Below are 288358 nucleotides of genomic sequence, written 5' to 3'. Positions count from 1 at the left end.
CACCAGTGCATGAGGCTGAATATCCCACTTGGCCCAAAGCTACCATCCCAGTCTGGAGGTGCTTACTGGCCAGTTCACAGTCACCTATCAGCAGCCCCCCACCCATCATACAGATCTGCTGATGGGAGGCCTGCCTAAAATATGGGGCAGGGTCAATGGGACCCAATCCCACTCTCAACAGGCCAGGTGACCTTTGGCAGCGAAAACAAGGGGGTGGGTGCAGCTACATTGTAGAAATAATGCAGTTTGACACCACTTCAAGTCCTGTAGTCCTTTGGAATTCTGTGATTTGTAGTTGTACAAGGTCTTTAGCCTTCTCTGCCAAAGAGTGGTGGTGCCCCACGAAACTACAAATACCGGGATTCTGTAGGATGGGACTGTGGTAGCTAAAGTGGTGTCAAACTGGATTATTTCTACAGTACAGCTGCACCTTGGGGTTGTTCTCACTTAAGATTTGAAATGATTTAAAATACAACGTTTTTAATAAAATCGATTCAAAATAACACTGTTCTTTTTCCGCTATCCGAATCGCTTTGTTCATCGTTCCCATCTGGTTGTTTAAATCGAAGTTTTTACCTGCAAGCGTTCCTACTTGGCATGAAATCGGTGTTTAAATAAAGCGATTCTTCTCCTCCATACCTTATTTGGAGCTGTCAATCAATAGTACGTCAGAATGACGTAACGTTAATCCGGAATATTTGGAAGCGATTTATCTTTTGGCATCGTTTCCATTTCATTGACTGTTTGTGAATTTAGCGAATTTATGAAAGCGAATTTAGGAAACCCAAGCTCTTTCCAGAGGAACTATGGGATAGGTTTTGCATGACAGCATCCCCTCTTCATGTCTCCCAAAAGACAGCCAGGGAGAATCCCTTCAGAGAGCCCAGAGATCAATGAAGGAGGCTGCTGGAAAAGCAGGGAGGGAGCACTCTTCCCAAAGATTCTCTTTCCAGGGTTGGAGGAGAAGGCAGATTCCATTTGAGAAAGGGAGGGAGAAAGGCTCTATTCCCCCCCCCCCCCCATTGATCAGAGCCCTTCCTTGCCTGGGCGAGATCAGATGCCTCCTCGCGAGGAGCCTTCCCTTCCCTGCCTGGGCGAGATCAGATGCCTCCTCGCGAGGAGCCTTCCCTTCCCTGCCTGGGCGAGATCAGATGCCTCCTCACGAGGAGCCTTCCCTTCCCTGCCTGGGCGAGATCAGATGCCTCCTCGCGAGGAGCCTTCCCTTCCCTGCCTGGGTGAGATCAGATGCCTCCTCGTGAGGAGCCTTCCCTTCCCTGCCTGGGCGAGATCAGATGCCTCCTCACGAGGAGCCTTCCCTTCCCTGTCTGGGCGAGATCAGAGCCCAAGCGGGCAGGGAATGCCTCTTCGAGAGGAGCCTTCCCTTCCTGCCTCTCCTCCGTTAGAAATGGGCTCTCCCCACACAGAGGGGAGGTTGCAAAAATAAAAATAATCCTTATCTCTTATTGAAAGACCACAGTGGACAAAGGGGTGAGGGAAGCAAAAATGGCACAGAGATCAATGGGAGAGGCTTCTGGCAAAGCGAAGCTCTTTCCAGAGGAACTGTGGGATAGGTTTTGGAGGGCAGCATCCTGTCTCCCAAGACAGCCAGGGAGAATCCCTTCAGAGAGCCCAGAGATCAATGAAGGAGGCTGCTGGAAAAGCAGGGAGAGGAGAAGGCAGATTCCATTTGAGAAATGGAGGGAGAAAGGCTCTATCCCCCCCCCCCCCAATTGATCAGAGCCCTTCCTTGCTTGGGCGAGATCAGATGCCTCCTCGCGAGGAGCCTTCCCTTCCCTGTCTGGGCAAGATCAGTGCCCAAGCGGGCAGGGAATGCCTCTTTGAGAGGAGCCTTCCCTTCCTGCCTCTCCTCCGTTAGAAATGGGCTCTCCCCACACAGAGGGGAAGTTGCAATCCACCGGGGGAAGCCTTGAGCAGCCGGGACTTCAGGTGTTTAAAGCGCTGAAGAGATTAAGCGCCTGTAAACCATTAAAATAAAAATTAAAAATAATCCTTATCTCTTATTGAAAGACCACAGCGGACAAAGGGGTGAGGGAAGCAAAAATGGCGACAGCCAGACGGATGGGGACAGAAAGGGCAACTCCCCCAAGGCCAGCCCCATCGCAGTCCGCTCCTCCCATTCATCTAACGCAATTTCAAAGGCTGTCGTTCCTATTTAAATGCTCCGGTTCCTAAATCGAATCAATGGAAAAACGTAGGTCGGACCCTAGTGTTTTTTTAACACGCGTTAAATGAGGAAAACTCGATTCAAAATTTTATTCCGCTCTACAATTCGATTTGTAGTGGGGACGATTGCTGGTTGCTCTAGAACCGTTCTAGGTTTAAATCGGATCCTAATAGGAACGCCACTCCTTGGATTCAATTCAGAACGCGGGGTTTCACCTAGTGAGAACAACCCCCTTGAGAGGTCTACCTGCAGAGGGAGAATGGAAGGGACTGGATCATAGCTGATGTACCTCAATTGAGGGGATAGGAGAAGCTGTAGATTTGTCAAATCCAAAGCCCTTTTGCTTTTAATGCACACAGCAGAAGAGAGAGCAAGGGAATCTTCCAGCTCTGTAGCTATTATAGTTTATTTCTGTCCCACTGGAACCAATGGGAAGATTTTTTTTCTTTAAGTCCTGAATAAAGTTCCACTACTACCTTCCCATCCCACGAAGCATAGGAAAGTGTGGTTCCTCTGCTACAAATTCCTTCCTGCTGCCCCGTAAGATTGCTTAGCAGTCCCCACATGAAAGTACGAATGTCTTTGGGGAGAAGCAGTACTGGTGATCCTTTTCCCCTATAGTGAAGATGTTTGGTCATGCCCTGCTCTCCTAACTTTTAGGGTGGTGGGGAAGCCAAGCATATCTTTAAGGTTTGGCCTTTGGAGTCACCCTTCTACTGACAAAAGGGCTTATTGTCAGTTGTGAGCCAAGTATGTTTTATCTGGCAGCTCAGAGTGGTACTCACTGCCTCAAGTGTTTGGAGAGGCAGCGCATAAGTGACATGGGAAGATATTGCTGGTGCCAGGCTTTCATGGGAACTGTCTTGAGGAGACTCACCAGACAAAAAGGGATGCGCTTCACCTGCCTTTTGATATTTCTCACAAAAGCTGGCTCTTAAAAACAAGCCCCTCCAGAAATTTGTGCCAAGGAGGAGATAACATGCTTTGGGAGCCAGAATCAACAAAGAGGCCAAATTCTTCTCAAAAACAGACACATCATAATTTCTGGGCAGCCTGGAAGCTTCGCTCCAAGCCGTGGCTTTGATCCATGTCAATGAGGCCGTGAAGCCAACCTGATTTTTTAAGGAGTCTCCAAGGAGTTGGGTCTGTTTTGGGAATAGTGTTCAGTACTTTGGAGTTCAGATCAAAACCTTGAGCAAATTCACCATCCCACTAGTAAAGAAGCCACTACACACACACACACACACACACACACACACGAGTGACAGAGGGATGCTCCCCACTTTGTGTGTTTGTAATTGGGTATGATGGGTAGGTATTTAAGTAGGTAAACCGATAGGCTTTCCCTGAGGCCTAGTCAAACACATATTATACATAAGAGCCAAAGAAGAGTTTTGCTGGATCAGATCAAAGTCTCATTTAAACAAAGGCTGCTGCATTTCTATGAGCTATATCTGCTGTAATCCAAAGTATTTTGGGCTGGCTTGGTCTTGAGTTGGCAAAACTCATTAGCTTTACAAAACAACTGCTACTGCTAGAAATGAAAACACCTAAAAATATTTTATATCAATATAGCTGTCGACTGCTATAGAGGGCCTTACTTCAAAATTTACCACTACACCACAGATCATCATATTGTCTAGAACCTCCTCCAAGTGTGCATCTAAACTGTAGAAATAATGTGGTTTGTCACCACTCTAAGTGCTGTAGCTCCATCCTCTGGAAACCTGAGATTCGTAGTTTAATTCTTTAGCCATCTCTGCCAGAGTGCTAGTGCTTTACAAAACTATAAATCCCAGGATTCTGTTGAATGGAGCCATGGCAGTTACGGTGGTGTCAAACTGCATTGTTTCTACAGTGTAGAAATATTTCACATGAAAGATGGGCTTGGGGGGAACTGGAAGCTGCCTTCTAGATATGAAGGGAACTTGTACCTAACTAGTCTTGAGACTAACTAGGAAAAATAAGTTTGTAGCATAGGTATTTATAGATTCAGTCTAATTCATCAGAAGCTGAACTGACGAAAGCTTATGCTACAAAATCTCTCTCCTACTTAGTCTCAAAGGTGATAAAAATTCTTTTGTATGCTAATACAGACTAACATGGTTATGCTTTCAAAGATGCCTTCTACAGTGAAACTACCATAGCTCCATCCTGTAGAATCCTAGATTTGTTGTTGAAGGAGATAGAAACATCTCTGCTAGAGAACTATAGTCCAGTGTTTGTCAATCTTTGATTCTCCACATGTTTGGGGCTTCAGCTCCCAGAATCCCTGCCCACTGGCCAAACTGGCTAAGACTTTGGGGGATCCTAAATACCCAGAGGATGAAAAATTGAGAACTGCAGTGGGCCCTTGTAATCTGCTGGAGTTTGGTTCTAGGACTGCCTATGGATACCAAAGTCTTTGCATGCTTAAGTCCAATTAAATACAGTGGCATGGTAAAATTGTGTCCCTTATTTAAAATGGATAAATCAAGCTCTGCTTTTTGGAATTTATATTTTTGGGGAATATTTTCAAGCCATGCATGCTCGATTTTGTGCATAAAGAAAGCGGGCTGACTATACTGATCCACTCTTCTTAACCACAGCACTAGAACGCCTGACCAGAGAATTTTAAGAACCTCACCAAATGACAGTTCCCAAGAGTCCCTAGGGTGGAACCATGGTGGTTCAAGGGGCATCAAACTACTGTAACTGCAGATACACTCCTTATTTTGCCTCACGTTAAGTTTCATTCAATGCATTTGCTTCCTATCAGACAGACAGAGAGATCACCAGTATCTGGACCACCAGCAGGTGATAAGTAGAGAAAATGGTGTGTATAGTATTAGTGGCAAATGGCATAAGCAAAGCGCAAACTTCCAAAATTTGCTGAATTGCAGCTCCCATCGTCCCCAGCCAGCATTACCATTGGTGTGAAATGTTGAGTATTGCAGTCCAACACCATCTTGAAGGCTTCATTTCACCCATCCTGATATATATTGGTATGTCTTTCATAGCATACAAAGGTTCCTGCCTGAGGCATAGCTCATATATGTCATCCTCTTCCTCTGGCCAGAATATTTTTCTTAAAAGAGTCTTGTACCACTTTCTGTCTTTATCTCCTCCTTCCCCTGATGCCATCTGAGACAATTTATTTCATCTTGCTCTTTGGCAAGGCCAGCCCAGTTGATGAAATGCCTAGAAGTTAGGGGATGGTGCGCAGGTGTGCATTTTGTGCTTAGGAATGTGTATTGCCTTCACCCATGGAAAATGCAGTGTACCAAAGGTTCCTGATAATATGGAGAGTTAAATCTCTCAGCAGATGTTGCTCAGACAAAGCCTTTCTGAACAGCCTTGCCATTGTTCTGGGTTTGGAAGGCAGCCTAGAAGGACAAGCAGCTGAAGAGACAGCTGCAACTTGCAAAGTCCTGGCCAAAGGCCCATCCCAGGGTGATGCTCTGATGATAATACGAGAGGCATGGACTTGGCAGAGGGAGGAATAATAATCTCTATGGTTTGTTGGCTTGCACTCTGTGAACCACCAATACAGAATGACACTGTGATGCCCTGTTACAACAGGAAGAGGCCTTCAGCATTTTAAAGAAACCCAGTGTTTCTTCCATTCTGACTTGGCAGGACTCACTTTCTTCAGATCTTGTATGGAACTGGGGGATGAAACCTCAGGGCCACTTTTCCCAACTACTGGCCTGCATAGCAGGGATTGCCTTCTGGAACTCTCCTCCTTTTTAAATCATCAGGACCACCAGGATCATAGAGAAGCCCATGATGGCGGAAAGCCATCTAACCACTGCTTCCCTTACAATCATGGGGAAGCCTTGTTTTGTCACTAGGAGGCCTGAGGAAGAGCCACCATGATAGATAGTTTCACCGGGAGTTTGAAAATCCAGTTTTGACTCCCCACTGACCCATGAAACTCCCTGGGTGATCTTTGGGCCAGCCTCTCTCATTCTCTCTCCGCTTCACCTGCCTCACAGGCTGGTTGCTCTGAGCATAAATGTGGAGGAAGAGAACTATGTGCACTACCGTGAACTCATTGGTGGAAAGGTTGCGTATAAATATAACACATAATGAGAAAGCAAGAATTGTTAAGTGCAGTATGGCTCTGATATGTGCTGCACAAAATGGTGCATGGTGAGAGGTTTCGTGAAGGGTGTCCCCATGCCTAAATGGCTAAGACTTTCTTGGTGTGTATGAGACAAGTCTGCTGTTAGTACTTTGGGCAAAACAGAGGCAGGCAAAAGGCAGGCTTCCAGATGTTGCTGGACTACAGCTCCCAATAGCCCTACCCATTTTAGCTAATGTTGAGAAATACTCAGAGTTGCAATCTGGAGATAACAAAGTGATGTAATTTTTTGCTAAATTAGTTCTCAAAATAACCAATAAGTAATTTCATCAAGCTTCTGTCAAATATTTGCTGTACAGAAAATAATATTGTTATGCAGAAATATTATTTTCTACGCAGATTTTTTTTCTGTGCACAAAATGCTTCAGTTGGGGTGTTAGGGGCCAACAGGCAGCCCTTGTTAGCACCGGATCAGGGCTGCGGCAACTACATGCTGCACATCTGATCTCTGCTTTCCACAGTATAAAAAGGAACTGCAAAAAGTGGCCCCTTTTTGCACTCTGGAAAGGGCACCATAGCAGCTGGCGCATTACTTTTTTGTGCTCTTTTGTTGCTGCATCATGTGGACGCCATGCTCTGACTCCGCCTCCAGGCTGGCCTTTCCCACGCACTTTACAGCCCCTTACTGTGCACAAAACACACATTTTTTGTCTGTGCAAAAATAGCATTTTCTGTTTCTGAATATGCAGAAATATTATTTTTAACACAGAAAATACTGTTCTCGGTACAGAAAGTGCTGTTTTATGTGCCAAAAACAAACAAACAATAACAGCAACAAAAACCTTTGTGCAAATTTGCACAGAATAAGTTCCAAATTGCAAAGTTTCTTATTAGTGCAAGGTTCTTCTTGTCAGAGTTTCCTGACACATGGGAAACCCATTTTTTGACTTTACCAAACATTTTCAAATATTCTTTGCATCCTTAGTGTGACACAAGGAGCCACACACACATCTTATTTATGTTGTGTCAATGCAGAAGCAGGGGAAACACCATAGCTCCACTGACTCTACCATTGCTTTTAGCACTCTCTACTTGTGGAGAGCAATGAGTTGGAAGAAGAAGACCTTCACTAACCAGGGATGCTCTCTGTGTGAGTTTCTGGGGCATGAAGTTCCTGACGTCTGTAGAGAGCCTCCACAGACAAGGAGACTCTCCATTGCATACTCATTGCCCTCCATGCACAGGAGAGTGAGGAAACCAGGGGAAAATGGCCAATGAGTGTCCTTTCTTTTCATGTCAATAGAACATGTGAAATCACAAATAAATAGGGCTACTGAGACAGCACATTGTTTGAGTGTTTTAAATACATGTATTTACACAAATACATGTTCTTAGCATTTCTCAATCTTTATGGAGATAGAGGAACAATCTCGTATTATGCTGGAAACATGATCCAATTAGAAAGATGTTCAGGTGTGAATTCCTTTGCACTTTACATATGGCTGCACATATAGATTTTCTCTTGGCCAGATTAAATAATAACAAATAATATAATTTATTTATATCCCACCCCTCTGCACTCAGGCAACCAGGGCGGTTTAATTCTACTTCATCTTCCTTTGGCTTTTGTAACTTCCCTAGGAATTAATCATGTCTCTTTGGCTGCATCCTTGGAGCTTCAGGGTCCATAAACTTGCTCATCATGAACAAAAAAGTAAATGATTCTTATGATTCAAACCTCAGAGCTCTTAGAGTAACCACTGTGATTTCAACAAGTGCACTTGTGTTTGCAACCCCAGATTTGTGCGCTTCTATGAAATGACAGAATAATTTGTCTTCATTTAGAGTTCTCTTTCTCTGCACAAGTCTTAAAGGGGCTCCTGCATCAATCAATTTGTAAAATGGATGTAAAATTTTTAACTACCCTGGGATCTTTGTAAGACAGGAGAGAATAAATAGAATAAAAGGAAATAAAACCTACAAGGTCTGCAGTGGCTGTTTGCATTAAAAGTGTCCCTTTCCACACCACTGGCAACCAAACATTCATATAAAGTAGGACATGATTTATTGTAAGCCTTGTGGAAGCACCTGTGCAACACGTTGGCCCTTGGACAACTCTCTATGCACCCCTTCACACTCCACAATTATTGTGCTTTCAGTTTTAAGTACTATGGGGCCCTTTCACACTTACACACTACACAATCAGAGCAATATATTTTACTTTGCCATGGATACATCCTGTGAAATCCTGTGTTTTGTAGTTTAGTGAGACCCTAGCTCTCTCTAGATGAGCATTCTATACAACCCACCCTAAACTACATATCCCAGGATTCCATGAGAGATTGCCATATCAGTTAAAGTGGGATCATGGCACTACAATTGTGCAGCGTGAAAGGGCTCATGGTTCCACCTTACGACGTCCTGAGATTTGCAGTTTAGGGAGGAGCATTTTGAAATCTGAGCGTTCTAGTGCCTCACCAGAAGTCCCAGGATTCCATAGGATGCAACCATGGCAGTTAAAGTGGAATATAGCATTACAATTGTATAGTAGATAGGGTTGCCATAATTCTCTACTAAAAACCAGGACAAAATGTAGGACAAAATTTAGACCAAAATATAGGACAATTGTAGGATAAAATTTAGCTCAAAATGTAGGACATTTAAGAAAAATGCAGGACCTTAAATGTCCTACATTTTGGTCTAAATTTTGTCCTACATTTTGTCCCGGTTTTTAGTAGAGAATTATGGCAACCCTAAGAAATTGTTGGACTGCAGCTCCCATAATTCTTCATCATTGGTTATGCTCGATAGAACTGATGGGATGTTGGCAAGGAAGTTAAATTGGAATCATAACACTGCAACTAGGCAGTGCGGAAGGGCCCTAGGACAGAGCGGGGAGCTTTCTTTCTTTTCTTTTTTACAAGGTCCATGTTATATTGATTAGAATCTGTTTAGGGCTGCCTTTTTGCAAAGAGACAGGGCTAGAGCCCAAAGCTTTTAGAACAGCCTACTTCAGCCTGGCACCTTCTATATGTGTTGGACTGCAACTCCCATCATGGGCCTGGGGGATGATATGAATTGTAGTTCAATGCATCTGGAAAAGGTTTGTGTAAGAGACAGGGAACTCAGCAATTTTCTGTATAGATTCATGTGCCTATTGATCTGTTCTCGCTTTGGATAACATCTCAGATTCTATCCTATTTGCAAATGGAACCAAACAGGGTAAAGTGGGAGTCTATTTATCATCATCATCATTGACGTCATCGATATTGTTTTAAAAAAGGACAAAAGTATCCTAACACAAAAAGTAGCTATTGTTTCAATTCATCTTCTCTCCCTTTACACAATTTGTTCTTATCTTCCCATTTTCATACACTTAAATTTCCCCTCTTTTCCCTTGTTTGATCCATATAGGACTGAGTTTATCTGAAATGGGAGTCTTAAGTGCCAAAGAAGAAGAAGCACACTGTGGGCAGAATTCTTATCCAACTTCATGTCAGCCTCCATTGAGATAAATTTATTTGAGATGTGATGCTGGAGAAGAGTGCTGAGGATACCGTGGCCAGCAAAAAACAAACAAACAAATGGGTCCTTAAACAGATCAACCTCGAAATCTACTTGGAAGCCAAGGTGATCAAGTTGAGGCTGTCGTATTTTGGCCACATCATGAGGAGGCATGACTCATTAGAAAAGACAGTAATGCTAGGAAAGGTGAAGGGATGCAGAAAGAGAGGAAGATGGCACACTAGATGGACACTCTATTAAGGAGGTCATGGGTATGAATTTACAGGACCTAAGCAGAGCAGTGGAGGCTAGGGAATCTTGGAGATGTCTCAGCCAAAGGGTCGCCTTGTGTTCAGCCAACTCCAAGGCGGCTAACAACAAACAACAACCTCTCTCCCCAGCCGACAAAATGCAAACAAAAACAGAAGTATGTTTATAAACGTTTATTTCTTTTTTTAAAAATAATGCTGTATTTCATTTCTTGGAACAGTGTATGTGTGTACTCATTTCCTTAGGTTAAGTAAGTTAAGTTATTAGGCAGAGATCAACAATGTGAAACAGATTTCCCGGGAAGCCATAGGGAAGCAGTACAAGAGTGTCACAGGTGGGAGAAAGGGAGAGGGGGGCCCTAGGAAGAGGGAAAACAAACAAACGCTTGGGGCAAGATCCCGCCAAACATGAGCCCTTTTAAAAGTCTCATCGTGGTTTCCCTGGGATAGGTTTAAGGAAGTGCTTAACTCTCCCAAGGGAGTTTCAAAGGCTTTTTGCTTTGGCGGGATTGTACCCGTGGTATTCTAGTGCCCATCATAATGCACACATACATTCTAACACTTGGGAGGGGGGGGCTTTTACTTTTGTTTTGTTTTAAACATCTATAATTACTGAGATACAATTGCAGCACTTAAATATACAAACTGAAATCGAAGCACTTGAACACGATTTTTACCTCTAAAAGTTCAAAAGTTATTATTGCACATAAGACTTTTTTTTAAAATACGTTTTCAGGCTATATAGGCAGGTTTGCTTCTCTCTCAGTTCTGATTTATTAAGCATATAATGCTGTTGTTGTTCTTTAAAGAAAACACCGAGACAACTTATTTCAACAATTTTAAGATAGTTATCTACGGGTGTTTTTCTTCTTCTTTTTAAAATATACACAGTCTTTCCATCAACACTGAGCTGAGGTCCAGTAGAGAGGAGAAAAAGTTAATAAACAGATTGGAATGGACACCTCTAGTTTTGCATGTAGTGAGCAAGGAGACTTGGAGGCTTGTGATAAAAGTGTGTGGAAATGATCTATTGAAGGTTTTGAAGCAAAGGTGAGGAAGATATATGCATGTTTTTGCGAAGGGGAAAGATTACAAAAGCAGCACATTGGTGAACCCAACAGCCTTATCCTAAGCACAATTACCTTAACAGAGCATGGGAAATCCTAGCGCTTGGAATTCTTTACTCTTTTGGATAACAACTCCCTAAATCCCCCAGCTAGCATGTTAACCAAGCTCTGGGAAATCCATGTGGAGAAGCTTCTGCACCAGAAGGAGGTCAAGATGGAAGCTGAATCCACATATCAGTGCTCATCTGAGACCCACTGAACAAGCAAGACTTTTTTTTCTTCTTAATGCAGGCTGTGATATGCTACCCTGTCCTGTTTTACTAGCTGTGGCAGAAGAGTAGCTTATGGGCTGAGGACCACAGTCATTTTTGACTGTACTTGATTCTCATGGTGTTTAGAGCAGCTTTAAGATGCAATCCTCAAACAATATGCTTCAGAAAAGTTGCACTCAAATTCATGAAAGCACCTACAGAAATCAAATTAGGGTTTGGGTAGCGGAGGGTAAGGATTTCCAACAATACCATACTCCATGTTAGGTTCAAGAGGCTCAAGAACTGCATTCTATTCTCCAAGTTTAAAAATGAAGTCAAGACCATGAGATGAATGACGACCTTTGGAAGAAACACGATACAGAATGATTAGTGATAGATGGATTAGCTTAGAAGGTCATTGCAGACCTTAGCAACAAGCATGCTTTTCTCTTCATGTATACAAGGATTTCCTGCCCTTGGTATCCATCCTTTGTAGGTGTTCTCTGGAATCAAAAGAAAGACTCTGCCCTTCCACAGAGTATCCCGAATGGTTGTAGATCAAGGGAAGAAATTCCTATGTTTACGGGTGGGTGGGTTGGTTGCAGCTGATGTTTTATATTCATCTAATGTTAATCAACATAGCTTCCATGTAAGTCCACTTACTTAGGCCACAGTCAGAAAGGATGTTCTAGTGGGAGGTAGTTTCTCCTTGATCTAAGTAAGGTCTGAGAAGGCTTGGGATACTCTAAGCAGAGAACTGAATCAGACAAGCTTGAGCCTCAAGGCCCAAAGTAACAGAAGGGGAATTTTTTACTTAATAATATTCTGACTAAAGGCTACAAGGATCAAATTTCTAGAGCCAATTCATAAATGACACAGAAGCAAGTCCAGGATTGCTACTGATTGAAAGCCTCCAAACAGGGGGCTATCACCAAACACAGCCCTCTGACAAGAAATTATACTGCCATACATTTTCTTGGAAACCAGCATAGAACAATACATTCATACTTGCAAGCATACACATAAAAATATAAATGTATGAGGGGGTAAACCTAAACATGTATGAAGTAGACAAGTAGTGATGAAGACTATAATTTGTTACTGGGATGGCTAGTTGCCTGAAGACTTGCTGTTTCTCCACATTTAAACATATTCAGATCCCATGTTGCTACTTTTAGGCTGCAGAACACATGGCTCTTGAGATGTTGTTGGACTGCAGTTCCTATCAGCCCTAGCCAAAAGGAAGGGACAATGGGAATGGCAATTAAACAGCACCCATAGAGCCTCATGCTGCCCATTCATGGCTTGTTCATATCAGAGCTAAAAAGGTTGTTTTTTCAGACAATTTTCAAAATAGGTATTCAGCACAATTCGAGTTGTCAGAATAAAAAACTATTCCAAGTTCTGTTTCTTTTAAAGTTATCTTAAAGACACCCCCTCCACACACACACACACCAGGCTTCATGCCAATGTCATGTTGTGTTCTAAAATTCCTGTCTCCTAATCTGGTTCATTGTAACGGTATGATAAGACAGTGCCTATCTCTTCTCCCAATCTGCCAGCCCAAAGATGACCAAAATAGTTGGAATTGTCAGAGCAAGCCTAAATGTGGAGCTCCAGTGATGGAGCTCAGTGTTTGATGTGGTGATAGCATGGTGATGATATCCTTCTCAATTCCCTTGGGGAAGGAGAATCTTTAATTATTTCTTTTTCAACACAAGTCATGTGTGGTGTTGAATTCTCTGACTGGTTAGACAGTTCCTGCTCTTACAGAAAACAACTCATGATCTCATGTGGGAGAGCTGTGAAAAGGAAGGGGTTGTGAGAGGTGGGTGCGAAGTCCTGCTTCCTGAAATGCAAGTTCAGACTGACTTCTTGGTTGGAAGAAAAATGAGAGGTGTTTTTTGAAATCAGGGCTACTTATTTTAATTAAGAGCATGGAGAGGTGATTTCTCTCCCTGACTCTATCCTACCAAGCTCCTGGTACACTGGTTCCTTTGTAGAAAGTCCTGGGCCTCAGGGACAGACTCAAAAGTGAGACCCATGACTTGACAAAGACCTACCACATAATCCCAGATATGCACTCAGAGACCCTCTGTTTTTTCTTTTCCTTTTTAATTCTTAGTATGCTTCATAGTTGGTCAAAAGCAAAAAGGATTGGGGATGTGAGGGGGACTGAGACTTGAATAACATGGTTTAATTCTAGGTCTTGATTCTCTGCTGTTTGTTAGATTCATAACAGAAGAAGTGCTACAGAGATACAATATACCTCTCCCTGCCTGCAGTGACCAAAAAGCTCACACTATAGAACTATCTAGTCTCTATTAGGATAGCAATTGACAGATTTAGGAAAAACAAGATGTCTTCAGTTTGTACCCAAGCCCAATAGGTGATGGGAGCCCCTCAGGAGTTTCTTTTGTGGAGATACATTGGGACTAAAACTGTCTTCTGCTTTATTTAGCATTGAAGACAGGAGATGTAGCATGGGTAATATGGACCAGCCAAAGATATAAACAATGGGTTTTAAAATGAAAGACTGGAATTCTGTATTACCTACTTAGTTAAATATACTTAACTAAAGTTTTTGTGGAGTGTCCTGGCCCTAATACTCCATCCATACATGACAGAAATGCAATTCACCCCCTCTCCAATCAACAGCAGAATGGATTTCCTTCTTCTCATGCAGCTGATGCCCAGTAAAGTAGGTGGGGAGAGTTATGATCACAACAATAGTGTTGAAGCAGGACTAAGTAGTGATTGTGAATTTGGAACACTTATGATTAAGTCTAGATTCTATATTCACAATTCCATATTCCATATTCACAATTGTTATTTAGTCTTGATTGAGACATTATTGCCACAGTCACTCCCTCCCCAACTTATCTTGCCAGGCATCAGCTGCATGGGAAGGAGGCCCATTCTGATTGGAGCATGGCCAGAAGACGTTACTTAGGGGCAAAGCAGACTGTCCCTTTGTGCTGGCTTGGGGGCAGGGTCTGAGTGCAGCATTTAGATGCTGCACACTCTGATGCCACCCCAACACTGCCAGGAGGTTGTATGGTTGACCACATGTGCACCGGCTTCACAGCATTTTGGCTGCATGGCCTTACATGTGCCGCACCACAGAAATGCTGAAAAGCCGCTGCTGCTGTGGACAGGGCGGCTTTTTTCCACTCCAAATAGGAGTAGACTTTTTCCATTCCTATTTGGAGCAGAAGCTGACTGGATTTGGGCCATGGCATGAGGTTGCCACAGCCCCAATCCAGATGTCTCCGGGGGGGGGGGGGGGAGTTAATGCCGCCCCTTCAGTGCCATCTGTTTTGCCCCTTTGTCAGTTAAGTAGATGATACTGAATTCCATCCCATAAGGCTAGCAGCAGACAACAGAGCCTTCTGGTTTTGTTTTTAAAGAGATAGAGATAGAGTGAGCTGGTAGAAATGTTTGCTTTCTAGAGTGAGCACCCATATCTTTATTCTCACCATTGCCTCTTTGAACAAGCAAAGCTAGGAAACAGAAATGAGTTTTTCATTTTCTTGTATAAAAAAGGCTGATCATATTATTATGGAGTCATCATATTTCATGGTGCTTATACTGTCGGCCCTCCTTATCCATGGATTTTTTAATTCACAGATTCAAGCATCCACGGCTTGAAAATATTCCAAAAAAAAGTATAAATTCTAAAAAGCAAACCTTGATTTTGCCATTTGATATAAAGGACACCATTTTGCTAAGCCATTATATTTAATGGGACTTGAGTATTCATGGATTTTGTTATCCACGGAGGATCCTGGAACTAAACTCCAGCAGATAACAAGGTCCCACTGTACATATTTCCACAGCTTAGAAGTAACCCATTGAAAAGGAACATCATTACTTGGTACTTGGTGGGTTTTTTTGTTTTGTTTTGTTTTTTGAGTAAAAATAGCTAACAATATTACTTTGAATTATTTTATTGCTGGAAATGTTAAAATTGCAAGAGGGAGATGAGTCCCATTTACTTGTTATTTCAAAATTGTGCATTTGGAGAATTGTTTTGGGGATTCTCTTTTTGTATTTTCAAGTGATCTTCATTTTAAAAAATACAAAACCAAAGGGATATTTTAGCAAGACTATTGACAAGTATTATCTCACTTTTTAGGCAGAGAGCAGCAAGTAACAGCAACAGATTGTTTTCTTTTAAAACAATGTCTCCAAGCATGCTTGTGCCTTTTCTCTCAGCATTGTTGCCAATCACACATGTTTTTGAGAAGATGACTTCTTAACTTACCAAAACCATTAACAGAGGCAACGGGAGAAAGAGAGTCAATGCTATGGAACACCATTTGTATGTCACGCCTTATCCGACTCTCTGGAAAAACAATATTATCATCTGACCCAAGCCAATTGTCAAAGATGATTGAAGGACAAGGAACCCTAAACCATAAGTCTGGTTAATACAACCAAAATAAACTCTCATATTGAATTTGTCCCAATTCTACTAAATAACTGACCATAGTTTTCATTTGTGATTACGGTAATCTGGGGGTGCTGCTCTGAAGAGTGCAGTTAGCAATGATTGCTTCTTTGATTTGAACAATATGCTTATGGGCATATATTCAACATGCATAACTAAGAAGTTCATGCCCAGTGCCACTTACACAGAGGCAGGGAGCAGAGAGAAGGAGAAAGACCCCAAAGATGATGGAAAAGTAAGTAAGGAGGAGAATTGCAAAGTGGAGATATGAGAAACTGAAGCTTGAGTATGAGTTAGCAGGATGCAGACAGACTCTTAGCAGCAGAAAGATGAGGAAAGGAGGCAGGGAGACAGAATATTAACCTGCAATCCCTAAGAAAAAGCAGTCCCTGTAGGGCACTGACTGAAAAGGTCACACTCTTCTGCTACTGACATGCTCAAGTCTTGCTCAGTCATAATCTATTATTCTCTCTGGAGAGAAAAGAGGGAGAAAAAGTTGAACACAAGAGGCTTGTGAAGCATCAGTGCAGGTGTGTGAGTGCATAAGAGTGTATATACAGAAACACAGAGAAAGAGTAAGCCTGGGCAAGAAGGAAGGTAGCAAGATCAACACAGCAAGGTGCATTTTATTATCACAGGTGGGCTACACACAAATTCTCTGTTATGTGCAAGCATGTAGTGGAGCTTGCTGGGAGATTAACTCATTTTGAAAACCCTCAGTTTTGTATATTTTAAGGGTATGCTGAAGAACATAAAGCCTACATGGCTCTAACCCAGAATTTTTGCGCAAGCTTTGGAATGCTCAATGTAAGTCACACTGGCTACCCCCTTTCTACACATGCATACAAGCACACACACATGTACACCATTCCTTTATGCCACATCTGGCCATGGCTGGTTGCAAAGCACACCGAGTCACAATACTGACCATTGCACACTTGTGAGAATACATATCTACAAAGCACTGAGTGTCTCTGAATGCAGTGGAAGTGAGAAAATATATCTCCCTAAAAGAAAATGTAAAATTTACTGTGGTGGATTGACACAATCTAGGCAAAAAACATAAAATCCCATCACTTTGGGAAAGAATGAAGACAGAGAGCATTGGGACTAGCTAGAAATATACCAACCCACCAACAGTACAGCAAACAGTCCAATCTCAGATTATTCAGAGATAAACTGTTGGAAAGGCTGGTTCACCACTGTTGGGCAATGGTTTTCTTTTCATCATGCCAGCACCATAAAGGGCTAGCCAGGGCTGCATTTTGTCATGGGTTGCCCATCTAAGTGATCCACCACAGCCAATAGCTTTAGTCCTCTGATCTTTATCAAACAACATTCTCACCCCTCCATGTCTCTAGCAGGGCACCCAGAGGCAACTAGGAAATCATTCATCCCACAGCTCTAGCTGGCAAAACAAATGAAAAACAACTTGAAATAAAAGAGAGACAAATTTGGAAGCTTTCTAGAGCAGGGACAAGCCCATCAGAGAGGATTGCGAGTCAGTGATTAACTCAGCGTCAAGATACCTGGCATAAAATTTCAGGGAGACAGTATCTTGCAGGTCCCTTTATGCGGCTGAAACATGGTAGTAATATGGTAGATCAACCAGCTGTAGGCTACATATCCCTGTTTGATATGTAACATTTAGTTGAAAAAGAGGGGCTGCTTCTAATCCTTGGCCTGTCAAGCAAATCCTGGTGGTCGTGTATCCTTGGCTGCCATGAAGATTCAAGGACACCTGTCTGATATCCTGGCTATTTGCAGAGCATAACTGCAAAATGCCAGAAGCAATCTCGTGCATCAGGATGTGTGTGTCTATATACATTTATATATCGAGATCTGTATCAGGATATGGCTATGTGCCACAGCTAGATATGCAGGGACTTGGGGAGCAGCAAATGTATTTCACATACCTTGAATCTAGCAAGGAGCTGAAATGGGTCACTGACAATTCATAAATTAAATTACATTTTCCAAATGACCACCTGAATGAACCTACAGTGCTGAGTACTTTCCCTCTCCCATTTCGCTTTGCTTCAGCATTGACCTCTGCTAAGATGGGAGAAAACAGATCATACCCACGGCCATGTGTCAAGAGAATGGGCTCATCCAGGCAGGTACATACACACACATGTGTACACACACACATACACACTCACACTCAGACATGTTCTGCCATAGTTAGTTACATTCAGCTGTGTTTCCTGATCATCTTGTTAAGCTGTTCCTCGCCTTTGAGTTTTGACTACAGCCTCCCAGCCCTACAGCCAGCATCCTGACCAAACTGCGTTCTTAGAGTTGCTTCTACCAGATGTAGCCTCCATCATCTGCCTCTCCTGCTTCTCCCTCCTCCTCTTCGGCTTCCTCGCCAGCTTCCTCAGTCTCTTTCTCTTCCTCGTCTTCCCATCCGACACCACTCCCAAAGTCTCCTGAGAATCCAACAATATCATCTGCAGCGACAAGAAAAAGGAAGACACCAGTAGGAAAAGGGATATATTTCATCAAATGTCCATATTTGCCAGGTAGATTTTCTGTTCAACAGCATAAATTTAAATAAAAAGATGGTCCCAGTGATGTCAGACCACACATTCTAACATCCTGCACAAACAGAGACACATTTGTGAACCATGCTGTTCTTTTCTTCAGAAATGACCCTGGCTATCATTTGGCTGTTGATAGGGGATAATGGCATTAATGAGCAATTGCGTCACTCTTATCTCTAACCACGTTAAAAATGGGACTATACTTCCCATTCACTAGAATGGGAGCAGGGTTTGCCTGTTATAACAAGGCTATATAGGGTTTTCAAGAAACAAAGGCTTTTGGAATGGCAGGATATTGCTGACTTAGCACTGCTTTTCTGTCTGCTTGCTTCTGCACCTTTGCAGTCGATGTATATTTTGGAAATAAGCATATTATAAAAGGTAGCATAAGACTCCAATGCTTTCTCTTCCAAAGGCTGCCTTGAATATCCCACAGATCAGGGAAGGTGAAGTATGAAACAACATAAATGTCATAACAATATCCTCTTGATCAACCAAGCCCTCTGATTCATACTTAGAACAAAAAGGACTGGAGCGTGGCTTTGGTGCGGCTTTTGGACTCTTAGGACACATGCATCATTGAAATACCATACCTCCAAAGTGACTCGAAGCAGCTTTATTTTGGCCTGTCTGTAACCGGCCTAGGATTCAAATCCCTTCTCAGCCATGGAAACCTACTGGGTGACCTTGGTCAAATTACCCACTCAGCCTCAGAGGAAGGCAAACTTCCTCTGAACAAATCTTGCCAAATCATGATAGGGTTGTCTTAGGGTCACAATAAGTCTGCAAGAACTTGAAGGCACACAACAACAACAACAACAACAACAATGCCTTAGCAATGATACTGCTTAATTACCTTCCAGAAACCTGTGAAAGTCATAGCTCTCCCATTTCTCACTGAAAGATTTTCTATAGGGGATTGTGGGAAGATTGGGAGTTATTGTCAAAAAAGGAATCTTCCCAACCACTTTTACAAATAGCAAGCTTATTTTCTGAGTAGCCAAAAGAGCACCGTGCACAAGAGAGTGGAACTGGCAGGGTTTGGAATGCCCCAAGGTTCACAGAAGTATATTGTTGTTATGTGCCCAACCCAAAGGCAAATCTACCGTGGGGTTTTCTGGGGCTGAGGACCCCTACCGTGGAGTTTTCTTGGGCTGCTGACTCGCCCAATGTCACCCAGTGGGTTTCCATGGCCAAGCAAGGAATCGAACCCTGATTTCCAGAGTCATCATCCAACACTCCAACCACTACACCATCCTGGTGTACACACATACTTTTAAAGAAGAAAAAAAAGGATTTTTCTTTGAACAGCTGGATTAGGATATATAATGTTCAGTGTCCACAGAATACTGACTGAAAAGAAAACCAGATGGATGAAGAACAGAAGGGAATACTATGAAAGGAGGCATGGCTAACTGGCTGGTCTGAACACTGAATGGAAACATTGGAGACTGCAACTATTTTAGGTACATTTTTGTTGTACTATAGATTCTCTTCCCTCTGCCCGACTCACTTACCACAGTCTGGATTCCCATGCATCCGTGTTCCTGTCAGCTCTGTCCCAAGATGATCAACACACCAACATTCCCCACTGCTTGAATCACACTGCATCTTGCGGTAGTACCCATCTTCATCACAGCTGGGAATGAAAGTCCCTGGGGAAATAAAATCATCAACAATGTTGGACAACTATCTTTTTATAGGAAATGAAAATGGCACAGTTCACGTCACATAGGTGTCAACACTTTCAGGTCACTGGATCTTTCAGTAATACTGTGCGGAAGACAAATGGAAGGGGTTGTGAGAGAATAAGGCCACAAGTCAGAAGTATAGTACCAAGTGAGGAAAAGGCACAGTGCCTGCAACCCAACAAATAGCACAGATTCAACTGCAACAAAATAATGAGAGTTCAGTACATAAATAGGGAGCAAAATAAAAATTAGCCATAAAGGAAAAAAGCACCACTAACCCACACACTGGAGACTATCACATGGGGAAAATCAGGAGATTAAAAAGGCATTTTCCCAGAAAAGTCGTGCAATTGTGGTGGCGATTTTCAGATGAAGTTGCAATCTAAGAGGACTTAACCCAAGCAGAACCAGGAATGCTCCAGCAACAAACAAATGCTGGAGCATTCCTGGTTCTTCCCGGGATAATCCCTCTCAGATCGCGATGTGTGTGAAAATCTTTGCCACGATTGCACGACTTTCCCAGGAAAATGCCTTTTTAATCCCCTGATCTACCCCACCCGCCCAGTGTGATAGTCTCCACTGCTAGTATAAGCTTTGCTGCACTCTAATGTCTATGAACCTTGATAAATCAATGTTTGGGGCAGGATGGGGTCTCCCCCTCACAGCATAGATGTTTCTCAGCTGGCTCTCTGATCTCTTCTCCTCAGGAGAGTAACATGGTGGAGTGGCAATGGGGTAAATCCTCTTCCCTTTGGCCTTCCAGATATTCTGGCCATTGCTGCTGGTCTCACTATGAGGTTTATTAGACTCAAGTTTTGGACCCTGCAATTGCGCTAAGGAAGTGTAAAGAATGTTGCGAAATGACTATTTCGTGCGATGTCTTACCATATTGCTTGCTTTTCCGTCATTCACCCGTAACGTTATGTTAGCGCTACAATAGCGTGAAAGTTGCGATTTCCGTGATGCGAAATCACGCATTGCGGAACTATTTACTACACTCGCGCCTTCCTTTTGTCTTTCGCATTTCGCAACAACATATTTGCGCATGCGCCTTGGATGTTTTGGTGGCATCCTGACTTTTTTGCTTCTGGGGGGGGGGAGAGGGGAAAGGGGAGAAGCCCCTTCCAGTCTGCTGTTTCCTGTTTTCACCTGCAGTGTGTGCATATATATGATCGCTATGAGCGATCATATATATGCACATGCTAGCTGTGGGAGGATTGTTCACATGGGGTTCACCATTTCCATCCTATGAGGCTGAGAGAGTGTGACTTGTCCAAGGGCTTTCTTTGGGAGGGTTGCAGGTCAAATTAGGGGGGCAGATAGGGGGCCTAGGAGAAGGCAGTGGATGATGGGATCAGTGGCAGGCAGAAGGGGAGGTGCAGATGGGCCCCTGGGGAAAGGCAGTGGATGATGGGATTGGTGGCAGGTCAAATAATGGGGGCAGTCAATATTGATACATCGATCTATATATATTTATATATACATCTATCTATCTATCTATCTATCTATCTATCTATCTATCTCTGTTTATAAGTAAATATTCACATAAATATGTATTGATATATATATATATATATATATATACACACATGTATGTGAATATATATATATATATACACACACACACTCACATACATGTATGTATGTACACGAGCGCCCATTTGAAAATACACACACACACACACACACACACACACACACACACAGTTTTATATATATAGTCGCATACTGTACATGTATGTTCACGCATGCCCATTTGAATATGCAGATGGGCCCCTGGGGAAAGGCAGTGGATGATGGGATCGGTGGCAGGCAGAATGGGAGGTGCAGATGGGCCCCTGGGGAAAGGCAGTGGATGATGGGATCGGTGGCAGGCAGAAGGGGAGGTGCAGATGGGCCCCTGGGGAAAGGCAGTGGATGATGGGATCGGTGGCAGGCTGAAGGGGAGGTGCAGATGGGCCCCTGGGGAAAGGCAGTGGATGATGGGATTGGTGGCAGGCAGAAGGGGACCCTTAAATTTCTAGCATCCTAGGTGTTCTTGCAGGGCAGAGGAATGGGGCTGGAATGGATGACCCCTAAGGACACCTTTCATTTGCAGCCTCCCAGGTGTCCATGCAGGAAAGAGGAATGGGGCAGCCTCCCAGGTGCTGGAGTGGATGACCCTCCTAGGTGTTCATGCAAGACAGAGCCACCCGCCCTTCCCTGGGGGGAAAGGAAGGAAGGCCACCGGAAGGGAATGGGGTCAAAAAGTAGCCCAGCATCATGGGAACTTTGCAATCAGTAACTTTAGCGTTACTTTGTGCTGCTGCCTACTACACCAAACCATTTCGCAACACATTTCGCAAGATAATGGGAGACCATGGCCTGACTTCCACTTTTACCCGCAATGCCCAAAAGGGGGAGGAATGACACTTAAACTACGGGAGCATTGCGCAACGGGCTCCCATAGAAATGAATGGCGTCTGGAAGAACATCGCGCTTTCGCGTTATTGCGCAACGTTCATGATGCTAACATTGCACGATAGGCGGGAAAAATTGCCAAAAACTCGCGTCTGATAAACCTCTATGTCAACTCAGGCAGGCAGGAAATGAAGAATAATTTCCTGAGAGACCTGAAAGCAATCTGAAAGATTTTGCAGCTGGTAGTGAGTGTCCTCATCCACCCACTTTTGCGACCTGTAAACAGGTTTGTATGTTTTGTACATTTTAAAAGCCTGGTGGTTGTTCTGTCTTCAAGTCATTTCTGATGGTAAGGCAGGGGTGGGCAACTACAGAAGGCTGGAGTCTAAGGCAAACCTATTATGGGCATTTCTTGGCAAGATTTGTTTGCCATAGCTTTCCTCTGAGGTTGAGAGAGTGTGGATTGTCCAAGGATTTCAAACCTGATCTCTGGGATCCTAGTCCAGCATTCAAACCACTACATCATGCTGATTCCATTTTTAAATGCCTACCAAGCCAGTAAGACAAGAGAAATGTGTGTGTCAAACAACAGTGATTGAAGCCTTTCTCAACTCACCTAAAACCGTTTTTCTCCAGCCCACCCACATTCACACCCACATACTCATTTTTAAGCATGCCTCTTTGAAAATCGGTCAAGCCAGATTGAGCAGCTAAAATCAGCTCACCATGGGGTGAAATGCAGAGGTGTAACATAATAAAAACGTATTTGTCTAGAGGCCAGTGAGACAGGTCATGAAAACTGAATTCCCCCCTAATACAATGAGAATGTGACAAGGCTCAAACAATGAGGCTGGCATTAAAACTCCAGTCTACTCTGAAAGGACTACCGTATGCTCTTTATGCACTGTACGTGGAATCAGAGAGGGCACTTCATCATAGTTCAAGAAAGCAAAGAACTGGCTCCTTATTCAGCTGGCCTCACAGAAATGAAAGGGATAGGGAAGGAATTTTGTACTGCTAGAGGCTGAAAACAGAATGGAAATGCATCTGTACATTTCCAAGGCTTGCGGGATGTTTTGTAGGGGGCAGGAAATGTGCGCAAAATTGAGTCTCCTTTTTTTAAAAAATGTGCATATCTTAAAATGTGTACATTTCAAAGTTGTTCAAAGTATAATCAATCCAAAAGTGTGTGCAAAATGCACATGCTAGGGAAAACATGTATGTAAGAATGTGTCTATTTTGAAACATGTACACTGAGACAGGCACCAATTATCGTGTGAAAAAGAAGGAAGAGAATCTGGCATCTGATATTTAAGTGCAATGGGATGAAAACAATCAGTGGGAAATTGAGAAACTCCATGAGTATGAAACTGGCAGGGATTTTTTTTCATCTCTAAGAAATGGATGAACAACGTGTCTCACCATCTGGACGGAGAGCTGTGTCATACAACGGCTGTGGAAGTCTGGATGCTCTCTGTTCAAACTGCATCCTTCTTCAGCAACACATTTGACAAAGCTGCTGCCTCTCAGCTTTAGCTGCCTCTACTACATCATGGTTGTAAGACTGGTTGACCCACTTTCATAGAATCATAGAGTTGGAAGAGACCACAAGGGCCATCCAGAACTCTTGTAGGGAATGATATAATGTGTGCCACAGCTGGGCAAACTTTATGCTTGTCTGATCTGACTCTTTGTTAAGAGAAGATATACCAGCCAGAGCCAGGCATGAAAGATGCATCATTAGAATGAAAGAACACATTTGAAACCTAAGCATTTTTGGCACTAGTACTGATTTGTTGCTGTGTGCTTTCAAGTTGTTTCCAACTTATGGCAACCCTATCACAGGGTCTTCTGGGGCTGAGAGAGAGTGTGATTCAACCAATGACTTTCCATGGCTGAGCAGGGAACTGAACCCCGATATCCATAGTCATAGTCCAAAGCTCAAACCACGACACCACACTGGCTCTTCTGTATAGAGAAGGCTGCTCATGGTTAGCATTGTTCACTACAGCAGCCTAATTTAGGTTGGAGAAATATTTATATTTATATTATAGGTTGAGTCTCCCTTATCTAAAATGCTTGGGACAAGAAGTGTTTTGGACTTTGGAATACCAAATTGCATATATGTGCAAAATGAAATATCTTGGAGATGGGATCCAAGTCTAAACACAAAATTCATTTATGTTTTGTATACACCTTATATGCATAGCCTGAGGCAATTTTATACAATATTTTAAATACTTTTGTGCATGAAACGAAGTTGGTGTACTCTGAACCATCAGAAAACAAAGGTGTCACTATCTCAACCACCCATGAAAAATCTTGTAGTTTTTGGAATAATTCGAATTTGAAATTTCCGGATAACAAAGACTCAACCTGCATTTATTTATTTAATTTATATCCTGCCTTTCTCCTGGTATAGCTCCAAGGCAGATCACAAGCATTTAAAAACAGGCTACAGTTACAAAAATATTTATACAAAAGATTAAAAAAACGACTGAACAACGTTTCATTTAAAAACACAAAACATAATTTTGTTGTTGCCATTATCTAACTGGGAGTTAGAAATCTTTGCAGATTTACTGCTAAATGACTAGAGATGTACAGAGAATTCTAATCTATTTTCTACCCAGGTGTGATCCATGTGGAGCACTCTGAACACTTCAAACACAAACACACAGACAAAGATGGAATTATTAACTGATGGAATAAGGTTCCTAATATATAACCATGTCCTGCCATGAATTCTGATCTACTTTCTTCCCAGATTATACAGTTATTATTTAATGGAACCAAGAAATCTAGTAGATAACCACATGCCAGCATGCACCCTTTAAAATGTTAGGAGAGAATGAGAACTGTTCCACCAACCTGTCCCACCAACCCAAGAATATTTGTCTCCCCAGTCCACATTTCTAAGACTCACCAGGTTTCTTTTTTGCTGCCTCCTGGATCTGAATCCTCTCCAGCTCGACAAGACAGGGAGGCTCTGTAAAATCCAAAGCAAACATTCCATCCATACTATCACTGACAAACCATTTCAGAATACTTAGGCCAGGCATATAAGCTACTTTCCCCAGGCACATCCTCAGTCTCTGGCTGTATCTACACTGCAGAGTTAATGCAGTTTGACACTGCTTTAATTACCATGGCTCCATGCTATAGAAATATGGGAGTTGTTGTTTTGTGAGATATTTAGCATTCTCTGCCACAACTAACTACAAGTCTGAGGATCCCTCAGGATGGAGTAATGACAGTTAAAGCAGAGTCAAGCATTATTAATTGTGCAGCGTAGCAGCAGCTTCTGACAGGACAGTTGTGCTGGTCTATTTTTTCAGGGTTGTTCTAGTACTAGGGTGGGCAACTTTGGGCTGCTTTGGGTCCTGTATTGGGACAAAGATGGGTATAAATTCCCTTGCAGACCTTGGAGGTTGCACAGCCCGCAGAAAACCAAGCATTCCCCTGAAAACACCCCTTATCGGGTAGAGAGGAAATTTTCACCATGTTTTTGGGCCTCTCTGCATCATTTTAAGATTAACAGAGGCCTTTTTAAATTAGAGAAAATGACAGGAAGTCACATCTTTTATACTTTCTGCTTTACAAAAAGGCATTTCCTGGACCTAAAATGGCCTGGGAAGCCCCAAAATCTGGCAAAAGGTTCCTTATGCTCCCTACAGTGCATTTAGGGGTAATTTTCTTTAAAAAAAAATCACCCCCAGGGATGTTGTAATAAAAATGGCCATAGGGGATCACATACAGACTGCAGATTTTTCTGGTGAGAATTATTGAGACAATATATTTGAAGGCCCACATGCACCCATATGAACAGACTGAGATTCGCCATTGAGACTGGACTCATGTGTCCTGCTGATAAGATCTGTGAGTAATAAGGACAGTGGCCCAACCCTTATGTCATGACCTCCTTTCCTAGCTTCTTAAAAGGCCTCTTTGTTTGAGGTTCGTCTAAAATGAATGCAGGCCTCCCTTCTCTACTATCACTTTTACTGTTTCAACTGTATTAAATGTTGCATATTGTTTTCATCAAATGCTTTTTATATGCCATCTTTTTCTTAGCTCGATGATCCACCCTCTGGCAAGAAGATTTGTACTGAGAAGTAGTATAGAAATATATTAAGTAAACAAATGCAGTCACCGTTCCATTTTCACATATTTGAAATCTGCGCCCCTTGCATATCTGCAGGGGGCAAACAGAAGAGGACTAAATAGGGCGTGTGTCCATGGTCGTGCACGCTCACAAGTATGCACCGCTATTCAAGCCAATGGGGCTTGAATATCAATCAATCAAAGCCTTTATTACAGTTAACAAACTATAAGGCAAAACGATGACAGCACAACTACAACAAAATCAATCAAAACATCCCAAGGGGCTTGAAGATTGGCGAGTTTCTGTTTTCACAGAGGGGGGTCCAGAACGGATCCCCTGTGAAAATGGAGGGATGACTGTAAAAGCAGATTGCTCTACTACAGGTTTAAGGAGGAAAAACACTATGTAAATACTTGGCATTGTACTATCACTATTGTTTTGAGTTGCTTCTGAAACCAATTTAAGCACAGCACTCACATAACACATATATCTCTGTCAAGAAGCCCTTAGCTTTGTTCCCAGAAATCTGACAGCAGCAGTGTCATATATGAATGAGTGGGAGAAGCATTCAGTCAACTTGACAGTGTGTGCGTGTGTCTGAGTGTCTCCTACAATGATTAGCACTCCATATGGAATGACAATACCCAACTGACTGAAAGCTGCTAACACAAAAGATCATGATGCTTTCAGAAGGAAACCTTGTGTTGACGCACTCTCTCTCCAGAAGCAGAAGCACCATTCTGCGGTGGAGACACGCCCGTCCTTGTAGGTGTCGCAAGAATTGAAGAAAGGCCGGATGCATATCTCATATTTGTCCAGGTTGATAGCTGCTAATTCAGTCTGGTCCAGGAAAAGGTCACTGTTGGTGTCCAGCTTGGAAAACATCCAGCCAATGGAGTCTTTGCAACTGGCCACCAGGCTCTTATCCAGCACTGCAAGCAGATGGTGCAAAACAACAACAAAACAGAAAAGATGAATGAGACAAAACAAAGGTGCCTTTGTGTTTTTTCAACATACATCAAATGGGTGAAGTTATAATAAGAGCACTCTGTATTCTGCAAATCTATGGGTGCAGAATCTGGCTGCAAACTTTAGCAATCTGAGGATCTTAACATTCTAACACTTTTTCTAACAGTTAACTCAGCCAGTCAAGTGTTGATAGGTTTATTGCTGTGGTGGGCAACCTCTGCAACCCTGGTGGCAACACTGCCCAATTTTCAGTTCCTCTGGAGCTCCAGCCATGTTGTCATGGTCCCCATTTTTAGTAAACTGAAGTTATGCATTTATTTTGACTTTTTGTGGGGGAATGGCTGTTTTAATTTTCATTTTTTTTTTTTCATCCCAGAGAGCCTGAGAGGACCCAGAAGACCTGCATGAAGCTTATGGGCTGCATTTTGCTCATCCTTGTCATAGAGGATGGCATGGCATGCTGGAATTCTGAACAGAAATACCTCTATGAGAAGGTGATAATACATTGCAATATGGTGTTGCAAGACCCCCTTATTATTGTATAAAGCAACTAGCTAATCCTTATGAGTATAAAAACAGGCTTGAATAAAAATGTACAGGCAATGCTTGGCCAACTCTCAGAAGCTACACAGAATGGTTCCCTCATTGGCAAGCAGAAATCATTCAGTCCTGCATACAGTGCTTTGCTACCCTCTATTTAAAAAGCCACATTTATTATGCAAAACTTGCTTGATTTGTATAATTTAAAACGGTTTCAGGATTTGGCTTTCCTTTGACGCAGTCATTTTATTTATTTAAAGCCTGTAGACATGCAGAATTCTGACTGTAATCTCCTGTCACTGATGCGAAGATTTCTCAGGATTCAAATTTGGATATGGAAATGAATTTTATGCAAGTAGGTCTAATATTTTGCAACAGAATCAAAACCCCAGCTGCTGTTGTTCAGTAAGTAGAAATCGATTATGCATCTGTTTTCAGCGAAGGTCAACAACTGAAGGCCCATCTACCAAATCTATTCTCCCACAGAGTGATGCTGTATCTCTTTCTGAAGCCAACATGGAGGCAAACTACACCTATGGCAGAAGAACTTAGAGGCAATCTGTTCAAAGGAATTGAAAGTCCGGTGCTGACTGCCACCCTGAGTTCACTCCTGAAAGTGTCCTTCTAGGAAAACCAATTGCCATTGAAGGAAACGAAGCTTGGGCAGTTGCCCCACTACACCTGCTTCCCTTCCTAGCCCTTTCACAATGTGGAATGACGCGTCCATCTGTTTGGCTCCAGATGGACCTTGTAACAGCTGGTGGAAAGCTGCTATGGCTCATTGGTCCACTGACAAAAGCCAAAGGACGAAAGCACACCGCCAAGGGTGGCTGAAGAGCAGCTGCCTGAAACACAGCTAGTGCTGCTGACTTCATCCAACACAATCCCAGTGGGAGAAGTATCCATCCCAGTGGTTTCTGTTCACTGACATTTAAACTAACAACCTTCTTCCTGACTGATCACACTTCACACACTCCATGTGTGCTTTGGGACTAATCTGCCAGCTCCGCTGAGGGACTAGGGATTTCTTTTTAATAAGCAGGCAAAAAATGTTTGCCTTGTGCTCTCACTGCGATGGCAGTGTGTGTGTTTGTATGTGGGGGGGCACATATTGCCTCAAACCAGCAGTGAGTGAACATGCTTGATGTAATGAGAAAAAAAAAGTCAGGTTCACCATGGAAAGCCATTTTCCTGGAACCATCACTTTTCTACACCCACAGTCAAATGCAAACTACTCTTTCAGAAGGTTCTCCAGGCTCCAGGAGTATGTGGCCATTACACATCACTTTTGCTGTCATGGTTCTATCCTATGGAAGCCTGGGATTTGTAATTTGGGTAGATATTTAGAATTAACTGCAATTAAGCCCTAGTCCGCACCCCTGAACTACAGAAGACAGCAGCTGGAAAAGTGACCACACAGAAGAAGACTGTAAAGTTCCCAAACTTTGGTCCACCAGGTGTTTTGGACTCCTGCTCCCAGAAGCCCCAGTTAGTTTTTCCAACTGCCAGGAACTCTGGGAGATGTAGTCCAAAGCACCTGGAGGACCAAATTTGGGGATCACTGTTGTAGGGATTACACAACTCATTTTCCCGATTCTGCCATGTTGTGGAATGCGTGGCTTGACTGTGTATGTACTGTATATGTTTTGCAGCTGGTGGCTCTCGTGTCAATGGGGTGGTGAATCTGCTCCTTAACTTTAAAGGAGCAATCCAATGTGTTGAAGCCCGTCTCCAAAACAGGTCCAGCATTTTGAATAGCTCCCTTAAAGTTTAGACCTGATTCACTGCCTCACTGATGTGGAAGTCCCCACTGATCACTTCTGTTTAGAACAATGGCTGCCATTTGCCTACCATTCACTGGATTGGTCCCGGTGCTTCCAGAGTTGTTCTGCTTGGCATTCTCATGCAAAAGCTGGAACCAGTCACGCAGGCGATCCCCCAAGTCTGCCAAGTCTTGTCCAGTGCATGTTTCTGTAAATCAAATAGTTATTCACTAAGCACTCCAAAGCAGGAGACAGTTGAGTAACATGTCTTCAACTCACCAATGGGATATGGTGTCTTTAGAGTATTTAGACCCTGTAAGAATCACTATAGCTTGACAATTCAAGTTGTACTAAATTCAAGAGGGGATGGGGAAGCATCCATGGAGTTTGGAAAAGTTATTTATTAGGACTTCTAGTCCCAGAATCCCCCAGTATATCCATTGGCCACACTGGCTGGCCAATTCTGGGGGCTGTACTCCAAAAAGACAAGTTTCCCACGCTCTAAGAAGGATAAGTGTCAACCAGAGAGATTTATCCTCTTGAAGCAAATGGTTCGGAAACTTTGGTCATTTCCAGTTGCTGCCTTGAACTATGCCACATTCTCTGATGTCTTCTGGTCAGAGTTGTTACTGGAGGGCAGAATGCATATTTCACAAAATAATTTCCCATAAATTAACCCAGACCCATGGAAGTTGGTCAGTTCAGCTCTTCTTGGATATTTTTTAACTATATGCCTTAAAATTGCTGCTGATACACCTCTTTCCAATACATGTATTTTTTCACCAAAGCATCTGATGTGAGAATACACATACTGACTTAACTTGGATGAGTAATGAGTGTGTAATATTCTTGGCAGGATCGATTTCAATACTTGTTGGGCTTTTCTAGAACTCTGCTTTCATTTCTTTTATACTGCTAGAGAGTAGCAGACAGAAAAAAAAGCCTGATAGGATTTCTTTAGATCAGGTGACAGTTGTACACAGAAATAAAATTAAATGCCCTAGTTATTTTCATTTCACACCTACTTTTTACTTTATGCCTGATTCTTGGTCTGGGGTCACCATTGGCTTTAAAAGAATAGATCTACTAACGTCCCTCTCCCCATTTGCAAACAGGCATTTCAATGTGGATGATATCTAACTTTTCTTTGGTGACTTGCTTCTGCAAACATGTTGGACTAATTTCTGAATCGTTACTGCTCAAGTTAGAACACTAAATTTCAGCCACAGTGGTAGCCAAAACTGGATCTTACTTGCCCCATCCCCAGGCTAGTGGCTCTATTCTCTGATCACTCTACTTGTCCATGGCATAGATTCAGGGGCAGTTTCCCAATGATCTGATATAGTACAGTGGCTCCTTGGTATCTGCTGGAGTTTGGTCCCAGGACCCCCCATGGATACCAAAATCCACAGATACTCAAGTCCCATTACATACAGTGGCACAGTAAAATGGTGTCCCTTATATAAAATGGCAAAAATCAATGTTTGCTTTTCGGAATTTATATATTTTAAAAATACTTTCAAGCCATGGATGCTTGAATCAGTGGATGAAGAATCCGTGAATACAGAGGGCTTACTGTAGATAGTAGCCATATGGCTAGATGCTATATAGTTTTTATCTTTTCACCAACCCAGAAAAGAACAAAATGGTAGCAGTGCACTCTGTATGGGACCACAAAACGTGTTGCTGAGGGAAACAGCTTTCCTGAGACTAGATATTGGCTCCCTCTAATGTGTTTGTGCATGTTCAGAACACAAAGAGACTAGTGGCATTTGATTCAGAGAAAATGGAGGCCCTGTAGTATGGTTTAAATGCCACACTCTCATGCCCACCACATCACTGCTGTTTTATTATTGCGACTGTAGTTAATACAACAGAAGGGGCAGAAGATACAACAGAAGATAGTTTTTTCTGGAGGAGGTGGGAAGCAGTAATTGAACAGAGTTCTCTAAATATTCTTTAGGATAGCTCTCTCTGACCTTGTTTGCCATCTGTGGCTGAGGTGGGACTGTGTTCACTTGCACATGGACATGGTCCTTCACATTTGACAGTCAGCTGCTTGCTGGTCAGGCAGGCTTGCTGCTCCAGTTTACACTGCAAGAGAGAGAGATGGATCAGTCAGAGGAGGAACACAGAAAGCTAACCAGTCAGTCCAACCAGGAAAAACAACAACACAAAGGCCAGGACCCTGCTAGCACTTTGGTAGTCTGGTAAACTGGATGTGAACCACTTTGATCTTATGTCACCTATACCTCCCCCACTATTTGGTCCCCCTCTTTGTTAAATCTTTGCCTGGCACATCCAACAGAAATCATAAAGCTTTGGGCAAGGAACCCTATCATGCCTAAGACCAAGAACAAGAACACGAGTCATCCACACTTCAGTGCAAAGGTTGGAGGTGATGTGCCCTCCAAATGTTTTTGAAAATTTCCATCAACCCTAATCTGCACAGCTAATGGTCAGGGATTATGGGATCTGTCATCCAAAACACCTGGAGGACACTGAGCTACTTATCCCTGATTTCCTGCAGTGTCTGGGCAACCATGTACAAACACATAATAGATTTTGTAAGAAGATGATTCCAAGTGCTATGACCACCATAAATAAAATAATAATAAATTTTTTATTTCTATCTTGCTTTTTACCAGGCAATCAAAGCGGCGTACAACAGGTTAAAATACATCCATATATACATAAAAAAAACCCTTAAAACAAGATTAAAAACTACATATTAAAACTGACTAAGCTAAATAAAATCATCATGGGCAGAGTTCGCTGGATGGGAAGTCTTATTTGTGGCTGAGCATTTTATTCTGGGAAGGCTTGCCGGAAGAGATCCGTCTTAATGGCCTTTTTAAAGCTCTCTAGATTGGTAATTTGACGGATCTCGTCCGGCAGGCCATTCTATAAGTTCGGAGCGGCTGCAGAGAATGTCCTCTGGGAGGTCACTGTCAACCTGGTCTTCAAGGGCTGTAATAAATTCCTCCCAGAGGACCTGAGTGTACGGGGCAGATTGTATGGAAGCAGGCGATCCCTTAGATAGGTTGGGCCCAAGTCATGTAGGGCTTTAAAGGTGATAACCAACACCTTGTACTGTGCCCGGAAACTGATAAATTACTCAATTAGATCAGTACAAACACCTTAAATCACACAGCTCAATGGCATCCAGACTGATTGAAAAGGCCAGAAAATCCCAGATTTTGTTCCTATTCTTCCTGATTTTATTTTGGAGATCCATACATGTTTTGTTTGTCCCAGAATATTTTCTGCCAGCTCCCAGTACAATCACTTTATATACCTGCTCCTCAGATTTATTTTAACCCAGTATAAAATTGGAAAGAACAGGAACAAAATCTGGGACTCTTCAATCAACCTGGATGCACCAAGGAGTGTGGATGTAAATGACACGCAATATAAAAAACAAAATTTAAATACTGATAATATATTTATGTCCTCAACCCAAGTGACAAGCTATTTTGTTTCTGGAATCATACTCAAAGAACTATAGAGTTGTAGGGCATCCCGAAGACCATTTACTCCAACTCCCTGCTAACACTGGAAATCCGTTATTATGCTATCCCTGCTAGATGGTTCAGTTTCTCCTTAACACTCAATTTTGCCTTAGCAAAGAAGAACCCACCACCTTACAGAGGAGTCTGTTCTAAACACATATGGGCAAACTTTGTTTGAGAACAAATTTGAGAACAAATTTGTTCTATCCCATATAAAGTACCGTAATCCTTCAAATATTTGAAACTGGCTATTACAACTGCTTCTTAATCATCTTTTCTTCAGGCCATATATGTCCAGATCCTTTAACCTATCCACAAAGGACTTGGTTAACCTCACTGAAAACATCTCTCTCAAAAAAACAACAACAAAAGGAGGCACTTGCTCTCATAGGCAACCAGGTTTAAAGCGTCTGACCAGGAAAAGCACAGAAACTGGGATCCATAAACTCTTCTGTTGGATGAAAAGAGCATAGTAAAGTTGCTGCTCTTTCAGGCCCTTACCAGAGAATCAGAAAGAAAGAGTAGCACCAAATAACAAACAAACACTACAGATGTAAAATTTCCAGAAATTTTAAGGACATGCATTAAAAAAAAAAAACTTTCCCTAGATTATTCTTGGAAAATATGGACATGAAATGGAAATGAAAGTTGCTTTATTACTGTATGAATATGAACTACCTTATGCTTTGGCATAAAATTATTTCTGATACATTAAATGTATAGTTTATTCAAATAATAATTGTAAATTTAATTTACTTTTAAAAAATATTTATTATTAACATGGGGCTCAACCTGAAATACACTTTTTTTGGTGTTGTCAGTTTAAGTGAAGCAGGAAAAAACCAAACAAAAGCCCAAATAAAAAACAGAAATGATCAATATTAATAAAGTGAAGAAAATTAGTTCCTCTTCTCTAGTCCTTCTTAGCATGAAACAGATATAAAGCACTAATTCCCATAAAAAAGAACTGCGAAAAAGAAACCAGGCCCAGGAATTGCAATGATGTGACATATTTTACATGGTTTTACCCAGAAGTCTACTTGCTGCATAGTTTTAGAAATAACTTGGGGCAAGGAAATATAAGAGCATCTTTTGTTAAATATTTTATCATTCTAAAAGAAAATAGCCCATAATCCATTTTTTCTTTTAAAAAATGGCTTCAGGGGGGAAAACCCCAACAACTCCTGCCCCCCCCCCCCCCCAAATTATTTCCATCTCCCATGTCACTTCATATTTTAACAAAGACAGGAATCAGGAATCCTCCTCTGAGAATGACATACCATGTGGCTTGACTTAGTGAGATTCTTTTCATACCCAAACTTTGCATCTGCTGCAGTTGTACTAGAACAAAGAAAAGACTACCACCACTACAAAATTAAGAATATCAGCCTTTTAAAAAATGCTTCTAGTCTTTATGGGAGAGAAGATTGTGTGTGTGTGTGTGCGCACCTTCAATGGCAACCCCAATAATTTAATGGAGTTTTCTTAGGCAAGGAATACTCAGAGGTGGCTTTGCACTTCCATCCTCTGAAATAGAGCCTGCAGCACCTGGTATTCATTGGGGGTCTACCATCCAAGTACTAACCAGGGCTAACTGTGCTTAGCTTCCAAGATCAGATGGGATCTGGCGACTTATGTCGGGAATTCCTCCTTAAATCTTTTAAAGGAGAGGGTTGAGGGGGGAGAGGAGAAGAAGAAAGGAGAGTTGACTAAGGTTTCCAGTTGTCGAAAACAGGATGTCAGTATAACTGACCCCCTTCATGCAATTAGCTAAAGCAAAAGAAATGTTTGTATGGTTTTGCAACTGTCACTATTTTGCATGACTGTTGTTGTGTGCATTCATGTCATTTCTAACCCTAAGGCAATGCTATTATCATGGGGTTTCCTGAAGTTGAGAATGTATGACTTAGCCAAAGTCACCCATGGTTGTGCGGGGATTCAAATCCTGCTTTCCAGAATCATTCTCCAATGCTCACACCACTGCACCACGCTGGCTTCTTTCACAATTAAAGAGCTGCAAATTTGTTTACTGCGCTTAATACAAATCACAAAATTCAGCTTGTCTCAGCATGGAATGGTTGCACAGCAACACAGGATTTTGAATTTTAGCACCAAATATACAGCTGATAACTTGTTCCATGATACACAGAAGATTCTGAGGTTACCTTCATAAGGACTTTTGATCGAGTGCGTTCTGCCTTCTCCCCAAGCTGGTCCCTAACCTTTGGCAAGGCACACACCAGTCAAATGGGTACATCTGAGGGCATACCTTCCAGCAACAACAGCTTCCCTTCAGTTGGCCCTTATGAATTCCAAGGGCAGATTGCAAGAGCAGGATTTTGTTGCAGGCCAGCCTTCTGATCCTGTTACCGTTTTGTTATTTAACTCTTCAGGCAACCAGGGTCCAAAAGCAAATAACAATGAATCTTCTTAGTGCTAATCTCCCCGAATGAAATTTCCTGCTGTGTCCTGGTTTTGAACTAATCAGGCTAAGGCTTTTCAACATTCTTAGATGCATAATAGGCTACAAACTGGCAGCCTCTTCCTTGCAAGCTGCAAAATGTATCCCCAGCCACAAGCTGCCCTGCTGCAATTTTATAAACAGTTTAATAACCGATGGAGGGTTTGGTGGAGGCAAGAGGAAGGGGGACAGTTGCAGAAAAAGAAAAGAAAAATCAGTACATTTGAAGAACCTACATGTGTTGGTTGGGAGACAACATCACACAGGATCTATGGAAGAGGTGGACTCTTGATGGAATACATATTGCCAAAATAAGAGATAATGCATATAAAAGAAATTGGCCTCTGTTTGCATACAATTTGCATATATACTATTATGTGTGTAACCATACTTTCAGAAATAATTATTACAATGGAAACAGAAATATACTGCATCTCACCATAACAGGGTAGACAGAGACCAGATGATGTGTATATTTGCTAAAAGGCCTTTCACACTACACAGTTAATACAGTATGATTTAACTTTAACTGCCTTGACTGCATCCTATGGAATCCTGGGTTTTGTAGGCTGGGAAGGCACTAGAGCTCTCTGGCTGAAAATTTTTAATATCTTTCCCTCAACTATCAGTCCCAAATTCCATAAAATGTGCTGTGGTAGTTAAAGTAGCATCCCAGTGATATATCTGTGCAGCGTGAAATAGTCCTCAGTCTGCTATTCAGGTGCAAAATATGAAGTAGTGTTGGGCTACTTGAAGCTCTCTTGTTTTAAATCTTGAAACTAGGTTTGACTGGACAGACTTTCAGATAGAGGATGATTTCCAAGAGACAGCTTTGTAAAGTAGGAAATATAGCCACCATAGTGAAGATTCATGAGTCACCAAAGATAGTTGAGGAAGTTCAAGTCACCAATTCAAAGCAAGTTGTAACTACCTGTATGGCAAAGTGTTCATTGGGTGCTCCATCACACTGCCTAGTTAAGTGTTCAATATAAAAATACGAATAAGAAGATCTCATGACCCTTCCTGAGGAATGAAAATTTACCCAAATACCATGACACAGGCCAATCCAATGACCACTTGTGCCCCACAACTGGTGGTAATGAGCTTTGAATTCCTTCCTGTACCCCAAGTAGGCTCTGGACTCTGGAGGTATATGAAATTGTCCCCAATTTGCAAAAGGGGCAATACATCAGGAATGACTTGAGGTACGTTTCAGAAAAGCTGGGAGGCAAAAGTAAACCCTCAGAAAACTCACTGTCTTTGAGAGAGTTAAATGTGACTCTGTCTAGAATTGGCTCCCTTATTGCAATAGCCTCAAGGCAAAAAAAAAGTAGGTCAGCACAGCACAATGGGGGCTACCCAAATGAGCTTTTAGTCAGTGAGTCACACTACCCTGCTGAGTTTTACTGTACTGTATGCCATGCAAGACATGAAACACGCATTTCTGATGTTATAATTATATCACTTTGCTATCATCAAGATTCACTTTCTTTGGAAGGAATGTCAGATAACTCAGACTTTTCACCTTCTTTTTATTGTCTCTTTTTCTTTTTCTTTACTTTTCTTTTCTCCCCAGGAATATGCTTTATAACTGTCATGCTCCAGTTATCCAAATCTATCCACTGTGTTCCAATTATTACCACTTCGTGTCCAGAAAATCACAGAGGTCGCCATCATCATATCAACATATGATGTTGTTTCTAACCAGGACCTGAGGCAAATGTAAGTTTGGATATTTTTCCCGATCCGATTAAAGGTTTGCCTCCATTTATTCAGTCTGGAAGGTTTTTGTATTGCTTCAAAAACATGCCAGACTTGTTTGAATAGGAATGACATTGGGACCAAAGAAATGTCTGGGCACACCATAAGAAGTAAGGCTCCCTCAAATACACTTAAGTGGTCTTCAAAACTATTGCGTGTCTTCAACCTTGTTTGATTATCACCTCCATGTATTTTACCCCCTGCATGTTCAAACCAGTAACATTTGTGAGATCTGCAGTGTATAATAATGACCATTATAGCCGCTCTTTCTCATTCTCGCTTGATCTTCAACATCTCCCAAAAAACAAATAAAAAATTCCCACCTACACATAATTACATCTTGAAAATTGTAAAAATTACCCAATTATCCCACCTCGAGGACTTTCACTAATTGGTTAGATATAACATGGTGTTTGTTTGCATATTAGCAAAAGGATCAGAGGTGTTATCTTTAGATGATTACCCTTAATATCACTCGGTAACACTACCTCTGCAGTTCCTGTGAATATATCATATTTAATTAGCAGTGCCAAAGGGCAAAGTGTTCCCTAGGGCAGGCTACAGACCTCCCGTTTGGGGCGGCCGCACCCGCCCCTTTCTCTGCTGTATCGGGGCCTCAGCTGCCAGAACGGCAGCCTCTGAGGCCTCGATCCGCCGCTTTCCAGGCCGCGGGGAAGTGGCAAAAGGCCGCTTCCCCGCGGCCTGGAAAGGGGTGTCCTTGGGGCTCCCCAGCGACAGCAGGGAGGAGGAGAAAGGGGCCGCTTGGCCCCTTTCTCCTCTGCGTCGCTGGGCGCAGCCATGTAAAGGCTGCGCCCAGCGACGCAAAGCTGGAAGGAGCTCCAAAACGGAGATCCTTCTGGGGCTGCAGAAAGGGCGCTCTAGGCGCCCTCGTGCGGCCCCACTATGTCACAACCGCGCCGCCTCATTTACAGGCGGCGCGGTCGTGACGTCGTAATGGCGGCCCCCGTGTGGAACGGGAGCTGCCATTTTGTACGTGCTGAGCACGTACTTGGGTTGGGGGCATCCGGAAGGGACGCCCCTTTCTAACCGTAGTACATGCTGAGCACGTACTTTTATGCCCGTCTGTAACGGGCCCTAGTTTGGACTGAGGCATATTTATAGTTTTCACAAGAAGCAGCTGGCTTTTCAGAGATAGGAGGCAAAAACAAGAGACAGAGTAGCTCCTATTACCACTAAGGACCACTTTGTGGATACTCTAGATGGAAGAGTATTATTACAGCATTGAGCTCTACCACAAGAAAAGAAAGTGGAAAAAGTTAAGCCCGAGAGGAGAGAATTGCTTTGGACATTTAAAAGATGCATCAAGAGGAAACAGAAAGGACTTATGCTTCTCCCCCATACTTCTGGACTTCTGATGGGAAGAGGCCTGCTTTTCCTCCATAAAAAATGAGAGAAATGCAGTGGAAGAATGTCGATTTCCCTATGTCGGTCCAGAAATGTGGAAAGAGGAAACACAAATCCTTTCTTTTCAGTAAAGTGAACTTTTCATAAATTGAATGTCTGAAATGAGGTAGATTAGAGTATGAGAGAATACTTTGGCCCACAGTCACACACAAGGGTATGATTCAGGAATTGTCAAAGGAAAATCCAGAGCAAACCAAAGTGGACAGATGGGCCATGATAGACTGGAGGGGAAGAGTCTTATTTTGTGAAAATTTGGCACTGGGATTACTGTTTTTATGTAACCTGTTCCTGTGTTTTTAAAGACAACTTCACACGCAGAGATTAAGCAGGTGAACTTTTTTTCTTGTCTACTAGGCTTATCTAAAAGGTGTAGGAGTTGGAATAAATTGAAAAGGAAAACCCAGAGTCAGCTAATGTGTTCAGCAGCTCACATTAATGGTAAGCCTGGATGAGCAGTTTAACATCAGAGAACTACATAATGTTTAGTTTTATGCCTCCTCAAATAATCTGAACAGCAAACCACTTGTATGAGAAGTCACAAAGAGCCAGAGCAGTGTAGTGGTTACAGCATTCCTCCCCAGCTTCATGTTGTTTGAATATGTTGGTCTTCAACTCCCATCATTCCCAGCCTGCATGGTTAATGTGCTCATTGGGAGCATAAAATGGGTCAGTAAATAAATGGAGTGCCATGATAAGAGTGTAATGAATGAAGAAATAAGCAAGCCACAGTCCTGCATTGGGAGATGTGGCTATGACACATAGGTACAACACTTTGCAGTCCACTCCACACCCAAACACCACCTTTTTTTCCACTGCAGCTCTCTGAAGTCAGCTGTTTCCTAGTCAGTGGAGAGCAGGAGCAGCACCAGACAAGTGTCCAAAGATAGAAACTCTATGGGATGGCAAGGCCCATTTCCCCCCTCCATGCCTGCCTAGTGGACTGCACTGGTATATTTCAGCACACCCAAAGTGACATAATATCACTTACAGATGCCATTGTGACCATTTTGGTGGCATTTCTTCTTTGGGTATTTTGGGGGAAGATTTGAAGGGCTCTTGCAGGTTAGGAGAAAGAAGCCACCACATTTTCAGGCAGCTTTGGGTAGCAAAAAGCCCACCCCCCAAATCAGCCTGGAAAAAATTAAAAATAGTGGGTATCTGGGGGCTCCAGGACCTAGGCTTAGGCATTCTGAGGTGCGCTGCACTTTGCTCACCCCCAATATTGTTGGACAGGCAGTGACAGACATTTGCCAGGACTTCTGGAGGTCCCTTTGGATGAAGCCACTGCTCTGCATCCAGCCATATAAAGACAACTTGATGCTTGTGTGCTGCTCCTCTGATCTTCACTGACACGGAAATGGCTAGGTTCAAGAGGCTGCAACTGAGAAAATGTGGGCTTGAGGGGGGTTGGTCGGTTGTTGTTTAGTTGGTAAAGAATTTGGACCTTCACAAATGTTCAGAAAGATGACTTGTGGTGGGTGCCTTTAAGTCATTTCTGACATGGCAACCCTAAGGTGATCCTATCATGGGGTTTTCTTAGCAGAATTTGTTCAGAGCCTTCTTCTGAGGTTGAGAGATTGTGGCTTCCCCAAGGTCAGCCAGTGAGTTTCCATGACTAAGCAGGGATTTGAACCCTGGTCTCCCAGTCTCCTAGTCCAACACTCAAACCACTACACCAGACTGGCTCTCAGGTCATCATAATTCACTAACCAGATGCTAGCCATAATTTCAGACCCCTCAGTCCAGTAAATCACACTTGCATGAGCAGATTCATCACCATTCCATAAAGTTGGCTTGATAATTTTGTTGTCTGAGGTAGAACATCAAATGGCATCTTGCCTACCACAACCACTCAAGTCAAGATGCATATTACCAGTTATTTCAGCTCTCAAGGCAGGAAATCTTTACGTGATCCTTGTCCCTATTTTTCACAGTAAAATACAGTAACAACCAGTGGTATCACTAGGGGAGTGCAGGGAGCGGGGACCACACTGGGTGACACTTGGTTGGGCCCTTCTCACCCTCCTGTGCAGGAGCAGTATACTCTTTCCAATTGCTCTGTTGCCAGGCTTTCTTTCTGGAGAGGAAGCCCAGAGACAGAGGAGAAGGAGGGACAACATACACCCCTTAGGTCTCCTCCCACTGCCTCACTTGCCCAACTACCCTGGACGGGTTGGCAGGTAAGGGTGTGATGCAGTGGCTGGGGATGGGGGGCAAAAGAAGAGTAACATCTGGAAAGGGGGGCAGAAAATTTGGGAGGAGGTGCAGATGAGCAAGTTATTGGAAGGGGGTACCATTGTCACCATGAGTAGTGACACCAGTGGTAACAACACAGAAAATAACTAACCATTTCCTGCCCTTTCATAGCAACCGAAAGTGCCTCACTCTGCCTTGTAGTAGGGCTGCTCCTGGATTCCTTGGAAGGAATCTAGTCTTGCAGAAGAGTAGCCATACCCATGCAGGCTAGAAGCTTGAAACCCTGGTCATCTTTTGAATCCTGAGAGTCTTCCCCTCCTACTCTATGCCACCCACCTCATTTTCAGGGTTAGTTGTTTTCTCCTCACCACAGAGCTGTAAGTGTGTCCATCGGAGCCACAAACAGATGCGAGCTGGGTCATGTGACACGGCTTGCACAAGCTCTCCTTGTTTCCATGGATTTTCAGGGCTGGCTGCTTGATTCTGTGCATGTGCATGCGAATGAGAAAGAGAAAGAAACAAGAGTGCATGTCAGAACAGGTTTTAACCTCACTTTGTATGCAGTCACAGGCATAAAAGGCACTCTTCTCCTTGGCATTTGCAGCAAAGCTTGGAAAAGTATTTTTCAGGACAGAATACCCAGCGTGGCCAATAGACACATGGGCTGGGTATTCTGGGAGTTGTAGTCTTAAGACAGGAACTTTTCCAACCTCTAACTGATGGAAGTGAAAACCTCCCTAACCCTCAAGCTTGAAAATGATCCTCAGGTGGCAAGGGGAGAATTAAAACTGTAAGAGTCTCGAGAAAGGATGTCACCCTTGCACCACTAACATGATATAAGAGGCAGAAATCTATAGGTGAAACTGCTCACAATATAGGACAGAGTCCACTAACCAGAATCCTCCAAATACACTGGATTACAACACCAGGGCACCAGGCTGGGTGAGGCTGGCACAGAGAAGATACAGTATAAGATGGGGGAATAGAGGGGTGAAAGTGCACCCACCACACTTAGTAACATCACTGCTTATCAGAACTTGGAAGTAACGGGTTACAAATAGGGTTGCCAGACTAGATCTGAGACAGGGCTCCTGTAACTTTGATCCTTAACAGATCTTGGAACACAAGGCAGTGTTGTGCATCCAGTCTCAAGAACAGAGTTACGTTCTTGTCTGCCTCCCCTGCACCTCCACTGCCAGGGCAATAGCCGTGTTGGTAGGAGACAGTTGCAGACAGAAGTTCTGGTTTGGAAGGTGAGAGAAGACAGCTACCTTCGTCCTATCTGATGGGGCTTTATGGTATCTCATCCAGTTCCAAAATCTGTAAATAATTAAAATGACAGGATCCAACCTGCCAACTTTAGTTACAAGCATTATGACCTGTAATGAGTTAACAGAATAGCAGAATCATAGAACTGGAAAGGGTCTTATGGGTCATCAAGTCCACCCCCTGCTCAGCACAGAAACTCAAGCAAATGCATCCCCTCTTAGGTATGGCAGTTTAACTGGTCTAAAAAGAGTTTAAATTAGCATTAAGCATCTCTCTCAGCCTGTACTATTCCACAAGAGTAAGGATAAAGTGGAATAAAAAGCCGTGTATGTTGCCTTGAGTTCATCTGAGGAAAGGTGGGGTGGAAACACAATAAATAAATACATGTTTCCAATGTCCCCCTAAACTGAATTCTTGTAGATGGTGACAGTTTCACCTTCATCTGCCATAGTTCCTCCAAATGAATATTTCTTTTCCAGTGTCAGCTTTACACTGTTAAGAAATACTGTTTTAACCCCTCTTTTGCTCCATATTCAACATTCCCTGAATTATGGAGAAGGGGGTGGGAGTTGTTATTATTCTTTATTCCATCAATGAGGGCATAATGCAGATCGATTTCAAAAGTAACATAGTGGGAACAACTGGGGTGAAGATGAGGGAGAAGTGTTTTAACTGGCCTTGCATTTTTAGTTACATCCCAACTCTTCAATTTCAAAGATCGTTTGAAGAGGCATTTTCAGCTAAATTTGTCACGTTTTATTCCAGTTTCAATCAATCCAGAGGTTTTTCTTTTTAAAGCAAATGAGTAACATGACAAGTTACTAATACCTTTTTGCATTATTAATGGTAACAAATTATTTTAGCGAAGAGCTCTGTAAAGAGACACATAAAAAATGACTTTTAATTTGGAAGTTTTGTACCTTGCTCTCTCAGGAATGTTACATCCTCTGCCCCTAGTTTTTCATCTTTATCTTTATTTGTTTAATAACCTCCCTTTCCAGCCTGGCTGCCAAAAGGTATTCAAAGGGCTCAAGAAGAAAAAATAAAGTAAGCCTGTAGCCCTCTTACTTCAGGGCATATACTAGTGAGAATATAAAGCAAACTGTGTCAACAACGCTCTACTCATTCGTTCAGTAAAAATAAAATGGTCCCCAGGTTCTGACCAATGAATGCACCTGTTTCTTACAGCTTATTACAACAGGCATTCAAAGCTATGCAGCCATCTTTAGCCAATCGTGGAACTTCAGACACTGCTGAACTGTAGTTTCCAGCATCCACCAACTATTGGCTACAAAAGCTGGACACAATGGGAGTTCTAGTTCAACAAAATCTAAGAAACTAAGGATGGAAAATGCTCCCTTAGAGCAATGCTTCTCAGTCTAACTGCTCTGGGGACAAGTAATTTGTTGGTGCCCAATGTGCTAGAGACCAACATTAAATTTGTGCCCTTTAGCTATACAGTATTTGTTTCTTTCTTTCCTGGAAACATGCCAGGGACAGGTAGCTAACAGCTCAGGGACTGCCACTGGTGCACTGCCCTGGAGTACTGTATTTAGGTTTCTGTTGTGCTACATTGATAACAGTAAGCCTCCCTCTCCAGAGTATCCCAGGGTCTACCTGAGGGTCTGAAGCATTAGCAAATATCTCAAATCATGTATCTTCCACTCGGGGATTGATGAAGAGCTCACAAGTTCCTTTACCTGTGCTCCAGTTTTTTACGGCTAATACACATGGCCCGCTGGTAGCCCTGGGCAATGCACACCTTGTGGCGGCTGCATTTAACTTTTTGACAGGGATCCTTGGTGGTGTCCAAACCTGAGGAAGGAAATAAAGGGAAAGTGTGAATGACTAGTATGCTACTCCACACCCAGAGCTGGGAATGTTACTTTTTGGATGACAACTTCAGAACTTGTAAAAGTTGCCTCTTTTTTTGGAAGACAACTGGCTGGGGGGATCTAATTGCTGTCCAAAAGTGATGCTTCCAGGCTCTGCTAAAAACTCCTTTCTCTAGCATCTTTGCTGAGGTTGCTGTCTAATATTAAGGGAGCAGCTCCTTTGAGACTGATTTATCTCAGCATGAGCTTTCAGTAAGTCTCAAAAGTGCTGCTTGATTCCTTCCCTCTCTCTTACTCCTATCCTTCTTTTTTATGCTGAAAAAGGTAAACATAGCTTTTTCTTTGAAAATGCCTGATCTGAGCAATGGCAGTGTGAATCCCAATCCAGGACCTCCATCTCCACATTACTAGTTGCTTGCCAAACTAGCATATCACGTCTTACGCCCAATGACTTTAATAGGCATAACAAGCATGCTTAAATCTGGGGAAGGGAGGTTTATAACCATAACATTTTACATTCAGGGAAAGGCCATCTGTAGCACTTCCATTAGGTACAAGAGCATACAGCAGCCTGTAATGCTCTTTCACTATTTTCTGAATGTCAACAAATCAGTATTCTTGACAGGTCAGAGCAGCCAAGACATTTCTTTAAAAATTAAATTAAACTGAATGTATTTAAATAACACCAAAAGAAGATCAAAGGTGCTCCATTTAGGGGAAATGTTTAAAAGCACTGAATTATACTATCTGCAGTGGTTGGAAATAAGCTTGTGAGGATCATACCTTAGTAATGGATGGAAATGCTACAGGTATACTCCTCAAGCTTAAATTTAGCCTGAAAAATTACTTTTTAAAATGGCAAACAATGGAGGATGGTGACTTGTCAGTATGATTGTAACTCTGTGCTGGATTTGAGTCTAGGGCTGCTGCCACACTGCATAATTAATACAGTTTGATATGACTTTAACTGTCATGGCCTCATCCTAGGGAATCCTGGGATTTATAGTTTGTGGTGGCACCAGAGCTCTCTGATAGTGAAAGTGAAATATCTCACAAAAGTACAAATCCCAGAAGCATTGAGCCATGGCAATTGAAGCAGTGTCAAACTGCATTAATTCTGCAGAACTGGTGCAGCCTTGACTTTAAATGACCTTATCCTTGAAATAGGTTCAGCATCTTAGGTTGCTTCTTTAAAGTTCATACTGAAATGTGGAGCAGATTTACCACTCAAATGACATGCTTTCACTGTCTCAACATGCTGGCGGGGGGGGGGGGGGATTCTGGGTGTTGTATTTCTAATAGTACCTTTTCCAAGCTCTAGGCTTGAATATATGGCACAACCTTATACTAGATTAGAGTATTTATCCATATAGCTCAGTTACCACCCTCAGCACATCCAATTTTGGAAGCTAACAACAGAGTCAGGCTTGGTTACTGCTCAGGTAGGAAACTATATGCAAACACCTGGGATCTCCAAGCAGAGTTGAAAACAATCCTGTTTGAAACCCTGGAGACATCTTGCCAATCACAATCATACTAAGCTAGATGGTGTATAATGCAACTTCCTATATTCCTAAATTCAGTACTATCCATATTCCAAGTAGCTGTCAATATACTATTATAGTTTAACATCTGATGCTCATTCAAAACAGGACAGTACATCTAAAAATAAGCAGAGAAGTAGTCAGTTGGGATAATCTGTTCTACAGCTGCAGGACCATCAATGAAAAGATCCTATTGCAACCTACAGCAGCATGTTTTGAAAAATAGCCATGGATGTCTCAGATATGACTCTGGAGCATGGTCAGTTCAGATTACCTGCTTGTGCGATCCTTCGCATGTGAAATTTAATGCTGTCTCATCCCACTGATTTCATCAGAGCTTCACGTTTTGCTTTTGTTCCACAAACTCTTCCTTTCCCACAATGCACACCCACCCAATACTTTTGGATCAATTGTCTGTGAAACCACAATTCTGAGATATTGATTTCAACTAGCAATTTAATTGACAGTAACCAAGGAAGGCAATGTAACATTTTGCAAACTCCACAAACATAAAATGAAGATTATTCCCATCACTCACATAAGCACGATCAATTCTGCTTAATGGTATGCAACAGTCTTCTCTAATAAGTCAGGGTCATAAAAGCTAACAGCGCAATGTTGTACAGTGGGGATGGGGAACTTGTGGCCCTCCACATTTTGCCAGACTGCAGCTCCCATCATCCCCCATCACTGGCTAAGTTAGCTAGGGCTGATGAGAGCTGCAGACCAATAGCATCTCAAGTCACACATCCCTGTTTTCTACCATTACCTGGAAATTAGCCCCAGTGAAGTCAACAAGGCTTAACTGTGAATAGATTTATAGGATTACATTATAATTAATTAATGTACCTGGGATGGGATAAAAATTTACTCCAGAATAACTCAATAGAGGGCACGGATAGTCCATTAAATTATCCAGAAGAGGGGAAACATATGCTCAGGACAGAGAGAATATGCACTATAACATGCATTAGCATGTAAATTGTATATGCAAGGTGTTTACTACAGCTCAGAGCAATAGAAATTCCAAAGTGTGGGCAAGTAGTTCATGGAGCACAGTGAATGTGAAATAAAAAGGAAAGTCATAACCTCCTCCTGGAAGAAAACGTAATATTTCTGAATTGCACCCACATATTTTTGTAGCTAATAAAACTGCAACAAGTACATTCCTGTTTCACATTCCTCTTTAAGATGGGCTCTATCTTGATATGATTATCGTGGCTTGCAGCCATTTCCAAATGCTTTTCAGAACAAATGAAAGGAAGTTGGATGAACCGACTATGCTAGATTTGCTCTCATCTTTATTGATTCGCAGAAAAAAGCTGATGCCAAGAAGTCCTTGGCCATTTTCTTAAAGGAGACAAAGGAAAAAATTACCTTCATCAACTGGTTGATTGTCCTCCCAGCTCTTGATGTAGTCATCCTAGTGGGGAGAAGGGAAAAGGAACAGTTTAACAATTTAGACCATAGAAAAGGTCAGCCAGAAAAAGTTCACATGCTTAGAACATCAAATAAATAAAAAATGCCATTATGGAGAGAATGCAATTTCAGTATAGAGGCTCCATTCTTGAAAATAATTTCTGTTGGGGATTACCTTCTTTGTTATACTTTTGCAGAAAAGCTTGACTACTTGATTCATTGTGGCTTAAAAAAGCTATACCTTCTCGCCTCTTCAAAGGGACCAATATCTAAGACTGGCACTGGGAGACTCCAGCACACAGGAAACAATTTATGGTTATTCCCTATCTGGCTGTCTAGTTATCCCTGCCTGCTCTCTCTAGACCCTATGCCTTTTCCTTTGGGAAAGAGAAAAGTCTTATCTCCAGTCAACAACTGAATGGAGACAAAAGCTTTTCACTGCTGAGCATTTATCTCTACTGTAGTGCACCATAAGAAGGAATGAAAATGGCCCCACTGGCTGGTCTGTATGGATCAGATGAGAAGAGGAAACTCTGGAAAGAGTGAGTGTGAAAGAGCATGGAGCAGGCAACATTGGAGAATGACCATGCTTACAGGGACGTAGCCAAGGGGGGGGGGGGTTCTTGGGGTCCGGACCCCCCCTTCCATTGGATAAAATCAGGGGTAGGCAACCTTTTTGAGATGGGGGCCGGGTTGCTGTCCCTCAGACAACTGGGGGGCTGAAGCCGGGGGGGTAGAGCTTCCACCCTCCAGGGGCGGAGCCACATGCCAGGGGTGGAGCTTCCACCCTCTGGGGCGGAGCCTCATGCCGGGGGCAGAGCTTCCACCCTCTGGGGGCCAGGCCTCCTCCTCTTTGCCGGCCCCTGATGGGGACCCAGGCCCTGTCAGAGGCCGGGAAAGAGCTGGCGGGGGCCGCCAGCGCTGGAGGCCTCCCCCTCTTTGCCAGCCCCTGACAGGGCCCCAGGTCCTGTCAGAGGCCGGCAAAAAAGCCGGCAGGGGCTGCCAGTGCTGGAGGCCTCCCCCTCTTTGCTGGCCCCTGATGGCGCCCCAGGCCCCATCAGAGGCCAGCAAAAGAGCCGGCGGGGGCCGCCAGCACTGGAGGCCTCCTCCTGTTTGCCGGCCCTTTTGCTGTTGCTGGGGCCCTCCAAGAGGGCTCCAGCGGCAGCAACGAGCCTCTTGGAGGGCCCCAGCAACGGCATCGGGCCTCCCAGAGGCCCGCTGCCGACGTCGGAGCCCTCCTGGAGGGCTCCAGCGACAGCAACTGGCCTCCCAGAGGCCTGCCACCGCCGCCGGAGCCCTCCTGGAGGACCCCAGCGATGGCATCGGGCCTCCCAGAGGCCTGCTGCCGCCGCCGGAGCCCTCCTGCAGGGCCCCAGTGATGGCATCGGGCCTCCCAGAAGCCCGCTGCCGCCGCCGGAGCCCTCCTGCAGGGCCCCAGCGACAGCAACTGGCTTCCCAGGGGCCCGCTGCCACCGCTGGAGCCCTCCTGGAGGACCCCAGCGACGGCATTGGGCCTCCCAGAGACCTGCTGCCACTGCCAGAGCCCTCCTGCAGGGCCCCAGCGATGGCAACGGGCCTCCCAGAGGCCCGCTGCCACCATTGGAGCCCTGTATGAGGGCTCTGGCGGCCGCAGCGGGCCTCCTGGAGGCCGAAGTCATGCAAGACTTCGCCTCTGGGTGCCACCATTTTTTCGCCCAAAATGGCAGCAAAGTCTCACGCGACCTCAAGGAAGGTCGCGCGAGACTTCACCACCATTTTCGGCAAAAAAATGTCGGCGCCCAGAGTGGCGAAAAGATGCAATCAGTGGTGGCGGCAGCAGCGGCAGCCAGGGGCCGGACCAAAGGCCTCCGCGGGCCGCTTCCGGCCCGCGGGCTGGAGGTTGCCGACCCCTGGATAAAATGAATGGTGCGTGCTGCCGCGCCGCCGTAGCCAAGCCCCATTATAATGATGGCACTTAGTCTGGACCCCCCCTTCCCAAAATCCTGGCTACGTCCCTGATGCTTACCGTGTGCCACTATTGTAATGTTGCTCAAAGAGGTTTCCTAGGTAACATTCCAGTCCAAGGATCAGAAATATTCCCCACTCCTGCTCTAAATAATTTGCCTTGTATTTAATTTGTTTGCCAAAGAACTGATAAAATGACAGACTCACAAACCAAAACCCTTAGTCTTCATATTTTTGAGGGCATTTATTTATTTAAACTCTTTCTAGCCTGCCTTTTTGGGCACAAGATTTTTTAAAAAATCAATATAGAAATAGCTGAAGAAATAAAAGCCAAGAGCAACAATGCAACAGAAATCCCACCCGTAAGATGAGTTGTTTTTGACAGTTTTCAACTCTGGCAAGCAACCAACAGTCAGCAGCCCACTGCAAATCAATGGAACCGTTTTCGGCTTTCAAGTGTTATGCAATCAGAAATAAACATGCTCTATCAACCAGAAAAACAAAATAAAAGAGGTTTAATGACAGAGCCCTCAGGAAAGAAGATTGCCATCCTGCTTGATCAAAATGAAAGGTAAACTGCCCAAATCTCAGCAATCTTTCAGTTAAAGCAAAACAAAAGCCACCTCAACTGACTATTTGTTGTTGTTGTTGTGTACCTTCAAGTCATTTCCAACTTATGACCACCCTAAGGCAAATCTATCACAGAGTTTTCTTGGCAAGATTTGTTCAGAAAGGGTTTGCTTTTGCTTTCTTCTGAGGCTGAAAGTGTGACTTGCCCAAGGTCACCCATGGGTTTCAAATCTTGGTCTCCAGAGTCCTAGTCCAATACTCAGTCACTACACCATGCTGGTTCATCATAGCTAAGGGCCAATTCATACAGCCATTGTTTTTAGTTGGAACCCCAACCTGAGATGGCTTTATCTCATCAAATTTCACGTTTCAGGTGGTCTTATGGATGTAAATCCTATGATAAAATTGGAAGTGTCCATGCAGACTCAAATTGCCTGTTTTCTAGGATATGGGAATGACTTACCTCGCCAAGTCACAAACTTGCAAATGTTATCTTCTTGGACAATCTCCCAAATCCCCTGGCTAATATGGCCAGTAAATTAACTGCTTCAGGCTTTGTGTCATGGTGCTGAATGGTGTGACTTGCTAGGAGATATATGCAAAGGGCTGTCTGTAAGCAAGGTGTTCTTCTTACAAATGTTAAGGGCTAGCAAGAAGAGAACTGTGCAAAAGTTATGCAGCTGTCAAGGACAGCCTTCAGAAGTTGGACATGGGAGAGCCATCATCAAAAACAAGGCTGGCTCTTTCCTTAAAGTGTGTGAGTCGGCTACCATCAGATACCAAATTGCTAGCTATTGTTCTATTTATTCATCCCTTGTTCATTTGTGTGGGTGAGTGTTGTGTGGGTGAGTGAGCCTTCCGACTTATGGCAACCCTAAGGCAAATCTATTGTGGGGTTTTCTTGGCAAGATTTATTCAGAGAGATTTGCCATAGTTTTCTCCTGAGGCTGTGAGCATGTGACTTGCCCAAGGTCACCCAGTGGGTTTCATGACTGAGCTGGGACTTGAACCCTGGTCTCCTGACTCACAGTCTAACACTCAACCCATTTATGCCACACAGGCTCTCATTCTATTATTACTGACTATTATTAGTTCCCTCCTGTAGGGAGGGATTTTGGTGGGATTTTCTGCATGAGGTGAAAAAATAACTTGGGCCCAGTACATATCGTCCCTTTGCGATGCCCTCGTCACGTGCAAAGGTTGCCTGGGGGCAGAGCGCCCACATGCCCCACAACCCTCACATGTGACGAGGGCATAACAATGGTGGTGCCCTGTATACATGGGAGTCGCCATTGTTACGTAAGTGCCGCACAGCTTCCACATGGTGCTGCGTGGCGCTTACTGGTTATGCCGCCATTACCTTAAAAGAACCCACTTTCACGGATTCTTTTTCCACCAGCGAGAAGCTGCGTGGTTTGGTGGCTGCGGCTTCCCTCCAGTGGAAAAACAGGCACCGGGAGTCCGCCCTTTTTGGGTGGTCTGTCCCACGCCTTGGTTAGCCTTGGATGCTATTTATTTATTACATACCATGGCCTAAATCCAGTTGTTAGTCCCAGCAAGAGTAGTCCATTGAAGCATTGAGATTTGCATAGGTATTGACTCTGTGTGTGTGTGCATGTGCCTTCAAGTCACTTGTCATGGCGTTTTCTTAGGCAAGGGAGTTTATCCTATGGGGGGAAATTGGAACTTTAAACAGTGATTAACTCAAGAAAATCATGCAACTGACATTAAAACATGATTAAAATGAGATTATTACAAGAGCCATTATCCTGTGAATAACCAGGCAATAAACAGCAAAAAGTCATTCACAGGAAAATCCCGTGAATAATTTGCTACTGTTTCTTGCTTGGTTATTCATGGGTTGGCAATGGGGACCAATTGGATGACCTTGGACAAGTCATACTCTCTCATCCTCAGAAAAAGGCAGTGACATCCCCAACAAATCTTGCCAATAAAATCACATGACAGATTTGCCTTAGGATCACCATAAATCAAAAAATTACTTGAAGGCACACAGTGACAACTACAGCAGTGTAGCTACACCTTTAGTTACATTACATCTGGAATGTGACAAGGGACAACCATTCCTTTTGTGGTGGATTTGCAATGTGTAGTTATAATTAAAATTATAGGGATGTGGTCTCATTTAAGGATGGAGAACTATCACACAGTTCACTTGCAGGCTTGTGCTCTACCTCATGTTCTGCTACAGATGCAGAGGCAACAGCTGAGGTGGATGATGGGAGGAGAGTACTTTTTGTACTGCAAGCCAACAGCTTGTAATATTCAGTGTTATCATACTTACTTCCAAGATGAGAGAAAGTAAAGAGTTGGGTTTTTTATAAAACTATAATGGTAATCTGAGACAGAAGGGGCAAGAGGAATTGGGACAATAATCACAATTAATTATTTTTTGAAAGTGACTCTCCAATTCTGCTTCATAGAAGTTTCCTTAAAAGAATTCTGATTCTTGAAGAGATGTTCCAGAATCCTGGTCCAGCTCTCTGGCAGACCTTTACAACTACATGCAGGGTATAATTGGAAAAATATTTTTGCTCCATGAAAATTGGCTTATGAAAAGGCCCAAATAGATGTGTCATGGATTAGGTGACATGTAGGTGTCTGCTTTCTGCCACCTTCAAAACAGTATCTGGCTGAACCTTATTCAGTCCTTCTCCCCCTGTGATCTGGTTTCTTATAAGTCAACTATAAAACTAGATAAAGCTGTTATTATAAGTAAGAGGCTTAGCTGTCACACCATTTAAGGTAAAAGCTAGGTATATTCCAGGTTGGTATGATTCTATGTCATTTTGTTACAAATGACAGCCAAGCCACACAATCAGCAGAATTACATGGAACAGCTCTTGCTGGACTATACTAATTCAGACAGTAGAGGGGAAACAGGGATTGAATTTTCCTTCCATGTTAAAATAAAAAGTAATCCCTCCCTTGCTCCATGCCAAAAAATAAGCTTGTCAGTGTAGGTTTCCCTTTTTCTTTCTAATTTTCTATCTGCAAAAACTTTCTAGACCCTTGTAGCCTAGAGTTGTAGAGCTAGGCAAGAGCTATGCCATGTGACACTCCTGCTCTTGCAATCTGGATCATTATTCTGCTACCCAGTGTCTTGTTCTTGATATGAATAGAAGAAGCATCTTGTAGAAAAACTGAATTTAGTTCAGCATAATATACTGAGGCAGCCTTTCCCCACCCAACACCTTCCAGATGACCTGCATGACAGCTCCCATCATCCCCAATTAGCTTGGTTGTCGACAGGAGACAATGGAAGTTGCACTCTAAACATATCTGGAGTATGTCAGAAGAGGGAAGATTTTAAAAAATTGTCAAACCAACAGCACAACACACACACATCAATCACAGAGAATGGGGCAGGTTGCCATGGATCACATTTTACCATACTGACTGTCCTGCAAAATCAACAGAAATCAAGGTGCATAAACTGTGCTATAAGGGACAGAAGAAGACAGCGCAGATGTATATTGTGAAGATGAAATGAAAACAGTTTTTTAAAAAAATCATTACTAACCTCCACCTCCTGAAGAATTCAGACCGCAGCAGAAGGGCAGCAGAAATAAAGGAAAGAGGAGAGAAAAAGAGAAGTAAAAACCCCATGCATGAAGCAGCAGTATACAATGCCTAGGGTTTAATGCTGAAAATGCAGTACGGTACAACTACGCTTTATTCTCTGTATGAATTCCTGGTCATGTCAGAACTCATTTCCCACAAATAATGTTTTATTAACCACTCAACTAATGCATTTTTGTTTTGTTTTGCTTTCCCAATTTGCATCCATTAAGTCATTTGCCAGTAACAATGGCAACAGAGTATACTAGGATTGTAAGGAATATAAATCAAGAAGGGGGTTGATAATTCAGGGCATTTATTAAGCTGCGACGTTTTCCTCCAGAGGTTTTCTGTTGCCACGGGGTACAAACGGCAAAGTCTCGGCAGACTCCTCTGGAGTTCCACATCATATTTCATGCTCTTGTTCATTCCTAGCAGTTACAAAGCACTTGCATATTTTACCCTTTGCCTCTGCAAATAAAAACTGAAGCAAGGACGAGATTAAGATAATTTCTTGGCTATAGTCATTGCAAGGGTTGCCTGTTGAGTCAATTCCCTTGACGTACACCCACTCAGGAGGAGTACATTATAAAATAGATAAGGGAACCAATATGTGGGATGGATTCAATAATCTATAGCTAAATGTTGCCCCCTGATAGACTAGAGTTTTATCTGCCTCTCCTCTTTTTGCAGCAAGCTCTTTACTCATCACAGCATCCATTAACACAAGCAAAGAATACCAGTCGTATGGGGAAGATAATGGAGGCATTTTTTCCTACAAAAAGTGTTATATTCTCCCATGGTTCTATGGGGGCAATGAGTATAGTACAGATGGGGGAGCAGGAATAAAATTAGGACATCTATATATCCTCTCTCTCTATTTCAAAATATTTTTATTGCCTCTCAGCTGGCTAGGGACTCTGAGGTGAGGTGCAATAGATGAAAAAACAGATTAAAAAACTAATTAAAATACAAACCAAGCATGCATCTGCACTGTAGAAATAATGGAGTTTGACACCACTTTAACTTCCACAGCTCCATCCTAATGAATCCTAGGATTGTAAGGCACCAGTACTCTGTGGCAGAGAAGGTTAATCACTTTGAAAAACTATAAATCATAGGATGGAACTATTACACTTAAAATGGTGTCAAACTCCATTATTTCTACAGTGTAGCTGCATCCCAAAACAATTTAACAAGTTTTTAAAGCACACAAAGAATTAAAACAGTTCCAAAAACTAACTCTGGTTTTAAAGGCCAAAGACTGTATGAAACTTTGCAGTCTTGGCTGTCTGCGGAAAGCTTGGAAGAGATGGAACCAGCCAGACCTCCCTTAGAAGGGACTTCTACGATTGGGGTGTCAGAGAAATCCTTATCTCCTACAGTCACCAACTGGCACTCTAAGGATGATAGGGCATGCAACAGGGCCTCCATCTGTTTTGGATCTCAAATTCAAGACAGGCTCATAGAGTGCACCCTCTGGTTAAAGTGTGGTTCAATTGTTCAAAGTCCCAAGTATGTCACTGTGCTCTAGCAAATGTGCATTATCAGGATTAGTATGGGGATGCTTTTGGGAGCCCTGTTTGAACATGTGTGTCCACCACTTGGTAAGAACATTAGCATGTTTCATGGAGGAAAGGGGACACAGATCAATAGACAATATACGTAAACTTCCTTTAATACGTGTCTAATTTCTCATCATGTCTTGACTGAAATTTGGTAGTTACCAGAAGCCAGAGAAAACTGCCATTGGGGCTGGATGGGTATAGCCCCACAACTGACATTACTTTAGCCTTGGGGAGGGACTGTACTCAGGACTAGAGTAGCTGCTTGGTATAGAAAAGGCCCTAAATTCAATCCACAGCACTTCCAAGCAGAAGAAAGAGAGATCCTGGGGAACTGCCAGAGTTAGGCCAGGCAACTGTGGACCTCTTAATGATTTTGGCATACAATTCCCAACACTCCTAGTCAGCATAGCCATCAATGAAGAATTATGGAAGTTGCCCCCCAACAACTTTGATACTGCACAATTGTAGCACTACATTCTGCTTTCACTGCCATGGCAGCATCCTATGGAATCCAGGGATTTATTTGTAGCTTGGTGAAACACTTGAGCTCTCTGGATGAGAACTCCAAATGCCTCTTCCCTAAACTGAAAACCCAGGATTCCATGGGAAGCTGTCATGGCAATAAAAGTGGAATAATAATACTGTAAGTGTTTACTATAAAGACTGTGAGTGGAACCATGGAGGGTCCAAGGTTGCCTCCTCTCTCTTGGGGGAACATATTATCAGGGTCTGCTTCAAATGAGCCAGCGGAAACCAGAAGTAGCCATTCCCTCCACTATTCCACCCTAACCTCTGCCATATTCCAGGAAAGGCTCATGTTGTGCACAGGGTATACTTCCTGTCAATAGTTTTTGACATTCATTCATGTATGCCCTCTCTCATTTCCTCCTTGGGTGGGGCTCTCTAGCAAAGCAATTTGACTTTTCAGATGCACCTCTGTAATAGCCATAATCCATTGTCTTCATTTCAAAATGTCCTGGACTGCATCTCCACCCTCTTCCCCAACACCACTTTTATCCCCACCTCCGCTGAAATTTCAAGAAGAGAAACAAAAGAGTAGGGTGTGGAGAAGCCACAGATCAGTTCAAAGTCAGACTCATTGTCCCATCTGCCATTCCAAACCAGGCAAATAAAGACAATCTATTCTCTGCCTTACAGCACACTCAGAGCTTCCAGCCCTGTCTCACTCCTGCTGAGAGCAATTTCAATATAGCACCAACCGAAAGGCAGAAACACAAAGACCAGCCATGTCTGCCCTTCCCTTCCTCTCTCTCTCTCTCTTTCCCTCTCTTTTCTCACCCCTCCCAAGCAGGAAACTGCACATTGTCAAAGCTGGCACCCTGCCACTCTGCAGCAACTCTGCCAAGCGAGCAAATGAAGCTTCAGCTTGGAGATGGTGGCGCTGATGTACTGCAGTGCAACTTCCCACTCCAGGGCGGCTGGGGTGGGGTGGGGTGGGGTGGGATGGGGGGAAGCAAGGACAGAGGAAATAAAGAAGCTGATTCAAGGTGGTTAAAGAGCCAGTGGGCTGAATCCAGATTCACGCAGGGCATGGGCAAGTTGCTTTTGCGATCAGAACATCCCAAATCCCCCAGCCAACACAGAGTGGCTGGGCATCCTAGAAGCTGTAATCCAAAGATGCACATGCATCTTCCCTTCCCTGCAACAGTGTCTGATGTGGAGGATCAGCAACATCCCTACCCATCATAACACATACACACCCTGACAGCCTCTTGAAATTGCCATACACAGCATGACCAGACCTAGGGGTGCCGGAATAAAAAGCAGAAAGGGTTCCTGTACCTTTAATGGTTGTGTTGTTGTTGTGTGCCTTCAATTTGCTTTTCCAGTTTAAAGCAACCCTAATGCAAAGCTATAATGGAGTTTTCTTGGCAACCTTTGTTCTGAGAAAGGAATGCTGTACCTTTAATGGTTGTGCTGTCATTGTGTGCCTTCAAGTTGTTTTTCCAAGTTAAGGCAACTGTAATCCAAAGCTATCATGGAGTTTTCTTGGCAAGATTTCTTCTGAGGGAGGTGTCCAAGGTCACCCTTGGGTTTCCATGGCTAAGCGGAGATTTGAACCCTGGCCTCCTTGGAATCTTAAGTGGCATCTGCACTGCAGAAATAACACAGTTTGGCAGCACTTTTGTTATGGCTCAGTGCTATGGAATTCTGATATTTGTTGTTCTGTGAGATATTTAGCTTTCTCTGTCTGGTGCCACAGCTAACTACAATTCCCAGAATTCCATAGGATGGAGTCATGACCGTTAATGTCAAACTACATTATTTCTGCAGTGCAGATGCAGCCATAGTCCAACACTCAAACCACTACATCAACAAATGTGGTTTATTACTTGGCTGTGTGACAAGCAACAACTGTTGAAATTCCCTCTTCTACACTGTCATTAAAGTTACAAAAACCCTCTTCAGTTTTCACTCTGGTAACCCTAACCAGACCCTGCTAAATGGGGTGAGCCATGGTAAGGAAGAAAGAGAGGAGGAGATAGAAATATGTCTGAATATCAAGTAAGAGCTCATTTCATAACCTTCCTGAATGGTAGAAGGCAGATCCTAGATCCGAATCAGTGAACTGATATCAAGAAGAACCAGTTTAAAATGCATGCTTGGCAGAAGAGTTCTTGAAACACATTTACCCAATTCAAAGAAGCAGGATCAAGATACAACCCCCTACCTTTGACTAGACAGATCAGGAACCAGCAGGATAAAAGGAAACAATCATCCCAAGCCACATCATAATGCAATTGCCTTTCATTTTTGCTGCATTGTTTCTAAGTGGAGCCACATCCAGGCATCCTGGTTGTGTGTATGTATGCAAAAAAGGAAGAATGCAAGAGCCCAGTATTCATTCCTGGTTTCTGAAGCCAGGAATGATGATGTAATGAAATAATTTGCCTACACATGTGAAATAGTTCCATTCACATTTGCAAGGAGTCCTGTCAAATACTAATGATTCCAGCAAAAGAGATGGGGCTGTGTGCTTTTAGATTGTTTATGTTCATTAAAATAAAACCTTTCTAGTCAGCCCTTTCTGCTTGTGTCATGTTCTTTCCGGAGGGAAAGAGGGTGTTGTTGACAGAGCAGGTCACTAGAGAGAGAGAGAGCGTGGTTCCCTTGGGAAGTCAAACTGCTGAAGGAGACTCTGTCCAACCTTGGTGTTACTGAAGAGAAACATGTTTGCCAACGAGTCAGAGAGCTATCTGGAGCTTTCGGGGAGCTTGAGTGCTTTTACAAGCTCTGTATTCCATGTTGGCTTCTGTACTATAATGATATCAAAATAATCTTCTATTTTGTAGACTAATAGGTCTACCTCTTAGATTTCAACCTCAGAGTCAGTGGCATCACTAAGAGGGTGCAGGGGATGCGGACCGCACCAGGTGTCACCCTAAGGTGTCACCATGGCTCCCCAAACATTTCATTTGCCCAGAAATGAACTAAGGCATTTGCCTGTCTCTCTTTAAAATGCTGAAGAGATGGGGTGAGTGGGGTGAGCCTCAGTGGGAAAAGAAAGGAGAGGCCCCAGGTTTAAAAAAAAAACAAAATAAAATTTCAAATTTCAAATTTTAATTTTTTTAAAAAAATATATTGTTTATTTTTTTAACTTCACATTTTACCAAATTTTCATTTTAACCACATGAAGCTATGCATATGTAAACACATTTACTCTGTGTGTATGATATTATAATTTACAGCTATAGTTTTAATTTTGCTAGTTGTTTGTGTCACAGCAGTTACATTCAGTGATATATATGGGAATTCTGATTTATGAGTAAATTAGTACAAAAAACATTACTAAGGATTCTTTATGAGTTATTGTACCAGGTGACATCAATCCTAATGATGCCACTGCTCAGAGGGAACTCATGGCATCTCTGGTTGCTGGCTTGGTTTAGGATACAATGGCAGAGCTATGATATTACAGCAGCTTTTCCCAAACCTGGTGTCCTCCAGATCTATTGGAACTACTACTCCCACCAGCCCAACGATGGGCGATGGGGCTGTATTCCAAAACTTTGAAAGAATACCAGGTTAGGACAAGCTATGTTACAGTGACAATAACTCAAAATGGCTGTCACTCCTCCATTCTAGTTCTGTCCCTCTCATCTGTCATGTACAATGAAACATGGTGTGATGCACTGCAAGCTTCCCTGATTTCACCAAGAGGCAACCAATGACATGAAACAAAGATAGAAAAACTCATAGCAGCATGGCATTACAAACACACATGCACCATTACAGTAGAAAGAAGAATGAGATATGGGTTTGCCTAGTTCAATTGTAGCCTCATGAGTATTGCAAGACACAGGGTGGCGTCCTGTTGGTGACATATGCAAATGTAACTCAAAGGTATGCCTGCATATTCAACTATTTTGGCTGTTGCAAAAGGAGGAATTCACTACCTTCCCCGTCTTCCTCTCAGGGGGCTCCCTTTCATGGCCATTTTGTTGTTGGTGGAGAGGGGGGTACTTCAAGAAGTATCTGGCTACGTACCTATAGACAGATGCAAAATAACAAAGGCATCCACCAAGATCTCGGAGTCCCTGGAGGTCCCACAGGATGACACCATCATTGTGCATCTGGTTAAAGGGATACAGCTTTGCTGTCCCCTGCTCTCTACCAGCCACTAAAGGAAGATGAGTCCTGCAGGAGAAGAGACATCTTGTAGTTTTGCCTGGGCAGAAACTAACAATATGTCACTCAATGCAGGTTCTCAGCCAAGCCTGCGTTGGGTTCACCATTGCTTCTCCTCAATGATTTCATTATAACCATATCACCACACAAACCATTGTCAAAAGCCATAGACTAGGGCTGGGGAAAGTGTGGCCCATGTGCCACTCCCATGCCACTATTGTACCCCCTCATAGGGCTGTCCACCACCACCACCCCATTATATATTCAAATGCTTGCTAGGAGGTGTGTGGGGGGGCAATTTCTGGATTGATTCCTTTTTGGGACAGGAAAATACCTCTTCTGGGCCTAAAATGGCTCAGAAAGGGGCAATATTATGGGGAAATTATGCCATACCTGTTAAGGAGGGTTTTTGGGGGGGTCGGGTCAAAACAATTTTGGTTGAGGATGCAGCCCTCCAAGTTCTACTAACGGGACCAATATAGCCCTCTGACCCTAACCACTTCTCATAGAATAATATATGGGCATAAAATGCAGCCAAAATAAAAAAAATAATAAAAAACCAACGTGATGCAACTGAATCTTTGGTATAACTGTATAAGGTCATTTGTTAATACCAAATAATGCCTCTGTTTTAAAGCCTGACTAATCACATGTTTCCCTTAGGTTAAGAGTTCTGTATGTGCATCATACATTTCCAGCTGAATGAATTACTCCACAGATGGTCATGTAAAAGGGCACTTGCCTCCAAGAGCTGCCATCTTGATAGACAAAGCTAAAGAAGGGATTCCAAGCCCCACTAAAAGCATCTGTGTTCATTTATGTTGAGCCTTTCTTATCTGTTGGGTATGTGTTTCTGATAGTGCTGTGCGCTAAATACTTCTGAACCAAATTTTTGTATAATGGCTGCCCCCATCTCTCCATCTTCTCAAAATTTGCTGTCTTGCACCTAATGTCCAGAATCCAATGAGACTCTGATGTAGGATGTGGTTTGGTATGAGTTCACATGAACCTTAGGTTACCTTTGGTTACATCCCATCCAGACTGATCTCCAATAGGAGGGTGATAATATAAGTCTACCTTACAAGGTTATGGTAGGTTATTACAGAGATAACATAAATCCCCTTGAGGCCTCTATACACTATAGAAAGGTTATATATTATTCCCTTTTTCCTTCTAAACAATAATTTGGCATGACAGCACACTAAAAATAGAACTGTTTGATTTTTTTTCTTAACACAAGACAAACAGCAAATGCTTTTGTTACTATAAATAAAAGGCAATTAACCAAGGGCAAGAGAGAAAAAAGTCATGTCATAAACAGCATGGGGCTGAGTTTTCTAGAACCAGTCTGCCAAAGGCCTTATACATTCAGCGTGAGCTGTTTTTTTAAAGGCTAAAGATTATATGAGCTTCAAGCAGTGTGAAAAGAGTCCAGTTCCCTCTTTCGCTCTTCCAGCACTGTCCATGCCCTAAGACCTGCCAGTAGCTTCTCATGCCTTCTTCCAGATACCCCTGCACATTTTGGCTCAAAGATGTTACCAATTCTCCTCCTTGGTTTTCCAAGGACAAACAGGTTCCAAGGGAGTCAAAGATTAAAAACAACAACAACCCAGCAATGTGTAGTGTAGCAGTTAAGAGTGCTGGACTAGGACTTGGGGCCCTTTCACATTACACAGTTATAGCACCATGATTGCATTTAATTGCCATGGCTACATCTTAATGGAAACTTGAGGTTTGTACTTTGGTGAGACATACAGCTCTGTGGCTGATAATGCTAAGTATCTGCTCCTAAATTGCAAATCTCAGGATTCCATAGGATGTTGCCATGGCAGTTAAAGTAAAATCTTAGCACTATAATTGTATATTCACTGGATGATCTTCATTTTTTTAAAAAAAATATTCTTTTAAAATGTTCTTACCAAATTTTCACTTTAATCACATGAAACTATCTACATGTAAATACGTTTAGGCTGTGTGTATGACATTGTAATTTAAAGGAATAATTTTAATTTTGCTAGTTATTTATGTTACATTCAGTGATATATGGGAATTACAATTTATGAATAACATTAGTACCAACAACATTACTAAGGATTCTATATGGTGTGATGGAGAGGAGATCAGTGGTGGGAGGATGACACCATGGGTTACCGCAGCGGGCGAGGGCAACACTAGTGATGCCACTGACCACTCCCAATCTCTCTCTTAGCTTGTGGGGATGTTGTGAAGATAAAGTAGGGAAGAGAAAAGCAAGGTATACCACCTTGAGTGCATTGAATAACAAAACAGGACAATAAATATCACTAATAAATAAAGAGAACTCTTAGCTCCCTCACACTCAATAAGTTGATCTTCACCCAGAAACCATATAGCCACTTATTAGGTTCTGACACTGACTGACAAATTTAACTGAAAGATCAGAGATACCCTTCTTGAGCCCTTTCCCAAAAGTCTTTGGTTATCTTGACAATGTCTCGGAGACTGATGCAGGTAGAAACTGGGAATCTGTAAGCCAGTGATGTCCCAGCTGTAGACCCCCAGGTGTTATGGACTCCAGCTCCTTGAAGCTCCAGACAACTTGGCCAAGAGTCAGGAATTCTGAGAGCCAAAGTCCAAAACATCTGGAGGACCAAAGTTTGGAAACTACTGCTGTAAACTATACTTTGCACAGCTGAACGGTCTTCAGTTTGCCCCCGCCTTGTGCACATCCTGCAAGTTCTTTCCACAGTTTCCATTTGGTGCATTTTATAACAATACATCAACTTACATTGATTTTAAAGCTAACTGGGATTACCTGTGGTTTATAAACTCATTTCAATGCCTCTACCTTTCAAAAGTGTGGTGGTGGTGGGGTCTGCTTTTTAGTTCTAGAAATTGCTGTGAAAAAGGGCAGCTTTCCTACATATGTGCCTGTACAAGGACCACATAAAGGAACTACGGTTATACAGTGATGCTAGTGAAACTGCTAAACTATAGTTAAAGGAAACTGTGGAGAGGAATTCATGCACAGGGATCACTGGAAGGGAAGACCCAGATGAGCTCACATACCTAAAAGCCATGCTTTCTCTTTGTTCCATTACAGCTTCCCCAGGCCATAGGATTTCCATTATAGAAATGGCTATAAAGGGTGGAATAGTGAAGCAGACCAGAAAGTAGAGAATATCCTTTCTCATATCCTCCCACGGCATATTACCCCCACAGATCTCAGTCCCTTAGGCAGCTATATATAAGGACAGGCACTTCATTAAGTCTCAAGGCAATTAGGACTTTGAATATCATCATAGCACCTTGGATTAAGGATTGTTAATATATACTACCATCTCCTTTGAGATTAGAAATATATTGTTTCAATGCAATGTTCCAGTCAACAATCTAGCTGCTTTATTTTGCACTAACAGCAGCTTCGGGGTTGTCTTCAAGGGTAACTTTGAGTGCCTCTAATCCAGAGGTTACCAGTGTATGATCATCTATGATGAGGTTATCTGCAAAGGCCACACACTCTCTCCATCCATTACTAATGTTACTGATAGATAAACTGAAGCTTAATCCAGAAAAAAAGAGGTGCTCCTGGTCAGAAAGCTGATCAAGGAATAGGGGCTCAGTCTGTGCTGGATGGTTTTACACCCCACCCACTCCAAAGACACAGATTTGCAGTTTGGGTGTACTCCTGGACTCAGCCCTGAACTCTCTCAGCAGCGGCCAAGAGTGTGCTTGCTGAGTTACAGCTAGTGTGACTAGAGAGGAACTGATCTGACCGTGGCGATACATCCTTTGGTTGCATCTTCTTAGGAATGCTGTTAACACTCTGTGGCCTGTTACAGACTGCCAAAATAAAGCTGCTTCGGGTCTCTTTGGAGGTATGCTATTTAAATGATGCATAGGTCCTAAGAGTCCGGAGGTCGCCCCAAAGCCACACTCCATTCCTAAGCACTGGAGTGCAGCTTTGGTGCAGCTTCCGGATTCTTCGGATGCATTCATCATTTAAACAGCATACCTCCAAAGAGACCCGAAGCAGCTTTATTTTGGCAGTCTGTAACAGGCCCATGTTTGAGCCTGTCTTTGAAAGGGGTCTGGAAACTTCAGCTGATCTCAGATTCTGTGGCCAAACTGTTGAAGGAAACATGCAATTCCTCTCTTATCATAATTGGCTACCAATGTGTTTCAAGGCACAATTCAGAGGTTTGCTATGGTTTTTTAAAATATGACATGGGCCCTGAAAGACAGTATTCTTCTTTACAGCCCTGTCCAAGATCTGAGAAATTTAACGGAAGCCCTTCTCATGTCCATTCTCAGGCATCTTTGATGGGCATGCAGGAGAGGGCTATCTCAGTGACTGCTTCCTGCCAAGGAAGGCCTCCAATCATTCAGTTTCATTCTGGCAGGCCTTTGGCAATCTTGCTGAGTTGCTGTTGATGTGGCTCTTGAGCCAAGCAAGTGCTGCTTTTGGGTCTGTCTTATTTTAAATGATTTGTTTTTTTAAATCAAATGGTTTCATTTAAACTGGGGTTTTTTTTATTACTTCTGTTTTATACGTTTACATTCATTTTTATTGTTAAGCTCCCTTGAAACCCATTTATTGGAACAAAGGCAGGATATAAATCACATAAAATAAATGAACACATGAATTATGAAAAGACCTGATGTCAAATATACCTTCGGTATCTCTACAATTGATAACTGTGTGAACCAGCCCTTAATGCTCCTATAGCCCAGCTCAGCAGCATCATGGAGCTGTCCAGCACAAAAGCTCCTGAAGCGCATTACTGTACAAGGCTGGAAAGGGATGGCTGGGTATGAGTCACATAAAGAGCCTGGCATTATTTTGCTGTTTGAAATCCACCTATTTTGCAAACAGGGATTCCGAGAGTAGTTTCTTTTCCAAGTGGCACCTCTTTATTAATCTCAATATACAATGCCGACTCAATATTTTTTAGAAAGTATTTTAAGCAATGACCTGTTGAATGTGACTAATGGTAAAACAGAGTCACACTATTTCTTTATAGTGGGGATTGAAAAAGAAAAGGGAATCATTCCATATTCAGAAGGGCAGAGACACACAGAGAGAAAGACATGGACTTCGTAAAGAATTACCTGTTAGAGTCATGGCACAAACATGGATTCAGTCACTGGGTGGTTATAATCAAGTTTCTGCCACGTAGGGCTGCATCTACATTGCAGAATTAATGCAGTTTAACACCATTTCAACTGCCACAGCTCAGTGATATGGAACTGTAAGATTTGTAGTTTTGAGAGATATTTAGCTTTCTCTGTCAGAGAGCTCTGGTGCCACAACAAACTACAAATCCCAGGCTCCACAGGATGGAGCTGTGATAGTTAAAGCAGCATCAAAGTGCCTTAATTCTGCAGTGTCGCAGCGGCCTGAGGTCCTAGGTTTGGGGAAACAGTTTGGAGAATATACTTTTGGGAGACTACAACTCTCAGAGTCCACATACTGCCAGATTCTAGGAGTCATCATTCGAGAAAGTTAACTTTTTTACATTCTTCAATGGGAATACAGGCAGCTGCTTTATGCCAGGTTGGACTCTTGGGACATTTAGAGCAGAGCTATAAACTCAAACTGTTAGTGACTGTTCAGGGACCCAGGAAAAGTTAATTCTCATCTGGTCCTTTTTAAATGGAGGGAGGAGGGACTGCACCTGGGACTTTCTACATAAAAATCATGTGCTTTGCCACTGATCTATTCCCCCCACCACAAAGTATCAGGAAGGTTTCATCTTGTATACTGTCACTCTGCTCTGGTTAATGAAGGGGAGCAGAGAGAGACAACTCAAGAAAGACCTGCAATAGCCAATGGGCAGAACTGATTAAGTGATACCTCCCTGATCCTTTATAAAAACTTCCAGGTCACACTTCCTCCATAGTTTGAGTGTCAAGGAGGCCTGCTCTTGTTGATGATAGCAGTATTTTCACAGACTCCCACAATCAGTCCTATGTAAATGAGACAGTAAATAGCAACTCCACTGGGGGAGTAAGCAGCTCCACTAGGGGAAATGCAGCAGATACCTGAGCATCAGTCACCACAGAAAAGCACAGCCAACCTTGGCTGGCTAGCTCACTGAGGATGGCACCTGTACAATAACATGCTCATAACCACCCTTGCCACATTCACACAATTTTAATTTGTACAGTAAATGTCACTTTGGGTGTAAACTATTTTTTAAATGTGTAATGAGTAAATGAGAGCCATTGTCGCATTGTGGTTTGAGCATTGGACTATGACTCTGGAGACCAGGGTTCGATTCTCCACTCAGCCATGGAACCCATTTGGTCAAGTCACATGCTCTCAGCCACAGAAGGCAATGGTAAACCTTCTCTGAACAAATCTTGCCAAGAAAACCTTATGTTAAGTTTGCCTTAGGGTCTCCATAAGTCAGAAATGACTTGAAGGCACACAACAACAACAACAAAAATGAGTACATGACCCTTGTTTTTCAAACAAACTGGTGGTGCTATAATTGAACCATTACACAGCGATGACATGAAAAGCTGGGTTTTTTATATACATTTCCTTTTCTGTCACTTGAGATAACACCACCTCTCTACCTTCACTGGTTCCAAACAGCACTTCAGCCAAACTAGAAAAGGGTGCTGTTGAACCAGTCTGTTGTAGACAAGTGGCCTTCCCAATGCCTACAGCGCACTTTGGCAGCCTCACACCACTTGTGTGACAAGACGGTTGTACTACAATTTCCAGCATCCTGAGTTAGCCCTGTCCATGCTGGGAGAAAATGATGGGGATTAAAGCTGGGCACATTTGGAAAGCAGCTGGCTGGAAAAGGCTGCTATTGGCCAAAGGTGGTGCTCTCTGTCTGCCTTTTCAAGGATAAGGCTCATTGGAGCCATACTAGTGCATAACTACTCTTTCCAAATTGCATGAAGTGGCAGCTCAAGGATCGGAGAATTCTTGCTGTAGCTGCAGGCTGTTCAGGGCTGAATCTGTTTCACAGTGTAACCATGACTCATCCCAAAGTTTATTTTATTTCATTTATTTTGCATGTCACCTATCTCCTAGTGTGGGACCCATGGTGGCTCACAGGTCAAATTGGTTAAAAACGTACCGATACAATTAAACAAGCAATTAAAATCATTCCATTTAAGAAGTATAAAATTACATTTAAAAACACCAAAGTTAAAAACATAAACACAGCACATATCCCAATAAGACGCCTCCCCAAGAGTGATTACGTTGTAAAAGCCTGCCTGAACAAAAATGCTTATACATCAAAACCCTACTTAAAAAAAAAGGTCTTTGCTTGCTAGTGAAGGGAAAGCAGGGAAGGGCCACCTTAATTCCAGAGGATGGGAACAGCCACTGAGAAGGCTCTTTCCCATGTCTTCATCAAGTGAGGCTATGATGGTGGTGGGTCCGATAGAAAGCCTTCCCCCACAGATCTTAGGACCCTTGTAGGTTTGTATGGGAAGATACAATATTTCAGATAATCTGGACCAAAACCGTATGAGACTTTATAGGTAATGAGCAACACTTTGAATTGTGCCCAGAAATGAACCAATAGCCAGTTCTTCCTACCAGGCTCAAGCTATTCATTGCTAGTAGCACAGGAGGCTGTTCTTTCTATCTCCTGCATGAAATACCAACATCAGTATGGGAATGATGGAAGTTGTAGTCCAATACTGTTGAAGGACACCAGGTTTGGGGGAAACTGCTCCTCTGAAATAGCCTCCATGGTCTACATTACTTTGTGGTCAAATATAACCTATTTCAAATGTGTGATGAATTCTTTTTAATGAGCAGGCATTAGGTAAGCACAGCAGGGAGGCAGAATCGTGATGCCTGGGAGACTTTCATCTCTCAGTCCCCACTGCAGAGTGGAGGTGACCAAAGCTCTTTTGCTGCATCGTATTCACCTTGTACAAAGAGAAAGAGCTATTCTCCCATTCTTCTGCTGGTGTTTCGGGGATGGCTTTCATTTCATGTATGATGTGTGTGTGTGTGGGGGGGGGGGGGTGACATAGACATTTTTAACGAGAAAGAGAATGCAAAATATTGGTTTCAGGCATGTATCTCTTCTTTTCAGCAGGGTGCCACTGGAAACTTTAAAGAAATGCAGAGAAAACAGAAGAGAAGGAAAGACGGAGAGAATAAAATACTAGATGTCTATCACAGATTATAAATTCCTTTTCAATGCTAACAAGGAGGCTTTGGGAGCATTCACACTGTAGAAATAACACAGACACCACTTTAAGTGCTGTGGCCCCATCCTATGGGATCCTGGGATTTTGCAAGGTCTTTAGCCTTCTCTGACAAAGAGTGCTGGTGCCTCACAAAATTACAAATCCCAGGATTCTGTAGGATGGAGACAAGGGTTCAAATCCCTACTTGGTCATGGAAATCCACTAAGGGATCTCTCAGCCTCAGAGGAAAGCAAAGGCAACTTCTGAACAAATCTTGTCAAGAAAACCCTATGACAATATACTAATATGTCTGGCCTCTTTGCGTAGAATAGTTGTAGGATGAGAATTCATACTCCATTGTTATTATCATCAGGTAAATACTTGGAAATATTTCTTTCTTGAACTCTCAGATTCCAAGGATTGGTCCACAGGGTAAAATGTCCAGGGATGGTCTGGGCTTCTACTGTGCCAGCATCATTGTAGCCCAGCCATCTTAATGGGGTAACCAAGAACAAGTGAAAAGTGACAGTAGAGGTGCTGAATTTTATACTTTGATTTGAACCTGACCATTTCTTTTCAGCTGTAGCCTTCAGGCAAAAGATTACCGAGTACACAGCCTTAAAGAAGGGCAATCTACCTGGTGTTATATTAGCACAGACTATCTGCAATGCTGCCAGATCTCTTGGAAAGGGGAGGTTATTCAGAAAATCCCTTTCCTGCCAATTTGACTTCAGTGCCTCATTCAAAATCCTACAGAGGAATCTATTGAGCTTTGCAGAAGAAAACTAATCAAGCCATGGCAAAAGGGAGACTGGCTCACCCTGAAGGCTTACGTTTGAGGAGGTCTTGGCACCTATTTACAGTTTCAAGGCTCTGCCCCAAAAAACCCATTGTCTTAAGTCCTATTATTTCTCACCACTGTCTATGCTGACTAGGGAGGAGGTAAAACACAGTTCAATTGTATCTTCCTGGGTCACCCATTTCCGACCTCTGCTGTAAAAGACATGAAAAATTACCTTTACATATACATATCTTTATGCTCTTTCCTAAGAAAATTAAGAGGAGCAACTTTTGTAATGATTTCTTGCCTAGCAGCAACTGTTACTTACTATAGATGAGCAGACAAACCATTCTTCAATATATGTATGTATGAATGTTTGTATATTGTATATACATATATTGAAGAATGGTTTATGTATATTCCTGAATGATTTTTAACACCCTTGCTTGATGAAGAACCCAGTGGAGCTTCAAAACCTTGCAATATACATTTGCTGCATTTTGGTTGGCTCAATAAAGATATCACTGTTTTGTGGGTCTTTAAAAAAGGGGAACTGGAATCCCTTTGCACATGTATGGGGGTCGTTATCACTATCTTAAGGTCTGAATCCTGATTCGACGTATATGCCCCTAGTTCCCACTGGAAATTGATTCTGATCCTCATTCGATTTGATTCCAGTGGGAAGAAAGCGGAGCAAACGCAAAAAGCCTGGGCTTTTTTGGTAGCAGTTATTTTGAGGTTCTTTTGTGAGGAATCGATTCCGACACATATCCAATAAGTGGGAATGCCAGATCGGAATCGATTCTTTCAGAGGGGAGGGACAAATGGCAGAGGGTTGTGTGCCATCAGTCCCCAGAGATGTCAGACACACACACACACAGTGCCACCTTTCTGGGTCCTTTTTTTTAAAAAAAAAAATCACACAATTGATAGATTGGGAAAGCAACTACTTTCAAAGGCAAATAACTGCTAAGCCATTCTACCGATTTTGCAATTAATTTTGATTTTAAAAAAATGTCTCCCCATCCTACTCCTCCCAGCTCCCTTCCCCAGCCTCCATGCTACGTTACCCAGCCTTGCATTGGCCCCTTCCCCAACCCTGCCTTGCCTCCATCCTCCTCCTCCTCCTCTCTGCTCTGGGCCTTCCCTACAGACCCAGCTCCCACGACGACCCCTCTGCAGGCCTCTTGTGGGCCCAGGCACCTGCACAGGAGGAGGGACAGAGGGAGGGATGGAGAGAGTCGGTGGCAGGCAACATTTGTGCCCTCCAGGGTGCCTCCTCCTCCTCACCGCGCCACCGACCTCCGGCCCAGCACCCGTGGAGTGACTCACCCATTGGTATGCCACTGCCACTGGAGCAGGTCCAGGGTTGAGAGGTTCTCCTGACAGAGCTGGCACCATACGCGCTCCAGGGTGGTGAGAGGGGCCTGGCCTGGCAGAGACAGAGGAAGGGCTCCCCGCCTGCTCCCCACCCATGCCCTGGGCCCCGAGCCCGGTCCCCCTCTGCCTGAGCAGTGGTGACTTCAGGTCGGCCTGCTGGGGCTGCCTCCAGCCTCCCACCCCCGCCTCGAGCAGCAGATCCACGCTGGGTGACAGGCTGGTGGGAATGGAGCACGAAAACCGGGGTAGGAGCCAAGGTCAGGCAGGGGGAGGGAGCACGGAGACAAGGGGAGAGGCCAACATATTTGTGCCAACAAATGGGGATGAGAATTGTGCCAAAAAACAGTGATTCCAAGTGGTCCCAATTCATAGTGTGGATGAGGGACCTTTTGAAATCAATTGGCATAGTGGAGCGGAGTCAGATCAGGATTTGGATTTTTCAGTATATGGGAACGAGCCCATGGAGTACTTTGTCTCACCACCTCTATCCTGGAAACTGCACCTTTCAAGCATGTTTATTTTGGCAGCAGTTTCCCCATAAATCAGTCCACATTTGCAGAAAGTAGTTGCTACTCTTTTCTTGACTGCTGCTCAAATTTCTCAGGTCTAGAGGAGAAAAAATCCCTTTTATCTGCTCTCTTTGCTGCACTGGCAGTCCCAAAACATACAGCCATAAATCACAGAGAAATACCACTGCCCATACTTTCCATGCAAAATATCCTGAAATTATAACCTTGTTTTAAGTACAAAGAGCCATAAAATATTCCACAGAGCACACAGTCCTTCTCTGCTGAAGAGCTTGTTATCATGACTGCAGAAAAAACAAACAAACCCAAAACCCAACAGTATGCAATAGCAGAAAAGCATAAAAAACTTAGTTTTTAGACAACAACTCCCAGAGGCCTAGCTGGCTTGACATTCTGGGTGCTGCCGTTCATAAAAAGTAGGTTTTCCAAGCCCTGACTAATTAATAGGGATTTGGGGCGGGGGCTTCAGATTTGTTGTTATGTGTGTTCAAGTCCTTTCCAACTCATGGTGATCCTATCACGAGGTTTTCTTGGTAAGATTTGTTCAAAAGGCATTTGCGTTTGCCTTCCTCTGAGACTGGGAAAGTGTGACTTGCCCAAGGTCACTCAGTGGGTTTCCATGGCTAAGCAGGGATTCAAACCTTGGTCTCCAGAGTCATAATCCAACACTAAAACCACTATACTACACTACACTTAAAGTAGTTCCAGCAAAACTGGCATCTTAAGAATGGTATAGAAATGGAACCTCACCTCCTACCAGGACTGGTGCTCCTGTATCTGGAAGTATCTCCCACTAACCCCCAGTTTTGTGGTTTATCAGGACCTGCAATCTGCTGTTACCCAGCACATACTGGGAAGAGTGCTCCCTGTGCCTTATAGGCTTCACTTCTTAACATGGCATTTTCTGTTTCTTGGACGTAGGGAGGTCTGGGGAAAAGAGGCTGATGCTGATAGAAAAATCTATTCTACACATACAGTACTGCCAAATCCATTAACTTTCCAATCACACGTCCCAGCAGATTATTCTTCAAATCAGTTCTCTGCAAACATCTTTGTACATGCAGGATAGCACACATTCATTTTGACGTGGCCAGCCCCAAATCTGCTACTGACAGCAAAATATGTCTTTTGATTATTCAGTATTTCTCCAATATTGCAGTATCTGAGACAGGCAAGAGCATCAAGGAGGAGGGGGAGGAAGGAGGGAATCATGGCACCTGCTCAATTCCTTAAAATGTTAAGGGATGAATGTACCCTTAAAACAGCTGTGACAAAGGTGTTTCTGCAGACAGCCTCCCCTCACTTGGTGCCTTCTGAATGTTGGACTGCTATTCACATCATGGGATGGTGGACATTTTAGTCCAACAAATCTATGCCTATAGGAACGATAAAGAAACCATAGCATGCTAGTCACTACAAGCAGCCATAAAGTGCACCTGAACATATAATTGGTGGCCCAATATGAGGAGAATGAAATCTAGGACTACTTTCAGTCATCTTTCTTCAGCAATGCTGTCTACCGTTCAAATACCAAAACCTTTTCCTAAAAGCCTTTTATTATTATTTTTCCTTCCCCTTTTGACTGGGTGAAACTGTATAGAACAGCAGGGAGCTAATCCCCAATCCCTGTCAGGATAAACAGTCTAGACCTGGGAGGCAACATTTACATTTGGAGTTGATATCAAAAGGATTCATTTTTTGTGAGTGGGTTGGGATAGGGTTTTTTTGGGCTATGCTGACTAAGACTGCAGAGGGCTCAGATGCTGCATCCTGCTGCTGCTACTAAAGAAAGCACAGTGTATGCAGCTATACAGCTCATTCACAAAAAACAGAGGGGCGGCTTTTAGGCAGACCCTGGATAAGCATATCAACAAAAGTGTTCCAAAACTGCCATACATTCCCCACTGCACTATTTAAAGGAAGGGGGCAATGAGAGCAAAGGTATTTTCTCCTTCACGCTAAGCACGTATCTAGCCTACTAGTTTGTTCATTTGTCAGTTACATCTATACTCCACATTTCCTTCGGTGAGTTCATGCCTCTCTACCTCCCTACTTGATCATCTCAACAACGCTGTGAGGTGGGACAACTGAGAGCAAATGCAAGGGTTCAAGTACTCCAAAACCTACTGTGCCATGGGTTTTTCTCAGAACTAATTTACCCACTCATTTTCCAAAAAGAAAAGAAAATTTTCTCTCTTAAGGGCTTCTGAAATTAACATAGAGAATTTTCCATGTGATGAGAGTAAAACAGTAACTCCCGAGGCTGTCAAGTGGGCAATTATATGTTTCAATTTTCTTGGTGTAAAACAAAACCAGAACTCTCTGCACTTAGACAAATAGCCCTAGAACTATCATTAATTTATTTTCGAAGTGCGGGGAGTTCTTTGTTTTATACTGGTGAAAATCAAGCACACAAGAACTTCCCAGTAATATGTAGTAGGAAGCTTGCCAAGATGACTGTACCCCCTAATTATTATGAATGTACAGATTGATCCCCAGTCTTGGGCATTCTGGCTGTCTCTTCCTCACAATTCATTTGAATTCTGCTTCAACTAGTCCAAAAATCTTGATTTTGCTATTCTTGTTTACAATTTTGGGACATCTTTGCATGTATTCCTGATTTCTCTAATGGATTCAAAAATATATCACCTGTTTAGAAATAACAGAATATACTCAGACACACCAGGAATACCCCAGTACAGTACCAATGATAGCTGAATTATATTAACATTTGTTATTGTTAACTGCCCTCAAGTCAACCCTGACGTATGGGAACCCTGTGGATGAGACATCTCCCAATCTCCCTATCCTTCACTCCTCTGCTTAGACTTGTAAATTCAGGGTCATGACCTCCCTGCTTGAATCTATCCATCTGGTGTGCAGTCTTCCTCTCTTTCTACATTTCCTAGCAATATTTTCTTGTCTAATAAATCATGCTTTCTCATGATGTGACCAAGGCACAACAGCCTCAATTTAATCATCTTGGCTTCCAGGAAGAGTTCTGGCTTGCAAGGACCAATTTCTTTCTCTTTGGATGTCCACAGTATCCTCAGTACTCTTCTCCAGCACCACATCTTAAATGAGTTGATATTCTTCTTATCTGCTTTTATCACTGTCCAGATTTCACATTCATATGCAGTCAAGTGGACCATGCTAACTTTAGTGCTTGGTTGTACATCTTTACTCTTTAGGATCTCAAATAGTTCTTTCATAGCTGCCCTTCCCATTCCTAGTCTTTTTCTGATTTCTTGACTGCAGTCTCCATTCTGATCAATGTTTAGTTCAAGGTATGGAAAATCTTTAACTATTTTAATTTTCTCATTATCTAGGTTGAATTTATGTAGATCCTCCATGATCATTATATTTGTTTTCTTTTGTTCAGCAGGAAACCTGCCTTTTCACTTTCTTCTTTGACCCTCCTCAGTAATTGTTCTAAGTCTGAGATATTCCCCACTAGTACAGTGGGCCCTTGCCTTACGCAGGGGATCCGTTCCGGACCCCCCCCCCCGCGTAAGGCTAATTCCACCTATGGTTGAGCCCCATTCATTTGAATGGGGCTCGTGTGCGGTGGCGCGGTGGCGTGGGAGCGCACAGGGCGCCACAGGTGTGCGCCCCATTCATTTGAATGAGATGCATTGCCCCTGGCACCATGCATGCTCCCCGCAGCTTGAGCGCGTATGCTTAAGTCCGCGTAAAGCGCACCCACCTATAACGTGGGCGCACTGTAATATGTTGTCATCAGCATATCTTAGATTGTTGGTGTTCCTTCTTTCTATCTTCACTCCTTCTTCTACGTCTACACCTGCTCTTTCTATGATATTTTCTGCATACAAGTTGAATAAGTAAGGTGATAATATGCAGCCTTGCCTGACCACATTGCCAATTGAAAACCATTTAATTTCTCCATATTATGAACAGATTTCTTATCCGGACTATCAAAGATGTTGGCACACCTATGTCTTTAAGAGCCATGCATAGCTTTTTGTGATCTATGCACTCAAACACATTACTATAGTCTTACTGCAGCTTCCATCCTAATTTTTAGAATATGAAGTTCATCTTTGGTGATTCTTCATTCCATGTATCGTTCATTTCTTTATAAAGCTCTTCTCTGTATTGCCTCCAACATCTTTTGATTTCTTTTTGATCTTGTAGTATGTTCTTCTTGCCATAGAGCATCCTGGCCTCTGATTTGAATTTTCCGTTGAGTTCCTGGATCTTGTGAAGAGATCTCTCAGTCTTCCTTTTGGTTGCTATCTTCTATTTCTCTGCACTGATAATTACAGTAGTTCACTTTATCCTTGCACACCAGCCGTTGTACAGTTGCATTCACGGTTCTGGTCCCCCCCCCCCCCCCAGATCCCTTTTCTTTTGCTTCTATGTCATTGGCTTCTGTCCATAGTTGTTCTGGTTCTTGGTCCATGATGACTGGATATCAAATCAACAGGCTCACACCAAGAGCAGGCCATGGGTGGCCAACTCATGGCATAGATGCAACAAACAATTTCTGTAACCAAATTCAAGCCTTGTCTAGTTACCTTTCATTCCTATTGCTCAGCTCTTTTTTGTTCTCCCACTCAGTGGCTAGAGGCAAAGCACCCCAATGGTCTTTTATTTTCCCTGCCTATCTGGAGTGAGTGGGAGGAGCATAACCCAACCTATAGGCATGTTCAGCACTTTATCTACTGGAAAATTCGGCCATATCAACAAACCAGGTTTAGAACTTTTCATCTCTGTTGGTATTACCTCCTTTGTAAAGCCAATGGGTCATAAATGCCTATGGAAACCACAGCACCACAAACCAGTTTCTTTAATCAAAGAGATAATTTGCAAAAATATATAACTGATGGGCAAGTTCTAAATCCTCTCTGCCTTCAAGGTTACTGTAGGAATGGTGCTATGTTCAAAAGTGCTATGTTCAAAAGAGAACAGAAAAGTCAGGGCTGAATGGTTTGTAGATAATGCCATGGCCTTTGCTAATCAAAAAGACTTGGCATTCTGGCCCTGCATGCCCTGGATCAACTAAGATGTTGTATGTATAGCAAAGGTGTGCTACTTCTGGAGCAATATGCCAATTCCATTATACAAGCTACTGCAAACTGGCTCTAAAAGGAGCCAGTGGGAATAGGCGTTCTTCCATCTGTACTTTAAAATGACAGCAGCAAAAAGCAGAGCCTTTTACCTTCTATTAGTGTGATTGATTTTTGAAAGAAGCAAGAAAGAAAAGAAAAAAGAAAGGAAGTGCAACCTTCACTACATTTGACTGTAATGTTGACACATCATATGGTTTCGGCAAGGCACTTATTAGCTCTGCTCTTTTAAGGTCAGGCTTATTATCTCTCGTGCCAAAGATGCTGTATAACACTAATCAGTACAAAGGGAGAAACAGTAGCTTTGCTACTCCACTTTAAATTGCTGCCCTACCCTGCCTTACTGGGATGAGAAATATCTCCCACTGCTCTTCCAGGGTCTAGCATATTACTTCCAAAAACAGACAAAGGACAAACAATTTTTATGTTCATGAAAAACACAGATGAGGAAGAGCAGGGCTAAAGCCAAGACACTTTGCTCCCTGAGGCAAAAAACAAGACAGCAGCCCTATTCATTCCATGTATGAAAGCTGCCTAGACTGGTGGTTGAATAGTTCTATGACATTACTGATGGAACAGTGACCTTTCCTACACCTGAAATGACTTGTTTTGGCTCACAGCTATCTCCATCCCCACCTTGTTGCCATCTCCCACTATCTGCTGCTTGAGGCTGTAGCCTCACTTTGCCTCATAGTAGGGCTGGCTGTTAGAATGGAGCTAATGTATGGTCCTGTAGCATTGCTGAAGCTGAAGCTAAAAAGATGTAGACAAGATCAGGGGCTGGATGGGAGACAACTGGAAGGATGATTACTCTAAAACAGATATAGCCAAACTAGCTTTGGAGTTTTGGAGATATATGGTAGCATTCTATTTCTGGAGAAGTTTTCCTTCCTTCCTGCTGCAGAATCCAGAGGTCCTCCAACCTGAGCAAGGAGAAAATGGTAGGACAGGTTGGAGCAATATTCAAAATGGTCACTGAAGAGTCAGAGCCAATTATTTACAGCACCCATGTGCTACTACATAATGGCGACCTCTGTATAAAAGGACTGGTCTACAGCCGAGTTGCTACATAGCAGAGTTTTAGGAACTCCGTTCAGAAAGACCATGTGGTAGTCAGAAAGTTTTGCCAGACATCATCTCAGATTTTGGAAATATAGGATGACCCCTGGATCCATGGGGATCTGTTTCCATGATTACTGTGAATGTAAAACTGCAGTTGACAGCGGACGCTAAAACTCCAGCAGAAGTTGACAACAGAGTCATGATGGAGGACCTCCTGGTGCCTAGAGGGACTTTTTTGTCTGGATATGAGTAAATGAAACCATGGTTACTGGTCCTGTGAGTATGGAAATCGTACTGTATTGGTCAGAATTGACTAAGACATACAGATGGATAACCACCTTAGTTCCATAGCTACATAGTGTAGCTGGTTGCTTTCAAAGGTAACATATTAGTTACAAAAAGAAATTAATTACTTATTACCCATTACACATAAGTAATTGTTAAAGCTGCAGTGCATTGTTTTTCATTATTTTTAATCACTTCATCATATCAAATTCCTTCCAACCATGACCTTTTTGAAATAATGACTAAACATTTCTCATGACCTCAAAAACACTAATAACCTGCATTATTTTTCTTTTTAAATTTATATTTCATTACAATCATCCACACAGTAATACAAGACCAACATAGAAGTAAAATCTGCATTATTTTTCAAAGCAATACCATTGTAATTACAGTTAATGTCTGGAGCATTGCTTCCAATATCTGCATCATCTAGTAGATCCTGAACTACATTCCACTCTGAAGAAAATAGAAATTGGGAGGCTCCTATATAATTAATAAAGACACAAGAACCTATGTTGGAACAGGGCAAGTAGGTTTAACCACCTGGCACCTAGACTTGAATGTGTACGGGCAAATGAGGACTTTTTGTTCCAGGCAAAGGTGGGCAAGTAGCCTCCTGAAGACAGAAGGCAATCTGTCTCCTGTGGAATCACAAGGGAATATAACAAGTTTCAGCTTGCTGACAAACTGAATTCTAACAAATTCAGATGGCCAGATGACTTGAATATATACAATCTTCAATGTGTTTTATAATATAAGGCTCCTGAGCTTTCAGGAAAAATAAAAATAAGAAAAACACAAGAGGAGACGTGAGAATTTTCTTGCCTGGTTATGGAAAGATTGCTGTTAGCTTGGAGCAGTTACCCCTTAATGCTAATAAACATAAACTCTGAGATAGGGACAAGTAGTGCCTTGATGCTTTCTAATCAGACTGTTGTCCCAAGGAACATGTGAGTAAATCACAAAATCATAGAGTTGGAAGGGACCTCATCAGTTCCATCCACTGCTCAGTACAGGATTTCCAGTTAAAGCATCCCCATTTGGTAGCTGTACAGCCTCTTAGGCATCACAGTTTATCTGGTATGATATTTGTTTAAATTAGCATTGAGAACTATTGTGTATAGTGGTTAGAGAGTTAGACGGGGCCAGAAGGAAAATCATGTATGTTGCCTTGAGCTCAGTGAAGGAAGCAGAATAGAAACACACCAAATAAATACATGTTTCCTTGCTATTCAACATTCCTTTACACCAACTTCTTCTAAACTGAGTGCTTCACCTTCATCTGACACAGTTGCCCCCCAAATGAATGTTTTGTTCCCAGTGCCAACTTTACATTGTTAAAAATAGCAGTTTTAACTCCTGTCTTACTCCTTACTAGGCATTCCCTGAATCACTATCAATGGTGATGATAATGAATCTCTGAGGCTGAGAGAATGTGACTGACCCAAGGTCACCCAGTGGGTTTACATGGCTGAGCCGGGATTCAAACCCTGGTCTCCAGAGTTGTAATCCAATATTCAAACCACTGTACCACGCTGGCTCATATAATACAATTATAAACAATAACCCTATTTGGATCATGCCACATTATCAATGCTTCCCAGATTCTTGTATAGACTTTCAACAGGAGAAACAGAAGGAAAAGAGGAGGACTGCATTACAAATGGATAAAATCAACCAGAGAAGCCATGGCCCTGATTTTGCAAGACCTGAGCAGGGCTGCTGAGGATTGGGTGACTTGAAGGTCTCTCATTCATGGAGTCACCATAAGTCGAAGTCAACTTGATTGCAGTTAACAACAACAATAGATATATCTAGGAGTAACTGTGTTGGCCATGCCACAAAATACAACAAAATAACATCAACAAACAACAAAAGACACCCACATGTAGTATTACCTTTATTACACCAACTAAAAGGTGCAAATATATATCATGCAAGCTTTCGAAGCTTTCAAGCCTTTTCATCAGATATGGGTGTTAAAAGTCATTTTATGGTCCAAAACTCCACTCAGACCTGGTAGACTGTGAAACTGAGAATAATCCTCCTCTCTTTTGGTTTTACAGGCCATCTTTTACTCTTTTGTTCTTTCTTTATTCTATATCTTACTATTAATTTTGTACCTATCCTTTCACACACACCCCTTCCCCTCCCTATCTCCACTTTCCTTTCTATACTAGCTTTGGGACCATTCACACTATAGAATTATAGCACTACGATCCCACTTTAATTGCCATGGTTTCATTCTATAGGATCCTGGGGTTTGTAGTCTCTTGAGAAACTATAACTCTCTGACTGGGAACTCTAAATATCCTTCCCTAAACTGTCAGTTCCAGGATTCCATAGGAAGGAACCATGGCAGTCATAGTGGAATAATAGTGCTACAATTCTTTGGTGTGAATTAGCCTCTTATCAGTCCAGTGGACTCCCATCCTTTAAGGATCATCATTTTAGAAGCTGCCAAGTCCCCTCCCATACAAGCATTGATATGATGTGTGAAGGGCATTTTCTTCACTGACGGGCTTTGCATCTGTATTGCAGAATGGCTCCATCCTAAGGAATCCTGAGATTTTTAGTTTGTTGTGGCACCAGAGCTCTCTGACAGAGAAGGCTGAATATCTCAAAAAATCTACAAATCATTCCATATCATCATCATAATAAAATACTACTAATACTCGCCCCTCTGTGCAATGCAATCGGGGCGGCTTACAACATTAAAATATACATTTCATAACATAACCACCAAGCCCATCCACCCCCTAAAATACAATTAAACCATTTACATTTTAAAACATGCATATCACTGAGCAATGGCAGTTAAAGCAGTATCAAACTGCATTATCTGTGCAATGTAGATGCGGCCGTGGAAAGTAGATTACACCAAGCCCTTCTGATGTCACATCTGTGTAATGCAGCGTACCTGGAAGTGGTTCTCTGCCTTGGTCCCTTAAATATTTTGGGCTTCAATTCCCAGGAATCCTAACTAGAGCTTGGTTGAAAGTCAAGGATTCTGGGAATCATGGTCCAAAACATCTGATGGACCAAAGGATGAGACCACTGGTCTGAGTGTGTCCAGCTTCCATTACACTGTGCATGGGTTCCATGATAGATGTGAAGGGTTGTGGACCTGATCCAGGCTTCAGTGGGATATCACCCAAGCTAACAAAGATGTGTCAAAGACCAGAGGTTTGAAAAACAATGGTCAAATCCATCTGTTCCATACTTAAGCTGCATGTTCATTTTGTTTTTGAGTACAGCCTTACTAAAGGTTCTCTGCTACTTGTAATGAACAAGGCCTGAGCCCATATTGTTCCCAGAACAACAACAATGAAAAACCTCAAGCTGAACAGCATATGAAACAATGAGCTCTATGGAGGTATCTGATTATAAAGTTGAGGAATGGATTAGTGTGAACATGCAAGTGGTAATTAAGTAATTAATTGAGTGACATAATACCTGCATCACCGGTTGACCAGATTGGGTGTACGTTAATGGCAACAACTTTTTAAGAGGAAACATGGTGTGAGTCATCTTATTCTTTGTTTCCTTAGGGAAAGGGGTGTTATATTTCTTTGATTATTTTAATACCTGAGGCTTTGCATTGTTGGTTTCTCCATGGCAATAAGGAGATCACAGCATGCTACTCAATAGTACTCAGAAGTAAGTTCTGCTGAGAACTCCCCATCAATGAGAAGTGGCGACTGTTGACTCCAGTGTCAGTAGCCATTTAAGATGTTGACTCCTGACTTTCAAATAGGTTTTACACTTTGGATAGCAACTCTCTCTCTATAGATAGATAGATAGATAGATAGATAGATACAGAGAGAGAGAGAGAGAGAGAGAGAGAGAGAGAGAGAGAGAGCAGACTAGTTGCCACAACTATGAAGTAGGACTTATTGAATCATAAGCTTCCTTCCCTTCCCCAAAATAACCTCGCAGACTTGGACAGCAGTGGGTTCAAGCAGAGCATTAACATGTAACAAGTTACACACACAAGCTTGTTTTTTTGTAATGAAGGCATAACATGGGCAGATTTCAAAAACTAATATAAGTGGGACAAAGCTACATTACTGGTGTAATAAGTAACATTTTCTAGTTACTTTCTACAGTCACTTTTAACTGGTATTATAAAAAGGGCTTTGACAGCCTTTTTCATATCTTGTTCTCTTATATAGGGATAATACTTAAAAATATTCAAAAATGCTTGAAAGGAAACTATTGACAATGAGAATCTCAGACTAACAAGAATCTTCACAATATGGAACTTATTCTGCACAAAATTCACATGGGGTGGGGGGTCAGGAAGAAAATAACCTTTTCCCTGTGGGGGGGGGGGGAGAATGTTTTTTCTTGACAGAAATTCCTTTCCTTTCTTTCAGTTAGTCTCAAAGGTCCTGCAAGATCTCTCTACATACTGATTCCACAGACTAACAGAGTTATATCTTTGAATTTCTTGACAGAATAAGTCCCAAACTGCTTTCTCACAGTGGGAATAGAATTGTTAAAATTACTTGCTGTTTCTTTCAAGGACAAAATTAGTAAAGAATTACCTCCCTATCCTAGCTCCTTTTCAAACCAGAGAAAAGTGAGAGCAATCAAAACTAGCTACTTTTTAAGATACATGCTGAGTCTTCCTTATCCAAATGCTTGGGACCGGAAGTATTTTGGATTTCAGGGGTGGGTGGGTGGATTTTGGAATATTTGCATATACATGAGATATCCAGGAGATGGGAACCGAAGTCTAAAAATAAAATTCATGTATATTTCTTATACACGCTATACACATAGCCCGGGAGTAACTTTATACATAGTATTTTTAAATAATTTTGTGCATGAAACAAACTGTGTGTACACTGTACCATCAGAAAGCAAGTAAGACATATCACAACAATATAGATAGCATAGATAATTGATAGACTAAGGCAAAACAAGTGAACTAAAACTTTTTTTTGCCTTGGTCTGCCAATTATCTATGCTATCTGTGTTGTTGTTATATATCTTATATGTCCATACTGGAAACTTAATAAAAATACAGTAAGTGCCAAAAAAGAAAGAAAGGAAGAGGAAGGAAGGAAGGAAGGAAGGAAGGAAGGAAGGAAGGAAGGTAGATGTCACTATCTCAGCCACTCAGACAGACCATCTTGGAATATTTCAGATTTTGGAATTCCAGATAAGGGATTCATAACCGTGTTGCAACAGGCAATGACAATGAATGACTTTTTTCCCTGCAAGATTTGAGAAAATAACTTAGCTCTACCAGTTTCTGAAACCTTGAGGATTCAGAGATGGGGAGAACCGAGAGAAGGAGAGAAGGGAATGAAGCGCAAGGGCAAATGATGCTGGCTGCATTAGCTTGCAGCAGACATCTTCAGTTCAGGGAAAGCAATTAACCCTGTCGCAAGAGCTGCATCTCCCCCAGCCTGTGCGCTCTGCCGGGGTGAGGTCATTCCATTCTGCATATCCATTACAGCCATGCTCTGCCAGGCACATTAGAGGAAACACGAATACATTGACTTTGGGAGAGAGGGAGAGGAAGGAGGGTTGAACGGCACAGCCTCATTACTCACTGGTCCCCGGGCACCAGTCTCCAAAGGACCTTCTCCCTTCCCCTCACCCACCCCAGTGCCCAGCACTCCCATTAATCAATGGGCGAGAAAGAAGGGAGAGGAGGCAAAATGGCAACTCTAACAGGGTGGGGAGGCTGATAGCATGCCAGCAACATCCATTAAATGTCACAGCGTGTTGCCGGAGAATGGGAGACATCTCCCAAATAGGAAAGAGATGACAGCAATGGCTTTTTAAAAGGACTCTTTTGCTCGCTCGTTCTCTTTTTGTGCTCTGGAGCATGAAGAGGAATCACAGCACCCAAATTCCTCTGGCAATGCTGGCTACAGGCCAGACCAGCTCTTGAGGGATGGGGAGCACACTCAACTACACTTGTGACGGAAGACAGGACCCACAAGAAGCACAGGGAACTGCAGGCGCTGGGTTTGAATCCAGACCTCTTGGGCTCCCAATCTGGCTCGCAGGGGTAGAGAGGTCAAAGATATTCAGTGGCACAGCTCCACACCAGAGCACTGGCCTCAGAAATATTTGGCAACCTTGCTTGAAGGAATAGGACTCAGCAGCCATCTGGCTCTGTCTAGGGCCAATTCCCACTGTCCTTTTGATCCATCCCACTGTGCAGAGGTGGCAATAGGAGAGTGAAGGGGGTGAGGATCACACCAGGTGACACCCTCAGAAGGGGCAACACAACTGCTCCCCAAACATCTGCCTTTTGGCAGAAATGGCCTGTGGCATTTACCTGCATCCCTTTAAACACTGAAGAGATGGTGTGAGTGCGGTTAAAGCTCAGTACGGAAAGAGAGAGTCCAGTTTTTTTTAATTAAATGTTAAATGTTAATTTAAACAAAAATATTTTAAATTTTTTTTTAAATTTTAATTGTTAACTTTTTTTCTTGAAAAACATCACCTCTTATCATTATTTTTTTTTTAGTTTAACCACATGAAACTATATACATGCAAATACATTTTGGCTATGCATATGATGTTGCAATTTTAAGGCATAATTTCATTTTTTTCTAAGATATTTATGTCACAACGATTGCCACTACATTCAGCGATATACAGGAATTATTATTTATGAGTAACATTGGTACAAAACACACCGCTAAGGATTCTGTATGGTATGGGAGGAGGTCAGTGATCCTAGCAACTCTGATAGAGACTTCCCCTGAAATTAAAACAATCACTTCAGAGGTAATTTTTCTCAGTGTGTTAGCAGAGAGGGAAAGTGTTAAATGCCCCTTCTCTGCATTCCCCCTGCTACTTCTCTCCCACCCAAAATGTGTCCCAGGTAGGTTTCCTCAGGGCTTGCCAAGCACTAATGGGCTCCTAGCCTAAGTAGAAAAGGGTTCTCTCTCTGTCTTATCCCCAGACTATCAAATCCCCTGCCAAAGGAAGCTAGGTTTCTTTGATGTCCTTCTTTCGGTAGAAAAAATCCATTTATCCAAGCAGGCCTTTGCTGTAAAAGCCAGTTAGCTTTTGAGTGTGGTGGTGGGGGAAATGGCAAACTAAGCATTCAGTTGCTGGCTTTGGGGGTGTTCTCACTTGGTTATACACCAGTTTACACATCAAATCCAAGGTGTAGCATTCCTACTGAAACCCGAATTAACTCTAGAACAGTTCTAGATTAACCCGATATCGTTTTCACTATGATTCAAATCTGATTCGGTTTATTATATTTAATCCGGGTTAGAAGTTTATAAATAGAAGGGTCAACCCTAGTATTTTTCCTTGATTCGGGATAGGATTCGAAATATTTAAATAGGAACGATTCAGCCTCTGAATCAGGTTAACTGGATGGGAGGAGCGGAGCGCGATGGGCTGGCTCGGGGGAGTCGCCCTTTCTTTGTCCCCATCTGTCGTCCGTCGCCATCTTTGCCTCCCCTTGTCCCTTTGTCCGCCGAGGTCTTGCGATAAGAGAGCAGGAGCAACAGGAGCTCCTCCTGTTTGCTCCTGCAGGACATATCCCCGCTTCATGGCTTAAAAGACAGCCCAGGGAGCAATCTTCCCTCTCCCCATGGGACAGGCAAAGCGAATTTGGGGAACTGAGGCTCTTTCCAGAGGAACTATGGGATGGGTTTTGCAGGACATATCCCCGCTTCATGGCTTAAAAGACAGCCCAGGGAGCAATGTTCCCCAAAGATTCTTTCCCCAATGAAGCCCTCTGCCTTCTCCTCTTTGATCTGATTTGGCGAAAACACAGGCACACACACTATATAGATAGATAGGAAGGTAGGTAGGTATGTGTGTGTGTGTGTGTATTTATACACACACGTTTATATATGAATGCTCTCACACACATGCATATATATATTATGGGAATTATGGGAACTTGTGTTTGTGAGACATTTATCCTCCTCTGCCATAATAAACTACCATTCCCAGGATTCCCTAGCACTGAGTTATGGCAGTTAATATGTGGAGACACAGAAGAGGACAAATAAGTGCCTCCTGATTGGCTCTTAAAAAAAAAAACTGTGAAATTTATAACGAATTAAAAACAGCCAGGTAGTGGGAATGCAGGTAAAGGCTACATCGGTGTATGTTACTCCGAATTAATGTGACGTCATGATGACGTCGCTTTGATTGACAGCCGAAACAAGTGAATGTGAACAAAAAAGTAACTAAACTGGTTTAAATATACACCGATTCATCCTTGAATGGGAACGAAACAGGGTCAATTACAGCGAATTAAAATAAAACGTTACGTAAATGGGAACGATACAAATAAAGCGATTTGAAAAGTGGGATATCACTCGCTTTATTTTGAATCGCTTTAAAATGAACCGCTGTATTTAAATTTGTTTTAAATCGCAAGTGGGAACACTCCCTTAGTCTTTTATGGATGTGCTTTCATGGTGTTCTTAACTGATGGCTGTGTATATTCTCTTTCACATCACGATTTGGTTTTTTAATTTGTATTTATTATCATTAACTGCACTGGGCACCCTCTGGGGTGGGAAGAGGGATGTATACAATAAACAAACAAATAGGACAACATGCAAAGGGATACCATAGCACCTTTGAGACTTACTGAGAGGAAGAAGGTTGTAGCGTAAGCTTTTGTAGTCTGCCTTCTTTATCTCAGTTACTTCTTTGTCTCAGTTACCTTATTTCTCTCACTTATGTTCAAAGATGCTACAATCTCCTTTGTAGGCTGATCCAGACTAACACAGTTGTGTCTTTAAAACAGAACACTATTAAATGAATAAACAAATAAAACAGTAATACTCATATATGGAAATAAACTGTCACAGAGCACAAGAATAATTTGTGTGTGTGTCATAGAATGAACCTTGGCTATGCTCTATTTATTTGGTTCTTTTCTCTAGGCCTTTTCAAGAGGCACATTGGTAGCACTGTTTCCCATTTTATTTGCCATTGTTCCATCCTACAGAATTCTGGGATTTGTAGTCTGGAGAGGCAACAGAGCTCTCTGGCTGAGAATTCTAAACACTCCTTCCCAAAACTGCAAATCTCAGGATTCCATAGATCAGGGGCATCAATAGGGGGTGCAGGAGGTGCATGTCACACCAGGTGACACCCTAAGGCCATTTTCACATGGGGAAAGTTGGAAGGTTAAACTGGTCACAATGCAGGGTCATCCAGAGCATTAGGGACAATTTTGCAATTGCTTTTCAGATATACTGTGCACAAACTGGTCAGAATCCAGACATAAAGTGAGGTGAATCAGGGAATAAGCATTTTCGCAAAAAATACCGTGTTTTCAAATCCAGATCATTCACAAATTCACTCTCTTGACATAATAGAAGCCATCTGAAAACCATGTCTCTGATTCTCCCTGTTCCCAGATTTCCCATGGTTCTTTGCTGTGCCAAGGAGAGGGAAACAGCCTTGCTCTTAAAAGGATACACAAACACATAGACACACACCTCTTTCTCTTGCACAGCTGGTCTCCTCTGCCTGCAGCAGGAAACAGCCAGTGGGAGAACAAGAGAGAGGACATTTTGGAATTCCTCCTCTACAGGAGAGAGAAATGGAGGATATGTCCTGGAAAAGGAGGGCAACTGAGAGTTTGAGTCCTTGCTGAAACCAGGCAGGTTTACGGACCAGCCCCATCCTCTTTCTCTCTAGTGTGTGTGTGTGGTTGTGTGTGGTTTTAAGGGAGTTTGCAAAGGGAAACCTCAGCCTTTCTTCCTCTGAAACAGTTTCTGGGGCAAAGAGGATTTTCCTCCCTGGTTTCCCTTCCCTCTCTGGAGCATGTGTGTATATATATACACTTGTGGAAATGACAGTTTGGAGCATGTGCAAAAAAGTTATTTCCAAGCTAGTAATGGCATTGGTCCCCATCCGTCTGAAACCCAAATTCGCTTTCAACCCACTTTCTTGCCTAAGTAATGTGCTTTTAACCCCTTGTTGTGCTCTCTGTGTGATAAGCATTAGTGAATTTGCTTGCTTTTCTGGGATGCCAACACTTTAACCATTTTCAGGATGCAAGCACATAGATTACCATGTGAAAAAGTCTTAACAGAGAGTGACTCCACTGCCCTTCAACATCTGTCTTTTTGAAGAAACAGATTGTGGTGTTCGCTTGCATCCCTTTAAAACACTGAAGAGATGGTGTGAGTGGGGTGAGGATCAGTGGGAGGAGAAAGGAGAAGCCCAGGGATTTTTTTTTAAAAAAAATAAATTTTTAATTTTAGAAAATTAAATTAATTTTTAATGTTTTTTAAAAATGCATTCTTTTAAAATTTTCTTCAAAAACATCAGATCTTACCAAATGTTCATTTTAGCCACATGAAAACCACATGAAACTATGTACGTGAAAGGGCACTCAGTGAGTGAGGAGTGGGAGCTGACCAGATACCAAAAGAAACTGCTATCCTTCACAGGATAAGATTAATGATCCAGGCAGGATCACCAAGATCTATGGAACAGGGGCTGCCTCAAGAGCTACATCTGCCCAACCAGAGTTGCATCCTTTTCTTTTGCTGATTGCCCTCTTCTCCTTGCTCATGTAACTGGCACCTTTTAGCCAAAAGACAATGAACACAATTGATTTGTATCAAGCCATTAAAATCTGGCAAATCTAAGCATGACCTATTCCAAGGAATACTTGTCAGATGACAGGGATTGGAAAGCCAGAGATTTGTACATAATTGAAATGATGTACGTACTACGTTATTATCTGCCTTCTTTCAGCTTATTTAGATAATACAAAGGTAAGGCCCTCAGCACAAACAGCTGACATATATATCTAGGGCTGCTTCCTCTAACCTCTTTCTTTTGATTTTGATTTTGATTCATGTAAACACATGTGCACCTAAGCATAGATTCCCTGATTTACTATTTGATTCTCAGTTTTCCTTTTCTGCCTCATTAAAATCCTTCTGGCCTTCCTCATTTTTATCCATCCATATGTTTAAAAGCTGTGCAGCAGTTTTCAGCACCTGTTTAAGTGTTGGGGGTGGTGGGACTGGCGAAGGGCAGGTGGCCACTGGCAAAAATACAATGTTGGAAGGGCTACAGCAAAATATGTCACTTAATTACATGTTGCTAAAACAATTTGAGTCTAATTTTATGAATCTGGCAGGTGCAACTTATGGATGAAACTGTATTTCCTCAGCAAACTCTGTATGCAAGGGGCAATTTTAGTATGATCTTCAGACTAAAACCTGGGCAGAGAATCTATCAGCTGTCACGGACAGCAGTATCTACTGTAATGTGAAAAATCTTGAACCAGGCTTTCAAATGCCTTGAAAGATGGACTTTGTACAAATTTATACTGGCCTTCACCAATCTCGTTTCCTCTGGATGGGCTGGCTACAACTCCCCCGCCAGCATGGCAGGCAGTAGGCTGGGAAAGACAGTAGAGTGAGGAAAAGTGGGATATAAATGTATGACGAGGAGGAGGAGGAAAAGGGGTTGGAGTTCCAATTGTGATAGGTACTCTGGGAACAATTCCAAAAGACTGCCAAAAACATCTGAATAATATCATTATAAATAGGATCACAATAGTATGCCAGAGGATCTTTTAGCACCTTTGAGACTAACTGTGCAAAAGAAGTTGTAGTATGAGCTTTTGTAGACTTGGTCTATTTCCTCAGATGCATGGAGTGAAGTGTTGCTCAGGAAGAATCTTTATAATTAGACTGTATTAATAACCATAGAAATGCAAACTTGTGGGTAATGGTGATGAGGTGGGCTGTGGTTGCTGAGGGACAAAGACAGGTGAAAAGATGTTGGCTAAGGCCAGGGTAGATAGATGATAATATGAGCACAATAGTGACATTATGTCAACCATGCCACATTATCTGACATTACCTCCCCAATTCCTGCATACATGGATAGACTCTGAATCACTGATGACTCAAAACTCCAGTCATCCAGTAGACACCAGGAATAATTATGATGATGATCTGTTGTGTCAGGATATTTGGGACTCTGGAGCAGAGTTATGGAAAAGGCAGCTATCAAACCAAGGAAGTAGATGTATGATATACATCAGGAGTGGGAGTTGGGTGGCCCTCACCAGCATTCCTCACCATTAACTATACTAGTCAGGGTTTCTGGAAGTTACCGTTCATCAACATCTGTTCAACAACTCTACCATACACACTGCCAGCACACACCTATGCAGTATGATTACTGTGAGTTAAATACTACTTGGTATTCAATAGGACTGACCTCTAGGTATTTAATTGTAAACAGGATTTCAATCCAGCTGTGCACATCACTTCTTTGATTTGTCAGAAACCAGTTGTGTATATGAAGCCCAAAGAAGCAAATCCTTCAGTAGTAGTACTTTATTTAGTAGTCCATTATTTAAACTGCCATTTTACTAATTGGAAACATTCTCTTCTCTCCTGAAGCTTTTGTGATTTTTGCTGCCTTGATGTGGAGACTTGTTAAAGAATCAGAATGTAAGACAGTTAATTTCATGGTTTCTTGCCTGGAACCAAATCTTTGCAGGGCCTTGAAAACAAGGAAGAAGACTCTGTATGCTCTCTTTAGCTCCCCTCAGAAAAAAGTGCCACACCACATTCCCTCCATTTCTCATTGCATCAGCTTTCGTTGCAAGATGGTCAAAGCAGATGCTACCTATTAGCATACAGAACCAAGCAAAGCAAAAGGCAGAATATTTGCCTGAGGGATCCCAGCAGGAACAAACAAAACAAGTCTGTACTGCAGATCTCATCTTCCATGCCTAGGATGACAAACAAGCACCTGGCATCCTGTGGGGGCCTTACGGTGGAGTAATGGGCCATTCCTCCACAGCAAAGCATTTTCTGGAGCCATGCCTGATAGCTGCTGCAATGAGGGAATAGAGAAAGCCACCCTGTCAGCTCTCAGTCTGCTTAGGAACAATTTCCCCTCCTTGCAGAGATGGCTTGTGCTATCAAACCACCACCACCACCACCACCCACTCCATCACTGCAATGTCCATGATCATTTTACCCCTGTTGTCATACCACCATTGCTATCTAGTCAACAGCCAACAGTCATTGCTGCAGTCATGACATCTGGCAGACAGGTTCATTCTCCCTCATGTCATACAGACAGAGCTACATGTGTAACCACGGCTTATGGGAATCTCTATTTTGGATTGCTCCTGGACAGTAGAGCAAAAAGGAACTTTCCCAAGCTTTGTGGTTGCTAGAATGCACCACTCAATTGTTCTGGACTACAATCCCCATTACCCAAACAATTAGCTACATTGGCTGGGGTTGTTGGGAATTGTAATCCAAAGAATTGGGAAACTTGTGTTTTGGAGAAGGCCGCTATGAACATCCCCAAATGGCTGTGTGTTAAACAGGTTTGTGCAATGACTATGCAGGAATCTCTTTTCACTAGCCATGGCCTAGTGGTAAATTTGGAAGGACACAGTAATCCCAGCATTGCCCTGGGAATACCCCTGGGCACTCTTTCTTCTAGCTTGCTATGAGACTAGAAGGCAGTGGTCTTGTAGAGCTGGAGCTCCCAGGGTCAAAGTCCCAAGACCTTTTTGAGAAGCAGTGTTTGTGATATTTTCAACCATTCCTCCTTCTTTTTTACTTCCCCTGTTCCCTTTAAATAAAGTTACAATCTGCCCATTAACAGGAAAGCAAAACAACCGCCTCAGCAGTTATTTATCACTTTGAGGTATTCTTGATGAACTTCAAAATATGCTGGGATGGCTTGGTCTTGAATTGGCAAGACCCATTAGCATTACTAAAGATGGAAACTGCTGCAAATTGTTATAGAATAATACGGTCCTTTGCACTTTTGGACTCTCCATGGGGTGCCCAGGTGAGAGCCTTCGCTTCAAAATTTCCCACTACACCACTGCTAGGAGGACAAAAAAAAAAGAGACCGACATATAGTTTCTATTGAGCCAGCCTGTTTTAACACACAGCCATTTGGGTTCATAGGCTAGAGGAAGAGAGTAAGTGTCATAGCCTGGGCAATACTATGGAGGTTAAGCCAACTGAGACCCAGATGTGCCACGTAAGTTGCCCAAAGCAAAGCTTTGTTATAACATTGGAAGTTGTTGTGGTTGTTGTTGTTGTGTGCCTTCAAGCTGTCTCTGGCTTATGATGACTCTAAGGATGCAGGATTTTCTGAGGCTGAAAGTACATGATTTGCCCCAGGTCACCCGGTGAGTCTCCATAGCAAATCCTGGAATGGAACCCTGGTCTCCAGAGTCATAGTTCAATACTCAAACCACTACACTGGCCTTCTCAATACTGACAATAACTGATCAAATAAATCAATATATCAGAGGGCAATAAAAAGTGCACACAGCAGATGCTCTGCAGATACACCCCACCAGAATGGCTGAAAGCAGAACTGTAGCAGCTGTGAATAGCTCCAGAGCACCTGCCAGATCCTGCCCAGCATGAGATACAGCCCCATGGTGGCAGAGAAGGGAAACAGGAGAATAAGTGGTGGCAGTATAAGCAGAAGAAAGAGGGAATGAGGAGGAGATAGAGCACCAGCACCAGCAGGAGGGATGAACAAGACAGAGAAAAATAGGGCCAGTCTTCATGATTATTTGCAGGTTGATGTGGACAGAAAGCCAAGAGAACCCCAGGGGAAATGAGAGAATCCCTTATGTTGAGGGCAGTGCCAGGGGGCAAGCAAAAGACACAGGCAGATTCTGATTATAAAGCTAGTCACATCAGCGTGACTTCTGAGCTATTATGCACGGATCTGAATTGAGGATTTGTTGCAGCCAGCTGTCATATGCTGGCTTTTGCAAAACCAAGCATGGAATCTTTCAGCGGAAGCCTCCGTCAGGACACAAAGCCTGGGAAACCTTCTTTCCTTCCTCCCTGCAACCCCCTCCTCTGAATTCTTCAGGAGTTTCTCAAGACCTGAATGATATTAGGCTGAATTTGCCAAGGGACCAGGAGCCCTTGGTGAAACTTTTCTAGTCTGGAAAATTCTCTGGCAGAGTCCTTAATCTATAGCCTTAGGTTGGAAGTGAGAGGAATCGTCTAGCAGGATGTTCCTTTTACCCTACAGTCATAGAATCAGAGCTGGAAAAGACCACAAGCGCCATCCAATCCAACCCCCTGACATGCAGGGATATTAATCATCATCATCATCAATTTATATAATGCCATCTATGTACATGGCATTTTACAAGAAAACAAAACATTTAGAACTACAGGTTTGTAAGCTTTTGAGACAACAAAAATTAAAAATCCTGCCCAACATGCTTGCTCAGAGAGAAAACAAAAGGCAAGGTCTCACATCTAGAACAGAAAGTACTCCTTTCAGACCTCATTGAACTTTAGGAGTGGTGGTAGGGATGTGTGGGAGGATAAGAATCTACTAGGCTTAAGTCAAGGGCTGGCAACAGTGGTGAGCGTGGGGTCAGTTTTCTGCCCCTAGGACCCTCCAGGGACTGCACAGACTGCTAAAAAATGCCAAAACAAAAAAGTGGCTGAAGGTCTATTTCTGGTTTAGAAAAATGGGTGTATGGGTTATTCTTTATCTTCAACAGGGCAGGTTAAGGTCATTCCATAATCTTGGGGCCGCGGCAGTGAATGCCTTATGTGAAGTTGTCATTAGTCTGGTATTATAATATTCTAGTAAGAACTTCCCAGATGTTCTAAGAGTGCGGGGTGGATTATGTAGGGAGAAGCGCTCCTGCAAGTAACTCGGGCCCGAGCCATGTAGGGCTTTAAAGGTAATAACCAACACCTTGTATTGCACCTGGAAGCTAATTGGCAGCCAGTGAAGAGATTTCAGTATTGGTGTTATATGGTCAAACCTAGATGTTCCGGTGACCAATCTGGCTGCTGCATTTCGAACCAATTGAAGCTTCCGAATTTGGTACAAGGGTAGCCCCAAGTAGAGCGCAATGCAGAAATCTTACCGAGAGATTACCAGTGCAAGTACTACTGTTTCAAGGTCCTTTCGGTCCAGGTAGGGACGCAGTTGGCATATCAACCGAATCATTTCAGCAAAATGACAAAGGTTGATAAGTAAGTCTAGATCAATAGGAACAGACCTTTCAGCAAATCCAACATGACAGCCTATTCCAGCCACCGCATAAATACTCTACATGCACCAGAACCCATCTAATCTTAGAAGCTAAGCAGGGTCAGCCCTGGTTAGTACTTGGATGGGAGACTGCCAATGTCTACCAGGTGCTGTAGGCTATATTTCAGACAAAGGAAATGACAAAACCAATTCTAAGAATTCCTTGCCTAAGAAAATCCTATGAAATGCATGGAATTGCCAGAAGTAGACAGGCGACTTGAAGGTGTGCGCACACACACACACACACACAGAATTCCAGAAGGAATCCATGTCTAGGAGTATGAAGGAGGACAATATATTTATTATAACTTCTACATCTTACAAAAAGAAAATAAAATCTGATATGAAATAATGGTATAAATAACAACAAGTAAATACTGCCACTGTCTAGTGATTTTAAAAAAGAATCAGTTAATTAATCTCTTGCCTTTTAAGCAGCTGATTAAACTGATGCACAGCTGAATAGAAGCATCCTTTTGAAAGGACAGTTAAACTGTAAACTGGGTACCTAGCTAGCTAACACTGCACAGAGATCAGGGTGGAAAATTTTCCAACACTGCATATTTCTGTGTGTGTGCGACTGCCTGTCTGTCTGTCTGTGTATAGTTTTCTGGACTGCTGTACTGCAATCGGTCATGTTGGATGGGCTAAAAATAGGAGATGTACTTCCAATTATTTTTCTAAGACACCAAGCATTGGCAGACTCCAGTTCTCCGAGAAATAGACTAACAAATTAACGCATTGCAAAGCTTGTTTACCTTTTGCTGAATTTCCTGCTTCTCAATCAATCACAGCAGCAAATAGTCAAGGCAAAATTTGTTGCCTATGCTCACAGTCTCACATCCATCCTTTAGCGAAATGCACTGAATTAGATTTTTACAAACTCAAAATGAAACTGTTAAGAAATACACAGAGAGTAAGGAAGGGAGTGAAGCTGCAGGCACTACAGGTATCCCTTGGCAAAAGAAATTTAAACTTGATATAAGATATGTCAGGTGTAGCTCTCTTTATGTGTTCTTTAAAAAATGGTTTCCTTCATGTATAGTAGTATTTTTTCTTAAATATAAGGGAAATATACCCCTTTTCCTTTACATTATTATAAATATTCCCGTAAAATATTTTCCACATATAAGAATGTGTTTTAATATAACATTTAAACAAAATGTGCTAAAATCAGATAGCTTCTCCAGCCCAGGGAAACCTCTAGCACCAAGTTAGGCCAGAGCATGGGCAGTTGTTCAGTGATTTCCAGCATCTCTAGGGTGGGAAAGGTGTGAATTCAGCACAGCTAACAATTTTACTTGAAAACTACAGCTGCATGGAATCCTGAAAAGGTGGTATATAATATAAACAAATACAATAGTATTTGCTTTAAATTCTATGGACTAATTGTATTGTGTCCATATCTTTTAAGATGAGTTACCTACTTCTTTGTAAATGCTTCTAACTACATTTGTTTTAATTTTTGTAAGTCACCTGGTGTTCCATTATTGGCAAAAAGGCAGAATGTATATGAATAAATCATCATCTTTGGCTAACATGAGAACCGCTGAACTAGACCATCCCCAGCTGGTAGCTGTCCAGCCTCTTTTTCAACAAATTCAGAGAAGGGGACCCCACTGCCTTTCTAGGCATTTGGTTTAATTGCCGAACCACTCTTACTGTCAAGACATTTCTTCTAATGTTCAATCAAAATCTACCCTCTTGTAAATTAAAACCATTAGACTTGGTCCTACTCTCTGGAGCAGCAGAGAACAGGCCTGCCCCTCCTCTCTGTAACAGCCTTTGAGATATTTGAAGAGTACAATCATGTCACCACTCAGTCCTTTCTTCACCAAGCTAAACATGCTTAGCTCCTTCAACTTTTTCTATATGTTTTGTTCTCTATACCGCTTATTACCCTTCTCTGAACCTGCTTCAACTTGTCTATATTTGTCTTTAAAAGGGGAGCCCAGAATTGAATGGAGTACTCCAGCTGTAGCCAAGTAGTACAGAATATAGTGATATTATTACTACCTTACAGCAACCATATCCTAGAGGTGGTTTCCTACCACTGGTTTCCTCTAAGGCTGAAAGAATGTGATTTGCCCATAGTCACCCTGTGCACCTGCAGGGTTGAGTGGTGCTTCGCTTCAAGTGGAGGAAGTGGCCATCTTCAAGTGGCCATCTGTCAGGGATGCTTTGATTTGGATTTCCTGCATGGCAGGGGGTTGGACTGGATGGCCCTAGTGGTCTCTTCCAACTCTACGATTCTATGATTCTATAAGACCTGGGTTCACAACTCTTTCCTCAGCCACCAAGCACGGGGACCTGTTCACTATCTCTCTGCTTAACCTATTTAACAGATGCCACAAGATTACTGCTGTTTTTTCCTTAACTATGAGGAGAGGAGGCACCAAAAGAGAGCAACAGGCATATCATTGGCCTCATTGTTAAAATGATGACTGCCTTGTAATCTTCTTTTAACCCTGCTTATTGCTCTACTTCTAAGAATGAAAACAGCTTTATGTCATTGCATAAAGCAAAGTCATTGCATTCCAGCCCCATAAAGTTGCCTCCCACTGATCCATCAGCTAAGGCTCAATCTATCAGTTAAAGCTTGCCATATGGGGACAAGAAATGCAATTGGTAGAAATAGCAGCATTTAAAAAATAGCACGAATGAAAATAGTAGCACTTTCTCCCAAAAGGGAAACTGTTGCATCTCTCCCTGCTGGTGGCTTCTGTTGTTGTTGTTGTTGCTGTTGCTGTTGCTGTGTGTCTTTAATTAATTTCTGACTTATGGTGACTCTAAGGTGCATCTATAATGGGATTTTCTTGGCATGTTTCTTCAAAAGAGGTTTGCCATTACCATCCCCTGAGGCTGAGAGAGTGTGACTTGCCCAAGGTACAGTAAAAATACCTTCCCTTTGGGTGGTTATTTGTACACTTCTATAGGTTTTTCTAGGTCTGGCAGCCCTTCTGATGTCTGAGCTGGAGTAGCTATTAGCCTGTAGAGCCATGTCTAGGTGCCTCAATTCATCTTGTAGGAAGTGGAGTTCACAGAATTTCCAGGAAGTGGAGTTGTGTCTTCACAGAAGTAAAGACAAACCACTACCCAAAGAGAAGATATTTTTACCATACATCAAAGGAATCACAGACAGAATAGGGAAACTGGTGAGGAAACACAGCCTCCAAATGGTCTACAAACCAACCAAGAAAATCCAGCAAATGCTGCGTTCAGTGAAGGACAAGCAAGACCTTCTCACAGCCTCAGGGGTTTACCGCATACCATGAGCTGTGGATAAGTCTACATAGGTACCACCAAACACAGTGTTCAAACATGCATCAAGGAACACGAGAGACACTGCAGACTGGGTCAGCCAGAAAAATCAGCCATAGCAGAACATGTTATAAACTATCCTGGACATAAAATGCTGTTTGAAAACACTGAAATTAGGGACTATGCCAACAACTATCAAGTCAGAATGCACAGGGAAGCCTTTGCAGGGAAGATAAACACCAATATCAAGACCCAGCAAATGCAAATGAAAACCATTCAGGGTGAGGGAGGATTCCCAGCAGACAATGGATCAGTAATTAAATAGACACCCTGAGGCTTTGCCATTCAACAACAGAACAATACACAAGTTAACATGCAAATCGCTTCCTCTCAACCCAGGGACGTAGCTAGGATTTTAGGAAGGGGGTGGTCCAGACTAAGTACCACCATTATAATGGGGCTTGGGTGCAGCGGCGCAGCAGCACACACCATTCATTTTTCTAATGGAAGGTGGGGTCCGGACCCCAAGAACCCCCCCCCCCTTGGTTACGTCCCTGCTCAACCCACTCTCTTCCATGCCAGCATTCTCTGAAGATGCCAGCCACAGCTGCTGGTGAAGCATCAGGAAAAAACTCTTCTAGAACATGGCCTCATAGCTCTGAAAACCCACAAAAAACTATTGGCATTTATGTTCCTTGCTATTCAATATACATCACTTTTGTTTATGTGAGAGTAAGCTCGGTTACAAGGCTGTAAGATATTTTACCTTTCCAATTCAAAGGCAGGCTGGGGAACCTTTGGCCTTTGAAATGTTTTGAATTACAGCTTCCCCAGCTGTGGCTTCTGGGAACTGAAATCTAAAATGTCAAGGGGAACCACAGTTTCCCTGCCTCTACTCAAACCCTTCTTCATTGCCTTGCGCCAATATTTTATGTCATGGTAAACCACATATGGCACTGTGGGAGTGCAGGCACAATCTAGGAGCAGCAAGGGGTGGCCAAACATGTTGCAATTGCCCCTTTGATCCAACTTGCTGTTGGTCTAATTCAGGTCCAGTGAGGGCCTCTTCTGAAACTCTGGGCACCACCTTGCTTATTAATACGTCAAGAAGCTGGGCGGGCGGGGGGGGGGGGGAGACGCTGTTTTGCTCTTTGAAGAATTTCACATTTATGTCAGGAATGTGTTGATAACAGACTGGCAAGAGGACTTGGCCTTCCATGTTTGCTTAATTAATTTACCTTTGCAAGAGAAAACAGTTAGCATTAAGAGCCTGGATGCCTCAGCACAGAAAAATAAGAGGCTCATTCCTGCTGACATCTCTGCTTTTAACCACCAGCTGACACCTAACTTCAGGTCTCCAAAAATATCAAAACAGAAAGACATCTTCTGCTACTGTTAATTTCCTTTTTGTCTCCTTTGTCTGAAAAAGGGCAAGGCCTTGGCACAGAATAAACAGCTTCTAGGCCAGACAATCATAATCCAGTGCATCCTGGATGTGTCAAACTACAGGGCTGTACTGGCTGGGGATAATGGACTTTCAACACATCTAGAGATTGTGAGGTTGTTGGCCTAGGTTTCATCTGCTCTGCAAAAATAATGTAGTTTTATGCTGCTTTAACTGCCATGGCTCAATGTTATGGAATTCTAGATTGTGGGATTTTTAGCCTTCTCTGTGAGCAAGCTCTGGTGCCACAACAAACTACAAATCTCAGGACTCCATAGCATTGAGCCATTCCATATAAAGTGCTGTCAATTTGCATTATTTTTGCAGTGCAAATGAGACCTCAGATGTTGCCAAAGGTCTCTAATAATAAATCCACAGTTATCCTGCTCCACAGCTGGATTTCCACTACTGAAAGCAGCCCCAAAAGCAGGCCTTCCAAATTATTCTTTGGAAGTCTACAGTTTCTCAGCTGATTTCTGTCCACTCTGAAACAGCTCTTTGAAAACAGGCTCTTAAAACTCACCCGCTGATCCTGTAATGAATTTTATTCAAGCAGCACAGAGATTTAATAGGACCATTCAATCCATAACCACCGCCCTAATCAATATATTCCGTTGATTCTTTTGCCTTCCAAATCTGACAAAGAAATTTCAGAGCCATCCTTTTGAACAGGAAGAGAAGGCAAAAAGGATGACAGAGAATGTCTGGTTGGTCTAACTGTACAAGATCATGGAAGTGGTTTCAACGCAACGGGTAGAGACAGATTTTTGTTGGTCACATCAGTAACACTATGTAAGCCTCACCATCCCTTATCACTGCACACCTGATCAAGCTCACTATTGATCTCTGCCTGTCTTCTCTTTCCAAATTGCCCCCTCTGATCTCCTTCTTAACCTTGCCTTTCTTCAACATTTCCTTTTTCTGCTTCTTTCTTGTCTTTCCTCCATTATTTCCCAAGGAAGTCTGCTTTCTCAGACACATGTTTCCTTTCCCCTAATATCCCCCTATTCCTACTACCATCTCTCTAAAATCTCAGCAGCATAGCCAATCCAGGCTGAAGATCCTCCTCCTCTGCATTATCTTCTCTCTGATACTACGGCATTATTACTACACATTGGATGTTATATGTTCTAGGTGTTTTGTGTATTATGGACATGTAAATATATGTATGTTTGTATGTATGTATGTATGTAATTTTTAATTCAATAAAAAATTTAAAATTAAAAAAATATATATTACTACACATTGCTGCCACCACATCCCCTCAATTACAATGCACTAGCTTCTTCCACAACCTGACACCTTTAATAATAATAATAATAATAATTATTATTATTATTATTATTTGTGTTTTCCCGCCTCTCCCAGCGGATCGAAGCGGGGTTACAGACTATTAAAATTAATACATATAACACTCTTATAAAAACATAAAAAATATTACATCAACACTCATCAATACAACAGTACAAAAATCCATCAACCATCCAGCATCCAGGGGCAAGGCAGAATATCATTGTCAGCAGGAATATTGGTCTTCATTCTTGGGGGGGGGCTTGACAAAAGAGTACTGTTTTAAGTCTCTTTTTAAATGTTTCCAAGGGGGTCATGAGACGGAGCTCCTCAGGTAGGCTATTCCAGATCCATGGGGCCATTATAGTAAAGGCCTTTTGGGATGAGGAAACATATTTGGAAGATGGTGTTTCCAATAAGTTCCTACCAGATGTTCTGAGTGTGGTTCATTAAAATAAGCAGCATCTAGATGTGTTTGACTACAATCCCCAGCACCCTCAGACAGCATGGCTAAGTGGAGATGATAGGAGGAGCAGTCCAATACTGTACATCTAAAGGGTGCTGGATTAGGGAAGGCTGTAATAAAGACAGAAAATAAGATGACTGAACAGCCCACTCCTGCATTTCACAATCTCTCGTTCTAAACAAAACAGAGAAGGCACTGGAAACTGAGAGCCAAAATGGAGACATGAAAAACCAAGCAACATCAACAAAACGCACGTACCCCTATTGACTTCAATATGATTTCCTGGCAAGAGCATTGATCATACTCAAAGCTCCACTCAAAATCCTTTCAGCCTTTTCAAATGGTACTGCCCAGCACTAAGCCCTGTTCTCCAAATGAGGTCATGCTGTACTCAGTAGAGTTCAGCCTTCTAAGTCTGCAAATGATGCTCTTGTTATTTATACAATGGAACTGGCCTCTCTTTTTTAGTCACAGTCAAGACCAGTTCATTCATGCACCATTTGTTACCTGAGAAACATGCCTCCAACACTGCTACCAGCAAAAGAAAATCCTCACTTTTCTAGGCACTAGACTTTTCATGCTGAAGACCCCTGGGATTTGGGGGAAAGCATGGGTGGGTGAATCAAACACAACATTGTTTTTACTGAAAGCACTGTAAGTAATGGGGTGTAGTAGGTATATTTATGTTATATTAATTTTATATATACAATATTCTTTTTTTATAATTTATATCCTGCCTTTCTCCCCAGATGGGATTCCGAAACTGTTTGGCTCAGATCCCCTCCTTTGGCATTTGTGGCAGAGTTTTATTTGTTCTTCTGAGTGGACTGGTGCACAAATGTATCACTTTGCCTGTGAGAGTAATTTGGGAGCTGCTATTTCTAGAAGCTTCCTGGAGAGATAATTTGTTCTTTTATTTTATTTTTAAAAAAATATTTATCCCTTTCTTAATAAATCAGTAATGATAAACAAATGAATTCCTACTATCCAATCCTCAAAACTGACAATGTAATTCCAGCAATACAATCAGCCCTTCACTTCCACAGATTCTTTATACATAGATTCAATATACACAGCTTGAAAATATTCCAAAAAATATGAATCCCAAAAAGCAAACCTTGATTTTGCCATTTTATATAAGGGATACTATTTTACTATGCCACTGTATATAATGGGACTTAGACATCCATGGATTTTGGTATCCACGGGGATCCAAGAACCAAACTCCAGCAGATACCAAGGGCCCACTGTATATCAAGTACAGTCATGTAAATACACCTATGTACATCATATAAGTAGGTACAGTGTCTGTCTATCCATCCATATGTAAATACATGTATGTTTATTGTTAATTGCTGTATTTCTACAGTATCTGCTATGCCAGAAATTCAACTGATTGCTTGGAGGGCCCTATTCAAGAACATTTAGTTCTTGAAAATACATTAAAAATGGAATTCATCCTTTTTCTTTTTCTTGTGATCTATGAAGTTTGGATACTTACCAGCTGTCTGTGTCATGGTGCTGGAGCCAAGAGAAAACCCTCTTCCAAGCATCTTATGGTTCAGGCAGGGAGATACAATCCTTTACATAAGCTGAACCCAAGCCATGTCAGGCTTTAAAGGTCACAACCAGCACTTTGAACTGTGTCTGGAAATGGACCAGAAGCCAGTGAAGCTGTTTCATCAAGGCCCTTATGTAAAGACATCACAGTTTGTATTTCTGTTGACATACAGAACAGGTTTCACATACCAGGTTGCAATTCTATCCTTGCTTACCTGGGAGTATAAATTCAATAAGGTTTACTTATGAGTAGACACAGGAGAGCCCTGAAAATCAGCGGAAGGGATCCTCTGAGAACTACATGGCCTGAAACTCTCGGAGAACTACATGACCTCAAACACAGCAAGCATGTTTCTCCAAGCAATGTCAGAACAATCCAGATTTGTGTTCAGCAGCATGTGGAAGGATGGAGGGGGAGATGGGTAAAAGATTTGGCACTGCTGAATATCTTGCCCTTGTTCATGGTTGCCTAGTCCCTCACCAGTTTCACTTGTCTCATGCACTGCAGAGGACTAGCACAGCACAGCAGTCACCTTAAGCCGGGGTGGTTTACTTGTCTTCCTTGTGCTAGATAAATAGTTCTCAGTGACACAGCTAATTGTGACTCACAGCACACACAGTATACTTCTCAGCAGAGAAGTGTGTTCCAAAAGACTTGCTTTATTAATCCAGCATTACTGCAAGAGCTTCCAGGGTTGCTCTTAGGCTGTGCCGCTGCAGTGTGCTTCTAGCCTGCTGCTGACAGATTATTCCAAAGAGCGGCAAGGAATACCCACAGAAAGATCGACAATAATAATAATAATAATAATAATAATAATAATAATAATAAAGCTTACTTTCCATCAGGTGAAAAGGCACACGCTTTCAATCATGCAAGCATGTTGGAGAAAGCCAGACCCATCGCAGAGGCTTGCTGGAGTCTTAGAACAGGAAGCAGCACAGGACCTTATCGCACTCACAATTTTCAACGTTTTGGGGACGGAAGGGGGACGCTCGTGTGCACGCGTGTCCTGCAAAAAACGGAGTTTATCGCACACGAAGACGTCCTCCAAGAGACCCTGTTCTGCCCCCCGGCGCGCACCCGTTCGTGTCCAGTCCTGATGGGCGCCATTTTTTGCCGACGGAAGGTAATCTGTCAGACAAAAATCACGCCCGTCAGGACTGGACGCGAACGGGTGCGTGCCTGGGGGCGGAACGGGGCCTCTTGGAGGACGTCTTCATGTGCGATAAACTCCGTTTTTTGCAGGACGCGCGCGCACACGAGCGTCCTCCTTCCGTCCCCAAAACGCTGAAAATTGTGAGTGTGATAAGGTCCACAGATGACCATTAAAAACACCAACATACATCACAGCAAAGGTGTACACATATCTTTACAGGTGCAACATTTCTTTTCCTATCACCAATTTGCCAAGTACAAATGAATGACAGAAATCACTGGAAATGTTCCGAGGAAAACAAAAGGCCATGCCATGCCATTCAATAGCACTTTAGAAACAGATTACATCTCTATTCATAAAGAATGAACACATACACATATGTTTTCTTCAGGAATGAAATTGACTAGCAGAGCTTGCCACCTAGTCTGAACCACCACTCTTCTAGAGCTTGAACCCAACATGTCCTTGGCATAGAAAACAATTCTAATAAGTGAAAAAAGACACCTGTACTATATATTACAGGCAACTTTTTGTCACCTGTTAGAATTGTTACAAAGATGCCTGTGCTATATATTGCGAGGGCCAGTGTGGTGTAGTGGTTTGAGAACTGGACTAGGACTCTGGAGACCAGGGTTCAAATCCATGCTCAGAAACCCACTGGGTGACCCCAGGCAAGTCACATTCTCTCAATCTCATAGGATGGCAAAAGCAAATTCTGCCAAGAAAACCCCATGCTAGGCTTACCTTAGGGTCGCCATAACTCAGAAATGACTTGAAGGCACACAACATACACAGTGAGCCTCATTTTGAGCTTTAGTTTTTCTGACCTTCCCTCTATAGCTATTGGCTATTCATTTGTATTCCTCTTTGGCTCACCAGAGAGGTTAAAAATAATGAAAAGGGGTTTTTTTTTGGGGGGGAGATATTTTTGGATCAGGAGAAAAATCAAGGAAATGATAGGGCGACTGTGTAAAGAAGATGGTGAAGTCCTAACACGGGACAGTGAAAAGGCTGAACTATTTAACACAGTTGTATTCACACTTTTTACCTTTGGGACCCCTTTTACATCTACATGTGGATGTCATCCCTTCCTGTCGTATATGAATAAAAATATTTTGTTTATTTAGTGAATGTATTTTCATTTGCACATTCATGTATATTCATATTTTAACATTTTATAATTAAATAACACTGTGCAAATTAAAACAGTTTTATTTAAGTAAACTCAACATTTAACTCAATGCATGTGTAAATTTTACACATAAAAAGGTTTGAGAAGAGGAGCAGGAGTAGGAAGGATCAGGCCTCCAAGTCTCATGCCCCCTGCCCCTTGAGCAATCCTCATGCCTCTTCTGGGGGTCCCATTTCACCATTTGAAAACCACTTATTTTAATACCCTTTTTGCCTCAGTTTTCTTCCAACCCCCTCCCCCCCCCCCCCCGTGCCCTAAATATCAGAAGCAGAATAAATATGCAGTAAGGAGATCACAGTCAGAATAGATAAAGAATTAATAAAAAAAATACCTAGTCTTCTGTACCACCAAAATTGGCCAGCAAAGTGTGCCTGGGGGATGGGGGATGGTGGGGTAGCAGCACACCAGCAGCAATTTATTGTGCGATAACACCCGTTTTCCCCGTTCTGACCTGATCCCGTCCCCGGGTAAAAATGGCCGTTCAATAATCTCCTATAGGAATTCAAGTCTCCAAGATCAGGTGAATTGCACACAAGAGTACTAAAGAAACTTGCAGATGAAATCGCAGAACCACTATTTCTCTCTTTACAAGCTTGGTAGAACAGGACAGTGCTGTGGATGTTGTATATCTTGATTTCAGCAAGGCTTGTGACAAGATCCTCCATGCTATTCTTGCAGGCAAATTGGTGAACTGCGGCATAGACATGATAGATGGATATTGGTTGACAGACTGAGCCCAGAGTGTTCACTAGTAGTTGCTCTTCATGCTGGAGAGATGTGACAAGTCGGGTGCCTTAGGGTTCTGTGCTGCGACTGGTGTTGTCTAACATCTTTATAAATGACTTAGATGATGGGATAGAAGGTGTGCTTATCAAATTTGCAGATAACACTAAAGGAGCTGGGCATGCTTAGTTTGGAGAAGGGAAGACTGAGAGGTGATATGATAGCTATCTTTAAATAGCCAAAAGAATGTACTGTAATATAAAAGATGGAGCCACTTGTTTTGTGCTGCTCCAGAGTCTAGAACACAAATGAGTGGATCCAAACTATAAGAAAAGGGATTGTACCTAAGCATTAGGAACAACTTTTTTTACCGTAAGATTGGCTGGAGAGTGGAATAAATTGCCTTGGAGTGTGTTGGAGTCTCCATCTTTGGAGGTCTTTAAACAGAGGTTGGATGGGCATGTTTTAGGAGTGCTTAAGTTTTGCATGAAATAAGTTTGGACTAATGGCCCCTGAGGGCCGTTCCCATTCTATGATTAAAAGATTTCTGTTTTGTCCCTGAGTTGTTTGCTCAAGTGAATCCAAGCAGAGCTTGGCACTGTTTTAGATTGCAATGCCCAGAAGCCAAAGGTTTTGGATTACATTTCCCAGCCATCATAGCCAATGGGATTCTAGGTACTGTATTTCAAAATGGCAAATTTTCCATTTTAAACAAGGGTATGGGCTGCTATCCGCATCCTATGGTAGACAGTCCACTACAGAAAGAACTTCCTCTTTTGAATGCAGAACAGAAGAGAACTCCTTTTGTTGTTCTTGTTGTATGACTTCAATCCACTTCCAATTAATGGTGACTTATAGGTAAACCTATTCTTGGCCAGACTTCTTCAGAATGGGTTTGCCATTGCCTGCCTCTGAAGCTGAAAGAGTATGACACATGCAAGCTTGTCCAGTGGGCTTTCACAATGGACCAGAAATGCAAACTTTTTTCTTGCAGAGCCTTGCCCCTCTCAAACTCCTTTTAAAAAGCAATAAGTAACAAAGGTCCAAAACACACTGCAGAAATAATCCACCTTGAGATTGCTTTAACTGCCCTGGCTGAATGCTAGGGACTTCTGGGAACTGTGGTTTTGTGAGACATTTAGCCTTCTCTGTCAGAAAGCTCTGGTGGCACAATAAACTACAGTTCCCAAGATTCCCTAGCACTGAGCCAGGGCAGTTAAAGCGCTCTCAGACTGGATTATTTCTGCAGTGTGTTTTGGACCAAAATTGGAATTCCAAGGTGTTTTCACATGCATTGGTCTTTCTCGCATGTAAAAACTGGGAATATCTTATTTTATTTTATATATTTTATTGCAGGTGAGGAGTATATGAAGCTGTCTGTATTCTAGTATCACTTCAAGCCAGAAATCTTGTCTCATCAAGTGCTATGTCAGCTACCTTATGGTGCACCCAACCCATTCACTTCCACCTTGGTTCTTCTGCTCATTTAGCAGATAATGCAACAAGGCATCGATAATTTAGCATTATATCCAAATATATTTTATGCCCAAGCATGCCAGAATTTGTAAGCCAACAAAAAGTCATGATTAAGAGTTGGTTTATGAGTCATGGGTTGTTGCTGCCTTACAATCCTGGCTTGTTTGGCCACAAAAAACATAATCCCAGGCTAACACATAACACTAAACTATGCATCACTGGTTTGCATAACCACTTGCATGAACATGCATGGATGCATGTGGAACAAATAAGTATCCTGAGTGTGCATGTCATGGTTTAATAAACCAGGATTCCTGACTCAAAGTGATGTTCAAGTATATATAATGCTATTTGCCTTTGGCCTTAGAGAAGAAGCAGGACAAAAAGACAAAAACAAAAACAAAAAATGTGGTTGTTGCACTTTTAACAGATTTTGTATAGAAAGTTTCAGAAAGTAGAGCTTTCTGGCTTCCTCATCAGCTATCCCTGCCAAAAAATCTTTCATCTGCACTGTTACAGAAAGAATGGGAGCCCTGTCCTTCACTGCTCAGCAGCCCCAGTTGACAAAGATATCTGCAAACATCCAAAACCCTACATGGAGGATCTGGTTACATCACAAATGGGATTTGCTCCTTCTCCATTATGTGGAACTCATAATAGGCCCCCAGTGGGAAGCATTAAACAGGGGAACCTCCCATCCCTCTCTTTTATCCTCACCCTTTATCTATTAAACTAATTGGTTTATTTAACAGAGAGAATTATAGCCCACCCTCACCAGCTCAGTGAGAGCTCCAATCCATATTCATGAAGCACGCTTGAGCTCTAGCCTGCTGGCTGACAGCTCTGGACAGATACTTCAGAAAGAAATGCTGCTGTGTTGCCCTGATGGACTTCGTCATGGTTTCATGACCACCCTTTTGGGGGGAGGAGGGGAGAAGGAAGAACCTTTCGATGAGTGCATGTGCCACAGAATACTAAATGCCTAAAGAAAAGGATATTGTCCAATGATAGCATCCAAACTACTGCAATCTTTGAGGGTATCTTAAAGCAGGGACTCTCTAGGTCAGTGGTTCTCAACCTGTGGGTAGCGATCCCTTTGGGGGTCAAACGACCCTTTCACAGGGTTGCCTAAGACCATCGGGAAACACATACAGTCATCCCACCATATTCACAAGGGTTAAGGATTTTATGGTTGGGGGTCACCACAACATGAGGAACTGTATTAAAGGGTCACGGCATTAGGAAGGTTGAGAACCACTGCTCTAGGTAGTCTGTTTTACAATACCTACAATTCCTTTCTAGGTGAGACTGATGGGATCATCTGGAACATCTGGAAAGCCAAACGTTTCCCACTCATGGTAAGGCATTGTTTCTTAGGCTGTAACTTGATCATCATACATTACTTTCTGGTGCAATTCTCAGCAGTCCCAGACGCATCCACTCACCCAGACATATACACGTGTCTGTCTGTCTGTCTGTCTGTCTAGAGACAGAGATATCATTCTCTCTCTCTCAATATGGAGAGCCAGCATGATGTAGTGGTTTGAGCATCATACTATGACTCTGGACATGAGGGTTCAGTTCCCTGCTCAGCCATGGAAACTCACTGGGTGACCTTAGGTGAGTCTCACATTCTCAGCCCCAGAAAACACTGTGATAGGTTCACCTTAGGGTAACTATACATCAGAAATGACTTGAAGGCATTTAATTTATTCCCCTAAACATATATATTCCCCCAATATAGGAAATGAAGTAGCTAAATTATGAAGAAAATGCTGAAATCAGAGGGGTTTTTTTAAGGTTTCCACCGTATCATGAAAAAAGACTTTTTCAATTTATAATTTAATTGTTTGCCTCTCCAGCAATGCTAAGCAGCTACAAGTGGAAATTGCTATGGCTGCATAAAATGGACTCCACTCTTTCCTTGGCACGCATATTAGATTAGATTATTAGATTACTGTCACAGAGGACACATGCAGTGGCTCATAGTGGATTTGGAAACCCTTCAAAAATTTGTCCAGGGAGAGTAACAATACGTAACAACCATCTCTTGCATCTGATTGTCCTGTTTCCTCTCAAAGGCCAAGGGCAAATAGCTTTGTGTTTGACATTGGCTCTACTCAGAGAGAGAGAGAGAGAGAGAGAGAGAGAGAGAGAGAGAGAGAGAGAATTATCTCTTGGGTCCTGAAAGATGTACCACCACCTGAAATGACTATGCTGCCTTGTAGTGTTGTGAAATATAATGCAGTTCAATAAACAATCAGCAATATAATTAAATAGTCTGGAGCATGAACTGGTGTGCTGTAGATGAGACAATGCTAAACATAAATCTTGGAAGCCCTGGGGGCCTAGATCTGTCTTTAAAGTACGGCGAGTGATCATTCTTATGACTGAAATCAAGCTGGTATAGGAACGAAGTTTTAATCGTAGATACATTTTCTTTGTGTATTCAAGTACAGGCACTCTGTCCCTCTTCCCAGAACCAAGCTAATGTAAGGTGGAAGGCTAGGGTGCTTGCGTACCCTCCATCTGTCCAATTTGGCAAGGCTAGTTCTGATTAATCCTCAGAACTTTTTCTGATGCTTCTAAAATAGTTCAGCTCCTCCTTCCTTCCCTTTCCCCCTTTTTCCTGGCTTACTTCAACTGTTGCAAACTGAGTTCCAAGTGCAAAAATAGTTTGCGTTCCATTAATTTGGCGTTCCATTAATTTGGCAGAAGTGGACAAGAGCAGGCAGAATCTTGTCCTTCCCTGTAGACTCAGGGGAAAGGAAACTGCTGCAGACTGTCCTACCTTATGTCTTCTTCCCCAATAATAACTTTTACCATCTTAACTCTGATCTTGCTTGGCCATATGTGTCCCAGTTTTTGCCTGTGAAATGCTAGATGGTATGTTTTTGTTAACAGCTTTCAAAATTAGAACTTCAGGGGAATAAATTAAGTTGCATGATGACTTTACAAGAGATTTAATTCAGAGACAAAAATGATCTGTACAAATAACTTGGTAGGCTTTTCTGATTGCTGTCCCAGTATAAACATTAAAATGTTTATCAGCAGCAGGTTGTGTAACAGAGGTTTCTACCACTCCCAGAAATAGGAACTCCATTTTTGCACTTACTTCTTTCATAAGACAGTGTTTATACACTCAAACCACTGTTCTCAGTTTTCTTAAATACACCTATAACTTTAAAAAAAACAGCCAAAAAAGATCCCAGATGCGCAAGACGACTCCGCAAAACTAACATTTTAGTAACAAATAAACACAGTTCATTACAATAAATGAACAATCTTTGCTGATTACAATGATGTTTAATGCAAAAATGCAGAAACTGCTTATTACAATAAACACTGCTCATTACAAGCTGTTGCATTAAAAAAAATAACATTGCTGTGTTCTTGTTATTCCCTGCCGGTAAAAAAATAATATTTGTAAGATGTTACTTCCAAGCTCTAGAAAATCCTCCTACTGGAATCCCATAAGTAACCATCCTTCTCCCTGAATTGGCTCCAGATTTGAGAGATCTGCCCCCCCCCACAACTGTGGAGGCGAGTATAAACCACCATTCTATATGTTTCCTCAATGCCCTGGAATAGCCAATATGTCATTCTAGGGCAGCATGGGAAATTTTAAAAATGCACCTCATTGCTCTTTCATGCAGGTATCCTGGCATCGGCATCAGTGACCTGAGATGGTCCTGGGACATGAGCAGCATGCTGGTTATTCCAGATACTGAGACTGAGTCTGACCCTCACTTTCATCACTGATTATTCCATTGATTTTTTCCAGTGGTATCATTCACCTGGCTTGTATCAGTTCACCCAAACTGTTAAAATTTGTGAGGCTCGCCAAATGCTTGTTGTGGGGACAGAAAATGAAAACGAAAGGTTTCACTGCACCCTGCCCTTCCAACATGGACATACTTTGATTTGTTTCCAGCGCTCTCTCCAGCAACAAAAGCAGGACCAGAGGGCCATGAAATGGAGAAAGGAAAGAGAAAAATCAGTCCACCTTTCTGTTAGCATCAGGATCATGGGTGCTGTCATAGGGAGGGCAAGCAAGCATTGCATTACAATTTCCTTTTAACCTAAAGTCAACTATCTATTTTTGGTACGTCTGAAGATGACACTGCTAAAAGCTCAATCCCACTGCATGAATGCAACAAGGGCACTAATGTCCAAGCAGCTGGCCTTTCAATAAATTGAGGCGCATGCATGATGGTTGGAGGGGAAAATTTTAAAGAGAAAGAAGAAGGACCACAGGACTCTTCACAGCAGTGGTTCCCAACCTTCCTAATGCTGCGACCCTTTAATACAGTTCCTCATATTGTGGTGACCCCCAACCATACAATTATTTTTCATCGCTACATGCAAATATGTGTTTTCCGATGGTCTTAGGCAACCCCTGTGAAAGGGTCGTTCAACCCCCAAAGGGATCCCGACCCACAGGTTGGGAACCACTGCTTCACAGCCTTCTTCTTTAAATAGGGCAGGGGTGAGGAACTGCTGACCTTCCAGATGTTGCTGGATTACAGACCCTTTTAATGCTACAAAGTTAGAAAGCTACTTTAACTGCAATGACATCCCATGGAATCCTGGGATTTGTAGCATGCTGAGAAACTAGAGCTCTCTGTCTGATTATTCTAAATACCCCTCCCTAAACTGCAAATTCCAGGATTCCATAGAGCCAGTATGGTATAGCGGTTTAAGCATAAGACTATGACTCTGGAGACTAGGATTCGAATCCCAGCTCGGACATTTAGACCCACTGGGTGACCTTGGGCAAGTCACACACTCTGAGCCTCAGAGGATGGCAATGGCAAATCCCTCTGAAGAAACCTGCCAAGAATATCCCATGATAGGTTAGCCTTAGGGTCACCATAAGTCAGAAACAACTTGAAGGCACACAACAACAACAACAACAACAACAAATTGCAAATCCTAGGATTCCATATGATGGAACCATAGCAAATAAAGTGGAATCCTGGTGCTGTATGCATCATGGGTTGGCTTACCACATTTTGATGCATGTGAAGTACTATACAATAATAAAAACTTGGAAAGTTACCTTTTGGGACTGCAACCCCAGATTCTTCCAGGCAGCAAGACCATTTCTCCAATGGTATCTATTCACCTGGTTTGCATTGGTTTGTGCAAACCATTAAAATTTTTCAGGTTCGCAAAATGCTTTTGTGGGAACAGAAAATGAAAACGAAAGGTTTCACTGTACCCTGCCCTTCTGACTGGTGTGCTCTTTGATTCATTCCCAGCACTCTCTCAATGCTGCAAGGGGATTCTGGGTATTGTAGTTCCAAAAGCATATTACTACTTAAAGAGAGGCAAGATGGAGGAGAGACCATAAAGTCCAAAGTCTTAAAAATACCTGACTGCACACACTGTTTCAAAGATAACAGCCTCCTCTATGGCTGGGTCCTTCAAAGGCAGCTCTAAATCCCATTATTAACAAACCCACTACACACACAATCAGGTTACTTGTGGAATCCCGACCGGGAATTACTTCTTAGATACTGGGAGCCAGCAAAAGCATATTGATAGGAACCTGTGCTTTTATGGGCTGGAGTATCCTTGAGCTATTTCTTCCATGGAAACATTTCCTACTAATTTCTCTTTAAAAGGACTCACTGGGACTTCGTCACATCAGAGGGCTGCTTTGCATACACAGGGTGTGTTCTGTCACATGTGGCACGGCTTTGTGTGTATACTGTATGTCTATTTCACTCTGCATGCAAGCACTAGGAAGGCACGGCCTAAACAGAAGCAAAATGTATGCCTAGAAGGACAGAGGCAGAAACTGCTTCAAATATTTTCTGCATGCACCATAGCTGCAGTCCTGCATACAGCCATAGCTGGCTGAATTATTATATTTAAAGAGAGTCGGGGGGGGGGGGGTTCATTCCATTTGAGGGAGAGAATGAAAAAAATGATGGGCTAAGTACTAACAGTTATAGCAGAACTTAAGATAAAAGCCGGTTAATGGCAAATAGTAGTAATACCCGTTGAGTTGGTAAGTTGGCTAAGGACATGTCTCTCTCTCTCTGTGCGTGTACTCTCTAGAATAGCTGAAAACCACCCAAATCCACAAGCAATGAATCATACGTTTAAGCACCCACATAAAATGTAAATCCGTTTATCCTACCTGTTTTTTTTTTTGGGGGGGAGGTTGTTTTTGCTTTCTTTTCTTTTTGGGCTGGGGGATGGATTACAATTTATCCCATATATGGTAAAAGTCTTTATTGCAGAATTTTGAGCATCTCTTTGCCTGCATGGGAGATTAATGCGATGATCCAGTGGTTATTATAATCTCGGGTGTCCCCTTTCTTAGGGATTGGAATGTATATCGAGCATTTCCAATCTGTGGGACATTCTTCTGTTTTCCATATTTATTGACAGGTTTTAGTTAAAATATTTGCATCCCCTAACTTATGTCATGCCATATTCTAAGGATTTTCCTATAATAAAAGTACTGATTTCTCTCTGGTATGTTCTTCCTAGGAAGGCCAAAATGCTCCCTTCCCTGCTGTCCTTCCCTCTGCATGCAAAGACCTTTTTATTCTGGCAGGCTTTTAAAGCAGGAGGTTTCTAAAAAATGGGCTGAGGGTGCTGGCCAGACTGTTTTAGACTGCACTGTTTCAATAGCTTTTTACCTTTTAATCTTTTAATTGTCTTTATCTTTTTAAAGTGTAAAAACATTTTAATATGGTCAAAAGTTTAATCCTATTTTAATGTTTAATTTGATGTATGTTTTTAGCTGTACTGTGTTTTAAATTATAAGATGCCTTGAGTCCCAATAACAACAGCAACAACAACAGCAACAAATCTCCTGCCCATACATGGTTGGATTACTGTAATATGTTATACATGAGGTGCCCTTGAAGCTTCAATTTGTGCAGAATCCAGCAGCAAACATTTTATCCAGTTCACAAATATGGAACCATGTTAAACTAATTATTGAAAACACTACACTGGCTCTCTACTTAGTACCATATTGGATCTAAAGTGCTGGTTATTACCTTCCACGCTCTAAACATTAAAGATCCCAAATATCTGAAGGAGTACCACCCCTCATACCAGCTTTCCCCAGTATGGCACATTCAAGATGCAGCTGTTGGTCTGCAGCTGTGTTGGCTGGGGGCTGATGGGGATTGCAGTGCATGGCATTGGGAGACTGCAATAGCTTTCTTTTTGAACAACCAATTTTCTAAGAAGAGGGTCTTCTCTGTGCTTGCTCTCCAAAGAAAAATATCAGAGACAGCTGTGTTTGTCTGGATCAGTATGCAAAAGGATCTTGCAGCACCTTTGAGACTAACTGATGAGAGAAAGAAAGAAGTTGGTAGCATAAGTCTACAAAAGTGTATGCTAGCAACTTCTTTTTTTTAATGTCTGCATCCATACATCAAAAATAATTCAGTTTGACACCACTTTAACTGTCATGACTCAATGCTATGGAATTCTGGGAACGGTAGTTTCTTGTGGCACCAGATCTTTGCTCAGTTCCAAGAATTCCATAGCGCTGAGCCATGGCAGTTAAAGCAGTGTCAAACCAGATTATTTGTTAAGGGGAATGCAGCCTCCATTAGCCGCAAAGGTGCTACAAGACCAGTTGCAAAGGAAAATATGATTGCCACTGACCTTTTAAAACAGCATGGCCTATTTTTATTGACTTGGATCAATTTTTAATGTTTCTTAATCTGTAATTTCATTTTTATGATATTTGCCTTTTAATGATATTATGTTTAGCGTTCCTTGGATCCTATGTGAAAAGTGGTTTAGACAATTTAAAATAAAAATAAGTAAATAATGACAACAATGATTAGGTTTCATTAAAACACCACTGGATTCAGCTAGAGCCAGATTAAAATGAATGGCAAGAGTAGCCAAGAGGTGAAACTCATCTTGCAAATGGAAAGAGAGTTGGGGAAAGGAGATGGTTCCCCCCAAAGCAATATGTAACAAACATCTGCCACAAGGGCTGTATCTGCACTGCAGAAATAATCCGGTTTGTTTGACACCACTTTAATTGCCATGGCTCAGTGCTATGGAATTCTGGGAACTGTTGTTGTTTGTGGCACTAGAGCAAAGGTTTGCTATACATAATATCATTAAAAGATAAATACAGTATAATAAAAATAAATGTACAGTATAAGAAACATTAAAAACTGATCAGGCAGCAAACTATTCCATAGCACTGAGCCATGGCAGTTAAAAGTGGTGTCAAACCAGATTATTGCTGCAGTGTGGGTGCAGCCAAAATTAAGCCAACCAACACTTACACGGGGCATCATGCACTACAAGTCAAGCTTTTTTCATATTATGGTACCTTTTAATAAAAGTTATAATAAATATACAGCATTAACAAAGCATTTGCCAAATTTCCAAAGCACTTCTCCAGCATTATTTCCATACGTCTTGCAACAGATCTCCTGCTAGACCGGTCAGTAGTGTTCTATCTCCGCATGATGGGTAATGGTGGCAGTCACAGTCACTGAGACAGAAACAGCAACATGTCCAAACTGCCTGTGGAGATCTTTGCATGAGCAGGGTTGAGCCTGGTCCATGACAACTCACTGTCTCACAGCCAACACATTGCCACACTGAGGTCCACACTGTTCTGCCTTTTTCCAAGATGCAACGCATGCCAAGACAGTATTAAAATACCAAGCATTAACAGGATGTGTTTGAAATTGTGTAAAGTATTCACACAAAGAAAGAACTCTGGGCTGGATTAGAACAAAGGTTCATCTAGCCCAGCCTTCCTCAATCTGGAACCCTTCATGGATTTTGGACTATAATTCCTATGTTTGTTAGAATGATGAGACTCTGGGGCTGGGAATGTTGGAATAGCCAGGTAATTCTGAGAAGCCCATAAAGAAGGAATCTTTCCCCAGTTGCCTGTGCACCCAGCAACCAGTGGAGATATAGTACCTCTGCACAAAGAGGCTCCATTTCTTTGTTGTGCCCAACAGCACTGGCAGACTTTTCGTTATAAATTTGTCTTCTCTTCATCTTACTGCCAACCAAGTGGGCAGCCATTGCTGCATCTTGTGGGAGTTAAAATCCATAAATTAAGCAGACGTTCATCATATATATATATATATATATATATGCATAGTATTGCGCATGGAATATTTATTTATTTATCCTGGATCAGCTGACAACTGTACTTGTGCCCCCCAAGTTGTCATGTTGTGTGTTGTATGCAGGCACACAGACACCCAGAACAGGAGACTTACTGTATGTCTTTGAAGGCAAACCTATAATGGGGTTTTCTTTGCAAAATTTGTTTGGAGGGGTTTGCCTTTGCCTTCCTGTGAGACACTGAGAGAGTGTGACTTGCCCAAGGTGACCCATGAGTTTTCATGGCTGAGTGGAGATTCAAACCCAGGTCTCCAGAGTCATAGTGCAACACTCAAACCACTACATAATGCTAGCTCTCTGATGAGACTAGATCTGCATTATTTACATTATTTACTAGCTCAGGAGACTAGCTCTGCATTATTTACTTAGAAAAAAAGTGCTGGCAGGAGGGGAATCAAAAGCCCATATTCTTAATCCTTTGTAAATGTATTGTTCCTAGCCTGAACCAATCTGCTCAGACTGCAGTACATGAAGGGAGCGGCCTCCTCCTTCATTTAATGCCTTTTGATAGTACATCTTGCAAAGGGGTGGTGGTGGGGAAAACTAAGTGGCTCTTCAGACAAAGTCAAGAGGGTAAAAGAGGGATTTTTATTGCTTAATCAAATTGTGTCTCTTATTAATGGACGGAACAACCATTAGATGAAACTATAGCTGCTTCCAAACCCCCCCTTCCCATCAGCTGACCAGGCATCTCTCTAGCCTCTGTGATATTTTTTTCCCGGATGCACCAAACCAGATGTCGGGGCTGGGTTGGAAAGCATGAGCCCATACAGACAAGCTTCTTTTCATGGGAACATTTAAACTCAGCCTAACTACTGTCTCCTGGTTCAGCACAAAATGATCTTAATCCACTTAAAGTAAACCCACTGAAATGAATGGGCCTTCTTTGTCACAATTTACTTGTGCCCCAACGATTCCAGTGGGGTCTAACTCTAAGTAGAACTAACACTGGTTTGTGGCCATTTTTTAAAAAATGATGTTGTTTATTTTAATGTTTGTTTTAACAGTTAATTGTTTAATTTGATGTCTTAGGGGAAGGTAGCAACTATTGGAATATGAGGGTTGTATGTATATTTTAATCTGTAAGCCGCCTCAATTGTCATGGACAGAGAGTGGGATATAAATAAATTATTATTATTATTATTATTATTATTATTATTTAATAGAGTGCATTAGCAAAAGGAAGATATCAACTGACAAGTGGGGGCATTATTGACAGAAGTAGGGGGGAAATGTTGTGCATTTGGGGTAATGTTTCCCTCTCTTCTCCACGAATAAATAGACCAAAAAGGACTTCAGTATGCTTGGTGGCACCGAATATTATCTGATGAGCAGAAATGGAATAGAATATTATAGAAAAGAGCATGGCTGCTGGCTAGCTGACTAACCAGAACAATGAAAAGGAGCGGAGGCTTTCATGGCCGGCATCCATAGTTTGTTGTGGTTTTTTCGGGCTATGTGGCCATGTTCTAGAAGAATTTCTTCTTGACATTTCGCCAGCAACTGTGGCTGGCATCTTCTTCTCTGAAGATGCCAGCCACAGATGCTGGCAAAATGTCAGGAAGAAACTCTTCTAAAACATGGCCACATAGCCCGAAAAACCCACAAAAAACAATGAAAAGGAGCACTTCACACTGAGGCATTTTGTTGCAGGTCTCACTTTGGATTTACTTTCTGCTTCACATGGAAGCAAGCACTGTATGTGTGTGTGAAGGAGACCATCATTTTACCACTTGGTTATGAATAAAACTGGGGTGGGTGAGTGGATGTAAAATATTCTGAGAGCAAATTCATCCACATCTTAAATTCATCCCTCATGGAAATCTATTTTTCTTCTCTGGAGGTACATACAATATTTTACATCACAAATATGGCTGTCCACCAATAAGACTTCCCTTTTCCTTTCTTCCTTCCCAAACTGGTCCCGATTCCACATCTTCACCTGCTGTCTGGTACCCCAAAATAATGCCACTGAAGATTTAAACCAACATGGAGATAAGCTAAAAGTCTTGCCCAATAAATTTCCACAGGTCAGGCTGCTTGCTGTTCAAGGCACAATGGCACAGCTCCTTTAAGAAAATCCTAGATCTCCAGCCTCCATATAATAAAAGAATTCATTTGACCTCTTTCGTTCTGAATAATAATAATGTTGCCACGGTTGTGTTGATAAGGAAATACAACCCAAAGCAGGGCTAAATTAAAAGTCAGAACAATTTAAACAAAGTCATAGGTCAGGTAGGAATATACAGAAATATGTGTGGTTTTGCTATGATATTTCAATGGACTGGGTTTGAAGGAGGAAAATATGAATTAATCCTAGATTTCCACCTTATCTAGGTTGGATCCCATACAAAATATATCTTAAAGGCCTTCAGTTTTTTTAACTGGTTGGGCAGAAGTTTTTAAATTGAGTGTGCTGTATTTTTGTTAGGCTTTGAATGTATTTTAACTGTTGTAGATGAATTTCGAATCGGATCCTTCTTTTTTTAGAATCATAGAATCAAGTTCATTGTTGCATTACGCATTGGTTTCAGCCGTGTTTTCTTTTAAAATAAAACAAAGTCGATTTGAGTCACATACTGGAGTATGGTGTAATAGTTTTGAGTACTGGATTAGGATACTGGGAGACTAGGGTTCGAATCCTGACTGGGTCATGGAAACCCACAGGGTGATCTTGGGCAAATCACACTCTCTCGGCTGCAGAGGATGGCAATGGCAACCCCCCTCTGAAGAAACCCGCCAAGAAAACGCTATGATAGGGTTGCCATAAGTCAGAAATGACTTGAAGGCACCCAAGAACAACCACCAATTGGTAGAAAAGCAGAATATAATATAATGAGAATGGGGCTGGGAATTGTCCATCTGGTTGTAGGATATTGAGAAACCAGTACCTATGGTAATCCAGCCATTGCCCTGGACTTCTGAAAAAGCAAGTAACTTTTAGTCTAAAAATGTTTTACTCCAGAGAAGTGGTTATTCAAGTCCACTGGATAAAACCATCACTAAACTCCATGAAATTTGCTTTCTACATAATAAAAAAAAAGGGTAAAATCCAGGACTAACAAGTTTGTTATGGCATTTCGTGGACTGTGTCTGGGAAACTTCATTCCTTCATATTTGAACATATTCTCTTTTGCACAGCTGGATCTAACCCAGGTTTGTAAGTTCCAGGTTTACAGCTGGCCTTGGGAGAAATGAAAAGCACTCATAAAAATGAATAGATCTTAGGACAATTCCCTGACTCCCTCAATAGCCATGCTGGCTGGGGGATTCTGGGAGATGTTATCCCAAAAGTAATTTGTTCCAAGCCCTGAATATTAAACCATTATTAGAGAGCAGCACTGTAAAGAATAGTTTTGCTTTGCAACCACAGCCAAGTTCCAAATAAGAAAATAATAAGAAAAATAAAATAAAAATTAATTATACATATAAAAAAAGATATAGGTAGGGTTGAGGATCAGAGGCGGTAGACCTTGCTACTTTCCAGGCCACTCTAAGCCAAGATAGGCAATAACATGTCAACAAAGACATTATAACTTTACCTCTCAGAGTATTTCAGAGTATTAGGCTAGGACTTGGTTGATCCAGGTTCTAGGACCTGCTCGGCTATAAAATCTAGACCTGGATGAGTTACATACTTCTTCTTTCTCCCAGGCTGGCCTACCTCGCAGGGCTGTTTGGAGTACTGTATAAAGTACTGTATAAAGAGACATCCGTGTGTCCTTGAGCTCAGTAGAGGAAAGTGGGATATAAGGGCAGGCTTAGCACTGTGCACAGCTCCACAGAGGCAAGCAAAGCAGTCCTTGCCCACTAGCCTCTCTTTCTCTACAACTGGCAAAAGGCCCCTTGGCCTTGACTTCTCCTACAGCTGTCAATATTGGAGTGGCCCCCATTGATCCTCTTTTATTCAAGTGACTTCTTAGTAATGGAGGAAGCATTAAAGGGAGGAGTAATGCCTCCTTCCTTTTCCTGCCTTTCAGTTCACCTGTATTTCTATCTGTTCAGTCAGCCAGCATGGTGTAGTGGCTGGATTGCATTAGGACTATGACTCTGGAGATCAGGATTCGAATCCCGGCTTGGGCATAGAAACCCACTAAGTCACACTCTCTCAGCCTCAGAGGAGAGCCATGGCAAACCTGGCCAAGAAAACCCCATGATAGCTTTGCCTCAGGATCACCCTAAGTCGGAAAGGACTTGAAGGCACACAGCAACAACAACAACAGATATGTTTTAATATTATTTCTGTGCACTTCCTTCCATCCGTACCTCCCCCCCTTTCTTTTTATTACAGTTAATTTTGAGAGGAGCAGCCTGGCATCACAGTTTTGGAAGAAAAGCAGGATGCAAGTCAATGCAAACTCATCCAGGGCATCTTTTCTTCCTAGAAAGCCAAGTCCCTTCCACCTGCCTCTCCCTTTCAAAAAGCATCTTGTCTTGCTGCTCCTGAAGAGCACCTTGAACACCTTCAGCAGCAATCCTTCCCTCCTGCAACCCAGCCTCCATCTTCCTGGGAAAGAGGCAGAGACCTGGATCTGCCCATCTGGCTACAGAAAGGAGGCTTCTCTGCTCTGGCCTCTGCCCACAAAGGCAGCCAGGGCTCATTCTCCCCTCCAAAATGCCTCTTTGTTCAAAGGAGAAGAAGGCAGGCTGAGGCAGGCATGGCTAAGGCTGGCCCCTGACCTGAGATCTCATTGGGCTCAGCAAGGGCTGCACCCACAATGGAGAACTAACCCGGTTTGACACCGCTTTAACTCTTTTCTGGCTCAAGGCTATGGAATTTTGGGAGCTGGAGTTTGTTGTGGGGCCCAGAGGATCCCATCCTCCTCATCCTCCCGATCCCCTCCTCTTCCTCCTTGCGATCCTATCATCCTCATCCTATTCCAGATCCCATCGCCCTCCTCCTCCTCCTCAAGGTCCCACACTCCTCTTCCACCTGACAATCCCATCATCATCATGATCCCACCTTTGTCCTCCTCATCTTCTGCATGGTCCCCTCCTCTTCCTCCTCCCCAAGATCCCATCATCATCATCATCATCATCATATCTTCTTTTCGATCCCATCCTCCTCCTCCTCTCTTGCTTGGTACCCTTCTCTTCCTCCTCACCCAATCCCTTCATCCTCATCCTGCTCGAGGTACCATCCTTATCCTCATCCTCCTTATCATCTCATCTTCCTCTTGATCCCATCATCCTCACCCTCAAAATCCCCCTCTCCTCCTTCTCCATCATCTCTTGCATGGTCCCCTCCCCCCATCCCATCATCCTCATACTCCACAAGATCCCATCATCATCCTCATCATCTCATCTTCCCCTCCTCTTCCCCTCCTCATCTCTTGCATGGCCCCCTCCTCTTCTTCCTGCTCCTCCTCGCCCCAATCCCATCATCCTCATCATCACATCATCTCATCTTCCTCTCCATCCCATCATCCTCACCCTCAAAATTCTCCTCCTCCTCCTCCTCCTCCTCCTCCTCCTCCTCCTCCTCCTCATCTCTTGCATGGTCCCCTCCTTTTCTCCTCCTCACCCCGATGCCATCCTCCTCATCCTTCACAAGATATCACCATCACCATCATCTCATCTTCCTCAAGATCCCATCCTCATCCTCATCTCTTGCATGGTCCCCTCCTCTTCCTCTTCCCCCTGACCTCATCATCCTCAGCCTCCACAAGATCATCCTCCACAAGATTCCATCATCATCTTCTTCTTCCTCATGATCCCATCCTCCTCCTCCTCCCCCTCCAGATCCCATCATCCCCATCTTCAAGACTCCCCTCCTCCTCCTCCTCCTCCTCCGGATGGCTTCCTTCCTTCCAAGCCCCCTCCCCCCCCCCCCCCCCCGGGAAGAGAGGCAGAGAGACTCACATCTCGGAAGCGGTTCCAGTGCTTGATCTTGCCGCTGTACTGGGAGATGGAGGAGAGCCACTGCTCGTCCTCCATGAAATTCCCGGGGCTCTTCTCGGGCCCCTCTGGGCCCCCCGGGGCCCGGCTCTCTCCTTCGGCCCAGGCCCCCAGCACCAGCACCACTGCCACTCCCAGCATCCCCCAAGGGCCCGGGGCTCCCATGGCTCTAGTGCTCGCTCTTCCTTCCTCCTCCTCCTCTTGCCTTCTGCTGCTCTTGGCTGCTCAGGCTCTGCAGGTGCAGAAAGAGATGCCTGGCTGCTGGCTGCCCGCCTTTGCTGCTGCTGCAAAGCTGCCTCCCTCCTCCCTCCCTCCTTCCCTGCCTGGCTTCCCTCTGGGCTGGATCCCTGCGGGAAAGTGAGCCTCCCAAGCGCTGCGCTGCTGCTCTTGTAGAAGGAGGAGGAGGAGGAGGAGGAGCAGGCAGGCAGAGAGCAGCAGCAGCAGCAGCAGCAGCAGCAGAGCCTGCGCCAGAGGAAGAGGAGGAGGAAGGCTCAAGGCCACCCAAAAGCACCCACGCCTTTGACATCGCCATCACCATCATCACCATCACCATCAATCATCATCACCATCATCATCACCACCACCATCATCTCATCGTCACCACCACCATCATCACCACTACCACCACCACCATCATCATCACCACCACCATCACCACCATCATCACCACCACCATCACCACCATCATCACCACCATCACCACCATCACCACCATCATCATCACCATCACCACCATCAGCATCATTACCACCACCACTATCACCACCACCACCACAACCATCACCATCATCATCAACACCATCATCACCAGCAAAAACAAACAAAAAAGCCCAGCTTCATTTATATACCACTTCAAAATGAAGTAACAGTGTCTAAGCGGTTTACAAAGTGAAGATGCCAGCCACAGATGCTGGCAAAACGTCAGGAATACACTCATATAGAACATGGCCACATAGCCCAAAAAATCTACAAAAAATGATATAAATTAATTGCCCCCACAATCTGGGGACTCATTTTAGCAACCTCCTCAGAAGGATGCAAACGTGAGTTGAGCATGAGCCCCTTTGCAGGTATTGAACTCACAACCTTATGGATTTGAGTGAGTGGCTGCAGTACAGGCATTTAACCACTGCGCCACCAGGGCTCCATTTAACCACTGCACCATCATCATCATCACCACTAGCACCAGCACAATCATCATCATCTTCTTCATCATCATCCTCCTCCTCATCATCTGCCACCTACTTTCAGGCAAATTTGACAAATGCCAGGCATTCCTTTCTACAGGATTATCATAATAATAATAGTAATAATAGTGATGGTAGTAGTAGTAGTAATAATACACAACAACAATACAATAAAAATATAAAACATAATAATAATGATTCAAAACAATAAAATAATAATAAAATATAATAATAATAATAATAATAATAATAATAATAATAATACAAAACAATTGAAGAATAACATAACAACAACATAATATTTATTATCCAGGATGGCAACGAAGATGACAATGGCAACAACAACATAATTATACAAAATATAATAATAATAACATAACAACAACATGATGTTTATTTATTTAATTTGTGTGCCACCTTTCTCCTACAAAGGACCCAAGGCAGCTAACAACAACAACAACACAATATATTATTGTATTATTATTATTAGTTATTGTTGTTGTTGTGTGCCTTAAATTAATTTCCAACTTATGGCAACCCTAAGGTGACCCTATCACGGGGTTTCTGGGGCAAGATTTTTTTCAGAGGAGGTTTGCCATTGCCTTCCCCGGAGGCTGAGAGTGTGTGACTTGCCCAAGGTCACCCAGTAATAGTTGCTGCTGCTGCTATTTCCTAACCACCTTAAGATACAATAATATTCAGTATTGCATAATATCATACATTATTGCATTATGTTGTTGTTGTTGTTGTTGCTGCTGCTGTTGTTATTTCTTACCCTCCTCTCTCAGGGTGACCAGATGTTTATAACCATAAAGAAGGACAAGGCATTACCAAATTTAGGGCTTACAATAAAAAATTGTAGGACATGACCAAATAAAAGACAAAACACTCATAGAGATCCCTATGGCCTCCTGTCCTTTCCTGCTTTATTTAAGCCTCACAGTTTCAGGCTCATGACCTCCCTGATTGAATCCATCCATCTGGCATGTGGTCTTCCTTTCTTTCTGCTTCGCTCCACCTTTCCTAGCACTATTGTCTTTTCCAGTGAGTCAGACCTTCTCATGATGTGGCCAAAGTTTGACAGCCTCAGTTTAATCATCCTGGCTTCCAGGGAGAGTTCTGGTTTGATCTGTTCAGGGACCTATTTGTTTGTCTTTTTGGAGGTCCATTGTATACTCAGTACTTTTCTCCAGCACTACATCTCAAATGAGTTGATTTTCTTCCTGTCCACTTTCTTCACTATCCATGGTAGTATCCATTCACTGTAGATGGTGATGGGGAATACAATGCCTTGGATGATTCTAACTTTAGTGCTCAGTTGTGTATCTTGACACTTTAGGATCTTTTCTAATTCTTTCATAGCAGCCCTTCCCAATCTTAGTCTTCTTCTGACTTCTTGACTACAGTCTCTGTTCTGACCAGTGTTTGATCCAAAGTACAGGACATCTTTGACTATTTTGATTTCCTCATACTTATGTAGATCGTCAGTGGTCATTCTTTATGTTCAGTATGCAAAGGGATCTTGTAGCACCTTTGAGACTAACTGAAAGAAAAAAGTTGGTAGCATGAGCTTTTGTAGACTTGAGACTGTCTTTATGTTCACTAGTCAACCTGCCTTTGCACTCTTTTCTTTAGCTTTCCTTAGTAGTTGTTCCAAATCTGTGATGTTTTGTGCTAGTAGTATGGTGTCATCTGCATATCTTAGGAGTTTATCACACGGGGGAAATTCTGTGCAAAAACAAAATTGAAAAGCTAGAGAAAACCCACAAAAGCAAGTTGATTTTCAGACACGTTGTTAAACCACCCGAAAAACCCACAAAAAACTATGGATGCCGGTCATGAAAGCCTTCGACTTTACATCTGTTCTAACAGTTGCCTAAGTACAGAGTCCTCATTAAGGCTATCAAAAGTAGCAGCGCTCCTATATCTTTAAGGGTGTTTCATAGCCTTTCATGATCTATGCAGCCAAAGGCTTTGCTAGCACATGATGATTTCATTTTGACATTCTTTGGTGTGTTCCATTAACCATGGTATGCTCGCAATGTGGTCCCTAGTGCCTATTCCTTTCCTGAACACCACTTCTCCTTCTCTTTCCACATATGATTTGTGTCTATGCTGCAGAAATTTGAGCATCAGCTTTCCTTGTGTGGCAAATTAATGCTATGGTAGTCGTAGTTGCTGTAGTCTTTGTGTCTCCTATTCTATGTATGGGAATGGGTATTATCATTTCTATTCTGTTGGACATTGTTTTGTTTCCCATATTGGATGGCATGTTTTAGTTAACTCTGTGTCTGTAAATTGAGAGGCTGTGTGGGTTGCAGCTTGAGAGGCTGCAAAAAAGCACTGAATGACATGTTTGATTTATGGCTGCACTTTCCTCAAAGCTGAGTTACTGTACTGTATTCAATAATATTCAGGAAAGTGGAAAAGTCTTCCCTGATCCAGCACACACACACAGCCTTGGAAATTATTGGAGCCTCTTCACAGTACACAGTTATACCACTCTGATTGCACTATAACTGCAATGGATGCATCATATGGAATCTTGGGATTCGTAGTTTGGTGAGAAGCAAGTGCTCTCTATCTGAGAATTTTAAATGTCTCCACCCTTAACTGCAAATCTCAACACTGTGTAGAATGGGACCATTACAATTATGGTGGGATCATAGTGCTACAACTGTGTAGTGTGAAAGGGCTCCTGGAGACAGTACAGGACAAGTCAGGAGTGCATTGTATCTACTGTGTGGGTCACACGTTGCCCTAGGTTGCTTTGGGTACAGACCTCACCCGTTTTTTCTTGAGATCAGGCAGCTGTGCAGTTGGAGGGTGGTGCTGGTTGGGAAAAAGTATTAGCAGTACAATGACAGTTGGCCTAAATGCCCTAAAGGCACCAGATCCTGCCTGAAGTTAAGCAAGGTCAGCATTGGTTAGTACTTGGACGGGAGACCGACAATGAATACCAGGTTCCTTGGGCTATATTTCAGAGGAAGAAACTGGCAAAACCACCTCTGAGGATTCTTTGCCCAAGAAAATCCTATGGAAATCATGGAGTCACCATAAGTTAACAGGCAACTTGAAGGCACATGCATGCTATGACAGTGGTCTCAATCAAGATTCTTGGAGGGATTGAAAGATGAAACTACCTCTCAACCTCCAAGACTATTATTTTCCCATTAGTAATAGCAGGGGATGAATGTCCACTTTTGTCCCCTGTGGTTGATGTGTGTGTATGTGTATGTGTGTGGTCCACAAGTCTCAGTGGACACAGAGGGGAGATTTTAGCTTCCCCATCTCTCCATCCTGAGATATATGGAGAGAGGAAGAAGGTTTGTATTTAGGTATGATGTCTATGCCTCTACAACCACACCTTTTCTATTTGTGTCTTTAATTTGGTTACGATCTACAACAGCCTTCCCCAGGGTGAAAGAAGTTCTGCATCTTACAGACCAAATGCTAGAAATGGCCATTGCTATTTTGTATGTTCTATACCAAATGCTGGAAACTTAGCCTCTCAATGGGCCAGCCTTATTCTTCCCTCCTCAAGCTACGGTAAGTCATCGTTATTTTTTAAAATTTACAATGCTAGTGGAGGGATTTAAATGTAAATTAACTTGTTCAATGGTCCACGATGTTAAATGTCATATCTTAATCCCTTTCCTTCCATTTTGAGTTCTCCAGGACACTGTATAAGTCCTGCCTCATAGTCTAGGTTGCATGTCCCCTTCTATTCACCTAGACCAGGAGTGGACAACTGCAGCAGGGCTGGGGGCCACATTCAGGCTGCACTTCTTTAAACAAATAGTTTAAAAAAAATAAATTATCTGACTATTATCTTTTCAGGCAGGAGAAGTGGGAACGTTTGGAGGGACCGGAAACATCTCTGAAGAGGGCTGAGCAAGGAGGATTTAAGGCAGAGATCTGATGAGGCATATGAGCAAGGAGGATTTAAGGCAGGAATCTGATGAAGAGGGTGAACAAGGGGGATTTAAGGCAGGGATCTGATGAAGTGGGTGAGCAAGGAGGATTTAAGGCAGGGATCTGATGAAGAGGGTGAACAAGGAGGATTTAAGGTGGGAATCTGTTGTAGGGGGCTGAGCAGAGGATTTAAAGCAGTGATTGAAGCAACAGGGGATGGGAGGAGAGCTGGGAGCATTTGGAGGGACGAACAAGATTACTGCTGACTTCGGGAAGTGATCTGGAAACTGACCCTAAAGCACAGAATGGTTCTGGTCACACTGGCTGGGGGATACCAGGAGCTGGCATACAAAAAGGTAACATTTCCATACTTTGAGCTCTCAGTAGCAATCCATCCACCTGGCATGTCTGTCTTTTTTCTAAATCAGTGCTTCCCAAACTTTGGCCCTCCAGCTGTTTTGGACTTTTACTTCCAGAAGCCCAGCCAGCTTGGACAAAAGGTAGGAACTCTGGGAGCTGAAGTCCACAATGTGTGAAGGACTAAAGTCTGAGGATCACTGTTTTAAATGCAAATTTCTCTGAGGAAAGTTTGCAGTGGACCCAGAACCTGAAAGCAAGCACTTCATGCAGCCTTTCCCAACTCTAGACCTATGTTTATCTTGCTTTAGACTGCAGATTGGAGTTCATACATGATCAAATACTCCTTCTTTAGGGAAGGAATTCTAGCACAATGATTTGTATGCTCTGCATGCAAAAAGTCCCAGGTTCAATTCTGGAATTACCAAACCAGAAAAAAGGAAGATAGGATGATGTAAGTACGTGATGTGAATTAATGCGAATTAATTTTCTATTATCTTGGGCCACACACAGGCAAAGTAGAAATGATTAAACTAGATAGACAATAATAAGAGTTGATACAACACATGATTCTGTGTCCAGATCACCTCAAAACTAAGCACCCTGCAAGAATTTAGCAAGAATTTAGCTATGGGGGGGGGGGGGGACAAAATGAGGGCATTGATTCTGTCCCCAAATTTCTAGCATTGCGATAACTTAAAATGTCAGTTGAAAAATTCAGTTCAGGCATCCAAAGGGAAGGGGCAAGCCAAGTTACCAAGGGATTGCAAACACAATAAATGTAAGAGTTCTCTGTGTGGATGATTTTCAACATCTCACTCTCTACAATATTAAAAATATTGAGACGGAAAAATTCATGGGGGGGGGGGAGAGAATTCTTATTTGGGGAGCAATGCCTATGTTTTGCTCCCTCCCATAGCTACATCCCCAGGATCCTGCATGTTAAAACAAGCATGTTAGGGGAAACAGTAGGTGAGAAGTCCTTCCCATGACATTGGGTTTTCTGTGTCAAGAGGAACAGTCCATTATGAGCTTCTGTCTGAAATAGTATAGGCCAGACAGAGGTTTACCCTTTCAATGAGTAGTAGATCTATGCAATTAGTAAATGAAGCACAAAGTTATTACCTTAACAGATTCAGCCTTGGTTGCCTGATTTATGAATTAGCCACATGTGGCTATAAGTTTGCAGACAATGCCTGTGTGGCACTATGTTCATTACAGAAATGCACCAGCCATCTGTTCCTTTGGCAAAGGAGGCATGATTAAGTATCATGTGACATACTTCTAGCAGTGAAACTTGTGTGGTTTTAAGATGCTGCTATTTAGACAGGCTGTGTTACACAGAGGAAACAGACAAGGGCTTTGCAAGTATCCAAACCTTTTCACAACCATTGTAATGACTGACATAGTTCTGGCAGTACACAGGATCCTGAGCCAGAAATAAAGAGGATTTGATATCAGGTCAACTACGTCTTACTGTCTGTTCATTAGAATCATCACCTGCAGTTGTTTACATGCAATATTTTCATTACTCAAGGGAGGAGACACCATTTTCTGTGGCTGCCTTCTGGAAAAGAAATAAGGCAGCAATCCTAAGCATGTCTACTTTGAGTAAGCCCCACTTAATTCATTTTCAAGTTATCTTGAATAAGAGGAGCAGACAGATATGAGAGCCTTAGATGTATAACAGCATATTAAGAATACAGCGTGGTGTTCTGGTTAGAGTGCTGACTTGAGACTAGGTTCAAATTCCCATTTTAACCATGAAGTTCACTGTGCTCTGATTCAGCCATGAAGTGATCTTGGGCAGGCCACTATTTGTTCACATCAAATACCCTTTCTTTAATAAATACAAGAAATTGTTTCAAACATCTGAGTCTTGCTTTTGTGTTTGAGAATCTGGGTGCCACAAGTCATGTGTCTGACCATTTGCCAGTCATATTTGCATTATACTGAGACACACAGAAACCTGATCTACTAAAAGCCACACATAATCTGATCAAACACAGCCCATCCTAAACCGCTTCATCCATCTTATTTATTGTCTATGTGCAGATGGCACATCACGTAACCTCCCTTTAAGCAACAGATATTATGAACAGGCACTCAGATGACAACTGGATTCAAATGGATCCTAGTCAATGCAGCTTTTTTAAGCACCCTCCCTTTTTGTTGTTTGTTTTCCTAGTGCCAAAGCACTGGGAGACCAATCTAGAGAAAATCTAGAGCTTAGCGACTGCATGAAGTTGATTTTTGTGAGACTGAAAAAAAACCCCTAACATTCAAACAGGATCTGTGTCTTGCTCAAAGGTTTAATGAGACTATCAGTGTCAACATGGGGAGGGAGAAAGAAAGAGAAGAGGACTGCTTGTAGGTATTATTCAGCCATCAGGTCTGGATTTTGGGGATCTCAGATGCAGATATCTGCAGTCTTGGGCACGCACTATCATTTTCAAGTCAGGGAAGCAATTTCAAAGTGGCTATCAAGATGAAAGTCTTTACAGTAAGAATAACCCTGTAATTTCCAGCTTGAATCACAAGGGACAGATAACGCAGGGCAACATGAGAAGCAGAATCAATTCAGCTGTATTGCACTTTGGAAGATGGTGCTTTGTCAAATGCAGTGCCAAGCTGTCTAATGGGGGAGAAAGTAAAGGCTCCAGCCAAAATGCTGTGTTCAAAAATCTAAGCAGAAAGAAAGTTGCAAAGGGTTAGCCCAAATAGCCTAAAGGCACCAGATCTCATCTGGTCTTGGAAGCTAAGCATGGTCAGCTCTGGTTAGTACTTGGATGAAAGCCAATGAATACCAGGTGCTTTAGGCTATAGTTTAGAGAAAGGAATTGGCAAAACCTCCTCTGAATATTCCTTGCAGCATGGTGTAGTGGTTTGAGCATTGGACTATGACTCTGGAGACCAGGGTTCAAGTGTCCACTCCGCCACTGAAACCCACTGGATGACCTGGGCAAATCATTCTCATTCTCAGCATGGCAATGGCAAACCCCTTCTGAAGAAATGTTGCCAAGAAAACCATGTGATAGGGTCATTTTAGGGCCATCATAAGCTGGAAACAACTTGAAGGCACACACCACACACACACACACACACACACACACTCCCTATGAAATGCATGGTGTTGCTGTAACCCAACTGGTGACTTGAACGTACATGCATGGAAGAGGAAGACATGTACTTAGTTTTCCTGTTAGAAGCAACTTGACAAATGCTCAAGGGTGTAGCCCATTCTTAGTGTTAAAGGTGCTGAGGCTGCCTCTGAGTGGGACCGCTGAGTAGGTCAAAAAGTAATTAGTTTCAGACAGCTACTAAAACTAGGGTTGCCATTCATCAGGACCTCCAAACCGGGACAAATGTAGGACAAAATGTTCAAATGTAGGACACTTTTTTGTGTCCTACATTTGAATAGGCGCCTCCGAGGCTTTCCCTCTGGGCCTGGGCCCTGCCCTCGGCGGGGGCGGAGCCCAAGCGGAGAGGGACTCCTCCCCTTCAGGGAGGCTTTCCCTGCAGGCCTGGGCCCAAGCGGCAAGGGAAAGCCTCCCTCGGCTTGCTATATCTCGCCCGGGAGCAGGGGCAATCCCGGGGGCGGGGCCAAACCGGGCCGTGACCGTGCAGCCCCGCCCCAAACTGGGAAAGTCCCGCCCCCAGGCGGGATATGGCAAGCCTAACTAAAACAGTAATCCAGATTTAGATATAAGGACTGTTTATGAGCAGTGCAATATCTTAAAGACATTTTTTGCACTGTACGTCCTATGTTTGCAGTGTTGGATTTGCTTGTTCCTAGCACATTTCTTCTTCAAAGTTTCTGTATAATACTCTGGTTTTCTAAAAGATTTCTGAGTTTACATTCATCTCTTCCTATATACTGCATATTGTATGCTTCATCTCATGTGTTAGGATCATTATTCATTACTGTACTTTCCTTGATCACACCAAAGGCCTAACTTCTCCAGAGCTTTGTTCCCATATTGGCCAAGCAGTTGTCAATAGCAAAGGCACAAACAGGACATAAGTGAAGCAGCAGTATCCTGCTAGTGTTCCACAGCAACTGCTATTGAGAGACACACTATTTCTTGTACTGGACAGAATGCATTATGCAAAGAACTCGGTAGTATTGCTTAGAAGAAACATCACACTCAAATGCTTTTCTTCCTTCCATTATGACTAATAGCTATTGTTGGCGTCATCTTTCCCTTTACAAGCCCTCCCAACCCAACTTAGTGGTTATTGCTACTTCTAGTGTTTTGGTAACATGAATTGTACTCCACCAAATATACATCATAGGGCTTCCAAACTAAAATGGCCAAGGGAAGAATAGGAGAAAAATGCAAGGAAGCTAAAAAAAGAAAATAATATGGGGTACGTGGAGGGGTGAGGATCACTACTATGTTTGCACAGGCCACATGCCACAGAGATACAGTTATTCATAATGCTATTATTGAAGACCATAGATATATATGCAAGGTTACTTAAGCCAAATCAATACCAGCACTTGGAAAGATTCCTCTTATGGACTAGAACTCTCAGAATCCCCAGGCAGCGGAACCATTAGCTATGCTGACATGGAACTATGGGAATTTTCACACCAAGGAACTTTTCTAAGACCTGTGATTTGAAACAAACAAGACAGATATACCAATACATTGCTCCTGACATGTTTGGAGACAGCTCTCACCGCCAATGGAATGCTTTCATATAATTCTAATGCTTCTTAAAAAGCTGCTTGGGACTACTTCGCTTCTGGAACATTTAAAAGCCAGAGTGAAAGCAGTCCTCAGTAGCTCTTTAAGCAGCATTAGAGGCAAGTGAAGAATTTCTCTTCCTCAAGAGACATAACTCCACATTAGTCAAGAATATATTGGTGCAAAGTCCATTTTTCTTCATTGGCTTTTCTCACCCATTTCTTTTGTAATGCGTTTTTAGCCCAAGTGCCATCACCTGTTTGAGGTGTATAAGAGCTCACGCTTTCAAGAAATTTAAATCTAAGACGCTGTTAACATTTCTGCACTACTTCAGCTACATTCAGAGTTCATGATTAACTGAAATTAGAGCCAAAAGTCTAGTCAATCCGATTCTGCATGTCATGCTTGTGTTTCTTTCAAGGCTGCTTCACACATTACATCACCAATGACAAGTTCTCAGGTTTTGAAAGTCATTCACATCTTCTGGAGGCCATTCACATCTAAAAATATATAAGCTTCTGCTGTTGTGATTGGCTAACATGCCTAGTATATTTATTGTATGCTTTCAGAAATTTGACTATCCTCCAATATTGCAAAAAAAAAGATGGTCAGTCCATGGTAGAAATACCGGGATTTGGGGCCACCGTAAAATCTAAATCAGTTCTTTCTTTGTGATAATATGTTCTACGTATAGACAGCCAGCATGGTGTAGTTGTTTGAGCACTGGATGTGGATTGGAGACCAGAGTTCAATTCTTCACTCAGCTGTGGAAAGGCATGAAGTGATCCTGGGCAAGTCGCACACACTTATGATAGGGTTGCCTTAGGGTCACCACAAGTTAGAAACAACTTGAAGGCACACAACAACAGCAAAGATTTATATAGTGTATTTATAGGCACATATGTGGGTGCAAGCACTCAACAAATCTTAGAAGTTAGCCTGTGTCAAATTACACTGATTTTCTGTAGTCACTGAGCTTGAGAAAATTACCATCTTGTCCAACAGAATGGATTCTATGGCCTCTATGCCTGTGTTGGAGGAAGTATGCCAACCTTTTTGAAACTTACCCACCATCTTCAGAAGGATGTATCCAAGGGATGCTGGCATTTCCTCATTACTTTTTTAATGCACCAAGTTCAAATATGTGCACTAGCATATCTACCGGCAATGTATTAAGTTTGTTTGGCATGATATGTGATGATGAACCTTAGGTATGTTCCACACTAAGTGCTTATGAACTGTGAGCTAATCTGCTAGCTGCAAGGTTCCATTCAGGATGCACTTCAAAACAGAATATATCTAAAACAACTTATTATAAAAGTAAAGATCCATTTATTACACAGCTTGCCCTCAAAAATGTCCACATGAGAACATGGCTCAGCTTGATAGAAATTAATTTCAGATCTGTTTATCTCTGCTGTGAATTTTATTTAGCAACTTAATCCAGCAATGTTGAATTAATTATAGGCCATACATTATAAAAGACTCAACTTATGAAATATATATATATTCAAAAAAGGAAAGCACACACAATTAGAAGAAATCCTTTCCAACCTCATTAAAATAAATTCTACTCGGCTAGTTTAGGCCATAACCTCATATATAATGTCTGTATCCAATTGGGCCTTTCTAAGGATTCAGTGCTATAGGGTGAATCGGAGGGTTCTGAAAAAGCCCTTGTGCCAATGTCAGGTTACAACTCAACCCATCTGTTTTTGGCTGTAATGCCCAGAAAGTAGGGAGCTGCCCTAAATAAAATAAAATCAAATCACAGGATCTGGACCCAAGTAATGAAATCCAGCCAGATTACTGCCATCTTCAATGATGAACAAGCAGCTAGAGAAAAATCAATGTGAGGCGATAAAGGACAAAACTGGCCAGGAAAGAACATTTATTGAAAAAGCTTCTATGCAGGAATGGCACACAAAGAAAAATGAAAATAGCACTCATGTCCTTTTAGGGGCTTCAATATTCAGTATGAAATACTGTATATTGCTAAGTGTATAAACAGCTTGGCTAGTGTATTTAAAATATATATTAAGCAGCTTTTAGTTGTACTTCTTCTGTCTTCTTGAAGAGATGTCAGATTTTTGTAAACAAGTGGAACACCAAAACCCTCTCAGCCTTTGCCTGGTGTAGAGGAAGAACCAAAAAGGTCAATATTTTGGAAAGCTGAGCAGGCATTCAAAGATCCTGAAAGCTACTATGGGAACAGAGCACTCCCGTAATCAGACTTCTTCTCTCCTAGCTGATTAATCAAGTTAAGGTTAATAGCCTCAGAAGTGGTTCTTAATAGCTGAAGGGTATAGAAAATGACACCAATGCATTTCCCATTGTCTACCAAGAGCAGAGATTTTGGCCCTGTGCAGACTGGCCTTAAAAGGCAGCTTGGGGGCGAAGTCAGGGCGTCGCGTCCACAAGATGCATGCTCCGACTCCACTCCCAGGGCAGCGTGATGCTGCGCCACATGGCATGGTGTCACAGTGCTCCTCTGGTGCTGCATCTGCATGATGCAGTGCCGAAGGAGTGCCATAACACTGCAGCTATCACACCCTTTGCAGGGAAGGGCCCAAAAAGGAGTCACTTTTTGCAACTCCTTTTTGCTCCCTGCAAAGGCCAGATCAGGGCTGCGGCGTATGGTTGCCGCAGCCCCGGTCTGGCTGTAAAAGGGACAGTTCAGTGATAGAACATCCTTGTAAGGCTAAACCAAGAAGACTGGGCTTGTCTGAGCAATAAAGAAACCTTGCCGAAATCAAAGATACCAGTATTATTGAATGTACCGTCTGTGCATAGCTTTTAACATTTTTAAATTCATACACTCTATCAGAATTCCTAGTAATAAAACTGATTTATAACAATCAGGGAGGGAAGGGGAGAGGATAAATGTGAGCTAAATTCTTATCAGCACTACAATAAGCAAACAAATACAACAAAACCCCAATTTATTTTCAACCAAATCTATGGATGTCACTCATTCAGATTGTCTGGGTTAAGGTTTGTTTTTGTATGCCTCCAAGTCATTCCCGACTTATGGTAACTCTAAGGCAGACCTGCACAACTTGGCAGTAGTTAGGGACAAAAATTAAATAAGTAAAACGTCTTCGGGCCGCATATAGATTTGATGAGATCCGTCAAATCACCAACTTAGACAGTTTCAAGAAAGCTGCCAAGATGGATCTCTTCCGGTGGGCCTTTCCGGAATAAAGAACTCGGCCACTGTCATCTCCAAATGTATTTGGTTCTGCCTACTGTTTTAGCTAATTGTTTTAAATATCTATGTTTTAATGTTTTTAGGTATTTTAATTCTAATGGTTTAATTCCTTTTTAAGGGGTTGGGGAATATTGGGTATGTAGTTTTCATTTTAACTTGTATGCCGCTTTGATCGTCCAGACAAAAAGCCGGATATAAATAAAAAGTTTATTATTTATTTATGTTTATTATTTATTTAATTAATAATTTATTGTTATTAAATAATATTAATAGTAATTCTGTTCTCCTCCTCCTCTCCTTGGGAGAAAGCTGAGTGGCGGAGGAGCCTTGCAGGGTAAGGCTTTGCCCCTCTTTCTCCTCCACTGCCCAGCCTTCTCCTTGGAGGAAAGCCCAGCAGCAGCAAAGCCTTCAGGGGTGAGCATTCCCCCACCACCACCTGTCCTTCTCTTTGGGAAGTGGTGGTGGAGCCTTCAGGACTGGGCCTTCACCCTTTCTCCTCCTCTGGCCAATCCTCACCTCTGAAGAAGGCTGAGCGGCAGAGGAGCCTTGAAATTGTTCCACATCCTCATGGGCCACCCAAAATCCTTAGCCAGGCTGTATGTTGTGCAGGCCTGCTCTAAGGAAACCTATCATGGGGTTTTCTTGATAAGATTTTCATCTTAGCACTAAAATACTTTTATATATATTCTTTCATGTCCTATTGTTGGCCTTTTACATTTCCCTCTTCTTCCATTTTGTTTTGTGTATGGTTATGAGATTAAAGTACTTTGGAACTTATGTGCAACAGCTGTGAGATGTTTTTAACATATAGTTCCCATTCTAAGAATTATAGAAGTAGAGGGCTATGTGCGTGAGGGTTTGTAAGTGGATATTGTCAAGCTTACTGTCCACATGGGACTGTCCATAGGAATATTTAAGCACTCCCATATTTCTTGAGATGGTCTTCGTTACCTACGTAGCTGCAAATATAGAGACTTGTTTAGATAATAATAGCTGGTCTGAGATGTTGACATGTGCTCCTTTGCAAGGACTGCAGTTAATTTAGATATGAGAAAAGCTACTTGCAGGCCATCAGTATCCACTGAGAGAAGAATAACTTGATCAGACCTCACCTGGAATACGCAGTTCTGGTCACCACAAATTCAAGAAGAACGTTGACAAACTGGAGCGTGTCCAGAGGAGGTGAAATGTTTAGAAACCATGCCCTATGAGGAACAGCTTAGGGAGTTGAGTATGTATAACCTAGAGAAAATTAAGAGGTGATGTGATGACCTTTTAAAAAATATCTGAAATGATCCCATATTGAAGATGGAGCAAGTTTGTTTTTTGCTGCTCCAGAGAATAGGATATGGAACAATGGATTCAAAATACAAGAAAAGAGATTCCACTTAAACATTAGGAAGAGCTTCCGGCTGGTAAAAGCTATTCAACAGTGGAATATACTGCCTCAGAGTATGGTGGAGGTTTTTAAACAGAGGCTGGATGGTCATCCATCAGAAGTGCTTTGATTGTGTATTCTTGCATGGCAAGGGGTTGGACTGGATGGCCCCTGTGGTCTCCTCCGAGTCTTTGATTCTATAACATAGCAATGAGAGAGGAAAGCTTTAACAACTAAAAGAGAGTTGGTTCTCAGGGCAATTGATATGCCACAAATGACTAATATTCAATATGTGTCGGAAGATCAATTACTAAAAATATTGGAATGGAAAATTTGAACTTTTTAATCTGCAGCTCATTTAAACCCTATTCAATGCAAATACAATTAATTTCTTCTGTATCTAGCATTTGCACATTAATAAAAACACCAACCAATTATAGCAATTTATTTGCTAATATAACCACTTTTTTTCCTTGGGCTTAGATCATTTTAAAATTCCAAGACTTGATTCAAGAGAAGAGAATGAATCTGTCCCAGGAACAGGATCCATTTAGATCATCATTGTCTTTTGTATCATGCTGTTCTGAGGTCATCATATACAATCTGTTGGGGCAGATGAGTCTGCACTGGAGGAGAAAGTAATTTGCCCAGATGTTGCATAGTAACCGGAGCTATCTGTGGAGAATCGCTGAGAGAGGAAGATTGAATTCAGCTGCACTTCACCAAATCTGAAGTTCTCAAAGAGCTGAAAGAGAGGAGACAGAAGTCAGGGGGAAGATCTCCAATAAAGAATGAATTGGGGTGATCTTGCAAACCATCTTCAAATTTATATATTTGACAAAAGCTTCAGAGATTTACTTGCCACTTTCCTCCACATACACATTTAAGGAAATCACTCTTACCAGCATAAAATGTTCTTGCATGATACAATATAAAATATCTTTCAAGTTTTAAAAGACTAAGGCGGGTTACAGACCGCCGAAAAGCGGAGGCCTGCACCCGCCTGTTTCCCCGCCGGATCGGGGCCTCAGCAGCTAGAGCGGCAGCTGCTGAGGCCCCGATCCACTGCTTTCCAGGCCGCGGGGAACCGGCAAAACGCCGCTTCCCTGCCACCTGGAAAGGAGTGTCCTTGGGGCTCCAAGCCCCAAGGACACCCCGCGACGGCAGGGAGGAGGAGAAAGGGGCCACTTGGCCCCTTTCTCCTCTGCATCACTGGGCACAGCCGTCTGAAGGTTGCACCCAGTGACGCAAAGCCCTAGGCGCCCTGGCGCAGCCCCAATACGTCACAACCATGCCGCCTCGTTTGGAGGCGGCGCAGTCATGACGTAGTGATGGCAGCGGGCATGTGGAATGGCCGCCGCCATTTTCTATGCCTGGAGCATGTACTAGGGTTAGGGGCGTCCGGAAAGGACACCCCTTTCTAACTCTAGTACGCGCTCACCGCGTACTTTAAGGCCTGTTTGTAATGGGCCCAACTTACCTTTAAAATTCCAGCACCAGTTCTACATCATCAGATGTAGAAGGAAGAGGCTTACTAGCCTCTTGCCTGACAGTCATTAAGGTAAACAACAGTTATCCAATGCCCATATTTTGAAAATGTGTTTAGGAAAGAAGACCAAAGTAGTTTGTAGATGCATGAATGAGTAGTTTAGAGTCAGTTGCACATTTTATAAATATCCTGCAGACAGTTCAGGTGATGCTAATCTATAATATTTCTCTGCTCAAAGACCAAACATGACCAACATCTATAGTCTTGGCTGCCTCTCCAGAAGATGGAATTAGGAATTTGATTTCTTTATGAGTATTCACTAGTCAGCCTTTTTAACAGTATGTGAATAAACTTCAACTTTCCATATTAGATTCCAGCTTCCAGAGGCTCACACTAGCTACCATAGGCAGTTATAAAGGGTTATGCAGTTTGAAGTCTAAAATACTAAATACTAAACAAAAAACTAAAGTTTCCCCACACTATCACAAAAAACAAACATAACAGCACCTGCTTTGTACTTTCAGAGCACAAGCATTTACTAATCACTAATAAGGAGGCAACCTAAATAATAATGACAAGATTACAATAAACTGGCTATGAGATATAAATAATGGTTGGTTCTCCAAACAGAGTAGTGGAGGTATTGTATGCTAATGCAAAATGCAGTGAGGAGTGAATTCTGTCCCCATCCCCCAGTTACATTTTTATGACATTTTTCTTTTTCTTATGACTGCATTTCAAAAATGCAGACAACATTTTTGAAACATGTTGATTTTGTAGGGCTGCCAGAGGCCAGATCTAGTAACTTTGCAAATTATATGTAGACTATTGTCATCTCCCTCCCTCGTATTTTACACTTCTTGCTTACACAGAAAACAAAGGGGGGAAATAATCGTGAAATCAGCCTGAAGACTAGTGTTTGCTTCCTTCCCTGGACTCTCCACAGGCTGGAATATGACTGTATCTTTTTCATCACACAACACAAGCTTGACAGGTGTGATCCCAATAGATTTTAGGAACTAGGTCAGAGGCCCTCTGTGTTGATATGTGGTAGTATCAAAGAAGATAGAGATTGTGGCATATAGAGAAAGACAAGGCTATACTACAGTTTAACCCTATGCCCCCAAATCTATATACATCAGACCTTTAACTTGGGACAGCAAGGTTTTATTTGGTGAAAGGTACTTTATAATGCCTGTGAGAAATTAAAATGACTTCTGCTTATCTATGCAGGTAACTAACCTGCAGTCTTATAGTAGCCATAATTGGGCAGTTTTTGTCAAAATAAGAACAGTGAAATCAAACATATTCTTGCCCCACTTCCCTCAGTAAAGCCTTTGAAGGGCACTTACATGCACTGACACTCCCAAACCTCTGGCACAGTTCAAGAGAAAGCAGCTTCAGTGATTAAAATTACACAGGAGACATATGAAAACATGACATCAGAATGCATTATACAAAGAACTCAGTAGTATTGCTCAGAAGAAACATCACTGTTCAAATGCTTTTCTTCCTTCCATTAAGAAGCAGGAAATTGTTCTGCCTTAAAATGCAAGTAATGTCTTTGGGAAACCTTTCAACAAAAACACTAATTTCAAACTCAGTTTAATGCTGCTGTGCCAAGGGTCAACAGTGCTGAGTAGTTTAGTTTCCCCAGCATGGAGACTTTAAAAACCCATACTCCTTCTGACCTGTTCTACATTTTATATCTGTCCCTACAGACCTCATCTCAAGATGGGCATATTCAACTCTTCCTGCCATTAAGGGCTCCCAATGGCTTTGAAAAATCTACAGCTTCATTAAGCTCTGCTCATCCATAGCTGATGATCCATTGATTCTTGTGTGTATAACCACTGAAATTCAAATATTTAGTTGGCTGGCATAATGTTATATTTCACTCCTTTCCAGAAATGTATTGAACATTCCTTGGCATGGGTTATTTCAAACCACTTCTTCATTGGCCTTGGCTATTTGTTTGATGTTCTATGACCCTCTTATGTAAATCACAATTTGACTAAGTGAGGCATCTCATTCCAGAAGAGTTTGCTAAGGGAGCCTGAGGAAAAGGCAGATTGCACAGAGATGGGAAGCCTTTAAGAGAACTTTCAGCTGGCTGGTCTCCCTGGTGTACACAGATACACAGATAACTGGGAAATGGAAGACAGCAACCTGACTACATTTCTGTTGGAGGAGCAGATTGTTGCAGGATGTGATGTGATACTGAGCAGAAGAAATTTTGAAAGTGCCTCAAACTCCAAGGAGATTGATCTGACCCTCCCAAAAACCATGGTGGGAGTCTGGAAACAAAACAGTTAACTCTTCTCGGCAGCTTTCCAGAAATTAAGAGAATCCAGAGATTCAGAGATGAAGTTGTAAATAAGAATGGTAATAGTCACACAGTTCTACTAGGCATTACTTTATCTTTGGGAACACAGCTTTTTAAAAGTAATTTGTTCTTATAAATTGTTACAGCCTATTGGTAAGTACTGTAACACATTTCAGTTTCTTGATACAAGACTGAAAAAGTACCTTGTTGCACTGTTTGCTGCTTTTTTATTACTTTCCACTACTGTTTGAAGGGGACATTTTTAGAAATAAGTAGAGAGCCAGTGTGGCTCAGTCGTTTTGAGTGTTGGACTATGACTCTGGAGACCAGGGTTTGATTCCCAGCTCCACCATAAGACTCACTAGGTGACCTTAGACAAGTCACACGCTCTCAGCCTTAGGGGAAGGCAATGGCAAAAACTCCTCTGAAGAAATTTCACCAAAGAAAACGCCATGACCAGTTCACCTTTGGGTTGCCATAACTTGAAGGCATACAACATGCATGCGCACACACAGAATGCCACAAAATTTCAACCCTTCCTCTCGAATGCCTAAAAATACTCTTCTGAGAGCTCATTCCCACTACAATTTGCACCAAATCGCAGATCGGAGTATATGACCCTTGTTCCCACTTGAAAGCGAATCTGATCCTTATTCGATCGATTTCAGTGGCGATGGAGTGGGGCAAACACAAAAAACCCAGGTTTTCCTGACAGTAGTTTCAAAGTGGTTCTTTTCCGAAAAATCAATTCTGAAGTGAGTTGAATAAGTGGGAACGACAGCTCAGAATCAATTCATTCTGAGGGGAAGGACAAATGTCAGAGGGGTGTTTACCATCCCTTCCTAGATATGTCACCCCCCCCCCCACAGTGCTGCCTTTTTATTTTGGGTGCTTTTTAAAAATAAATAAATAAATAAATAAATAAATAAATAAATAAATTAAAAAAATCAATAGATTGGTCAAGCAACTAGTGTTGCAGAGGCAAGTAGTTGCTAAGCCACTCCATCAATTCATCAATTAATTCAGTTTAAAAAACAATAACATGCTGTGTCCCAAGTCTTCCTGCCTTTCCCCCTGGATCCTCAGTCTCTTTCCTCCAGGTCCCCAATCTCCCTGCTCTTTCCCCTGGGTCCTCAAGCTCTCTTCCCCCCCACAGGTTCCGAGTTTCCCTCTTCTTTTCTCTGGATCCCCAGTCTCCGTTTCTTTCCCCTGGGTCCCCAGCCTCTCTTTCCCCCGGGTCTCCAAGCTCTCTTTCCCCAGGGTCCCCAGTCTTCCTCTTCCTGCCCAGTCGCTTCCTTCCTCCCCCCACCAAGCCTGGGCTGCCATGATTGATAGTTTTTTTGAGCAGCGCAAGTAGTGCGGACAATAACCATGCCCCCCCAAAAAAGCGATTACACTGGGGTAAGAAAAAGATCTGCTTTACAATGGGAACCAGGGACTTTTCTGAATCGATTTCCAACGAGGAGCGAGGGCGAATCAAGAAGTGGATTATACAGTAAGTGGGAATGAGCCCTGAGAGTAACTTTTGGAAATAATTAGAAAACATTATATTAGTTTCCACTCCTGCTTATTTCTTTTGAAATGTAACTTTATTATACTCTCATTGCCTGGAAAGATAACTACAGTAGTTTCATGTAAGTGTATTACTTGTAACTCATTACATCAAACCTCTATTTGGAAGTAATATTACTGATGTAAGTAAGTATCATGGTATGGCTTTCTGACACTCAAATACTATCTTTCAAATTGATAAATATTTGTCTACTTAGGCCTTCTGAATGGGACTAGGAGAATTCTAGATACTTAGCCTGCAACACACATTTACAAAAAATAAAATTATACCAAATAGCAATGCTGAGTCCATCGATAAATGAAAGTTCAGTTTCACTGTGGCATCAGAGTGACTGGAAAAAAGTTGTGTTCCTCCACTTTAAAAGCTGGCCCTATAAAATGTGAATTGCTAAAACATTAACAAAACAATGGGTAGAAGTGTGGTTTCAAAAAGATCTAGAACTTTGGGAGCAGAGGTGTGTAATTAATCTGGAATAAATAAAATGCCACCACAACATATGGGTAAAATGATTTTTACTTGTGTTTGGTTCTTTTAAGTTTAGCAAAAATAAATTTTAATGAGTTATTAAAAAACCTATATAATGAAAAATGAGACAGTCAAATTATAAAAAAATTATTACACAATTATACAAATGGGAAAATAATCTGGAATGAGACTTGAAATGTTCATGCAACCCACATTCACACAGATAAGCAACAACTGTGTGTATGTGTGTGTAGTATGAAGTCACTTTTAAATGAGAAACCCACTTTGAAGGAATGTAATATTTTGTGAATAATTTTCTGTAGACCACAGCAGTTTTGATGGGGCTTGTACTTTGTATTCAGTGGCCAGAAATGAGATTTTAAGACTACACCTGTTTTTATTTTCCATATATTTTAAATAAGTAGCTCTCACAGGTCCTCATAATCCTGCAGTTCTGCTTTCTCAGCAAATAGGATGTTCCCTGCACTGCCTACACAACAGGAAATTGTTACTGTCAGGTTGTTTGTGAGCCTGAAGATGTTTTTAAAGTAAGGCATATTGAAGTATTTATTTGCAGGGGTGGCGGGGGCATGTTGCAGTTTTAACTTCTAAAGGGATTATCTGCCTCCAGGCAAACTAGCACAGGAAGCAAAATGCATAGGATAGGATATTGCAAATATATATTTGAGAAAACAAAAGCAAGTAATCTTTTCCAATAATGGCAGTTCCTCTTTGAAAAACAGACTGGGGCACATATATAAATTTGCTTACTACATAGCTTCTTTTAGCAAAACAAAACAACAGAAGGCAAAAACAGCTGCATTGTGTAGTTCTGCCTACATAGCTGACAGCTTGCCCAAGGGGCCAAATGCCAATAGACACTTGTCTGTAGGGCATTTTCAATGTGGCACACACTAGGGACAGCTCTGTGAACTGCTGGTAGAGTTCTGAGATAAATGCCTATTTTGGCTATCAATTCCATACAAACCAGGAAAATGTGGTAGAAAAATTGTGATAGTTCTGCAGTGCTCAGAGGTCCTATCCTCTGAAGGCAGACATTAATCTGGACATCATAATAATAATAATAATAATAATAATAATAACGGAACGCCAGCTTAGTTACAATATGGTAACAACACTTGCTGAATCTTATTTCCGCATGGGATGAAATGGGGTGTGAGATAAGTTTTCCCCACTAGCTTAGAACTGGTATAAATTTTGCTGATAATAATTATTATTTTTTTATTTTTATGTTGCCCTTTTCCTAAATTGGATCCAAGGTGGCTCACAAAAGATACCTTAAAAACAGCACAACTTTTAAAACATACTAAGTTTTAAAAAACATTAAAAACATTAAGAAGCTTCTATGATCATATCTGATATGTGTGAATTTAACAGAATCACTTTCTATTATGCATATACCGAGTGTCCATTTTGGTAAAGAATTTGATAGCTTTGGAAATAAACTTTCCAATGTCTTTATTTCTTTCTTATGTCCAGAAAAAGGAGGAAGCTGTAGGATGTCACATAAAAGCTATAAGATAGATATATGAACCAATAGAAGCACATATCAAGCATATGAATGCATTTGTGTTCCCTCTAATTCATCCCTCCTGTAAAACAGGTGGGAAAGGATGAAGAATCCTTCAATACTAGTACCCTTTGGGTGCTGCCACGACACTGTTTTTTCCCCAGTCAACTAGAAGCTAGGCTATAACTGGTTTCAGAAAACACAATGGCACCCTATGGCACCCTGTTTCTCATTACAGTCTTGCAATACACATCACCACAGCCTAAAAAAAGTACTGAGTGACACATTACAAGATAAGCCATGGCAATCCCAAGCAGAAAATAATTGAACATTGGGTTACTGATTTTTTTTGTTCTTGCACATGCATTTTTTATGTTATATTTTATATAGATGCTGGTCTTTGACTGTAATAAAGAATTTCATTCATTCATTTTAGCATGGGAAAAAATTAAATGAAATGAAAAAAATAGATTAACAAAAGTGCACATATTGAGTGTTGTAAAATAATAGGAGAAAAGAACCATCTTGCAGGATAGGTAACTGGCAGAGATTTATTGTTGTTTTATTTGTGTCTTCAATTCATTTCTGACCTTAAGGTGATCCTATCATGGAGGTTTGCCTTTGCCTTCCTCTGAGGCTGAGAGAGTGTGACTTGCCTAAGGCCACCCAAGGGGTTTCCATGGGTGAGCCCAGGCATTTGAACCCTGGTCTCCAGAGTCACAGTCCAATGGTCAAACCATTACACCATGCTGACTCCCAAATGGCAGATACTCACAGCCAATACAGTAAGCTGTTTAGCAGAGAATGGGAAGATAGGAAGCTAAATCTAACTCCTGCTTGCTCAAACAAGTCACCCACCAGTTGAATTTTAACCTTTTGACAAATATGCCCATGAGTCCAGGACATGTGAGCTGATAATGCAACCAGGAACATGGGGGCGAGCAAAACAGAAAGGCAAGGCTTCAGCAACCATATTATCAGATGCTTCACAGATTACTTCTCCAGACATATACTTCACTCAAAGTTTGTCAGCTCCCATGTGACAGACTTGCACTGCAACTATTTCAGTACTGTAGCTTTGATTTTGAGAGGCAAGTAATTTACTCTACATAATTCCAAATATTTTGTATTAAAGATTTATGCACTGCATTCCTCTCCAAGTCCTGTGAAATGTTTGAAGGGTTAAAAATAGTGTAGGAGATGTCCCATTCTAGTGAACGATATTGTGAGCTTAGGGAATTTTGCATTCCATCTTGACCCAGAATTAATAATCTGAAACTCCTACATTGTTGGCAACATGTCTCCATATAAGCAGCTAATTCTCTCCATTATGTTTATGTGGCTCTCTGGAAATACGTACATGGTGGAGGTGTGATGTTGACAGACTTCTGGCTGGAGTAAGACTCTAGAATTACTCATCATTAATTTGGAGTCTAACCTTGTACGGTACTTATAACAATTTGGAAGGATTTTCAATTTATGGTATATTGTAAGAAGGAGAAAGAAAATAACCAACTGGCTGGCAAGGTAGGAAGTTTTAAACTGAAGGACAGAGAGACGGAATGGTTTTATAGATGTGGAATTTTGGAGTCTCTTGCCTTGATTGCTGGCATGCAGAAATAATCCATTTCTGCAGATTGTTCCTTTAGCCTTCCTGAGAATTAACAGTGCATCTCTTGCTTGGTGAACATATGGAGCACAGTGTCAGAAGGGACCTGATCTATATCAGCTATAATACTGGTACACTCATAGGAAGTGCCTTATACTGAGTCAGAAGATAGATAATTCTAGTCCAATACTGTCAATTCTAACTAGCAGCAGCTTCCCCAAGTTTCAGACAGGACTCTTTTCAATCTCCAGATGGAGCCTGGCAAGGCATGTGCTTAACCACTAATCTACAGCTCCTCACCAGTAAACTTGTGTTTGGCACATGGATCTCGTAAAGGAAGCAGGCCGTTAGAATTTCTAGGCAGCTTCTATGCCAGGGCATCCCCTTATATCTGTTAAATATTAATTTTCAAGTTTTAAGCTCTCAGTAAAATGCACATTTGATAAACACAGTCAGCCCTCCATATCCACGGATTCTGTATTCACAGGTTCAACCATCCATACCTTGAAAATATCCCCCCCTCCACCAAAAAATCCAGAAAAGGAACCTTGATCTTGACACTTTATACAAGGGATACCATTTTACTATGCCATTATATATAATGGGACTTCTGCATCCACTGATTTTGGTATTTATGAGAAGTCCTGGAACCAAACCCCAGCAAAGTCTAAGAGTCCACTGTACATTTTCATACACTCATGCTTAACTGTTGACATCATATTATGCCCTTTGTTTCCTTTTGTCAAGCTGTGCATTTTTAAATCATAAAACTGTACACAATCATTTGTTAATTAACCCTGATTTATTATTTAATTTTTTGTATATTTTACAACTGTATCTTGTTGATTAGCACAATAAAATGATTTGGGGGGGGGGAGATGGGAGGACAACAGGGATTTCCAGTTGATAATAATAATCTGAGGCTACAGCTCTTGTTGCAATCCCATTAAACTGAATGGGAACTTACTTCTGAGTAGAAAATTACAGGATTGTGCTAAGAATAAATAGTGTCAGTCACAAACAACTAATATGCAGGTATCCATGCAGTAGTCAATATAAAATATAAAAGGATAAGATGCTTAAAAAGTCAACAACCAAGCAATAGACAGTTGTCTACACATCTAAAGGTCTTGGAGCTGTTTAGAGAATAATTAAAGATTTGGAAAATAATACTATAAATGAAAAGAGCTCAGTGGGAACAGAGATCACTTCACAGTGATCTCCCCTCTGATTTTTCTTTGTTTGCATTCCCCCAATTTACATAACTAAAATCATGCCAAATGAAGCTCTAGGTTAAAAATATGCACACAAAAGATGAAGTGCCCTCTATCTACCCTTCAGCTTCACAAAAGTAATCTGAATTAGCGATTGAGAATAAATAATGTTCTGAGTATAACAAAGGTGCATAAACTCCAACCTTTCTTACAAGGTAAGAGGCTAAGAGGCATTTCTATCGTTAATCGGCATCTGCCATCATCACATTAATTATACCAAATCTGGACATACTGTATGAAAATTATATCTATGATATTTCTGCAGGGAGAGGGGAAGACCTTCCAGCTTGATGTAGGTAACTTGGTATTTGTAGGCACAAGAGCTCATGGGAGTTTGAGAAAAGCTCATTATTCAACTCCAGGCTAATCATTCTAATTTTTTATTCAAATTCAAGAAGAAAGAGAAATCTGAGGAACTTCCTGACAGTAAGGGCTGTTCGACAGTGGAACACACTTCCTCGGAGAGTGGTGGAGTCCCCCTCCTTGGAGGTCTTTAAACAGAGGCTGGATGGCCATATGTCAGGGATGCTTTGACTGAGAGTTCCTGAATGGCAGGGGGTTGGACTGGATGGCCTTATGGTCTCTTCCAACTCTGTGACATTGTTAGTCAGACACTGTTTTGACTAACCTTATGATTTCCAAAGGGAGTACAGCCGTTAAAAAAACAAACAGCATCCTTTATGTGCATAGTTACCTAGGATGCATTATCTTGAGAGTAAAAAGAGAAAAGGCATACTGCCTCTGCCTCATATTTATGTTTAGTGTAAGACAGGCAGAATGGTGGGAAATCATCCCATCAAAAGAACAAGAGAAATGTAGGATGCTGTCAGTAAGCACAATGCCATGGAGATGGATGCCTGGCACTTGCCATTCACAGGACCCAGGAAAGGAGAAATATAAATTCAGAAGAAGCGTGTTTTATGTTTTTGCCAGGTGTGATTTAAGTTACCCAGAGGACAGGATGGGGGTATAAATATGATGAATAAATCCATAATATTATATTAAAATAAAAGATTTAATGATAGTTTCAAGCATACTTCCAAGTAAGACTTTTATAAATTGTTCTTGGTTATGGTCTGTTTTGAACCTTTGAGAAACACACTCTTCTTTTTGTTTGGTTCACACAGCTACCTTTTCCCAAACTGTGATATGCTACTTCTATTTTCAAACCTTGAAAAGGCTACAATAAATCATAGGGCTAATATACACCAGGCTACTAGCAGAGCAACACTGCAGCTTCATTTATGAAAGCCTGAATGTGCCAGCAAAACCTACTGTTTTTAAATCACCTGCCATGAATGCAACAAGCAGGAGAACGTTAATAGATTTGCCTCAAAAGGTGCTGGGCAACAAGCAAGAGGGCAAATACATCCAGAAAAAGAGCAAGGGGAAGCAGAGGTATTTAAAACTTCCTTCACGTAATCTTTCTGCTCTGCACTTCGAGAAGGCTGGCCTGGATTTCACTGCTACTGTCAGAGATATTGATCAAAGCTTTACTTTTGCCTAAAGTGGCAAGGCCAAAAAAGGGACCGTTTGGAAAGAAAGAAAGAAAGAAAGAAAGAAAGAAAGAGCAAGCCTGATAGTTTTCCTAAGAATCTCAATACTCCAGTACCGTGGGAACAACAGTTCATTACCATGCTTTGCAGCTAAAATTTACCACCAGAAAGAAGCACTTTCATAAGATGCAATGCAGACATTCACCTGCACACATAAGTGAATACATGCACATGGTCTGTAGGGAGGTCCATCTGCTGAAAGCACTGCCTTAAGATAAGGGTATGGAAGATTAATGGTACAAAATTGTCCCCTGTGAATTAGCGCTGGCAGCTGGCAGAGATAGAAAGCATCGGTAGACCATACCAACTCATCGACCAGCAGTGCTGCAATGAGGGCTAAGGTCTCAGCCTGAAGATAATAACATTTTAGGCATTGGCAGGTGTGTGTGTGTGTGTTTTTTAAGAGTACGGTGCCTTGCAAGTGATAGGAAGTGAGTACCCTGTATAGCACTGTCAACTCTAGCTATAAATACATTCTTTGAACATGGATAGAACAGATTATAACAAAAGCTAGGGACATAATTAGGCACTGGCCCTTTGATGCTGGTGGGGCAAAGAGATGGACCCCATGTATATATGTGTGCATGCACGCATACACACATACACAGAGTTTTTATCCAAATACATACATTTAGTTTGTCTCCTCAGGAAAACTCTGAGCAATCCACTGGGAAATTCCCTATGGACCAAATCATCTCAGCTTTGCTCCAAGGAGTGAGGTTGCTTAGGTGCTCCATCAAGAGAAAAGACTAATAGAAATATTCTCACTCTCCCACCACAACTGCAGCCCCTGGTTTTCCCCCAAAAGATACGTATCATTGGGAGTGTGCTCAGTTCCTGCCCTCTCCCTAAGGGCCAAACGTGCACATTTATTCTTAAGCAGTAAAGTTCTCAGCTGACAACTTCACTATACCATTGTGACAGATTGCCAACTATTTTGCTTCCCACAGGGGTAGAATGTAGAATTTAAGCTGTGGATGCTTGAATCCGTGGATTAAAAAATCCATGGATAAGGAGGGCCAACTGGATAGATAAAAGAACATGTCAAGGATGCCTGTTATCCCGACTTCTCTTTAGGAAAATAAGAAGTGATTATTCAATACAAAGGATGAAAACCATAAATCATGAGTTTAAATTAAATGTCTTCATGGACAATTTAGTAATCTTCTTGGATAACCCAATAAAGAGCATAGAGAGACTGGCAGAAATATTAGAAGAATTTGGAGAGTTAACGGGCTTTCAAGTTAATAAAAATAAGAGTGGAATACTGACAAAGAACATCTCTATAAAAGAAGAACAACAACTAAAACAAAAAATGGAAATGAAAGTAATGAATGCCGAGGTGTAACAGTTACAAAAAGAACCCTATATGAGAATAATCATACATACACGTGGAAGAAAATAAAAGACGATCTAAACAAATGGAAAACATCAGAGCTCTCATTAATGGGAAACATAGCGACTGTCCAGATGAATATACTGCCAAGGATGTTATATTTATTCCAAACAATCCCAATTATAATAAATAAAAGATGTTTTAAACTGTGGAATAAAGATCTAGCAGACTTTATTTGGCAGGGAAAGAAACCTCGTATCAAACTATCTACATAACAAGACAGGAAAGAAAAAGGAGGGCTTGGATTGCCAGACTTGAGACTATATTACAACACGTGTGCATTTACCTGGATAAGAGATTGGGTGACATTAGAAAATAAGGAAATACAGTCCTCCCTCTGTTCTCGCGGTCTTGAGACTTGACTCCCTCGCCTATATGCAGGACGAACGGAGGCGGAAACAATGGGGCGCGAAACTCCGTTTTCGTGGAGAGGTCCAGATTGGCTCACATTACGTAAGGAAAGCTTTGTATACAGTGTAGATGAGATATAAAAGACATTTCTATACTAAAATTCCAATATGGACCTCTGTGCATGAAGCCTTTCATAGGAGAGAAAAATTATTTAAAGATAAATGGCTTACATATGAAGATATTCTAACCAAAAATAATGATGGATATAGGATAAAGCTTAGAGAAGAACTAGATGATGAAGGAATAAAAATACACTGGTTTCCCTATAGACAACTAACAGAAAGATTAAAAAAAAGATATGAAAATTTACAGAATAGAAAAGGAGACAAAAGAATTAGAGAAAATATTGCAGACAGGAGAAAAACATATGATAACTAAAATCTACAAATTATTACTAGACTATGAACTGAAAGAAGAAACAATTAAAGCAAGCACGATAAAATGTATGCAGAATATATGGAATCCAATACCACTATCAAGCTGGGAAAAAGCATGGAAGGAAAATCTTAAGGTATATGACTCCCATCTAAAATAGCTAAGATATAGAAGAATAAGAACAACGTGTGCTGGAAATGGGAATGGAAATGGGAATGGGAATTTGGAACACTATACCTCATGTGGTGGCAATGCTGACTAGCAAAAACATTTTGGGAAAAATATTTATAAAAATATCACAGAAATAACACATAAGAAAATATCTGAAACCGGACTTCTTTTTGTTGAACATCACAGATGTCACACAAGATAGATTAAATCAAGATGAACTAAGTACAGTTACCCCTGTACTGGGTTCCGCACTCTCGAATATCCATAGAGGAGCTACCACTGCTATCTCCAATGGCCTGTGCGCCCAGGCCATGTGCCCAGAGGTGCACCCCATTCAAGCCTATGAGGCTTGAATATGCATGAGACTTTGTTTGTACGTATGTCTCTGTGTGTGTGTGTCTGTCTGTCTGTCTGTCTGGAAACAGAAAACGGAGGACCAACTGTACAATGTTATATGTGATCACGGCAGCGAGAACAATCTACACAAAGTATTGGAAAGAGAAAACAGCACCCACAGTGGAAGAATAATAATGGAGTATCTTACATTGTAAATATTTCATCTTGTGACTAAAAAGGACTACCTAATTAACCATAATCACATCATCTATAAAATAGGCACCAGTAAACTGTGCTTTTCCAAATGTTGATGAAATACAGTACTACTCCTATAATCCTCATTACTGACCAGGCTAGTTAGGGCTAATGGGAACTAAAAGTCCAACAATACCTGAAGGACTGCAGATTCTTTTTGTTGTGTGCCTTCAGGTTGTTTCCAAATTATGATCTAAGGCGAACCTATCACAGGGTTTGCTTTGAAAGATTTCCTCAGAGGTGGTTCGCCATTGCCTTTCATGGAGGATGAGAGTGTGTGACTTACCCAAGTTCATCCAGTGAGTTTCCATGGCTGAGCAGGAATTTGAACCGTGGTCTCCAGAGTCCTCGTCCCACACCCAAACCATTAAGCCATGCTGGCTCTTAGACCTGATATAAATCATGTACTTCTGCTCTTCTAGAACCACTGCCATGGAAAAATATTAGAGTGCAGTGTATCATAATTGTCAAAAATTTGGCTAACTCTGAATCCGATACCGGTAGAAGCAAGGGGAGGGGGAGTCTGCAAGCAGCTCACCTATCAACCATGCTATAATTTATCATAGAAGATAATGTCTGTTGTATGGGCCTGAAATTCTTGTTCAAGCTTTATGGCAGAACATATACTATGGGATCAATTACATGGACAAGACTGGTTTAAACCCAAAACTGGTCAAGTAAGAATAAATAAAGAACCTTTTCTGCAGTCCTTTGGGAACTGGATGGATTTAGAAACACATTCTGTCCTGAACAGCAGGTATTGATATTGTGAGAGAGGAAAAAAGGGGGAAAGGAATGCCTGGAGGGAGAGGAAATAAATCAAAGTGATTGATAGGACAAAGAAGATTGATTGATACAAATGGGGTGAATTTCACAGTTGGTGAATATGTGGAATGAATCTTGTTGGCTAGGAAGCAGATGGGAATGATGGACGCAGTATGCTTTGGCCATCTGTCCACACAGCTCTGCTAATGTAACTCAATGGCTAAGTAGAACAAGCTTCATATTTTAGCACATAGGATCACAAAGTTGGAAGGAATCTGAAAACCATCTACATTCAAGGAAAGATCTTCTGTATATATTCATTCACACACACCTCTACACAAACACACACACACACCTACCTACCTATATTCCTTCCTGCAGACTGTCTCACATGAGCCTAAAATTCTTAACAAAACAGAAAGCAGAGACTATGACATCCACATAAAACTAATGGATGGTTAGTAAAATGGTATTAGGTTGGTGGGAAAACTAATAATTTTTCAATTAGTATTATAAATCTATATTGGGGCCTAGCCAGAAAAAGCATGCTGTGATAGAGTATAAATGGTCCAGTGTGAAATCAGTTGGTACAATGGCCACACACTTTCAGTAGGTGTTTCACCAATCTGCCATTGCAAAGTTGTGTGTCTAAGAATCCATGTGTCAGAAAAGAAACAATATGAACAAATAGCTTTTAGTTTCTTAGGTAACAAAAACAAACAGAGTCCTGAAGCATTTTAAAGGGTAAGAAATTTATTATAGCATGAACTGTCATGGACTACAGCCTACTTTGTCAGATGGGTGAAATGTTATTCTGCAGCAGAAACAACAGAGCCTTGTGGTGCCTGAAAGGCTAACATATTTACTGTATTATCATATGAATTTTCAACAAAACTTCATGCTATAGTGAAATTGTTGGTCTTGTGAGTTGCCAAAGGACTCTGTTCCTTCTGCTGCAATAAATTAACATAGTTAGTTCTATGGAAATCATTAGATAGAAATAATTAATTGTTTGAGTTCCAAGATCACCCCAATACATCTGACAGACCCTCTTGTGATTCTCAGCTACTTATCCAAAGTAAAGCACACTTTAGGTGGCAGAATTCAAAGGTATAGCCATGGCAGGTTGTGACAACTAGTCCAATAAACTAAATGAGAGAACCATTATTTCTATTTGTCCTGAGTTGGAATTCATATGCACCTTTCTTTAGCCAAATTCTCCTTCTGGATAGTGGAAGAGAAGACATACGTTTAGACACAAACAACTTCATTGCAAAGGAACAAATACAAAGGCATTTGCTTCACTAATTGACTCTGATTTCTTATTCTACATTCAAAATATGTTTTAAAGAATATTTTGGTGACAAAAAAATAAGTGTACTCCTGACTCAGTGTGACTCCTGGCTTTGCTGCCTTAATAATTACCTGACACAATTTAATGGCACTTGGAAACTTTCCAGGAACAACCATAAAAAGAACAGGTAGGCTGGTGGTGATACAGACTGAAAGACCCTTAAATGCATGCTACCTTCTATCAAAATGAGCCTGCTGCTTCTTTCTAATGGCTTTTAAAAGGCATACTAGCCAGATGACGAACAAAATCTTTAATTATGGCACAGGTGTTTCGTGATTAAGATGTGCTGCAGGGTTCAACAAAAAGCACAAAATGGCAAGAAGAAAAGCAAAGCAGAGCATAGTATTCCACACTACAAGCACCAGAAGTTCCAAAGTTGCAAAGTAAAACTAAACACTACTTTCAGATTATCAAGGCCTCTCTCTGCTCCCCAGAATTTAGTATCATTCTTGTAATTTTGTAATCTTACTGAAGGGGAGAATAATTTTGGTATTCTCCCTGTAGAATAGCTCTGAGAGCTAAGAATGACATCAAATCAGACCGGAACACATTTGTAAAATAATTTTATTGCTTTAAATTTGGTGTCTCACATAGAATACATTAGGTTGACCTGCTTATGTTATGCTACCTCCCCTCAAACCCACTTTGTGTATTTTTCTTAAGTTTGCCGAGTCCAAACACTAAGAAAGCTTATGTGCTGGTAATAAGCTACATAATATGGGAAATCCAATGAGGTATGGTTTCTCCTGTTGGTGCAATGCTTTGATGAGGATAACTGTACATTGTTCACAGATCTCTTTAGTATTACTCTCAATGGTACAGAAGTCTCTCATTTCTAGGATGGGAATTACTAGCTTTTCCCTCCAACCCTGGGAACAATAAACTGCCACACTGGGGGTGCTGCCAGGGATAAAGTGGTGAGCAACAGCCAGTCTTTTGTTTGACCACTTAACAAATGAATTCTGTACTCATAGACTATCCGGCATCATTATTTGGTGTCAAAAAGGAATTCTCTCTCCTAACTGCGTAGGCTAGCAACAAATGGGATATTTTATCTTCCACTATAGCGTTTGACTCAGACTGTTTTAATAAGCTGAATTTTTTAAAGGAAGTCTAGTGCAGTGATGTCACTTTTTCCTGCTTCCTTCTTGTGACATATTATAATCAAGGTCAGTGGCTTCCAAACTATTTCAAAGAAGCATGAGGTTCCTTGAAAGCTTGTCATGTCTTCCTTAATCAGCAAGGGTATATAAAGTTCAGAATGCAGAAAGAACCTGTCTTTACATAAAAAGGAAGAAAAAGCTTATTGGATGTCACATGAAACTCTTCAAACAGTTAAGAACAAGCTAGAAGCAAAAGAAAAAGGTAAGAGAAATAGGGTCAGAATTCTGAATGCAACATTTCAGAGGCTCCTGTGTAGGACAAAGAAAACTATTATAATAATCAGTGCAAAGTAATAGTAGAAGAAGATGACAAAAAATAGAACAAGAGGTCTCTTCCTCAAGATCCTAGAAATCAATGGGAAATTTAAACTGAGAGTGGAAAGGCTGCATAGAAAGGAGGAATGGAGGGGGAGGAAAGTGTGGCAGTATGTTTAAGACTGATTTTTATTTTACCACAAGCTTTTGTGGATATAAACCCACGTCTTCAGATGAACAACATGAGAACATACTGTATGATCAAGAAAAGAGGATGATGGAAACAATACACTGAAGAACCCTATAACAGTGATGAAAGGGTGACAGATTCATTTGAGGAGGATTGTTTTGTTGATGAACACATAATTTTAGAAAGTAGAATCTGCTTTTAAAGCACTTGGGAGAAATAAATCACCAAGTAGCACACCAGTACAGTTGTTTCAAACTACAGAGACAGAATCCATTCAAATTTTAACTAAAATCTGCCAACTAATATAGGGGATGGACAGACAGGAAGAAAGGGGCAGTGAGACGCTGCCCCTTTCTGCCCCGGACGGAGACTGCAGGAACCAAACAGTGCGGGAGCCCTAAAAACAACCCACTCCTGGCGGGTTCTTTTTAGGGCAGGGGCAGGGCACCATTGTAGCCCTCGTGCATGATGACATACACATGGTGCTGTTTGGATGCTGTGCTGCATGTACATCATCATGGTGACCCCTGAGTGGATGGGGGTGAGCCGTGATGGCACCCAGACAGTGCGGTAGGGCTTGGGAGCGTACGAATGCTCTGCTTTCCTGAGCCCTAAAATCGGCCCCAGCTGGTGCATAGTCCCAGTCTGTACCAGGCCACAGAAAACAAAACAATGGTCACAGATTGAAAATGCTCAATATGCATTCCCGACCCCAAGCAACCATTGGATCATTGCATTAATCTCCTATGTAAGCAAAGTGATGCTTCAAACTTTAAAAAAAAGATTTTTAACAATATATAGAACAAGAGATAGCAGATGTCCAAGCCAGTTCAGAAAAGGAAAAAGGTACTAGGTATCATAAAGCAAACATACATTAGATAATGAAAAGCACTTATGAACTTCAGGGAGGGAGGGGAATTATCCTGTGTTTTAAAGTTTATAGAAAAGCCTTTGAATGTGTTATTGTTGCCGTGTGCCTTTAAGTTGTTTCTGACTTATGGTGATTCTAAGGGTACATTAAATTGCAGAGTGGGGGAGAGGGGGTTCCAACCCTCAGCATCCCAAAGGGGGGGTGGCAGTTTTCTTGGCAAGATTTGTTTGAAGGGGCTTTGCATTTGCCTCTGAGGCTCAGATCATGTGACTTGCCTACGGTCACCTAGGCCTGTTACAGACTTCCAAAATAAAGCTGCTTCGGGTCTCTTTGGAGGTATGCTATTTAAATGATGCATGCGTCCTAAGAGTCCGGAGGTCGCGCCAAAGCCACACTCCATTCCTAAGAACTGGAGTGCAGCTTTGGTGCAGCTTCCGGATTCTTAGGATGCATGCATCATTTAAACAGCATACCTCAAAAGAGACCCGAAGCAGCTTTATTTTGGCAGTTCTGACACTATCTCATTTCATTTTGGATTAGACTGTCTCATTATCGGCTTTTCTTGGTAAAAGACATTCAAAAGGTGTTTACTATGGCTCCTTCTGTGCAGTATTAACAAGTGTTAGGTATGGTGACACTGTCATTAGCTCTTTGAGATCTCCCGTCAGCATCACTTCCCATTATTGCTGCTGCCCAGAAGTTGTTTGGCACATTTAGTCTGCCCCCTCAGCAAAAACCTATCTGGCATGGGAGACCAACCAGCAGACTACCACTGTCAGCATAGCCTCTTGGACCCAAAACACACTGCAGAGATAATCCAGTTTGTGACCATGTTAACTGCCTTGGGTCAATGCTAGGGAATAATGGGAATTGTAGTTTATTGTGATACCAGAGCTCTCTGACAGAGAAGGCTAAATGTCTTACAAAGCTACAGTTCTCAGAATTACCTAGCACTGAGCCAGGGCAGTTAAAGTGGTCTCAAACTGCATTATTTCTGTAGCGTGTTTCGGACCCACATCATCTGTGGTTCAGACTTCAAGGCAATAAATGTATGATAATTCTAATTACAAAGTTACCATTAGCTAATGGAGTATGTTTCGATTTGCTGAATACAGAAATGCTAGGATCAAGTCAGTCTGACATGGCCTTTGTTCGAGGGTTAACTAGCTGATCTGGAAATAGCCTCTTGGCTGCATGATGTCCTCTCTGGTCTATTATTTTAAATGCTCACTGTTGCCATACACAACACTACAACAGCTGGGTTGCTAGCTCCTCCTTTCCTTTAATCCGTGTTGCAGATGAGTTAAGAGGAGCAATAATGGCACCTGCTGAAAAATACAATTTTTTTAAAAAAAAAATCTGTACAGAGCTCTGCAGCACATTTTAGAGATGCTCCATTAACTTTAATGCATTCTGAATGGAACCACTGAGATCTCTGAAAGGAAAATGGTCTTATTGGTAGCTACTACTATAACAGGCAACATTATAAAGTACAGTACAATTTCCCATATCCATGGGGGATATGTTCCTGCACTTACCATGAAAACGCAAAAATGTGGATAATAGCAAACCCTATTGAAATGAATGACTTCTGGAGAAAGCATACCATAGAATCACACTGAATGACCTAGAAATGCCTAGAGAGAACATATCTTTTGGGATGCAGGTATGTGAAACTATGGGTACTCATAGAGATGAGGATCATACTGGAAAATAAAACCAGCCAAAACAAAGCTACTTCAAACAGAAAGCGCACTGAATGACCTGGAAATGCCTACAGAGAACATAGTTTTTTGGATGCAGGTATGTGAAACTATGGGTACCCATCTTGTAGAGATGGGGATCATATGGGACAATTGAACTAGCCAAAATGAGGCGACTTTAAACAGAAAAAGCACTATAATAATAATAATAATAATGTTTATTTTTAGCCCGCCTCTCCCATGACAATATTGTGCCTCTCTATATTACAAAGACTGTGTGTGCCACAATATCCTGCTTTCCACTTCAGTAGACACTGATATCTTGCTATTCTACAGCATTCATCTACCTTAAATTGGCTATCTACAGATCCCTTGCAACTGTGCCACTTCCCACCATTTGTCTTTTGCTATGGAAAGGTTTTATCATTGAGCATATCACAATCATTACGGGAATCTAGCTATTCATCTTCAAACTGAGATATGGAAACGATAAGCAAGAATAATCTATAGGTGACCAGATTCACAACTGGGCATGCATGCATATATATATATATATATATATATATATATATATGTTTGCCTTTGAACATCATTCTTACACTTTTCTAAAAAATTTACTCATGACCAGTTGTTCAGCATAATTAAAGAGCTAGTGGATAACAACAATATACCATTGTAACTGCCAAAAAGTCCCCAAAGAAGTAAAAGATATAGAACTGTACAACTGACAACCTTTACCTGAACTACCCATGGGGGAACTATCATATCCGCACCAAAAGTACAATCACTGCATGGTTACTTGGATATAGGTCTGACTGTACTCAATGTGTTTATTCCCAAGTAAGTGTGCCTAACTGACATGGACTCTGAGACCAAGAACTTCCTAAATGAATCACTTTCTCCCAACCATTTTTCTTTAGGACTTTCTCTTTACAGGTGCTGGGAAAGTGGCAAAGTGTTCTGCTGTTATACTGATTTAAGATAGAAAGGAATTCTATTGGGGAAATTCAAATTTGATGTTAGAAATTACTGGTAACAGTAGCACTGTCCTACCAAATGAAAGGTGATTTCACAAGCACAATATCTCAGGAAGAAAGGGCCCCAGTAAGTTATTACAGGAGCGTAAACTTTGTAGCTCTGCCATTAGTCCAGAATATCTGAGAACATATCACAGGCTTGTTGCATTATTTTTCCATTGAACATATGACTTAATTCTAGTATATTGCCTTTCTTTTCCTGTATTCCACTCACTGCAACAACATAATTTTTCCTCTCAATTTCTCTTCTAATTAATTTCATTTTCTCTTTTATATCACTGGGTTAAGAACTATTCATATACAATGTAAATAAATTTTTCCCCTCCTCAAAGATTTGATTTGTATTAGCATTCATGTATATTGAGCTATGCCCCCTTTAATCTTCCGTCCTTCAGACAAAGTAAAAGTTTATCTCAAAACTCTCTTCAGTCCTTCAGTCTCCTTCTAATTGTGTTTTCTTGAAATGCAAGGATCAGAAATGGATTCAATATTCTGCAATATGCAAAGTGGCATTATGAGTGTCCAATTCTTGTTTCATTTTTTCTAAGTACTCTAAGATATCTATATCTGTACCTATCTCTGTTTTATAAAAATAAACACTTTAACAAACACTTTCCCCAGAGCTACAAAAAACACTTATATGTTTCTTCATCTATCTTTTTTCCTCTGTTCTTCTTCATTAAGCACCCAGGCAATGTTGCCTATTCAGCTTAGTTTCAGAAAGTTACTTGTGAAATGTCAGTCACTGTGGAGGGGAAGTAAGGCATCTTATATATTACAGGGGCTTACAGGTATGGATATCATACAAGACATATTGCACCTTACATACACTGGGTCCCTATCAATGAAGACTGGACCCTCCGCCTTCGTATCAGTATCTTTGCACACAATAGAACAAAGCAACCAAGTGTAGCAGTTTTTGCCCATTATACAAAATTTCAGCCATTCCTTTTAAAATTAAAAAGAAGTGCATTGGAGAACACTTGTCCAAGCCACTGTATTCTTCATCACCATGTATGGATGTGAGAGCTGGACAGTGAAGAAAGCAGATAAGAATAAAATAACTAATTTAAGATGTGCTGCTGGAGAAATGTGCTGAGGATACTGTAGACAGCTAAAAAGACAAATAATGGGTCCTTGAGCAGATAAAGCCAGAAATCTCCCTGGAAGCCAAGATGATCAAATTTAGGCTGTCATACTTTAGCCACATCATGAGAAGGCAAGACTCATCAGAAAGAACATAGAATCATAGCATTGGAAGAGACCGCAAGGTCACCCTGAGTTGACGATGATTGGAAGGCAGTTAACAACAACAATATACACATCTTGAAAACTGAAAAATCTTTGGAAGACTGAGCTATAGCCTGCAAGGCTTTTCATTAAGAAAACTCAGCTGTGTCAGTTTCTCAATACTAACTGTTGTGGAATGCCATAAACACTTTTCTTTATCAGGATATGGCATGATTAGTAATTAACTTCTCAGCATTATGTAGGCAGCTGTTACTTGAGGCTATTGCATTTTGAACCAGGCACTTTCCCCTCTATTTCACTTTAAATATACTTATGGCATTACATAGATAAATGTCCTACTAAAACCTGTGTCCTGCAACTGGGTTGTTTCTGTTTACTGAAGTGGAAATTACAGCATGTAGGCCATCATAATCACAGCCCATGTCTCATTAGATCTTCTTAATCTTTCCAGAAACATAGGCCTGGTACAGACAGGACTATTGGGTGCCCTCATGTGCCTCAACCCTAGCACATGACGAGGGCATAACAATGGCGGCGCCCTGTACAGATGGGCGCCGCCATTGTTACATGCAGGACACCTAGTGTCTGCATGTTGCGCTGCCATTATGACGTTGCAAGTGCGCCATTGGCGCACTGCGACATCATAATCACGCCGCAAGAAGAACCCACTTTTTGCGGGTTCTTTTTGCTCTGCGGGGAAGTCCCGCAGTCTGGAGGCTATGGATTCCCCGTGGAGAAAAACTAGCCGCCGACTGACCACCCTTTTTGGGCGGTCTGTACTGGGCCATAATTTGCCTTTACCCATACAGATACACCACATACACCAAATGTCTTTTACGAGTGTATCACATCAATCAATCAATCAATCACTACTACCAGTAAAAAACTAGATGTCGGAAAAGAAGATAGGCTTGAGTTCTTTCTGACATCTAGTTTTCTCCAGCTTTTAAAGTTAAAAATGCTATCTTCTGTTATCTACCACATTCTTTATTTTCCATATATGAAGAAATAATATTTTCTGGCTTTTTTCTTCCCAGCAGTCCTAGAAATTTCTCCAGGTGAAGCCTGAGATCAGATTACTAAAGCCTCATTTGAATATCTGCAGACTTTGTCTTCCTTTGTTCCAATGCATGATCATGCAGACACATAGACTTCTAATATTCTACTCTCGAGCATGCTATTCACCAACTAGAATGTGAAAGAAGAGCACTTCTTATTTTTAATTGAATGTTCTCATTCATATGGTGCCTTCACTCTAATCCAGGAATGTATTATGCATTACTTCTCTATAACACTGAACTTTCTACACTTCATATGACTGCTTGTGCTCCAGAGGAAAGGAAGGGAAGTGTATCAAGCCACCTCCAATGTAAAGAAAGCAAGAATCAAACATGGTTCATAAAATAGTGCAGCCCTCAGCTCAATTATACAACCCATCAGAGAGCCTGGACTACATGTACATCTTACTTCTTTTGGCAGTCTTTTTTCACCCTAGGTATAACATCCTTGGCTAAAGATGGGCAGACAATTCCTTGGTTGCTCATTATATAAATACTACAAAGTCACTGCCTGACAATAGGAAGACAGCTGCCATAGTCCAATGATTCTACTAGCTGAAAAAGTTAGTGCATTGCAAATGAAAGTTGAGTACGGTGGCTCAAATGGTTAAGACACTGACTCTGTTGATTGCAAGATAGCAGACTGGCAGTTTGAGGCCCGGGTGCTGCATGATGGGGTGAGCTCTCATCACTAGTCCCAGCTTCTGCCAACCTAGCAGTTCGAAAGCATGCAAATGCAAGTAGATAAATAGGTACCACTCCAATGGGAAGATAAACAGCATTCTGTGCAACCATGCTGGCCACCTGATCACAGAGTAGTCTCTGACAATGCTGGCTCTTTGGCTTAGTAAAAGAGATGAACACTGACCCCTATGGTTGAACACAACTTGACAACCTTATCAATAACAAATACCTTTACCTTTTACGATATATATTACACCTGAATATCATTACATGTTAGTTTCTTAGATTAGTGTTGCAGAAAAACTGCAAAGCCACTGCCAGTAGAAATGAGACCACAACAATTTAGGAACAAGATGCAACAAAAATAGAGTAAGCTTTTATTGGTTTAACTGGTGATCAACTAACTTTAGTATATGAATCAATGGGGATTGTTTTTAAAATGGAAAGAGGCCAAGACTAAATAGGATGTGTTTCTTTTTGAGGCCATAGATAATGAAAATACTTAAAACAGTGTCTTCTAATGATGAACAAAAGCTTTTCAGCTAGCCCTCCATATCCATGGATTGAAAATATTTTTAAAAATACAGCCGGCCCTTCATATCTGCAGGGGTTCCATTACCCCTCTTCCTGGATGCCAAATACTGTAGGACTTCAAGTCCCATTATATTCACTTGTGGTGTGACATGCACACAACCACATTTTGTGGCTGTGTGCAGGCACTGTCATTGAGAAGAATAGGGCAGGAGCATTTGTGGATGCTCCAATCTGTGGATGGCAAGACCACCAATAACAAGGGGTGATGGTATATAAATTACAAAAAACAAACCTTGATTTTGAGTTTTATATAAGGGACACCATTTTACTATATCGTTATATTTAATGGGATTTAGGTATCCAATGAGTTTGGTATCCACTGTGTGTGTGTTGGGGGGTATGTCTCTGGAAGCAAACCAAGGGCCCACTATATCTTCGGTTTACTCAACAAAGCATCTAAATTATTTAGCAATAAGTAAAATTTACTTTTGATTAATCAGAAACAAAAGAAAAAAATAACTAAATTGTAATTGTAATCCTATGCACACTTGTAATAAGCCACCCTGCACTCACTTAGGCTTATTGTTTTAGTAAACATGTACAAAATTTGCTGTAATGGGTCTTCTTTCATTTAGTAAGTATATTTTTTAAAAATATGTCCGAATGCAAAGAAGTCTAAAGTCTCATTTTCATGTATTGCACTATTAAGAAGTCAAATACTTACAGGACTACTGTAGCAAATTTGCTGTTGTGAATGATATTAATACAGGTTGAGTTAATGGCTAACAGAAATTTATGTAGGTATGTAATAACTGCAAAGAATATTTTCAAATAAATGTAGTTGTAAATTAATCTACCAAAAAGAAAAAAAGGATGGTGGAAGAGTGTATCTTAGAACTGAAAATATATTGATACTCCAGGTTGTCATTGGTTGATGATATTGTATAGTACGACTAAAAGGGGGGAGAGAAACAAGAAAGAAAGTAGGCCATTGCTAACTTAACTGCAAAAAGTTCATCTGCTTATATCTGAGGTCTGCAATTTCTTTTGCTTCTTTCCATGTGGAGTTTGCAAGTACAGTACACTTTAATTACTACTTCCATGTGGAATTTCTTTATTAGCAATACTGTTGCTTGACCTCTTTTGCGCACGCTGCACAATAAAAGAGGTTTGTTATTGTTTGGCATGTCATCCTCAGTTCCCTAACAAGTCGGAAAGTTAGCCAATTGGGAAAACAAACCCGAACACTGCCTCTGTTGCTCAGAGTAAACAAATGGTCAACAAAATACAATCTGCTGTGAAAGTCACCAATAAAAAAAAGGCCAGTCTGACAGTTTGGTTTTTAGTAGGACTACAGAACCTATTTTGCAAACGAGAGAAACATTTTCAGCAGAAGACTCTAATAATATGTACTAAGTGTGAGTGAGAAGGGAGAGTCTGTGACTGCAAGGTTTGGCAGGAATGCATCCCTGATTAGTGGTCAGGCCTGAAAGGACTCTACTGTCAACATTGAGTCATAATTAATTAGTGCCAGTGGGTGTTGCTCTGGGTGCTTGGCAAAGAGGAGGGAAATACCAAGTAGCTGGGGAATGGATGTGGGGGTGCTGGAGAAAGATGGCATTTCTTACAGGAAGGCTTGCTTAGAGGCAATTATCAGCATTCTTTCATGCATCAAACAGCCAATGGCTCTTTTGGCTGCAACAGCAGAAAATCAATTAAGGCTTCTTAAAAGAAACAAAACACAAAAACACACACAAGTGCTCTGCCGCACATTTTCCCAGAGCAGTGGTATGCATAACAGACATGAATAATAAAGTGTAATGCAATTTTCCACTTAGAAATGCCATCTATCAGAGTGCCAACCCAACTGCTGAGGTGCAAATGCTACCACATGTGTCCAACAGGTGTCTAGGCACTTTTGTCCAGTCTCGACCAGCTCCCCCAAGGTGGGACAGAAGATGTAGTCCCCATGACTAACTAGGTGCTGCCCCAACAGACTGGGCTCCTGGGTTGGATTATGACTGATTTTGTACCCCTTTCAGGATCAAATCAGTGGTCATATTTTTTCTGATCTTTAAATATTCTCTCTCTCATGGGAGCTAGCATGGTGTAGTGGTTTGATCATTGGACTATGACTCTGGAAATCAGGGTTTAAATCCCCTTTGCTCAGCCATGGAAACCCCAGGGTGAACTTTGGCAAGCCAGTCTCAGAGAAATGGAATTATAAACCTCTTCTGAATACTGTAAATCTTGCCAACAGCCAACAAAATATTAGAAGAGAGTAATTTGAAGGTGCACTGCAACAAAAGTTCTTGTGTGAGGTTTAGTTTGGACTTGGTCTGCAGTTTGAAGCCTGAGGTGTTTGTAGCCTGAGGTGTGGTAGTTTGTAGTGTGGGAGGTAAGGAGGCAGTGGGGTGTAGCAGCTGAGCAATGGAGTATGGAGATTAGGGTTCAAATCCTCACTCTGCCATGAAAATCCACTGGGTAACCTTGAGGAAGTCATACTCTGTCAGCTTCAGAGAAAGACCAAAGTAAAAAAAAAAAACCCTGAACAAATCTTGCCAAAAAAAATCCCCGTCATAGTTTCACCCTAGAGTTGCTTTAAGTCAGAAATTACCTGAAAGCACACAACAACAACAACAACAACAACAACAACAACAACAGATGGGGCTTTGCTTGTTATTAAGCTTGGGAAGTAGGTGCGTGGAATGCAAGGTGAAATTTATGCCTCTTCTTGTAATTCTAAGGATATGTAAAATGCTCACAGAATGCAGGACTAATAAGTAGCTTATGGTAAGCCTAATGAAATGCTGATGGAAACTACTATAATAGCTATGCTTATGTTCTTTACTGTTGTGATGCTGCAATGTATTATATAATATAGATACATTTATTATCATACACTCATATTCCTATAAACAATATTTCAGAAATGGCCTTGTTTGCCGGGTCATATCTGTGAAATGCTTACAGAATTACAAGCGCTGTGTAAATATTAAGAATAATGAGATAACACATGTCTACCCTTATCCTTGAACCCCACCCATTCCAAAGCGACAGGCATATTTTGCTTATCCTTCATGCTAATTTCTATTGGTTAAACTACATCCTCTAGTCTACATCTGAAGTGGCACAGTATCAACAACTGGGGAAAAAACATTAATCTCTCAATTATACCTTCTTTATCCTCCAACAGATATGCTTCCCTGAACTTTAGAACAGAAGAAAAGCTAGCTGAGTCACCTTAAAACATTTTAAAATGAAACATCTGGCCCCTGTAGAGAAGACTTTCTTCCCATGCTCATCTGTGATCCCAGAACTCACATTCAAAGTCTGTTATTTTAGACTAGAATTTCAAAGATGTTTCTTAGCAGATTTCAGTCCTGAACCAAAGGACTTCAAATCTCCTTGACCTAGATTTTTCGTGAGCTACAAATGATTTATCTATTTGGAATTCTTTTATGTAAAGCTTAATGACAATTGGTTTTATTCCAGAAATCGAATGGCTAAAGCAAAGTGCTGACTATAGTAAAAATGAAGCAATTGTTCATTTCTGAGTCGCCTTGTATAAAAAAAGCCCCTACATCTGGATAGAATAGTTAAAAAGGAAGACAAGCATCTATGATTTGAACCTCATTTATCCAGGTCTCCTGATTACATCAGTTCAAAAGCTACAATCCCAAATAGATTAGCTCTCTGGGAGATCCACTGCAGTTGATGATCCCTTCACACAAAGTTTCAATTGGTTTTAATAAGACTTAAGCATGTTAACTCTCTCCAGATTGTATCCACTGGATTATGGTTGTGGTGTGTTAAATGCCATCAGGTTGGCTTTAACTTATGGTGACCCTATGAATAAGAGCTCTGCAAGATACCCTTTTATTAAAGGTCCAGCACATGTCCTGCAAACTTAATACTGAGGATTGCTTGATTACAGTAAGTAAATTCACCTGTAACATAGTCCTTCTCTTTTCCTGCTGCCTTTTGCTTTACTAGGCATCATTGTCTTTTCATTTCTAACAAATGAACAATGACAGGGCATTTAAGCCTTTCCAATTATATGTAATCTCTAAATGTGATGCCAAACATAAATACATGGTCATTTCTTTATGAGAAAGAGACTCATTTGCATTATAAAAAAGGGACAGTGTTGCCAACTCTGGTGATAAAGAACTTGTTTGTGATATAATTTTACTAATTTCTGCAAATACCAAATTCCAGAAACGAAGTACTCATGGCCATGGTCACCACATGTGGTGGTAAGACACCAATTTACCCCACTGTTACCAAGGCAGCATCCACACTGCAGAAATATTCCAGGTTGACACCACTTTAATTGCCATAGCTCAATACTAAAAAAAATCATATGAATTGTAGTTTGTTGAGGCACCAGAGCTCTCTGACAGAGGAGGCTAAATGTCTCACAAAACTACAGTGCCCAAATTCCATAGTATTGAGCCACGGCAATTAAGGTGGTTATTTCTGCAGTGCAGAGGCAGCCCAACAATACTCATTTGAGCCTTTAAAAGATATTTTCAATTTCATAGGGGTTAAATGCCAACAATTTATTCATTTTATACAGAGCCCTTTGATATTTGAAGACAAAAATTTAATTGACACTCTTAACCACAATTTTCTCCAATCAAAATCAGGGATGGTTATAGCCAAATCCTTTTCCCAGATTAATTTTTATCCTAGAATATAAAAAAATAACTTAGATTAAGTGTGTGTGTGTGTGTGTGTGTGTGTGTGTGTGTATAGAGAGAGAGACTAGAGGCTATGCCTGTAACTTCAGTTTCATTTAGTAGTATGAACTGCTCAAATGACAGTATTTGCCACCTTGTCTGGGTTTTTTTTTTTAATTTCTGACAAAAAGGTAAAATGGTTTATTTGCAAAATTTGGAACCAGGGGTGCATGCATCTACATTGTACAAATAATGACATTTGACACCACTTTAAGTGCTGTAGCTCCATTATATGGAATCCTGTGACTTGTTGTTTTACAAGGCCTTTAGCTTTCTTGGCCAAATAGGTGCCTCATAAAACTACAAATCCCAGGATTCTGTAAAATGGGCCATGGCAGTTAAAATGGTGTCAAGCTGCATTATTTCTGCAGTGCAAATGCACTCTGAGAGGAAGTATGCTTCCCTAATTGTTTTGGCAACTGATTACCAGTTTTCAGAAGAGACCTGTTAAACAAGCCTTGAGTTTGCATAACCCTGTTTCTAAAATCTTAAATTATTTCCATTTATCCAAGTTAACAAATAAAGGATGACAAAGAAACAGCATCAAGAGTGGTGGAGTAGGAATTTCTTCCTCTGGTTTCTCCGGATTATATGAACATTTTTTAAAAGAAAAAGTTGGGAATGTTTTCTATTAGCTTCTTGGAAATCTGGAAAAAAATATGCTATTTGCAAGATGTGGGGTTTTATTTTCTTTATGCAAAAAAATTCATAAACAGGTTTTGCCAGATTTTGAACACTGAATCTACTGGAAGCACTAGACTCTGAGAGGACTGACATTTGTGTTATTGCTATGCAGACTAGTCTAGCCAAGCTAGTTTCAAAGATTATCAAGTACTGTATTATTATTATTTTTGTTTTAACATTTTAAAATGAGGGGATCAATAATAGGATATATATAATGGGATCAATTTCTTGATAATGGGTGATAATATCACTCTTAAAAATTTTATGTAGTCTAAAGAGTCTAGAATGCTGATTAACAATTGTAAATTATCTTTAACATTTTTAGAAAAATTAAGACCTAATATTTCTAATTAAAAAAAAAAGTTAACAGTCCTGAAGCACCCCAAAATCCTTTGAAAAAATTAAGAACTCTAGGAATTTTAACCTCTGGATTTATGATTGAGATGGCAACATATTCTGCAAATAAATTAAGCAGACAATGATTAATTAATTTTAATTTTAAACCCATGCATTTCTGGATCATATGTAACCAACGGTTCCATAAAAATGAAAAGAGAGAATCATAGAATCATAGAGTTGGAAGAGACCACAAGGGCCATCCAGTCCAACCCCCTGCCATGCAGGAAATCCAAATCAAAGCATCCCCGACAGATGGCCATCCAGCCTCCGTTTGAAGACCTCCAAGGAGGGAGACTCCACTACACTCCGAGGAAGTGTGTTCCACTGTCGAACAGCCCTTACTGTCAGGAAGTTCCTCCTAATGTTGAGGTGGAATCTCTTTTCCTGCAGCTTGCATCCATTGCTCCGGGTCCTAGTCTCTGGAGCAGCAGAAAACAAGCTGGCTCCCTCCTCAATATGACATCCCTTCAAATATTTAAACAGAACTATCATATCACCCCTTAACCTTCTTTTCTCCAGGCTAAACATCCCCAGCTTCCTAAGTCGTTCCTCATAGGGCATGGTTTCCAGACCCTTCACCATTTTAGTCGCCCTCCTTTGGACACGCTCCAGTTTCTCAATGTCCTTTTTGAATTGTGGCGCCCAGAACTGGACACAATATTCCAGGTCGGGCCTGACCAGAGCAGAATACAGTGGAACTATTACTTCCCTTGATCTAGACACTATACTTCTATTGATGCAGCCTAAAATCGCATTGGCCTTGTTAGCTGCCGCATCGCACTGTTGACTCATGTTCAACTTGTGGTCTACTTGGACTCCTAGATCCCTTTCACAAGTTGTCTCCTTAAGCCAGGTGTCCCCCATCCTATATCTGTGCATTTCATTTTTCCGCCCTAAGTGCAGTACCTTACATTTCTCCCTGTTGAAGTTCATTTTGTTAGCTGTGGCCCAGCTTTCTAGTCTATTCAGGTCATTTTGAATTTTGATCCTGTCCTCTGGAGTATTAGCTATTCCTCCTAATTTGGTGTCATCTGCAAATTTGATAAGTATTCCCCCAATTTTTTCCTCCAAGTCATTGATAAAGATGTTGAACAGAGTATGGATGAGGCAACCTTGTCTGATCCCCTGATGATGCCAACAGGATTAGAATGCATCTCATTTGTTCTGATGATAGCTTTATGATGTGTATATAATGTTTTCAAAGTTAACAAAAAGGTATTACCCAATTCTGTAAATTCACAGTTTAAACAAATATTTCCATTCAGCCATAACAAAGGCTTTAATAGAACTGAAAGATGCCATAGCCAGTTTGAGATTTTAATGATTACCATGGTTACTATAACATTTAATAACATGTAGACTAGATCAGAGATTTGCCCAGACTTGACAATATATTTAACAACACTGTACTGATCTTTATGAATATGAGTCTGCAATAGCATTCAACCTATTAGCTAAAATACAAGTGTAAAGGTTTGTATCCTGGTTCAATAAGGTTATGGGTCAATAAGAACCCAGCTCCTCTAAGTCTTGACCAAATTTAGGCAACAAAATGATTCTTGCTAGTTTCCAAGAATCTAGGACAGGATTACCAGTAAGGATTGAATTAAAGAAAGATAACAAAAGAGGGGACAATAAACCTTCAAATTATTTATTATGTTGGGGTGTTTTAACATCTATGCTGAGGCACCTTCAGCAGGGCCAGCTCAGGATTACATGGCTTCCCTGGCAACCATGGGCCTGTCTAGTTAATAGTTGGCCCTACACATAGCAGGGCATACTCTTGATCTGGTTTTTGCTGGTCAGAATTATGGTGATGTGGAAGTAAGGGGGTTTGAAATAACTTCATTGCCATGGAAAGATCACTATCTGATAGGTTTTAGATTTGTTGTGGCTCTTAACCTCTGCCGAGGCTTTAAAAAAAAAGAGTTGGATGGGGGCATGAGTCCCTATCGGTCCTCCTTGTCTTTGAGCTGTATTTGATACCATATGCCATGGGTCATCTGGCTGATATGGGAGGCATTGCTTTGCAGTGGTTCTGGTCTTTCTTGGCTGAATATTCCCAGAGGGTGGTGCGAGGGGACTGCTGTTCAGCCTGTGGGCCATTAGTCTGTGGAATTCCACAGGGGTCCATACTGTCCTTTGTTCTTTTCAACATTTACATGAAGCCACTGGGAGAGGTGGAATTTTGGGGTTGGGTGTCATCAATATGCTGATGATACGTAACTCTATCTTTCATTTACAACTGATGCAAAGGAAGCTGTGGTAGTACTGAATTGTTGTCTGGATGTAGTAAAGGACTGGATGTGGGTGATCAGACTGAGGCTTAATCCAGTCAAGATAGCAGTGCTACTGGCAGCAGGAAAACCAACCTGAGATTGGGACCACAGTCTATTCTGGATGGGGTTGCTCTCCCTCTGAAAAATCAGGTTTGTAGCTTTGGGGTGCTCTTGGACCCAGCACCGCTGCTGGAAAGCCAGCTTGCTATGGTGGCCAGAACATCTTTGCTCAGCTTCAGCTAGTGCCCCAGCTGCACCCTTTTTTGGGGAAGGCAGATCTGTTTCATGCCTTAGTTAGATTAGATTACTGTAATGTGCTCTACATCAAGCTGCCCTTGAAAAATGTTTGGAACCTGCAACTAGTGCAAAATTAGCAGACTTGTATCAGATGTGCATTTAAGAGACCATATAAGTTGGGTCTTTCAGGAACTACACTGGCAGGATACAAACCGCCGCTTTGCGGCGCTTCCCCGCCGCCGCCTTTGCTCCGCGCGGGAGCTGCAGCAGCCAAACCGCGCGGCTCCCGCGCGGAGCAAAAAAGAAGCTCCAAAATGGAGCTTCTTTTGGAGTCGCATTTGCGACGTAGCGAGGCGCCAGGGGCGCACTCACTACGTCACAAAGGACGCGACACGTCTGGACGCTATGCGTCCAGTACGTAAAGATGGCGGCGCCCATGTGGAAGGGGCGCCGCCATCTTGTACGTATAGGATACGTACTAGGGTTAGGGGGGTGCGGAAGCACCGCCCCTTCCTAACCCTAGTACGTATCCTATGTACTATATGGCGGTTTGTATCCCGCCAATGACTTCCAATTTGTTTCCAAGCTCAATTCATGGTGCTAGCACTGACCTACAAAGCCCTAAATGACTTGGGAGCAAGATATCAAAAAGACTTCCTCCTCCCATATCAGCCTTCCAGAAATTTGAGATCTTCAAAGAGGGCTCTGTTGTGCAACAGGGCTTTTTCTGTAGCAGTGCCTTGACTCCCTTACCCAATAAAGTTATGCTGGTCCTATCTCTTTTAAGCTTCAAGTGGACAGCCAAAACACTGCTGTCCTGCATTGCATTCAATTTTTGAAACTGCTGTTTTAACTGTTTCAAAATCTGATTCTAGGATTGTTTTGGACTGTTTTTAGTTGTTTTCAAAGAATATTTTAATATGTTTTTTAAAAGTTTTTATTATTATTTAATATAATTATTATTATCATTATTTAAAATGCTTTGTATTATTTTAATTGGTTTTTATTTATTCATTGCCTCAGGAGACCTTGTATACTGTAAAGTAACACAGAAATACTTTGAATAAATAAATAATAAAATAAACTATTAAACCCATCCAACACTGGTGATTTATTTGACTTACTTTTCTTAATGGCCTGCTGTAACTCACTTGGTTTATCAATTTATTAAATTCATCTTTATGTTTTTGAAATAATTTAGGAAATTTAGCTCTTGTTAGAATTTGATTAATTGATAATTTATCTGGAATTAGATAAATAGATTTAAAGAATTGTTTCAACATATCATTAATTTCATCAGTACAATAAGCTATTTGGCTGTTTTAATTGATATACAGTCCTTCCTTCGTTCTTGCGGTTTGGGAACTTGTGCATGAGGGACGAAAAGGGGGAAATAATGGGGTGCGTGCCCGAGGCACGTGCTCCCACAGCCACACTCCTATATTTAAACCAATGGGGCTTGAATGTAGGTGAAACTCCATTTTCGCGAGGAGGCTCGGAATGGATCGCCAGTGAAAAAGGAGGGGGCGACTGTATTGTGTTCCCCCCCCCAAATATATTTACAAATAATTTAGAATTCTTGTTTCTAAACTGTAAATAGAACTTTTGATTAACAAACTATATAGTACAGCATCCCTTCGGACTCGTAGCTTTGGGATTCATGGATTCGATTATTTGCGAGTCCCTAGCTGTGTGTGCATGCACTCCTCCCTCTCTCTCCCTCCCAGGCTTTTCCCCTGTGAGTGCCAGGAGGGTGCGCACACTCCCTGAAACTTTGGGACTGAAGGAGGATGCGGCCAAAGCGTCCTTCCTTCCTTCCGTCCCAAGGTTAGAGAGAGGTCCCCCAACCTCTCTCAAGCCTTGGAACTGAAGGAAGAAGCAGCTAGCACACGCTCCGATGCCCTTACAGTGCTTCCAACAGTCTTGCTAGAGCTGTTTGAGGCTTTGGAGGGAAAATGCGCACACGCAAAAATAATTTGTGAATTATTCATATTCGAGATGTTCCTTCACCCCAACCCCCATGAATCTGGAGGGAAGACTGTATATGAAATTTTATAAATATTGGGAGCTTTAAGCTCTGCTCTTTTACATGAATGTTTTTGCCATACAGTAGAATACTCAGATGATTTGTGTCTGGACCCTATAGTTTTTATTTCAGAGAAGAGCTGAGTTCTCATTAAACCAGACCTTTCCCTTAATGCCAACAATTATTTTATGCATTCATCCCTAACCACCAGTTTTAATGTATCCCATACTGTATGAATACTAATATCAGGACTTAGATTTGCAGTTAAAAATTCTTAGATTAATGAGTGATTTTAACTTTAGAAACGTGTTCTGTAAAAGGAAATTGGGTAAAGTCCATGAAAATGATTTGGCATACTTATTCCCTAGTTACAAATGCAGTCCAGTTGGCGAATGATCAGAAGCTGATTCCTATCTGGGCATCTAGGACTTTATTTAAAATCAGTATGTAATCTTATGTCTGTGAGAGAAGTAGGAATAGTCCCATTCAGTAATGTGCATCCAATGCTTTAATTCAGCCTACATTACATTTCTTAATGTAACGCATTAAGCGTACCTCCTGAAAGTCTGTTAGTAGCTAAAGAATATTCCAAAGATTGGTGTCAGATGCAATGTTAGAGCAGTATATTGAGCCAAGTGTGACCATAATACCATTTTCTATTTGACCCTCTGCCAAAGTGCCAGTGAGATGACAAAGCTTTTTCTCATATTTCTATATGCACCCTCATCCAGCCTTCTTTGAACCTTGAACTATATATAATTACCCAGACTGTAACAATCTGGCTGTGTCCCTCTTGTGGTGAGTATCTTGGAGCATACATATATCTGAGGCATTGCCCTTTATGATTTTCTGAATCCTGCCCCTTTTGACTGGATTGCCTAGAGACCTAGACTGTTAATAAGCAAGGTAATTTTCAGAATAGGCATTGCAACGCAGTTAAAAATGCTGCTTTAATTAGTGGAGTGAGAACAAGTAAACCATCTCCAATAAACTTCAATTTTCAAATAATTAAAACAACAAGAAATGTAAATAAAACTGGTTAATACAAAAAACAAGCCCCATTCTAACACTGGAGAGGAGCTCCTAGCGAGAACTCCTAAGCCTTCACCTGAATGGGGGAAGGATGCTTGAGGCAAACTGCAGAGTCTTAATGCAACTGGTGTAGTAGTTTGAGCACTGGACTACAACTCTGGAGATCAGGATTCAAATCCATGCTCAACCATGGCAAACCACTGGGTGTCCTTGGAGAAGTAACACTCACTCAGTCTCAAAGGCAGGCAAAGGCAAACCCCATCTGAACAAATCTTGCTAAAAAAACAACAACCCTGTGATAGTATTGCCTTAGGGTCACCATAAATTAGAATAACACAGCAACTATCTCTAGTAACACTGGCGTATCATGTATAATTATTGTACAGGCTTAACAACCTGGCAACTTTAAAGTGACTGAGATTGGACACTGCCAGGTTTGTAGATCGGACATAGTAAGATCTCTTAGAGATTCTTCACTGTATTATTCTTCTGGCAAGTCAGTTGATGAGGCAAGGTGGGTTTTAATGAGGCAGACAGAGGCTTCAGTAGGGTTTATTTAAAGCAGTATGTTTACCTTAATACTGAACAATTAACTATGACGGATAGGAGATTCCTTTTTCTCTCAAAATATTTGTGTAGTTTTGGAAAGCTTTACATTTTTGAAGAGTGATAGGACTAATATCCTGAAAGAAGGTCACAGAATGATGCACAGGTGCAGGATAACTCATCTGTTTGAGTCAAAGAGACCACAAAGAAGAACTTTTGTTCTTCATAGAAGCCAATATGGCATCTCATGTGCATTCCTTAGCAAACTTAACAGTAACAACTCATGGGCTGCTGCCCTCCCTTTGGTCTGAATGGATAAGTCCTGAAGGCAGCCATGATATCTGATTTAGTGAGTGGTGTATCTAGAAGTATAGCTAGCAGTAAGTCTAGCACTACATCACACAAATCTGCCCTTGCAAAGTCTTCACTTAGTCCTCTAATATAAAGATTAGATTTTAATTTTTTTTATCTTTGCTTTCAAGTTGTTTAACTCTGCCCTGAAAATCTATTGTGAACTCTGCTATATAGTTACTAGGGACATTTGATGAAGAACTCTGAGCTCTATTGCTTGATCTGCTATTTCAGCAATATCAGCTATCTTGGTAGCAGTTTTCATCAAGTTTCACCTTCATTGGATTAATATTGTTACTGAGCTTCTGTTTCAGTTGCTTAATTTGCAATGTGAGTTCACAGAGAAGGTCAGAATCTTTATTGAAGGATCTTGTCTGTGTTTGACTTTCCATAGTGAAACACAATCACCACTGTGGCCTCTTTTTTGGGACTGTGGTTTTGCTCCAAAATCAGCACTAAGGGAAGTTTCTCTATGCACCAATTGATACTGGCTCATGGGGGACTGGGTGTTACAAATAGAAGATTCACCTGCACTATTAAAAGACTATGGGCCGGTACAGATGGCCCTAAACGGACGGCTTGACACTGCCCTTTGAGCACTGGATCAGGGCCGCAGCAACCATACACCATGGCCCTGATCTGTTTGGGGGTTTTTTAGCCCAAAAAGGAGCAGCAAAATGCAGCTCCTTTTTGGGGTAGGAAAAAGCCACCTGTTTTTTGCTCCTGTAGCATGCGGTGTCCGAACGCTGCACCACCAGAGAACCACAATGCTGCCCGTGTCTGGTCAGGTGCAGGGCATGAAATTGGTTTGGGGGCCGCATCAGGGTGTGTGTCATCTAAACACCATGCCCTCACGCTGCCCACAAGCCAGCACTTACTGCCGGTCTGTATTGCCCCATGTTATTAGCCCAGTGTTCGGAGACTTGGAGATTATGCACAACCAGTCGTCCTTCCAATCACCATCAAGCAACTTCTACTGTCCAGCTTTCACAACCAGCCATAGAAATCAGAAATATAATGACATGGATGATCCTGACTTACAGTATTCAATTATATATACTCATACTTAAGGATCTTATCAGATTCCTTTATATCTGCCTTTCCACATCCTAGACTTCCTGATTTCCTGACTTACAGTCTTCATTTTGGTTAATGACTGAGCCAAGGTAGTATCAAGATTGTATCCACCTGGTTCAATATAATTACAGTGGGCCTTTGGTATGTACAGGGGTTTGATTCCAGAACTCCCTGTGGACACAAAAAACTGTGGATGCTCAAGTAAGTATTTAACTTTTAAAACTACCTGGACAACAAGGTCTGGACACAAGGAAGGTGTTCTCCTGCAGTGTTTCCTACCTTTCCATCCCTAAGGTTCTGCCAGAATTTAAACCCTGTCCTGATTCTATTTACTACCTTCTCAACCTTCCCAATAGATTGCCTCTGCCAGATTTTAAACCTGAGGAGTAGCAGAAGGAGTAGGGCAAGGAAGTATATTGGCAGCAAAGGGGTTTAAATTCTGTCAGAGGCTTCCTTGTGTGAAGGTGGAAAACAAAATGAAGGAGGAGTGTAAATTGTGGCAGGTGCTTCCTTATAGGAAAGTGGGAAATGGAGTGAGGCAGAGGTTTGAATTTTGACAGTGGCTTTGTGATGATGGAAAAGAGAGAGAGGAAGAGGTTTAAATTTTGACTATGGCTTTGTAATGACATTGACTTCCATGGGGGAGGGAGGCATTGGCTTGCCGAGGTCTTGGTGCAGCAGCCTCCACTATTGCCCTGGGACCATTTCTCAGCCTGGCTGTCATAGGTTAAAAGAAGCTTTTTTCATTTGAATCCACAGTTGCTCAAATCCACAGATTTCAAAATCATGGATTGGGGGGGGGGGGGGCTGTATTACCTAATTTACATAAAAGTTCTCATTTGCAAGTTTACTCTATGTCTAAACAACATACCAAACACAAACTTCTGAGCAACTCTTTTGGTTATCATTTGTACAAAGTGGGACAAGGCAGGGGAAAAAAACTGGAAATGGAAAAGATATGGGGAAAGGATAGCTTTGTATTGGTAGGCAACCTTTTTGAGCTGGGGGCCAGGTTGGTGTCCCCCAGACAATGGGGGGGGGGGGCAAAGCCAAAAAATAAATAATTAAATAATTAAATAATATAGGACAACATTTTCAAATGTAGGACACATTTTTTAAAATGGAGGACATGCGGAAAAAGTTGATGATTTTTTAAAAATGTTAATATAAATGCATGTTTCTTAGGCATGATCAACATGGAAGACATTTGGGCATTATTCCTAGACAGATGGCAGAAATATACTTCCCTTTCTGGCCAACCCCCCTCCCCCCATTCCAAACAGCACATTTGGGCATTGAACATGTCTTTACTTAAGATGGCCTCTTGCATATTTCAGAGGCTTATTGCATAACCAAACTCTTTGGGTTTCACACTGAACATGGATTCACATGGCTATGCATACTGAACATGTCAAGGTGGTTTCACAGTTCTTGCACCAAGTGTACTTCTCAGAAGTGTGTACTTGGTCAAGGGACTTTGGTTTTTCTTCACTGCACATGAGTTTGTAAAAATCACAGCAATTTACACTGGCCATGCCTCAGAACCAAAAACATACAGAAAAGGCACTTTGGAAAGTCACACTCTCTCGGCTTCTGAAACAGTGCCTGCATGCCTCTCAAGCTGACTCATATCATCATCATCATTGTCAAAACAAGGGAGACTTGTTATCATTAAAAGCACCCCCCCCCAAAAAAAAACCCTTGAGGCCTCTCTGGCCACTCACCTCCTCCTTTTGTTCCCTCCTCTTCTTCCTTTTCCCTCCTGCTCCTCCTCCCCTCCTGCTCCTCCCCCTTCCTTCTTCTCCTCCCCCTGGGGCGGGGTGGAGCAGGCAGAGGAGGCGGGGCCATGCTCTGAGGGCGGGGAGGGGAATGGGGAGGCCGCGCGCTCTGCCCCAGGGCCCTGCTCTTCCTCCTCCGCGAGGGGGAGGAGGAAGAGGCAGCGCGGGGAAGCGCTGAGAGGGCAGGGGAGGGAGGAGAGGGCGGTGCACGGCCTCCCTCTCCGCCCCCTCCGCCCCCAGAGCGGCCCAAGCACTGCCTCCTCTTCCTCCTCCGCAAGGGGGAGGAGGAGGAGGCAGCACGGGGGTGCGCTGAGAGGGCGCACGGCCTCCCTCTCCGCCCCCTCCGCCCTCAGAGCAGTCAACCCAGCTGCGGCAGGGGCGGCAGCAGGACTAGGCAGGGGCCAGTCCCAAGGCCTTGGCGGGCCAGATGCGGGCCGCGGGCCGTAGTTTGCCGACCCCTGGTGTAGATGATGACAGTGTTACAGTTTGAACTACAACTCCCAGAATTCCCTGGCGGGGAAGATCACTTTGAGTTCTGCAAAGATAAACCCTGTCTCACTATTCTTCAGCATTCCAGAAGAATAAGATAAATGGGATAAACTGGTAGATTCTAGATGCCATATATACATGCACACATATACGCATAAACACATGCAGGTTGCCATGAATGTATTCACTTAGAAAGTCCCAAATTAGGTTTCTGCGCAAATATAACACATATGGGTGTGGTGCACAGAGACCACAAAGAAAAATTATAGAATATTGGGTATAGTTCTGTTTACTGTACCTCTGCTCACTGTACCTTCTGCAAAATATAGCATTAAATTTTTTTTTAAAAAGAGCAACCCTTCAAAATGATCAAGAAGCGGGTGCAATCTCCGTAGAAGGAAAGGTTACAATGTTTCTGTTTTTTAGCTTAGAAAAAAGCAAGTAATGGGAACATGATAGATATGTATCAAATTATGCATGGTGTGGAGAAAGAGAAAGGAGAGAATCCCTCTCACTCTCTCTTATAATATGAGGATCTGGGATCATCAGAGAACACTGAGTAATCAGACTATAGAATTTTTGTCTACAAAGTATACTTATGGCATTAATGTGGACAGATATAAAAGAGACTTCTGAAAATTTATGAAGCATGATTATCACACAGGGTAGTAGTCATGATGACTCTATGCTTCCTGAAATATAAGAGACAATGGTCCAAAATACACTGCAGAAATAATCCAGTCTGAGACCACTTTAACTGTCTTGGCTCAGTGCTAGGGAAATTTGGGAACTATAGTTTTGTGAGACATTTAGCCTTCTCTGACAGAGAGCTCTGGGGCCACAACAAACTACAGTAACCAGAATTTTCTAGCATTGCACCAGGGCAGTTAAAGTGGTCTCAGACTGGATTATTTCTGCAGTGTGTTTTGGACCAATGTGTCTTTCAATACTAGTTGCTGAGGAACATGGGCAGGAAATTGCTTTGACATTTGTACTACCTACAGAATTCTGACCAACCACTGTAACAGCAGAACCAGGACTAGAGAGGCCTTTGTCTATTCCAGCAGGGCTGTTCTTAACTTCCTATGAGTCACTGAACCCTTCAAGTCCCGACCCTTGCTTTCTCAAGCACAGATGAGCCTATGGAATGGAGACTCATCTGCTCCTAGTGGCTGGCTTCTTCATTATTTTCCCTCCAGATCTCAGCTTTACCAGATGGACTAGTGCAAAAGTTCTTTTGTTCTCATTTCATCTCTATCAATACTGGTATGGCTAAAAGGAGAATGAAGATGTTGCTCTGTATCTTTCCAGGTGCCTGTCCCACAGAGAACTTACACTGCACAGTGCATCTTTTGTGACCAGCACGCTTTCCACCTAAACCTGAAGATTATGATAGTAGTAAGCTTTACTATATTAGGATCTACAGTCATGGTACCAACAAGACTTTCTGTAGGGATGGTAACTTGAATGATGTGTGGACAGACTATAAGACCAGACTATATGACCTCAATAAACCTTGATGGGCATCAAGAAGAGACCTCAACTTCTCAAGGCATTCAACCAAAGCAACAATTCTGGCATGTCTGAGGGGTGAATGCCTGGCAATGTATGTAAGCCCCTAGACTGTACCCTTCCCCTAGACGCAACAGGCACTCTGAGTGGCTGTCCTTCAAAGCAATTTTACCCCCACAAGACATACACTTCTTGAAGGAGCTGGTAGAGGGGTACGTGTGGCTGGCCAACTGACCAACACAAAAATGTAACACTGAGGTAAGTTCAAGTCCCATTGCTGAAAATCAAGCTGAAATGACTAAGCCAAAATGCAAGTCAATAAGAAGAAGGAATTGAAAATTCTGTATCCAAAACCAAGAAGTCAATAGGAAAGAAGCTCAGAGAAGAGTTGTTATCAATGCTGCCACTGTGGCAGATGAAAAGGAACTGAAGATTTAGATGGGAAGTTATATGCATGGAGGATGGGAGGTGCTACCACCAAAATGCCTATGTTCAAGCTCTAGAAGGTTCTGAAAGTTGCATTGCACAGGTGCAGGCAACTCATTTGTGTGAGGCACAGAGACCAAGAGATTCCTGCAATTATTTATACTTTTTCTCAGAAAACTAGGAACAAAGACTAGAATCCTACTGGCAGTCCTGATTAAAGCAGGCTTACTAAATCACTTGTTATATGGTGAACCAACACCTATGTAAAACCCACTGATTCAGTGGGTCTGCTGTAGCTACTCTAGTCTGATCTAGCAGGAACTACCAACAGGATGTCCCTGTCCCCAGAAGCTCTACCCCCCCCAGGACCCCCACCTCCCTGCACTATGCGACACTCCGGGGAGGGACGCCACTGCATTATATATACAAAATTTCAAACCATTTAAGTACTGTATATTTATGAAAAGGCTAAAAGTCTGGACCTAACCAAGTGGTTTAGCCTTTCTTCTTCTCTTGACTTCCTTTTCTATTTCCTTCTGCTGTGAGAACAAAAAGGCCATGTTTTGCTGAGTCCCCAGATAGATGGAAGCTCAGCTTCTAGCCCTGCCCCTTCACTGGTACTATTTGTTCATCTACTCCCAGCATTTCCCATATGAGCACATGAATGCCATGTAGAAAATTATAAGTAAGGCCTACAATAACATTCATTTACTTTTGTGGACAAGGCAACATTAGATATTACAAAAATAGTTCAGTTTGAAATAATTTATTTTTAATATGCACAATAGTTTTCCCTATCTAGATATCATACACCATATAGAGGAAGAAGTTCAACTTTACCATTTATTTTTAACTTGGCTGAATAGTAAGTAATCCAGTATAAGATAAAATGGCCTGTTATTTCATACTGACCTTTAATATCTTTCGACCATCAAATGACTCCCTTTCCTTGAAAGCTTTGCCTGCAGTTCTGTTATTTTGTTCTTCAGCTGCAAACCAAAGAAATGAGATCATAGTTCATGTTTTATCCCACTAATTTTTCAATGTATTTTTTGCACAGGGAATGCAACTGTGCATATACTTTTTATGCAAGAAAAAAAAGCCCAGCAAATTATTTTCAAAAATACATTGTCAAAAGTCTTAGAGTCATCAATATTGTTTCAAGGGCTGACAGCTCAATGTAATAGAATCATCCAGGGGAAACCAGAGTCTAATATTCAGTTTTCTTCCAAAGCAAAGTTCAGCAGTAAAGGATTCTCTCATCTCTTATTACCAAGTACAGCACCAAATACTTGATCAGTCTGCAGAGTACCATTTTAAAATCACTGAGAAAAATCAAATATCCCGAAAATGCAAACCCCAAAGTATATTTTATCTCTTAATCTGGGACAAAACCAAATAAGGGTCATATATGGAAACACCTCCAGGCAGGATAGTAAAAAATACTGTGGGCTAATAATTATTGTGATTTTATTTGCAAGCCTGTCTTAAGATACACTTTAACAGTGCATTCCTGTATGTTTCTTCAAGGAAGAAAGTCTCACGGGGTTCAATGGGACTTAATCCCAGTTAAATAACACAAAAGACTGCAGTAGGAGCCCAGCAGTTGAGATTGTAAATAATCCCAATCCAGGTCTTGATTTTCTGATCAAACTGCCCTATTAACTGCCCTTTCTTTCAATGACCAAGATCAAAGACAAAAACTTCATATAAATAAATGACTGGTCAAACTCAACATGGCAGTTCTAATGTCCTTAAAATCTAAAATGTACAAGGTGATTTCAGTAAATGTTTGTATACAGCATTTTGCTCTAAGTGGTGTTCTGGAATTAGTGTAAGATATTTTTAGAGCTTAGCCAAAAATAAGTGATTTGGTTGCTATTCTATATACTGATTTAGTCATTCTCATTACAATCCCCATTGCTCTCCCAAAATCCAAGCTGCAGCCTAATAATATAGAGTGCATTTTTGCACAACGTTAAGGTAAGAAATAAAGATTTTAAAGTAAGAAATAACAGTCACGTTTAGCAAGTATTACAACATCCCTCACACTAAAGAGGAACAAAAAGAGACAAAGAAAGAAAGGCACATAAAGGGTGTGCTGAATGTTTCAGCCAAAGTGTTCCTCCCAGTTTCCATTTCAGATGCCATGAACCCATTATCTTTCACTTAGAGGTCACAAAACAATAATAAATGAGCAACAGCAAACCCAAGGATCATATAGCAATTGCAGGGATCAAAGCAACTGCTATATTTTCTCAGAGACCTTAACAAATGCTCACCACTAGGATCTTTTCGAAAGACGGTATTCATGACAGTAGCATGGAGTTTCACCCTATCCCACTCTTTCATCATCAGCCCAGAGGTCACAAACCGGTCCATCAATCTATCTGCTATTAGCTGGAGTCTAAGGAAAGGGAAAACAAGTAAGGAAAAAGCCAATTATGACTCTTTTTTCTAGTTTATGTGTTCATGATATATAAATGTCCACAATCCCAAAAAAGAACATGAAAACTAAGTAAAATGTTTCTGTCCAAGACAAATAGATGCTGCATTTCATTCTTGACATTTCTTCAAGGTGGTAAGTTATCAGTGGTGAAACTTGGAAGGAATGGTTGATAAGGAGTGTGGGGCAGAGGTTTCAGCCACTCTGCTTACACACAAGCTTGGATAGGGGTAGCTGTGTTAGCCATTTAACAAACAAACAAAAATCCATCAGTGATACCTTTATTGGCCAACCGAAATGCACAATATACTTGTTGCAAGCTTTTGAAGCTCCATGGGCTTCTTCATCAGGCAAGAATATTACACAACAAACAGGAGGGGGAGAAACAATGGAGATGTTAGTCAGATGCCTTCATGTTTTTTCAGTCCTTAGTAAAGATGGTATGCTGGGGAGGATATCTTTTGCAGGCAGGCTCCTTCTCCTCCTCCTGGCCATGAGGTAATAGGGAGATTTTCAAAGTCCAGGAAATTTAAAGTCCAATATGAGGTCACTATCTATGTCTTTTCTCACCACCATTTCAGTTCTTTCTTGATATAATGGTTCTTCACTGAAGAAATAGAATGAACAAACACAACTGAAAAGAAGCAAAGCGGCACAAAGCCTACCCTTCAACACTCCTTTTCTGTCTCTGTGGACAACACTTCTATTCAACCAGTCCAGCAAGCCCGCAGTCTTGGTTTTATCTTTGATTCTTCTCTGTCGTGTATCCCTCAGATCCAGACCACAGCCAAGGCTTGTAGATTCTTTCTATACAATATTGCCAAAATCCGACCATATCTCTCCGCCTCTGCTGCCAAGATCCTGGTCCATGCCCTAGTGGTCTCACGACTTGATTACTGTAACGTCCTCCTGGCTGGGCTTCCTCTTTCTCACCTCCGTCCTTTAATCTCTGTTCAGCATTCAGCTGCACGCATTATCACTTCCACCCACCGCTCTGACCACATCTCTCCTGTGTTGGCATCCCTTCACTGGCTCCCCCTCCCTTTCTGCATTCAGTATAAGCTCCTGCTGTCAACATTTAAAGCCCTCCATGGACTGGCCCCTCCTTACTTATCAGACCTTCTTTCTCCTCACCTTCCCACCCGGGCCCTCCGTTCTGGTAGTCAAGGTCTGCTGTCTCAGCCCAGGATTTCCTCTGCCCCATCCCAGATTCGCCCCTTTTCACTTGCTGCCCCTCACTCCTGGAACCTTCTTCCCCAACAAGCAAGAGCCATCACTTCTTTAACCAGCTTCAAAACGGAGTTGAAAACCATCCTGTTCAGAGAAGCCTTCCCAGGCATTGCATAATTGTCGCTTACTATTTGATGTTCTTTTGGTGCCTGTTTATCAAACCATTTCCTGTATTGCTATGTACTGTATATGTATTATCCTACTTGAGAGTATGTATTTTCCCTGGAAGAAGATTAACCATCCATTATGAAGCCAAGCCCTCCCTCCAGTCCATCTGCCTTGGTCCAGGCCTTGGAGGTAGAGAGGAACTGCTGGACCTCTTACCCTTTCTCTCTACCACTCCCTTCTCCTTCTGTGTCATGTCTTTTTAGATTGTACGCCCGAGGGCAGGGAACAAGATTGTATGTACAGCGCTGTGTAAATTTACAGTGCTTCATAAATAAAGGTTAATAATAATAAGAATAATAATAACACTTCCAACTTTGAGTATCTGCTCATAAACGGGCAACTGACCAAACTGGAAAGAACTGTACAGAGTTGAAGTGAACTTTTAGCTGTCTCAGCCAAGAATAAGCCATCAATCATTATGAACTATAACTAGTTATTTACCCCAGAATTTAGTCCATGGAGAATATTAACTTGTCCAGTCCATGAGCTGCCACCAATGTATTTTCTCACTTATAAAGAGGCTCTAGAAAATATATAGGTTTTGCATCTTATAAAGGCATCAGTATGTGGCAATTGTTATTACAGTTGGTATATTATTAAGTTAGGGTTTGTGAAGTATATGGAAAGTATATGGAATTTCATACTGCTGGAGTGTATGAGTAATTTCCCTCTCTCCACAAAACCATAGATTGTGGTGAGCCAAATGAGTTCTGATTGTAAGCAAAAGAGGCCTACTAGGGAATGAATGCATTTGCAAAGCCCCACAGCTCTTCCATATTGTTTCTCCTTCAAAGTATGAAGCAAAGCCCATAGCACCATGAACAAAGAACACTCCATTAAACCAAACATTCTTCCCATTAAGATGAGAGATAATCGTGCACATGTGTTATCTTAAGCAGTTTTTTCACTAACCCTATTAAAAACATAATTTGCTGGACAGTTCACTCCTTCTAGCTATAATGGCCCTTGGATTTTTGCTCAGAGGTGAAACAATAAGGTCTTTGACCTCTACCTCTAGTCACCATTTGCCTGACACTCCCCAATGAGCTACTGTATATACTCATCTATAAGTCGAGAAATTTATGGCCAAAAATTGACCCCAAAATCCCAAGTTGACTTATTTATGCGTCAATATGGTAATGTGATAGCAGCTCTTTCAGATTTCCCCATGCAGTCGGCACAGCAGTTTATTTCTCTCTTGCGCCAAGCAGAAGGAGTCCTGGGTGACTGATTGCTTTTAAATGAACAAACAGAGTTCCTCTTCCACCCACTGTCCGGGGAGCGAAGGATGAAATGAAAGCTGAAACGCTAAAGCAAAAAGCCTCAGAGTCTCTCTTGCCGCATGCACATATAAACACACTGAAGGAGCCTCCAAGTTTTACTCTTGACCTGTTCACGGGTCATGGCAAAATCCATAATTTTGGCCCCAAAACTGCTCTCGACTTATACACGAGGTCGACTTATAGTCGAGTGTATACAGTAACTCTATAGCCTGCTGGTTTGGAGCTGCCTCTTTGAGACATTTATTGGCCGATTTCTAGTCTTGCTGAGTGAATCTTATGTTTCTTTTCTCTTCCCCCACCATTTGCTTTCTGGTGATACGTGAGTGGTTTTTAAAATTAGTGATGAAAAATGAAAGCAAGTACATTATGGATGATATTAAAACAAATTAACAAAAATACTTCAAGTAAAAATGCTACTTTATTATGTTGTAAAATTAATCAAAGATATGAGATAAATTAAAATGAATTATAAGAGTCTGCTACACAGAACCCACCAGAGCATAACCTTATCTTTTAGTCTTTCCCTTCTCCCAGCTTAAATCAAAACCAGAAATGATCTCCAACGTCACCAAGGCAATAAAGGGAAATTGGACACTTCTGCTTTACAGAGTCAGCAATTTAATAGCAAACAAAAATCATGAAGGACATCTGCCTCTCATCATTGCCATGTATTGGATGGATTAGTTAGAAAGAAGTCTTGTTTAAAGATAGGGTAGAAAGAGAGGGTGCTATTCTTTTATAATGAGTCATATTAGTTACTGCCATGGTTTCAGATATGTACATTAGCACAGGCAAAGCTGTCCCAAGAGTCCTGAGGCAACAGACAAGATGACACCCCCTCCTTATCTACATACATACAGACTGAAATAGTAGTTTAATTCTGTTTCAACAGACATAATGGGACAGTGTACTTCACTACACCTGAGTTAGGAAACTAGTTTAACAGGACCAAAAAATTTCATAGCATATACAGCTTTGTCCCAGAAGAAAAGAACAGCCCGGATTTATGATACAGCCAGGAGGCTGCAATTTTGTCCTTCAAATTCTGCTGCCTAAGGCAGTTACCTCACTGCATAATGACAGAGCTAACTCTGATCCCTCAATGGAATCTGCTCTGTGTGTGTGTTGTATGCGTTCAAGTAGTTTCCAACTTATGGTGACCCTAAGGTGAACCTATCATAGGTTTTCTTGGCAAGATTTATTCAGAGGAGGTTTGGAATTGCCTTCCTCTGAAGCTGGAAGCATGTGACTTACCCAAGGTCACCCAGTGGGGTTTCATGGTTACGTGGGAACTGAACCCTGATCTCCAGAGCTGTAGTCCAACACTCAAACCACTATGCTGAACCTGCTATGTCTAAATTCTTAGATCCTTATATTTCTTATCAAATAAAGTATGTAGATTCTGGTAGTACAGAATGTAGTTAATGCTTAGTGTATGAGACCTAAATCAATGAAAATTTGCTTTTTCAAAATATAGCATGGAAGACTGCATGGCCTTCAATGCTTGAAATACAGTTTTTAAACTGTATTTTAGAACTTTTTTAAAAAATAGAGAAGATTTTAATGTGCTTTTAAAATGTTTTCATCTTTATATGGACTGGGAGGCAATATAGATAAATTTTAAATAAAATAAATACACAAACAAAAATCTTCAACAATTATATTAGTCTGTAGCAGTAATCACTGCACACATGTTCCTTGATGGTCTTGAGCCTAACAAATCTGAAGAATACTTTGAAATGATTCATTGAAATGGCATTAACTGTTTGCTCTTAGGCTCCTTCCAAGAAACAAAGAGAAAATAAAGCAATAAAATGAAGTTAAAACATTCAGTGTACATTTGCAACTAAAGAAATAGTCTGTCTATGCTTAAATTTTGGTTTCATGAGGAATACAACTGCAAGGTAAATGAACTTCCATACAGACATTAAGCTGGCAAAGGAAATAGCATTACCGAATTGGGGTGACTGTGTACATTGAGCAGTCAGTTGTAAAGACAGAGGATTCCGCCCCCCAAAACAGCCTTGAAAGCAGTTTTTGAGAGTAGAAATAATTTATGGTTTTTAGAAGCACTACCATTAAGTAAGAGGTGCACAAATAGATACTCTCTAATAACTTCTGTCCATAATACCACTCATTATCATTCCAAGGGCAAACTCATTATAGCTGTCCCTCCACTTACTGAGAAACAGAAATGTTTTATCTTCTGGATGGCTAGTGGTATGTTCTTAGCTAGAAACAATCAAATTCAGGTTGAGAAGCTTTTTGAGAATCATTGCATTGCTTTTGCTAATTCTAATATCCTTTGAAAGATTTGTAGAATGAAAATGAATACAGAAAACAAAGGGAAACTTACTTATTAGATCCATCCTTCATGTAGACTTTTGCATAGAGAACATCGATCATAGCTGGATCATCATTCATGTACTCTATACCTGCTACTTCTATAGTTAGTGGTTTGCCTCCAGTAATTGTGCTTTATAAAGGGGGAAAAAACAAACTCATATTCAGCATACATGACAACAGCATATTTCACTATTTCAGCTGCACTAGACTGGGTAACATCACAAACGTACTGTTGTTAAATAGAAATGTTTTAGTTTTACTGCTATTACAGTATTTTACATATTGTTTTATAATTACATAATTTTAATTGTTTTAGCTCTGTGTAAGCTGATTTGGGTGGAATTTGTTGGAAAAAAAATAAACAAACCAAATTCCCAAGTCATTCAAGTTTTTAGAAGATAGAGTAGCTATCCATCACTGTTAACTTCTGCACTCTTTTTCTAATGCTTCCAGACTCTCACCAGCCTTTGTCTTACAAATGTTCAGTGAACATCTGTGGCCAGCTTTCTCTTCCTCTCTCCCTACAACAATATTCAAAGAGGTCCAATTTAAATGGAATAATGAAAATGATATGTTTTGTACATTGACTCAGCAGCAAGAAGAGGTTCTTCAAACAGGTTTGAATCAAGAGAATGACCAAGGAAATGGTGGGACCACTGCTCAACAAGGAAGTTAAATGCTAACAAATCACAGCAAAAAGGCAGAACTACGCAATACCCATTTTGCTTCAGTCTGACCCCCACCCTAGAAAGAGAGGTCTGTGTGCTTCCATGCAGCAGCAGAGACCTAGGCAAGGAATTCGAAATGCAAATCAAGATTGATAAGAAGTTAGTCAGGAATCACTTAATTGACCAAAATGGGTTCAAATCTGCAGGCGGAATTGCATCCCAGAGTACTGAAAGACTAGTGTAACCATTTGCCATCATTTTTGAGAAATTTTGGAGAACACATGAGATGCCAGAGGACTGGAGACAAACAAACTTTTTCTCTCTCTTAAAAAAAGACAAAAAAGAAGATTCAGGAAACAACAGACCAGTCGACTTGAGTACCCGGAAAAAATATTAGAACGATTATACAGGAATCTGTTTGCAAGTATCTTGATGACAATCCAGTGATTAGTAGGAGCCTGTGTGGGTTTTATCAAGATCAAATCCTGCCAAACTGATATTATATCTTTTTTGATCAGGTCACTAGTTGAGTAGATGGTGGGAACACTGTGGATGTCATTTAACTAGATTTCAGGAAAGCATTTGATAAGGTCCTCCATAATATTTAGATTAACAAATTGATTAAATATGGAATACAGTGGATCCTTGTTATACGCTGGGGTTTGGTTCCAAGATCCCCCGTGTATAACAAAATCCGTGTATGCTCAAGTCCCATTAAGTATAATGACATAGCAAAATGGTGTCCCTAATAAAAAATGGAACATCAAGGTAAATTTATACTTTTTTGGAACATTTTCAAACCGTGTATGCTTGAATCCGTGTATAAAAAATTCGTGTATAAGAAGGGCCGACTGTAGATGGAAACACCATCAGATGGGTTCATAATTAGTTGGAAAGCCATGCTCAAAGAGTCATCATCAATGGCCACACTTCAAACTGGAAGGAGGCTTCAAGTTGAGTCCCTCAGGGTTCTCTCCTAGGGCCATTATTCATCAACATTTTTATCAATGACTTATCTGATGGGGTAGAAGAAATCCTTATTGAGTTTGCAGATTATACAAAACTTGGAGGGGAGGCTTATACATTGGAAGATAGGAAGAGTATTCTAAATTAACTAGAAAATTGGGCAGAAATTAATGAAATGAAATTCAGTTGAGACAAATACAAGATTCTAAATTTAGGACCAAAAAAAGAAGAATGGCATAGGGAATACACGGCTCAGTGGTACTACATTCAAAAAGGACCTTGGGATTATTGTTACTTATAAATTGAATTTGAGCCATCAGTGACATGATGCAGCAAAAAGGCTGATACTTTATTAGCCTGCATTAATAGAAACATAATTTACAAGCTGAGGCAAGTACAGTGGGCCTATTGCATCGGCAGGTTAGCTATCCATGGACTGGAGCATTTGTTGTTCACCATGCCGTATATTATTCACTGGTGGCATGTGCATGCAGGCACACTGACATGGATGTATGCACATTGTCACCTGCTGAATATGAGATGCAACCATCTACATTTTTTCCATGTGCAAGGGGTCCTGGAACCGAACTTCTGTGGATGGGAAAGTCCACTGTAACAGTCCTACTATATTCTGCATTTGTCAGGCCTTCTCTGGAGTACTGTGTTCAGTTCTGGGTACCTCATTTTAAGAAGGAGATAGACAAGCTGGAGAAGGTTCACAGAAGAGGAACAAGGATAATAAGAAGTATGGAAAACAAAACATATGAAGAAAGCTTGAAGGAGCTGGGTGTATTCATCTTGGTGAAGAGAAGAATAGGGGTGCATGACTGCTCTCTTTAAAAACCTCAAAGGCTGTCACAGAGAGGAGGGGGCAAATTTGTTCTCTGCTGCCCCAGAGAGTAAGACCAGATCTAACAGTTTTAAGTTACAAGAAGACAGGTTTTGATAAAACATTAGAAGGAACTTCTTCACCATAAAAGCGGTTCAGCAATAGTACCAATTGCCTAAAGGGGTGGTATGGTCTCCTTCTCTGGATCTCTTCAAAAGAGGCTGTATGGCTACCTACCAAGGCTGCTTTAGCTGGAGATCCTGTACTGAGCAAGAGGCTGGACTCAATGGCCCATGAAGCCACTTCCAACTCTATGTTTCTATACACTTCACAAAAAAAATTGCAAGCAAAGAGATGCTCTAAATTACTTGATATTGAGAACCAAATACATTAAGCCTGCCTTGTTTTCTGTATACTTTGTTCTTACTTGTAACAGTGTCTTGTTTGCTGCAAATTGGTACAGTTTGCTCCCCTCTATGGCTCCATCCGTACTACAGAAATAATCCAGTTTGACACTGCTTTAATTGCCATGGCTGAATGCTATGGAATTTCGAGAATTGTAGTTTTGTGAGACTACTCTGTCAGAGATCTCTAGTGCCACAATAAACTACAGTTCTCAGAATTCCATAACATTGAGCCATGCCAGTTAAAGTGGTGTCATTTCTGCAGTGCAGATGCAGTCCATACTAACTTAGTTCTAGTTTCTTAGTTTCTTTTGTTAGGTGTAGCTAGTTGACTTCATTCCATCTTATTATTACGTTGTTTTCTTTACTCACTCAGTGAAGTCTTCTTTACATTTCTGTAGGAGTTCCTGAGCTTTTTTGATTTCCTGTTCATTCAAAAGCACCAATGTCCCAATAGTCAGATGGAGTTTTGCCGGATTCTGGAACAAACTACTGCTGACACCACTGTCCTGTAGAAAAGTTTAGAAACTCTTCAGATGACAAAGGCATACACTGGAAATTCTACAGAAAAAAAATATAGGGTTACATACTGATATAAGAGCACACTGGTAATAAAGAGAAAGTGTTTTTAAAAGTAACCTAACAAGAAATCCAGATACGAGATTGAAATTGTCCCATTTTAGTGACTGCTGCATTTGCTCTTATCTGCATAGTTCATCTCAAAAAACAAATAACACACAGGTAATTCAGCCACAGTGTTAAATGTCTGCACTTCAGAATAGTGAAAGATCATATAAAAGTCAAATTTGAAGGAGAATTGCAGCAGATCCTTTTCTATTCCTTTGTCACATATAATCAGGAATGGAAAGAGGATTGGCTATTATTATTTGTTTCCCTGCTAAGATGAAGGATGGGAATTTTTTTGCAGTATTTTTGTACCTTCCATATCTTTATGAAGAAGTGAGATCAACTTCATTTATGCAGTTAATGTAAATCCCACCTTTCAGTTGGTACACTCAAAGCAGTTAAGAACAAAGCTGGATAACTCCCTGGGGTTCCCCTCTTTCTTGTTTTCTTGTTCTTTAGATTCTGCCAACTGCTACTGAAATAAACCTGACAAAAAGACCTAAACTCCTCCTGTGTGAAAAAGCATTTTTTCTTAATGCGCTTTCCCTTAATCTGGGCCTAGCACCAGAAGCCATTCAATCCATAATAAACACCAGGCATATCAGAAGCTGAGGAGGAAGCAAGCAGCATGTTTGATATGTTCCAGCAGCTGGCAAAATTTCATTTTAATCTCTGTATTTCCCCTAGATATGATGAGCACAAAATATGTTAGCACATTAAATAAGCTTTTAGGAAAAGGGGGATTAATCCATCTAATTCTATGGAGGAGAGCTGGTGCCAGGTAACACAAAAGTTATGTTATAATTATTATCAGGCAAAGCAACTAAGGTCTGTTACAGACAGCCCAAATAAAGCTGCTTTGGGTCTCTTTGGAGGTATGCTGTTTAAATGATGCATGCTTCCTAAGAATCTGGAAGCTGCACCAAAGCTGCCCTCCAGTGCTTAGGAATGGATAGGGTTGCCATAACCCGGTTGCAACCGGGTTTTTTCCCGGTTTTGGCTGCACCTGCCCGGTCACGGCACGGGTGCAGCCAAAAACCAGGAAAAGCCCGGTTGCAGCGGGGTTGCTGGGCAACCCTGGGGCCTCGCTGCCCTCCTCCTCCTCCCCCGCGCATGGCCGCGCAGAGGAAAAGGAGGGCAGCGAGGCCTGAGGCGGAGGAGGCTGCAGGGAGGCGGCGCCTCTTGGGCGCAGCCGCGCCAACCTCCCCGCCTCCCTGCAGCCTCCTCCCTCCTTCCTGGCCTCCACTGGGGCCAGGAACGAGGCAAGGCCCTGATCCTGGCCTCCGATCGCGGCGGGGCCCAGGCGGGGAGGGAAAGCCTCCTTAAGTGGAGGCTTTCCCTCGCCGCTTGGCCTCTGCTCCCCACCGCGATCGCCAGGAAAATGTAGGACAGAATTTTCAAATGTAGGACACAGTTTTGTGTGTCCTACATTTGAAAATTCTGTCCTACATTTTCCCGGTTTTGAGGTGCGGCGCTATGGCAACGCTAGGAATGGAGTGTGGCTTTGGCGCGACCTCCGGACTCTTAGGACCCATGAATCATTTAAATAGCATACCTCCAAAGAGACCCGAAGCAGCTTTATTTTGGCAGTATGTAACAGGCCAGTATTTCTCCTCTGCAGCTTTCCAGGAGTAAAAAAAAAAAAAAACATCTTGAGCATTCTGATATCTTTCCTCTCAGAAAAGAAATCTTACTCTCTTTGTAGAAGAGGCTAACTGGTTAGCATATCAAAGCCTCTCTAACAGTAAGGGAGGAAAAGTAGGGGAGGTTAATGGTACTCTCCTTTAAATTATCAATGAATATCAGACTTCTTTCTACAAATTATTACAAGCTTTTTTGATCTCTAGGCATTTTAACAGCACAGTTCTATGCATCTTTATTATTATGTCATTCAGAGTTCAAGGGGTCTTACTCCTCACTATATGGGTTTAGGATTGCAAACTTAATCATAATGCAGTTTAACTCAGATGTCATGTCTGATCTGACCTGACCTTTTCCAATGTAAGGCCTGAAGCAAAGTCACAAGGGGTTGGTTGCTCTAGCTTTCACACATTTCAATAACCTGCTTAGAAGTCTGCCTGGTCTGGCAGAGGAAATGGCCCTTAAGTCCTTTGTTCAAACCACAGGTCATTGCTTTCTATATAACAACGAAATGAATGTCATTGAAATGAACTGAATTTTCCTTAAAAAACACACACATACTCAGCAATGGCGTTGAACCTTATTATACTTGAGTATCTTGTTAATAGCAGAAAAACAACACACACATACACACACGATTCAGCAGTATAGTGGGCCCTTGGTATCTGCTGAGGTTTGGTTCCAGGGTACCGCTCCCAGTGGATAACAAAATCCATGGATGTGAAGTCGAAGGCTTTCATGGCTGGCATCCATGTTTTTTTGTGGGATTTTCGGGCTATGTGGCCATGTTCCAGAAGACTTTCTTCCTGACGTTTCCATTGATGCTCAAATTCCATTATATACAGTGGCATAGTAAAATGATGCCCCTTATTTAAAATGGAAAAAGCAACATTTGCTTTTTGGAAATGTATATATTTTAAAAATATTTTCAAGCTGTGGATGGTTGAATCCATGCATAAAGAATACATGGAAATGGAGGGAGTGCATTTCCAAGTAAAACAAATTTAGTACAAGGAGAAGAAAGTCAGATAGACATCTGAATCTACTGCCAGAAAGTACATGCCCACTTTCTACATTTTCTCAATACAATACCCAAGCAACTAGGCCAGAAATCAGCAAGAGATTATAGCCTTCCAGATGTTGCTGCATTTCAGATTTCATATTCGCTCACAATTGTTTATATTCGATAGGGAGCCCAATATGTGAAGGTCCCCATGTTCTCCACCCTGACTAGAAAAGGCTATTATATTCTCAGGGATGTGGGTTTTTTTGGTCACCAGAGGACATGCCAGCATACCCAATGGAGAGGATGGGAATTGCAGTCAAACAATATGCAGAAGGTCACATGCTCCTACCTCTGCAGCAATCCCAGGCTGATTCTTATATATCTCCAACAAATTGCGTAGATGTAACCATACAGCAGCCAACCAATCAATTATATTATATTTTGATATAGCACCAAGGGTGTAAAAGGTTGAATGGTAGAGGCCATATGAGGAGGTCTTACTTTGGCCTATGCTCAGGATCACTTCAGTATGCATATGGGTCTGAATTGTTTTGTTGTTGTTGTTGTGTTCCTTCAGGTCGTTTCCAGCTTATGGAAATCCTAAGGTGAACTTATCATGAGGTTTTCTTGACAACATTCATTTTATGAATACTTAAACTCCAGGAAAATTTAGATTGTCATCAAAAAGTAGAGTTATCTTATTATAGAATACATAGTGCCATGCACACCGAAGGTGCAATATAAAGAAAAGTAATAAGCCTCATATTTATGATATTGGTACAAACCCATTTTGCCCGATATAACAGAAGAGCAATATAACTAGACATTACAATCTGGAAAATGGTTCCCTGAGTACATCTGATGAGCGACTGTAAGTCTGCATGTGTGGTAGAAGCAGAATGCATTGTATCCATTACTACAGTGAGGTATCTACAGCAGGTGTGGGCGAATTGTGCTCTGTATGCCACATGCATCCCCAAAGGGCCCCAGTGCAGTCCACATTACATCTACTCTCCCTTTAGGAAAGGAAAGGAAAGGAAAAGCCCCTCACAGAGCTATGGGGGTAATTTCACTTTATTCAGTCCCTCAAACTGTATTAAGATTTAGGAAGTCCCTTTTTTAGACCAAAAGTCCTCTCTGGGACTTAAAACAAATTAGGGGTACTGGTGAAATTGCTTTTACCCTTGGACTGTAGAGAGTGTGAAGGCTTTTCTGAATTCCATTGGGGGTTGTTTTGTTTACAAGTAAGGTGTTTATGGTTATAAGAGAGGCGTAGCCCTCCCAAGCCAGGCCCAATGGTGTGTGCATGCATTCTCTTGAGATGGGAAAGTTGTCCATGCTGATTTAAAGCATGACATAGGGTGCTTAATGGTGTTAATAGAGGGGGAGTCCCTCTCAATGATGAAAGCCCCACAGTCAAAGACAGCTTACAACTTCAATGTAACATTTTATGCCTGAGAGATCTTGTAGCACCTGGTACCAGCTTCTTTCTTTCAGTTAGTCTCAAAGGTGCTACAAGATTCCTCTGCATACTAATTTTCCACACTATGTCTTTGAATTTTATGCCTAAAGTAGTCTGCTTGATAAAATTGCCCAGATATTAACCAAATCTAACAATTTAACTTTTTAATGTCTGATGTTGTTCAGTTATTAACTCTCATTTGGCATTACTTGATTTTATTGGGGAAAATGTATACTGTAACCAAGGTGTGTCAAGCACAAGTAACAATATAGAATACAATATTTATATAGTATACTTTTTTCTATTTCCACTTAATATATTTCTGGGAAAACTATTTAAGAAATCTGTAAGATGTATCTAATATACAAGCTTAATAAATGATCCTAAGCACACCCAGGTGGATAGAAGCAGACTGCATTCAAATCGATTTAATTTATTCCAAGTAAGTATGTTTAGGATTTGAGTAAAAGGCTCTTCTGAGGTTCAATTTAAGATTTCGATGTACTTGCCTTCTAGACATTGCCCTCTGCTGGACATAAAGTCATGGTTTAATTTTGTATTTATGTTATTCAATTCATAAATGTCTATCTGTGTCACATATAACAGGGATTATAAAAGGGGATTGAAGGTTTAGAATCAGATGAAGGGAATTAAGATTTAAGGAAATAAATTGTTGGTAAGGATGTTGAGATTTTGTTTCCAAATGAACTAAATGCAATTGTTAATCTCAATTAGAGTAGGCCCACTGAATAAACAGAACTAGCATAACATAAGCATTGAACCACCAAGTTCTCATTACTGCTGGAGCTGGGATAAACTGTTGGATTTTGACCAATATTTTCTTAATGTTTACAGTGTGGGACAATCTTTGAAACTGTTGATTAACTAAAAATGTCAGATATTAGTTTTTATAACTACCCTACTGCAATGTAAAGGTTGCTTTTAAAAGAGCTAGCAAGCCACAGCAGTAGCCTGTAAGGTTTACAGAGTGTTAACATCAACCAGTTAATCCTTGCGCCTATTGTCTACCATTGCTGTTCAGATCTATTTCTGTTGTTGTTTGAAATACCATTTTCACCCAGTTCACATCTTGTTTATTATTTAATAAATTAGGTCATCACAAACTCTCAACTGTTGTTACAAGAAAATTAAACAGCAAATAAAATTAGAACATTCATGTATCTGCATTTCTGTTTGTTAATTACATTTATTTGGACAAATTTCATTCTCAGTTTCTATGCAACAACATTAAATCTTTACAATACCATGTGTAACTAATACATTTGGACAGTTTTTACAAAAACTAAACCGTTAACCATTTGACCTGGTAAAATCCTAACAATTTCTCATTTAGTTTCTTCTAAAGTTGGTTGTATGTATGAGACACAACAGAATACAACATAATAAACATTATACCTTGCCAATATTCTGTAGATACATCGGTGTTCTGATGGAATTTTCTGAGAATATTGAGAGGGTATAATTTATATTCTCAGCATATATACTTCATTTATGACAGTTAGGTTTATGAACATGAGTAATTTTGCAAAGGTATGGTGATAAGACAAACACACTCCATAGCCTTGTTCTGGTGCAGTTCTAAACTATAGGTCCAAAACACACTGCAGAAATAATCCAGTTTGAAATGGCTTTAACTGCCCCGGCTCAATGTTAGGGAATTCTGGAAACTGTAGTTTTGTGAGACTTTTAGCCTCCTCTGTCAGAGAGCCCAGGTGCCACAATAAACAACAATTCCCAGGATTCCCTAGCACTGGACCAGGGCAGTTAAAGCGGTCTCAAACTCGATTATTAATGCAGTGCATTTTGGACCTTAGTAGTTTATACTCATGTGAATGATTACACTGGCTTCTCTACTCTTTGTCCTCTGACTCTCTTGTCAGTTCACAGACATTTGTGGGCAAGCTCTATCTTCTCCATGGACTCCTCTACCTCCTCTAAGCGTGAGCATAGGGGACCAAGAGTACAGAGAGAGATTACACACTATTACAATCAGAGACAGTGGGGAACTGGTTCTTGATTTTGCTCTGTCCTTGACTCCAAACTTTGTTCCAGGAATCAATGACATCAGGAGCATGTTCATGCCTAACAATATAATCCAATCCAGGGAGGGTGTCTGGGGAAGAATCTGACCACCCTGCCCATTTTAAACTAACCAGACATAATAAGAAATGATTAATTCCAATGAATTCAAAACAAAAAGCTGATGCTGTGAATGTCCTTGCAACCACACTGGAATGGGGGTATCAAGCTAGACTGAGGCTTGCTGTTGCTCATTCGGATAATGCAAGGGTGGGGATCATGTGGCCCTACAGAGGTTGTTGGACATCCAACTCCCATCAGCCCAAGCAAGCATGGCAAATTGGGATGAATACTAGAAGTAGCAGTCCAACAACATCTAGAGCAGGGGTGGGGAACCTACGGCTGTCCAGGTTCTGAGAACTACGATTCCCTTCATGCCTCACCACCAACCAAGCTGAAGGACATTTTAGCCAGGCTCATGAGGGCTTAGTTGTAGCTCCTTCCCTTATAGTGATACTACATGTAGTATCACCATAAGGGGAGGAGCTACAAGCAATCCCTCATGACCCTGGATAAAACTTGCTTCAAGCTTGGCTGGTTGTGAGGCATGATGAGAATGGTAGTTCTTGTAGGTTCCCACCCCTGATCTAGAGGGCCACATTGATTCCCACTCTGGACATAACGCTAATCCATGGTTTACCAATGCAACAAACCAGGTTTCTAAATTGATTCAAGAGTAATACTGCATGTTTGGGGGGGGGGGGGGCGAGTGGGAGGGCAGATACTGAGTTTCATAACAAATGCTTGCATTTTATATTTGCAATGGGATATATACTTATTTCTAGATTTATTATTTTTATCCTGGGGAATATTTTCCCAGAAATGTATTTTTGTCCATTTTATAGTTTACAGTAATACATAAAAATGATATAATAGATCTTTAAGAGGCATAAATTGTGGCTCTGTTCCAATGCTTATTGTTAGTGTACCAGGAGAGTATGAAGTAGAGACCTTTTAAAACTGTTCCAATCTATTTCTAGTTGTTTGGCAAGATGTTTCCTTTACTTTTCACAAAAGTAAGAAAAACTTGTGAGGCTTTCAGAGCTTTCAGCAACCTTGAAGTTTCGAAATACTTGGCAAAATGTTCAAATAGACTGACCTTATCTGTTACCATGCCCATAAAAATTCTTACCATAAGGAAAGAAGAGAGAAAGGGGGGGGGGGCTTTCCCCATTTACAGTTGCGCATGATGAACATTCATTAAAAAAAAATTGAGTCCAGCCACAAATGATAATCGGCTGAGACAGCTCAATATAGAGCTTCTGCTAGGTTGACAATTTCTGGATGCACAGAAATTAGAGTCCCAATTTTGGTTGAAAGGAATCCTATTTTTGATCAAAGACTTTGACAATTCAAATGGAATCCGTTTTATTTGAGACAAGTGTGTATTTTCAGATCATCTCCATCAAGAAGCATCCTCATCTACCCCATTTCTGAATAGAATCAGGCTCCTGGCAACCTACAAAACAGTTGTTTCTAGTGGAAGCCCAATTCTGTTTGTGAACAGGGTGCACAGGGATTACTCTCTTCATGCACCCTCTATGGCATTGGCATGGGGGGAAAGCACTGTGGATTTCCTATTCCTGTCCTATCCTCTGTGCCCACTAAGATTAGGAACACCCTGACCAAAGCACCAGATACCCAAGAAATAAAACAAGAAAATATGAATAATACTCTTCAGAACAAAGGCCCATCTAATCCAACATCTTATTTCCTACAATGGTCAGTCAGATGCCAACAAGAAACCCACAAGCAGGACATAAGGGCAATAGCACCATCCCTCACTTGTTCCCTAGCAAACAGCATTCAGGGGCAGAATGTAGCATACAGCACACTGTGAAACGCAGCCATTGTGACAAGCAGCCCTCTCCTCCATGAAGTCAATAACGTCATGGTCCTTCATTGTTGTTGCACAACAGTCATATAGCTCAGGCCAAAGGAAAAGCTACAGAAGACCAAATCTGTATTCTTTTAGAAGGCGAGTTAAAGCCTTTCTATTTCAAGCAGGCGCTGAGTTTGATTTCCATGGATCCTATTTGACTAAAATGTATTCTTCCTGGTATTACTTGTCTCGATATGATTTTGACGAATTTTGACTGTAATTGCTACTATGTGGATGTCAGGGCAACTAGCAACCTTAGTTTCCACTGAGAAAGAAAGGGAAGATGTGTATAAAAATTAAGGAAATGCAAGAATATTTTAACATTTTACTTTCCCACTCTGCAGGCAGGTTGCTTACCCTTGTAAAATGCTGTCTATTAATTTTTTACTTTTTATTTTTGCACATTCTGATACAGTCTTCATCCTTTTCACAAAATAAAAAAGAAGACTTATCTGCAGTATACACTGACATGAGACTGGAACAGTACAAAGGATGGACGAATGGTTGTCATGGTAACTATCCTAGAGAGAGGAAAAGATTCTGCAACCAATGCTCAACAACCAGTAGAAATGCTAATCTGAGCACCTGATATTATTCCTATACACATACACACACACATACACAGAGGCTATTAACTGCATTTGAATAGAGACATCATTAACTGACTGCTCTGTTTTGAAGCTGAAAACAGCAGCAGGAAGAAACGGGCACAGCTTCTATGACTGGCACATATTCAGGTTCCTCAAAGCCTCCTAAAAAGTCCCCCACTGCTTTGCACGGCTCTCTATGTTTTCTTATTGTACTGCAAAGCATAGGTTTTCAAACATCTTTTTTTCATCACTCATGTGCTTTCTGACAGATCCAGCTGTGAGATAAAGTGGTTTTGGAGTGGCATTACTGACCATGAAATGACTGAGAGACGCATGCAGAAGCAATAGGATTCTTTAACTAACCAGCAGCTGTGTACCTTCGAACCTAGATACTACAAGTCTGAAGGGGGAAAAGTGAGGGGAAAAGTGAGGCACATGACAACCTTGGTTCTCACTTCCATGAAAATCAGTGCTTTGCAACCACTTAGGTTTTTAAAATTTTCAGGGTTATAAATCAAGACTGAATGACAAAAAAGATACTTGGATCTCCTGACAGAATTCAAGAAATCCAATTAAGACTCTTTCAAATTACTGGAATAACGTATTCTGCAAATGTGAACATTGAATGCATTTCTGAAGGCAAAGCTACGTCATTTCATACTTTAGTATTCCCACAGTAGAACAGTATCAGTAATCTGCAGTTTACTTCAGCTTCTTCGTGCAGCAGATTCTGTTTAGCAGAAACACTCATTAGAAAGGGGGAGATACTAATCAAGATGCACTTTAGATAAGGAAAATAAGTCTCTGACATACAGAGGATATTAAATAAAATATGATAAATAAACAAAAATGGTTTCACAAGCTTGTTTTTGGTAACGACCATCAAGTCAACTTCGACCTATGAGGACCCTACGAATGAGAGCCTCCAAGTCACTCTACAGTCCAAAACACACTGGAGAAATAATCTAATTTGAGACTGCTTTAACTGCCCTGGCTCAGTGCTAGGGAATCCTGGGAATTACAGTTTATTGTGGCACCAGAGCTCTTTGACAGAGAAGGCTAAATGTCTCACTTTTTTTTTATTTTAAAATTTGTAAAAAAAATATAATGCAATAAACATATTCCACAATACAAGGAGTTAACGACTAAATTATTTGATCTAAATGCCCAGTTTTCTAGTTATCAAAAGCTTTGCTGAAATTCAGATAAATAATATCCAAAGCATTCCCACCATCTACTAAACTACAGTAGTGATCTAATTTTTTAAAAAAAGATCTAAGATTAGTTTGGCAGCATTTGTTCTTGACAAAAGCATGCCAGCTCCTACTGATCATCACAGTGCTATCAAGATATTTGAAGACAGACGCCTATATAATCTGTTCTAATATTTTTCCTTTTGTACTGAGGTCAAGCTGACTGGTCTATTGTTTCCTGGACCTTTTGCTGCTGCTGCTGCTGTTGTCTTTATTGAAGAGAGGGACAATGCTTGCCTTTCTCCTTTCTTCTGGCACCACATCTGTTTTCCAAGATTTCTCAAAAATGATGGCAAATGGTTCAAAGTACATCAACAAGTTCCTGCAGTCCTCTGGGATGCAATTCATCTGGCCCTGCAGATTTGAATTCATTTACGTTAGCTAGATGATGCCTGATCAACTCCTTATCAACCTTGGTTTGCATTCCGGATCCCTAGCCAGTGTTTCAGCTGTTGCATGGAATCACGCAGTTCTCTTTTGTGGAGAAAAATGAAGCAAAGTTAAGTATTGACTAGTTCTGCCTTTGTGCTGTGATCTGTTAGCATTTTACCATCCTTACTGAACAGCAGCACCACTGTCTCTTTCGTCACTCTCGTCTTGAATTTATCTGAAACTCCTCTTTTTGTTCTTGCTTGCTTGCCAAGTCAGGCTCAGTTTATTTAGATAGCCTTCCTTATATTACTCCTGCAAGCATGGAGTTTACTCATCCTTAGTGATTTGTCCTTCCTTTGATTCTTTACATACTCTTTTTTATTTTCACTTCCTCCTTGCGTTCTCTGTGCAGCCACATTGGCTTTTTAGGTGTTACCCATTTTTCATCTTCCATGAAATTGTGACTGTGCTTTTTGTAACTCCTTCTTCAAAAACTCTCTTGCTTGTTGGCTGTCTTTTTCCTTTTAGCCATGGGATGCCAACCAGTATTTTGCAGAACTTGTTGAATTCAGCTTTCTTTAAATCCAAGATCCATGACTGACTACATAGAACTCTTCTTTTAATGGTCTCACAATTGTGAATTCTAGCATTACATGGTCACTTCCCCATGAAGCACTAACTACTCTCATTCTAGTGACAAATTTCATCCCATTGGTTAGAATCATGCACAGGATTACTGCTCTCCATGTTCCTTTTTCTACCTTTTGAAACAGAAAATTATCTGTACGCACATCAGAAATTTGTTGATCAGCCTATATCAGCAGATATCAGGGTAACTTAATTCCCTCATAACTACTAATTCTTTCATCTTTCAGATTTCTGAGATTTATTTCTTAAAAGCATTTCTAAAAACAAAATCCACAGTCTCTTCTTGGTTTGGTGGCCTTATTAAACTCCTTCCATAATGTGTTTATTTCATTTATTTGTACCCAAATGCTCTCAACTGGTCTACTCTGATCATGCTCATGAATTTCTGTGTAACTGAATTTGTCTCTGACTTATAATGCTACTCCTTCTCTTTTTCTGCCACATCTATCTTTGCTGAATAGGTTGTAGCCTTCCAGTGAAATAGTATAGTCACAGGAATAAGCTCACAAGCTCTCTGTTATGGCTATAAAGTCATATTTACCTTCCTGCACTAGGACTTCAGGCTCATCTTTTTTGTTTCCCAAAGTCTGTGCATTGTCATCTGGAGCTTTGATTTTACCTTTTAATTTACTACCAGTTTTTCTCTCTAACCCATTATCTCCCTCAGCTTCTCCTCTATTCACATCCTTATGTTTAGAGGTTGTCTTGGAGTTGATGAGATTTAGTTTAAAGCTCTATTGATCAGAACTGCCATGCTACTACCATAGACATTCTTCCCAGTCTTTGTGTGGTACAGGCCATCTGTAGCTAATAAACCTCTGTCCAAGAAGTGAAGACCATGGTCTAGAAGCCAAACCTCTCCTGTTTACAACATCTACATATAGCCAGTCATTCACTTTTAGTATGTTCTTGTCCCTGTGTAGTCCTCTATCTTTCACTGGCAAAATTTACAAGAATACCACCTGTGCCTCAAACCCCTTTAGCTTCCTGCCCAAAGCTTCATAGTCAGAGGTGGTCTGCTTGAAAGTGTTCTTGGCAGTGTCACTGGTACCCACACAAATAAGGGGAAAGAGGTACAGATCTGTATTCTTGATGAGTTTTGGTAAGTTCTCAGTGGCATCTAGGATATGTGCACCAGGAAGACAGCACGCTTCTCAATTCTTCTTGTCAGGCAGGCACCCAGGTATCTCTATACCCCTGAGCAATGAGTTCCCAACCACCAGCAACTTTTCCTTCTTGTTAAGGTCAGTGGTTAACTTGACACCTTCCTAGGCAAGCGGTAGCCCTTGTTTCTGGTTTCCTGTTTGAGCATCTTCACTGTTCCTATCATTATAAGCAATTGATTGGTTGGAGAAATTCTGAATTTCTTCCATTTGATCTGCTCCTGACAATGACTATCCTGCAGGTTGCTTTCACACTGTTACAGACCTTTTCATTTTCCTTGGTAGTTTCTTCCTTGGATCAATTCTCCTTGTGTTTTTGTATGACACTGCCTCAGAAGCTTGGTGTCTCTCCCAACCATTGCTGTTTTGTGCTCACAGTGACTTCAGCAAAGGATGAAGGGAAGACATATGTAGATGAGCTACTACTCTCCCAGAACTTCAATTCCTCTTTTTTTCTTTCCACAGGCATTATAATTTAAATACAAAGGTCTATCCTGGCTTCCACTAGGAACAGACTGAATTAATTTAACTCTTATTTCTGGATGAAAGCTTAATGAAAACCTAGACACATTAACAGTCAGCCATCTACCAGTAACAATATCAGTGGTTGTTGTGAAATCCTATCTGGATACTCTGTAGTTTATTGTCCCCACCCCCATTCAGGTCATTATGGCATTTAGGCAATGGTTCAGCACTGGCACACTCCCAGGTAACTCAGGTGACAAGCAGAAGTCGAGCTGAGTATCACTAGCATATGGATGGTACCCAAACCTAAAAACTTTAATAATTTCATCCAGTAGATTCGCATACATATTAAATAGTCTAGGGAATAGAATGGAATTATGCAGGACTCACTATAGTGCCTTTCAAGGCAGCAAGCATTTCCCCCGATAAAGTGAGGTATTTACCAGTCTCTTTCACCTAGACAAACAATCCCACTTTTCTAGATCATAACATTCAAGATGGGCAAGGGCCAGTCTTATATGATATGATAGATTGATTCAAGAGTCTTGTCCACATCATGAGGCTGGAATAACTGAAACTGGTTCCCCAAAATTGATCAGATGGTGCACTAGACTCCTCCCCAGAGTCTGTGATGTGTGTTATAAAGCTCTGACCAAATATAGTCAATTTTCTCCTTGAAATACATGGAACATTTTTCACAACAGGTAGCTGAGGGTTCTTTCTGGGACTGATCCCAAGAACTCCTTACTCCTGACTTTTTGTCACCTTCATTACTGTACAATAGGCACAACAGAGAGACTTTGCTGATCAATTGCATTCACTCTGAGACCTGCATCACCTGCATTCCATCCATTTTCCAGCCTGTTTCATTGCCTTGAGAACAATGAGAATTATGCCTAGCAAAAAATCAGCATATGCACTTGGGAGTAATTGTAATGATGGCCCTTTCCCTTTCTCCATTCCATGGTGGTCTCAATTACATTTTCAATCCTATCAGCCAGAAAACTTCCCACAGCATTCAGGAATCCTTCCAAGTCCAATTGTTTTTGTGGAAGGATCATTAAGATGGATCTCTTCTGACAGGCCTTTCCAGATTAGCCTTGTTAGACCCACCTCCCGGAGACATGGGGCGCAGTGTTATCAGTACATGGATGTCACCCAAATATGTTTGCCTATGCCTCCAATTGTTACAGTGACTAAGGATGGCATTTCTCCTCTGAATGGATGCCTTGATTCAGTAATGGGCTGGATAAGGGAAAACAAACTGAAACTGAATCTAGAGAAAACAGAGGTACTTGCAATAGGTCTGGGGAAGGAAATTTGTCAACCTGTCCTGGATGGGGTCACACTCCCCCTAAAGGACAAAGTTCACAGTTTGGGAGTACGCCTGGATCTGTCTCTACAGTTGTCATCTCAAGTAGATGTGACAGCCAGAAGTGCTTGGTTCCAACTTCGGTTCATACGCCAACTACACCCTTACCTGGACCGAAAGGATCTTGAAGCAATGGTACATGCTCGGGTAATCTCTCATCTTGATTTCTGTAATGCGCTCTACATGGGGCTACTCTTGTACCAAGTTCAGAAGCTTCAGTTAGTACAAAATGTGGCAGCCAGATTGGTCACTGGCTCCTCAAGGTTTGACCATATAACACCAATCTTAAAAGATCTTCACTGGCTACCAATTTGCTTCCGGGGGCAATACAAGGTGTTGGTTATTACCTTTAAAGCCCTATGGCTTGGGCCCGAGTTACAGGAACGCATCTCCCTACATAATCCGCCCTGCACTCTCAGAACAACGGGGAAGAATTTGCTGGAATTAAAAACATCTAGACTAGCCTCAACTTCCTAAAGAGCTTTTACTATAGACACTGCAAGAATGTGGAATAGTCTCCCGGAAGAGATCTGTCTTACTACCTCCTTGGAGACCTTTAAGAGGGCACTTAAGACGGATTTCTTCCGGCGAGCATACCTACCCGATCTTGTATAACATGCACAGAACCAACTCCTTTGAACAGGATTGGAATATCGTACTCCACAGTGACTTGTTGATATGCTGTTTTTAATTGTTAATTTATAATGTATTTTAGTGTTGTGCTAGTATTGGTATTTTTATATTAGGTTGTAATCCCGCCTCAATCCACTTGGGAGAGGCGGGAAAATATAAATAAAATTTTTATTTATGATGAAGATGATGATGATGATTTAATATGCCTTTGTCTAGAAAAGCTCACTGAACACTGAATAAGAAACTCCAACAATTTTTTAGTATCATTGTGGCAACTTACATTTGAACACTTCTCTAACACTTCTTCCTTGAACTGTAGAAACTTTTCCTGGATTGCAGCTTGGTTGAGTGCAAATGACAGAAAGTGTGTGAAGGGCTGTTTCTTGCGAAAGGTCTCAACAAGAACATCAATTCGTGTTCGAGCTGAAATAATACCATTCCGGTGCTGTCCTGTGATCACTGGAAGCAAGCAAAATACAGGACATGTTTGATGACAGTGTGCTATGTGCACCCATGAAAGGTAAGAATTTTTAGCAAATTTTTCCACTGTACTAATAAGCCAGTTTGTAACAAGGTGGCAACTACCTACACAAAATATAAAGGTCAACATTACCATGAGACTACAGTTCTTAATATTTCACTCCCTACCCCTTGTGATTGGTTACTCAAAGCAGTGAGCTATTGATACTTTCCAGCATAACATGAATAAGAACAGATTGCTAACAAGTAACTGTGCTTCTTCAAATGATCATCTGTGAACATATGCAAATGAGTTATCTGTGCCTGCACAGTACATCTTTTGGACCATTAAAAGCTAAAGAATGAGCATTTTGGCAGTAGCCCCTCCCATCCTCTGCATATGTTACCAGAGCACTTCCCACCTAAACCTTCAGTTCCCTGGATGCAGAAGCCAAGATCTGGGAAGAGCAGGACACAATGAGGGGAAGATGTGTGGGGTTCTGGGAGTTTACAGATGACCACTCAAAGAACCACAGTTACTAGTAGGCAACCTGTTCTTCTGCTTCTTCATCATCTCTGTGACTCACACAAATGGGAGATTAGCAAGCTACCCACCACCCTAGGAGAAGGAATGCCATGTGATGCAGAAGAAGAAAAAACAGCTTTCCCTCTCTTCACAATGTCAAGGAACCACAGGTCCAAGGTAATATATGCCTAGGCTTGATGGAATCTGGACAGTCTGTCGTGAAAAGGGGGAGCTGCAGAGGTGTGGTGGAAGAGTGTGCTGGAGTCAAAGATGCCATCTGGAGGGGTCCTTATAACACTTTCTGAACTGTTAGGATCTGAACCTCAAAGCAGAGTAGTCTTTTTTGGTAGACAATGGAAGAGGAAATGCATGAGCTTTTCCACTTCCAGTTGAGTATAGGTCCTCTAGGAGGAAGTCCCAAACACAAGAAATGAGGTCTTGAGGGTAGCTGTAACATAGTAAGAACCAAACTTTACTGAGCCACTGAGAATATATTTTGTGTGTGCTCCAACTTGTTGTCAGTTTCAGCACTAAACAGACCTGGTTCACTGAAAGGAAGGTCCTCTATGGTAGCCCTTGCCTGACGAGAGACGCCAGAGGAACAAAGCCAGGCATGGCAGCAGACAGTAATGGTGCCAGCCACTATTGTTGTTTTAATACCTGTTGTAATCTGCCTTGATTCCCTATTAGGAAAAGGAGGAATAGAAATAAATCTTCTTCTTCTTCTTCTTCTTCTTCTTCTTCTTCTTCTTCTTCTTCTTATTATTATTATTATTATAGTTGGCAACATGACAGACCATGTTAATTTGTTGGGCTGCAAGCCTGTGTGCTTCAGCTTGAGGTACTGCAGCCACCTTCCAATCTTCCTCTGGAAGATTGTCCAAGAAGGGTGACATCTTCTCCTATAAAAGCTGTTGGTAGGCTCCCATGCATGCTTCATAGTTAGCAATACAAAAGGATAGGACAGCTGTAGAACAGAATTTGCAGATTGTATCCAACGTCTTGCCCTCTTTGTCAACCAGACTGTAGTGCAGTCGCTGAGAAGATATGGACTGGTGTCCACAATTATGGAAATTGGTTGAAGATGACAGAAGAGCCAGTCCAACCCTGTCTCAATGACTCAGTAGAGCTGTTTTATCTTCTTAAAGGTGGGTGGGATGGAGGAAAAGGTAGACCAGGATCTCCTTGCCATCTAGTGTCCTTGCTGTATTCAGTCTACTGTACCACTGCCTCTGATTACAGCACAGTACTGACAGGTCTCCCTCATGGGATGGTAGCTTCTGTAACTGTAGTTATATTAACCATAGTTAATATCAATCACAGTGAATTTGTCTGAGTTTGTCTGACTATTAGGCTATAGTTAATCAAAAGGACTGATAGTTTCCAAACTTCTTCCAACTCCAGAGAGTGAGACTGAGGTTTGTTGTAGCTCATTGCTGATTGTTCATATCACATGATGTTATGACTTAGCATAGTGTTACAAAGTTGTGCCCCTCAAAGTCCTAAGTATGCCACCACCTATTCCCTTCACCAATGTTACTGAATCCCTTTCAACTGATTTTCTGCCAATTTCAAACTAACTGCTAGAAAAGTTGGTCTGTATTAAGAATCAAGCAATCAGGCCAACAGACAAATGTAGCCCATATGTGTTCCTTCATGTGGCTCTAAAGCTGCTTCTGATCCTTAAACCTGTTCATGAAAAGCTGCTGCTGCTGTTATTAATCCGGCCTTTTTCTTTTTCCCAGTTCAGGACCTAAGGCAGTTACACCAGATTAAAAAACAAAACAAAACAAAAAAAATCACAGAATAGTTAAAAGTTAAAAAGTGATTAAACTACGAAAAAAATTGAAATCAGTTAGAGACATAAACTATAAAAACAGCACAAGAAAAATAACAAGAAGAAAACACAGCATGCAAGATCCATCCCACCTAAACAATCAGTCCTCAAAGCCCTTTCAAAATAGAAAGGTCTTCACTTGTTTGCAAAGATTAGGGAAGGTGCCAACCTAATCCCTCTGGGAAGGGAGCTCTAGAGCCTGGAGGCTGCCATTTAAAAGACTCTCTCCCAACAGATACATCTTTCAGGGTGGTGGGACCGAGAGAGGAGTCTCCCAAGTAGACTGAAAAATTGAGAAGTCATTCATTTTTACAAACACTAGAACTCACCAATTTCTCCTTCAACACCAGGACTGGGTATACTGATAGAGGTCCGGGTTTCTGTCTCTAGTTTCTTCTTTGTTTCTCCTTTCTTTCCTATTATATACCTATATAAACGTAGAGTGTGTGGAATAAGTATATTTGCATATATGCACATAATGAAATATCTTGGAGATGGGGCCAAGTCTGAACACAAAATATATGTTTTATATACACCTTATACAAATAGCCTGAAAGTAATTTTATACATTTTTTTAAATAATGTAATGTATGAAGCAAAGTTTTTGTACACTGAACCATCAGAAAAGCCACACAGTAAAATGTTTTGGTCTTTCGAGTATTTCAGATTTTGGATTACAGATAAAGGAATATAGTCACTGCATCATCTGTTGCAGAAAATATGCATTTCCATGCTGAATTATTTTGAATACAGTTGGCACTCCATATCCATGGATTCTGCATCCAAGGATTCAACCAACCACTGCATGGAAATATTATTTTTAAAAATTCAAAAGGCAAAATTTGATTTTGTCATTTTATATAAGTGACACCATTTTACTATGCCACTGTATATAATAGGCCTTCAACATCTATGGCTTCTGCTATCCATGTGGCATCCTGGAAACAAATCCCAGCAGATACCAAGAGCCCACTGTAAATGGCTATAGACTCACTTATAAAGAGGACTGGGAATGTCCACAGCACATCGGTAACCTCTTCCTGTTTCTTCCACCACAAAGGCATCACAAGGTTCATCTGCACCATCTCCAGGAGCTAGAAAATAGGAGTAAATTAGAAAATTACTTCAGGACAGTCCAACTACCTTGTGTTCTCAAAGCTAAAGAAAGAAAATATGCTCTGTTTGCAGTCACCAACAGTTTTCCTATTTCAATTTGTTTTTAAAACAATTATGCTGACTTTTACATCTTCTAGACATCTTGTGAACAGCATTTTTTTAATATTCTCTTGAATATAACCTGCATATATAGTCTCATAGAAGTCAGTTTTCCTGTACTCATGCAAATGCCAATGTAAGAAAATACAAAGCAGCAGCAAATACAGATGCACATCCTGAAAACTAACCATTTGGGGGGATTATCTGTTCAATAGGAAAAATTTGGTTTTTTTTCAAAAAAAAATAGTTACCATAACTTTCCTTCTCAGCTACCCAAACCAATAAATAAACAAATAAATGTGCCAAATATGAGAGATCCTGTGCCAGTGGTAGGCAACCCAATGTCCTCCACATGTGCTTACTTACCCCTGTTCTGTTTTATCCTACTCACATGAGCAGTAGATACGTTAAAGTAAAATGATATGAAATAATGTCTTGAAGAAACTTAATATTAATTTATAGTATAATGTTTACATATATAATACTGGTATACATAGGCTTGCCATATCCCGCCTGGGGGCGGGACTTTCCCGGTTTGGTGTGGGGCCACACGGTCCCGCCCTGGTTTGGCCCCTCCCCCGGGACCTCCCCCCCCAGCAAGGCCCTGGAGGCAGCTCCACCCCTCCCCATGGCTGTGTGCCACCCTTCCCGCCTCCCTGCCTGCCTTAAGCCTAGAGAGCAGGTCTTAAAGACATCTGCCACTCAGAGCTATTGCCAGCCCACTTAGTATATATACCCTGCAAAAGGCATTACTGTACTTTCAGGTTACAGTGAGCAAAGAAAAAAAGGCCATCAATCGTTCCTGTTTCCCTGGGAGTCTAAATGCCTCATCTTTTAAATGTATAGCACTCAGTATTGTTGTAATTCTTTATCACAGGGTCGTTTTTGAGGCCCTAAACACCTTTCCTTGTAATATGCAAATTTCTCCCAAAGCTGACCAATGGGAAAGAAGCAATCAGCCCCCCTCCACTTGGGTTGGTTTTCAAGGGCTTGGAAGGAAGAGATTTTGCCTTGCTTGTAAATAGGAAGGGCTTTGGGATAGCGAAAGGCTGCAGAAATAGTTTGACCCCCCCCCCCTTTAAACATCCATGGCTCAGTGCTATGGGATTCTGGGAATTGTAGTTTCTTGTGGCACCAGAGCTCTTTTGACAAAAGGAGACTGAATGGAGGCGTTGCCTGGCTGGGGGCAGAGCCTCTTGCCAGCAGTGAGAAGGCTGCGATGATGAGGAAAAGCAGGGGCTCCTCTGGTGGTCCTGGCCACTTCTCTTGGCTCCCTCCCTCCTCCTTCTCCTCCTCCTCCTCCTCTCAGAGCTCATTCACACTCCCTGGCTTTTCTCTCTCCCCCCCCCCTCTGCACTTTGAGACCCCTTTAACTGCCAAAGCTCAATGCTCTGGAATTCTGGGGTCTGTGAGGCATTTGGCCTTCTCTGTCAGAGAGCTCTGGTGCCACAATCAGCTACAATTCCCAGGATTCCATAGCACTGAGCCCTGGCAGTCCAAGCAGTGTGTTTTGGACACAGAGATCCTCCAAATGAATCCAGTCCCTAGCTTTTATATCTCTCTCACACACTGCAGGAATAATAATCCTGGGAATGCTAGTGTTTGGGAGACATTGAGACTTCTCTGTCACTGATGGCTCTGAGGCCACAATAGACTACAATTCCCAGGATTCCCCAGCACTGAGCAGTCTCAAACTGGACCATTTCCTCAGTGTGGATTCACCTGGGGAGGAATTCTGGGCACTGCAGTTCAACTACGTTTGGAGGGTTATGGGACTCCCTGTCAGAGATAGCTCTGGGGCCACAATGTACTACAATTCCCAGCATTCCCCAGCACTAACCCAGGACAGTTAAGTCACTCTCAAACTGGATTATTTCCTCAGTGTGGATGCAGCTTTGGTGAGGAACTCTGGGCATTTCAGTCCAGCATTGTTTTATTTCTGCAGTGTGTTTTGGACCAGAGACAAGGTGACCAGGCATCCTCCTCCTTTTCCAGGACATGTCCTCCATTTGGATCATGGCTAAGAAGCATGGATTTATAATTACATGGGTGTTTTTAGCTTTTATTTTTGGCCATGTCCTACATTTTTTTGCTTGGGTGCCCTACATTTTGGGGTGAGGGCATTGGTCACCTTGGTCCAAGGGTTAACTGCCATTCTGCTGTGGTGCTGGAACAAACCACCATTCCCAGAATTCCATAGCATTCAGGCAAGACAGTTAAAGTGGTCTCAAACCAGATTATTTCTCCAGTGTAGATGCAGCCCAAGCCTTTTGCCTCTCTTATGCCTGAGATTTCAAAGCCCAGCCTTGGCACCACAACAAACTACAAATCCCAGGATTCCATAGGATGGAGTGATGAGAGTGAAAGCAGTGTGGCAGCAGCCTAAGTGTGCTTAATGCAGTTCTTAACATGGTGCACCTCTTGCCTACAGAGTCTCACAAGACTTTTTTGTTGAACAACTTGTACCCATTAACTCCATTTCATGTCTCCTTTATTTAGTGGGGAGGAATACAGACAAAACAAGTCAAAATGAAGGAAAACCAAAGTCCCTTGACCAAAGGGTTTGGTTGTGGAATAAGCCTCTGAAATATGCAAGAGGCAATGTTAAAATAAAGCCATGTTCAATGCTCAAATGTGCTGTTTGGAATGGGGAGAGGGGGGTGGCCAGAAAGGGAAGTACATTTCCGTGATCTGTCTACGAATAATGTCAAAATGTCCTCCATTTTGATCATGCCTAAGAAACATGGATTTATATTAACATTTCTAAAAAAAGCCTCAATTTTTTTGCGTGTCCTCCATTTTTTAAAAAAAATGTGTCCTACATTTGAAAATGTTGTCCTGCATTTGTCCTACATTTGTCCCGGTTTGGAGGTCCTCACTTATGGCAACCCTAGGTATACATCAGTTAAAAAAGCTGATGTGTTCTTGAGTTTTGCTTTTTAACAGAAAATCTGGTACCAGATGTAGAAATAACATGAAAAGAATAGGGATAGTTTTGTATACCACAGAAAAGAAATGCAATTCAACATGTTTCAGCAAACATTTTATCGAAAGCTAACAAAATATGCATGTGAAATGAAACAGCCAGGTCAAGTAAGCCTTGCATAAGTAAGCAGAAACATTTTTAATTTTCTAGAGAGCACTTATAAGATTCTTCAACAATGCATCGTTCACCAGCCTCGAGTTTTCATGATTTCCATTTCAGTGATCCAACATATAGATCTATGCTTCTTTAACATGTGAAACATAGCTAGCAAAACAGGTTTATCTGCTCTTCCTTCTCCCCTCTGTTTTGCTCCCACATGCTCAGTGAAGGATTCTGGAGGCAACTGCTATTTGCCTTACCTGTTGCAGGCAGGCACACACAGCTGCACTAGGATCCACTAGAACAGAATCCCATTCTTTCCCACCTCAAGCTTTATTGCTTTGTTTGCTACAGGCACACTACTGTAGCTTGACACTGGAAGTCTGTGGTTCTCTAGCCCTCCTTCACCATTTTCCCAATGCTGATACTGCTTTAAAAATTTCAGCTAGACAGAGAGTGAAGAGAAAAATAGGGTCTGGGCAGGTAGAAACTGACTTCGTAAAAAGGAGCTTCTTTATCAGAGGCGTTGTTAACTGAGGCAAGCTTCTATACTACTGACATGGAATATCCTGTGATCTGTCAAAGACTAACCAAGGTTAATAAACAAGAGTCATTTACTGGAAGATTTTCTTATATACAAGCACAGAAAAAATAAGCTGAACATTCTTTTAAATTTTTGTAAGAATATGCTTCAAGCTCCCAGTTCCAAACTATAAGGAATAGTTAATTTTTTTTACCACACAAACCCATTTTCAAGGAAGTCCAGCTAAATATATCACTTAAAGCATCTGTGGCAAACTAGACTAAAACTGTTGCAACTAGTGAGACCCACATCAGTGAAGCAGTGAGACTATAGGTTTTTGTATTGTTGTTAACTGTCCTCAAATCGACCCCAACCCAAGGTGATCCTAGGGATGAGGCATCTCCAAGCCCTCCACTGCTCTGCTTAGGTTCTGTACATTCTTGCAGTCCATCCATTTAGTGTGCAGTCTTCCTCTCTTTCTGCTGCCTTTCACCTTTCTTAGCATCACTGCCTTTTCTAATAATTCATTTTTCTTCATGATGGCCTGGAACAAATGGGCCGAATGCGTTGTGCTGGCGCCGATTCTAGGGTTAGGGACCATGCACCAACCGCACAGTCCCTATCTCTAGTACATCGCGGCAGGGTACTAATGGCAGCCTCCCATCCACATGTAGGCCACCATCTTTACGTGATGGACGCATAGCACCTTCACACTGCGGTGCATTTGTTACATCATGAGTGCGCCATTGGGGCATTCACAACGTAACCAGGGCACTGGGAAAAGAACCTGGAAAAAACGGGTCCTTTTTACTCTGGAGGGATGTTGCACGGTCTAGCACAGGGGTAGGCAACCTTTTTGAGCCGGGGGCCGGGTTGCTGTCCCTCAGACAACTGGGGGGCCGAAGTGGGGGGAGCTTCCACCCTCCGGGGGCGGGGCCACATGCCAGGGGTGGAGCTTCCATCCTCTGGGGTGAGGCCACATGCCGGGGCGAAGCTTCCACCCTCTGGGGCGGGGCCACATGCCGGGGCGGAGCTTCCATCCTCTGGGGCGGGGCTTTCTCTGCTCCCTTTCCCGACCTCCAGCTGTCTGAGAGACAGCTAGAAGTGGGGGGGGGGATTGGGAGAGGGGGTGACAGGCGCACGCCTGCTCCTCCTGCCCTTCCTTGGCCCCCAGCTGCCTCCCAGAGAACCAGTAAGGGCCTGTGAGGGGCAAGAACAACAGGCGCGCGGTCCCTGCTCCTGTCCTCGGGGCTCTGCCAGGCCTCAGGTGTCCTCTGAAGGACACCTCAGGGCTGCCAAAGCCCCGCGGGGAGGAGGAGGCGTGTGCCTGCCCTCTCCTCCTCGGCCCCTTCCTTCGGCTGAACGGGCTCCAAGGGGCCCTTTCGGCCGAAGGGACGGCCGAAACCACTATCATTGTTAAAGCAAACCTTTTAGCATTAAAAGCACTGAAAATACACAGAAATGCACTTTGCAAAGTCACACTGTCTCAGCTTCAGAAAGACTGCATGTCTCTGAAACTGACATATCATCATCATCATCACTACCACTCTCATTGTAAAAGCAGACCTTTTAGCACTGAAAGCACAGAAAATACACAGAAATGCACTTTGCAAAGTCACACTGTCTCAGCTTCAGAAAGACTGCATGTCTCCGAAACTGACATATCATCATCATCATCACTACCACTCTCATTGTAAAAGCAGATCTTTTAGTACTGAAAGCACAGAAAATACACAGAAATGCACTTTGCAAAGTCACACTGTCTCAGCTTCAGAAAGACTGCATGTCTTCTTCCTCCTCCTCCTCCTCCTTCCTTCCTCCTCCCTCCCTCCCTCCTCCTGCTCTTTCCTTCCTGCTTCTTCCTCCTCTTCTTCTTCCTCCTTCCTCCCTCCCTCCTCCTTCTTCCTCCTTACTTCCCTCTTCCTCGTGCTCCTTCCTTCCTCCCTCCTCCTCTTCCCCTGCAGACCCCCGCCTCCCTCTCCCCAGGCCCGCGGCCCCACTGCCTCTCCCTGCCCTCTGGGAGGGCCAAGGCTTCCCCACAGGGCGGGGGGGAAGGCGAGCGCCGGCGGCCCCAGCGCTTTCCCCCGCCCCTCAGGGAAGGCAGAGGCCAGCTCTGGGGGGCGGGGAAAGGCGAGCGCCGGCGGCCCCAGCGCTTTCCCCGCCCCTCAGGGAAGGCAGAGTCCGGCTCTGAGGGGCGGGGAAAGGCAAGCGCCGGCGGCCCCAGCGCTTTCCCCGCCCCTCAGGGAAGGCAGAGGCTGGTTCTGAGGGGCGGGGAAAGGCGAGCGCCGGCGGCCCCAGCGCTTTCCCCGCCCCTCAGGGCAGGCAGAGGCCGGCTCTGAGGGGCGGGGAAAGGCTAGCACCGGCGGCCCCAGCGCTTTCCCCGCCCCTCAGGGAAGGCAGAGGCCGGCCCAGAGGGCCGGGGAAGAAGCGTGCCAGCGGCGGCAATCGGCGGCAGGGTCGGCCTGGGGCCACTCCTACAGTGCCCGCGGGCCGGATCCGGCCCGCGGGCCGTAGGTTGCCGACCCCTGGTCTAGCAGTTGCAGTGTCCCTTTGGAGTTAAAATGGGCAACTGCAAACTGCCATTTTCGGGCAGTCTGTACCACGCTGATGTGACCAAAGTACAACAGCCTCAGTCTAGCCATTCTGGCTTCCATAGATAGTCCAGGCTTAATCTGTTCTTGATAATTTGGGTTTGATCTGTTTCCTCTCTTTCTATAGCTTTCCTAGCATTATTGTGTTTTTAAATGAGTCATGCCTTCTCATGATGTGGCCAAAGTATGACAGTCTCAGTTTGATTATCTTAGCTTCCAGGGAAATTTCAAGCTTGGTCTGTTCAAGAACCCATTTGCTTGTCTTTTTGACCATCCACCATATGCTCAGCGTTCTTTTCCAGCACACATCTCAAATGAGTTGCTTTTCTTCTTATCCACTTTCTTTACCATCCAGCTCTCACATCCGTACATGGTGATGGGAATAGAAAGGGTTGGATGGTTTTAACATTAATGCTTAGTTGTATATCTAGTCTAGGATCCTTTCCAGCTCCTTCATTGGGGCCCTTCCCATTTCTAATTTTCTGATGATTTCTTGGCTGCCGTCTCCATTCTGATTGATGTTTGATCCCACGTATAGGATTTTTTTTACTATTTCAATTTCCTCATTGTCTAGGTTGAATTTATGTAGATCCTCCATGGCCAATATTTTTTTGTTTTCTTTATGTTCAGCATTAAGCCTGCCTTTGCATTTTCTTTTTTGACCTTCTTTAATAATTGTTCCAAGTCTGTGATATTTTCTGCAAGTAGAATGGTGTCATCTGCATATCTTAGATTGTTAATGTTCCTTCCTCTTATTTTCACTTCTCCTTTTTCTGAGTCTAATCCTGTTCTTCTTATGATATTTTCTGCATACAAGTTGAAAAGATGGGATGATAGAATGCAGCCTTGCATGATCCCTTTGTCAATTTGGAACCATTCTGTTTCTCCATATTCTGTTCTAACTGTAGCCTCTTGTCATAAATAAGAGGTAGGGAGACACCTGCTTCCCATTACCCCAAATATTGCCAAGAAGGTCTGAGACAAAAGGATGTTATTTCACTTCACCAGTGAAGTGGCATCCTGGAAGCATTATATATAACTCTTCTTTATAATCACTTCTTTCTGGGCAAGAGAGATGATCTGCATTGCTGCACAACATGTGATGCCCAATCCTCTGCCATTCTCACCAAGGGACAAGAGGCTTACGCTCTTCCTAATGCTAGGGATTATCTTCCTTAAAGTGGCTAGAGCAGCAATTTTGAATGCAAGCTAACTTCTGCATGCGAGCAGCCTTTGCCTATTGAGCTTTAACTCCCACTCAGTTAACAGAATGTCTAGTATTTAGCTATTCACTACCGCTCACTAAGGTTGGCATTTGTCAGCACCCTGTTAAATTTCTCTGCAAACTGTGAGTTAAGACAGTGATGTCAGTGATGACAATTGCCTTTTGGAAGAAAACAAATTAACTAAATACAGTTCCAGAGGAGCCAGAGAAAGGTGACCTGTTGCTTTAGCTGGAAAAGGTGATAAATAAGCATGAGAACATCATATCAAGACAAAGAACACACAAAAAATTATTCTCCCTGTGTATAACACGGAGTATAAATGGATCTTTATCCTTGTACTAAATCAAATCTACAATTCAACAGGCCCAGTACTGTCTATAGGGGTGGGCAACTGCAGTTCTCCAGATATTTTTATTCTAACTCCTATAATAGTTCATCTTGGTTATGTTAGATAGGACTGACAGAGCTGTAGACAAGAAATATATGGAGGGTCATAACTACCCACATCCAGTCTACACTGACTGGCAGAGGTCACCCAAACAGGCAATCTTTCCATCCATTTTTCTTTATTGGAGATAACAGGAAATGAAAATAGAAATTTATAATCCTTCTGGTCATTTTTTAATTTATTTCTAGGATTTATATCCTGCCTTTCTCCCACAATGGTATTCAAGGCGGGTTACAATATTATAAAAAGACAGAGTTAAAACATAATTACAAAGTTAAGAAATAATACCACCAGCCATAAAATATACCTGTAGGTTAAAATAGCATAATTACAAACAGTAAAAACCATTAAAACAGTAAAACAGCACACCACTATTCAAAGAAAATTCACCCACCAAATGCCTGCCTAAATAAAAATGTCTTCAGCTGTTGGCTGAAAGAGAGCAGGGAGGGGGCCGACCTAGCTTCCTGTGGCAGGGAGTTCCACAGTCTGGGAGCAGCGATGGAGAAAGCTCTCTCCCAAGTCCTTACTAACTGCACCTGTGAAGGTGGTGGGACTGAGAGAAAGCCATCTCCTGCTGATCTTAATGCCCAGGATGGCTTGTATAGGGAGATACAGTCCTTCAGATAGTCTAGAGCCAAGCTGTTTAGGGCTTTAAAGGTAAAAACCAGCATCTTGAATTCTGCCTGGAAATGGACCAGTAGCCAGTGTAGCTGTTTCAGCAGGGGAGTGACATGATCCCTGTAGCCAGCTCCAGTCAACAGCATAGCCACAAAATTTGGGACCCACTGCAGTTTCTGAACAGTTTCCAAGGGCAACCCCATGTAGAACATATTACAATAGTCCAAACTGGATGTAATGTGTCACTGTAGCCAGATCCAACTTTTCAAGGAACAGTTGCAGCTGGCGCACTAGTTTTAACTGTCCAAATGCAGTCCTGGCCACAGCTGAAACCTGGGCATCCAGGCTCAGAGTGGAGTCCGTGAGCACACCCACGCTGCAAGCCTGAGATTTCAGGGAGAGTATAACCCCATCTATCACAGGCTGAATCCCTGTTCTCTGATCTGCCTTACGACTGACCCGGATCACCTGTCTTGTCTGTCCATTGATTCTCCCACCAGTATTAAGTATACTGAGATTTAGGTCCACTGTAGAAATAATCTAATTTGAGATTGCTTTAAGAAGCCGAGCCCTCCCTCCAGTCCATCTGCCTTGGCCTTAGAGGGACAGAAGAACCTGATCCCTTCCCCACCACCATTCCCTTCTCCTTTTGTGTCGTGTCTTTTTTAGATTGTAAGCCTGAGGGCAGAGACCTGTCTAATTAAAAATCATGATAATTGTAAGCTGCTCTGTGAGCCTTCAGGGCTGAATATAAATACTGTAAATAAATAAACAAATAAATAATACAAGGACCCAGTAGATGGAACTCAGTTGACTAACATGATACCTGCATAGAAGTCTTCCTCCTCTTCCTGTTGATGGGCTTGTTCTCTAACATGGGTTTTCCTGTAAATTCGTCCCCCAATTCTTATGAGTGTTGGCCGCAAAACTTCCATTGTGCTTTCCCATCCAACAGTTGCACTCTGCTGAAGGAAGAAAATAAATTTTTCCACCGGAAAGGTATTCCTTGCATTCCTATTTGTTTGCAAGTCATTACAGTATAATCAGTACATTTCTGCTTCATTTGAAGCATTAGCCAAACAGAGGCTGCATCTGCACTGCAGTAATAATCCAGTTTGACCCCACTTTAACGTCCATGGCTCCATCCTATGGATTTCTGGGATTTGTAGTTTGTTGTGGCACCAGAATTGTTTGACAGAGACAGCTAAATATCTCACAAAACTACAAAACCCAGAATTCCATGATAGTTAAAATGGTGTCAAATTGGATTATTTCTGCAGTGCAGATGCAGCCAGAATTAAAGCATCTGATCAGACACTATGAAAAAACAGCATGCTAGATGACAGGCCTTTGTTCTGATCCAGCAGGCTCTTCTAAAGACTCTTTTCAGTCATATACTTCTCACAATAACAAGAAGTTATTATGCTGCATTTGACAGAGCACCATCTCCAAGAGTGGTCAGCCTCTGGAAAACTCAGAAACTGAGCAAGATAGAGTTAGCTGTCCTCCAGCTACTTGTCCACAGCAAGCTTAGGACATGGGAAAATAAAAACTGGAAAACTAGATTGCATTGTAGGGTGACTAGATGTGAAAGGGGTCAGAGTTCTAGTGATTTCAACAGTTTTTACAGAACAACAACAATTAACAGATACCAGTTTCATGCAGTGGTGAGAAACTCCACTAGCCCAAATCTGCTTATCTGTACAACTGTATCACAGTAACGTGACCACAGCTAATCTTCTAACAGCATATTAGAGTGGTATAGTGTAGGACTGGGAAAATCTAGGTTTCAGTCCTCATTTGGCCATGAAACTCAGTGGATGACTGAGTTGACCAGTCAGTCAGTCACACTCGATCTCAAGGCGGCATATCTCACAAGTTGTTTTGGTGAGAGATCCGTATGCCACTTTGCTCTCACTGGAGGAAAAGCAGAACATAAACAAAACAAATTAGTCTCTACACTTATTACACAGCAGGCTGTAGTAGTTTTGATAACTACCACTTATGGTGACCAGATGAATGAGAGACCTCCAAGTTGGCCTGTCATCCACTGTCCCAGATAGGTCTTGCAGACTGGGGGCTGAGGCTTTCTTAATTGAGTCTGTACATCTGCAGTGCAGTCTTCCTCATTTCTAGAGATTCATCTCCTCTCATAATATGTCCAAAATAGAACAGTCTCAGTTTGCTCATCTTGGCTTGCAGGGAGCGCTCAGACTTGATTTGTTGTTGTGTAGCTTCAAGCCATTTCCGACTTTTGGCGATCCTAAGGCAAATCTTTCATTGGATTGGCAAGATTCTTCAGAGCAGGCTTGCCATTGCCATCCTCTGAAGCCGAGTGTGACTTGGCCATGGTCACCCATGGCAGAGCCAGGATTTGAACCTCTCTCCAGAGTCATAGTCCAATGGTCAAACCACTATACCACTACAGAGCCCTGGAGGCACAGTGGTTAAATGCTGATACTTCAGCCACATTGTGAGTTCATTCCCGCAGGGCTCCAGGTTGACTCAGCCTTCCATCCTTTCGTAGATTGGTAAAATGAGTACCCAGCTCGTTGGAGGCAATTGTCTTACAGATTGTAAACTGCTTAGGGAATGGTGAGTTCTCTATGAAGCAGTATAGAAATATAAAATGCTATTGCCACACCACATAGTGGGGCATAAATACCCTAAAGTCACCAGATGTTTGATATTGGAAGATAATTAGGATCAATCCTGGTTAATAATTAGATGGGAATACTACCCATTTATGGACCATACTACTCAACAACTGGGAATTCGACAATAAATGTAAAAATAACAACAATCCTGGTATAACAATAGTCTGACACTCACAATTATATAGCAACTTCATGAGGAGCATATTCTATTACATGTTCAGGTGAGATCATTATTATTATTATGCACGTTGTATATTGATTGGATACCAATACTATTTGTGCTGCCCTTTACAGAGCTTTGTCATAAAATGTATGTCTTTTCTATGTGTTTTATTGCATCTCTATATTAGTAAGACTCATACATACAATTGACCATTACACGAACAATATGATTACAGAGTAGCATTATACACTGCTTGCTATCCTTATCCACAGATTTGTTTATCCATGGATTCAAGCACTCACGGCTTGAAAATATTTTTTAAAAGTACAAATTCCAAATAGGAAACGTTAATTTTCCATTTTATATAAAGGACATAATTTTGCCATGACACTGTATCTAATGGGACTTGGGCATCCATGGATTTTGTTATCCACGGGGGATCCTAGAACCAAACCCCAGCAGATAACAAGTACAAGTACAAAAGGTGTAATGGTGAGTCTCAAGACTGTTGTTATACTAGGATTGGTATTGTTTAGACTACCAATGTATCGCTGGTGCTGTAGGCTATATTGCAGAGAAAGGAACTAGCAAAACCAGCTCTGAGGGTCCCTTGCCTTAGAAAACCCTATGAAATTAATGGGACTGCCATAAAGTTGACAGTCGACTTGAAGCCACACACATTCCAGTTCTGACATTGTATTTCGAGTCACAATTTGGGCTCCCTTAAAGCAATATGGTAAAACAGGCAAGTTTACAAGCTGAATTTCAGCTCTTTATTCAGCAATTTGAAGTCGCAGGAGCAGAGGTGGGGAGGAGAAGCGGGACAGCCACAGCCATATATATTTAATATATTAATATAGTATTATTCAGTGGGGTCACAAGCGGGTGTGGGGTGTGTGGACCACACCAGGTGATACCCTATGTGTGACACCCCTGTTCCTCAGATATCTGCATTTTGGCAGAAATGGGCTGTGACATTCGCCTGCATCCCTTTAAAATGCTGAAGAGATGGTGCGGGTGGTTTGAGGCTCAGTGGGAGGAGAAAGGAAAGGCCCCAGATTTTTTTTTAAATTAAAATTTCAAATTTTAATATTATTTTTAATTAAATTTTAAAAATTTAATGTTTTTCTTGAAAAACATCCAATTTTACCAAATTTTCAGTTTAATCATGCGAATCTAGGTGTCTGTAAACACATTTATTCTGTGCATGTGACATCATAATATAAAGGTGGTGTACATTTAATTTTGTTAGTTGTTTATGTCAAAACTATTTAACGTTACATTTAGTGATATATGGGAATTATGATTTATAAGTAAATTAGTACAAAAAACATCGCTAAGGATTCTGTATGACGTAGGATAGGAGGAAGTCAAGGGGGGGCTGACACCAACCCTAGTGACAACATTGGTATTATTATATTACTGTACATACTCATGTATAAGTCTAGAAATTTAGGTTAAAAAATTGACCCCAAAAACTTCAGCTGACTTATCCATGGGTCAATATATATATATATATATATATATCGTGAAAGGCAAGAGTTTAATCTGCCCTGGAAGCACTGACCCCCTTCTACTCTCTCATCCATACAGCCTTTAATATGTGCATAAATAGTTATGCCTGCTGGAATTTTGTAAGTCCTTTGGAATTGATTTCCTTTATTTCATCCTTTACATCCTTGATTATATGTGCCTAAGTTTTACCCTCGACTTATCCACGGCTCATAACAAAATCCATTATTTTGGCCCCAAAACTTGCCCTCCACTTATATATGAGGTTATATATTATATTATATATTATTAATATATATGTGTATATATATATATATATCATATAATATATTATCATATTGTATTACTTTCAACAGGTCATTTACTGCCTGAGAAAGGCTAGTTTTTCAAACTCAGTCTTTACGGCAGGCAACTCAAAAGCAGAGTTTAGGATACATGTATATATTTATATCTATAATATTTTGTATTGTGTATGTTTTATGTGATTTTTATGTAGAAACGTTTTAACTGTTTGAATTTTATAACCAATTTAAAGGTTTTTATCTGTGGACCGCCTTGGATCCCTCTGGGGAGAAAGGCAGAATATAAGTGAAACAAATAAATAAATAAATAAATGTGTGTGTGTGTGTGTGTGTGCATTGTGCGTCTTCAGATCATTTCTGACTTATGGTGACCCTAAGGTGAACCTATCATGGGGGTTTTCTTGTCAGGATTTGTTCATAGGAGGTTTGCCTTGGCTGTCGTCTGAGGCTGAGAGAATGTGACTTATTGCCCATTGTCACTCATTAAAGGTTTCCATGGCTGAGCCAGGGATCAAACCCTGGCCTCCAGAGCCATGAATTTTAAACATGAACGTTATATTTAGTTATCATTCTACCACATCTTGTAATATAAATATGGTGTAGCTCTCTGAATACGTGTAACAACATGTGATAGAATGGTTAAAATTCAGAATTTTACTAATGCTCAGGAGCTGAACGTTATAGTGCTGAAATATACTAAGAACAAAGGTTCACGTCAAACGATCTGTTTTTCGGAACATAAACAATTTGGAAATGTGATTTGTGGTTTCCTTTGTTCCAAATGCTATAAAAGCTTGGGTTCACTTTGAATTCGGGGTTCCCACTAATTTGGAATATGAATTTCCTAATGGGCTGAGCAACGCTGCAGCTAATAATAATAATAATAATAATAATGATGTTTCCTTTTCAGTCATGACTCCTTGGCCTTCCTGCTGATTTCTGGTTAAAATTCTGGGTTTAAAATAATCAATAATCAGTCATTTATAAGAACGCAGCTTAAATGTGTGTGTTTTATGTAACGTTTGTGTTTTAACTGTGTTGTCATTTTATTCCACTTTGTTTTTCTCTCCTCCTCAGCTGAGGCCTTTAGGCCCCAGGCCCAGCTGTCACTCCGTTGCCATGGTTCCCAACGGTCCAGGCTCGCGCTCCCCGCCCCGCCCCGCCCCGCCCCGCCCCCACCACGACTCTCATTGCGACGTGCTCGCCCCCGCGCGCCTCGTGGAGACGCGCACGTCTCCTGGAGCAGTCGTCCTCCCAGCGCTTCCCCCCTCCCCCTCGCAGTGAGCGGAAAGCAGACCTAAAGTAAACATGAGACGGCGGTGAAAGGCAGCGGGGGAGCCCCCGACGCGTCGCTTACCCGAGTATCGCGAGACCCGCCCGAGAGTCCGTGGCAGGTGATCCCTGCCCCGCTACGGGTGAGTCGTCGTTACGGCGTAGTAGGGCCTTGGTTGATGATCGCGGGCCTCTACGCCTCTCGTTGGCTGCGCGCATGCGCAGTTGGGTGCCTTCGCCCGCCATGGCGCATGCGCAGTAGAGCAAGAGTTTAGTTAGGTCCAAAACACGCTGCAGAATATAACCCAGATTGAGGCTGCTTTAACTGCCTTGGCTCAGTGCTAGGGAATCTTGGGAATTGTAGTTTATTGTGGCACCAGACAGAGAAGGCTGAATGCCTCACAAAACTACAGTTCCCAGAATTCCCTAGCATTGAGCCAAGGCAGTTAAAGCAGTCTTAAACTGGATTATGTCTGCAATGTGTTTTGGACCTTAGTTTGCTCTCCAAACTGCGTCCTTTAAAAGATTTTGGACTTCAGCTCCCAGAAGCCTCGGCTGCGTTGGCCAATAGCTTGGGATTCTGGGAGCTGAAGTCCAAAACCCCTTACAGAGAACAGTTTAGGGAGGTGTCCTCTTCACTGCACAGGAGGATGAGGCGCCACAAAAGGGCATGCCCAAATAAAAGCTAAAGACACTCCTGGAAATGTGGACCCATGCTGCTTAGTCATGCTCAAGATGGAGGACGTTTCAAAATTCCTCCTGGACAGAAGGCTGGAACGGAGGACGCATCCTGGAAAAGGAGGGCCCCCACTTCATTAAAAGGCGCACGTTCTTTCTTGGTAGTATCATTCACTGATTCTTTTTGACATCCACTGTAAAATAAGTGAATTCCGTAATAATAATAATAATAATGAAATATAAAATTACGTATTACAAAATATAACAGACTTTTAGCTAATTCAAACAAAAACCCACCCAACAGTGCTACCTTTACTGGCCAACCGAAACGCACAATATACTTGTTGCAAGCTTTCGAAGCTCCACTGGCTTCTTCATCAGGCAAGATGTTACATACCAAATGGGGGAAATTGGAGATGTTAGTAAGATGCCTGCATTTCCTTGTTTCATTCTTAGTTAAGATGGTATGAGGAGGATTTTTAGCTTCTCTGCCTTTGCTGCAAGATAGACCAGGACAGCAATCCAGTTGAAGGAAAAGAAGCTACAGAGCGAGCAATGAGATACAGAAGCACCAGCCAGCAAACGGAAGGGAATGAAAGAGAGTGGCAGGCAGGTAGGCAGTGTCAGAAGAAGCCGCAAGTAAATGCAGGATCTCTAACAATGTTGGTGGTGGCTGGAAACACAGCTCCAGAGGGAATCAACCCACTGTGGCTGGAAGAGAAGGAACAGGAGCAGAGCCTCCAACTGCACAACCTGGACAAGCCGTTCTTCCAGTTCTTTGTCAAGTGCACTACTTCTGAAAGCAGCGCATGAACATCTCGTGGCTTAGATTGGCTGCTGAGGGGAATATGGCATGGGAGGAGGAAGCTTCTGGGACTGGGTCAAAAGATGAACTTTGGCAGGTGTGCTCGCTTTGGCAGCACATATTCTAAAATTGGAAAGATACAGAGAAGATTAGCATGGCCCCTGCGCACGGATGAAGTTTGGCAGGTGACTGGGGGAAGGTGCTAGTTGTGGTGGCAGTGACTGTGTTGCCAACACTGTATATATATATTTGAGGCACCTTGAAGGAATGAGGGGAAACCTCCCCTTCACATTTTCACCAGGGGCCAAATCCATTCTTGATGGTCCTATCTGCTGCATTGCCTCAAGATTCGCCTAGACAGGAGGAAGGAAAAACTGCTCTGAGTTTTCTGTCCCACCAGACCATTAAGTCCAGATGTAGGAAGATAGGAGCTGCATCTTTTATCACAAGATGTTTGATAAGACATGTTTGAGGTGCTGTTGTATTTAATTCTGGTTGAGGTACAGAGGACTTACGTTATCCCTCCTCTGAGACTTTGCGTGCTGCATCTTAACAATTGCTTTCATTTTCTTTGTCGCAGGCTTTCAGTTTGACAAGTAGAGCTACAACCTGTCTTCCAATTCTCACTATTTCTTGAAACAGATGTTCTTGTCATTTTGTGTTTTCCGTTTGAAATCAAAACACATGATGAGAATTTAAAAGCAGGAGGCAAACAATAGTTTTGTTCAATCTACAGCCTGCCTTGCTTAAGTGTGGCTCAGTCCTACATAATGTTGTGCTCCACCTGTGAACCGGCTAAGCTTTCCACGAAAAAGGCTGTGTACTTGATTACAAATTTAAAAGTATATTTCGAGGCTTACCACACTTTTTGATTACCATATCATTTGAACAGAAGCCAGTTTTTCCCCCTGGCCTGAATTTGCATATAAATTGATATTGTGCAAATCATATACACATTTGTGTCTTGGAAATGTGGCCTACTGGGTCTTCTAATGCAACAGCCACGTCTTGTTGACTTAGGGTTGCCATAGCGCCGGACCTCCAAACCGGGAAAAATGTAGGACAAAATTTTCAAATGTAGGACACACACAGAAATGTGTCCTACATTTGAAAATTATGTCCTACATTTCCCATGCGATCGCGGCGGGGAGCGGAGGCCAAGCGGCAAGGGAAAGCCTCCACTTAAGGAGGCTTTCCCTCCCCGCCTGGGCCCCGGGCCTCGCCGCGATCGGAGGCCAGGATCGGGGCCTCGCCTCCTTCCTGGCCCCCGCAGGGACCAGGAAGGAGGGGAGCAGGCTGCAGGGAGGCGGGGAGGTTGGCGCGGCTGCGCCCAAGAGGCGCCGCCTCCCTGCAGCCTCCTCCGCCCCAGGCCTCGCTGCCCTCCTCTTCCTCCGCGCGGCCATGCGCGGTGGAGGAGGAGGAGGGCAGCGAGGCCCCAGGGTTGCCTAGCAACCCCGCTGCAACCGGGCTTTTCCCGATTTTTGGCGGCACCCGTGCCGTGACCGGGCAGGTGCCGCCAAAACTGGGAAAAACCCGGTTGCAACCGGGTTATGGCAACCCTATGTTGACTTGAATGCCAACATTAAATTACTACCTTGCAATGCACCTGTAGGCTTAGTAGATGATGATGATAATTCTTTGTATCCCACATTTTCTTGATTTGGGGTTCAAGACTGCTTACAACACTTTTGCAGTTTACAGTCTATAGAGGTCTGACAGGCTGACACTTATAAGAGCTGAGGTAGCATAAGGCCCATGCACAAACCCTGCACTGGATAATTCTTATTAATGTTTAGTAAATAAAATATGTAGATCTGATGAAAAAATTATGAAATTATTTGCTGTACTAATGATAATGGTCCTTCCCTTCACTCTACCTTCCAGCAGTTAGTGTTCAGATATAAAATACAATATTGATCAATGGATTGCAATAGACAGTTACAGGGATCCAGGATCTAGTAATTAACATTTCCACACATGAAAGGAGATGGTGATAGTTTTTTGTGGGTTTTTCAGACTATGAGGCTGTGTTCTAGAACAGTTTATTCCTGACATTTCACCAGCAGCTGTGGCTGGCATCTTCAGAGAATGATGGCATGGAGAAGAGGGGGGTATATATACTGTTGGTTGAGAGTAAGTGATTTATCTGTTAATCTGTGTATTGTTCTGTTGTTGAAAGCCAACAATAGGTCTGACTGATGAGTTTTTACAGGTCATGGAGTATCATGTGGCTGCTGCGGCTTCCCCATGGGTTTCCCTGTAGTTCCTCCCTTTGCCCAGACTGTGGCAGCGATACACACCTAGAGTTCCATCTGCTGCAAACTCTTGGCCTCATGCTTCCATATTAAAATGACTGAACTTGTATACTGTGTTACTGTGACTGTACACTTGCTTTATAGAAGCAGCAGTATTAGTAATGCAGTGTGAAACAGGTTCACTTGGTACCAAGTCCTGCCGATTTCTAGGAGAGTAACTTTCTAGGAAATGTGCACTGGGGTGTAGTGTAAAAGTTCACAATTGGCACAGTGACTTTGTTAATGTTTAAAGAACCACACAGAATATCTTAGGTTGTTGTTGTTTTTTCTCCCAGCAGGATGCGTTTACAGGTTTGCTTTTCTGGAATTAGCTTTCATAAAGATCCTAAATGGCCTTTAGCCTAACGTCTGCAGTGGCTCTGATTCCAGTTGGGACTTTTTAAATGTAAGCACAATCTGGTTTACAGAAAGTTGGTGGAAGGAAGTTGTGGGTGTAGCAGTGGGCAGGTATAGCAGCAGATGGCTGATTGAGCCACCCAAACTTGTCCAGAGAGAAAGAGAGTACCAAAATACCAAAATACATCCTTTCCAGTCCATATTCTTAAGGAGATTATAGATTTGTTTTTTCCACTGTGTATATCAGAATTAGTGAACAGGTTTTACTGATGGCATGTTGGCATGTAAATACTGAAGCCTTTGCAAAAAGAAGTCTGCAGTATCTTCAGCTTGTTTATAAGCACCCAGTAAAGCTTGTTTGCTTGACTATTGATAGCTATTCTGGCTTATGGCTAGAACAACACAAGGTACAAGCTCAAAAAAAGTTTTCGTAGATTGAGTAAATATACTGTTCACACTGTGGTAAGCTGTTGAAAGATGCATTTCCCCTAACAAACATTCAGGCGCCATGCTATGCCATTGATCAGATAGTCATTGGAGTGTGCCTGTGAAATGAGCAGCATGGTTCATAATGATGAATATACCCTTTGCACATAATTGTATAGCTTTAATTGTGCTTGTGTGTATAATGTAGTACATTAACAGCTTAAAATACAATTTCTCTATGTTGTGGGAGCAGTTTAATAGAATAGGATAATAAAGGCTTCTGGACAGCTTGAGTTTTTTGTTAATTTATTTTTTATAGTTTGGCATAATAATAAAGATCCAAACACTTACATTTTATTTACCATAAGGCGAGAATCATAACAGTTCTAAGATTCCTCCAGTATTTTAACACAAAAAATGTGATGGGGATAGCAGACTAATAGCTTTGTTGATCAAATCCTGTTTTGTTGCTGTTATTGAAGAAGAGCAAACCACTTTCACAAATTACTTTAACTGAATTTTAAATTTCGTGTATCATCAAGATAAATGAAACTGTGGTGTTGACTAGAATTGAGCAGTTCTTTTGAGAGATGGAATTATGTTCTTCTTGCTTGTGCCTCAGTTCACAAAAGAAAATAAACAGGTGGTAAAGGCCTCTGCATTGAATTTAATCAGCTATTTGGTTTTACAAGAGGTTTTCTAGACAGTTCAGAAAAACATATTTTTGGGAAAGCAAATAGACATGGAATTCTGTTGCATTCTAGAGCCATTTCATGTTCTCATTTTCAAAACTGATCTAGAAGATGAACCTCAAATTCTAGAAAGCAGGGTGTAAGCTGCAATAAGAGAAATTGGGAAGAATAACTCACCAGAACAGACAGCATTCTAATTGAATCACTGCAGTCTGCAGAGACAGTATCAATTCCAGTGTTAACTAAAATATGCCAACAAATATGGAAGCCAAAATGATGGCCAACAGATGAAACATTCAAAATACATACATGGGAAGAAGCACCCTTTAGGCTGCAGCATGTGTTCACCGCGACCATGGAGTGATTGGGCTTGGAGCAGCTTCTAGCCACTTCTTTCTACCTGTCTGCTTCACTCCATAGACTCCAATGAAGAGAGAAATCCAAAAAGGTTCAGGAAGGCAGAGGCACTCGGGGCCTCATAGCAAACATATGATGGCTAATGGAGCACACCAAGGAATTCCAAAAGAAAATCAGCATGTATTTTATGGACTATAGCAAAGCCTTTGACAGCATAGATCATGAAAAACTATGGAACACTCTTAAACACATGGGAGTGCCACTCCCTTTGATAGTCATGATGAGGAATCTGTACTTAGGACAGGAGGCTACTGGTAGAACTGAATACAGTGAAACAGAATGGTTCTCAATTGCCAAAGAAGTCAGGCAAGGCTGCATACTATGATGCTACTTGTTCAACTTGCTTGCAGATAATATCATATGAAGAGCAGGTTTAGACTTAGAAGATGGAGGAATGAAGATAGGAGGAAGAAACATCAATAATCTAATATATGTGACTGACATCATACTATTAGTGGAAAATATCACATACTTGGAACAATTACTAAGGAAGTTCAAAGAAGAAAGTGCAAAGGCAGGATTAATCCTGAACATGGACAAAACAAAAATAATGACCACAGAGGATCTACATAAATTCAATCTTAGACAATGAGGAAATTGAAATAAAGATTTTCTATTCCTTGAATCAGATATTGGTCAAAACAGAGACTTCATTCAAGAAATCAAAAGATTAGGAATAGGAACAGCAGCTATGAAAAATGTGGGCACGATCCTGAAGTGTAAAGATATACAACTGAGCATTAAAGTTAGAATTGTCCAAGCCATTGTATTCCCCATCACCGTGTATGGATGTGAGAGCTGGATAGTAAAGAAAGTGGATAAGAAGAAAATCAACTCATTTGAGATGTGCTGAAGAAAAGTTCTGAGGATACCGTGGATAGCCAAAAAGACAAACAAATGGGTCCTAGAGCAGATTAAGCCAGAGATCTCCTTGGAAGCCAAGATGACAAAACTGAGGCTGTCATACTTTGGCCACATCATGAGAAGACAGGAGTCATTAGAAAAGACAATGATGCTGAGAAAGGTGGAGGGATGAAGAAAGATGCGAAGATGGCACAGCAGATGGATAGATTCAATCAGGGAAGCCACGGGCCTGAATCTGCAGGGCCCATTCAGAGCAGTTGAGGATAGTGGGGGTTGGAGATGTATATTCCAAGGGGTCACGATGAGTCTAAGATAACTTGAGGGCAACTACTGTAACCACAAAATGCAAGATTTTTTTTTTTTTTTTTAAAAAGTGATGTCCACTTGTGTAAAAGACATTTAAGCACCTACCAAGGAAGCTCAAGTTCCTGTCTCAAAAATTATTTTGGAGATTAAAGGTGACGAGAGTTGATGCGGTGTAGTGGTGTGAGTGTTAGACTACTAGGACTTTGAGAGATCAGGGCTCTAATCACCACTCAGCAAGTCCCACTTTCTCAGTCTTAGAGGAAGGCAACAGCAAACCCCTTTGAATGAATCTTGCCAGGAAAACCCCATGATAAGGATCACTATAAGTTGGAAACATATTCGGGGGTAGCCATGTTGGCAATACAGTGAAATACAGTAACACCCCAATCCACAAAACAGTGATGCCTTTATTCTGACAAACAAAAAGCACAAAATACATGATGCAAGCTTTTGAAGCTCCACTGGTTGCTTCATCGGGCAAAGGTGTTAAAAATCATACAGGAGGATTTGTTTTTTAAAATATGACAGTGTTATTCACAGGCCTGCATTTTGTCAATATGTTGTTGTGTTGTTCTCTGTTGAGATGGTATGAAGGGATATCTATGCAGGAAGGACTTAAAGGCACATAGCAATGATAACATTTATTAATGAGATACACTTATAAATATTGCAACACTGGAAAATAAGTTCCTGACATAAAACCAGGTTAATTATCAAGGAGTACATAACTGTACAGTAACTGTTGTCTTAATGAATGCCTGAATTGGAGACCATAGAAGAATGATTATCTTATTTTTGAAATAAAGTGAAAACTAAAGAACACAAAAATAGATAACATCATTAAAACAGCATGGATATATAAATAGAGTAAAATAGCCTAAGGAGATATTGTTGAATGAGAGACTGGTTATATGTTTTAATTAGATAAATAGTCTTTAATGAGAAAGTTAAATTTATAAAATTGGCCTTTGGGATGCCATTGGTTTCAAGGTAAAGGTTTTTGAGCTCTTAGTGCCACCAGATGGATAAAATTGGTATAGCATTTTGTTTGTGGACATGAGCATGTTGCCTACAAATAGAGCAGGGTAAACATTTGCTTTGTCTGAAATTAGGAATTGAAAATTGGGGACAGTTCAGTGACTGTATATAACCAGTAAATCTTTCTGTGTTACGTTTGAGAACTAAATCATGTGTAGCTTTACTTGTCCAATAGAAACAGGGGCAGTTGTCATATGTTAATCTGTCATCCTTTTTCTAATAAAGCATCCTATACTCCCAAGTTTCTTTAATTAAGCCTTTTATTAATTTTCACGATTCTTAACTTGACAATGTTTCAAACAAGTCTGTATTAATTTAAACAATTTCTACAACACAATCCATCCATCATTTAATTCATTCCATTCATTTTATGGACTCTTGAGACTTTCCCCCCCTCATCCCAGTCCTTGTTTAAGTATACATATTGTATAATATCTTTGGTGGTATTCCCACATGACCTATAGGCTCAGCAGTCCCACTCTTCAAAGGCACAGTGCAGAAATAATCCAGTTTGAAACCACTTTAACTGCCCTGGCTCAGTGTTAGGGAATCCTGGAAATTGTCGTTTATTCTGGCACCAGAGCTCTCTGACAGAGAAGGCTACATGTCTCTCAAAACTACAGTTCCCAGAATTCTGTAGCACTGAGCCAGGGTAGTTAAAGTTGTCTCAAACTGGATTATTTCTGTAGTGTGTTTTGGACTTTTGTCACTCATTCATAAGTTTGCTAAGTCTAGTTGGGAATGGATCACACCATCCTCTGAATACTTGTCTTGATGATAATTGTCTGGGTTCTAATACATGTCATCCTTAAGACATTAGGCCAGAAGAATTGAATTCTACTGGTGTGGTGTCCATTCCGATTGGAGTATTGCACAGCATTGCCAGAGCTCTATTAAATCTGAGTATAAAGAACACAATCTTGACTAAAAAATTACAACATCTGAAGGCTACCAAGTATTGAAAACTCTACTCCCTGCAAGAAGCTAATTCTAGCCCAAAGGTTTTTTTAGTCGTAGGATCTGTATTTTCCCAATCACACTTAGAAGCAAGTTCCATTGATAACTGGAAGATTTAATTTAAGATTAGGATGATGCCATTTTTAGTGGGAGCCAGGCAAGAAGTAAGTCACTCTTTGATGTGATTGTGAGCACAGGCTGTTGCTTTTGGAGAGCATGAATGGGAAAGAAGGGAGAAGGCCATGGGTCAGCAGTTAGCTTGAGGAACACCAGTGAAGACCCTAGAAAAAGGCCAAGATTAAAGGAGACAGAGTAGATGGTTTGAACTACAAGACTGCATGGACTGGGACAGGCAGAGAGAATCACCCTTAGACCAACACCACTTGCAGGCTCTGGAGTTCTGTGCATTTTCAGCTAAGTTAGATCTTTTTGCCTTTTCTGAGTTGATATCAGAATTAAAGTTTCAGGCAGCTAAAGGCCAGGAATCTTTAATGTTAACTTTTTTGAGCAGGAGAAAAGAACTGTTGACCTCTGTAAACCTACTAGCGACCTAGTTGTGAGTAGTAGCACAGTCCTACCAATAAATTGGAAGGGCACTTATCACTTGTGACCTCTTCACTGGTGGGAGAAGGGACCTGCAAGAAAGACATTAAAAACTAAGTTCTTCTTCTTTTTTAACCATTAAGACTTTCATCCTAGTATCCTAGGACAGTAAAATGTACTGCATAAAGAACTGTTTGCACTTTTGTTGTATTCTGAACATGGAAAACGACAAAAGAATTTTCATTTAGATACTGACTGGACCTTCTGTGGACAGTAGGCATAATGGAAAAACTGAATAGCAGAATTTGAATGGCTAGAGGAACTCCAAAAAGACATTTTTTCTTCAATTTGGTCTCCTTTTACTCCATCAGTAAGTAAGGGGGGGGGGGGATGAAATGATCTGTTTTTATTACATCAGCAAACATGATGGGCTTCAGCTTTGTAATACAATGTAAATCATTAGAGGGATAGATGTAATAAGTTTTTGAGAAAGTACAACAGGGTTTGCCCCATTTGGTCAACAGTGTTGCTGTCTTTTCCATCTCTTTTTCTTCTTTTCTCTGTTTGCATTGATGTGTTGTGTTTCTTAACAGCAATTAAAAATAAGTGAAAAGTATATTGGTTTCATGGAATTCTTTGGAAGCAGGTTAATGCAGTTATTTAATTTGAGCAATAGATAGAAGTAGATCACCAAGTCCAGTCTTCCAAAAACTTGGATGTGCAGGATAGGATAATGTCTTGTATAGTCAGTTGAGAGTGCGCAACTTATCTCACACCACTGATAGTTCCATGTGATACAGACTGAACAAGTGCAGAAGCATGAAGCAGTCAAAGTTAAAGATACATGCAGAAAATAAATATAAAATATATGTGTTGTCTAGTCATAAATTGCTCATTTAAGCTTGCAGTCTTGAGTAAGTAGGATCTTTTTAAAAAGCCTTGCTAAGTCTGACACTTTAACTCAGATATCTGATTAGTTAATTTGACATAACTGAAAGGAGTTTCTGTTTAACTTGGCTTTGTGTGTCTCTTTGTCTTGTGTTCAGGTTCAGACAAAACAAAATGGCTGCCTCTTCCTCATCATCTTCAGCTGGTGGAGTTAGCGGAAGCTCTGTGACGGGATCTGGATTCAGCGTCTCAGACCTTGCCACACCACGTAAGGCTCTTTTCACTTACCCGAAAGGAGCAGGGGAAATGTTAGAAGGTAATTACTGTATTTTCTGATTCCAGATAACAGCTAAACTGTACATATACTTTATTCTCTCTGCATGTCTTACAGTGGCTTCTGTGTCTTATTACAGCAAGTGGCATCTTTTTTGTGCCATTGAAAAAGTATTCAGAGGAGTTTTGACCACAAGTGGCAAGGGTGCTGGATTGGTCAGAGGCTACCAGAATCCAGTACTTGTCTGCCAAAGTGGAGTGTGCACTAGTTTTGTGATCTTTCTGCGTGCATTCAATTGACACAGCAGTTGGGTTGAATTTATTACAATGAAAAGTTGAAGACTTTCATGGCCGGCATCCATAGTTTTTTGTGCCCAAAAAACCCACAAAAATTATTACAATGACTTATATTGATTCTAGCCATCACTTTGCTGATGTTTCAGCAGAGAGGAATCTAGTCCGTTGGTTTCGGCCTGTTCATGCTGCATGTTTGAAGCCTTGTCTAAGAATCACTCATCTTAATTATAGATATTGACAAATACTTAGAATTTCCAGACTTTAAACAGGATCCTTGGTGTTTTAAAGCCTATGAGCCCTTAAAAAGTAGCCATGTTGTCTTCACAAATAGTTCCTCAACCCAGCTTCCTCTTCTGTCTTCTATATCAAATGGACTACTCATGATTTACAACTGGCAAGAGGTAAAACTGAGTAAAAAGACAATTGGAGGCAACACACAAGCTCTTAAACATAACAGTTAGCATGACATCACTGGCAGTACTAAATCTCAAGAAAAGCTTGATCTAGATTTTGTTTGGTTGTCCTCTTTGCTCTCTTTCTTTTTCCTGCACATTTCAGTCTTCTCCCTGCTTAAATGTTGAGCTTATGACTGAAGAAGCAAACACATGTTCTTTTTGTCCTCAGTGTGAACTCACAAGTTTTCTTGGGGTACTTTTGAGAAAATGAACTTGATCTCTGATTTAAATACAAATTTGATTTCATTGCCTTATGCTCCTGGCTAGTATAGTGGATGTGTGGCTGGTATAGTGACACAAAGCAGTAGTTGTTAAGGTAGGTGACAGATGGTATGCCATTTGTCAGCGTAATTCAGTGTTCTGCCTAATAATAGTGAGGCTACATAGAAATGTAGATCCATACGTAATACAGTGGTACCCCGGGATACGAATTGCTCGCGTTACGAAATTTCCGGGGTACGAAAAAGTTAGATAGGAAAAAACTGTTCCGGGTTACGAAGATTTTTTTGGGTTACGAAATTTTTTTCGGCGCGAAATTCAAATCTGAAAGCGCGGCTAGCGGGCGGCTAGCGGCTTTCCAGCGCCTTTTCGGGTTGCGAAATTTATCGGGTTACGAACGGCGCCGCGGAACGAATTAATTTCGTAACCCGAGGTAGCACTGTATATGAAAGTGTATGTATGGTAAAACTGCCATAGGCCTGTTACAGACAGCCAAAATAAAGCTGCTTCGAGTCACAGTGGAGCTATGCTGTTTCAATGATGCATGCGTCCTAAGAGTCCAGAAGTCGCACCAAAGCCACGCTCCAGACTGGAGCGTGGCTTTGGTGTGGCTTCTGGACTCTTAGGACGCATGCATCATTGAAACAGCATAGCTCCACTGTGACTCGAAGCAGCTTTATTTTGGCTGTCTGTAACAGGCCTTAGTTCTTCTTGTAAGAGAAAAGAGTTAAATTCTGGGCAGTTTTATATTGATCCCAGAAAGTTGCAGAATGTTTAGTTTTAACACAATTTATCTTTTCCCTAATGGCTTGGGATAGCACTGCGATGGCACAAAAAAGATAGGATCCCCTCTTGAATATGTGTGGAGATGGCTTTGAGTGGCATGATTAATCCCATGTATTTGAGAAATAAATCATTGTGTACTTGTGTATCTTGTTGCCATAACATGCTACTTTAGAGTTCTTGCCCCTGCTTCCTTATATCATTCTGGATGGGTTCACCTGAATGCTCTCACCTGAATGCACAGGCATGGTATTCTTGAGTTGTCTACATTATAATGAATGACTTACAAGTAACACCAGCAGCAGATGTAAGAGGTACCATCCAGTTCTAAAACTTGCCTTTAATGTTTTGTACTTGATGGAAGGTTCTAAACCAGGGAGGACAACCTCAGTAGACTGGGAATGGCAGTTACTGCTACCCACAGAACTTGTGGGGACTCAACCCTCCCCATATATTTCGGTAACAGCTCTCATATGGGCTGCACGTGAGCCCATCCTTGACCTGCATTTAGACCATCTCTGTTCTAGACCCACCTATTTTAGGTCGGGGTGAAGCATTTTGGACCCTCCAAAAGGCTTTGTCTGCAGCTCCCATCAGCTCCATCCGATATATCAATGGGTAATGTATTATGGAAGCTGTAATCCAGAACATATGAAAAGCCAAAGGTTTTCCAACTTCCATTCTATGTGATTTGGCAGAAATAATCAGCGTGCCGCATAGGACAAAAAAATTAAAATTACAAAAACACCATAGGACATAAGCATGAGGACTTATTCAATACAACGAGAAAAAAATGTGGAAATATATGTTATTATACAGTGAGCCCATCTTATCCACGGGAGTTCTCTGTGTAGTTCATACCAATACATTGCATGAATATTTGCTGTGTTGCACTAATTATGTACTGTGTTACAGTCTAATTAATATATGCATGTGTATGCATTAACTTTTGTGTGACAAACTGTTGGATTTATTAAGATTAAATGTTTGTCCTCAGGCTTAATGAGCCCCTAGAACCAATTAAAATATTGAACTGCTTTTCAGTTTACTGGATGAGGGGATTTTTAATTTTTAAAACCCCCTAGATAAACTGTTACATTCAGACCTCTTAAAACCCATTTTATTGATTTAAAGCATCTTTTTAGCCCGTACTTCATCTCAGAAGCCTCTCAGAGCAACATTCATAAGATCAATAACAAGCAAGACAGTGGCTGTTCAAAAACATAGGATTTAAAAGATGCAGCACAGTTTGCGGGGGGGGGGGGGGGGAGGAAGAGGAAAACAAATTCAGTTACCAGTTCATTAAGTTAAGAAGTTATTATAATTACTAGTATGTCATTTGGAGATGGTTCAGTGGAGCTTTCTCCAGACAGGTTGCTCATAATAGGGATATGGCAGGGTAGCTCTTACAGTCAGAAACACTAATATATCTAACGCAACTGGCTTTTTATCACCCAAATCACTACTATCCTAATTAAAGGAAGGTGCACCCATTGAATACAGTATTCTGCTAATTAGCACTGCCTCACCTAAAATTGCTGGCAGAACTTTCTCATTGAAGTGGCCCTGTTTTTTTCCATTTTTCACCTGGCACCTTTTAGGACATGACAAGACTGTGGTCTCTTGCCACCCCAGATTTATGCAGTCATTTCATCTTTCTAGAACAGAAACTGAATGTTAATTCTTCAGAGTGCATGCAGTACTTAAAGATAATTTAAGACTGGCTGGGAACGGTTGACATTGCCAAAGGAATCATATTTTGTGAGTTTTATTTTAAATCTATAACCTTGCACTTTGCCATCCACTCAGAACTGAAGTGTTTTGGTTGTGTTTCTTTTTGCTCACATTCAACCTGTGCATTTGACAGCATTTCCTATTTTCTCTCTGTTATGTGTTAGTCAGAATATTCCATTTGCAACACAGGCGAGAGAAAGAAAACTGATGATAGCTACTCAAAGAGTATGAGATTCAGTTCTAAAAATGAATTATCTCACAATTGAGCTACTCTACACTACATTGTTTTGTAGTGGTTTGAGCATTGGACTATGACTCTGGAGATCAGGGTTAAATATCCAGCTCAGCCATAAAACTTACTGGGTGACCTTAGGTAAGTCACACTCTTTCAGCCTAGAGGAAGGCAATGGCAAGCCCCTCTGAACAAATCTTGCCAACAAAAACCCATGATAGGGTCCTAGTTTCTCTCTGTTATGTGTTAGTCAGAATATGCTTTAGAGTTGCCATAAGTTAGGAAAGACTTGAAGGCACACAACAACAACAACAACAACAAAGAATAATATTTTCTTTAATTGTCTAATTGAAGTTTACCACAGACTCAGGTTTTTTTCCCTCCTGTGCAGCAGCACAATCGTATCCATATTTACTTTGTGTTAAAATGACAAAGAGTTCTAAAACCACAGAAAGATGGGGTTTCTAACCTTGCTACTTTTCTCTGGAACCTTGTAATCTTGAAAATGATATAGCAAAGGGCAGAGCAACAGGTGCACCTTTCTCCATCCCTGTATCCCCATGCAGAATGCTGCTGCACTTCATGCATTCCTCTTGTAGCATGTAATATGGGAAGAGACACGGGAATGTTGAAAAGGAAATATTGCAACCTCATACAAGAACAGCTGTGTCTGCTGTGATTGTGGAATGCTTTGCATATGAGAAAACATGGGGATAAGAGGAAACAGCCATCAGTCTGTCCACCTTCAGTTTGTTCTAGATTGGACTGCCCTATGCCTGAAGGATGAAAGGCACAGTATGGAAGTACTCCTAGATCCAATATTTTCCAATTTTGATTTGCCTTCCACCAGTTTTGGCTGATGTGCCAACTGTGACCCATTCTGAAATGAGAATGACTAGCTTCAGTCATCCATAGTCTGATAACCTCCTGGGTTAAAACTGCCATAACATATTGCAGACTTGAGTTCCCTTTTAAAGATGGTTTAGCAGTTAGAACACAACTTGCATTCTGAACTAACTAGGGAATGCATACTGTTGATGCACCTGAAATGTTTCATTGGCTCCTAATCTAAGCCCTTTCAGAGTTCCAGTGTTTACCTATAAAGCTCTCTTTAGCTTGGGACCACGGTACTGATGAATTTCTTATCTTCACAAAAGGCTGTCTGTACTCTGGGATCATCTTTACGAATTCTCCTGGATGCCACTGCCATCAAAGATACAACAAACAGCAACCAAAGAAATGTTCTTGGTGGGAGTGCCCCATTTTAGAATATTCTCCCAAGGGACAGTTTGCCTAATGCTTGCTGTGATATCATGTAGATGACAGGAGAGATCTTTTAAATTCTCCCAGGCCTTTTTAATGTATGTATTACTCTTTGAAGCTGGCTGCTGTGCCATCTGTGCTTTTAGATCTTATTACTGGCAATTGCCTCTGTGCATCTTATTATTATTATAGTTTTTAAAACTCTGGGAAAGTTTCTTTAAAGAGCAGAGCATAAATAACTTTAATATATAGGTAGACATGGGGACTAGGTGCTCATTAGGAGTTGCTGAGTGAGTCTTTTAAGAGTTGTTGCCATCTAGTTTTCTTCCAGTTCTTTAGTCTTGCTCTCTCATTCAGACTTCTGCCATGGCCAGGTTGACTGGAGATAATAGTACACTTGTCCCTCCCTATTAGCTAGGGTTAGGGGCACAAGACCCTCGTGAATATGCAAAAACCACCAATAACAAAAACACCATGTTTTTCCCAGAGAGGACACCTCTCTAGGAATCTCTAGGTCCTCCAATACAACTTTGTGGTCAACATCCGACAGACATGTACCATAGAACTGCACTGGAGGAGCTACAAAGGCCTAGTAGATTATTCTCTCTAGGAATCTCTAGGTCTTTCAGTGTATCTTTTAAAGTTGACCATAGAGTTGCACTGGAGGACCTAGATATTCCTAGAGAGAACATATTAATAAAATCCGTGAATAACCAAAGCTGCAAATATCAAAGCTGCAAATATGGAGGGATGAGTGTACTTGTAGTCTAACACATCTGGGGAGCACCAGGTTAGGAAAGGCTACTTTTATTAGTAGATGTTGACGTCAACTCACCTGTAAGTGGAGATAATATTGTCACAGAGTTACTGATCAGAGCACAAAATTGTATTGGAATTCTATCTCTTCTTATTGTTTTTCTCCTGTTCTGTGTACCCTGGATCTTGTCCTTCAAGGAAGAATAATCTGTGAGAGTTTGAGCAGATTCATCCATGAGTGGACTGGAATGCTCCTTGTTTAGTGACTGTGACGGCTTTGTATTCCCCATAGTCTTCCTTGGTGTGTAGTGAGACCTTATGGCTAAATTACTCCTGAAACTCTTCCCTGTTTGAAAAAGCCTTATTGCATAGTAAGGAGAAATATTGTTGAGAAACAGAAGTTCAAAGTATCTCTTAAAAAAGCAGAACATACTGCACAGTTCATGGGATCCTATCCCTACATTTTTGGCCCTAAACCATCTTTGGTTTTGCTGGGTGATGGGTGTTTAGATTTTGAATCATGATTAATCTGAAATTTATGTTTCCTTCCAGGTGAATTGGATATATTTATTCTATCTTTCACTTATTTGTAAAATATAATCTGCCTATTCAGTGCTAACTATAGTCTGCTAGATGCAGTGTGGAAAATTCCAGGTTATTTCCTATCTAGAGAAATTTTAAGAAAATTTAATTACAGATTGTTTTGCATGGATAAATGTTACGGATTGCAAGAGAACTTGTAAACATGCATGATGAACTATTTTCAGTGAACAAAGAAGTACTTCATTAAGTTCAAAGAAGAAAGGTAGATTGATTCAAGCTGAGTCAAGTAGTCCTCTTGGCTTGGTTGTTGGCAGCATTTCTTGGCATAGTAATGTGCACTGCCCTTGTCGATTGGACTTTGCAGAGACCTTAATTTATCTGGTGTTACAAACAGCAAGATAAAATATAGAGAGTGTGATCCATCAGACTTGAAGCATGTCAGCTCCCACTAAAATAATTAAGACTTCTGTCTGCTTGACTTGCATAATATAGTGATGAGCTAGGTAGTTAATAATATATCACTAAACTTTTAATGCTTGTGCAGCTTTTCTCAGCTGAGACATTAAGGTACAGTCCAGCAGAAACAAGATGCTTATCTTTCAGAGGGTCTTTTCTCCTTTGTGCCTCTTGAATCCTTTAAGTGCTTAATCTGTCTCAGCTGTGACACTGTGATATTGCTAAGTTCCTTCCATCTGTACTCTGAAAATCAGCTGTATGTATATGAGAGCATCTAGTCCAGGGTGGAAAGCTTTTGAGTCATGGGTTGAATACAGCCTGGAGCTTCCTTCTGCACAACAGTTGGTTTGGGAGAAACATGACTAAAGAAATTTGTAGGTGAACAAGGAAGAATTAGCCTTTCCTAACCTCTCAACCCTCTCCCATAAAATCATTAGGTTAAATCCTTCTTGTGTACTGTGAGGGGGCCAGATAGTTCCCTTGCACATCAGTTAGACTGGGGGAAGCCTTCAATTGGAGTCTATACAGTCGCCCCTCCTCATCCACAGATTTTTCATCCACACATTCAAGCATCCATGGTTTGAAAATATTTTTTAAGTATAAATTCCAAATAACAAACCTTGATTTTCCATTTTATATAAGGGACACCATTTTCCTCTGCCATTATATTTAATGGGACTTGAGCATCCAAGGACTTTGTTATCCATGGGGATCTTGGAACCAAACCACAGCAGGTAGCAAGGTCCCACTGTATATGCATGAAGAGTGTATGAGAGAATAGGACAGAGCCACCCACTTAAGCTTTGATTCTGCTCATTCTTTGTCCTGCCCCCCCAATTTTGGTGTGCAATTTCTGGAAGGTTAACCACAAGAGAAGTAACCAGTGGGCCTAAGAAGATTTTCCACCCTAATATTAAAACAAATTCTGGACTTCTCACTCTATTTTGCATGTTTACCAAATGGGAGGAAGCCACAAGTATATGCCTACAAAAAAAGGTATGGGGTGCAGTTTTGCTCTTTTCCCTTGTACAGAGGAGAGAAAACTCTTGGGCAAGTTATTTTATTCTTACCAGAAGGGCTTGTAGTTCAGCTTACAGACAAATTTGAATTTGAAATGTATAGTAAAACATTCTAGAAGTCACAGAAACCAGAATAGCTAAAACCAGGTTTGTTTTTAGATAGTTATCTAATTCTGCCTTGAAACCTAAAAACTTGGTTTCATTGATCTTTGTGGAATCATTATTTACAGTCTCCATACAGAAGGCTACACAATGGGGAGGCTGGGAGCCCAAATCCATTATTGCACTTTCCATGGCTGTTGTCTCCTGTTTGTTGTGAGGAATGGGTCTTCTTTCTGCAAAAGTTCTAGGAATATTGGTAGTCTTGTGCAAAAGGATTTGTAGAAAACCAGTGCAACCAGTTTTCTTAAAACTGCCGCTACAAAGTGGGAGTTAGCAACTGTTGTACACCCTGCGAAGTTTTCTCCCAGATATTATACAGTAGCCTGTTTTGCTGGAAGTTAAAAAGTAAAAAGGAGTATATATTTGATAAATGCGCTTACTGGAGAACTTGGGTTGCTGACCAGTTTAGAAAGATATGATCAGTACCTTCAGTGTTAGTCTGAGATTTAACAGATTTGTGTCAAAGCCATCAGTCTGCCATAAAACTTACTGAGGTGACCATGGGCGAGTCACCCTCTCTACCAGCATATCTCACAAGTTGTTGTTGTGAGGATAAAATAGGGAGGAAGAGATCCATGTACATTGCCTTGAGCTCATTAGAGGAAAGACAGAATATAAATGTTGACTATATATATACTTTAACATGAATAAAACTGAAAGACAGCTATTGTCACTGTTTCCATGCACTGGCATATTATACCCTGAGATGCTTGACCAGCTGTTGTCCTGTCTTTTACATTGCTCTGTACGACTAAGCAAGGTGTGTTCCACTTTTATGAATGAGTCACTCATAACTTTCCTAAATAGTCATTTTTAAGAGAACATATTTTCTTCAAGGCCTTAAGAGTCACTTACCATTCTTCAGACTGTTCTTGAGTACTGACACACAGTGCTCTCTCTTGCAGCTGTATTGAAGATATCTTGGCTACTGTAATCATTTCACTGTCAGAAATCAGTCCAAAAGAAAAATATGTTATTTTGAAAACATCCATGATAGTCAAGTACTATTTTTCTCCACTGCAGATTCACAGATGTGAGGACAAGGTGTGAGCTTCCGATTGCTGTGCTTTCACATGCTTGGGATGGCACAGACATAACTTTAGCTAATACTTTTATGTAATGGATAAAATTGCTCACAGTGCATAGTCACTGGGCCTCTTGGCAAATTGGAAAGGCAAATTGTGCTAGTAGTTATTAGAAAAGGAGTTGAAAATAGAATGGCCAATATAATTGTTTCTTTATCTGACTCTATGATGTGACTGCATTTGGCATCCTGCCTGTCCTGTCTCACAGTATTATAGAAGAGAGGAAATGTCCCCTGCCCAAGTCCCCTCCCTGAAGCTTCGTCTCCAGGAGTAGGGGACTGTGCACCATGTACCTATCAACTGAAAAGGCATGTTGTGGAATTCCACTGTTACTACATACAAGGGATTGGAGATAGCAGCAGAATACTCCTCCTCTACCACCCTGCTCACATGCTCCATTGGGATTAAGAGCCATTGCTCTCTGCTATCAGGCGGGAAATACAGTGGGATTCCCCATTCCATTCACATTCCCAGTGTGGAATCCCACTTAGGATTCCACTGTTATTTCCTGGGGTGGAATCCCACTGTTATCTCCAGTTACTGTCCCATTCTGGAAAAGTACAGGGGAATGGGAGTTGGAGAGGTTCAAGATGATGGAAAAGAAGGGTGGTGGCCTTTCCCTTCCCATGATGTCTCCTGGGTCCCAGGTGGCCATCTGTCCCCTGCAATAGTTACGTTTCCCCAGGTTTGTGATAGAAGGTTACAAAAATCCTCAATCCTAGAGACTAGGTAGTATCTTTTGCCATTAAAATTCTACAGTATATTGCTTGTGAAAACTGATTGCCATTATTTTAACTTCAGATAAGATAATAGTTAACGCAATACATGGTTGTCTTTCAGAATTTGAGTTGTATTAATGAATTTAGAAAGGAACTAGACAAATTCCTGGAGAACAGAGCAACTAACAGCTGTTTAGCCATAATGTAATAACCAACAAGGTATATAGATTGTGTGTATTTACTACTTTTATAAACCACCAAGACATAGCAGCTCCCGAGGCCATTTGTAAAATGAAGAATTAGATGTTCACTTGATGCGTATGGAATGTGATGGACAAATTTGGACTTTCTTGTTCAAAATCTCAGGAAAATATGGCTGAAGAAAGTTCTTTTATGTCAAGTTGGACTACTGCTCAGTTTAGCTCATTGTTGTCTAAACTGCTAGGAGTGACATTCCAGGATTTGACAGGACAGGACAATCCAACTGAATGATGCCAAAGACTAAATCTGGTGCCTTTTGTATGTGAAACTGGGTACTGCCTCTGAGTTTCCAACTGCTTCTGCATGTTTTGATCGTCTGGTTCAGGACCTGGACCTGGCACACTACCCTGTCTTTGGTGAAAAGTAATATTTTTTGACACACAAAAATATGTTAAAAGGGAACTTGAACAATGACATGTCTCAAGATCCTGTCCCTGTCCAAGAAGTTTATTCTTTAAATAATGTCACAGTTACAAAATTCCCATCTGGACATCAAATGGTGGGCTTGGAAGGCTTTGCTTTCTAGTCCACTTGATGCAGGAGAAGGCAATTTGTGGCCCTCCAGATTGTGTTGGACTGCAAACTCCCAGCATATCCAGAAGTGAGAAATGGTGGGAGTTGCAGTCTGACAACATCTGAAGGGCTGTGTAAGTTTTAATTATTGTTTGTTTCAAGAGAGCTGCTTTGAGTCCTATTTTTTCCTGGGGGGTATAAATAAATACAAAGATAATAATTTCCCAGTCCTGTGCCAGTGCACTTCTCAGAGGCATTCAGTCCGGCCATGTTGGGAAAGAATGATAGACCAGGACAGCAGATCCAGCAGGGCTCTTAAGTTCTCATGAAGCCTAGCAAACAGTTAATTTACTTGGTCTCATTTTTATGTGAGTTAAAACCTCAGGTTGAATATTATTATTATTATTATTATTATTATTATTATTATTATTATTATTGCACTGTAAATTTACATCTTGATACAAAAACAGAACTGTTGTTTTCTGTGGTGCAGTTAGAGGGATATAGGGAGGCCCTAGAGACTTTGGGAATCATATAATCTTAAGACAGGCTAAGTTGCCTTCCTTTTCTGTTTACAGATGGCTCAGAGCGATTCCTCTGTGAATCAGTTTTCAGCTACCAGGTTGCATCCACATTAAAGCAAGTGAAACATGGTAAGTATGTGAACTGAGTATAAAATGTTAATGGACGTATTCACAGCAGCGGTTGCATAATATTCTGATGAATGCCTTGCTGTGAACAACCAAAAAATAGAATAGTAATCTAGTTGATCTCTAGTTAGTCTGCTGGCACAATGTTATCTTATGTAATAGCATTACAAGAACAATGTTTTATCTATGCAGTCTTACTTACTGAGGAGATAAGTTTTGTAACCATTACTTTATTTTGTACTGTTTGCATGAGAAGAGCTTTATGAACACTGTATTCATATTAGGAAGCCTTGTGAGTCGTAAATCTCCTGATAATAAATGTTCCTTGTCTGACCCAAGGTCAGATATTTTATATCTGATCTCTGTCTTTTCTCTTTCTCCTTCCTGACTCTTTGATAAATGGAGAACAGTTAGTGTTTTTAAAGTACCATCAAGATGGAAGAGATCTCTATAAGATATCTTGATAGCTTTGTGGAAAATATGTTATCTGGTTAGATTAGCTCTTTTGTTTGTGAAGCAAGATAATTTATTGTTCCACCCATATTCTGTGGTCCAAAGATTGGAGAAGAGTCTTCTAGAAGTGATAACCAGCCAAGCAGATTGTACTTTTATTAGATTACTTTTCAGAATTTAGGGACCTTTCAAATCATTGCCTTTACAGCACAAAAGGAGTTTTGTTGATATGTGCTTCCTGGGACTCGAGGGTGGATTTTGATTATGTAAATAGAACTTTTATTTCATATATGAAAGCTCTTGGTGCTTCATCCATAGAGGAGTAGAATAGAAGGGGCTTCACCTATGAAGGCCTTAAGGGTTTTCCCTGTGCAATAGATTCTCCCACACGTAGAGGCAGGATGGCAACTGGTCATGTGCTGTAAAGAGCAGATGGTTCAGTTACTTCTCAGGCATGTAGTATGGCTCACTTACTTAACTTAGGGCCTATTCCAATTGGGAGAAAGGGGTGGAAGAGGCTGCCCCATTCTCCCCCAGATTGTGACCGCACCAACCAAACGGCGCGGCAACGATGCGCTGGGGAAAAGGAGTCGTGAAACACAGCTCCTTTCTCCGCTGCTGCCAAGGCACCATAAGTGCCCTGGAGCAGTGCTGTGATGTCCCTTGTGTGCCGCACCATTTGGATGCAGCGCATGAGCCACATCATTGTTGCTTGTGCCATGTAAAGATGGTGCATGGTGGGACTCGGGAACGTGTGGATGCTCCAATCTCCCGAGCTCTACTTTTGGCCACAGGTCTTAATTGGATCTGCATGCTATGAAGCATCTTGGTGTGGTATTTTTATTTTGCTTTTGTTGGCCTTCATGATTATATGGGCTATATAATCAATAATGGGAGGGGTAGTCCTTTGTTGGTGCTTTTTTCTTCATAGAAAATAAAAGGAAAGTCATCTCACACAGATGTGGAAAGCATCTATGTATGTTAAACTGTTTGGATATCAGATTGAAAATATAGTGCAGCTAACAGAGGCCTCAACTCTTGTGTAACAAAATCATTACAAAGAACTTTTCTTGCACCCTGAACTGTTGTCATTAATCACTTAAAAGAATACATTGAACAGTTAGTGTCTGGATTGCTACTGATTCCTTTCCAATGTAACAGATTTTAAGAGAAATGATAATATAGGAAAGTCAAATCAGATCTAGAAATGTTTTGTAGTATTTAAAGCAGGAACAGGATGAATCATAAATTGGTCTTCATAGAGATGAAGTTGTTTTCTAAAATATTCCTATGATGAATTGTGTACAGATGACTGCAAAGTGTTAGTATATAGTTTGAATAAAAATATATAAATTAGAAACCAATCTTCAGTTGTGAAACCAGCCTAGTGAGATGTGGAATAGCCAATTGAATAATTGTCTGCTGTAAAATACCGTTCATGGCTGTTAATGCAAAGGCTTAATTGAAAGTTGATTGCAAACCATGGTTAATTTTCTTTTGCAGATCAGCAGGTTGCTCGGATGGAAAAACTTGCTGGTTTAGTTGAAGAACTGGAGGCAGATGAATGGAGGTACAAGCCCATAGAACAGCTGTTGGGTTTCACACCTTCATTGGGCTGAAAGTTTTAACATTTGTTGGTTTGAAAAAAGAAAGCACTTGGAGAACACTGCTTTAAACCATTTGGTTGTTCTACATTGCATTATCCTATGTAATAAAAGAACAATCCATTGCAGATGTCTCTTTTACCAGATCCAGTAAAAGGTGGCCACCGAACAGTTTTTAAAACTTTTCCCCAATTTTCCAGCAGCTTGTTTTAGGAGGGTGTGATTTCTGTAACTAAGGTATGATATGATCAGTTTTCGGAGAAGAACCTATTTGCTTAAAAGGGAAGGGATGGCTATTTAAAATTACAGCCCTTTACACTGACTTTACCACATGTATGCTGAAAGTTGGCCATGTAATAGGACCCTTGTTACTGTTCAAGTTAAACTCTTGGAGACAGAATGAAAAAAAGGCATAAGGCTTTGGCCATAAGCTGTTCCTTTGAAGATGAATGTGATAAAACAATGGGACAGGCAGAAGAATGATAACTGTTTCCTGTATTTAGATATTCTGGCTTTTGCTGAGTCTGTATTTTCTCAGCTGTTCCTCTGTCAAATATATATGGACCTATCAGCAGCAGAGGGTGACTACTATTAAAGACAGAGTGAATCTCTGGAAAGATACATTGGTTCTCTTTTCCATTTGTTCCAATGCACTTGAACTGTCTATTTGACAAATAAATGATTACAACAACTACTACAGTGTCTGTTCCATTATTTTCTTTCAAGGGGTTGGGAGGAACAAAAATGAAAACTGATGAGTGCCAACTTGAGCTTTCATATTGCAGCTTTCCATATTTAAATGTTTTCAAAATGCTAGTTTTAGCAGCATGATTATAAGAAATGATTACAAGGAAAGTGGCACAGTATAGTTTCTACTTGGATGTTTAATTGGCCATCTTATTTTTTTAAGACAGCCTGTTGTGTCTGAAACAAGTTGGGAATGTGTAGCCCTCCAGAAGTTGTTGGACTGCAACGCCCATCAGCTTTGCCCAATGTAGCAACAGTGAGAGAGCATGGTATTCCTAGTTTAACAACATTAGCGGGAGGTGTAATATTCTGCACCAGTGGTCTAAAAATGAAGGGAGAATCCTAGTAATGCTATGAAGAACACTTATTTGAATTCATTTAGGTGGCTATTCTCTAATGTAAAGGTATGGGTTTACTGTAATGTAGTGAGAAGAAACATTCAGGTCCATTCTAGGCTTTTTCTTATCCTCCTTTATTTTTATATATATATATATATATATATATACTGTATATATATATATTAAAAGGAGGCTAAGACAAAGCCTAGAATGGACCTGAATGTTTCTTCTCACTTCATTACAGTAAACCCATACCTTTATGGGTTTCCTGGCTACTTAGGAAAGCTTTAAAACATTGTGATTGTTGTTGTGTGCCTTCAAGTCATTTTTGACTTGCAGTGATCCTAAGTCAAATCTATAACAATATTTTCTGAGCAGAATTTCTTCTCAAAGGGGGTTTGCTCTTGCTTTCCTCTGAGGCTGAAAGAATCTTATTTGTCCAAGATCATCCAGCAGGTTTACATGGTTTATCGGGGATTTGAACCCCGGTCCCCCCCCAAAAAAAGTCCTAGTCCAACAGTCAAACCACTACACCACACTGTCTCTTTAAGATAAATAGAAGTTTATTATCTTTGTCAACATAACTGACTCTGGGGAAAGGATACCTTAGCATCTGCAGAATATGTTGAAGTTGCATGAAATTAGCTCTGCTTTAAGTAGTTACAGTAAAACTCCATCCTTAATTAAGTTCATACATAAATCCTTTCGGCTTCTGCTTATGGGGAAGGTTATTATTATTATTATTAACCTTTATTTATAAAGCGCTGTAAATTTACACAGCGCTGTACATAGAATCTTTGAGTTAGACGGTTCCCTGCCCACAGGCTTACAATCAAAAAGACATGACACAAAAGGAGAAGGGAGAGGTGGTGGGGAAGGAGATCAGGTCCAGCAGTTCTTCTCTACCTCCGATGCCAGGACCAAGGCAGATGGAATGGAGGAAGGGCTTGGGTTCTTAATGCATGGTCAAAAGGAGAAGGGAATGACAGTAGGGAAGGATCAGGTCTTTTCTATAGCACATGCTGCAGACATGCATGGTTTTCCTAAACTTTAAATGCTTTGGGCACCTTTTTAGCTACAACTTAAAATTATGATTGTTAAGATTGTGCTTTCTGCTCTTGATTCCAATATTATTCACAGATTCAAATGCATCATATTTTGAGGGTCATGATAAACAGAATTTGAAGGAACTGGCATATGCAGCAATGCAGATACTGGTAATTCCTGGCAGCTAAAATATCTTCAGAAGCTTGAAATCATTCAGCTTCATTTTGAATTAGGGTGTCTATTTCTTCTAAGTTTCTCTGTTTGCTGTTATAGGTTATTCTTGATCAAAGCATTTGCCTACTGTAACTTTGCAAACTAAGCAACATACCCTTTATTTCCTTTACTAGTCATGCATGCTGAGAAATATAATAGTAATCTCTATTCCACTTGAGCTTTACTACAGAGAAGACTGTTGCATTTTTTTATAAAATGGGGGGGGGGAGTTCTGAACTCCAGAATTCTCTATCATTTAAAAACCTAATCATAGGTATTATAATTCCTTTGGACAACCAAAAACATTTAATAAAAACTCAGCTGGTGAATCAGTGTTGCTATGAAATCTTGCTACCTCAACAACAACAAAAAAGAGTATAAAGCTTTTTGGACTTAAGACAGTATCTTTTCCAAATACTGTTTTATTCTGTTGTATGTGAGGCAAGTTGCCAGGATGCCATCCAGATACTGTACTTGCTTTTAAATTACTGCTGAATTGAGAAGTTTTCAAGAGGCTTCCATAATTAGTAGAGCGGGAAAGACCATGGCTAGATACAAAGCAGAATGTCGAAGCTTAATGTGACCAAGGATTTTTTAAAGCAGGAACAGGCAATATATAAGTCACATGAGTGGCTCCCCATTCTTGAGCCTGTGATTGTTTTCTAAAGGTAAAGGTAGTCCCTTGACATGAATATCTAGTCGTAACCAACTGTAGCGGGCGGTGCTCATCTCTGTTACTAAGCTGAAGAGCCAGCGTTGTCCGAGAACTGCTCTGGTGGTCATGTGGCCAGCATAACTGCACCGAATGCTGTTACCTTCCCACTGAAGTGATACCTATTTATCTACTTGCATTTTTATGCTTTTGAACTGCTAGTTTGGCAGAATCTGGGACTAGTGACAGGAACTCACCCCATCAGGCATCATTCAGGCCTCAAACTGCCAACCTTCCGATCATCAGAACTGACATCTTAACCACTAAGCCACTGCATCCCTACTGCTGCTGAATTTACCATGGCTTTGGCAACAACAACAACAATGGACAGTTTCTCTTTAAAACCCGGTGAGCAGGTACACACGCCTTATTTTTAGATCCTATTGCACTGCTGGAAGCCTATTGGAAATGTGATTCAATTCAAAAGCAAAGTACATGCTCCTCACATGCCACTGTTTTACAAGAAATTTGGGAGGAGGGGTTTCTACCCCTGCAGGAAATTTGGTGGTATGGCAGTGAGGTACCTCCTAAGCGTTTGGCAGGGAACAACGTGACCATGCTTTGGAGTTGCCCAGCCCTACTTTGAGGGTCAATGTAGTACAGTGGTTCGAGCATTGGACTATGACTCTGGAGAATAGGGTTCGAATTCCCACTTGGCCATGAAACCCCCTGGATTACCCTGAGCAAGTCACATTCACTCAGCCTCTGAGGATAGCAATGGCAAACCTCGTCTGAAGAAACTTGCCAAGAAAACTCTGTGATAGGTTCACCTTAGTAGGAAACGGCTTAAAGGCATATAGCAACAATGAGCTGCAGTCTAGAAGTTCACCTTGTATCTTCTTGACACGTTTTCTCCCTTTCTCTCGGTCATTAACACATACTGTCACAGCCTACCTTGCAGTACATCAAGTCTATTGCTTGCTACAGGAGACATGGGGAGAGAGATTGAGATGCGAGATGGCACCGGAGATGTTCTTACTGTTTGTAGGGTGCAAGCTGTTCCCAACCCCCAGTTTAAAATTGAAAGAGTTACTCTCAATTGCAAATTTCCACCTGTATTTGTTCATGATTCTCAGTCCCCAAACTACCGTATGATAATTTGCTTTCTGTAAGGGTTTTCCTCTGTTATTTGTTTTCTCTGCTATGATTTTCCAAAATCAGAAATTGAGCATCTTCCTTAAACTTTTGACTCCCGTCCCCTTTTTAAAGAGGCATTTATTTTAGGATTTTTTTTTAATTTTAAGAAAGGGAGAGTCTGGTAAAAATGACTATGTAGTATTTCTAATCAACATTCAACTCCTCAGCTCATACAGAGTATGGAGAGGATATTGTCCTGAGTCAGTTCTCTGTTCCTAGAAATGTGAGGGTTGTGGTACATGAGGAATGCAGTAAAAATTGTTTACAAGCAGAGAGGGAAGGCGGGAGACTACAACAAAAGGCCTTGTGCAGTGATGTTCTTGGCGTTTCCAGGAGATGCCAAGAGGAACATTTTGTACTGAGTAAAGGCTCTTCTGCCGCTCTTCCCTCCCAAGTGCTACAATCTACATGAGCTCTAATTATGTACAAACAAATCTCCAGCCAGTCGTTCCAGATTCAGACAGCAGAAGGGAAGCTTCTTAAATAACTTGGAGCAAATAGCATAGCAAATACAACTGCTCTGATCCAAAAGGGAGCCATGCCGCATGCCAGAACTCCGACTTGGCTTGCTTCACAATTATGTGCGCTCATAAAGCTGAACCCAGCACATTCTGGGACATACTATCCGCAGTATGGCTTAAACCAGGCTGATAAATCTCTTGTGTGATTGATTCGTGCAGCTTGGAATGGCTCCATTGCTCTGTTGGCTATGCTAAAGAAGGAACAGCAGCACCCAGGCTTTGGGTGGGTTGCTTTTCATTTTTGTCCCTCTGAAGGGCTTCCAAGCATTTAATAATAATAATAATAATAATAATAATAATAATAATAATATATTCATTTAAGACTTGTCTGACAACTGAACTCATGAAGCTTTGACTTCAAAGGCAGCTGCAATGATGGAATTAATTTCATTTGCTGAATTTTGCTTTGTTATGCAGTAGCTGAAAACAAAGTTAACCCTGGCTCCTAAAAGTGACCCTGTGAAAGGTAGCAGGATGAACATACCCTCCAAACCAAAAAAGCAAACAAGCAATAAACCTCCCATCTAAATCATGAAGCTATAATAAACACACCTCATTGGTGCCACAACAAGCTACAATTTCATAGCATTGAGCTATGGTAGTTAAAGTGGTGTCAAACTGGATTATTTCTGCAGTGCAGATGCAGCTCATGAAACCTTGACACCAATCACAATGCTAACTCTAACCCCAAATACACTGGAATATTTATTGGGGTCAGCAATATCTCACAGTTCACTCACTCAATCCAAGTTTTTAATTTTATTGTGGTGTTTAAGGGTTAATGAGGTAGCAGAAATAATTATCTCTTTTGAAACCTCATTCGCAGGATGTGGCAGGGCACAAAGACTTTTAAATTTTGTAACATCATTCAGAAAGTGAAAAACCTTTCAGAGATGATTTCAGTAGGACATGGCACTGCACATCTGACGTATTAGATCCTATCCTCAGTAAGGATTCCATGTCACCCAAATTATGCAACAGCCAATTGTAGGAGCATCTAACTGGGAGCAGACATCTCCAAGAAAGAACAGAAAAAATGCAACCTACAGTATATCCACTAGGAAAATACAGAGAAAAACATATGCTTTATTAAGGATGTAAGCTGACACTTTTAAAATTCTTGCATACAAATGTGGGTAATTTAAAATGTTTTCTTCGTGCTGGTGGAGATTACAAGAGTTTCTTCACATTTGGGGAGATTTGCATGTGCACAAATACTTCATTGAGGGAACTTGGGGGAGGGATCTTTTGCACAACAAATTGTTTGGCACCAAATGCAATTTTTTTCTGTGAAAAAGATATTTTATCTTAAAAACAAAATCCACAGAGGTTCTTCTGTCACCAAAAAATCCCAAAGTGTAAAAAATATTGCAACAGTTGACCATTTTCTCAACATGTCTTCTTATGTCAAGACATCTTTTCTCAACAAGAATAAGAAAATTTGTGAATATTATTTATATCCTTGTACTCTACAGTTTCAAAGCCTATTCAAAGTTTAATTACTTATTCTAGCACAGTGGTTCTAAAACTTGGGTTCCCAGATGTTGACTGCAAGTCCCATAACCTCTATTTATCCTAGCCAATAGTTAGGAGTTGTAGGACTAGTAGCACGGCTACATATAGGGCCCAAGTTTGGGAACCAGTACTCTAGAACATATGAAACTGCCTTATGCCTGTAGCAACTTAGATAACAGACCCATCTAACCTGATGTCTCCACAGATTGCCAAGTTCTCTGCAAAGAGGGTGATGAGATACCATAACCACAAAGGAGGACAAGGCACTGTAAAATGTAGAATATTCAAGAAAAATGTAAGACATTACAAAATAAAAGCAAAAAACACTGATATAAATTCATGCTTCTTAGTCATGCTCAAAATGGAAGACATTTTGAAATTCCTTCTGGACAGAAGGTTAAAATCTAGGACATATCCTGGAAAAGGAGGACCTCTAGTCACCTTGTCTCCAAAGCATGCTTTGTAACTACAGATGCCTGACACTGGAGCCTTGAAGAAGCAAAGCATGTCCCTTTCGCTGAACTTTGTGGATTACTTTTGCAGGATCCCAGAGTATCTCATTCAGACATTTGGTGTCTCACTTCATAACTCATCTTTCCCTAGCCTGGCTCCATCCAGATGCCATGCAGTCTGGGGCATGATGGGAGTTGTAGTCCTACCATTGTAGAACTGGGTTTAATTACTCAGTTCTGCTTTTTCTTGATTTCTTGTTTTTCCAGTCTTCAGTTCAGTTCATTATTTCATTTTTTCCAAAAACATACTTTGGTAATCATTTTTGTCTTACATAGTCACTGTTTAGCAAGACATTTCCCCAATATAATATATTTTGTACTTGGATGGGAGACCACCAATGAATACCAGGAAGGAACTGGCAAAAACCCCTTTGAGTATTCCTTGCCTAAGAAAAACCGTATGTCGCCATAAATTGACAGGTGACTTGAAGGCACATACACATTATTTTCACTGATACTTGCATTTTTGTGGCATGTTTCCTCAGAACATACTATACTCATTATTTGGAGCACTTCAATGAAAAAATTTGGAGCAGTGTCCATTTCAAAGAATTACTGTTTCAATTTGTATATTGATTTCAGAAAGTGAGGTTGGGTGAATGCAAATTAAAATATGAACGAAATGAACTCAAAAACAACCAGATCAGGGAGGGCTGTCATCAGTGAATCTCAGAATGTTTTCTGAACCTTCAGAATAAGTCATTTGTAGTTGTTAATTTCCAGAATGTAACGTAACTTGGACATTATATATAACCTTTAATTAACTCTCTCTAGTCCAAGCAGGAAATTTCCACAGTGGAAAGAAAATTCCACAGTTAACATTAATGTTTCTTTTTTCTGTTTAGGTGTCAGCACAGAAAGTACTGAATACAGAAATTATGTACATAGGAAAATAACTAGTTGTGTCCGACTACTTTATGAGTTTCTGCGGTACTGTTGCTTACTCTACAGGCAACGTCCTGATTCCTCCAACTTCAGTTCCGATAGAATCTGAAGTCTTTAATACCTATCTAGCATTAGTCAGAGCTTGAAAACATTTCTTGCTTTTTATCAGTCATCTATATTTGTTTTGCCTAGGTTTTGCACGTTTCTATCTCTTGCTGACTTCCAAAATGTAAGTTAACAGCAAGGTGCCATCTTGTTATTCTACTGTGTCTTCATCTTTTTCATTTTACTTTTAAGGCAGGTGTCTTAAAATTTTAAGTTCCACTGCTCCCTTTCCTCTTCCTTCCCTATGCTGAAATTTAGATTGTATGCTTTGTGGGAATTATTTTTACTTATATTACTTGATAAATAAATCGTGCTTTTTACTATTTATTCTGAAGAGATAGCTTTATTAGCTTTTTGCAGCAAAACCAAAAGTTTTTGCACCTTAAAACAAGAATGAATTCATGTACAATGGGATGTTGATGCTACAACCTTTCTCACCATTTTATATCTTTCTGGCCCAAGGAAAGTTCACCTTTCTGAGTTTATCTGCACCTAAAGGTTGAGGAGCACAGCTATTTAAAAAGAAGACGAAAAGGACCAACCTTAAACTAGTGCCTTAAAGGAAATGTATCTATCTCTTTGCACAAGAGCCAGTCCCTATAGAGGCAGCAAAATAACCAAGTTTGCCATAAAATATGCAGCTCAACAACCCTCTCTACCTGTGTTTTCAAGCATCCGCCTGTCTCATCTGCACTTGACATTTCTAAAGGTGCACCCACCTGCCCCCAAATCTTTGCCCCTCTGAGGCTGAACGGCAATGCGACAGCAGGGGCTGAAAGGGAAACTGCCTTAGCAGCTTTGTGGGTTTCCTTTTCAACCGCTCTTAAACAAGAACGGAAGGTTCTTAAGAGTTTTTCTGTCTCAGCTGAACTCCCACATAAACCACCAGTGGGAGTGTTTTGATTGCCTTAAACAAGAGCAAAACCAGGGGCCCTTTGTTTATTGGAGCCGTCTTAGAACTGGTTGTACTAGAAGCAAAGGAAGCCTACAGCAGCTGTTGCTGTAATGGGTGATGAACCTCGGGGTCCTAATGCTGTCACTCCTGATTGCCCCCAACAGCTTCATCCAAGCATTTTAAAGATATCTGGGGAAGCTTGCAGAGATTATGACTTTGTATGTCTGCTGCAAATCTAGGTAGACTGAAGAGTTTGTTTTTAGTTTAATCCAGCCAGCCTGCTTCTATAAATGGAAAACAACATCACTGTGTGGCTATAACAGTAAGAGAATGTTGTTGGTTAGACCAAAGATGTTAATAGTCTATCTAACCCAACAGAGGAGAAAGTGTGGCTGTCCTAATGTTTGACTACATCTCCCATCAGTTCTAGCCAGCATAGCCAGTTATGAAGAATATTGATCAGCCCTGGATAGTATAAGCAGCAATGAATAATAATGGGAACTGGAATCCAGCATCTATCAGGCCACACACTTCTGTATTGACCTCTTCAATATACTACAATATCCTCTTTCTCCCACTGGTCAGCTAGATGTCAATGGAACCCCTTAAGTAAGCTGTGAGATCATACTGGTAACCTCTGGAATGGGAATTGCTTTTTCACATCTGCTGTACTGTAGGTCAATGTTGTCTCTCAACTATCCACCACAAATCCAATATGTCTTTTCATGATCAGTCACTGCTGGCCTAGACCCCATCCCAATACATACTGTATATACTCATGTATAAGTCTAGAAATTTTAGTTTAAAAATTGACCCAAAAAACCTGAGTCAACTTATCCATGAGTCAATGTAAGTACTGTACTTTAACTCTTATTTTAAAAAGGAATCATCCCCTGGTGATAGGCAAGAATGTAATCTGCCCTGGAAGCACTGACCTCACTCTATTCACTCATCCATCCAGCCTTTAGTATGATCACAAACATGCCTGCCGGAATTTTGTAAGTTTTTTTGGCATTGTTTTCCTTTGCTTCATCCTTTAGATCCTTTGTTACATGCCTCTTAGTTTTACCCTCAACTTATCCACAGGTCATGTCAAAATCCATAATTTTGGCCTCAAAACCTGCCCTCGACTTACACATGAAGTTGACTTATAGTTGAGTATATACGTTATGTAGAGTCTGCATTTATCTTTTCTCCTTCAGTGTGCCTTGCTAACATCCTTGAACCCATTTGCAATTTTATGGGCATATACATATTTTGAAGCACTCCCTTTGGAGCATTTCAACCTTCTTTGTTTGTTTTTTCTGTCCAAAATAATTTAGCATTGTCAGCAAAGCCAGCCATCCCACTGGTCATTCTTGGGTCATTTGTGGGCAAGTTTAAAAGCATCAGTCCTGAGACACATCTTTTAGCCAGAGAGGGTAGGTGGGTTGGTTTCATCCTCCCTTGTGAAAACATCTTGTTTATTCTAGCTTTCTGTTTTCTTTTTCTTAACCAGTTATTGATCCATAAAAGAAGCCTTCTTCTTAGCCCTCAGCTGCTAGATTTGCTAAGGAGTCTTCAAAGACAACCATTGCTCAGAAGTGGTTGAAAAATCCAAGCACACCATGTACTCATGGACCATAGAGATTTAATCCTCATTGCAGTGGTGGGAAGAGAAAAAGAAGGCCAAAGTTGTTAATGGTTGTTCAAGGTTGTATGAAACTAGTTTAGGACCAAAGTACTAAAAATGACATGCTTATATCCTTCATTTTCCCAGTTGGTGTGTTTACTGCAGAAAGGACTGGTGTAATGCTGAAGTGTCCTAAAGTCATTGCAATGTGTGTAGCATGAGGTCTTGTTTCACGTGGAGCACGGCCGTCCCATTCATGAGCAAATGGTGAAGTCTCGTGGAGGAGGCCTAAGTGCCCATCAGAGTCCTATGAAAGGGAGCAGGCTTACTAGTGGCAGTGGGTAGATCCACTGAATCAATTCCAGCTTTTAGTGTAACCCATTGAAAGTATTTAACCTATTTTGGTGAATAGCGTCTTTGACATTTCATCATACCACTGACATGGAAGCCACCACTGAAGCTTACAGTGGGGAAGAAAGGGAGAAGAAGGATGAGGATTGCTGTTTATTCTGTCAGGACATCTTTCAGTGGAAAGAAATTAAAGGCTGGATGGTTTTTGAAACATGGAGATTGAATAATGTGAAATTGCATTTCCAGCTATAATGTGGGTGCTAGAGACTGGAACCCTGCACACATTACATGTGTTTGCAGGATAAAGCATACAAGGTGCTGGAGTATTACAGACCCACAGGATCTGTCTTACAAAATCTTAAGGACCCGGAGGTCTTTAAGATCAGTGTCTTACAGATCCAAAGGATCAGCAAGATGTCCTCTTGAAACTCTTGTTACATCCTCCATCACAAATGTCTTGTGCTCAGCTGAACTGAAAATAATCCTGGGTAGTCATAGCAGCGCATAAAAGCTAATGGGCTAATATACTGGCTGCACGCACTGTTTAAAACAGCTTTCCCAAGCATTATCACAATCGCAACCATTCAGCTGGGTTCAGAGCAGTACAGGGCCTGGTTTTACGTACTGTATTATAAGGAAACACACACTGCTCCCAGGCTTTATCTCATGAGAAAAATAACTGCAATTTCTGGGGTAGGTGGGAACTGTTCATTTGTTTAGTATGCCAGCTACTTTGGCCTACAACTCTCATCATCCCTACTTAGCGTAGCCAATGGTAAGGGATTATAGATTAAAGTCCTTATCTTTAGGAGGGCCACAGTTCCCCACCCCGGGTCTATTACAGTCAAAGCAACAAAGGCCTTGTAGAAACATAAAGATTAACTGATGGACTGTAGTACAGTGGGCCCTTGGTTTCTGCTGGGGTTTGGTTCCAAGATCCTCCATGGATACCAAAATCAGCGGATGCTCAAATCTCATTAAATACAATGGCATAGTATAATCATGTCCCTTATATAACATGGCAAAATCAAGGTTTGCTTTTTGGAATTCATAATTTTTAAAATATATTCAAGCTGTTGATGCTTGAATCTGTAGCTAATGAATTCATGGATACAGAGGGCCAACTACTCATTTTGATAAACTAAAGACTATCAGATGTTCAGTTGTCTTCTAATGTGATATATGCCACCACTTGTCCAACACTTTATGATGTGAAACCGCATAATTGGAAGTGCAGTCACATCAGAAATGAGCTGGAACTGAGCCAGAAAACCACCCAAAAGCTCCGTGTGATATACTCCCAAGTCACGTTATGCAGATTCAAGCAAAGCGGAGTGAATGCACATTGTATTACCACACCGGAGGGTTTAACGATTCAAATCGTCACCCTTGCACATGCTCAGTGGGGCTCTGGACACTGTCCTCCTTCCCTGCCCCCTCCTTAGCTGTCATCATTCATGGGGTGAAGAAGCAGTGAGGGGATGGTGGGATAGGTCACTTGGGGTTGCTGGGGCCAGGATTGGGATGCAGGAGAAGGCAGGGGATGATGGGATAGCTTGCTGGGGGTCCCTGGGGCCGGCATTGGGATGCAGGAGAAGGCAGGGGATGATGGGATAGCTCGCTGGGGGTCCCTGGGGCCAGCATCGGGATGCAGGAGAAGGCAAGGGATGATGGGATAGCTTGCTGGTGGTTGCTGGGGCCAGGATTGGGATGCAGGATAAGGCAGGGGATGATGGGATAGTTCGCTGGGGTCCCTGGGGCCAGGATCGGGATGCAGGAGCAGTCAGGGGATGATGGGATAGCTCGCTGGGGGTCCCTGCAGCCAGTATTGGGATGCAGGAGAAGGCAGAGGATGATGGGCTAGGTTGCTGGGGTTCGCTGGGGCCAGCATTGGGATGTAGGAGAAGGCAGGGGATGATGGGATAGCTCACTGGGGGTTGCTGGGGCCAGGATTGGGATGCAGGAGAAGGCAGGGGATGATGGGATAGCTCGCTGGGGGTCCCTGGGGCCAGGATTGGGATGCAGGAGAAGGCAGAGGATGATGGGATAGGTCACTGGGGTTCGCTGGGGCCAGGATCGGGATGCAGGATAAGGCAGGGGATGATGGGATAGCTCACTGGGAGTCCCTGGGGCCAGGATTGGGATGCAGGAGAAGGCAGAGGATGATGGGATAGGTCGCTGGGGTTTGCTGGGGCCAGGATCGGGATGCAGGAGAAGGCAGGCGATAAGGGGATAGCTTGCTGGGGGTCACTGGGGCCAGGATTGGGATGCAAGAGAAGGCAGCGGATGATGGGATAGTTCGCTGGGGGTCCCTGGGGCCAGGATCGGGATGCAGGAGAAGGCAGGGGATGATGGGAATGATGGGATGGGTTGTAGGGTGGCAGAGGGGGTGAGATGGCATGGAGGAGGAGTAGGGGGATGACAGAGCAGGACGCAGAGGGCCAAGGGGGGGTGACATCGGAGTGATTTTTCCACACCAGACCAATTCGCAGTGCAATCGAAGTGAGCCTGGAAGCGAATTCTGTGAAGTCACTTTTTTTCCGGTTTTACCAAAATGAGGGGTTACTTTGGAATCACTGTGGAAGCACCTCGCAAAGAGTTCCCATAGGAAGGAATGGTGAATGATAACACATTCACGTTATGTTGTGAATGTGCATTCATGTTGGAACTGAGCTGGAAAATCTCCAAAAAGCTCCGTGTGATATAATACTCCAATGTCCTTGTGCTTTCTGTATAGGAGAAGCCAATTAGTCTCTACTGGCTGCATCAACACTGTAGACATAATCCAGGTTGACACTGCTTTAACTGCCATGGCTCTATGGAATTCTAAGAATTATAGTTTTGCGAATCATTTAGCTTTCTCTGTCAGAGGGCTCTGGTGCCACAACAAACTACAATTCCCATAATTCCATAGCACTGAAGCATGGCAGTTAAAGTAGTGTCAACCTGGATTATTTCTGCAGTGTGGATGCAGCCTAGCCAAAACAGGGAAGGGGAATTAAAAATGCTATATTGACAAACCAGTGGTAGAACATTTTGGTCTCTGAGAATAGTCTGATGTGGAGCTGAACACTGTTGTTTTTGTAAAATATAATATAATACAGCAAATTCAAAGTGAGTCTTTTGGATGAAATTGCTAGACAGCCTTGCTGATCCACAAGGTTGATTGTGTTGGTTTATGCTACAATCAAGATAATTGTTTTCTTTTCTACTACAGGTGTTAAATTACCATATCAAAGCCAGGATGCTTGTGTTACCATCAATTACTGTTACAATGACTGTGAATTACCACTGTGTTTGTCTCCTATATATTTCACCTTGAATCTTTGGAATCCATCTGTCATTGGAAATGTAAAGTTTGTTGCTTCTTTCTATAAGTTTAAATTAGTTGTTTAAATTGAAAAAAGTAGGCCAAAGAGACTTATCACATATCTTACCTCTTATAGTTTGTGACTATTTATGCCACAATAAATCTAATGGAATTTACAGTTGGTCTTTGTTGTTTTCCTGTCTGTGGTTTTTTAAACTAATCCATTTGAAACTTTCAACAAGGAAAAGAAGAGAGCAAATTTCTCAGAGGTAAAAAGAAGTATATATGATTAGATCCTACACATTATTTCACAGCAGACCTACTGGAGATAAAAGATGGAGATTGGTCATACTTAACAGTTCAATCTTGTGCATATCTATTCAGGAGTAAGACTCACTGTGTGCAAGGAGGCTTACTCCTACTTCGCTTGCACAGAAATGCAGCATTAGGCTCTTAAATTTATCTTATGCAGTAGGGAAGCTGCTACTTCTAAAGGTTTTTTGCCTTCAACACTAATCCAAAAAGTAACTTTTCCAACTTTGGCAATAAGTAAGATGAGAGTCAGTTTGGTGTAGTCATTTCACTTTTAAACTTTGATTCTGGAGACCAGGATTTGATTCCCAGCTCAGCTATGAAACCACTGGGTGGCCTTGGGCAAGTCACAGTCTCTCAGCCTCAGGGGAAGGTAATAGCAAACCTCTGAACAACTTTTGCCAAGAAAATCCCATGATAGGCTTGTCTTAAGGTTGCCATAAGGTAGAAATGACTTGAAGGCACACAACAACAAGATAAAGAGATGCTTTTAAACCTTTATAACAAGTAACAGTAATTAATTACTAGTTGTTAAAAGTAGCTTTCCATACTCTAAATTTGGCTGGTGCTGCTAATGGATACAGAGATCTAATATCTGGCTTTCACTGGTTTTGCCCTCAGTCCTTCCATGGCCAAAAATGGACAAGGCTTCTACCTGCATCAGTCTTCTCTTAAGACCACCTTCAATGCCATTTTAAGCAAACATCTCAAAACAGGATGCAGGTCTTCTCTTTCCTCTCCTTTTCTGCACAGTTTTTAACAACTTTGCCTGATGAAGAAGCCAGCAAGCTTCAAATCTTATGTACCATTTCTTTTGGCTGGACTAATAAAGATATCCCCACAATGTGCATTTTGGATTTTGTTGTCATCTTTGCATGGCCACCATGGCTACACCTGAAAATGTATTTTTCAGACTCTGTGTCTACCAAACATATTTAGAGGTCTCTGTTTAACACTGGGAATCACAGTTTCTGAAGGCTTGGTCTAATCCAGTTCTATCTCATTGTAGTTTTGCAAGTGGAGGGGAAAGCTGACACTGGCAGAGGATTTTTAGAACACACTGGTAGTCCTCCTTCCACTACCTTATCTCTAATCTGCCTTCACCATTTCCCAGTGTTGCTTTGTGTCTTGTAGAGAAGATAATAATCCAGTACTCTAATGCGCCAGCTATGAGGCAGACAGATGATGAGAGAGAACATATGACCAAGTACAATGCTCAACCCAAAAGACTCCCAATTTTAGACAAGGCCAGGAATAGCATAGAAACAAATCTATCCAAGAAATGCCCTTTGCCCTTACTGTTCACTGTCTGTCTGCTGTCTTAATGTAGCTAGCCGACTGGTTGTGGTGCATTAGCATTCATGGAGACTGGTTTGGCAGCTAGGAGTCGGTGGCCGCGGGGGCGGGGAGGGAGAAGACGGGAGTCTCTCTCTGTCTAGACCAGCTATTTCTGGCAGGAAGCCCAGCTTTGGATTTCCTCGCAATCCATTGAGTTATTGAGGATTTCTCTTGAGGCCCAAAGCAAAATCCAAGCATGAGAAGAGTTTCTCTAGACCTCCATCTTGTTCTAATTTGCCGTCCAGGGTTGAATGATGATTGATGGTGTATATGTGTGTATGTGTGTTTGTTTTGATTGTGCCCAGGCACAAAAATGGTTGTGGCACTGGAATTGCTAAAGAGGCTGAGAAGTAGCTTCCAGATTCCTGGTTCCATGCATGCTGCTGCTCTGGCTGCCAGCTTCTTTAATTCTTGACTGCAGCCAGTTCTTTGGTCGACTCTTGGGTGCATGAAGGATTTCATCCTGGGACCTTCTCTCACTGAGGCACTCCGATCTTCATCTCGCTCTACTTTCAAATGGGTTCCTAGCTGAGGTATGGGAGGGGGGAGAGATACATGGATGGCTCTGAACTCATTTGGTTGAGAAACAGCAACCTCATCCTGTGAATGTCAGGAGCAAACAGAAGAGAAGAGAAAATAGGGTGAGGTCCATGTCAGGACCACATCTGGCATAAAGCAAAGTGAGGCAATTGCCTCAAATAACAGGTGCCAGGATTTAGGACCCCCACAGGAGTCCCAAGTTATCTGTTCCTCCTGAGCTCCCAGGCTACCCATCCACATGCACACACATTAGAGGACAACTTCCTTTATGTGTCGTGGAGAATCCTATCCCATCACCAGTTGTTGTGTGCCTTCAACTCATTTTCAACTTATGGCAACCCTAAGGCAAACCTATCATAAGGTTTTCTTGGCATGTTTCTTCAGAGAAGGTTTGCCATTGCCATCCTCTAAGGATGAGAAAGTGTGATTTGCCTAAGGTCATCCAGTGGAATTCCACAGCCAAGCTGAGATTCGAACCCTAGTCTCCAGTCATAGAGAGTGTACAGACCAGTATCTTTGGTTGGCTTAGGGGTGGAGTCAGGGTGTGGCATCCACATGATGCATGCCCCGACTCCACCCCCAGGCCAGTGTGATGCTGTGTGATGCACCATACAGCAGGCGGCATCATGGCACTGCTTTGGTGCTGCATCTACATGATGCAGCACCAAAGGAATCCTGAAAAGTCACAGCACCAGCAGCTATGGCGCCCTTTCCGTGGTGCAGAAAGGAGCTGCTTTTTGTGACTCCTTTTTGTGCCACGGAAAGGCAAGATCAGGACCGTGGTATGTAGACGGCCTGTACAGCCTCATAGCCTAACATTCCAACCATTACACCATACTGTCTCCTTTTCCTCCTACTTTCTCATTTATGAACTCCCTATTCCTTATAAGCTCCCTATTCCTCTCCTCTCACTCTGTTCTTCTAGATATATTTCTGTTCCTGTATTCCAATCTGAAAATAGGCCCCCAGTGTTTTATTGAAACGCCTTCTTGTCCTTTTGAGCTTTGTTAAACATGACTAGCTCTGCTTCATTTTCTTCTATTCCCTCCCTTTCCAGCTATTTCAGACATTTTGTCTTTTTCTCCCTCCACTTCTCCCTTTCTGGTGAAGTCTCTTCCTCCACAATCCCCTTCTCTCTCCTTACGTTGCCTGTAGTCCAGTCTAATTGAAATTGTGTTCACACAGTGGTCAATCCGTTGTCTATGAAAAACCCACCAGCAGGACAAAGGTGCCACTGCACCCCACATCTTATATTCTCCAGCATCTGAGACACAGAGGCATATTGATACCGGAGGAGATGTCTAGACATCCTGACTAGTCTTCCATGAGTGTATCCAATCCATTTTTAAGGCCAACCAAGTTGGCAGATATGACTGTGTCTTGTGAGGGTGAGTTCTACACACTGAATAGATACTTGCTATGAATTTACCCGGCATGTGCCCAATCGCTAGCCTTGCCGGTCAAACCTGCTCTCGCCTCATGGCTGTTCCCACAAATTGTTTTCCCAACCCATGCTGGGAATTGCCCATACTTTGCTGGCAGAAAGGTTTGCATTTGAAAAAGCATGTCTGTGACTTGTCAAAATCCACCTTGTTTGTTCTTTACCTGTACCATAATCGGGGAGGGTGACTGCATTAATTGGACAGGGTTTTCTTAAGTGTAAATCTGCCATGCACTCAACTTTGAAGCTTAACACCTGCCATAGCTCTAGCTCACAAGGATCCCTTTTTTCTCCTTTGCCTTCCCTCTGTGGACTCCTTTATAATAATGTTGAAATTTAGACAGTAAGCTTCTCAGAGCCAGGGACCTGTTTTGTTTCTGCACAAAACACATGTATCCAGGATGAATGATTGATTGATGACGCTGAAGATGCTATAGACATGCGTGAAGGGGGGAGGGTCTTACTAAACCCAGGCTGCATCTGCACTGCAGAAATAATGCAGTTTGGCATCACTTAAAATGCCATGGCTCAATGCTAAGGATTTAGGGGGGTTGTAGTTTTGTGTTATATTTAGCCTTCTCTGTCAGAGAGCACTGGTGCCAAAACAAACTACAAATTCCAGGATTCCATAGCATGGAGCTATGACAGTTAAAGCGGTATTAAAGTGCATTATTTCTGTGGTGCACATGCACCCTAAGATGTATTAAGAAAAGGCTCAAAGTATGCAGGAAACAAGGGAATCTTTTTAGTAGCTCTCCTGAATCTCCCTCTTTGTCCTATCGCCTCTACTTATCCATCTCACCAGATGCTAGGGGTTCCTCATGTTGTGCAATTTGATCACCAGCCCAATCCCCTCTCTGCCCCTCACCCAACCTCCTCCTTTTTCTTCTCCTCAGATTTGCAAAATTGCTGCACTCAGCACATTTGCTTGCCTGCCTTGGAAGGGCCTCAGTCTCCTCCAGGAAAATGCCTCTCAAGGTGTGTCCTGAGCAGCTCAAAGTGACTTGGGCCTTTTTCTTTTCTTTTTTATTTTTAACCATTTGCACAGAGGCATCCACAGAATGTGCAACTTTGCTTTGAAGTCTGATCTCCTTCTAAAAACGTTGACTAGCCTGTGCAGATATATAGACAAAGCAGACAGGAATAATACAACTGCCCAAGGGCAAAGCAGTGGTGATCACACCCACATCTTGCCTCCACAACATTAAGTACTGAGACAACTAGATTCTCATTCTGACTTGCAGGTTCCGGACCACAATCTGCCCAGAATTTCCATCACTTCATCTGTCTGGTTTTCATTCTGGTGACCTTCGTTGTTTTCTTTTTACAGTCACCCCTTGGAAATCATGGGGGATCTGTTCCGGACTTCCCATGAGTTCCAAAACACGTGCATATTCAAGCCCCATAGGCTTGAATGGGGTGCATGCATGCGAGGGGTGTGCCAGGGGCGTGTGCCCCATTGGGGATAATGGTGGTCGCCTCCTGCGGATTTTCAAGTCCACAGATTTCAAGTCTGCGGAATTGAAGGGGCAACTGTATTGTTTAGGGCACTTTTAAAACAGCCACTAATCACAGTTCTCTACTAAGATACTTTCTGTTTAAAATATAAAATATCACAGTAACAAATCCCTTGTCCAGGGGCCCATTCACACTATAAAATTATACCACTATTATTCTGCTTTAATTGCCACAATTCTGTCCTGTGGAATCCTGGGACTAGAATTTGGACTTCTCAGCCAGAGAACCCCAGTATCTCACCAAATGATAAAACCCAGAATTCCATAGGATGGAATCATGGCACTTAAAGTCAAATAATAGCACTATAATTGTGTAGTGTGAATGGGGTCTTGGTTCAAGGTGACCAGATGTCCTCACCACAAAGTACCGTAAGATTTAGGACATTCAAGAAAAAAAGTAGGACATTACCAAATAATTAATATAAATATAAATTCTTGCTCCTTAGTCATGCTCAAAATGGAGGACATTTTGGAATTCCTCCTGGACAGAAGGGTGAAATGTAGGATGTGACTTTTAAACTGGACAATTGGATGTGGTTTGTGTTGGGTTCCATTTAGCAATGTGTCACTGATTCTTCTTTCAACCATTTAAATAAAAGGCTTCCAGACGGAGGTGCAGAATAACAAAAGACAGGTTTATTCACTAGCATCTGACATGGAGTTGGCTTCGCAGGCATTTTAATGTGTGGGTTGTATGCCTTCAAGTCCTTTCTGATTTATGGCAACCTTCATGGGGCATGATTTGTTCAGAGGAGGTTTGCCATTGCCTTCTCTTGAGGCTGAGAGTGCAATGTGCCCAAGGTCATCCAGTGTATTTCATGGCTAAGCTGGGAATCAAACCCTGGTCTCCAGAGTCATAGTCCATGTTGGCTCCACGGGCATTTTAATATACTAACTCAGAATCAAAGTAGCAACTTTTCCCTGGTCTCTTAGCTCAACATAGCACTAGGCTCCCAGCTAACTCAATCTCTCTTTCCATCTGGCTCTATCCTGATCTTATCTTTAACTCTGTCTCTGTTCTTAACTAGCCCTACCTAGTAGTTCAACAGTCAAAGCTCTGCCTTTACATCCCTCCCTCCAGCCTCCCTTTCTCAGCATACCAGGATCCCTGATTGGCTGGCTCCTCTCAGGCCATGGAAGCTAATGATTCAACCCTTCTTCCCAACAGGCCAGACAACAATAACACAATAAAGCAATGGCAAACCGAGACAGTGCAGTATAAAACCAAGATAATGCCAGCAGCTGCCAATAAAACACCAGAATATGGAAAATGAATTAAGGCCAGCAGCAGGATAAAAAAAAAATGCAAAGATGCAAACATCTAAAAGATTTTAAAGTATCCACAGGAAGGGCCCCTTCACACATTAAAGTTCTTGATATAATAATAACAATAACAACAACAACAACAACAACAACAACAACAATCATGGGCTTCCCTTACTTATGAAAGTGCAGAGTGTAGGCACCGTGCAAATGTCTTCCCAAAATATTAGTAATAATAATAATAATAATAATAATAATAATAATTATTATTTCTGCCCTGCCTCTCCAACAAGATCAAGGCGGCTTATATCAGTAAAATCCATACAACAGAATAAGATCCCACAATCCCCCTCCCTCCTTAACCCCAAATCAACAACAATAAGTACAACATAACAATAACTATATTAAAATCATTAAAATGATTGCTAAAACAAAAATAGGACAGTCAAAGGATGGTCCATATCATTGGGGTGACTGAGTCAATTAAAGGCCTCTTTCTGTTGTGGCTTTATAAGGCATTGGATCTTAGTATTCGGGCAGGTTCTGTGGCTTGACTGTGGCTTTATCTGCACTACAGAAATAATCCAGTTTGACACTGTTTTAAATTCCAGGGCTCATTGCTATGGAATCCTGGGATTAATAGATTGTTGTGGCTCTGGCAAGGCAGGATAAAATATCACAAAACGTCAATTCCCAGAATTCTATAGCATTGAGCCATGACAGTTAAAGTGGTGTCAAACAGGATTATTTCTACTGTGTGGATGCAGCCTATGTCAATCTTGCAGAAGTCCACACTGGTTTTATCTGATTTATTTGTTTCTAGATACTCTGGTACTCAAACTGAGTGCTTTTGTCAATAGTTTTGCTGGTTTGATTTTTACATATTTATACCCAAGCTTTCAATAACCTCTCATGGAATCCAAAAACAGCTAAAATGACATGACTGAACAGCAGTGCAAAATGCAGCACACCTTTTAAACAAAATGTACTGAAGGGCAAAGCTTTTTGAGCGTAAACAGAGTGCAAAATGATTACTTTAAGAGATCAGTGTAACAATACATATTTCTGAGGGATAGCTGTGTTACTATGAGCAGGCATATGAGTAGGTTTTGATTTAGGCTTATCTGCTGAAGGAAAACTAACAAAGGATCCAAGGATAATGTAAAGATTTAATGTTGTACAGTCAGCCTGCCATATCCACAGATTCTCCACTCACAGATTCACCCATCCATGGGCTGAAATGTTAAACCAAAAAAATCAAACCTTGATTTTGCCATTTTATATAAGGGACATCATTTTACTATTTCCTCGTAATAGAACTTGAGCATCACATCTATGGTAGGGTCCTGGAACTAAGCCCCAGCACAAATGAAGGACCCACTGTTTTATTTCATGGGTTAGAACCTACTTCATGAGATGCATGTAAAATCTGATTGCCTTGGAATGTAAATAGAATTAAGCACACATCCTCTGAAGGGCAAGAACTGGTGGTTTTACTTTAGAACAAGTGTGCTCCTCCTTCAAGGTTTTTGGACTTCATCAAGCATCAGCTTAAACTAGCAGGGGTGGAAGTCAAGGATGATGAAAAGGCAGGGAACAGATTCCCCCAGATTCCTCTCTTACAGAAAAGTAGGGAAACAACTATAACACATTTTTGTGCAGAAAAGTTATCCAAGGTTAGCTATGTTGGACATACAGCAAAGTAGAATAACATCCAAAATCCACAAAGCTTGCAACATGTATTTTGTGTATTCAGGTTGGCCCAATAAAAGCTATCACTGTTTTGTGGATTTTGAGTGTTCTATTACATTTTTGTGGTTTTCCATCTTCCTATTTGCTCTGCTCACCAGAGCTAGCCAAACTAGACTAGCCAAAATTTGGGCTGGTTAGCTGACACTTTCCCCTAGCAAAATGTCATATTGGTGAAGGTGAAGTGAACCTGCATGCATTGGCCAAAATCCAACTGTTAGTTTCACCTAATACAGACCCATTGATTCAATGGAACTTGCTTCGGTATTGACTTACCAAGTTCCCATTGATTCAGAGCGCTCTGTCAATTAGATCTGGCCACTGATGATCTCATTGCAAGATTGCTATTCAACCGAATTTTGCATGCAGCAAAGAGCCAGATGCTGCTGCAATGCAGTAGGTACATGTTCTAACTAGCCCAAGCATAGATCAAATCATTCAGTGCTTCCGACTGGTTTATTTTACATTGTGGAGCTGCCAAGTAGCTCCTTTTCATAAAATTTCCTTTCGTCAGAAGGCTGTTTTGTATTCCAATATGTAAAAGCAATTGCACATCACTTAATAGATAGTTTTTTAAACACACACACACACACACACACACACACACAAAACATATTTTTCCCAGGTATGTAAACATTACTTTTATTTTCACTCCATCTTCACTCGGAAATTTGATGAAGACAATCTTGCCAACGTTTCTACCAGCCACAATGTCTGGCCTTTTAAAACAGCCTAATCTGCATGGGAAGTGATAGCAAGGAGAACAAATCTTCCCATTTCCATTTGGCTGGTTTCTCCAGATCACGCTGAGGGCAAGGGCACAAGAGGTAGTCATGCTGGCTTCTTCCTCCCATTCTGCCTCTTTCTGGTCATTTGAAAATCCCAGATGAACCATAGACAAGCAAATCCCAAAGACTACCTAGTCCAGCATTCTGTTTTCAGAGCAGCCAACTAGATCTCTTTGGAAAGCTCACCAACTTTGAGAGGTACACTACCTCTGATGCACAGTAGTAATCTGCCACCATCTAGAATGGAGAATTCACCTCCAGAGCTTCAAAGGCCCATTGACCCAGTAGCAACCCAGTCCTATGAAACAGCTAAGTGCACTTAAGCCTACTGAAATCAATGGATTTAAGCATGCTTACCTTTGCATAAGATCAAGCTCCAAGGCTATGCTCCTAAGCATACTTTCCTCAAAGTAAAGAGATGTGCAATCTAATCCTAAATATATTTACTCAGGCTGGAGACAGACAGTAATTTCTGAGAGTTCAAGGTAATATTATAGAGGTTTCCTTTCCCAAGGGGTACTTTTTCTTCCCTCCCCTTCATTGTTCTATGTTCAAACAGGCTTTGCAGGTTTTTTTAAGAACCACAAAGAACTGTGAGCAGAGACAATAGCAAGGTGCCTTTGCACTGTACACAAATTAAGCCTTGGCTTTCCTGCCTTCAGCTTTCTGAAGATGTCAAATATCTTCTGTTTCCAGCCTTCTAGAAATGGGCCCACTGTGATCCATGGTGATTATTCCTTTCTGACAACAAAGAGTCCTGTGACACCTGAAAGATTCTTACTTTTCGTCATGTAGTATAGCAAATTTCATCAGGGCTTGGTGTTCAGAGATCCATTACTACCACAGTACACTTAGTGGAGGGTTATTGGGGGGGGGGGGGATTATTGATAGGGAAGTCGGAGGGGAATTAAATGCAGATAATTAATCCAGATTACAGCCTTAAAGGTGGGTGGTAAAGCATTTGTGTATACAGACTTGAAGGTACTTTTGAGTCTCAGCAACGCTGCACAAGTTAGAAATATGGAACTGGAAGGTGGGACAGAAATGGCACTGATGCTCAGTGCTCAGTAGTGCATCTGTTTTCAGTATTATCAGATCAAGCTAAAACTGTTTGAACTACTCCATTTGCAAATACTCAGATTTTATCTTGCTTACTCACAGTAGAGGATAGAATAAAAGGCAAAGAAATTGTAGCCCACCACATGTTGTGAATCAGCCTTCAGCATTGGCTGTGATGGTCAGGGCAGACAGGAGTTGGAGTCCAACAACATCTGAAGGGCCGATGAAAAAAAGTTAGAAGGACTGTAGTTGCAGACTAATAGGACAATAGACAGCAAAACAAAATGCAGGCTTGCATCCAAACTTACTTGGGAGCAAAACCTGTTTCTAGTCTGGCTATTTTTATTTGTATATTTATTTATAACAGAGAACATTTGTTCAAAGGAGTGATAGAAGACATTCCTCCATTTAAAAAGAGTCACCTCTTTGATAGGTTGTCATATCCAAGAACAATTTAAAGACAAAGACCATATTAAGAACCAGGGTCTCAAAACTGCCTGTCCACATTTAGGTCTTGGGCAGGAAGCTGAGCAGACTTGACCACAGCCTTCAGCCACTATGATGAGACTGTGTTTCTAGTCATAGTGTGGTAGTCGTTTCTAAATTTGAATCTGAACACATCAACACTTGAAAATTTGATGCAAATCTATGGCCGCTTTCAACATTGGTTTTTTTTTTTGGGGGGGGGGGGGTAAAATACTGTATATACTCATGTATAAGTCTAGAGATTTAGATTTAAAAGTTGACCCAAATAACTTGAGACAATTTATCCATGGGTTAATGTAAGTACTGCATTTTAACACATGGTGAAAGGCAAGAGTTTAATTTGCCCTAGAAGCACTGACCCCTTTCTACTCTCTCATCCATCCAGCCTTTAGTATAAGCAGTAATAATTATGCCTGCTGAAATTTTGTAAATTCTTTGGAATTGTTTTCCTTTACTTCATCCTTTACGTCCTTTCTTATATGTGCCTAAGTTTTACCCTCGACTTATCCATGGGTCATATCAAAATCCATAATTTTGGCTCCAAAACTTGCCCTCGACTTATATATGAGGTCGACTTATAGTCGAGTATATATGGTAAGTTGCTACTCTATTCACTTTTGAGCATTGGTTGTATTACACGCTGAAGATACTGAACCACATCTATTTTATTTGATGGGAGGAGCAAACAATTGGGACATTTTAAGAGCAGCTAAAAAGGGTTAATCGAGGCTGTCTTGCCAAGTTGAAGGAGCTGGAGGTTATATGTGTCATGGGCAGTGGTGTGAGAGCCAGTATGGCATAACGTTTTGAGCGTTGGACTAGGACTCTGGAGACCAGAGTTTGAATCCCCGCTGAGCCATGAAACCCACTGGGTGACTTGGGCAAGTCACACTCTCTCAGAGCCTCAGAGGAAACCTCCTGTGAACAAATCTTGCCAAGAAAATCTTGTGATAGGTTCGCCTTAGGGTCACCATAACTCAGAAATGACTTGAAGGCACACAACAACAATAACAAGCAGGTGTATATAGCAGCCAAGGCTCATAGGATTGAAGCCCCAGACCTTCTTGGTTCACTGAGGCTATAACCACATCTGCCACCCTCCTTGGGTACCCTATGTTCGCCCTAGGTTTAGCTATGATCCCCACACTAACTAGTTCATTTCTTGGGTACCCTATGTTCGCCCTAGGTTTAGCTATGATCCCCACACTAACTAGTTCATTTCCCCAGAAATGTTATATTGTTATGAGAAGAAAATTAATTTGGGGGGGGGGGGGTCGGGGAGAAAGAACATAGAAGGTCCCTTTAAAAAGATCTGTTCCTGGTAGAGATGAAAATTTCTGAAAAATGTTTTAGACCAACACAGCTACCTGCACCCTCAGATTCTCCACCTCAAAATTTACCACTGCACCATTGATTTGTATATTTTAGTGTGAAAGCTGGTTAGTGTAGAAAGCTGTCAGAAAGAAACTAAACTCATTTGAAATGTGGTGCTGCAGGAGAGATCTACAAATAATCATGGACTGTTAAAAAGACAAATGAATGAACCTTAAATCAAGCCAGAACTTTCACTCGAAGCAAAGATCATGAAACTGGTGCTGTCATACTTCAAACTTATCACATATGATATGACTCATTGGGAAACAAATTAATGCTTGTTAAAGTGGAAGACAGTAGGAAAAGAGGGAGACAAGAGGATTGACTAAATCAGAGAGAAGCCATAGCCGGGAGTTTGCAGCACCTGAGCAGGACAGTTGATGACCGGGACTTTGCTGTATTTCAACCTCCATGATATGCTATGTTTATCAGAATTTGGAAAAATTACATTTTTGGACCACAGTTTCCAATCTCTTCCAGCCAGCCTGGCAAAATGTAATTTTTAAAGCTCTCATAAGGTAATGCAGTAGGAAGAAGAGGCTCACCTATAAATGAAATAGGGCAGTTACTTTGACATGCCAAGCTCCCTAGCCTTTATCAGATTCAAATTTTTGGCCTCTTAATTTAAAAAAATACTATCTATACTAGAGCACCATACAGGTAATTCATAAGGTGCAGTGACACCATCTTAACAGGTTTTACAGATTGATTCACTGGGATAAAAAATGGCTCATTGTTGCCACTAAGGTGACATGGTGAGTCATTAAGCAGGATCTGCAAATAGAATTCATTGTCCTAATTACTTGACACTCTGCTGTAAGCTGAGCTTGCGGAAGCTGTTGAACTCCCAGAACCCCCTGAACACTAGATGAAAGATTCTGGGAACTGTAGTACAAAACATTAACTTTCCCAAGTTCATACTGAGTCCAGCATTTGCAATCAAGCAGGAGGTGTCTTGGCTCAACTATACTATTGAGGACTAGTTAAGTGGTTTTTGACACTGTATTGAACCATCTTCTGTCAGCAGGGGATAGGCACTGTAGAAGAGAAGCCATGTAACTTCACTTCCCTGAAAGTGTAGTGAGACGCTGTGCTTTGAGGTTCCCTCTGTTCATTTTGCTGAGCTGGATCTCTGGCCTAAAGCCCTGCCCTTCTTCTGAAGGCATCATAGCATTTCTATTGCCATAGGTTCCGATTCCATCATCCAGGCTGTGGTTATTTGGCAATGAGTAGGCCATAGGTGCCCTGTTCCATCATCCAGGCTATGGTTATTTGGCAATGAGTAGGCAAGCATTCTGAGCACACTCAAAGTCACACCTCATTATGATTACTTAATCTATTCCAGTGCTCAGTCCCTGTACTGAAAGCAGATTACAAACCTGAGCCCCAATAAAGGCAATGTTCAGTGTTTAACTTAAAATATTTGTTTGCTGTCCAGGAAGAAACAGCCAAAAAGTACTGAACAGTTCAATTCATTTTGCTTGACTCTACAGGGCATAAATCTACTGTTGGCAGAAAGCAGGTTATCCAGATACATATAGTGTTAGTGTACACTAGGATTATAGGATGCTACTCTTGGGTTTGAATATACCTGCTTTAACAAATAGTTGATCTAAAGCATTTTTTTTCGGGTTGGAGGAATGTGGGTCAGACACAGCAGATGTGCCTAAGAGCCTAGTGCTAAACCCTCACAGTACACACCAAAGTCCTAGGACGCCAATTTTAAGAAAATTTGGACCAACCCTCCAGTCTAAAATAACACAAAGCCATCCCACAAAGCAGTAACTTTGTTTTTCTCTCCCCCATGAGTGAAAAATGGCCAGACCCAAAATTAGGGTGCATCTACACTGAAGAAATAGTGTAGTTTGACACCACTTTAAGTGCTTTAGCCTTTTCTGCCAAAGAGTGCTGGTGCCTCACAAAACTACACATCCTAAGATTCTGTAGGAAGGAGCCATGGCAGATAAAGTGGTGTCAAAGTGCCTTATTCTGCAGTGTAGATGCACAAGATTTTGTGGCCTGTGGGTCAATCAGCACATAAATTACAATGGACCTGGAAGGATTTAAGCAGTCCAGTGTTTAAAAGTGACAGCAGCAAAATTATTTATATATACCTTCTGAACAGTATATTCCAAATCCACTTTATCTCAGGAGTAATTCTAAAATGGTTGTAGTAAAGTGGGTTCCTAGATCTGGGTGGAAGAGATTTTAAAATGATTTTTTATTATACTTTCCGCCCCAGCTGTCATGAGAACTGAAGGACATTTTCCCTTCATCCTCTCACTGTGGAGGCCATCAGTATAATCTGAAATTGGTTATATGTATATGAATTAGTTAGAGAGCCAGTGTGGTGTAGTGATTTGGGTTTTGGATTAGCTGTAAATTGCTTTGAACATCCCAGAAAAGCAATATGTAAAGAGTTAAATAAATTAAAAAAAAACAACCCAACCCTGCCTTTGATAGGAAATCTGGTCACTTTGGGATTTGCCTGGACATATCAAGAGCGGGACAATATAATGACTTAACAAGTGTGAGCTTGGAAATCCCCTTGGCAATCTCACCTCATCTTCAAACTCAGGAGGTGGCCTTGGCCAGCTGGTATCTCCAGCCTACTCCTCCTCTACCAGCCTCCCCCTCTCCAGATGCATTTGGAAATAATATTTCTGGTATACCTGAGAGTGTTCTTGTAAGCATAATGTAGGTTAAGAGCTCTCAGCACTCACCAAATGCTATATAAAATGCTGAGTAGCAGTATTATAATTAGGTTAGGCATTTTAATTGAGAACCCGGTTGGTGTGATATTTTAAGTGTTGGACTACAATTCTGGAGACCAGGGCTCAAATCCGTTCTCAGCCATGGAAACCCACTGAGTGACCATAGGCAAGTCACACTCCCTCAGCCCTAGAGGAAGGAAATGGCAAGTCCCCTCTGAACAAATCTTGCCAAGAAAACCCTGTAATAGGTCGGCCTTAGGATCATAATAAATCAGAAATTACTTGAAGAAACACAACATGTGAATTTATGCACAATCAACCCTACCACTAGGCAGAGTGAGACAGTCGCCTTAGGCATCTAATTTTAGCTATCACATTGCAAGTTATTTAACTGAATACGGTTGGATCCAAATTTATTGATTGTATTATAATTGTATGTTTAATTGCCAGGGAGAAGCACTTGGATAAGGTACAAAAATAACTTGGTGAATGTTGATACTGTACACCTTGAGTTTGTTGTTGTGTGCCTTCAAGTCGTTTCTGACTTATGGCGACCCTACAGTGACCCTATCACAGGGTTTTCTTGGCAAGTTTCTTCAGAGGGAGTTGCCATGGCCAACCTCTGAAGCTGAGAGAGTGTGACTTGCCCAGGGTCACCCAGTGGGTTTCCATGGCCCAGTCAGGATTCTAACCCTGGTCTCTGCAGTCACTGTCCAGCACTCAGACCGCTACGCCACACAGGCTCTCACACCTTGAGTGGCAGGGGGAGGATGCAATTTGTACTTCTACCTCGGGCAGCAAAATATCATCAGTAGTGCTGAGGGAAAGGCAAATGATCTGAACCCCAGTCTATCTGCTGCTGAGTAAATGCTCTTGCATAGTCTTATCTTTCCATAAAAGACAGATGGACAGCTAGGTAAGATTAGATTAGATTAGATTGACAGGAACTTCAAACTCCTTCATGAATTTGTGTAAATGATGACGAGGATAATGCAGCTGAGCAATGGTTATACATTATTACTGCTCAATTTCACAACACGGAGTGAGAGAGGCTATTCACAGGAAGAGTGTGTCTGCATGTGTGTGTAGCAGAGTGTGTGTGTGTGTGTGCACGTACATAGGAGTGTGTGTGTCTGTGTGTGTGTGTGAGAGAGAGAGAGAGAGAGAGAGATAACATATGATAATCACTGTTGCTGGAGGCTTGGTATGTTTTGCTTTATGACAGCTAATAAAAATGCCTGTAAATTTCCATTAGAAGAGGTTTTCAAACTTTTCTTTCATAGCTTTCGAGAGAATAAGAGTGATTCATGAATCTTCCTCCTCTCTCATTTGCTGATCTAGGTAACCACCTCCACTGGATTCCTCTTATGCCAAGACGCAGGAGCAAGTATGCCAATGATGGCTACTTGCACAGAAAAATACTGGGGGAACATTTTTATGAGTTACCAGTCACTTGTCATCCCTGTAACAGTGTTATGCTTGTAGGGGAGAAGAGGCAGTGATGAACTGACGGAGGGGAAAATAATCTGTATTTAACAATGTGCTTTGTTGACTTATAGCGACTGACACACATTTGAATGAATCCCACCCCCACTGTGCCCCAAAACAATTTTTTTCCCAGGGAATGCTGAAATTTGCTGAAGTTTGCCTTGGTACTTTCTCAGTGGATTCTGGTATACTACAGTGGATTCTCGACATGCATTAAAGGCCAAACAGACACCAAGACAGGATTGGTTTAAGAATTTAGGTAGTGCCAGGACAGTGCCTGCAACCCATAAATAACTTGTTTTGGTGCATTCTGTTGCTATTTTGCTCTAATTTCAAGGGAAAACTGATTGTATCCGGGGAATAATAAAATAATGGGGTCGTTTGGGATATTTTACGAGGCAAGGACTGGCTTAGCCTGAGGCAAATAATAAAGTGCTTTCTTTTTGCTTTGCAAAGTGCATATCATAGCACCATACAAGCAAAACAGGACCATGGCTGACAGGAGAGTCGAACTGGATTATTATTTTATTTATTCACATCCGTTAAAAGACACACATACACACAAGAGCACTTTGAAAATCTGTCACATTTTGAAAGCAGGAAGAACAATGCCTCCTTTTAAAAACTGTTTTTAGCTACAGCTGTAAAGTGCTTGCACATCTCAGAAAAGCAATATGTAAAATATAAACAGTTAAATTTATAAAAATGCAACCCCTTGTCTTTGATGGGAAAACCGGTCACTTTGGGATTTCCCTGGACATATCAAGAGCAGGACAATATAATGACTAAACAAGTGTGAGCATGGAAATCCCCTTGGCAATCTCACCTCATCTACAAACTCAGGAGGTGGCCTTGGCCAGCTGGTATCTCTGCCTACTCCTCCTCAACCAGCCTTCCCACTCCAGATGCATTTGGAAATAATATTTCTGGTATACCTGAGAGTGTGCTTGTAAGCATGACTGAGGTAATAATGTAGGTTAAGAGCTCTGAGCATTCCCAAAACACTATATAAAATGCTGAGTAGCAGTATTATTATTAGGTTAGACATTTTAATTGAGAACCAGGATAGAGCAGTGATTTAAGTGTTAGACTACAGTTCTGGAGAACCGGTCTCGAATCCATGCTCAGCCATGGAAATCCATTGTTTGGGGTTCCATGGCAAGTCACACTTCCTCAGCCTCAGAGCAAAACAAAGGCAACCCCCCCCCCCCCCCCGCTGAAGAAATCTTGGCAAGAAAACCCCATGATAGGTTTGCCTTAGGGTCACCATAACTCAGAAATGACTTGAAGGCACACAACATTTTAATCACAATGATCTGCATTTCCCAGATATCTATTTGGGGCTGGTGGGAAAGAAGGATTGGCCAAACATAGGAGTTTATCACACAAAGAAGATCGGGAGTTTATTTCGTAAATATCCCACAAAAATCGCATAATTTCATATGACGTTGCGTAAAACCCACCATTAAAGTGGTCACAAAGAAGCATTAACACGCATCTTTTTACTTTTGGGATTTCAGCAACAATGCATTTCCAATATTGTTTTATTTGCGCAATTACTTGCCATTTTTGCTTTATTTGCAGGATGCTTTAAATGTGCTTTAATCTCTCTTTAATGCTGAAATTAGTGATAAACTCCATAAGCCACAGTGTGGAATGTTACCTTTTAAATGTACTTATTTATGCAGTTTGCTGGAGGGATAAATAACTTGTCATCATTAATGCTACTTGATTGTTATTAAGTGGTGCATTGCTTTAGTTGTTTCATTGATGGTTTAAAAAAAAAACTTCAAGACTGACAACAGAATGGCATAAAAAATGGAGGTGAAAATCACTCGAAATAACTCTGAAAATATCCCCAAATTCCCATAAAAATAACCAAATCTGTCCTTAATGGCCAGAACACTGTTACTGCCCTATGTTGGTATAGCTATACTAATATATGGGGTGGTGGCAGGAGGAATAAGAGTGACAATGAATGAAATAAAGTGTTGGAAATAGGTTATTGGAAATTCATCACAGAATCATAGAGTTGGAAGAGACCGCAAGAGTCATCCAGTCCAACCCCCTGCCATGCAGGAAATCTCAATCAAAGCATCCCTGACAGATGGCCATCCAGCCTCTGTTTAAAGACCTCTAAGGAAGGAGACTCCACTACACTCCGAGGGAGTTTGTTCCACTATCGAACAGCCCTTACTGTCAGGAAGTTCCTCCTAATGTTGAGGTGGAATATCTTTTCCTGGAGCTTGCATCCATTGTTCAGGGTCTTATTCTCTGGAGCAGGACAAAACAAGCTTGCTCCCTCCTCAACATGACATTCCTTCAAATATTTAAACAGGGCTATCATGAAGTTTATCAAAAGGGAGGAATTTCTCTTAAATTCGAATGAAAAGAAAGTGGGTCCAGAACGCATTCACTTAAAGTTGCTAGTTTCGTGCAATTACGTGAATGTGCATTGCATTCGAACTGGCTCGCCATTGCCCAAAAATAGATGCCATTGCCCGAATTTGCATGTGGCAGTCTATTATGCAATAACGTGAAACCCCATGATTGCGTTCGGACTGACTTCCCATTGCCCGAATTTGCGTGTAGTGGATTATCACGCAATAACATTAAACCCCATGATTGCGTTCAGATTGCCATCAGATTATACTTCCAATTTCCCTTGTCTGATAAACTCCCATGTCACCTCTTAACCTTCTCTTCCCCAGACTGAACATCCCCAGCTCCCTAAGACGTAAGGACATGGTTTCCAGACCCTTCACAATTTTAGTCACTCTTCTTTGGACATGCTCCATTTTCTCAATGTCCTTTTTGAATTGTGGTGCTTAGAACTGGACACAATAGTCCAGGTGGGGCCTCACAAAAGCAGACTAGAGTGGCAATATTACTTCCCTTGATCCACTATACATCTATTGATGCAGCCTAAAATTGCATTGGCCTTTTTAGCTGCCATATCACACTGTTGAAATAGATTGTTTGAAGTGGGCCAAGATTTTGTCTGGCTTTTATTCCCACTATGGTACATACCTGGGAGGGGGGATGTATGTAACCAACAGCACAGTACACAGTACACCAACAGGAGCACAATGATTAAGAGGTCCCTAAAGTACTATAGTCCCACCTAAAGTACCATAATTCCCACTCCCATGCTATGCTGGTCGTCACATCCCCCACAAGGTGCTGAACTTACTAAGAGACAAAGTTCAGCCACTTCCATAGTTCCTTGATTCATTGTCTCATTGATGTCAAAGCCACCAGTAACCATTCAACATAAATCCCAACTGCAGCAGACCCAATGAAATGAATGGTACTTCATAGGTTCCTCCTTTTTCCATGAGTCTCATTGATCTCAGTGGATCTACACTAGTTAGGACAAAAATTGGATGTAGCCTAATATTTGTTCAAAGTTTAGGCTCAGCCAAGCTTCCAAAGCTTTGTAAGGCCAGGATGGGCCATTGTCTGGGCATGCCCTGGCTGGTCCATTGAGTTCCTCGGACACCCACTAAAAGAGGGAATAAAATCACTTCACATCGACGTTGACCCATATGAATCCATTGCTATTGCCATCCTCTGACGCTGAGAGAGTGTGACTTGCCCAAGGTCACCCAGTGGGTTTACACAGCTGAGCAGGGATTCAAAACCTGGTCTTTGGAGTCATAGTTCAGTGCTCAAACCACTGAATCAGAGACCACCAGTCATGTCAACCCTATTGCTTTAGTGGGTTTATTCTAGTCTATGCCTCATGAGCCAGCATGGTGTAGTGCAGTGATTCCCAAAGTTTGGTCCTCAAGGTGTTTTGGGCTTTAGCTCCCAGAATTCCTGACTGCTGGCCAATGTGTCCAGGGCTCCTGGGAGTTGAGCACTGGTCTATGACACTGAAGACCAGGGTTCAAATATCCGCTTGGCCATGAAATCCACTAGGTGACCTTGGGCAAGTCACAATCTCTCAGCGTCAGAGGTTGGCAATGGCAAACCCCCTCTGAACAAATCTTGCCAAGAAAACCCCATGATAAGGTCACCATAAGTTGGAAACAACTTGAAGGCAAGCAACAACAACAACACCTTAAATTATGTGATCAAAATAAACAAGACAAATTTGCCACCACTTTTTCCAAGCCAAGAAATTTCAATGGGAAGTTGAAGGCTTTCACGGCCGGAATCCATGTTTTTTGTGGAGTTTTCAGGGTATGTGGCCATGTTCTGAAAGAGTTTATTCCTGACGTTTCACCAGCATCTATAGCTGGCATCTTCAGAGAATGCTGGCATGGGAGTGAGTGGTGTGTGTGTGTGTATACACATATACTGTGTGACTCTTGGTAAGAAATTTCCATTCTGGGAGTATGAATGGTCCTAAACCCAACCACAAAACAAGTCTAGAAACCTATGCTCCTGAGCAGGAATTGGCCCAAGTGAATTGAAATGTGGTGTGTACGTGCGCGGGAGGGATTTCTCCAAGAATCTGGTTCACATTTCCTTTTGGTCGTGTTGAATTTCCTTTAACTCTCCTCCCAGGGATGATTCAAACCATCCCAGAAGGTGGAGTGGAGCTGACCGCCTGCTGAGAAAAAGACATGCAGTCTCCACCAGCAGATGGGGAGGGAAAGGACTGGAGGGCAGAACAGTGGCCCCCCTTTCCCAGGATGGGCAGGCCAAACCTGTGTTAAGTTTTGGTTTTTCCTACATCTGCAGCCTGAGTGTGCGAATGTGTAGACTGCAGTGTGACTTAGGCTGCATCTACACTACAGAATTAATGCAGTTTAACACCGCTTTAACTTCCAGGGCAACATGCTATGGAGTCCTGGGATGTGCAGTTGCTTGTGGCACTAGAACGCTCTGACAAGCTCTCATCAAACTCCAAACCCCAGGATTCCATAGCATGGAGCCATGGCAATTAAAGCGGTGTTGAACTGCATCACTTCTGCCATGTAGATGTAGCCTAGGACAAACATGATTCTGTAAGGAGCAGAAGTGCCTGTATTCTCTGTATTGTAGCACCTTTGACACTAATTTCCCCGTGTGATAGTCAAAGAAAGAAGTCGAGCTTTTGCAGACCTAAGTCTACTTCCTCAGATGCATTTGGTCAGGCTATGTGTATCAGGTACTTAAGTCTACAAAAGCTCATGCTGCCAACTTCTTTCTTTCAGTTTGTCTCAAAGGTGCTACAAGATCTCTCTACATACTGATTCTACAGACTAACAAGGCTAGATCTTTGTATTTTCTGTTTATGATATCTCTCCACCAATACTATCACCTTGTCAAACTGCATCAGGTCTGCAGTGTGGATGCAGCCTCAGTCTGGCCTCCCACTGGGTGGCCAGATGGCCTCAACGCAAAGGAGGACAAGGCTCCATGAAATGAAGGACACTCAAGAAAAATGGAGGGACGTGCCCAAACAAAAGCTAAAAAACACTCCTAGAAATGTAAACCCATACATTTCTTCTTAGCTGTGCTCAAAACAGAAGACACTGTGACATTCCTCCTGGGGAGAAGGCTGAAATGGAGGGCATGTCCTGGAAAAGGAGGACCTCTGGTCACCCTGGGCCTCTCCACACTGACCTCTTGTTATGCCAGGTCGAATGTTTCCCATGCTTGTTTTAAGCCCCTTAACGGCAACCCTGATCAAGGTGAGCCCAGCCTCATCCATTTAAAGCCAGGAGACTTTCCTTCCTTCCAGGAAAAACCCAGGCTGTGACTCAGGCTTACTAAAACACCTCCACTCCATATTCTTTTTTTAAAAAAAGGGGGACAATCTAGTTTGCAGAGTTTCCTCCTTTCTGATGAAATGGTCTTGCTTTCTTGCAAGGGCCTCCCAATGCCTCCCTCCTTTGGCCCTTATCTTGAGCTCTCTGATGCAATGGCTGCAGTTTTTGCAGGAGGAGGAGGAGGGAAGCTGGAAGGCACTAGGGCCTCCTGCCTTTGCCTATGTCTTTGCTCCAGCTGGGGCTGGATCCTGGGGCAGAGGAGGAAGGATTAGCACCCATCCTACGTGCGGAGTCCACCGTCTGTCCCATCCTCCCCTCACCCACCCAGCCACCCACCACCTTGGCTGGAGGGATTGCAACAAAAATCCCATTTATCAGCTGCTGGCTTTGGAGAGCGGGGGGGGGGGGGGGGCAGGGTGCAACAGTATTGTGGGAATGTGGCTTTTGTCTATGCGTGTCACCCATTGGCACGACATGTGTTGCAAGCACTGGGCTTTCCTTCCCCTTCCCTGACAAGAGTGCTTTTGGGGAGTTTGATTTGATCCCAGACTAAACGGCAGCACTGGGTTCCTCTTGATCTTTTGCAAAAACTGGGGGAGGACCCATGGAGGAACTAGATTTTGTTGTGGTTGTTGTATGCCTTCAATTTGCATCCAGTTTATTGTCACCAAACCTATCATGGGGTTTTCTTGGCAAGCTTTTGTTCAGAGAAGGTTTGTCATGGCCTTCCTCTAAGGCTGAGAGAGTGTGACTAATCCATGTTTGTTGTGTGTCTTCAACTAGTTTCCAATTTATGGCCACCCTAAGGCGGTTCACACTCTCTCAGCCTCAGAGAAAGGCCATGGCAAACCTCCTCTAAATAAAAGCTTGCCAACAAAACCCCATGATAGGTTCTATCATGGGGTTTTCTTGGCAAGGTTTTGTTCAGAGGAGGTTTGCCATAGCCTTTCTCTGAGGCTGAGAGAGTGTGACTTGCCCAAGGTCTACATGGCTGAGCCAGGATTCGAACCCTGGTCTCCAGAGTCACAGTCCAACATTCAAACCACCACACAATACTGGCTCTCATAACAAAGTATAATAAAATCCCAAATCCACAGAAGAGAGATACCTTTATGGGACCAATTATAATGTCCCAATAAAGGTATCACTGTCTGGTGGATTTGGGATGTTTCCAGATAAAAGAGCCAAGAATCTTCCAGAAAACCTGTGTGCTTTGATTGTGAGTTCCTGCATGGCAGGGGGTTGCACTGGATGGCCCTTAGGGTCTTTTCCAACTCTTACGATTCTATGTGTGACCAAGGTGGGTTCTCACGGCCCAGCCCGAATTCGAACCCTGGGCTCCAGAGTCATAGTCCAACACTACACCACACTTGCTGTAGGGACGATTATTTATTTAGAGGAGAACCAGCATGGTGTAGAGTATTAAACTGTGACTCTGGAGAGCAGGATTTGAATCTCCACTTGGCCATGGAAACCTATTGCATGGCTTTGGGCAAGTCGCACTCTCAGCCTCCGAGGATGGCAATGGCAAACCACCTCTGAAGAAACTTGCCAAATTATAATAATATATTTATATAATATTTATTTATTTATTTATACTCTCGCTCTTCAGCCAAAAAGGCTATCAGAGCGGCTTACAAACTGGTAATTAGGCATTTGATAGGTGGGGGTATGTGGTTTCTCTGGGATCCAGCTACAAAATGTGTATGTGTCTTCAATTCTCCTGTCAATTTATAGAGAGACTCCATGAATTTAATTGAATTTAATGAAGAGGCGGGATATAAATAAAATTTATTATTAATTTATTAAGAGCATTTTCTTAGGCAAGGAACCCTCAGAGGTGGTTTTGCCAGTTCCTTCTTCTGAAATGTAGCCTACAGAGTCTAGTATTAATTATCTAGTATATTGTTATTATTAATTGTCGGCCTCCCATCCAAGAACCAACCAGGGTTGACCCTGCTTAGCTTGGAAGAACATTGGTGCCTATAGGGTACTGTATTGAGGCCCCTCAGTTGCTAGGCGCAACTGCGCATGCGCCCCCTTTCTAATTTCCCCCTCTCCTCTTTCTGCCTATTGTTCTGCTCTCCTTACCCTCCCCCCTCCCTCCGCGGCTGCTGCTGTTGTCGAAGCTCTTCCTTCACTCGCTCCCCCCTCCCCCACCCCCGCCCCGCGCTTCACCTCCAGAACAAAAAGGGGGCGTGTCACCCGGGCTGCTGTAACCGGGCAGGAAAGAACGTTGTGAACGTGCGCTCGTTCGCCATTGGATCATCCCCGCTCTCGCTTCCAGCCAATCGGCGGCGGCGGGGGAAGGGGGTGCGCGCGGAGAAGGGGCGGGGCTTCCCCGCTGACCTGAATATATAAGGGCCGGACCGGGGGGCTGGAACCGCAGTGCCAAGGGAAGGGCGGCGGAAGGGTAGGTAGGGAAAGGGACTGCTATCACCATCACCATCACCATCACGCCCACGGCTTTAGCTGCTGCTGTTACTACTGAATACCTCAACGGTGCCTTCTCCCTGCTGCTACCTCGACAGGCACCCTGAAGCCTTAGGTAAGCCTCTCCTTCTCTACCTGGGCGCCACTTTGCACTTCCACGGTATGGAATCCTGGGATTTGTAGTTCGCCACAACTACAAATCCCCGCCTAACCATAGCGTTTGAGCCATGGGAGTTTAATGGCTGCAGAAACAATCCAGGTTGGCACTGCTTTAACTGCCCTGACTCAAATGCTATGGAATCCTGGGATTTGTAGTTTTGTGGGACATTGGGTTTTTTTTCTTTGTCAGAGAAGTCTTGGGGCCACAACGAAACTACAAATCCCATAGCATTGAGCCATGGCAATTAAATCTATTATTTCTGCGGTGTGGATGCAGCTTTAATCTCCTCTTTATCTGGCTGCATCCGCGCTGCAGAAATAATGCAGTTTGACATCACTTTGTTTGCTGCGGCCCAATGCTGTGGCATTTTGGGATTTGTAGCTTTGGGAGATATTTGTAGTTTTGTGGAATGCCGTGCTGCCCGGGATTTGTAGCTTTGTGAGATACTTAGCCCTCCCTGCCAAAGAGTTCTGTTCACTTCATTTTACATTGGTAAGACTACAGATCCCAGGATTCATGGAGCCATGACCATTACAGCAGCACCAGATTTTTAGATTGCAAACTTGAGGGCAGGGAACCGTCTGGATAACTGTCTGTAAGCTGCTCTGAGAGCCTTTAGGGTAGATCTTCTTTGCTGATGTGTTTCCTCTCTTTTGCCCCCTTGCAGAGCCGCCTTGCAATCTGGTTGCCAATCCGGTGGTCTTCCAACCCAGTCTCCAAAGGAGAGGAGAGGAAGAAGAAGAAAAGACATGATGCCTGTCTCCTGGGACGGCTTCTCCTCTTCGCTGCCTCCCATCCCGGAGCAGAGGGAAAACCCGCCTGCCTTTTCGTGGGACAAGAGCGCCTACCAGGAAGCCACCCCTGGCCGCCGGACCAGCCGCCTGGAGAGCTCCGACTGCGAGTCCCTTGACAGCAGCTTGAGCTCCGAAGGAGGTAAGACCCCAATTTTAAAGGTGGCCGAAAATGTTAAATGAAGTGAACAGCCTTCCCCTAACCACAGTTGTGGTGGGACTGCAACTCTCATCACCCCCCGACCAAGATGGTTGGAGGTAATGGGGGTGTTGTAGTGGTTTGAGTGTTGGACTAGGCTCAGCCATGGAAACCCATTGGGTGGCACTGTTCAATTTGCACTCTCTCAGCCTCAGAGGAAGGCAGTAGCAAACCCCCTCTGAACAAATCTTGCCAAAACAGCCTCATGATAGGGTTGCCGTACTTTGGACCTGATTTCCAAGGCACACAACAAAATCCAGCTGTATTCAAAGGCTAGGGTGCATCTACACTGTAGAAACAATGCAGTTTGACACTCCCTTTAAGTGCTGTAGCGCCATCCTATGGAATCCGGGGATTTGTAGTCTTTACTCTTCTCTGGCAAAGCATGCTGTCCCTCACTTAAACTGCAAATTTCAGGATTCTGTAGCCATGGCAGTTAAAGTAGTGTCAAACAGCATTATTTCTATAAGGTAGATGCATCCCTAGTCCTCAAAACATTGGTGGGGGCAGATGAAGGATGCCATTTTGGGAAAAGTATACATGCCTGCAGATCGGAGAGGCTTGCATAGAATTTACTGGTGGAAGCCTAGCAATGTCTTCTCATTTTCCTTCTCTTTGCATGTCCCCCACAATCTTTTAATTGGCATAACAGCTTTGTCAGTTTGCAGTTCTCTGCATGCCTCCCCCCCCCCCTTATGAGTAAGCTGTTAGTACATGCAAAATTGGGTTGCTAGCTGCTTTACTGATGACCTGAAGTGGGTTGTGGGGAGGAACAACACTGTGTGGTATTCAGTTTGGCATTAAAAGGGCTGAATAGAACTGGAGAGGTATAAAGGGAAAAGAGGGACATAGCATTTTCTTTGTTGCCAGCATTCCTCTTCGTGGGGTCTTCAGGAGGCCTATGTGAGAAGTGGTTCCCTCGGCTTTGTTGCATGTAGTTGTTTGAGGCTTAGTGATTCCAGGAGGGGGCTGTGACCAAACTAGATTGCACAGGAGTCATGGGCTGTGTTCTTTCTCTCTCTCCATTTGCAGATGCTCAAGAATATCTGGATGAAGTGTCCTTGCCAGACTTTGACTTGTTAAATGATCCTGAGGATGAACTCCTGTGTGCCAATCTCATGAAGCTAATCCAAGTCAGTCTGAACAAAGCGAAGATCAACTCCAATCGGTCCTCTAGGCTACTGATGCCAAACCAGCTGGTCACCCAAGTTGGCAAGGAGCTGCTTCACTTGGCTTACAGAGAGCCCTGTGGCTTGCGCGGGGCCCTCATTGACCTGTGTGTGGAACAAGGGAAGGGGTGCCATAGTGTGGGGCAGATTGCTGTGGATCCCAGCCTAGTGCCTACCTTCCAGTTGACTCTTGTTTTAAGGCTGGATTCCCGCCTGTGGCCGAAAATCCAGGGACTCTTTAGCTCCGGTTCTGCTTTCTCACCAGGCTTCAGCCAGTCACTGAAGCTCAGCACAGGCTTCAGAGTCATTAAAAAGAAGCTTTATAGCTCTGAACAGTTGCTGATAGAGGAGTGTTGAGATTGTTACCCTCTGTTTTCTTCCTGGTGGATTAACTGAGCATTTCCTCTAAAAGGTGGTGGTGGCCAGCACCAGGCAAAGCTGGGGGAGGCCTATTTAACTCTAAAAGGGCTGTGGAACATAAGCTGATTTCAAGTGGCTACACTCTGGAGCCACTGTAGGTTAGATTAGATGGAAGTTTGATTTGCAGAGATAGTGGGCAGAGGTAGTCCAAAGAGGAGGCAGGAGATGAGGGTTGAACAAAAATAGCAGTCTGCTTGGTAGTTAGTTCTGACAGAAACAAGCTCCACTTTTGAGTAGGCCTGGCTGCAGTGGGCTAGCTTTAATAAAAGATCCTCATCTGACTGGGGCAACTTTCTCTTTACTTGATTTAGCAGTATTTTTTTCCTTATTTCTCCTGACAGTTGATGAAATAGCAGCAGGCCTGCCACTAAGGGTAGATGAAGGTTTTCCTCTCTTTTTTTGTTCGTTCTTGTTCAGAGTTTTTTAAAGGAAAAAAAAAGTAGATAGTAATCAATGGATGTCTGGTGAAAGGTGAGGTGTGTGAACCGTGGCTTGTAAGTGTTAAGGTCTAAAGGGACCAAGAATGTGTAACCTTGTTGTGAAGATGGATATGAAGAAGCTCCACTACTGACACTTAGGGCAGCTAAATAAGGACTTCTGGCTGAAAAGGGGGGAAGGGGGAGTTTAATCCACCAAGCACTGCTGTGCAACTCCGTTTGTTTGAATGAAACCAGTGTGGGAGGCACAGGGCACTAGGTGGATTGTGCCCTGTGGGAATCCTGGTGTTGTATGTCTAAAAGAGGGGTGTGAGGGGATGCTGGGGGGAGGGTGGGGGGCAGGGACCCTCACGGTTGGTCTGTGTAGTGCTTCCATTGATTACCATTCACATGGAATACACTTGATGTTCAAGTTTTTGAAGACTTCCTATGCAAATTGGGTTTTTTTACTTTTCTAATAAAAATGTTTCTAATAAACATACCTTTTCCTCTCTTTTCTTTATTTTCATTGATATCCAAGGTAAACATGGGGAGGATTGCTACAAACATCCTACTCCTCTGCCACCAACACATGTTCAGGGCTGCGAGCAGCCAAATAGGTTGAATTGTTACCACTACCCTAGAAAATACACTTCAAAAGAGGGCGCATCCATCCTCCTCATCTCATAATCACTCCACTGAGAAAAGGCCATGCCATATGGAACTAGCTTCCAGCCAATCTTACTTTTGGAGTTCATGTGTTCTGTTCTCAAATGAGGTCTGGAAATAAGTACATTGCTTTCTCAGTCTGGTTAATACACTCTCACCATGCAAGCTGGAGCTGCATAACACTTCAAAAACCTCCAACAAAAATCTGAGTGAATGTCATACCTTTTCTTTTGCAT

The 288358-nt window shown here is 41.8% G+C and overlaps 4 protein-coding genes, 1 non-coding gene and 1 pseudogene across 13 annotated transcripts; 4 read left to right on the top strand and 2 right to left on the bottom strand.

Moving 5' to 3' along the window:
* Positions 1-13262: 13262 nt before the first annotated feature.
* Positions 13263-120791, bottom strand: LOC149318758 (testican-2-like). 3 transcript variants are annotated; one of them, XM_089510411.1, is made up of 10 exons: positions 120468-120791; positions 47190-47235; positions 44134-44248; positions 41533-41647; positions 31789-31903; positions 29898-30017; positions 27236-27469; positions 25359-25421; positions 19859-19996; positions 13263-18248 (listed from the first exon to the last, which is right to left on the bottom strand). In XM_089510411.1, exons 1-10 carry the CDS (start codon positions 120666-120668, stop codon positions 18103-18105), a joined length of 1293 nt encoding a protein of 430 aa, XP_089366537.1. In that variant the 5' UTR covers positions 120669-120791; the 3' UTR covers positions 13263-18102. The 3 variants fall into 3 exon arrangements, with proteins under 3 accessions (XP_089366537.1, XP_089366538.1, XP_089366539.1); XM_089510412.1 differs by having other exon boundaries at positions 27251-27469; XM_089510413.1 differs by lacking the exon at positions 120468-120791 and adding an exon at positions 47407-47475.
* An 11315-nt stretch (positions 120792-132106) lies between these two features.
* LOC149318757 (activating signal cointegrator 1 complex subunit 1-like) lies at positions 132107-222673 on the bottom strand. Of its 4 annotated transcripts, none has more exons than XM_089510403.1 (10): positions 222535-222673; positions 217370-217508; positions 207829-207928; positions 207164-207261; positions 204293-204471; positions 189171-189307; positions 185942-186061; positions 180741-180865; positions 179371-179447; positions 132107-135990 (listed from the first exon to the last, which is right to left on the bottom strand). In XM_089510403.1, the coding sequence occupies exons 2-10, from the start codon at positions 217476-217478 to the stop codon at positions 135838-135840; spliced, it is 1098 nt and encodes a 365-aa protein (XP_089366529.1). In that variant the 5' UTR covers positions 217479-217508; positions 222535-222673; the 3' UTR covers positions 132107-135837. The 4 variants fall into 4 exon arrangements, with proteins under 4 accessions (XP_089366529.1, XP_089366528.1, XP_089366530.1 ...); XM_089510402.1 differs by having other exon boundaries at positions 217370-217505; positions 222535-222672; XM_089510404.1 differs by lacking the exon at positions 222535-222673 and adding an exon at positions 218543-219675.
* ANAPC16 (anaphase promoting complex subunit 16) lies at positions 222406-252725 on the top strand. 4 transcript variants are annotated; one of them, XM_089510410.1, is made up of 5 exons: positions 222406-222592; positions 232873-233030; positions 244063-244137; positions 246091-246157; positions 252627-252725. In XM_089510410.1, the coding sequence occupies exons 2-5, from the start codon at positions 232889-232891 to the stop codon at positions 252652-252654; spliced, it is 312 nt and encodes a 103-aa protein (XP_089366536.1). In that variant the 5' UTR covers positions 222406-222592; positions 232873-232888; the 3' UTR covers positions 252655-252725. The 4 variants fall into 4 exon arrangements, with proteins under 4 accessions (XP_089366536.1, XP_089366534.1, XP_089366532.1 ...); XM_089510408.1 differs by lacking the exon at positions 252627-252725 and adding an exon at positions 249411-249583 and having other exon boundaries at positions 232873-232982; XM_089510406.1 differs by lacking the exon at positions 252627-252725 and adding an exon at positions 249411-249555.
* Positions 224032-224107, top strand: LOC149318756 (U6 spliceosomal RNA; annotated as a pseudogene).
* On the top strand, positions 251274-251324 carry LOC149318755 (small nucleolar RNA SNORD36). The gene has a single exon (XR_016280299.1). It is a non-coding gene; the product is annotated as a small nucleolar RNA SNORD36 (small nucleolar RNA).
* A 31528-nt stretch (positions 252726-284253) lies between the features above and the next one.
* On the top strand, positions 284254-287955 carry DDIT4 (DNA damage inducible transcript 4). Its single transcript, XM_089510401.1, has 3 exons — positions 284254-284413; positions 285126-285391; positions 286481-287955. Exons 2-3 carry the CDS (start codon positions 285208-285210, stop codon positions 286972-286974), a joined length of 678 nt encoding a protein of 225 aa, XP_089366527.1. The 5' UTR covers positions 284254-284413; positions 285126-285207; the 3' UTR covers positions 286975-287955.
* The last annotated feature ends 403 nt before the right edge of the window (positions 287956-288358 follow it).

Source organism: Sceloporus occidentalis, unplaced genomic scaffold (assembly GCF_023333645.1).
Source record: "Sceloporus occidentalis isolate IW3139 unplaced genomic scaffold, rSceOcc1.0.p SCAF_2, whole genome shotgun sequence".
Lineage (NCBI taxonomy): Eukaryota > Metazoa > Chordata > Lepidosauria > Squamata > Phrynosomatidae > Sceloporus > Sceloporus occidentalis.
The sequence above is the reverse complement of the archived record's forward strand: the minus strand, read 5'-3'. Positions and strand labels throughout refer to the sequence as shown.

Excerpts from the sequence above, each read along its gene's own strand:
- LOC149318758 (XM_089510411.1), bottom strand. The coding sequence starts at position 120,668 with ATGGGAGCCCCGGGCCCTTGGGGGATGCTGGGAGTGGCAGTGGTGCTG. Across the intron at positions 31,904-41,532 it reads GACACACTTACAGCTCTGTG|TGTAAACTGGAGCAGCAAGC; the intron begins GTGAGGAGAAAA and ends TCTCTCTTGCAG. Across the intron at positions 30,018-31,788 it reads AGCCACAGATGGCAAACAAG|AAACATGCACTGGACAAGAC; the intron begins GTCAGAGAGAGC and ends TTTGATTTACAG.
- LOC149318757 (XM_089510403.1), bottom strand. The coding sequence starts at position 217,478 with ATGGAAGTTTTGCGGCCAACACTCATAAGAATTGGGGGACGAATTTAC. Across the intron at positions 179,448-180,740 it reads CTTTCGAAAAGATCCTAGTG|CTGAAGAACAAAATAACAGA; the intron begins GTGAGCATTTGT and ends TTTGGTTTGCAG. Across the intron at positions 135,991-179,370 it reads ATGGTCGAAAGATATTAAAG|CTCTTTGAGAACTTCAGATT; the intron begins GTCAGTATGAAA and ends CCTCTCTTTCAG.
- ANAPC16 (XM_089510406.1), top strand. The coding sequence starts at position 232,889 with ATGGCTGCCTCTTCCTCATCATCTTCAGCTGGTGGAGTTAGCGGAAGC. Across the intron at positions 233,031-244,062 it reads AGCAGGGGAAATGTTAGAAG|ATGGCTCAGAGCGATTCCTC; the intron begins GTAATTACTGTA and ends TTCTGTTTACAG. Across the intron at positions 244,138-246,090 it reads ATTAAAGCAAGTGAAACATG|ATCAGCAGGTTGCTCGGATG; the intron begins GTAAGTATGTGA and ends TTTCTTTTGCAG.
- DDIT4 (XM_089510401.1), top strand. The coding sequence starts at position 285,208 with ATGATGCCTGTCTCCTGGGACGGCTTCTCCTCTTCGCTGCCTCCCATC. Across the intron at positions 285,392-286,480 it reads CAGCTTGAGCTCCGAAGGAG|ATGCTCAAGAATATCTGGAT; the intron begins GTAAGACCCCAA and ends CTCCATTTGCAG.